At 40.3% G+C, this 288,358-nt stretch overlaps 2 protein-coding genes and 1 pseudogene across 14 annotated transcripts; 1 reads left to right on the plus strand and 2 right to left on the minus strand.

Moving 5' to 3' along the window:
• The first annotated feature begins 6,062 nt into the window (after nt 1–6,062).
• On the plus strand, nt 6,063–173,261 carry ZC3H12B (zinc finger CCCH-type containing 12B). Of its 2 annotated transcripts, XM_060292887.1 has the most exons (7): nt 6,063–6,220; nt 90,370–90,572; nt 141,012–141,771; nt 167,320–167,459; nt 168,895–169,129; nt 169,789–169,895; nt 171,075–173,261. In XM_060292887.1, exons 3-7 carry the CDS (start codon nt 141,167–141,169, stop codon nt 172,493–172,495), a joined length of 2,508 nt encoding a protein of 835 aa, XP_060148870.1. In that variant the 5' UTR covers nt 6,063–6,220; nt 90,370–90,572; nt 141,012–141,166; the 3' UTR covers nt 172,496–173,261. The 2 variants fall into 2 exon arrangements, with proteins under 2 accessions (XP_060148870.1, XP_060148869.1); XM_060292886.1 differs by lacking the exon at nt 90,370–90,572.
• Nucleotides 83,497–83,819, minus strand: LOC115850190 (peptidyl-prolyl cis-trans isomerase FKBP1A pseudogene; annotated as a pseudogene).
• Nucleotides 173,262–181,510: 8,249 nt separating the features above from the next.
• LAS1L (LAS1 like ribosome biogenesis factor) lies at nt 181,511–201,154 on the minus strand. 12 transcript variants are annotated; one of them, XM_060291924.2, is made up of 15 exons: nt 200,734–201,153; nt 199,831–199,956; nt 198,755–198,824; nt 197,842–197,923; nt 197,108–197,392; nt 196,782–196,828; nt 195,813–195,922; nt 193,985–194,070; nt 193,572–193,622; nt 193,052–193,258; nt 192,547–192,694; nt 186,927–187,468; nt 183,822–183,969; nt 182,404–182,564; nt 181,511–181,905 (listed from the first exon to the last, which is right to left on the minus strand). In XM_060291924.2, the coding sequence occupies exons 1-15, from the start codon at nt 200,922–200,924 to the stop codon at nt 181,892–181,894; spliced, it is 2,268 nt and encodes a 755-aa protein (XP_060147907.1). In that variant the 5' UTR covers nt 200,925–201,153; the 3' UTR covers nt 181,511–181,891. The 12 variants fall into 12 exon arrangements, with proteins under 12 accessions (XP_060147907.1, XP_030707587.1, XP_060147908.1 ...); XM_030851727.2 differs by having other exon boundaries at nt 182,404–182,507; nt 183,822–183,972; nt 200,734–201,149; XM_060291925.2 differs by having other exon boundaries at nt 182,404–182,555; nt 183,822–183,972; nt 200,734–201,149.
• Nucleotides 201,155–288,358: the final 87,204 nt, after the last annotated feature.

Below are 288,358 nucleotides of genomic sequence, written 5' to 3' on the forward strand. Positions count from 1 at the left end.
AGGGTTTCCCTGGTGGCACAGTGGTTGAGAGTCTGCCTGCCGATGCAGGGGAGGCAGGTTCGTGCCCCAGTCCGGAAAGATCCCACATGCTGCGGAGCGGCTAAGCCCGTGAGCCATGGCTGCTGGGCCTGTGCGTCCAGAGCTTGTGCTCCGCAGTGGGAGAGGCCACAGCAGTGAGAGGCTCGCATACTGCAAAAAAAACTAAATAAAAGAACTTTGACACTTGACTCTTACTTCACACCATAAACAAAAATGTAAGATATAAAACTATAAGACTTTAACAAGAAAAATGAGGAGAAAATCTTTGATAAAATATTTGGGCTAAGGAAAGATTTCTTAATAATACCAGCAAAAGTTCGATTTATAAAAGAAAAAAATATTGATAAATTGAACTTTGTTAAAATTAAGAACTGCTCTTCAAAAGACACTGTGATGAGAAGACAAGGTACAGATTGACTGAAAATACTCACAAATAACTTATCTGGTAGGGAACTTGGGTATGACATATATAAAGAACTATCAAAACTCAATTATAAGGGGAATGACAGTTAATGAGTACTGGGTTTCATTTTGAAATGAATTTTTTTTGAAATTAGATAATGGTAACGGTTGTAACACTATGGATATATATACTAAAATCCACTGAATTTTATACTTTAAGTAGGTGAATTGTATGCTATGTGAATTATTTCTCAGCAAAACTGTTCTTTAAAAGCTCTGTATTTCAGGGCTTCCCTGGTGGCGCAGTGGTTGAGATTCCACCTGCCGATGCAGGGGATACGGGTTCGTGCCCCGGTCCGGGAGGATCCCGCATGACGCGGAGCGGCTGGGCCCGTGGGCCATGGCCACTGAGCCTACGCATCCGGAGCCTGTTCTCCACAACGGTAGAGGCCACAACAGTGAGAGGCCCGCGTACCGGAAAAAAAAAAAAAGCTCTGTATTTCAATATTTCACATTCATTTATTATATATAAGAGCATTTTCTTATTGTTAATAAATCAGCATTTTTAAAAACTCTATGAAACTAAATATTGGATATAGTTCAAATATAAGAGTGTTTCATCATATTGAATGTAAATAAATATAAATTTATATGATATAAATGTTAAATACATTTATCAGCCTGATATAAATCATTAGCATATACTTTTAATGAAAACATGGCACTATTCAAAATGGGGAATATAGCCAATGTTTTATAATAACTGTAAATGGTAAATAACCCTTAAAATTATATAAAAAATTAAAATGAAACCAAAACAAGACAAACCAAAAAGAGTTTTTAAATGTAATTAAATTAAAAATGACTGAATAGCTCACAGGAGTGTTGGGAATTTTGAATGAAATAATGTATAGGGGTGTCTAATAGAGTACTTTCTACTCAGTAAATGCTGGATTTTCTAAAAAAAAATTTAAAAATATTACTATTCAAATATAAACTAAATACTGTGTAAAATAGAGACAAGTTAATCATAAATGAAAGCAAAGTAATATTTAATTTTTTTAGTATGTGCTATCTTAAGAAAAATCATGTTAGTCTTTTCATTGTTGAGTCAAGAATGTATTTCTGTGTTTATTTTCTCCAGTAGCAAAAATAAGCTCTTTTAGATTCTATACTGATTGTGTAATAGCAAGGATATATTTATAAGCAAACTCCAATTATTTCAAACTTGGCCCTTTATCCTGACTAATACCTGTGAATACCTTTTTGAACATATCTATTTTTGTAAACAAACAAAATGTTGTTTTGCTCACATATTTTTAGACGAATTTTCGTTTGCTTTTACTGTTACTATTATCATTTGATTTTATCATGTATAAATTAAGATATTAATGCATAGTTCCCATTATCTATGGTAATAGTTTTACATTCATAGTTTTTTTCACTGGTTTGTAAAATCTTTGAACTAAAATATGATTTACTCTTGCCCTTAAAAAATAAATAGAAATAAAAGCTCACTAATAAAAAAATTGCTTACTTTATAAAAAGGGCAAAATATATGAAAAGACACTTCACCATAAAAGAAACAGTAGTTGCAAATAAGCACAGGAGTAGATGTTCAATATCATTAATCATGAGAGAAATACAAATTAAAACCACAATGAAATACTACTACATACCTATTAGAATGACTAAAAATTAAAAAAAAAAAAAAAAGAAAACCTAACCTTGCCAAATGTTAGCAAGGATGCAGTGAAACTAGAAGTCATTCAGACACTGCTGGTGAGAATATAAATTGATACAACTACTTTGGGAAACAGTTTGGCGGCTTCTTAAACATAGAAGTACCATATAAACCAGTCATTCCACTCTTAGTTATTTAACCAAGAGAAATGGAAAACATGTCCACACAAAGATTTATAAACAAATATTCATACCAGCTTTATTTGCGAAACTGGAAAAAGCCCAAAGGTTCATCAACAGGTAAATGAATAAATAAATTCTAGTATATCCATACAGTAGAATAGTACTCAGCAGTGGTCTAGAAGGCAGAAGAAAAAATGTAGTAGGTGTCAGAAGACCTGTATTCCAGGTCTAGCTCTACCAGTGTGGAGTTTTATGAGATGGAATAAGTCATATAACATTTCAGGGCCTCAGTTTCCTCATTAGGTAATGGGATAAATAATATTTACATTTTTTACTTAATATATTGGTTCTAAAACTCAAATGAGATAAATATATGCAATATTTGTATGACATTTTTATTCACCTTTAACTTCTTTTTGTGATTGAATCTATGAAAATATATTTTCTGAAATTTTCATTTTTTTCTTCTAATGTTTTACATATTAAAGAATGCTATAGCCTGAGTGCTCCTTTAAGTGCTAAGTAATAATTGTAATTTGACATTCTAGGAAAGTTGATTTGTGTTTGATAAGAGGTGGCAATTATATCGTCACAATGGTTTAATTTTTAGCAAATCAAAAATATTTATGCTCAGTCTTTTAATTCTATTGCTTGGATTCTGGACTCAAATAAGAGTTTTGGGGCACTAAAATATCCAGTCCATCTGTTACTCTTGCACAGCCAAACTCAAATAAGTTCTTCCGATTGGAGCATATCTTTTTAATGAGAAAATGTGATTACCACTTATACATGCAGTTTGGGCTCCAAAATTTTGCAGATTTCTTGTCTCTGTTTTGTTTATCAATATTTGTGTAAAAACAAAACAAACTGTACAAATCTAATTCCATTAAAGAAAATATGCAAAAGTAAGTCAATCATTGGACTACTTTATAGTCTTAATTTGGATCTGACTGGCTGTTATTGGCTTAACCTAAATTAATGATTTACTATATATGGACTGTGTATTGCAGTGATATATTCCTTGGTATATACTGAAATATATATATATACATTAGATATGTATGTATATACATATGTAAGAATATATTTTCAAACAAGGGAAAGGGCATTTTTTTCTCATCAGGGGAAAAAATGGTTTCTGATTTATCAGCTGTACAAATGTGAATGATTCTTCTTTCCAAATGGCAGAAATAGGAAACAAGTTTACTGATTTGACTGCTTTTTCTAAGAGAGACTTGTTTCTTTCTTACGGTGGTCATCTGTCCTAATATGTGGTCCTTTTACTTGCTCATGAAATTTAGAAAATTCTTGTGATTCTGTTGTGTATGTATTTGTTCTTTGTTATTTTTAGATCATATTTATTTTGGTTTGCTTTTTCTTTCTGTCTCCCTGTCTCCCTCCCAATGCCTCCCCCCACCTTCAGTCAGACCATTGTGAAGATTAGATTTCTGGGAAGCTAGCAAAGACTGACACACTTTCTTAACTCTCTTCACCACCTTCTGTACTCTAGCAAGATTTCACTCTGAGGGGGATATATAGTTAATACTCACCAACTGTGCTTCTTCTTACCCCACTACAAGGAAGCAGCTTAAACAGCCAAGTTGCAATATACTACTGCTCCTTTTAAGGACCGTGAGTTTCACAGGTGGCACTTAGAAATGTGCCACGTATCTCCTTCATCCTGGGCACACAGGAAGGTAGATGAGTAACAGCTCCTCTAAGACACATATCCACATTTGCATTATTGTGTGAATAATAATTAATAGCTGCCTCAAAATATTGCTTCCTATCCTGCTTGCCTATAAGATGACAGTCAACTCAAGGAAATAGCTGCTATTCAGTGATGAAGAGAAACAGAAAAGCTTGGAAGGTGGGGAAAATGCTTCCTTCCTTGAGAATTTTATAAGCTATTTAGCATATATTTGTGGAGCATCTATTATATGTGAGGCTCAGAACAGGAGATTTAGGAATAAATAAGAATCACCCTGTCCTCAAGAAGGTTAGCATAGCAGAATGAAAGTTACTGAGAACATCCTTCTTAGTGTCCTTCTGGACTCCAGAGGCAGATTGTGAGCCTTTTCTTGGCTGCCCACAAATGTAGTATTATTGAATCTCTAAATCACTAAAACTGTAAAATTAGAAGGGGTTTTCTCAGGAGCAGATGTGGGTAAACAAGTTTGACCCTTTCATCATGGTAGCTGTGACAACAAGGAGCTACACCTAACAACATATTTGCTGGTATGGCCAGCTCAGATGCCAGTGCCTCATGAGAATATATTTTCCCACAAATTGGTGGTGTCAGGTTGAGCAGTAACCCTGCAATCCTGATATATATATATATACGTGGGGTATCAACTCTAGAACAGCACCTCACTCTTGAACATATTTCACATCTCATAGAAGGTCCTGGACTTATTTGCATAAATCTACATGCCATTTTCTTGAAATTCATATATGTCTAAATGAACTGTGGGATATATTCTCTAATGGTTTCAGGTTAAATATTACCAGTTTCTCCTGTCTTGAATTTAAACTGATTTTTTTCACCTATCCAGTGTCATTGACTCAGTCACCTGAGTCAATGACTAATGACTGCATGATTATTCATGCAGTAAACAAAATTTCCAAGACATTCTAAATTCAAACATTATTTCCTAGTATCCTTCCAAACCATGACAGTGTCCCAGAAGTCCCAATATTTCAACATTAAAGTTATATCACCTGGATTGCCTCTGTAACCAAGAAGGAATACAAAATCCTCATTTATCAGATCTTATAGCCTGATTTGGAGTTTGAAAAATATAGTCATCACACTATTAATACTCAGGAAATGGGAAAATACCCAAAGCTAGGAAGTGAGGATGATAATAAGAATCTCCACAAACCTTTGTTAGACCATACTTTGTTCCTGGACCATGGTTGAATGCTCTAACTTCTAGATGGGAAGCCTGTTTTGAACTACTTAAAATTAGAAGTTGGTAATTGGTTATTAGTGGAATGATTTAGCATTTTAAATTTTTCAAAAAGATAATTCATTCATTTCTTTTGGAGTGAGGTAGAAGGAAATGGGTAGAAGGTTCAAAGCTAGTCTTATCCAAGTGTTTTTCTTGTTTCTGTCAACTTGATTAGCTGCATGTGTGACTTTTTAGTTAATTGGACCATGAGCCAAATGAAAGATAGAAAATCTCCTCAAGGTAGAAATTTTATACACTTCAAGTCATTAGGAAATTAATGTTTATTCTAAATTGTGGTCCTTTAAGATTTATGATCGTATTTTGTTTTGCAGGGAATATTAACAAGAGGAAATAGTCATACCGTATCTGCATATTGTACATAGGCTCTATCTGGAAACATTCTGCTACTCAATGAAAAGTCTAGATAAAGTAGTTTTTTTAAAAAATCACTGTTCATCTGTGTTTTTCTTTTTTTAAATATATGTGTGTGTGTACACATAATTCAGCTACTGTTTTTTTAAGACTGAGTCTTATCCACAGTCATGGCATAAGTTCTCTTACGCCTGTGGAAGATTCTGAGTGTCAATATATATAAGAGAGTAAAATAGTGCTATACCTCAGATTAGCACCATTATTGAAAAGAACTATCAACATTTAAGATCCAAATCTCTTGCTGCCCTGACTATAGTCCTGAACTTTAAATGGGTGAAATGTGTTTCAGAGGATAACTTATTGAGTTCTCACCATAGGTTTGCCTTCTGCTCATGTAATTCTATCGGAATCTCCCTTTCCTAAGGCTTTGGACTCGACATTCCTGCTTCAGCAACAGAGGACAAAAGCCATGTTGTAATGGATAAGCAACACAAGTAGGAAACACAGATGTGGACTACATGTTTCCAAAGAAGAGTTGAGCTTGCTGAAGATCTCTGTCAGATATTGGAAATGTATGATGTTAAGAGGTGAGTACTTTGGTGGTTATTGTTTTTGAGGCGAGTGTGTTTGTGTGTGTTTGTGTGTGTTTGAAAAACTATAGTGAGAATATTATTGTGATCTGTATAGTATAAAAATCTGAGGCTACTTTTTTTTTTTTTTTTGCGGTATGCGGGCCTCTCACCGTTGTGGCCTCTCCCATTGCGGTGCACAGGCTCCGGACGCACAGGCTCAGCAGCCATGGCTCACGGGCCCAGCCGCTCTGCGGTATGTGGTATCTTCCCAGACCGGGGCACGAACCCGTGTCCCCTGCATCAGCAGGCAGACTCTCAACCACTGCGCCACCAGGGAAGCCCTGAGGCTACTTTTTTAAGAAAGTTAAGCTTTCTTTCAGAAATGTTGAGCTATCAAAGCAGTAGTGAAAATCTGAAGAACACAGCTAATAAGATTATCTTCTCAGGTTGAAAAAACGTAAGCTTTTGTAATGGGAAATCACCATATGAGGGAGTGAGAGTAAAGAAACTATCATTTATTGAGCTTCACTAATCAAGTACCAAGAGGTTTCCATGTGTTATCCCATTTAATCCTCATAACAATCTTATGACGTACATACTGTTACTATCTCTATTTTACACATAAAAAAGTCTTGAACAGATTATTTGACTTTCCTAAGGTCGTATACCTATTAAGCTCAGGGTTGTGGTTAGACCAGGTCTCTCTGACTTCTAACACTGTATTTAGAGAGGAATAAATGTCTAAGAGGAAACTATCCCTATATCATTTCATGGTTTTCTCATGAAGAATTGTACCTCTACTTAAATTTAGTTTTCCAAGGGAAGTTTTTCACATAGTATATTCAGAAAATGCTTCAGCAACCCCAGTATATACAACTGAAGAAAAACCAGCACTACCAAAAGAAGCAACCATTCTCATTAATGGAACAGATTTGGTTGTGATTTTTTTCCTATTTTCTTCTGCATTATTTCCATATATTATGTAAATAAAAAACAAATTTTCCAGAACAGGTATATCCTTTGTATCTGGAGAAATCAAACCTTCCATTTTGAGATCTGTCTAATTTATTTAGCTAAAGCAACAATGCAGTTTGTTCTGAACTTTTTATTGTATTTATTTACTTTTTATACAACAGGTTCTTATTAGTTATCTATTTTACACACATTAGTGTATATATATCAAACCCAATCTCCCAATTCATCCCACCACCACCACCACCACCTCCGCTTTCCCCCCTTGGTGTCCATATGCTTGTTCTCTACATCTGTGTCTCTATTTCTGCCTTGCAAACCAGTCCATCTGTAACATTTTTCTAGATTCAACATATATGCATTAATACATGATATTTTTCTCTTTCTGACTTACTTCACTCTGTATGACAGTCTCTAGGTCCATCCACATCTAAACAAATGACCTAATTTAATTCTTTTTTATGGCTGAGTAATATTCCATTGTATATATGTACCACATCTTCTCTATCCATTCATCTGTCGATGGGTTTTTAGGTTGCTTCCATCATCTGGTTATCGTAAATAGTGCTGCAAAGAATATGGGGTGCATGTGTCTTTTTGAATTATGGTTTTCTCTGGGTATATGCCCAGTAGGGGGATTGCTGGGTCATACGGCAATTCTATTCTTAGTTTTTTAAGGAACCTCCATACTGTTCTCCATAGTGGCTGTATCAATTTACATTCTCACCATTGCAAGAGGGTTCCCCTTTCTCCAGACCTTCTCCAGCGTTTGCAGTTTGTAGATTTCTGATGATGCCAATTCTAACTAGTGTGAGGTGAAACCTCACTGTAGTTTTGATTTGCATTTCTATAATAACTAGTGATGTTGAGCAGCCTTTCATGTGCCTCTTAGCCATCTGTATGTCTTCTTTGGAGAAATGTCTACTTAGGTCTACTGCCCATTTTTGTTTGGGTTGTTTCTTTTTTTAATATTGAGCTGCGTGAGTTGTTTGTGTATTTTGGAGATTAAAACTTTGTCCGTTGATTCTTTTGCAAATATTTTCTCCCATTCTGAAGGTTGTCTTTTCATCTTGTTTATAGTTTCCTTTGCTGTGCAAAAGATTTTAAGTTTCATTAGGTCCCATTTGTTTACTTTTGTTTTTATATCAATTACTTTAGGAGGTGGGTTAAAAAGATCATCCTGCCCAGAGATAAACCCATGCACATATGGTCACCTCATTTTTGATAAATGAGGCAAGATTATACAGTGGAGAAAAGAAAGCTTCTTCAATAAGTGGTGCTGGGAAAACAGGACAGCTACATGTAAAAGAATGAAATTGGAACACTCCCTAACACCATACACAAAAATAAACTTAAAATGGATTAAAGACCTAAATGTAAGGCCAGACACAATACAACTCTTAGAGGAAAACATAGGCAGAACACTCTATGACATACATCAAAGCAAGATCCTTTTTGACTACCGCCTAGAGAAATGGAGATAAAAGCAAAAGTAAACAAATAGCACTTAATGAAACTTAAAAGATTTGCACAGCAAAGGTAACCATAAACAGGATGAAAAGACAACCCTCAGAATGGGAGAAAATATTTGCAAATGAAGCAACTGACAAGGGATTAATCTCCAAAATTTACAAGCAGTTAATGCAGCTCAATATCAAAAGAACAAACAACCCAATCCAAAAATGGGCAGAAGACAGAAATAGACATTTCTCCAAAGAAGATATACAGAATGCCAACAGACGAAAGGAAGCTCAACACTACTAGTAATTAGAGAAATTCAAATCAAAACTACAATGAGGTATCACCTCACACCACTCAGAATGGCCAACATCAAAAAATCTACAAACAATAAGTGCTTGAGAGGGTGTGGAGAAAAAGGAACCCTCTTGCACTGTTCACGGGAATGTAAATTGATACAGTCACTATGGAGAAGAGGAGGGAGATTCCTCAGAAAACTAAAAATAGAACTCCAATATGACCCAGCAATCCCACTGCTAGGCATATACCCTGAGAAAACCATAAATCAAAAAGAGTCATGTAAGACAATGTTCATTGCAGCACTATTTACAATAGCCAGGAAATGAGTGTCCATTGACAGATGAATGGATAAAGAAGATGTGCCACATGTATACAATGGAATATTACTCAGCCATATAAAGAAACGAGCTTGAGTTATTTGTAGTGAGGTGGATGGACCTAGAGATTATCATACAGAGTGAAGTAAGTCAGAAAGAGAAAAACAAATACCGTATGCTAACATATATATGTGCAATCTAAAAAATAAAGTTCTGAAGAACCTAAGGTCAGGACAGGAATAAAGATGCACACATAGGGAATGGACTTGAGGACATGGGGAGGGGGAATGGTAAGTTGGGATGAAGTGAGAGAGTGGCATGGGCTTAAATATACTACCAAATATAAAATAGGTAGATAGTGGGAAGCAGCCACATAGCACAGGGAGATCAGCTCAGTGCTTTGTGACCACCTAGAGGAGTGGGATGGGGGTGTGGGAGTGAGACGCAAGAGGGAGGAGATATGGGGGTATATGTATATGTATAGCTGATTCACTTTGTTATAAAGCAGAAAGTAACACACCATTGTAAAGCAGTTATACTCCAATAAAGATGTTTAAAAAAATAAGATCTTGCTGTGATTTATGTCAAAGAGTGTTCTTCCTATGTTTTCCTCTAAGAGTTGTATAGTGTCTGGCCTTACATTTAGGTCTTTAATCCATTTTGAGTTTATTTTTGTGTATGGTGTTTGGAAGTGTTCTAATTTCATTCTTTTACATGTAGCTGGCCAGTTTTCCCAGCACCACTTACTGAAGAGACTGTCTTTTTTCCATTGTATATACTGGCCTCCTTTGTCAAAGATTAGTTGACCATAGGTGTATGGGTTTATCTCTAGGCTTTCTATCCTGTTCTGTTGATCTATATTTCTGTTTTTGTGCCAGTATGATACTGTCCTGTTTACTGTAGCTTTGTAGTATAGTGTGAAGTCAGGGAGTCTGATTCCTCCAGCTCCAATTTTACTCTCAGGATTGCTTTGGATATTTGGGTCTTCTGTGTCTCCATACAAATCTTAAGATTTTTTTGTTCTAGTTTTGTAAGAAATGCCATTGGTAATTTTACAGCGATTCCATTGAATATGTAGATTGCTTTGTGCAGTATAGTCATTTTCACAATATTGATTCTTCCAGTCCAGGAACATGGTATATCTCTCTATCTGTTTGTGTCATATTTGATTTCTTTCATCAGTGCTTTTAATTTTCTGAGTACAGGTAATTTACGTCCTTAGGTAGGTTTATTTGCAGATATTTTATTCTTTTTGTTGCAATGGTGAAAGGGATTGTTTCCTTAATTTCTCTTTCTGATATAACACTGTTAGTGTATACAAATGCAAGTGATTTCTGTGCTTTAATTTTGTATCCTGAAACTTTACCAAATTCTTTGATTAGCTCTAGTTGTTTTCTGGGGGTATCTTTAGGATTATCTATGTATGGTATCATGCCATCTGCAAACAGTGACAGATTTACTTCTTCTTTTCTTTTATTTTTTTTTTCTGAATGCACATTTTTAATGTACATGTATATTCATTGTGGCGTTACTTTTTAAATTATTATTCAAAGAGAAAGTCACAAAACTTATAATCATCCTCATCAGTTCACTCAGTCCCATTTAATTAATTTTTTTTTCATCTTGATCTTTTGTTAGCACTTTTATGAATTCATCAGTTTTCCATTAGAGTTTTGAAAATGTTTATTCATTCAGTTCAGCAGTATAGTCAGTTAACGGAAACCTGTGCTTGTCAGAGTCTTTTCCATGAATTCCTTGAAGATGAAAACTTTTTATGGGAACATTTTTTCAGAAGCATCAGAGTATACCCACATCTGTCTGTAAATGACAAAAGACTTAAAAATGACCATGGTTAAAGATTTGATGAAAGTTCATAATAACGCAATTGACAAGGAAATTTAGTTATTTCTGAGATATACATTTTAAAATAATAAGTAGAATTATGACTTATAACATTATACAACAACATATAAGATTTTTAGGAATTTCATGTAATGTCTAAAACACTTATATTAACATATTTCCATACAAATAACCCAAAGAAAGTTTAATATTAGGGTTTTTTTAAATTTTACTTTGTTTTTTTATACAGCAGGTTCTTTTTAGTCATTAATTTTACACACATCAGTGTACACATGTCAATCCCAATCACCCAATTCATCACATCACCATCCCCACGCCTCGATGGCTTTCCCCCCTTGGTGTCCATATGTTTGTTCTCTACATCTGTGTCTCAACTTCTGCCCTGCAAACTGGTTCATCTGTACCATTTTTCTAGGTTCCACATACATGCGATAATTTACGATATTTGTTTTTCTCTTTCTGACTTACTTCACTCTGTATGACAGTCTCTAGGTCCATCCACGTCTCAACAAATGACCCAGTTTCGTTCCTTTTTATGGCTGATTAATATTCCATTGTATATATGTACCACAACTTCTTTATCCTTTCGTCTTTCTATGTGCATTTATGTTGCTTCCATGACCGGGCTATTGTAAATAGTGTATATGAATATGAATATTGAGTAATGAATATTGAGGTGCATGTGTCTTTTGAATTATGGTTTTTCCTGGGTATTTGTCCAGTAGTGGGATTGCTGGATCATATGGTAACTCTATTTTTAGTTTTTTAAGGAACCTCCATATTGTTATCCATAGTGGCTGTATCAATTTACATTCCCACCAACAGTGCAAGAGGGCTCTCTTTTCTCCACGCCCTCTTCAGCATTTGTTTTTTGTAGATTTTCTGATGATACCCATTCTAACTGCTGTGAGGTGATACAATATTGTATTTTTGATTTACATTTCTCTGATAATCAGTGATGATGAGCAGCTTTTCATGTGCTTTTTGGCCATCTGTATGTCTTCTTTGGAGAAATGTCTATTTAGGTCTTCTGCTTATTTTAGGATTGGGTTGTTTGTTTCTTTAATATTGAGCTGCATGAGCTCTTTATATATTTTGCAGATTAATCCTTTGTCCATTGATTCATTTGCAAATATTTTTTCTCCCATCCTGAGGGTTGTCTTTTTGTCTTGTTTATAGTTTCCTTTGCTGTGCAAAAGCTTTGAAGTTTCATTATGTCCCATTTGTTTATTTTTGTTTTTATTTCCATTACTCTAGGAGGTGGATCAAAAAAGATCTTGCTGTGATTTATGTCAAAGAGTGTTCTTCCTATGTTTTCTTCTAAGAGTTTTATAGTGTCCGGTCTTACATTTAGGTCTCAAATCCATTTTGAGTTTATTTTTGTGTGTGGTGTCAGGGAGTGTTCTAATTTCATTCTTTTACATGTAGCTGTCCAGTTTTCCCAGCACCACTTATTGAAAAGTCTGTCTTTTCTGCATTGTATATCCTTGCCTCGTTTGTCATAGATTAGTTGACCATAGGTGTGTGGGTTTATCTCTGGGCTTTCTATCTTGTTCCATTGATCTATGTTTCTGTTTCTGTGCCAGTACCATATTGTCTTGATTACTGTAGCTTTGTAGTATAGTCTGAAGTCAGGAAGTCTGATTCCTCCACCTCCGTTTTTATCCCTCAAGACTGTTTTGGCTATTCAGGGTATTTTTTGTCTCAATACAAATGTTAAGATTTTTTGTTCTACTTCTGTAAAAAATGCATTGGTAATTTGATACGGATTCCATTGAATCTGTAGATTGCTTTGGATAGTATAGTCATTTTCACAATGTTGATTCTTCCCATCCAGGAACATGGTATATCTCTCCATCTGTTGATATCATCTTTAATTTCTTTCATCAGTGTCTTATAGTTTTCTGCATACAAGTCTTTTGTCTCCCTAGGTAGGTTTATTCCTAGGTATTTTATTGTTTTTCTTGCAATGGTAAATGAGAGTGTTTCCTTAATTTCTCTTTCAGATTTTTCATAATTAGTGTATAGGAATGCAAGAGATTTCTGTGCATTAATTTTGTACCCTGCAACTTTACCAAATTCATTGATTAGCTCTAGTAGTTTTCTGGTGGCATTTTTGGGATTCTCTATGTATAGTATCATGTCATCTGGAAACAGTGACCGTTTTACTTCTTCTTACCCAATTTGTATTCCTTTTTTTTCTTTTTCTTCTCTGATTGCCATAGCTAGGACTTCTAAAACTATGTTGAATAATAGTGGTGAGAGTGGACATTCTTGTCTTCTTCCTGATCTTAGAGGAAATGCTTTCAGTTTTTCACCATTCAGAATGATTTTTGCTGTGGGTTTTGTCATATATGACCTTTATTATGTTGAGGTATGTTCCTTCTATGCCCACTTTCTGGAAAGTTTTTATCATAAATGGGTGTTGAATTTGGTCAAAAGCTTTTTCTGCATCTATTGAAAGGATCACATGGTTTTTATTCTGCAATTTGTTAATATGTTGTATCACATTGTTTGATTTGCATATATTGAAGAATCCTTGCATCCCTGGGGTAAATCCCACTTGATCATGGTGTATGATCCTTTTAATGTGTGGTTGGATTCTGTTTCCTAGTATTTTGTTGAGGATTTTTCCATCTATATTCATCAGTGATATTGGTCTGTAATTTTCCTTTTTTGTAGTACCTTTGTCTGGTTTTGATGTCAGGGTGATGGTGGCCACATAGAATGAGTTTAGGAGTGATCATTCCTCTGCAAAGTTTTGGAAGAGTTTGAGAATGATGGGTGTTAGCTCCTCTCTAAATGTTTGATAGAATTCACCTGTGATGCCTTCTGGTCCTGGACTTTTGTTTGCTGGAATAATTTTAATCACAGTTTCAATTTCATTACTTGTGTTTGGTCTGTTCATATTTTCTATTTCTTCCTGGTTCACTCTTGGAAGGTTATACCTTTCTATGAATTTGTCCATTTCTTCCAGGTTGTCCATTTTTTTGGCATAGTGTTACTTATAGTAATCTCTTAGGATGCTTTGTATTCCTGTGGTGTCTCTTGTCACTTCTCTGTTTTCATTTCTACTTTTATTCATTTGAGCCCTCTGCCTCTTTTTCTTGATGTCTGGCTAATGGTTTATCAATTTTGTTTATCTTCTCAAAGAACCAGCTTTTAGTTTTATTGATCTTTGCTATTGTTTTCTCTGTTTCTATTTCAGTTATTCCTGCTCTGGTCTGTATGATTTCTTTCCTTCTGCTAACTTTGGGTTTTGTTTGTTCTGCATTCTCTAGTTCCTTTAGGTGTAAGGTTAGATTCTTTATTTGAGATTTTTCTTGTTTCTTTTGGTAGGCTTCTATAGCTATAAACTTCCCTCTTACAGCTTCTTTTGCTGCATCCCATAGGTTTTGGATCACCGAGTTTTCATTGTCACTTGTCTCTAGGTATTTTTTTGATTTTCTCTTTGATTTCTTTTGTGATCTCTTGGTTATTTAGTAACGTATTGTTTAGCCTCCATGTGTTTGTGTTTTTTACGTTTTTTTCCCTGTAATTCATTTCTAATCTCATTGCATTATGGTCAGAAAAGGTGCTTGATATGATTTCAATTTTCTTAAATTTACTGAGGCTTGTTTTGTGACCCAAGATGTGATCTATCCTGGAGAATGTTCCATGCGCACTTGAGAAGAAAGTGTAATCTGCCCTTTTCGGATGGAATGTCCTATAAATATCAATTAAATCTATCTGATCTATTGTGTCATTTAAAGCTTCTGTGTCCTTATTTATTTTCATTTTGGATGATCTGTCCGTTGGTGTAATGAGGTGGTAAAGTCCCCCACTATTATCGTGTTACTGTCGACTTCCTCTTTTATAGCTGTTAGCAGTTGCTTTATGTACTGAGGTGCTCCTATGTTGGCTGCATATATATTTATAATTGTTATATCTTCTTTTGGATTGATCCCCTGATCATTATGTAGAGTCCTTCCTTGTCTCTTGTAATAGTCATTATTTTAAAGTCTATTTTATGTGATATGAGTATTGCTACTCCAGCTTTCTTTTGATCTCCACTTGCATGGAAAATTTTTTTCCATCCCCTCGCTTTCAGTCTGTATGTGTCCCTAGGTCTGAAGTTGGTCTCTTGTAGACAGCATATATATGTGTCTTGTTTTTTGTAGCCATTTAGCAAGCCTATGTCTTTTGGTTGGAGCATTTAACCCATTCACATTTAATGTAATTATTGATATGTATGTTCCTATGACCATTTTCTTATTTGGTTTTTTTTTTAAGATCCTTTTTTCCCTTGTGTTTCTCACTTAGAGGAGCTCCTTTAGCATTTGTTGTAGAGCTGTTTTTGTGGTGCTGGATTCTCTTAGCTTTTGCTTGTCTGTAAAGGTTTTGATTTCTCCATTGAATCTGAATGATATCCTTGCTGGGTAGAGTAATCTTGTTTGTAGGTTCTTTCTTTTCATCACTTTAAATATATCATGCCGCTCCTTTCTGGCTGTAGAGTTTCTGCTGAGAATTCAGCTGTTAACCTTATGGGAGTTCCCTTGTATGTTATTTGTCATTTTTCCCTTGCTGCTTTCAATAAATTTTCTTTGTCTTTAATTTTTGCCATTTTGATTACTATGTTTCTCAGCCTGTTTCTCCTTGGGTTTATCCTGTATGGGACTCTCTGTGCTTCCTGGACTTGGGTGGTTATTTCCTTTCCCATGTTAGGGAAGTTTTTGACTATAATCTCTGCAAATATTTTCTCTGGTCCTTTCTCTCTCTCTTCTCCTTCTGGGACCCGTATAATGTGAATGTTGTTTGGGTTTAATGGTGTCCCAGATGTCTCTTAGGCTGTCTTCATTTCTTCTCATTCTTTCTTCTTTATTCTGTTCTACAGCAGTGAATTCTTCTGTCTTCCAGGTCAGTTATCCTTTCTTCTGCCTCATTTATTCTGCTATTGATTCCTTCTAGTGTAGTTTTCATTTCAGTTATTGTTTTGTTCCTCTCTGTTTGTTTGTTCTTTAACTTTTCTATGTGTTTTTTCTTTAATTCTTCTAGGTCTTTGTTAAACATTTCTTACATCTTCTTGATCTTTGCCTCCATTCTTTTTCTGATGTCCTGGACCATCTTCACTATCATTATTCTGAATTCTTTTTCTGGAAGGTTACCTATCTCCACTTTGTTTAGTTGTTTTTCTGGAGTTTTTTCTTGTTCATCTCATACATAGTGCTCTGCCTTTTCATTTTGTCTATCTTTCTGTGAATGTGGTTTTCATTCCACAGTCTGCAGGATTGTAGTTCTTCTTGTTTCTGCTGTCTGCTCTCTGGTGGATGAGGTTATCTAAGAGGCCTGTGCAAGCTTCCTGATGGGAGGGACTGGTGGTGGGTATAGCTGGGTATTGCTCTGGTGGGCTGACCTCAGTAAAACTTTAATCCCCTTGCCTGATGATGGGAGGGGCTGAGTTCCCTCCCTGTTTATTGTTTCACCTGAGCCATCCCAGCACTGGGGCCTCTAGGCTCTTTGGTGGGCTAATGGCAGACTCTGGGAGGGCTCACACCAAGGAGTACTTCCAGAACTTCTGTCGTCATTGTCCTTGTCCCCGTGGTAAACCACAGCCACCCCACATCTCTGCAGAAGACCCTCCAACACTAGAAGATAGGTCTGGTTCAGTCTTCTATTGAGTCACTTCTCCTTTACCCTGGGTCCTGATAGGCACACTACTTTGTGTGTGCCCTTCAAGAATGGAGTCTCTGTTTTCCCCAGTCCTGTCAGTTTCCTGCAGTCAAATCCCATTGGCCTTCACATTCTGATTATCTGGAAATTCCTCCTCCCACTGCCAGACCCCCAGCTTGGGAAGCCTGATGTGGGGATCAGAATCTTCACTCCAGTGGGTGGACTTCTGTGGTATAATTGTTCTCCAATTTGTGAGTCACCAACCCAGTGGTTATGAGATTTGATTTTATGGTGATTGCACCCCTCCTACCACCTCATTGTGGCTCCTCCTTTGTCTTTGGATGTGGGGTATATTTTTTGGTGAGTTCCAGTGTCTTCCTCTTGATGATTGTTCAACAGTTAGTTGTGATTTCAGTGGTCTCGCAAGAGGGAGAGATAGCATGTCCTTCTACTCTGCCATCTTGACCCAGTCTCCTGCAGTTTGTTCTGACTGGTTCTAGACTCATGTCACATACTTTTGGACACTTGATTAGTCTAATGAATTTAAGCTTTTTTTATTTTTATAATTTAGAAATGTTCATGTAGTTTCAAAAGAAGTTGGAAATATTTGTCTATTTTAAGTTACAGTCTTTAGAACTTCTTATGCATGGTATTCATTAACTTTTAATTACATCCTTAATAATATTTTTCAGAGTTCATTAAGTATGCCAAAATTACAGCAACTGTGGTGTATGGGCAAGATCCTTTGATTTGAAGACAGACAATCTGAATTGAAATCTCAGTTTTGCCTCTTATTTACCATGTAAATTTGGATAATTCATTTAATCTATGTGAGCTTCAATTTTCTCATCTGTAATATGGGGATAATAATCCCTACCTCATGCAGTTGTTATGAGAATAATTTGAGGTAATAAATGTGAACATACTTTGTAGATAATAAAATTCTATCACAATGTCAGGGGAAAGGGAATCAAATGAACACTAATGGAACACTTACCATTGTGTTAGTTGGTAACTTTTTTCTCTTTGTTGCTCCCAGAAAGGCCAAGACCTGCATATCCCTGAGAAAGAGTAGCATGCCTCACAGTTGGATCACATTTCTTGACTTTCCTACCTATTGATCCAGGATCTATGCAGTAGTTGCCAAGATACTGGCAGGAAGATTAAAAAATGTATGGAAGAATTGACTGCTAAGTTATTTTCTTCATGTAAAGTGATCTTGCCTCAAGGAGAATCCTGCTTAACAATGCATATCAATATCTTGATTCAGGGCAATAAAGGGAAATTTGGGGATGGACAGTAGTTTCATAACAAAACCTAAAAAGACCAATCCAGTGAGGCATTTTAGTAGAGTAGGAAAGGCACTGGGCTGGAAGAAAGGAGATCAGATTTCCAATCTTGGTTTCACTACTGACTAATTGCATAACCTAAGGCAAGTCCCTTTTCCCTCTTGGCCTCAAGGCTCCCCTCTATACAGTGAAGTGAGATGGACCAGATTAGCTCCAAGGTGTATTTCAACACTGACATTCTCTGGTCCTGTTTTTAATTATAATAAAAATATTCAAACTGTATACATTTTAGGATGCCATTTTACACCTCAAAAGGAAAAGAACAATTACACAAATTATTTCTGCATTGTGTTATAATAAACATTCAATTACATTAGCAGCTTTATTGGGTTATAATTAATGTAAACCTTTTCATTTTTAAAGTATTTTAAGATCTAGCATCTTATTTGAGCCTCAGGATAATGTCATTTCATCAACTATCTTCACATAATAAATTTAGAAACTGAGACTCAAAGGTTTGCATAAAGTCACATAGCCATTATATGATAGAGCCAGAAATCTAACTCTGGTCTGTCTCTAAGCCTAATGTTTTTTTCTACTACACAAAGCTGCATGGGTGATTTTATCTAGGCTTTGAATAAGTGGAACTCAGCTAGAAAATGAATTTAAAGAAATAGTTACAATTTTATATACAGTAAAAATAAAGAATAAAAATTTTAAATATTCTAAAAATATTCACATTTGAGACTGAAGCTGCTAACCACATTCAAGCACTTTATGATCATTGGGAGAAAATGTCTATTTAAATATAATATTTGGAGCTTTCACCCTTACATGTGCAACAGAGAGAGAAAGAATAAAGAATGGTATATAAGAAGATATCCATTTATTTAAGGATCATCTATCACATTCACTGTGTTAGTATAAACCTTTGTGGCAACTACTGTACTCCCTACTTTTATTTTCCCATGCTTCTTCCATTAGCCCCTCCCCAATAAATATAATTGCAGGCTTTAAGGAGTTTAAAGTGAGTTATCTTTGTCAATGAATAGAGTGGCTGCTTATTATTGGTGTCATAGCAACAACAAAAGCCACCAATAGACAGTTTATGTTATAGGGAGGAAAAATATTTCCTGTAAACTTCTAGGTTTTCTTTATTGTCTAGTAATTAAACTGATATGACAGATTAACAGGAGAAAAATAAATTTAATTAAATATGTATGGGAGTCCCATAAAAATATAGGACTGAAGGGCAAGTCTGGCAGTAGAAGCTTATACACCATCTAGAGCTAAGGAATGGGACAGGGGCCTGGTGTTTCAAAGGGTAGGAGGGTAAGTCACAGGACAGTAAGAAGAGCAGATGTTTGGTTATTAGATACTTGCCCTGATGTACAGATAGGTCATTCAGATAAAAGTTACCTCTGGTAACAGCTGTTTCTCTGAGCCCGGCCCCCTATCTAAATTATTTTAGGTAGTTAAGGAAGAGGTAAAAGTTTTTCTTAAGTCAGATGGGTCTTGATTGCCTTCAGCTCAAAATAATCCACATGCCAAACTGGCATAATTTGGGGTCATGTATTCTGCTCCTGTTCAGTGTCTAAAATCATTATTAATAATGATTTCAGAAAATGTGTAGTTTCTCTAGATCCTATGCATTAAAATTAAAGAGACTCAGTTTATCTGATGAGTAAATGTGGAAGCCATTAACCTGCTAATTAGCATATTAAAGTTTTAATCAGATCCAGCAAAAGAGATTTAGGTATATTAGAGTCAAAGACACTGGAAAATGAGCCTATATGTGTTATGAAGTAGCCTACTGTTCTGCAAACGTGCATTCCAAAACTTTCTAGTCCATGGGAAGGTAGGTTTTAAATATTTACTATTAACCTAATTCTGTTGGGGAAGTAACAGATGTATAAGATATAAGCACTGCTGTTCTGGGGCTTATAGCCTGATAGGGGACATGGAAAGATACTTTACATGCATTATTTTATTTGCTAAGCAAAGCTAGCTTGTGAGGTAAGGATTGTTTTCCTTATTTTACAGATAGAGGGACTCAGATTCAGAGTACTTAGGCAACTTGCTCAAAGTCACACAACTAGTATGTGGCAAGGTAAGTATTCAAACCCATTGGTTGCAAAATTTATACATTTCTTTGTACAACACACAGGACAAGACAAAGAACAAATAACACTATAGTAGCAAAATGCATAGAACATACTTTAAGTACAATAGGAATTTAGAGAATTATGATATGAATTCAAGTTGGATCTTAATCAGTCCATGTTTTCTGCGCAGAAGATATATGCCAAAGATGGGTCTTGTAGATTGTCTAATTAGAGAAAACAGAATGAATAACCCTCTCTCTGAGTCTATTTCTTCATTTGTAAAACAGGGATGATGCCATCCACCCCATAGTACCATTGCTAAGGTTGAATAAGGTAGCACATGAAGAGCATTTAGCAAATTACAAAGCATTAAGCAATGCAAACTGTTACTATTACTTGCTAAAGTGTGAAAGTGTAAATGTATGTGATGTGTGTATATAGAGCTGACAGTGAGGACACTGTTTTAAGGATGGACAACTCTCCCAATACCAATTCAGAGAATTATAAAATCTTGGGGTAGGGAGGGACTTCAAAAGTCATCAGATCTAACTCCTGTGTTTGTTAAAAAGAATCGTGGAAAAGAAAAATGTCTGGTATCTCTTAAGGGAACTTATCTGTATAATGGTATAGTCATTTTCCTCCCAAATTCTGTTAATTTTAAACAATAGTGTTGCAGACTTTTTCATCAATATTATGTTTACTTGAATTCACCTTTTTATTTTATTTTAAATATTTTAATAATTTCATTTATTTTTTGTTTGTTTATTTATTTATTTTGGCTGCACCGGGGCTTAGTTGCAGCACACAGAATTTTTGTTGTGGCGTGGGGGATTTTTAGTTGTGGCCTGTGGGCTCTTTTAGTTGTGTCATGCAGGCTCTTAGTTGCAGCATGCGGGTTCTAGTTCCCTGACTAGGGATTGAACCTGGGTCCCCTGCATTGCGAGCATGGAGTATTAACCACAGGATCACCAGGAAAGTCCCAAAGATTTTAATAATGTTGATTGCAGTAAAAGTGTTGTATTTATTTCAATGTAGACTCTTCCTTGTTTTTCTAATTGCCATCTTCCAAAAATATGGAAACTGGAATATAGGAAGACAGTCTATTTAGTTTTATTCACTGTTTCTGAATTGTGCTCCTAAAAGCAGAGTCCAGGGTCTTTGCTTTCATAAATTAAAAAACCGTGATTTCTTGAGGGAGATGTTCTAGCCCAAAGCACAGAAAAGGGAGAGAAGAACCCACAGCTTCATCTTTCATCTCACTTATCTGGATGTGAATCTCTACCTGAATGCTAATTCATCTCAGCAAAGACCCTACCACTAATTTAAATCAGGTTGGGTTTTATAGTAGGTAATTCTTTCAAGGCAGTCTTCAGTATACATGTGTTAATTACTAAGGTAATGTTAGTCATGTTTTTGGTAACTCTAAACCTAGTTTCCAAGGAAACATTATAATGGTAGTTAAACAAAACATTAAAAGTAATTATCTTTAGATGAGGAAAGCACAAGTGACATTTATTTTCTTCTTTATATGCTTTTCTGTTTCCCAATTTTTCTGTAGCAAGCATACATTATATGTATACTTTTTAATGATTTATTGAGGTGAAATTCACATAATATAATAGAAACCATTTTTTCTCATTTCACATTTTTTATCACAGGAGGTGACATACCATATAATTTCTTTTCATTTTCCATTTTAAAGTTAATAGTATATGAGGATTAACTTTTATTGAGTGAATATGGACAGTAAATATAATTAATTTTTATAATTTCTCTTGTCTGAGTGCTTCCCTAAATTATTAAGATTACTTTTTTTAAAACTGAAGTATAGTTGATTTACAAGGTTGTGTTAATTTCTACTGTACAGCAAAGTAATGCAGTTATACATATATATACATTCTTTTTTATATTCTTTTCCATTATGTTTTATCCCAGGACATTGAATGTAGTTACCTGTGTTATACAGTAGGACACTGGTGTCCATCCATTCTGTAATAGTTTGCATCTACTAACCCCAAACTCCTAGTCCATCTCCTCCTATCTTCCTCCCCCATGGCAACCACCACTCTGTTCTCTATGTCTATGAGTCTGTTTCTGCTTCATAGATAGGTTCATCTGTGTCGTATTTTAGATTCCACATATAAGTGATATCATATAGTATTTGTCTTTCTCTTTCTGACTTACTTCACTTAGTATGATAATCTCTAGTTGCATCCATGTTGGTACAAATGGCATTATTTCATTCTTTTTTATGGCTGAGTACTATTCCATTGTATATATGTACCACAGCTTCTTTTTCCATTCATCTGTTGATGGTTATTTCATTTGTTTCCATGACTTGGCTATTGTGAATAGTGCTGCTATGAACATAGGGGTGCAGCTATCGTTTTGAATTGTAGTTTTGTCCGTATATATGCCTAGGATTGGGATTGCTGGATCATATGGTAATTCTATTTTTAGTTTTCTGAGGAAACTCCATACTGTTCCCCATAGTGGTTACACCAACTTACAGTCCCACCAACATTGTAGGAGGATTCCGTTTTCTGCACACCCTATCCAGTATTTGTTATTTGTAGACTTTTTAATGATGGGCATTCTGAATGGTGTGAGGTGGTACCTCATTGTAGTTTTGATTTGCGTTTCTAGCTTGTATGTTTGATTAGGTCCCATTAGTTTATTTTTGCTTTTATTTCTATTGCCTTGGGAGACTGACCTAAGAAAATATTGGTAAGATTTATGTCAGAGAATGTTTAGTCTATGTTCTCTTCTGGGATTTTTATGGGGTCTTGTCTTATATTTATGTCTCTAAGCCATTTTGAGCTTATTTTTGTGCATAGTGTGAGGGTGTGTTCTAACTTCACTGATTTACATGCAGCTGTCTGACTTTCTCAGCACCACTTGCTGAAGAGACTGTCTTTGTCTCATTTTATATTCTTGCCTCCATTGTTGAAGATTAATTGACCATAGGGGTGTGAGTTTATTTCTGGGCCCTCTATTCTTTTTCATTGATCCATATGTCTGTTTTTGTGCAAATACCACATTGTTTTGATTACTGTAGCTTTGTAGTATTGTCTGAAGTCTGTGATGGTTATGCCTCCTGCTTTGTTCTTTTTTCCTCAGGATTGCTTTGGCAATTCTGGGTCTTCTATGGTTCCACATAAATTTTAGGATTGGTTGTTATAGTTCTGTGAAAAAAAATTATGGGTAATTCGATAGGGAGTGTGTTAAATCTGTGTATTGCTTTAGGTAGTATGGACATTTTGACAACATTAATTCTTCCAGTCCAAGAGTGTAGGATATTTTTCCATTTCTTTGAATCATTTTAATTGCTTTTATTAATGTTTTATAGTTGTCAGCATATAAGTCTTTCACCTCTTTGGTCAGGTTTATTCCTAAGTATATTATTTATTTATTTTTCTTTGGTGTATATATATATTTTTTGGTATGTGGGCCTCTCACTGTTGTGGCCTCTCCCATTGCAGAGCACAGGCTCTGGATGCGCAGGCTCAGTGGCCATGGCTCACAGGCCCAGCCACTCCGTGGCATATGGGATCTTCCCAGACCGGGGCACGAACCTGTGTCCCCTGCATCGGCAGGCGGACTCTCAACCACTGCGCCACCAGGGAAGCCCCTTCTTTGGTGTAATTTTAAAAGGTATTGATTTTTTACATTCTCTTTCTACTATTTCATTGTTAATGTAAGGAAATGCAACCAATTTCCATACATTAATCTTATATCCTGCTACCTTGCTGAATTCATTTACCAGTTCTAGTAGTTTATGTGTGGTGTCTTTAGGGTTTTCTATATATAGTATCATGTCATCTCCATATGATGACAATTTTACATCTGCCCTTCCAATTTGGATACTTTTATTCCTTTTTATTGTCTGATTGCTGTGGCTAGGACTTCCAATACTATGTTGAATAGAAGTGGTGAGAGTGGGCATCCTTGTCTTTTTCCAGATTTTAGCGGGAAGGCTTTCAACTTTTCCCCATTGAATACTATATTGGCTGTGGGTTTGTCATATACAGCTTTTATTATGTTGAGATATGTTCCCTCTATACCCACTTGGTGAGAGTTTTTATCATGAATGGAGGTTGAATTTTGTCAAATGTTTTTTCTGCATCTATTGAGATGATCATGTGGTTTTTGTCTCTTTTTTTTTTTTACTGATGTGCTATATCACATCAATTTGCATATGTTGAACTACCCTTGTGAACTTGGGATGAATCCCACCTGGTCATGGTGTATGATCTTTTATGTGATTTTTGTTTGCTAATATTTTGTTGAGTATTTATGCATCTATATGTATCAAAGATATTGACCTGTAATTTTCTTTTTTGGTGGTATCTTTGGTTTTGGTATCAGAGTGATTGTGGCTTCATAAAATGTCTTTGGGAGTGTTCCCTTCTCTTCAGTCTTTTGGAAGATTTTGAGAAGGATCAGTAAATGTTCTTCTTTGTATGTTTGCTAGAATTTGCCTGTGAAGCCATCTGGTCCTGGACTTCTGTTTGTAGGAATTTTTTTTTTAACTTCATATTCTATTTCATTTCTAGTGATCAGTCTGTTTAAATTATCTATTTCTTTTTGATTCAGTTTTGATGAACCATGTGTTTCTAGAAACTTGTCCATTTATTCTAGGTTGTTGAATTTGTTACCATATTATTGTTCATAGCATTCTCTTATGGTTTTTTGTATTTCTGCAGTATCAGTTGTGATTTCTACTCTTTCATTCTTTCTTTTGTTTACTTGGGTTCTCTCTCTTTTCTTCTTGGGGAGCCTAGACAAAGGTTTATCTATATTGTTTACACTTTCAAAGAACCAGCTCTTGGTTTTATTATTTTTTTTTTCTTTTTACTTTTTAGTCTCTATTTTATTTCCTCTCTGATCTTTATTATTTCCTTCAATCTGCTGACTTTAGGTTTGGTTTGTTCTTTTTTCTCTAGTTCTTTTAGGTGGTAGGATAGGTTGTTTATTTGAGATTTTTCTTTTCTTTTCTTTTCTTTTTGTGGAAAGTCTATATCACTATGACCTTCCCTCTAATAACTGCTTTTGCTACATCCCATAGATTTTGTATGGTTATGTTTTCATTGTCATTTGTCTCAAGGTATTTTTTAATTTCCTCATTGAATCATTGGGTTTTTTTAGTAGCATGTTTTTTAGTCTTCATGTAATCATTTGGCTTTTTTCATTTCTTTTTCTGTGGTAGATTTCTAGTTTCATGCTGTTGTGGTCAGAGAATATGCTTGAAATAATTCCTATACTCTTAAATTTGTTGAGATTTGTTCTGTGCCTTAATATGTGGTCGATCCTAGAGAATGTTCCATGTGCAGTTGAAAAGAATGTATATTCGTTTTTTTTTTTTTTTTGAATGGAAAGTCCTGAAATTTCAATTAAGTCTAACTGTCCTATAGTATCATTTAGGATCTCTGTTGCTTTATTACTGATTTTCTATTTAGAAGATCTGTCCATTGAGGTGAGTGGGCTGTTACAGTCTCCTACTATTATTTTGTTCCTGTCAGTTTCTCCCTTTATGTTTGCTAGTATTTGTTTTATGTATTTGGGTGCTCCTATATTTGGTACATATATGTTGATGAGTTGAAAATCCTCTTCTTGTAGTGATCCTTTTATCACTGTATATGTCCTTCTTTATCATTCTTTATTGCCTTTGTTTTAAAGTCTATTTTGTCTGATATGAATATTGTGACCCTCGCTTTCTTATGATTTCCATTAGCATGAAATATCTTTTTTCATTCCCTCACTTTCAATCTATGTCTGTCCTTTGCCCTAAAGTGGATCTGTTGTGGGCAGCTTACTGTAGGCTCTTGTTTGTTTATCCAATCTGGCACTCTGTGTCTTTTGATTGGAGCATTTAGTCCATTGACATTTAAGGTAATTACTGATACATATGTATTTATTGTCATTTTAAACCTTGTTTTCCCATTGATTTTATATCTCTTCTTTGTCCCTTTCTTTTTCTTTTTGTTTTTCTTTTTGTGGTTTGATTATTTTCTTTTGAATTATGCTTATGTTCTCTTCTTTTTGGTATTTGTGCATCTATTGTATGTTTTTGATTTGTGGTTACCCTGTTTTTCAAGTATGTTAACCCCTTCCTACATCTACTTGACTTAGACTGGTAGTCATATAGGCTCAAACACATTCTAGGGAAAGAAATCTACATTTTCTTTCTCTCCTCCCCCACATTTTATGACTCTGATGTCCTCTTTTACATCTTCGTGTTCATGCTTTTGCTGTTCATTGTGGTTACCATCACTTTCATAGTATTTAAAGAATATTTTTAATCTGGGTACTGGCTTATTTAAGCGATTTACTATCCAATTGTGATTTTCTCTTTCCTATAAATTCTTGCTTCTTTTCTATTTAGAGAAGAACTTTCAATATTTCCTTAAGGATAGGCTAGTATTGCTGTATTCTTTTAGTTTTTGATTGTCTGAAAAATTCTGGAACACAGATTTAGAGAAAAAACATGTGGACACCAAAGGGGGAGAGAAAGGGTGGGATGAATTGGGAGATTGGGATTGACATATATACACTAATATGTATAAAATAGATAACTAATGAGAACCCGCTGTATAGCATAGGGAACTCCACTTTGCTGTACAGTAGAAACTAACACAACAGTGTAAAACATCTATACCTTAATAAAAAATAATTTAAAAATTCTTTACCTCTCCTTGTATTCTAAATTATAATCATGCTGGGTAGAGTATTCTAAGTGGCAGATTATTCCCTTTCAGGACTTTGAATGTATTTTTCCACTCCCTTCTGGTCTGCAACTTTTCTGTAGAGAAATCAGCTGATAGCCTTATGGGGATTCCCTTGTAATTAACTCTTTGTTTTTTTTCTCTTGCTTCCTTTACAATCCTATTTTTATCTTTAACTTTTGCCATTTTTATTATAATATGTCTTGGTGTAGGTCTGTTTGGGTTCATCTTGTTTGGGAGCTTCTGTGGTTCCTGTATCTGCATATCTGTTTTCTTCTTCAGGTTTGGGAAGTTTTCAGCTATAATTTCTTCAAGTACATTTTTTATCTCCTTTTCTTTCTTCTCCTTCTGGAATCCCTATTATGTGTAGATTGGCAAGCTTAATATTACCCCACAGTTCTCTTATACTGCTTTCATTTTTTTTTTAATTTGGCTTTCTTTCTGCTCTTCTGATTGGGTGATTTCCCTTATTCTATCTTCAAGATTACTTATTCAATCTTCTTCATTATTCATTCTGCTAATCATTGCCTTTAGCTCAGCTTTCATCTTAGCAAGTGAATTTTCTAATTCTTCCTGGCTCCTCCATATAGTTTCTAGTTACTTTTTATAGTAATCTGGACTTCTGTCAATAATATTTCTTAGTTACTTTGGTATTTTCATTACCTTCTTTTTCAACTTGGTGTCTATCAGATTAAAGAGGTCTGTTTCATTGTTTTTCCTTCAGGGGAATTCTCTTGGTCTTTTAACTGGGAGTGATTCCTCTGCTTCTTCATTTTACTTGTATTTCTCTTACTATGTGAGTTTAGGAGAAAGATTTATCTGCTGGAAACTTGGAAGACTATTTACATGCAGGAGAATCCCTGCATAACTTGTGTGGATGTAATATTTTTGGCACAAGGGCTGCTTTTAGTATGGATGCCTCCTGCCTCATTCCTCAGCGTGTACTGACTGCTACCCCTTTGATAGGGGGTGTGTAGATGCAGAGGCTTGCACACACTCCCAGGGCCTGTGCCAATGGGGGCAGTGATTGTCATCTGCTTGTGGGTCTCTCAACACACCTCTGAAGTGGTCCGCGCACACTTTTGGAGCCTGTGATGACAGCACTTCATGCCCATCCCCAGAGCTCATGTAAGTGGTGTCCTGTTACCTCAGAGTATGTGCATGTTCAGAAGGAAGCTACTATGTAGGTCCCACCCCTTCCCTTGCACTCTCTCTGACAATTGTAGCTTGTCCCTCTGTTGGGCCTAGGCTTCTTCCACATACACACTCGGTTGCAGCTGCACCACACTCCAACCGCTTCAGGCTGTCTCTGTGCAGCCAAGCCCAGTCCTTTCCCTGGGTCTGACCTCTGAAGCCTGAGCTTCAGCACCCAGACACCGCCCACACCAGCAGAGGTGGCATCTCAGGCTAAGGAGCACAGGTTGGTGGTACTGACCATCTATGTAGGTCTCTCTTCCTTTTGCCTTTTACAAACCAATTGTTGCACTCTCCTCTGAGGCTCTGAGGCTCCCCTGCTGTTCTGACTTAGCTCCCAACCAGTGAGGGGATTTCCCAATGTTTAGAAACCTTTCTTCTTTCACAGCTCCCTCCCAGGGGTGCATGTCCCATCCTGTTTCCTTTCTCTTATTTTTTCTTTTTTCTTTTGTCCTACCAGATTACATGCAGATTTTCTTGCCCTTTCAGAAATCTGAGGTCTTCTGCCAGCCTTCAGAAAATGTTCTGTGAGAATCATTCCACATTTAGATGTGTTATTGACGTATTTGTGGGAGGTGAGCCCCACATCCTACTCCTCAGACATCATTATCACTCTCTGAAACCATTTTAAAGTTGAACAATTCAGTGACATTTAGGGCCCTAACAACATTGCACAACCACTTCTACCTAGTTGAAAAACGTTTCCATCCCTCCAAGGTAAAACCCCTTACCCATTAAGTGGTTTCTCCAGTTCCCCTCTGCCCTTAACCCCTGGTAAATACCAATCTGTGTTCTGTTTCTATGGATTTATCTATACTGAATATCTCCTGTATATTTTGAATGTTTCATTTAAATAGGGTAACACAATGTATCTGGCTTCTATCCCTTAGCATAATGTTTTGAGTTTCATCCATATTGTATCATGTATTAATACTTCATTCTTTTTTAGGGCTGAATAATATTCATTGGTTTATTCATTCATCTTTTGATGAACATTTTGGTTGTTTTCACCTTTTGGTTATTGTGAATAATGTTGCAACAATATGTGTTAAATGCACTTGTTTGAGTACCTGTGTTCAGTTCTTTTTATTATATACCTATGATGGGAACTACAAGGTTATAGTTTTAATTAATTAATAGGTCTATATTTAATTGTTTTAGAAACTGCCAAATTATTTTACATAGTGTCTGGGCTGTTTTACATCTCAACAACAAAGTATTGAGGGTCCTAATTTCTCCACATCCTCGCCAACACTTATTTTTAAATTATTATTATTATTGTCATCCTGGTGAATATGAAGTAATACTTCATTGTGGCAAGGAGGAGATGAAAATGGAAGAGTAAGAGTACATGGAACTCACCCCCTACACACAAACACATCAAAAATACATCTACATGTGAGAACAATTCTCACAGAAAACTAATTGGAGTCTGATACAAAGACTCCTGTACAATCAAAGCTGTAAGAAAGATCCACATGGAATCAGGTAAGAAGGGATGAGGTGCCATCAGATTCTGACATATGCCCCTAGGAATGTTCCTAGAGGAAAAGGGATTACATAAGTGGAGATCCGCCCTGGGGAGTGAGTGGTTTGAGTCAACTATTGGGCACCCCAGCCATGGGGTACCACACAGAGAAGATAAGCCAGTGGGAGTAACAGGAGAGCTTTGGGAAGCCTGGACTCCAATCTTGAGGAGTGCACACATGCTTGCTTGATCATGAAGGAGGGCAGAGGGGGTGGATTGAGACTGCATGAGTGTCTGGCTTCGAGCACCCTGACCCACACCCCAGTTTGAGCCAAGAGAACACTCCAGCCCCACTTCATTTCTAACACAGCTTTACACTGAGGCAAGGGTTGACATGGCTGAGGAGAGAGCTTCACTGTGAGTCAGACAGCTGGCTCAGACTCAAAGTGGCATTTGAGTAGGATGGGTGCAGGCATTACTGGTGCTTACCAAGGCAGTGCATCAGATGCAGCCCTTATCTCTGTCTATGTCTGGACCACCACAGTCCCTGCCCCACCCCATATGGAAAGCACACAGAAGGCCCACCTGCTCTATGTCCCAACTCCATACCAAAGTGAGGGTAGAAGAGGTCCAGGGGAGAGATCAGTTGCAAGGGACAAACGAGGTTCAGAGCTAAAGTGGGATCTAGCAGGACAGTGGCAGCCATTGCTGGTGCTTACACAAGCAGTAAATCAGAAGCAGCCTCAATCTCTGTTTGTGAAAGAACCACCACAGCTAACACCCTGACCCACACAGGGTGTTCACACCAGCCCCCTTTGTTCCAGTACTGCTCCCCTCTGGTGTGAGGGTACCAGTCCTGGGGGGTGGACACAAACTTAAAGAGAAGAGACCCAGGTTGGACCTGACCCATAGGGCTTCTGCTCCAGCAACTTGGGACCTGACCCCACCCACAATAGAGCAGAGACAGCCAGTGAGCAGAGGGAAAGTCCCAGCTCACACCTGGCTCTGGCCTTAGCAACTTCATCTCCGGCACCACCTCCTACCAAGGTGACAGCTAACAACACACCCTGAGGAAAGACATGAACTGTGTCCATTTCAAGCTCAGCTCTCCCATCAAAACCATTGGGCAAACACAGACTATGTAAGGATGTTCCCACATAAGGACACTCCTTCAAGACAACAGTAGGTAACTGTTTCATGCAATTTCATGAAGACTAAGGCAGATAAGCAAAATGAGAAGACAGAGGAATTTGTCTCAATTGAAAGAGCAAGAGAAAACCCCTGAACATACAACTATTGAAACAGAAATAAACAATTCACCATACAAAGAATTCAAAGTATTAGTAATAAGAATGCCAACTGAATTTGGAAAAAGAGTAGATAAACACAGTGAGAAAATTAACAAGGAATGAGAAAATATAAAAAGAACCAGTCAGAATGGAAGAATACAATAACTGAAATGAAAAATGCACTAGAAAGAATAACAGCAGACTAGGTGATACAGAACACATAGGACTCGAGATCAAGATGACAGAGTAGAAGGATGTGGGCTCACCCCTTCTTATGGAAACACCAAAATCACAACTAACTGCTGAACAACCATTGACAGAAAAATGCTGGAACCTACCAAAAAAAGATACCCTACAGCCAAAGACAAAGAAGAAGCCATGAGTTGGTAGGAGGGGCGTAATAGAGATAAGATCAAATCTGATAACTTCTGGGTGGACGACCCATGGACTGGAGAGCAACTGACCCACAGGAGTGAAAGTCCTGAGGCCCACGTCAGTTTTCCCAACCTGGGGAACTGGCAACAGGAGGAGGAGCCCCTAGAGAATATGGTTTTGAAAGCCAGTGGGGTTTGATGACATGAAATCCACAGGACCAGGGGAAACAGAAACTCCACTCTTGGAGGGCACACACAAGGTCTTGTGCACCCAACAACCCAGGGGAAAAAACAGTGATCTCATGAGACAGAGCCGGACCTATGTGCTAGTTTGGGAGGGTCTCCTGTGGAGGTGAGGAGTGACTGTGCCTCACAGTGAGGACAAAGACACTGACAGCAGCAGTTCTGGAAGTGCTCATTGGCATGAGGCAACCAAAAGCCACCACACAACAGGCTCAGTGCTGGGATGCCTCAGGCCAATCAACAGGGTGGGAACACAGCCCTACCTATCAGCAGACAGGCTGCTTAAAATTTTCTTGAGCACAGCCCTGCTCACCAGAGGGACAAGACAAAGATCCTTACACCAGTGGAGTCCCACCCATCAGGAAGCCTGCAAAAGCCTCATAGACAGCCTCATCCACCAGAGGGCAGACAGCTGAAGCAAGAAGAACTACAATCCTGCAACCTGCAGAATGGAAACCGTAATCACAGAAAGGTAGACAGAATGGGATGGCAGAGGAATATGTCTCAAATGAAGGAACAAGATAAAACCCCAGAAGAACAACTAAATGAAGTGGAAATAGACAACCTTCTGGAAAAAGAATTCAGAATACTGATAGTTAAGATGATCCAGGATCTCAGAAAAAGAATGGAGGCAAGGATCGACAAGATGCAAGAAATGCTTAACAAAGACTCAGAAGAAAAAACAGAGTTGAACAATACAATAACTGAAATAAAAAAATGCACTAGAAGGAATCAATAGCAGAGTAACTGAGTCAGAAGAATGGATAAGTAACCAGGAAGACAGAATGGTGGAAATTGCTGCCATGGAACAGAAGAAAGAAAAGAATGAAAAGAAATGAAGACACTCTAAGATACTTCTGGGACAACATTAAACACACCAACATTCTCATTAGAAGGGTCCCAGAAGGAGAAGAGAGAGACAAAGGACCTGCGAAAATATTTGAAGAGATAATAGCTGAAAACGTCCCTAACATGGGAAAAGACACAGTCATCGAGGTCCAAGAAGTGCAGAGAGTCCCAGGCAGGATAAACCCAAGGAGGAACACACCAAAACACATAGTAATCAAACTGACAAAAATTAAAGACAAAGAAAAATTTCTAAAACCAACAAGGAAAAAGCAACAAATAGCATACAAGGGAACTCCCATAAGGTTATAAGCTGATTTCTCAGTGGAAAATCTGCAGCCAGAAGGTAATGGCATGATATATTTAAAGTTATGAAAAGGAAAAGTCTACACCAAGAACACTGTATCCTGCAAGGCTCTCATTCAGATTCAATGGAGAAATCAAAAGCTTTACAGAGAAGCAAAAGCTAAGAGAATTCAACAGCACCGGACCAGCTTTGCAACAAATACTAAAGGAACTTCTCAAAGCAAAAAAGAAAAATCCACAATTAGAAAGAGGAAAATTATAAATGGAAAGCTCACCAGCAAAGGCAAATATACAGTAAATGTAGGAAATCGTCTGCACACAAATATGATATCAAAACCACCAATCGTAAGAACACAAATGCAGGATATTGGAAATTCATTTGAAATTAAGAAACCAGCAACTTAAAACAATCTTCTTTATCTATACACTGCTATATCAAAACCTCATGATAACCACAAAACAAAAATCTACAATAAATACACACAAAAAAAGAAAAAAGAATCCAAACATAACATTAAAATTAGTCATCAAATCAAAAGAGAAGAGAACAAAAGCAGAAGGGAAGAAAAACACCTACAATAACAAATCGAAAACAGTTAACAAAATGGCAATATGACCATACATATCAATAATTACCTTAAACATAAACGGATTAAATACTTCAACCACAAGACATAGACTGAATGAATGAATACAAAAACAAGACCCGTATATATACTGTGTACCAGAGACCCACTTCAGATCTAGTGACACATACAGACTGAAAATGAGGGGCTGGAATAAGTTATTCCATGCAAAAGGAAATCAAAAGAAAGCTGGAGTAGAAATATTCATATCAGAAAAAATAGACTTTAAAATAAAGAATGCTACAACAGACAAAGAAGGACACTGCACAATGATCAAGGGAACAATCCAAGAAGGAAATATAACAGTTGTAAATATATATGCACCCAACTTAGGAGCACCTCAATATATAAGTCAAATACTAACAGTCATAAAGGGAGAAATCGACAGTAACACAATAATAGTGGAGGATTTTAACACCCTAGTTTCATCAAGGGACAAATCATCCAGACAGAAAATCAATGAGGAAACACAGACCTGAAATTACACATTAGACAAGATGGACTAAACTGACATTTATTATATCCAAAAGCAGCAGAATACACATTCTTCTCAAGTACACATGAAACATTCTCCAGGATTGATCACATGTTGGCCCACAAAGAAAGACTTGGTAAATATAAAGAAATTGAAATCATATCAAGCATCTTTTCTGACCACAATGCTATGAGATTAGAAATCAACTACACACACACACACACACACACTCACAAAAAAAAAAAAAAAAACTGTAAAAGTGCAAACATATGGAGGCTAAACAATATGGTACTAAACAACCAATGGATCATAGAAGAAATCAAAATGGAAATCAAAAAACATTTTAGAGACAAATGAAAGCACATTGATTCAAAACCTAAGGGATTAAGCAAAACCAGTTGTAAGAAGGAAGTTCATATCAATACAATCCTACTTCAGGGAACAAGAAAAACCTCAAATAAACAACCTATCCTTACATCTAAAGCAACTAGAGAAAGAAAACAAACAAAACACAAAGTTAGCAGAAGGAAAGAAATAAAGATTAGAGCAGATAAATGGCATAGAGACCAAGAAAACAGTAGAAAAGATCAATGAAACTAAAAGCTGCTACTTTGAAAAGATAAACAAAATTGATAAACCTTTAGAAAGACTCATCAAGAAAAAGGGAGAGGGCTCAAATCAATAAAATTAGAAATGAAAAGGCAATAGTTACAATGGACAGCACAGGAATACAAAGGCTCATAAGAGACTACTACAAGCAACTATATGTCAATAAAATGGAGAACCTGGAAGAAATGGGCAAATTCTTGGAAAATTGCAATCTCCCAAGACTGAACAAGGAAGAAATAGAAAATATAAATAGACCGATCGCAAGTACTGAAATTGAAACTGTGATTTAAAAACTCCCAACAAACAAAAGGCCAGAACGAGATGGCTTCACAGGTGAAATCTACCAAACATTTAGAGAAGAAGTAAGACTTATTCTTCGGAAACTGTTCCAAAAAAAATTGCAGAGGAAGGAATACTCCCCAGCTCATTCTATGAGGAAACAATCACCCTGATACCAAAACCAGACAAAGACACCTCAAAAAAAAAAAAAAAAAAAAAAGCGGAAAATGACAGGCCAATATCACTGATGAACGTAGATGCAAAAATCGTCAACAAAATTCTAGCAATCCGAATCCAGCAATACATTAAAAGGATCATACCCCATGATCAAGTGGGTATTATCCCAGGGATACAAGGATTTTTCAATATCTGCAAATCAGTCAGCATAATACACCACATCAACAAACTGAAGAATAAAATCATGTGATCATCTCAATAGATGCAGAAAAAGCTTATGACAAAATCCAACACCAGTTTATAATAAAATCTCTCCAGAAAGTGGGCACAGAGGAGACATACCTCAACATAATAAAGGCCATCTATGACAAACCTACAGCTAACATCATACTCAATGATGATATGGTGAAAGCATTACCTCTAAGATCAGGAACAAGACAAGGATGTCCACTTTTGTCACTCTTACACAACATATTCCTAACCACAGCAGGCAGACAAGAAAAAGAAATAAAAGTTATCCAAATGGGAAAAGAAGAAGTAAAACTGTCACTGTTTGCAGATGACATCATACAATACATAGAAAATCCTAAAGATGCTCCCAGAAAAGTATTAGAGCTCATCAATGAATTTGGTGAAGTCATAGGATACAAAATTAATAAACAGAAATCTGTTGCATTCCTATACACTAATGACAAAAGATCAGAAAGAGAAATTCAAGAAACAATCACATTTACCAACACATCAAAAAGTGGAAAATACCTAGGAATAAAAATACCTAAGGAGACAAAAGACCTGTGCTCTGAAAACTATAAGATGCTGATGAAAGAAATCAAAGACAACACAAACAGATAGAAAGGTATACCACGTTCTTGGATTGGAAGAATCAATACTGTTAAAATGACTATATTACCCAAGGCAATCTACAGATTCAATGCAATTCCTATCAAACTACCAATGGCATTTTTCCCAGAACTGGAGAAAAAATCTGAAAATTTGTATCAAAACAAAAATGGTCTCAAATAGAAAAAGCAATCTTGGAAAAGAAAAAAGAGCTGGAGGGATCAGGCTCCCTGATTTCAGACAAAGCTACAGCCATTAAAACAGTATGGTACTGGCATAAAAACAGAAATATAGATCAAAGGAACAGGATACAAAGCCAAGAAATAGACCCAAGACCTATGGTCAATTAATCTACAACAATGGAGGCAAGACTATACAATGGAAAAAAAGACAGTCTCTTCAATAAATGGTGCTGAGAAAACTAGACAGGTACATGTAAAAAAATGAAATTAGAACATTCTTTAACACCATACACAAAAATAAACTCAAAATGGATTAAAGACCTAAATTTAAGACTGGATACTATAAAATTCTTACAGGAAAATACAGGCAGAACACTCTTTGATATAAATCACAGAAATATATTTTTGATCTATCTCTCAGAATAATGGAAATAAAAACAAAGTAAACAAATGTGACCTAATTAAACTCAAAAGCTTTTGTATGGCAAAGGAAACCACGAATAAAATGAAAAGACAACCCACAGAATGGGAGAAAAGATTTGGAAATGATGCAACTGACAATGGATTAGTCTCCAAAATTTACAGACAGCTCATGTGGCTTAATATCCAAAAAACAAAAAAAAAAAAACAATCAAAAATGGGCAGAAGGGTTTCCCTGGTGGCATAGTGGTTGAGAGTCTGCCTGCCAATGCAGGGGACGTGGGTTTGTGTCCCAGTCCAGGAAGATCCCACATGCCATGGAGAGGCTGGGCCTGTGAGCCATGGCCTCTGAGCCTGCGCGTCCAGAGCCTGTGCTCCGCAACGGGAGAGGCCACAACAGTGAGAGGACCGCATACCGCAAAAAAAAAAAAAAAAAAAAAAAAATTGTTAATAATTTGGAGCGTGTCCTTCCAGAACTTTCTATAATGTATTTACATATATAAGTGTACATAGACAAATATAGAGATTTATAAGCCATGGAGCTTTTTTTTAAAAAAGCACACAAACATACAACAAACACGATCTTACTGTACCTATCTTCTTTTGCAGCATGATTTTCTTAATTAACAATAAGATTTCTTCTGGCAATAAATCTTTCTATGTGCATAAAAAAAAATGGGCATAAGACCTAAATAGACATTTCTCTAAAGAAGACATACAGATGGCCACAGGATACATGAAAAGATGCTCAACATTGCTGTTTATTAGAGAAATGCAAATCAAAACTTCAATGAGATATCACCTCACTCTAGTCAGAATGGCCATCAGCAAAGTCTACAAACAATAAATGCTGGAAAGGGTGTGGAGAAAATCGAACCCTCCTACTCTGTTGTTGGGAGTGTAAATTGGTACAAAAACTATGCAGAAGAGTATGGAGGTTCCTTTAAAAAAAAAAAAACTAAAAATAAGCCGAGCTCAAGATGGTGGAATAGAAGGACGTGCACGTACCCCTTCTTACCAGAACACATGAATCACAACTAACTGCTGAACAACCATCAACAAAAAACACTGGAACTTACCAGAAAAGATATCCAACATCCAAAGACAAAGAAGAAGACACAAGATGGTAGGAGGGGCACAATTGCAATAAAATCAAATCACACTCCCAAAGGGTGGGTGACCCACAAACTGGAAAGCAATTATACCACAGAAGCTGTCCCACTGGAGTGAAAGTTCTGAGCCCCTTGTCAGGCTTCCCAGCCTGGGGGTCTGGCAATGGGTGGAGGAGTCCCTAGAGAATCAGGCTTTGAAGGCCAGTAAGATTTGATTGCATGACTTCCACAGGACTGGGGGAAAGAGTAACTCCACTATTAGAGGGCACACACAAAGTCTTGTGAACACCAGGACCTAAAGGAAAAAAGCAGTGACTCCAGAAGAGACTGACTGAGACCTACCTGCTAGTATTGGAGGAGGTTTTCCTGCAGAAGAAGGGGGCAGCTGTGGCTCACTGCAGGGACAAATACACTGGCAGCAGCAGTTCTGGGAAGTACTCATTGGTGTGAATCCTCCTGGAAGGCACCATCAACCCCACCAAACCGCTTGTAGGCTACAGTGCTGGGTTGTTTCAGGCCAAACAAGAAACAGGGAGGGAACAAGCCCACCTATCAGCAGAGAAGCCAATTAAAGTTTTACAGAGCACAGCCCTGCCCACCAGAGAGAAAAAAACCAGCTCTACCCACCACCAGTCCCTCTAATCAGGAAGCTTGCACAAGCCTCTTAGAGAGCCTCATCCACCAGAAGGCAGACAGTAGAAGCAGAAAAACTACAATCCTTCAGCCTGTGGAACAGAAACCACAATCACAGAAAGTCATACAAAATGAAACAGCAGAGAAAAATGTCCCAGATGAAGGAACAAGATAAAACCTCAGAAAAACAACTGAGTGAAGTGGTGACAGGCAACCTTCTGGAGAAAGAATTCAGAATAATGACAGTGAAGATGATCCAGGATCTCAGAAAAAGAATGGAGGCAAAGATAAAGAAGATGCAAGAAATATTTAAGAAAGACCTAGAAGAAGTAAAGAACTAACAGAGTTGAATAATACACTAACTGAAATAAAAAATACACTAGAAGGAATCAATAGCAGAATAACTGAGGCAGAAGAATGGATAAGTGACCTGGAAGACAGAATGGTGGAAATCACTACCACAGAACAGAATTTTAAAAAATGAATAAAAAGAAATGCAGAGAGTCGAAGAGACCTCTGGGACAACATTAAACGTGCCAATATTCACATTTTAGTGGTACCAGAAGGAGAAGAGAAATAGAAAGGGCCTGAGAAAATATTTGAAGAGATAATAGCTGAAAACTTCCCTAACATGGAAAAGCAACAGTCACTGAAGTCAAGGAAACGCAGAGAGTCCAGGCAGGATAAACCCAAGGAGGAACATCCCAAGACACATAGTAATCAAATTGACAAAAACTAAAGGCAAAGAAAAAATATTGAAAGCAACAAGGGAAAAATGACAAATAACATATGAGGGAACTGCCATTAAAAAGAGTGAAGTAATGCCATTTGCAGCAACATGGATGGACCTAGAGATTGTCATACTGAGTGAAGTAAGTCAGAAAGAGAACGAGAAGTATCATAGGATATTGCTTTTTGAGGAATCTAAAAAGAAATGATACAAATGAACTTTATTTACAAAACAGAAACAGACTCACAGGCTTAGAGAACAAACTTATGGTTACAATGGGGGAAGGGTGGTGGGAAGGGATAGTTAGGGAGTTTGGACTTACATGTACACACTACTATATTTACAATGGATAATCAACAAGGACCTACTGTATAGCACAGGGAACTCTGCTCAATATTAGGTAACAACATAAATGGAAAAACAATTTCAAAAATAATAGATACATATATATATAACAGAATCTTTTTGCTGTACACCTGAAACTAGCACAACATTGTTAATCAACTATACTCCAATATAAAATAAAAAGCTAAAAGAAAAACTAAAAATAGAGCTATCATATGATCCAGCACTTCCAGTCCTGGACATATATCTGGAGAAAAACATGGTTTGAAAAGATATATGGACCCCAATATTCATTGCAGCACTGTTTACAATAATCAAGACGTGAAAGCAACCTGAATGTACATTGACAGATGAATGGATGAAGAACATGTGGTACATATATACAGTGGAATATTATTCAGCCATTAAAAAGAATGAAATAATGTCATTTGCGGCAACATGGATGGATCTAGAGATTGTCACACTGAGTGAAGGAATTCAGACAGACAAAGAGAAATATTGTATGATATTGCACTTTTTTCAGAAGAAAAAAATAAGATACGTATGAACTTATTTACAAAACAGGAACAGACTCACAGACATACAGAACAAAATTATGGTTACCAGGGTGTATGGATGGAGGGAAAGAGTACATTAGGAGTTTGGGATTGACATGTACACACTGCTATATTCAAAATTGATAACCAACAAGGACCTACTATAAAAATAAATAAATAAATAAAAATATTTTTTAAAAAGAACACATAAGTGACCAGGAAGATAGAGTAATGGAAATCACCCAATCAGAACAGCAAAAAGAAAGCCAAATGTTAAAAAATGAGAACAGTTTAAGGGACCTCTGTAACAACATCAAGCATATCAGTATTCACATTATATGGGGTACAAAAAGGAGAAGAGAGAAAAGGGGTCTAAAATGTATTTGATGGAATTATAGCTGAAAACTTCCCAAACCTGAAGGAAATGGATATCCAAATACAGGATCACAGAGGGTCCCAACCAAGATGAATGAAAAGAAACCCTCACCAAGACATACTGTAATTAAAATGGCAAAAGTTAAAGATAAATGAGAATTCTAAAGTCAGCAAGAGAAAAACAGACTAATATAAAAGGGAACCCCCAAAAGAATATCAGCTGATTTTTCTTCAGAAAATTTGCAGGCCAGAAGGGAGTGGCATGATATCCTCAAAGTGCTGAAGGAGAATCCTGCAACCTCGGATATGTACCAAGCAAAATTATAATTGAGAATTAAAGGAGAAATAAAGAACCTCCCAGACAGGCCAGAGTACATCAATAATAAACCTACCCTAAAAGAAATGTTAAAGGAAAACTCCCAGTATCAAAGACAAACATATAGTAAAAGCTGAGGATCATCCACTTGAATAAGCTAGTACAAAGGTTAAATGACCAAAAAAATTTAAATCCACTATAACAACAGTAATCAGTTAAGGAATAAACATGAAGATGTAAAATATGACATTAAAAACACAGAATGTGGTGGAAGGGAGTAAAAAAAAAAGGTAGATATTTTAGAATGTGTTTGAACTTAAAGGACTACATTTTTAAAACAAGCAGATATAGTTATAGGTCAACATATATGAACCCCATGGTAACCACAAATCAAAAACGTACAATAAATACAAAAAAAGTAGAGAGAGAAAGGAACACAAGCATACCACTAAAGAAAATCATCAAACCACAAGGAAGAAACTGAAAGATGAAGAAAAGAACAGAGAAGAACTACAAAAAAAACAAACAAAAAAAAGGTAACTAAATTGCAATAAGTACACATCTATCAATAATTACTTTTAAATGTCAAAGAAGAGGCTTCCCTGGTGGCGCACTGGTTGAGAATCTGCCTGCTAATACAGGGGACACGGGTTCGAGCCCTGGTCTGGGAAGATCGCACATGGTGCAGAGCAACTAGGCCCGTGAGCCACAACTACTGAGCCTGCGCATCTGGAGTCTGTGCTCCACAACAAGAGAGGCTGTGATACAAGAGGGAAGAGATATGGGAACATATGTATATGTATAACTGACTCGCTTTGTTATAAAGCAGAAACTAACACACCATTGTAAAACAATTATACCCCAATAAAGATGTTAAAAAATATTTTTCAAAAATTAAAAAATTAAAAAATAAAATAACAAAAAGAGAGAGGCTGCGATAGTGAGTGGCCCGTGCACTGATGAAGAGTGGCCCCCGCTTGCCACAACTAGAGAAAGCCCTTGCACAGAAACTAAGACCCAACACAGCCTTAAATAAATAAATAAATAAATGTCAAAGAACTGGGACTTCCCTGCTGGTGCAGTGGTTAAGAATCCACCTGACAATGCAGGGGACATGGGTTCAATCCCTGGTCCAGAAAGACCCCACATGCCACACAGCAACTAAGTTCTTGAGCCCCAACTACTGAGCCTTCCCTCTAGAGCCAATGAGCTGCATCTACTGAAACCTGCCTGCCCTAGAGACCAAACAATGCAACTACTCAGCCCACACATGGCAACTTCTAAAACACACATGGCTAGAGCCTGTGCTCTGCAACAAAAGAAGCCATTGCAATGAGAAGCCCATGCACCAGAACAAAGAGTAGCTCACTCTTGCCACAATTAGAGAAAACCCGTGTGCAGCGATGAAGACACAACAAAGCAAAAATAAAAATAAAAAAGAAGTGTCAATGAACTAAATGCTCCAATTAAAAGACATATGGTGGAGACCTTCAAGGTGGCAGAGGAATAAGACGTGGAGACCACCTTCCTCCCAACAAATACATCAGAAATACATCTACGTGTGGAACAACTCCTACAGAACACCTATTGGACGTTGGCAGAAGACCTCAGACTTCCCAAAAGGCAAGAAACGCCCCCACGTACTTGGCTGTGTGGCTGACAGGAACTTGGTGTTCCAGCTGGGTGTCAGGACTGTGCTTCTGAAGTGGGAGAGCCGAGTTCAGGACATTGGTGCACCAGACACCTCTCAACTCCATGTACTACCAAATGGCGAAAGCTCTACCAGAGATCCCCATCTCAATGCTAAGACTTAGCTGCACTGAACAACCAGGAAGGTACAGTGCTAGACACCCTATGCCAAACAATTAGAAAGAGAGGAACACAACCCCACCCATTAGCAGAGAGGCTGCCTAAAATCATAATAAGGTCACAGACACCCCAAAACACAAGAGCGGATGTGGACCTGCCCACCAGAAAGACAAGATCCAGCCTCATCCACCAGAACACAGGCACTAGTCCCGCCACCAGGAAGCATACATAACCCAATGAATTAACCTTAGCCATTGGGGGCAGACACCAAAAAAAACCAAAAATCGGGAATACAAACCTGCAGCCTGCAAAAAGGAGACCCCAAACACAGTAAGTTAAGCAAAATGAGAAGACAGAGAATCACACAGCAGATGAAGGAACAAGGTAAAAACCCACCAGACAAAACAAATGAAGAGGAAATAGGCAGTCTACCTGAAAAATAATTTAGAGTAATGATAGTAAAGATGATCCAGAATCTTGGAAATAGAATGGAGAAAATACAAAAAACATTTAACAAGGACCTAGAATAACTAAAGAGCAAAGAAACAATTATGAACAACAAAATAAATGAAACTAAAAATTCTCTAGAAGGAATCAATAGCAGAATAACTGAGGCAGAAGAACGGATAAGTGACCTGGAAGAAAAAATAGTGAAAATAACTACTGCAGAGCAGAATAAAGAAAAAAGAATGAAAAGAATTGAGGACAGTCTTAGAGAACACTGGGACAACATTAAACATACCAACGTTCGAATTACAGGGGTCCCAGAAGAAGAAGAGAACATGAAAGAGACTAAGAAAATATTTGAAGAGGTAATAGTTGAAACCTTCCCTAATATGAGAAAGGAAATAGCCAACAAATTCCAGGAAATGCAGAGAGTCCCATACAGGATAAATCCAAGGAGAAAAACGCCACAACACATATTAATCAAACAATTAAATATGAAGAAAAAAATATTAAAAGCAGAAAGGGAAAAGCAACAAATAACATACAAGGGAATCCCCATAAGGTTAACAGCTGATCTTTCAGCATGAACTCTGTAAACCAGAAGGGAGTGGCAAGACATATTCAAAATGATGAAAGGGAAAAAAACTACAACCAAGATTACTCCCCCCAGCAAGGATCTCATTCAGATTCAACGGAGAAATTTAAACCTTTACAGACAAGCAAAAGCCAAGAGAATTCAGCACCAGCAAACCAGCTTTACAACAAATGCTAAAGGAACTTCCCTAGGCAGGAAACACAAGAGAAGGAAAAGACTTATAATAACAAACCCAAAACAATTAAGAAAATGGTAATACGAACATACATATTGATAATTACCTTAAATGTAAATGGATTAAATGCTCCACCAAAAGACATAGACTGGCTGAATGGATACAAAAACAATACTGATATATATGCTGTCTATAAGAGACCCCCTTCAGACCTAGGGACACATACAGACTGAAAGTGAGGAGATGGAAAAAGCTATTCCATACAAATGGAAATCAAAAGGAGCTGAGTAGCAATTCTCATATAAAACAAAATAGACTTTAAAATGAAGGCTATGACACAAGACAAAAAAGGACACTATAAAATGATCAAAGGATCAATCCAAGAAGAAGATATAACAATTGTAAATATTTAAGCACCCAACATAGGAGCACCTCAATACATAAGGCAAATGCTAACAAACATAAAAGGGGAAATCAACAGTAACACAATCATAGTAGGGGACATTAATACCCCACTTTCACCAATGGACAGATCATCCAAAATGAAAATAAATAAGGAAACACAAGCTTTCAATGATATATTAAACTAGATGGGTGTAATTGATATTTATAGGACATTCCATCCAAAAACAACAGAATACACTTTCTCCTCAAGTGCTCATGGAACATTGTCCAGGATAGATAATATCTTGGGTCACAAATCAAGCCTGTTAAATTTCAGAAAATAGAAATCGTATAAAGTGTCTTTTCGGACAACAGTGCTATGAGACTAGATATCAATTACAGGAAAAAATCTGTAAAAAATAGAAACCCATGAAGACTAAACAAGGCACTACTTAATAGCCAAGAGATCACTGAAGAAATCAAAGAGGAAATCAAAAAATACCTAGAAACAAATGACAATGAAAACACAGGGACCCTAAACCTCTGGGATGCAGCAAAAGCAGTTCTAAGAGGGAAGTCTATAGCAATACAATCCTACCTCAAGAAACAAGAAACATGTCAAATAAACAACCTAACCTTGAACCTAAAGCAATTAGAGAAAGAAGAACAAAAAATACCCAAAGTTAGCAGAAGGAAAGAAATTGAAAAGATCAGATCAGAAATAAAAGAAAAAGAAATGAAGGAAATGATAGCAAAGATCAATAAAACTAAAAGCTAGTTCTTTGAGAAGATAAACAAAATTGAAAAACTATTAGCCAGACTCATAAGAAAAAAAGGGAGAAGACTCAAATCAATAGGATTAGATTGTAGTAAGGTGGATGGACATAGAGTCTGTCATACAGAGTGAAGTAAGTCAGAAAGAGAAAGACAAATACCGTATGCTAACACATATATGTGGAATCTAAGAAAAAAAATGTTATGAAGAACTAGGGGTAAGAGAGGAATAAAGACACAGACCTACAGGAGAATGGACTTGAGGATATGGGGAGGGGGAAGGGTAAGCTGTGACAAAGTGAGAGAGTGGCATGGACATATATACATTACCAAATATAAAATAGATAGCTAGTGAGAAGCAGCCGCATAGCACAGGGAGATCAGCTCGTGCTTTGTGACTGCCTGGAGGGGTGGCATAGGGAGGGTGGGAGGGAGGGAGATGCAAGAGGGAAGATATATGGGAACATATGTATATGTATAACTGATTCACTTTGTTATAAAGCAGAAACTAACACACCATTGTAAAGCAATTATAATCCAATAAAGATGTAAAGAAAACAATAGAATTAGAAATGAAAAGGAAGAAGTAACAACTGACACTGCAGAAATACAAAGGGTCATGAGAGATTACTACAAGCAACAATATGCCAATAAAATGGACAACCTGGAAAAAATGCACAAATTCTTAGAAAAGCACAATGTTCCAAGACTGAGCCAGGAAGAAATACAAAATATAAAGAGCCCAATCACAGCACTGAAATTGAGATTGTGATAAAAAAAAATTGTCCAACAAAAAGAAAGCCAAGGACCTGATGGCTTCACCAGGGAATTCTACCAAACACTTAGAGAAGAGCTAACATGTACCCTTCTCAAACTCTTCCAAAATAAAACAGAGGGAGGAACAGTCCCAATCTCATTCTACGAGACAACCATCACCCTGATACCAAAACCAAAGATGTCACAAAGAAAGAAAACTACAGGCCAGTGTCACTGATGAAGACATATGCAAAAATCCTCAACAAAATACTAGCAAAAAGAATCCAACAGCACATTAAAAGAATCATACACCATGATCAAGTGGGGTTTATCCCAGGAATGCAAGGATTCTACAATACATGCAAATCAATCAATGTGATAAACCATATTAACAAATTGAAGGAGAAAAAGCATACGATCATCTCAATAGATGCAGAAAAATCTTTGGGGAAAATTCAACACCCATTTATGGTAAAAAAAAACAAACAAACAAACAAACAAACCTCCAGAAAGTAGGCATACAGGGAACTTAACACAGTAAAGGTCATATATAAAAAACCCATAGCCAACATCGTTCTCAATGGTGAAACACTAAAAGCATTTCCTCTTAGATCAGAAACAAGACAAGGTTATTCACTCTAACCAATATTATTCAAAATAGATTTGTAAGTTTTATCCACAGCAATCAGAGAAGAAGAAGAAATAAAAGAAATCCAAATCGGAAAAGAAGAAGTAAAGCTGTCACTGTTTGCAGATGACATGATATTATACTTAGAGAATCCTAAAGATGCTACCAGAAAACTACTAGAGCTAATCAATGAATTTGGTAAGGTAGCAGAATACAAATTTCATACAGAGAAATCTCTTGCACACCTATACAATAGTGATGAAAATTCTGAAACAGAAATTAAGGAAACACTCCTGTTAACCATTGCAAAAAAAAGAATAAAATACCTAGGAATAAACCTACCTAAGGAGACAAAAGATCTGTATGCAGAAAACTATAAGACATTGATGAAAGTAATTAATTTTTATACAAACAGATGGAGAGATATACCATGTTCTGGGTTGGAAAAATCAAAATTTTGAAAATGACTATACTACCTAAAGCAATGTACAGATTCAATGTAATCCCTATCAAACTACTAATGGCATTTTTCACAGAAGTAGAACAAAAAATTTCGCAATTTGTATGGAAACACAAAAGATCCCGAATACCCAAAGCAATCTTGAGAATGAAAAAAAGAGCTGCAGGAATCAGGCTCCCAGACTTCAGACTGTACTACAAAGTACAGCAATCAAGACATTATGGTATTTGCACAAAAAGAGAATATAGATCAATGAGACAGGATAGAAAACCCATATATACATCCATGCACATATGATCACCTTATTTTTGATAAAGTAGGCAAGAATATAAAACAGAAAAAAGACATCCTCTGCAATAAGTGGTGTTTGGAAAACTGGACCATTACATGTAAAAGAATGAAATTAGAACACTCCCTAACACCATACACAAAAACAAACTCAAAATGAATTCAAATGTAAGTCCAGACGCTATAAAACTCTTAAAGGAAAACATAGGCAGAACACGGTATGACATAACTCACAGCAAGGTCCTTTTTGACCCACCTCCTAGAGAAATGGAAATTTAAAAAAATACACAAATAGGACTTAATGAAACTTCAAAGCTTTTGCACAGCAACGGAAACCATAAACAAGACAAAAAAAAACCCTCAGAATAGAAGAAAATATTTACAAATGAAGCAACTGGAAAAGGATTAATCTCCAAAATTTACAAGCAGCTCAATATCAAAAAAGCAAACAACCCAAACCAAAAATTGGCTGAAAACCTATAACAGATTTCTCCAAGGAAGACATACAGATTGCCAACAAACACATGAAAGGCTACTCAACAACACTAACCATTATAGAAATGCAAATCAACACTGCAATGAGGTATTGCCTCGCATCAGTCAAAATGGCCATCATCAAAAAATCTACAAAAAATAAATGCTGGAGAGCGTGTGGAGAACAGGGAACCCTCTTGCACTCTTGTTGGAAATGTAAATTGGTAAGGCACTATGGAGAACAGTATGGAGGTTCCTTAAAAAACTATAAATAGAACTCCCATAGGACCCAGCAATCCCACTACTGGGCATATACCCTGAGAAAACCATAATTCAAAAAGAGTCATGTACCACAATGTTCATTGCAGCTCTATTTACAATAGCCAGGACATGGATGCAACCTAAGTGTCCATCATCGGATGAATGGATAAAGAAGATGTGGCACATATATACAATGGAATACTACTCAGCCATAAAAAGAAACGAAATTGAGTTATTTGTGGTGAGGTGGATGGACCTAGAGACTGTAAGACAGAGTGAAGTAAGTCAGAAAGAGAAAAGTAAATACTGTATGCTAACACATATATATGGAATCTAAAAAAAGAAAGAAAGAAAATCGTTCTGAAGAACCTAGAGGCTGGACAGGAATAAAGACGCAGACCTAGAGAATGGACTTGAGGACGGGGGAAGGAGGAAGGGTAAGTTGGGACGAAGTGAGAGGGTCATGGACTTTTATATACTACCAAATGTAAAATAGTTAGCTAGTGAGAAGCAGCTTCATAGCACATGAAGATCAGCTCAGTGTTTTGTGACCACCTAGAGTGGTGGGATAGGGCTTGTGGAATGGAGACGTCAGAATGAGGAGATATGTGGATATTGTATATGTATAGCTGATTCACTTTGTTATAAAGCAGAAACTAACACACCATTGTAAAACAATTATAGTCCAATAAGTTGTTTAAAAAGTTTTTTTTAAAAGGCAGAATTTTTTTAAAAAAATAAAATATATAGTGTGATATTGAGCTGCATGGGCTGCTTGTTTATCTTGGAGATTAATCCTTTGTCAGTTACTTCATTTGCAAATATTTTCTCCCATTCTGAAGGGTATTTTTTCCATCTTGTTTATGGTTTCCTTTTCTGTGCAAAGGATTTAAGTTTCAATAGGTCCCATTTGTTTATTTTTGTTTTAATTTCCATTCCTCTAGGAGGTGGGGCAAAAAGGATCTTGCTGAGATTATGCAGGGTGTTCTTCCTATGTTTTCCTCTAAGAGTTTTATAGTGTTTGACCTGACATTTTAGTCTTTAAACAATTTTGAGTTTATTTTTCTGTATAGTGTTAGGAAGTGTTCTAATTTCATTCTTTTACATGTAGCTGCCCAGTTCTCCCAGTACCACTTATTGAAGAGAGTGTCCTTTCTCCATTGTATATTCCTGCCTCCTTTATCAAAGACAAGGTGACAATATGTACATCATTTTTTCTCTGTTCCATTGATCTATATGTCTGTTTCTGTGCCAGTACCATGCTGTCTTGATTACTGTAGCTTTGTAGTATAGTCTGAAGACAGGTGGCCTGATTGCTCCGGCTCCGTTTTTCTTTCTCAAGATTGCTTTGCCTCTTCGGAGTCTTCTGTGTTTCCAAACAAATTGTGAAATTCTTTGTTCTGGTGCTGTGAAAAATTACATTGGTAGTTTGATAGAGATTGCATTGAATCTGTAGATTGCTTTGGGTAGTATGTTCATTTTCACAATGTTGATTCTTCCAATCCAGAACATGGTATATTTCTCCAGCTATTTGTAACATCTTTAATTTCTTTCATCAGAGTCTTATATTTTTTGCATACAGGTATTTTGTCTCCTTAGCTAGGTTTATTCTGACATATTTTATTCTTTTTGTTGCAATGGCAAACAACCCAATACAAAATTAGGCAGAAGACCTAAATAGACATTTCTCCAAACAAGGAATACAGATGGCCAAAAAACATATGAAAGGATGCTTAACATGACTAATCATTAGAGAAATGCAAAGCAAAATTATGATGAGGTGTCAACTCACACCAGTCAGAATGGCCATCATCTAAAAATCTACAAACAATAAATGCTGGAGAGGGGGTGGAGAAAAGGGTACTCTCTTGTACTGTTGGTGGGAATTTAAACTGATACAGCCACTATTTAGAATGGTATGGAGATTCCTTAAATATCTAAAAATAGAACTAATATATGACCCAGCAATCCCACTACTGGGCATCTACCCTGGAAAACCGTAATTCAAAAATAGTCATTTACCATAATGTTCATTGCAGAACTATTTACAATAGCCAGGACACGGAAGAAACCTAAATGTCTATCGACAGAATAGAATAGAATGGGTAAAGAAGATGTGGCACATATATTCAATGGAACATGGCTCAGCCATAAAAAGAAACGAAATTGAGTTATTTGCAGTGAGGTGGATGGACTCAGAGTCTGTCATACAGAGTGAAGTAAGTCAGAAAGAGAAAAACAAATACCCTATGCTAACACATATATATGGAATCTAAGAAAATGAAATGGTTTTGAAGAAACTAGGGACAAGACAAGGAAAAGATCTTTAATAACAAACCCAGAACAATTAAGAAAATGGGAATAGGAACATGCATATCAATAATTCCCTTAAATATAAATGGATTAAATGCTCCCACCAAAAGACAGAGACTGGTTGAATGGATACAAAAACAAGACCCATATATATGCTCTCTACAAGAGACCCACTTCAGACCTAGAGACACATACAGACTGAAAGTGAGGGGATGGAAAAACATATTCCATGCAAATAGAAACCAAAAGAAATCTGGAGTAGCAATTCTCATATCAGACAAAATAGACTTTAAAATAAAGACTATTAGAAGAGACAAAGAAGGACCCTACATAATGATCAAGGGATTGATCCAAGAAGAAGATATAACAATTGTAAATATTTATGCACCTAACATAGGAGCACATCAATATATAAGGCAAATACTAACAGCCATAAAAGGGGAAATCGACAGTAACACATTCATAGTAGGGGACTTTAACACCCCACTTTCACCAATGGACAGATCATCTGAAATGATAATGAATAAGGAAACACAAGCTTTAAATGATACATTAAACAAGATGGACTTAATTGATATTTATAGGACATTCCATAGAAAAACAACAGAATACACATTTTTCTCAAGTGCTCATGGAACATTCTCCAGGATAGATCATATCTTGGGTCACAAATCAAGCCTTGGTAAATTTAAGAAAATTGAAATCATATCAAGTATCTTTTCAGACCACAACGTTATGAGACTACATATCAATTACAGGAAAAAATCTGTAAAAAATACAAACACATGGAGGCTAAACAATGCACTACTTAATAACGAAGTGATCACTGAAGAAATCAAAGAGGAAATCAAAAAATTCCTAGAAACAAAGACAATGGAGACACTACGACCCAAAACCTATGGGATGCAGCATACTCAGTTCTAAGAGGGAAGTTTATAGCCATACAATCCTACCTTAAGAAACAGAAAACATCTCGAATAAACAACCTACCTAAACTTGTACCTAAAGCAGTTAGAGAAAGAAGAACAAAAAACCCCCAAAGTTAGCAGAAGGAAAGAAATCATAAAATCAGATCAGAAACAAATGAAAAAGAAATGAATGAAACAATAGAAAAGAACAATAAAACTAAAAGCTGGTTCTTTGAGAAGATAAACAAAATTGATAATCCATTAGCCAGACTCATCAAGAAAAAAAGGGAGAAGAGTCAAATCAATAGAATTAGAAATGAAAAAGGAGAAGTAACAATTGACACTGCATAAATAAAAAAGATCATGAGAGATTACTACAAGAAACTCTATGCCAACAAAATGGACAACATTGAAGAAATGGACAAATTCTCAGAAATGCACAACCTGCCAAGACCAAATCAGGAAGAAATAGAAAATATGAACAGAGCAATTACAAGCACTGAAATTGAAACTCTGATTAAAAATCTTGCAACAAACAAAAGCCCAGGACCAGATGGTTTCACAGGTGAATTCTATCAAACATTTAGAGAAGAGCTAACACCTATACTTCTCAAAATCTTCCAACATATAGCAGAGGGAGGAACACTCCCAAACTCATTCTACAAGGCCACCATCACCCTGATACCAAAACCAGACAAGGATGTCACAAAAAAAGAAAACTACAGGCCAATAACACTGATGAACATACATGCAAAAATCCTCAACAAAATACTAGCAAACAGAATCCAACAGCACACTAAAAGGATCATACTCCATGATCAAGTGGGGTTTATTCCAGGAATGCAACATTCTTCAATATACGCAATTCAATCAATGTGATACACCATATTAACTAATTGAAGGAGAAAAACCATATGGTCATCGCAATAGATGCAGAGAAAATTTTCGACAAAATTCAACTCCCATTTATGATAAAAACTCTCCAGAAAGTAAGCATAGAGGGAATTTTCCTCAACATAATAAAGGCCATATATGACAAACCCACAGCCAACATCGTCCTCAATGGTGAAAAACTGAAAGTATTTCCACTAAGATCAGGAAGAAGACAAGGTTGCCCACTCTCACCACTCTTATTCAACATAGTTTGGGGAGTTCTAGCCACAGCAATCAGAGAAGAAAAGGAAGTAAATGGAATCCAAATCGGAAAAGGAGAAGTAAATCTGTCACTGTTTGCAGATGATATGACACTATACATAGAGAATCCTAAAGGTGCTACCAGAAAACTAGTAGAGCTAATCAATGAATTTGGTAAAATAGCAGGATACAAAATTAACGCACAGAAATCTCTGGCATCCCTATACAGTAATGATGAAAAATCTGAAAGTGAAATCAAGAAAACACTCCCATTTACCATTGCAACAAAAAGAATAAAATATCTAGTAATAAACCTACCTAAGGAGACAAAAGACCTGTATGCAGAAGGTTATAAGACACTGATGAAAGAAGTTAAAGATGATACACATAGATGGAGAGATATACCATGTTCTTGGATTGGAAGAAACAACATTGTGAAAATGACTCTACTACCCAAAGCAATCTACAGATTCAACACAATCCCTATCAAACTACCACTGGCATTTTTCATAGAACTAGAACAAAAAATTTCACAATTTGTATGGAAACACAAAAGACCCCGAATAGCTAAAGCAATTTTGAGAAAGAAAAACGGAGCTGGAGGAATCAGTCTCCCTGACTTCAGACTATACTACAAAGCTACAGTAATCAAGACAGTATGGTACTGGCACAAAAACAGAAATATAGACCAATGGCTCAGGATAGAAAGCCCAGAGATAAACCCACGCACAGATGGTCACCTTATCTTTGATAAAGGAGGCAGGAATGTACAGTGCAGAAAGGACTGCCTCTTCAATAAGTGGTGCTATGAAAACTAGACAGGCACATGTAAAAGTATGAGATTAGATCACTCCCTAACACCATACACAAAAATAAGCTCAAAATGGATTCAAAACCTAAATGTAAGGCCAGAAACTATCAAACTCTTAGAGGAAATCATAGGCAGAACACTCTATGACATAAATCACAGCAAGATCCTTTTTGACCCACCTCCTAGAGAAATGGAAATAAAAACAAAAATAAACAAATGGGACCGAATGAAACTTAAAAGCTTTTGCACAGCAAAAGAAACCATAAACAAGACCAATAGACAACACTCAGAATGGAGAAAATATTTGCAAATGAAGCAACTGAAAAAGGATTAATATCCAAAATTTACAAGCAGCTCATGCAGCTCAATAATAAAAAAAAAAAAACCAAAAACCCAATCCAAAAATGGGCAGAAGACCTAAATAGACATTTCTCCAAAGGAGATATACGGACTGCCAACACACACATGAAAGAATGCTCAACATTGTTAATCATTAGGGAATTGCAACTGAAAACTACAATGAGATATCATCTCACACCAGTCAGAATAGTCATCATCAAAACATCTAGAAACAATAAGTGCTGGTGAGGGTGTGGAGGAAAGGGAACACTCTTGCACTGCTGGTGGGTATGTGAATTGGTACAGCCACTATGGAGAACAGTATGGAGGTTCCTTAAAAAACTACAAATAGGGCTTCCCTCACGGCGCAGTGGTTGAGAGTCTGCCTGCTGATACAGGGGACATGGGTTTGTGCCCTGGTCCAGGAAGATCCCACATTCCGTGGAGCAGCTCTGCCCCTGAGCCATGGTCACTGAGCCTGTGCATCCGGAGCCTGTGCGTCCGGAGCCTGTGCTCTGCAATGGGAGAGGCCACAACAGTGAGAGGCCCGTGTACCGCAAAAAAAAAAAAAAAGAAGAAACTACAAATAGAACTACCATATGACTCAGCAATTCCACTACTGGGCATATACCCTGATAAAACCATAATTCAAAAAGGATCAAGTACCAAAATGTTCATTGCAGCTCTATTTACAATAGCCAGGAGATGGAAACAACCTAAGTGTCTATCATCGGATGAGTGTATAAAGAAGATGTGGCACATGTATACAATGCAATATTACTCAGCCATAAAAAGAAACGAAATTGAGCTATTTGTAATGCGGTGGATGGACTTAGAGTCTGTCATACAGAATGAAGTAAGTCAGAAAGAGAAAGACAAATACCGTATGCTAACACATATATATGGAATTTAAGGGAAAAAATGTCATGCAGAACCTAGGGGTAAGACAGGAATAAAGACACAGACTTACTAGAGAATGGACTTGAGGATAAGGGGAGGGGGAAGTGTAAGCTGACAAAGTGAGAGAGTGGCATGGACATATATATATACTACCAAACGTAAAATAGAAAGCTAGTGGGAAGCAGGCACATAGCACAGGGAGATCAGCTCGGTGCTTTGTGACCACCTAGACGGGTGAGACAGGGAGGGTGTGAGGGAGGGAGACTAAAGAAGGAAGAGATATGGGAACATATGTATATGTATAACTGATTCACTTTGTTATAAAGCAGAACCTAACACAGCATTGTAAAGCAATTATACTCCAATAAAGATGTTTAAAAAAATAACCTAGGGACAGGACAGGAATAAAGACGCAGACATAGTGAAAGGAGTTGAGGACATGGGGTGGGGAAGTATAATCTGGGACGAAGTGAGAGAGTAGCATTGACATATATACACTACCAAATGTAAAATAGATAGCTAGTGGGAAGCAGCTGCATAGCACAGGGAGATCAGCTCAGTTCTTTGTGACCACTTAGAGGTGTGGGATAGGGAGTGTGGGAGGGAGATGCAAGATAGAGAGCATATGTAACATATGTGTACATATATCTGATTCACTTTGTTATACAGCAGAAACTAAGACAACTTGGTAGAGCAATCTTACTGCATTAAGATGTTAAAAAAAAAGAATACAAAAACACTAACTTGAAAAAATAGCTACACCCCTAGCAGCCTTATTTACAATTGCTAAGGAATGAAAGCAACCTAAGCTTTCACAGATAGATGAATGGATAATAAAAATGTGGTACATATCTACAATGAATATTACTTAGCCATAAAAAAGAAGGAAACCCTGTTATTTGTGACAACACAGATGGATCTTGAGGGCTTTGTGCTAAGTGAAATAAGTCAGACAGAGAAATAATCTCACTTATATGTGGAAGCTAAAAATTAATGAAACCAAATTCATGGAGAAAGAGATCTGATTTCTGGTTACTTGAGACAGAGGATTGGATTGGGGGAATTGGATGAAGATGCTAAAACGGAATACATGTACAGTTATAAAATAAGTAAGTATTCGGGATGTAATATAAAACATGATGACTATAGGTAATATTGCTGTGTGGCATATTTGATAGTTTCTAAGAGAGCAAATAGTAAAAGTTCTCACAAGGAAAAAACATTTTTTATAACTATATGAGGTGATGAGTGTTAGCCAAACTTCTTGTGGTAATCATTTTCAGTATATGTGTGTCAAGTCATTATACTGTACCCCTTGAACATATACAGTGCTGTTTGTTAATTATATTTCAGTAAAAGTGAAAAAATAAAATAAAATAATTTTCAACCAAAAAAATATAAAAAGACATAAGGTGGTTGATTGGATTTTTAAAAATGACCTATCTGTATGCTGCTTACAGGAGATTAATATCCAAAGTGATCTTAAGAAAAAAAAAACTGGGGTATCATGCTCCCTGAGTTCAGACTATAGTACAAACTACAGTAATCAAAAAAGTGTGATAATAGCACAAAAACAGACATATAGATCAATGGAACAAAATAGATAACCCCAAGATAAACCCACACACTTATGGTCAATTAACCTAAGAAAAAGGAGGCAAGAATATACAATGGAGAAAAGACAATCTCTTCATTAAGGGGTGCTGGATAAACAGGACAGCTACATGTAAAAGAATGAGATTAGAACACTTCTTCATATCACATATAAAAATAAACTCAAAATGGATAAAAGAACTAAATGTAAGACCTGAAACCATCAGACTCCTAGAAGAGGACTTAGGCAGAACATTATTTGTCATAAAGCATAGCAATATAGGTTTTGCTCTGTTTACTAAGGCAAAAAATAAATAAATAAAAGTAAAAATAATCAAATGGGACCTAATTAATCTTAAAAACTTTTGTGCAGTAAAGGAAACTATCAACAAAATGAAAAGACAAACTACTGAATTGGAGAATATATTTGCAAATGATATGACTGATAAGGGGTTAATATAAAAATATGTGAAAAGCTCTTACAACTCAATATGAAAAAAACAACCCAATAAAAAACGGGCAGAAGAACTGAGTAGACACTTATCCAAAGATACACATGGCCAACAGGCACATGAAAAAATGTTCAACATCACTAATCATTAGAGAAATGCAAATCAAAACCACAAAGAGATAACACCTCACACTTTTCAGAATGGCTATCATCAAAGTCCACAAGTTACAAATGTTGGTGAGAATGTGGAGAAAAGGGAACACTAGTACACTGTTGGTGGGATTGTCAATTGGTGCAACCACTGTGAGAAAAAGTATGGAGGTTCTCCAAAAAACTAAAACTAGAACTACCATATGATCCAGCAATTCTACTGCTGGCTCTATATCCAAAGGAATTGAAAATAGTAATTTGAAAAGATACATGCACTGCCATTTTCATAGCAGCATTATTTACAATAGCCAGTACATGGAAGCAACCTAAATGTCCATTAACATATGAATGGATAAAGAAGATGTGATACACACACACACACACACACACACACACACACACACACACTGGAATATCACACAGCCATAGAAAGAATGAAATTCTGCCATTTGCAACAACGTGGATGGACCTAGAGAGTATTATGCTTAGTAAAGTAAGTCAGACAGAGAAAGCCAAATACCCTGTTATCACTTCTATGTGGAATATAAAAATAAAACGAATGTATATAACAAAACAGAAACAGACTCACAGATATAGAAAGCAAACTAGTGGTTACTAGTGGGGAGAGGGAAGGGAGGAGGAGCAAGATAGGGGTATGGGATTAAGGACAAACTACTATGTATAAAATAAATACACTACAAGTATATACTGTACAGCACAAAATAATAACCATTATTTTGCAGTAACATTAAACATAGTATAATCTATAAAGATATTGATTCACTATGTTGTAAACCTGAAAATAATGTAATATAGTAAATTAACTATACTTCAACTTTTAAAAAAAGAAAAACAAAGTCTTAACTTTCAAGGAATTCACCTGCTAGTGGAAGAGATGCACAGATAAACATGGAATTTTAGGTAGGTATAAATGTCATAGCTGAAATAAGCACAGGATGCATGGACACAGAGGGAAGTCACTGTACCATCCTGAGTGAAGTCTGAGGTTTCTAAAGCCATTTAAGAACCTGGAGAAATGTGAACAACTATTTAACCAAGGAAATCATAATCTGCATTATGAAGCTTCTGTTGTTTCTACTTCATTTTCTGCTGATATCATCTCTCTTTTCTCCAGCATAGAAAAGATGCTAAGTGGTTATTCCTGGAATTGGGAGCCATGTCTACTAGGATTGGTACAAAATTTAGTGTTCAAGTTAGAATTAGTACATTTTTATGCAAATGCATTACTCTTTAAAATAAAATTAAATGAGATTTTTCAGTTAAAAAAGACCTTATTGTGGTTTTGATTTGCATTTCCCTGATGACTATTGATGTTGAGCACGTTTTCAAGTGCTTGTTTGACCTCTGTATACCTTTTTTGGAGAAATATCTATTCAAATATTTTGCCCATTTTAAAAAATTGGGTTGTCTTTCTGTTGTTAAGTTGTAAACCTGCTTTATATATTCTGGATGCTACATTATTATCAGATATATGATTTGCAAATATTTTGTCTCATTCTGTAGGTTGTATTTTCACTTTCTTTATCATGTCCATTGATGCACAAAATGTTTTAATTTTCATGAAGTCCAATGAATCAATTTTTGTTGTTGTTGCCTGTGCTTTTGGTGTCATATCTAAGACTTTGTTGCCAAATCAAAGTTATGAAGATTTACACTATGTTTTCATCCAAAGGTTTTATGGCTTTTATATTTAGGTCAAGGAATCATTTTTTGGTTAATTTTTGTATATGGTATGAAGTATGGGTCAACCTTCATTCTTTTGCATGTTGCTATACAGTTGTCACAGCAAAATTTGTTAAAGAGACTATTTTCCTGCATTGAATAGTCTTGTCACCCTTGTCAAAAATCAATTGGCTATTGAGGTATGGGTCTGTTTCTGGATTCTCATTTCTATTCCATTGAGCTATATGTTTATCCATATATTCCTGCCACACTATTTTGATAACCGTGTCTTTGTATTAAGGTTTGAAATCAGGAAGTGTGTTATTTGTGTCTTTATTTTTCCTTATTTAGGCATAATTGATACACAAAAATTTTAACACATTTAGTGTATGTATCCTGATGAGTTTAGACATAAGCATATCATCACTATACCTTAAGGTACCAAACATTATCAGTCACCTCCAAAAAATTTCCTTATGTTTTTTGTGGGTTGATGGGGATTTGTTTGTTTGTTGGTGAGAACACCTTTCATGAGATCTATCCTCTTAATGTATTTTAAAGTGCACAATACTTTATTGTTAACTATAAGTACTGAGTTGTACAGTACATCTCTAGAACTTACTCATCTTGCATAACAGACACTTTATACCCCTTGAAAACCAATTTCCCCTCTCCCACCAGCTACTATTGTATTCTCTGTTTCTATGAGATTGACTATTTTAGATACCTCATATAAGTGGAATCATTCAGTATTTGTCCTTCTGTGACTGGCTTATTTCACCTAGCATAATGACTTCCAGGTTCATTTATTTGGAAATGGCAGAATTTCCATTTTTTTGAAGGATGACTAATATTCCAAGGTTTGTATATACCACATTGTCTTTATCCATTCATCTGTTTGTGGACTTATGTTCAGTTTTCAGAATATTGTGATTATTGAGGGATGCTTTCATTTCCATATGAATTTGAGGATCAGCTTTTTCATATCTGCAAAAATGATGTTTGGAATTTTGATAGACATTCCATTGAATCTGTTGATCATTTTGAGCAGTATTGCCATCTTAACAATATTGTTTTCCATCCTATGAATGCAGGAAGTTGTTCCACTTATTTAGGGCTTCTTCAATTGCTTTCAGCAATGTTTTGTAGTTTTCAGCATACAAGTATTTCACCTCTTTGTTAAATTTACTCCTAAGTATTTTATTCATTTGGATTGCAAATGTAATTGCTTTATTAATTTTTTTAGACTGTTCATTGCTGGCATATAATTATTTTATTATGCTGTTGGATTGATTTGCTAGTATTTTGTTAAGGATTTTTGCATCTATATGGATAAGTAATATCGGTGTGTAATCTTTTCCTGTAATGTTTCATCAGGCTTTGTTGTCAGGATAATATTGGCCTCATAGAGTATATTAATAAATGTTCCCTCTTCTATTTTTCTAAAGAGCTTGAGAAATACTGGTATTAATTATTGTTTGAATGTTTGGGTACATGTCACCAGTTGAAGTCATCTGGTCCTGAACTTTTCTTTGTTGAGCATATTCTATTATATATGTCTGTTAGATCTAGTTAGTTTAAAGTGTTGTTCAAGTCCTCCATTTCCTTACTGATCTTCTCTCTGCTTGTTATATCCATTATTGAAAGTGGAGTACTGAAGTCTCCAACTATTACTGTAGAGGTGTCTATTTCTCCCTTCAATTCTGTAAAGGTTTACTTCATATATTTTGTTTGTGTCTTTTTTTGTTGTTTTTTCCTATTTTTAATTTTTATTTTATATTGAAATATCATTGATTAACAATGCTGTGTTAGTTTCAGGTGTACAGCAAAGTGATTCAGTTACACATATACATATACCTATTCTTTTTCAAATTCTTTTCCCATTTAGGTTATTACAGAATATTGAGCAGAGTTCCCTGTGCTATACAGTAGGTCCTAGTTGGTTATCTATTTTAAATATAGCAGTGTGTAGTTGTCAATAAAAAACTCCTAATCTATTCCTTCCCCCATACTTCCCCCCTGGCAACCATAAGTTCCTTCTCTAAGTCTGTGAGTCTGTTTCTGTTTTGTAAATAAGTTCATTTGTATCATTTTTTAGATTCCTCATATAAGTGATATCATATATTTGTTTTTCTCTGTCTCACTTCACTTAGTATGGTCATCTCAAGGTCCATCCATTTTGCTTCAAATGGCATTATTTCATTCTTCTTTAATGGCTGAATAATATTCCATTGTATATATGTACCACATCTACTTTATCCATTCATCTGTTGATGGACATTTAGGTTGCTTCCATGTCTTGGCTATTGTAAACAGCACTGTGATGAACACTGTGGAGCATGTATACATCTGAACTGTGTTTTTCTCTGGATATATGCCCAGTAGTGGGATTGCTGGATCGTACGGTAGCTCTATTTTTAGTTTTTTAAGGAACTTCTGTACTGTTCTCCATAGTGGCTGTACCAATTTACATTCCCACCAACAGTGTTAGGAGGGTGCCCTTTTCTCCACACCCTCTCCAGAATTTATTGTTTGTAGACTTTTTTTTTTTGCAGTATGCGGGCCTCTCACTCTTGTGGCCTCTCCCGTTGCGGAGCACAGGCTCTGGACGCGCAGGGCCAGTGGCCATGGCTCATGGGCCTAGCCGCTCTGCAGCATGTGGGATCTTCCTGGACCGGGGCACGAACCCATGTCCCCTGCATCGGCAGGCAGACTCTCAACCACTGCACCACCAGGGAAGTCCTGTTTGTAGACTTTTTCATGATGGCAATTCTGATTGGTGTGAGGTGATATCTATAATATTTAAATATGTTTTTTATTGAAGTATAGTTGATTTACAATATCATGTTAGTTTCAGGTGTACAACACAGTATTTCAGTGAGATATATATATATATATTCATATACACATTCCTTTTCAAATTATTTCCTATTATAAGTTACTACAAAATATTGAGTATAGTTCCCTGTGCTATATAGTAGGCACCTGTTTGTTATCTATTTTATATATAGTAGTGTGTATATGTTAATACCAACATCCTAATTTATCCCTCCCTCCACCATCATTTCCCCTTTGGTAGCCTTAAGTTTGTTTTCTAGGTCTGTGAGTCTCTTTCTGTTTGTAAATTAGTTCCTTTGTATCATTTTTTTTAGATTCCACATATACGCAATTTCATATGATGTTTGCCTTTCTCTGTCTGGATTACTTCACTTAGTATGTCTATCCATGTTGCTTCAAATGACATTATTTCATTCTTTTACATGGCCGAGTAATATTCCATTGTATATATATATACCACATCTTCTTTATGTATTTATCTGTAGATGGACATTTAGGTTACTTCCATGTCTTGGCTATTGTAAATAGCACTGTGATGAACATTGCGGAGCATGTATACTTCTGAACCATGTTTTTCTCTGGATATATGCACAGGAGTGGGATTACTGGATCATATGGTAGCTCTATTTTTAGTATTTTAAGGAAACTTACACTGTTCTCCATAGTGATTGTACCAATTTACATTTCCACCAACAGTGTAGAAGGGTTCCCTTTTCCACACCTTCCCCAGAATTTAGTGTGTGTAGACTTTTTGATGATGGCCATTCTGACTGGTGTGAGATGATACCTCATAGTAGTTTTGATTTGCATTTCTCTAATAATTAGCACTGTTGAGCATCTTTTCATGTGCTTTTTGACCATTTGTATATTTTCTTTGGAGAAGTGTCTATTTAGATCTTTTGCCCATTTTTTGATTGGGTTGTTTATTTTTTTTGATATTGAGCTGTATGAGCTTTTTGTGTATTTTGGAAATTAATCCCTTATCAGTTGCATCATTTGTAAATTTTTTCTCCCGTTCTGTAAGTTGTCTTTCCATTTTGTTTATGGTTGCTTCATATATTATGGAGCTCTTTATTGGTACATATATGTTTATAATTGTTATATTTTCTTGGAGAATTGAGTCCTTTATCTGTATATAATGTCCTTTGTCTTTTGCAATGTATTTTCACTTAAAGTCTATTTTATTTAATACTACTATAGCCTTTCCAGCTATATTTTAGTTATTATTTACATAAAACTTCTTCCATTAATTCACTTTCAGCCTATTCTTTTCTTGGGATCTAAAGTGAATCTCTGGTAGTAAACATACAGCTAGATCATGACTTTCTATCCATTATGTTAGTCTGTGCCCTTTGATTAGATAGTTTAGTCCATTTGCATTTAAAAGTAATTACTAAGGAAGTACTTACTTTTGTCATTTAGCTTTTTTTTCTTTCTGTGTATCTTATACCTTCTTGTCCTGCATTTCCTCGATTACTGCCTTCTTTTTGTTTAAGTTTTTATATTGTATCACTATGATTCACTTCTTACTTCCTCTTTTTTTTTTATGTATGTTGTTAGTGGTTGCCACAGACATTACAATTAATATTTTAAATCTATAACAGTTGATGTCTGGTTAGCTCTAATAGCATACAAAAATTCTACTTCTATACAGCTATGCCCCTCTTCATATTGTTGTTGACACAAGTTATGTCTTTATACATTGTGTGCCCAATGACTTAGGTTTATAATTATTTTTATGCATTTGTCTTTTAAATATGCAGGAAATAAAAAGTGCAGTTACAAGCCAAAATTGAAATAATACTGGATTTTACATTTACCTATTGTAGTACCTTTACTGAATATCATTATTTCTTCATATGGTTTCAACTTACTATTATCTGCCCTTTTATTTCAAGCTTGAAAACTCTATCATTTCTTGTAGGACAGTCTCCTGGAAACAAACTCCTTTAGATTTTCTTTATCTGGAATGTTGTAATTTCTCCTTCATTTTTGAAGGATAGTTTTGCCTGATGTAGAATTCTTTGTTGACAGTTTCTGGTTTTTTTTTCTTTCATCACTTTAAATGTATCACCTTACTATCTTCTACCTCTTTGGGGTTTTTTGGGGGGGTTTTTTTGGCTGTGTTGGGTCTTCATTGCTGTGTTTGGGCTTTCTCTAGTTGCAGTGAGTGGAGTCTACTCTTTGCTGTGGTGCACATGCTTCTCCTTGAAGTGGCTTCTCTTGTTGTGGAGCATGAGCTCTAGGCATGTGAGCTTCAGTAGTTGTGGCACACAGGCTCTAGAGTGCAGGCTCAGTAGTTGCAGTGCACGTGCTTTGTTGCTCCGCAGCATGTGGGATCTTCCAACACCAGGGATTGAACCCATGTCCCCTGCATTGGCAGGTGGATTCTTATCCACTGCACCACCAGGGAAGTCCCTACCTCTTTGGTTTCTGATGAGATATTAGTTGCTAATCTAACTAAGAACACTGTATCTGATATGTTGCATACCTCTTGTTGCTTCCAAGATTCTTTTTATCTTTGTCTTTCAACAGTTTGATTATAATTTGTCTCAGTGTGGATCTCTTTGAGTTCATCATTCTTAAAGTTTGTCAAAATTCTTGGATATGTAGATTCATGTCTTTCATCAAGTGCCAGTAAATTTCAGCCATCACTTGTACACATATTCTTTCTGCCACTCTCTTTCTCTTCTTCATCTCGTATTCCCATAATGTGTACATTGATATGCTTGATAGAGTCACACAGGTCCCTTAAATTCTGTTTAGTTTTCTTCATTATTTTTCTTTCTGGTTCTCAGTATCAATAAATTTATCTTCAAGTTCTCTGATTCTTTCTTCTGCCTCCTGAAATGTGCTGATGAACATCTCCAGTGAATTTTTTCCTTTTAGTTGTATTCTTCATCTCTGGAAATTTGTTCTTTTTTAAACAGCTTCTACGTCATTTTTTAAATTTTTCTTTTTTTCATACATAACTCTCTGGTCCTTTTAGTTCTTTGTTCATAGTTGCTGTTTAGCTCATTAAGCATATTTAAGACAGTTGATTTAAAACTTTTGTCTAGTAAATTCTATCTCTGTACTTCATTAAGGATGGTTTCTGGCCATTTTTCCCAGTGAATATACGATAGTCTCCTTTTTAATTTCATATTATAATCTGCTAGCTGGAAATAAGAATTTTCCCCTTTACCCAGTGTTTGCTGTTTTCGATTGTTGAATGCTGCTATTGTCTGTTTAGTAAATTTTCCAAGCTATTTTTTTTGCAAAGACTATATTCCATGTTATGCAAGGTCATTCTGGTCTCTGTTACTTTACCTTATGTTTCGCTTGAGTTTTCAGAGGTTTCCTTGAACTCCAAGAACTAAAAATAAAAAGTAAAACACTTCTCTCAGTCTTTGCAAATTGACTCTGTACTGGGCACTCCTTTAGCAGTTCCCTGGCTGTATGCAACTCTGCCTGACCTTTCCTTTCTCCTTGCACTGAGCCCAGAGATCAACCAGAGGTGAAGGCTTTGGGTCTTCTCAGGTCAGTTCTGAGCATGTATTCTGCCCTGGGCATTCATGAGGATTTGAAAATTCCCCCTAGTACAGAAACATTTTCAGTGGCCTAAATTTCCCAAAGAAATGCTTTCCCCAGGTCCCCCTCAAGGCTTTAGGCAGTCTATAATATGTTTCAGCAATAGTATTTTTTTTAATTTGAGGTATAATTGACAAACAATAGTATATTAGTTTCAGGTATACAACATAATGATTTCATACCTGTATATGTTGCAAAATGATCACAATGTATCTTATAATATCCACCACCATACAGTTACAGATTTTTTACTGTGTTTAGAACTTTTTTTTTTTTAACATCTTTATTGGGGTATAATTGCTTTACAAGGGTGTGTTAGTTTCTGCTTTATAACAAAGTGAATCAGTTATACATATACATATGTTCCCATATCTCTTCCCTCTTGCGTCTCCCTCCTTCCCACCCTCCCTATCCCACCCCTCCAGGCTGTCACAAAGCACCAAGCCAATCTCCCTGTGCCATGTGGCTGCTTCCAACTAGCTATCTACCTTACTACGTTTGTTAGTGTGTATATGCCCATAACTCTCTCTCGCCCTGTCACAGCTCACCCTTCCCCCTCCCCATAACCTCAAGTCCGTTCTCTAGGAGGTCTGCGTCTTTATTCCTGCCTTACCCCTAGGTTCTTCATGACATTTTTTTTCTTAAATTCCATATATATGTGTTAGCATACGGTATTTGTCTTTTTCTTTCTGACTTACTTCACTCTGTATGACAGACTCTAAGTCTATCCACCTCATTACAAATAGCTCAATTTCGTTTCTTTTTATGGCTGAGTAATATTCCATTGTATATATGTGCCACATCTTCTTTATCCATTCAGCCGATGATGGGCATTTAGGTTGTTTCCATCTCCGGGCTATTGTAAATAGAGCTGCAATGAACATTTTGGTACATGACTCTTTTTGAATTTCGGTTTTCTCAGGGTATATGCCCAGTAGTGGGATTGCTGGGTCATATGGTACTTCTATTTGTAGCTTTTTAAGGAACCTCCATACTGTTCTCCATAGTGGCTGAACCAATTCACATTCCCACCAGCAGTGCAAGAGTGTTCCCTTTTCTCCACACCCTCTCCAGCATTTATTGTTTCTAGATTTTTTGATGATGGCCATTCTGACTGGTGTGAGATGATATCTCATTGTAGTTTTGATTTGCATTTCTCTAATGATTAATGATGTTGAGCATTCTTTCATGTGTTTGTTGGCAGTCTGTATATCTTCTTTGGAGAAATGTCTATTTAGGTCTTCTGCCCATTTTTGGATTGGGTTGTTTGTTTTTTTGTTATTGAGCTGCATGAGCTGCTTGTAAATTTTGGAGATTAATCCTTTGTCGGTTACTTCATTTGCAAATATTTTCTCCCATTCTGAGGGTTGTCTTTTGGTCTTGCTTATGGTTTCCTTTGCTGTGCAAAAGCTTTGAACTTTCATTAGGTCCCATTTGTTTATTTTTGTTTTTATTTCCATTACTCTAGGAGGTGGGTCAGAAAGGATCTTGCTGTGATTTATGTCATAGAGTGTTCTGCCTATGTTTTCCTCTAAGAGTTTGATAGTTTCTGGCCTTATATTTAGGTTTTGAATCCATTTTGAGCTTATTTTTGTGTATGGTGTTAGGGAGTGATCTAACCTCATACTTTTACATGTAACTGTCCAGTTTTCCCAGCACCACTTATTGAAGAGGCTGTCCTTTCTCCACTGTACATTGCTGCCACCTTTATCAAAGATAAGGTGTCCATATGTGCATGGGTTTATCTCTGGGCTTTCTATCCTGTTCCATTGATCTATCTTTCTGTTTTTGTGCCAGTACCATACCGTCTTGATAACTGTAGCTTTGTAGTATAGTCCGAAGTCAGGGAGCCTGATTCCTCCAGTTCCTTTTTTCGTTCTCAAGATTGCTTTGGCTATTCGGGGTCTTTTGTGTTTCCATACAAATTGCAAAATTTTTTGTTCTAGTTCTGTGAAAAATGCCAGTGGTAGTTTGATAGGGATTGCATTGAATCTATAGATTGCTTTGGGTAGTAGAGTCATTTTCACAATGTTGATTCTTCCAATCCAAGAACATGGCATATCTCTCCATCTATTTATATCATCTTTAATTTCTTTCATCAGTGTCTTATAATTTTCAGCATACAAGTCTTTTGTCTCCTTAGGTAGGTTTATTGCTAGATATTTTATTCTTTTTGTTGCAATGGTAAATGGGAGTGTTTTCTTGATTTCACTTTCAGATTTTTCATCGTTAGTGTATAGGAATGCCAGAGATTTCTGTGCATTAATTTTGTATCCTGCCACTTTACCAAATTCATTGATTAGTTCTAGTAGTTTTCTGGTAGCATCTTTAGTATTCTCTATGTATAGGATCATGTCATCTGCAAACAGTGACAGCTTTACTTCTTCTTTTCCGATTTGGATTCCTTTTATTTCCTTTTCTTCTCTGATTGCTGTGGCTAAAACTTCCAAAACTATGTTGAATAAGAGTGGTGAGAGTGGACAACCTTGTCTTGTTCCTGATCTTAGTGGAAATGCTTTCAGTTTTTCACCATTGAGGATGATGTTTGCTATGGGCTTGTCATATATGGCCTTTATTATGTTGAGGAAAGTTCCCTCTATGCCTACTTTCTGCAGGGTTTTTATCATAAATGGGTGTTGAATTTTGTCAAAAGCTTTCTCTGCATCTATTGAGATGATCATGTGGTTTTTCTTCTTCAATTTGTTAATATGGTTTATCACATTGATAGATTTGCGTATATTGAAGAATCCTTGCATTCCTGGAATAAACCCCACTTGATCATGGTGTATGATCCTTTTAATGTGCTGCTGGATTCTGTTTGCTAGTATTTTGTTGAGGATTTTTGCATCTATGTTCATCAGTGATATTGGCCTGTAGTTTTCTTTCTTTGTGACATCCTTGTCTGGTTTTGGTATCAAGGTGATGGTGGCCTCATAGAAGGAGTTTGGGAGTGTTCCTCCCTCTGCTATATTTTGGAAGACTTTGACAAGGATAGGTCTTAGCTCTTCTCTAAATGTTTGATAGAATTCGCCTGTGAAGCCATCTGGTCCTGGGCTTTTCTTTGTTGGAAGATTTTTAATCACAGTTTCAATTTCAGTGCTTGTGATTGGTCTGTTCATATTTTCTATTTCTTCCTGATTCAGTCTTGGCAGGTTGTGCATTTCTAAGAATTTGTCCATTTCTTCCAGATTGTCCATTTTATTGGCATAGAGTTGCTTGTAGTAATCTCTCATGATCTCTTTTATTTCTGCAGTGTCAGTTGTTACCTCTCCTTTTTCATTTCTAATTCTATTGATTTGAGTCTTCTCCCTTTTTTTCTAGATGAGTCTGGCTAGTGGTTTATCTATTTTGTTTATCTTCTCAAAGAACCAGCTTTTAGTTTTATTGATCTTTGCTATTGTTTCCTTCATTTCTTTTTCATTTATTTCTGATCTGATTTTTATGATTTCTTTCCTTCTGCTAGCTTTGGGGTTTTTTTGTTCTTCTTTCTCTTATTGCTTGAGGTGCAAGGTTAGGTTGTTTATTCGAGATGTTTCCTGCTTCTTAAGTTGGGCTTGTATTGCTATAAACTTCCCCCTTAGAACTGCTTTTGCTGCATCCCACAAGTTTTGGGTCATTGTGTCTCCATTGTCATTTGTTTCTAGGTATTTTTTGATTTCCTCTTTGATTTCTTCAGTGATCACTTCATTATTAAGTAGTGTATTGTTTAGCCTCCATGTGTTTGTATTTTTTACAGATCTTTTCCTGTAATTGATATCTAGTCTCATGGCATTGTGATCAGAAAAGATACTTGATACAATTTCAATTTTCTTAAACTTACCAAGGCTTGATTTGTGACCCAAGATATGATCTATCCTGGAGAATGTTCCATGAGCACTTGAGAAAAATGTGTATTCTGTTGTTTTTGGATGGAGTGCCCTATAAATATCAATTAAGTCCATCTTGTTTAATGTATCATTTAAAGCTTGTGTTTCCTTATTTATTTTCATTTTGGATGATCTGTCCATAGGTGAAAGTGGAGTGTTTAAGTCCCCTACTATGAATGTGTTACTGTCGATTTCCCCTTTTATGGTTGTTAGTATTTGCCTTATGTATTGAGGTGCTCCTATGTTGGGTGCATAAATATTTACAATTGTTATATCTTCTTCTTGGATCGATCCCTTGATCATTATGTAGTGTCCTTCTTTGTCTCTTTTAATAGTTCTTATTTTAAAGTCTATTTTGTCTGATATGAGAATTGCTACTCCAGCTTTCTTTTGGTTTCCATTTGCATGGAATATCTTTTTCCATCCCCTTACTTTCAGTCTGTATGTGTCTCTAGGTCTGAAGTGGGTCTCTTGTAGACAGCATATATATGCATCTTGTTTTTGTATCCATTCAGCTAATCTGTGTCTTTTGGTGGGAGCATTTATTCCATTTACATTTAAGGTAATTATCGATATGTATGTTCCTATTCCCATTTTCTAAATTGTTTTGGGTTCGTTATTATAGGTCTTTTCCTTCTCTTGTGTTTCTTGCCTAGAGAAGATCCTTTAGCATTTGTTGTAAAGCTGGTTTGGTGGTGCTGAACTCTCTCAGCTTTTGCTTGTCTGTAAAGGTTTTAATTTCCCCATCAAATCTGAATGAGATCCTTGCTGGGTAGAGTAGTCTTGGCTGCACGTTTTTCTCCTTCATCACTTTCAGTATGTCCTGCCACTCCCTTCTGGCTTGTAGGGTTTCTGCTGAGAGATCAGCTGTTAACCTTATGGGGATTCCCTTATGTGTTATTTGTTGTTTTTCCCTTGCTGCTTTTAATATGCTTTCTTTGTATTTAATTTTTGACAGTTTGATTAGTATGTGTCTTGGCATATTTCTCCTTGGATTTATCCTGTATGGGACTCTCTGCGCTTCCTGGACTTGATTAACTATTTCCTTTCCCATATTAGGGAAGTTTTCAACTATAATCTCTTCAAATATCTTCTCAGTCCCTTTCTTTTTCTCTTCTTCTTCTGGAACCCCTATAATTCGAATGTTGGTGCGTTTAATGTTGTCCCAGAGGTCTCTGAGACTGTTCTCAGTTCTTTTCATTCTTTTTTCTTTATTCTGCTCTGCAATAGTTATTTCCACTATTTTATCTTCCAGGTCACTTATCCGTTCTTCTGCCTCAGTTATTCTGCTATTGATCCCATCTAGAGTACTTTTAATTTCATTTATTGTGTTGTTCATCGTTGCTTGTTTCATCTTTAGTTCTTCTAGGTCCTTGTTAACTGATTCTTGCATTTTGTCCATTCTATTGTCCATTCTATCTCCAAGATTTCGGATCATCCTTGCTATCATTATTCTGAATTCTTTTTCAGGTAAGCTGCCTATTTCCTCTTCATTTGTTAGGTCTGGTGCATTTTTATCTTGCTTGTTTATCTGCTGTGTGTTTTCCTGTCTTCTCATTTTGCTTATCTTACTGTGTTTGGGGTCTCCTTTTTGCAGGCTGCAGGTTCGTAGTTCCTGCTGTTTTTGATGTCTGTCCCCAGTGGCTAAGGTTGGTTCAGTGGGTTGTGTAGGTTTCCTGGTGGAGGGGACTAGTGCCTGTGTTGTGGTGGATGAGGCTGGATCTTGTCTCTCTAGTGGGCAGGTTCACGTCTGGTGGTGTGTTTGGGGTGTCTGTGGCCTTATTATTATTTTAGGCAGCCTCTCTGCTAATGGGTGGGGTTGTGTTCCTGTCTTGCTAGTTGTTTGACAGAGGTTGTCCAGCACTGTGGCTTGCTGGTTGTTGAGTGAAGCTGGGTGCTGGTGTTAAGATGGAGGTCTCTGGGAGATTTTCGCCATTTGATATTATGTGGAGCTGGGAGGTCTCTTGTTGACCAGTGTCCTGAAGTTGGCTCTCCTACCTCAGAGGCAGAGCCCTGACTCCTGGCTGGAGCACCAAGAGCTTTTCATCCACACCGCTCAGAATAAAAGGGAGAAAAAGTAGAGGGAATTAGTAGAAGTATGAGGAAAGAAAGAAGGAAAGGAGGGAAGGAAGGAAGGAAGAAAGAAAGAAAGAAGCAAAGAAGGAAAGAAAGGAGGGAGGGAGGAAGGAAGGAAGGAGGGAAAGAAGGAAAAAAGACAGAAAGAAAGAAGATACAGTAAAAATAAAATAAAGTATAATAAAATTATTGAATTAAAAAATTCTTATTTAAAAAAAAAAGGGACGGATAGAACCTTAGGACAAATGTTGGAAGCAAAGCTATACAGACAAAATCTTACACAGAAGCATACACATACACCCTCACTAAAAGAGGTAAAGGGGGAAAAATCATCAATCTTGCTGTCAGAGGCCACCTCCTCAATTTGGGATGATTCGTTGTCTAAAGGAGGGAAGGAAGGAAGGAAAGAAAGAAAGAAAGAAAGAATGAAGGTAAAGTATATTAACGTTATTAAAATTAAAATTGATTATTAAGAAAAAAAATTTTTTAAAAAAAACCATGGACGGATAGAACCCTAGGACAAATGGTGGAAGCAAGACTATACAGACAAGATCTCACACAGAAGTATACACATATACATTCACAAAAAGAGGAAAAGGGAAAAAAATCATAGATCTTGCTCCTAAAGTCCACTTCCTTAATTTGGGATGATTGGTTGTCTATTCAGGTATTCCACAGATGCAGGGTATATCAAGTTAATTGTGGAGCTTTAATCCGCTGCTTCTGAGGCTGCTGGGAGAGATTTCCCTTTCTCTTCTTTGTTCTCACAGCTTCCAGGGGCTCACCTTTGGATTTGGCCCTGCCACTGCGTGTAGGTCGCTGGAGGGCGTCTGTTTTTTGCTCAGACAGGGCAGGGTTAAAAGAGCCGCTGATTCGGGGTCTCTGGCGCACTCAGGCCGGCGCGGCGGGAGGGGCACGGCGTGCGGGGTGGGCCTGCGGCGGCAAAGGCCGGCGTGACTTTGCACCAGCCTGAGGCGCGCTGTGCGTTCTCCCGGGGAAGTTGTCCCTGGATCCTGGGAACCTGGCAGTGGCGGGCTGCACAGGCTCCGCAGAAGAGGGGTGTGGAGAGTGACCTGTGCTCGCACACAGGCCCCTCGGTGGCGGCAGCAGCAGCCTTATCGTCTCCCGCCCGTCTCTGGGGTTCGCGCGTTTAGCCGCGGCTCGCGCCCGTCTCTGGAGCTCCTTTAAGCAGCGTTCTTAAACCCCTCTCCTCACGCACCAGGAAACAAAGAGGGAAGAAAAAGTCTCTTGCCTCTTCGGCAGGTGCAGACTTTTCCCCGGACTCCCTCCCAGCTAGCCGTGGTGCACTAACCCCTTCAGGCTATGTTCAAGCCGCCAACCCCAGTCCTCTCCCTGCGCTCCGGCCTCAGCTCGCAGCCCCGCCCGCCCCGGCGGGTGAGCAGACAAGCCTCTCGGGCTGGTGAGTGCCGGTCGGCCCCGATCCTCTATGCGGGAATCTCCCCGCTTTGCCCTCCGCACCCGTTGCTGTGCACTCCTCCGCGGCTTTGAAGCTCCCCCTCCGCCCCCCGCAGTCTCCGCCCCCGAAGGGGCTTCCTAGTGTGTGGAAACTTTTCCTCCTTCACAGCTCCCTCCCACTGGTGCAGGTGCCGTCCCTATTCTTTTGTCTCTGTTTTTTCTTTTTTTTCTTTTGCCCTACCCAGGTACGTGGGGAATTTCTTGCCTTTTGGGAGGTCTGAGGTCTTCTGCCAGCGTTCAGTAGGTGTTCTGTAGGAGTTGTTCCACGTGTAGATGTATTTCTGGTGTATCTGTGGGGAGGAAGGTGATCTCCGCGTCTTACTCTTCCGCCATCTTCAAGGTCCCCCTCCCTGTGTTTAGAACTTTTAATATTTACTCTCCTAGCAACTTTTGAACAGCAGAACAGTGTTATTAACTATAATTACCATGCTGCACATTGCATCTCATGATTTACTTACATTATAACTGGAAGTTCGTACCTCTAGACCCCCTTCATCCACCCATTTCAGCCAGCGCACACCTCTGGCAACAGCCAATCTTTTCTCTTTATCCATAAGCTTTTTTTTTTTTTAATTTTAGGTTCCACATATAAGTGAGATTATATGGTATTTTTTCCTTCTCTATGTGGCTTATTTTACTTAGTGTGATGCCCAACAGGTCCATCCATGTTGTTGCAAATGGCAAGATTTCATTCTTTTTATGGCTGAAAATTTCATAATCCATATCTATAGCTATACCTGTGTCTATCACATCTTCTTTATCCATTCATCTGTCAATGGACACTTAGGTTATTTCCATATCTTGACTATTATAAATGGTGCTACAATGAACATGAGGGTGCATATATGTTTTCAAGTTAGGGTTTTGTTTCCTTTTAATAAATACCCAGACGTAGAATGGCTTGTTTACATGGTAGTTCTATTTTTAATTCTGAGAACCCTCCATGATGCCTTTCACAGTGGCTGCACCAATTTACATTTCCACCAACAATGAACAAGAGTTCCTTTTTATTCCTTCTTCACTAACAATTTTTTTAACATCTTTATTGCAGTATGATTGCTTTACAATGGTGTGTTAGTTTCTGCTTTATAACAAAGTGAATCAGCTATACATATATATATATAGCTATATATATAGCTATATATATATATATATATATCTCCTCCCTCTTGAGTCTCCCTTCTGCCCTCCCCATCCCACCTTTCTAGGTGATCTCAAAGCACCAAGCTGATCTCCGTGTGCTATGCAGCTGCTTCCCACTAGCTATCTATTTTACATTTTGTAGTATATATAAGTCCATGCCACTCTCTCACTTCATCTCAGTTTACCCTTCCCCTGCCCCATGTCCTCAAGTCCATTCTCTACATCTGTATCTTTATTCCTGACCTGACCCTAGGTTCTCCAGAACCATTTTTTTTAATTCTATATATATGTGTTAGCATATGGTATTTGTTTTTCTCTTTCTGACATACTTCACTCTGTATGACAGATGCTAGATCCATCCACCTCACTACAAATAACTCAATTTCATTTCTTTTTATGGCTAATATTCCATTGTATATATGTGCCACATCTTTTTTTATCCATTCATCTGTCAATGGACACTTAGGTTGCTTCCATGTCCTGGCAATTTTAAATAGAGCTGCAATAAACATTGTGGCATATGACTCTTTTTGAATTATGGTTTTCACAGTGTATCTGCCCAGTAGTGGGATTGCTGTGCTGTATGGTAATTTTTTTTTAGCTTTTTAAGGAACCTCCCTACTGTTCTCCATAGTGGTTGTATCAATTTACTTTTCACCAACAGTGCAGGAGGGTTCTCTTTACTCCACACTCTCTCCAGCATTTATTGTTTGTAGATTTTTTAATGATGGCCATTCTGACTGGTGTGAGGTGATACCTCATTGTAGTTTTTTGTGTTTTTTTGGTTATTTTGGTTTTTTGCGGTACACAGGCCTCTCACTGTTGTGGCCTCTCCCATTGCAGAGCAGAGGCTCTGGACACACGGGCTCAGAGGCCATGGCTCATGGGCCCAGCCGCAACGCGGCATGAGAGATCTTCCCAGACTGGGGCACAAACCCATGTCTCCTGCATCGGCAGGTGGACTCTCAACCACTGCACCACCAGGGAAACCCCCTCATTGTAGTTTTGATTTGCATTTCTATTTTATTTTTCTTTTCTTTTAAAAAAATATTTATTTATTTTTATTTTTGAATTGTATTTATTTTTTTATACAGCAGGTTCTTATTTGTTATCCATTTTATACATATTAGAGTATATATGTCAATCCCAATCTCCCAATTCATCACACAATCACACCTCCCCCTGACACTGTCCCCCCTTGGTGTCCATACTTTTGTTCTCTACATCTGTCTCTCAATTTCTGCCCTGCCAACCAGTTCATCTGGACCATTTATCTAGGTTCCACATATATGCATTAATATATGATATTTGGTTTTCTCTTTTTGATTACTTCACTCTGTACGACAGTCTCTAGATTCAGCCACATCTCTACAAATGACCCAATTTCGTTTCTTTTTATGGCTGAATAATATTCCATTGTATATATGTACCACATCTTCTTTCTCCATTCATCTGTCGATGGACACTTACTTAGGTTGCTTCCATGTCCTGGGTATTGGAAATAGTGCTGCAGTGAACATTGGGGCACATGACCCTTTTTGAATTATGGTGTTCTCAGGGTATATACCCAATAGTGGGATTGCTGGGTCATATGGTAGCTCTATTTTTAGTTTTTTATGGAACTTTCATACTGTTCTCCATAGTGGCTGTATCAATTTACATTCCCACCAACAGTGCAAGAGGGTTCCCCTTTCTCCACACCCTCTCCATCATTTATTGTTTCTAGATTTTTTGATGATGGCCATTCTGACTGGTGTGAGGTGATACCATATTGTAGTTTTGATTTGCATTTCTCTAATGATTAGTGATGTTGAGCATTCTTCCATGTGATTATTGGCAATCTGTATATCTTCTCTGGAGAAATGTCTGTTTAGGTCTTCTGCCCATTTTTGGATTGGGTTGGGTTTTTTTTTTTGATATCAAGCTGCTTGAGCTGCTTGTAAATTTTGGAGATTAATCCTTTGTCAGTTGCTTCATTTACAAATATTTTCTCCCATTCTGAGGGTTGTCTTTTCATCCTGTTTATGGTTTCTTTTGCTGTTCCAAAGATTTTAAGTTTCATTGGGTCCCATTTGTTTATTTTTGTTTTTATTTCCATTTCTCTAGGAGGTGGGTCAAGAAGGATATTGCTGTGATTTATGTCATAAAGTGGTCTGCCCATGTTTTCCTCTAAGGATTTTATAGTGCCTGGCCTTACTTTTAGGTCTTTAATCCATTTTGAGTTTATTTTTGTGTATGATGTTAGGGAGTGTTCTAATTTCGTTCTTTTACATGTAGCTGTCCAGTTTCCCCAGCACCACTTATTGAAGAGGTTATCTTTTCTCCATTGTATATTCTTGCCTACTTTATCAAAAATAAGGTGTCTGTATGTGTGTGGGTTTATCTCTGGGCTTTGTATCCTGTTCCTTTGATCTATATTTCTGTTTTTTTCCACCAACACTTTTTATGTGTTGTCATTTTAATGACAGCCATTCCAACAGGTGTGAGGTGATGTCTCATTGTGGTTTTGATTTGCATTCCTCTGATGATAAGTAATGTTGAGCATCTTCTCATGTACCTGTCGGCCTTTTGTATGTCTTCTTTGGAAAGAAATGTCTATTCAGGTCCTCTGCCCATTTTTTAATCAGATAATTTGGGTTTTTATTGTTGTTTTGTGTTTTGCTATTTATTTGTATTAGCCCCTTATAAGATATATGATTTACAAATATTTTCTCCTATTTAGTAGTTTGCTTTTTAATTTTGTTGATGATTTCCTTTGCTGTGCCGAAAAGTTTTAGTTTGGTTTAGTCCCACTTGTTTATTCTTGTTTTTATTGTTTTTGTTTTTGATGTCAAACCCCAAACCTGATTCCCAGGACTGATTTCAAGGAGTTTGTAGCCTATGTTTTCTTCTAGAATTTTTATGGCTTCAAGTCTTACATTCACGTCTTTAACCCATTTTCAGTTAATTTTCATGAATGGTGTAAGATAGTGGTCCAATTTCATTCTTTTGCATATGGCTGTCCACTTTCCCCAGCAACATTTATTGAAGAAACTGTTATTCCCCATTGTATATTCTTGGCTCCTTTGTCATAGATTAATTGACCATATGTGTGTGGGTTTGTTTCTGGGCTCTCTATTATGTTCCACTTGTCTATGTGTTTGTTTTAATGCTAATACCATAATATTTTGATTACTATAACTTTGTAAAATAATTTGAAATCAAGAAATGTGATGCCTCCAGCTTTGTTCTTCTTTCTCTAAATTACTTTGGCTATTTAGGGTCTTCTGTGGTTCCATAGAAATTTTAAGATTGCTTGTTCTACTTTTATGAAGTAGAATTTGGAATTTTGGTATGAATTGTGTTGAATCTGTGGATTGTTTTGGGTAATATGGACAATTTAGCAACATTAATTCTTCCAATCCACAGCATATTTATTGTTCCATTTATTAACATCTTGTTCAATTTCTTTTATCAATATCTTGAAGTTTTCAGTGTGCAGGTTTCTCAACTCCTTCGTTAAATTTATTCCTAGGTACTTTATTCTTTTTGGTGTAATTATAAATGGAGTTATCTAACTTTTCCTGATAGTTTTTTATAAATGTATAGAAACATAACAGATTTTTGAATATTAATTTTGTATCCTGAAACTTTACTGAATTCCTGTATCAATTCTAGTGGGATTTTTGTGGCATCTTTAGTGTTTTCTATATACAAATATTATCATGTTATCTCCAAGTACTGATAATTTTACTCCTTGATTTCCAATTTGTATACCTTTTATATCTTTTCTTGCCTAATTGCCCTCACTAGGACTTCAAATGTTATGTTGAATAAAAGTGGCAAAATTAGCATCTTTGTCGTGTTTCTAATCTTAGAGGAAAAGCTTTCAGCTTTTCACCATTGTGTATGATGTGAGCTGTGGGCTTTTCATATATGGCCTTTATTATGTTGAAGTACATCTCTCTATACCCATTTTGTTGAAAGTTTTTTTTAGCATAAATGGATATTAAATTTTGTCAGAAGTTTTCTCTGCGTCTGTTGAGATGGTCATATGCTTTTTCTTCTTCAGTTTGTTAATGTGGTGTATCACACTGATTGATTTGCAGATGTTGAACCATCCTAGCATTCCTGAGATAAATCCCACTTGATTGTCGTGTATCATACCTTTAATGTATTGGTTGAAATCAGTTTGCTAATATATTGTTGAGGATTTTTTAAAATCTATGGTCATCAGGGATATTGGCCTGTAATTTTATTTTCTGTGGTATCATTGTCTGGTTTTGTTTCAGGGTGATGCTGGCATCATAAAATGAGTTTGGCAGTGTTCCCTCCTCTATACTTTTTGGGAGATTTTGAGAAGGTTTTGTTTAATCCTTCTTTGATTGTTTGGTAGAGCTCATCAGTGAGGCAACCTGGTTGTAGACTTTCATTTTGGGGGAGGTTTTTCGTTACTGATTCCATCCCCTTACTAGTAATCAGTCTATTCAGATCTTCTGTTTCTTCATAATTCAGTCTTGGTGATTTGTAAGTCTCTAGGAGTTTATCCATTTTCCTCAGGTTGTCCAATTTTTTTTCTTATAATTTTTCATGGTAGTCCATTATGATCCTTTTTATTTCTGTGGAATCAATTGTAATGTCTCCTCTTTCATTTCTGATTTTATTTTTTGAGTACTTTTTCCCCCTTTTCTTGGTGATGTAGTTAAAGGTTTGAATATCTTTTATCTTTTCAAAGAACAAACCATGGTTTCATTGATTTTTTTCCTATTGTCTTTTTAGTTTTATTTCATTTATTTCTGCTCTGATCTTTGTTATTTCCTCCTTTCTACTAACTTTGGGTTCAATTTGTTCTCTTTTCAAGTTCTTTAAGGTACTAACTTAGGTTGTTTATTTGAGATTTTTAAAACTTCTTAAGACAGGCATTTATTATTATGGACCTGACTGTTGGAACTTTTTGATGCATCCCATAAGTTGTATTTACATTCTTATTTGTCTCACAGTATCTTGTGATTTCTCATTTGATTTCTTGTTGACCCATTGGTTGTTCAGTAACATGTTGATTAATATATTTGTGAATTTTCCAGTTTTATTATTGTAATTGATTTCTAGTTTCAAACCACTGTTGTTTGAAAAGACACTTTATATATTTCAGTATTCTTAAATACTTTAAGATCTGTTTTGTGGCCTAACACATGATCTATGCTGGAGAATGCTTCATGTGGAATTGAGAAGAATGTATATTCTGCTGCTGTTGAATGGAATGCTTTGTGTATGTCTGTTAAGTTCATCCCATCTAATGTGTCGTTTAAGGTTAATGTTTTCTTAATGGCTTTCTGTGTGAGTGATCTATTCATTGATGTAAGTTGGGCATTAAAGTCCCCTAATGTTATTGTATTGCTGTCTAGTACTCTCTTTCACTCTGTTAATATTTGCTTTATGTATTTACGTGCTCTTATGTTTGGTGCATAAATATTCCCAGATGTTATATCCTCTTGTTGGATTGACCTCTTTATCTTTATGCAGTGCCCTTCTTTGTCTTTTTATATGCTTTGTTTTAAAGTATATTTTGTCTGATATAAATATAGCTGTCCCAGCATACTTCTAATTTCCATTTGCGCTGAATATCTTTTCCATCCCTTCAATTTCAGTCTGTAAGTATCTGTACCACTGAGGTGACTCTCTTGCAGGCAGCATATGGATGGGTCTCCATTTAGCTACTCTATGTCTTTGAATTGGAGAATGTAGTCCATTTACATTTAATGCAACTATTGATAGGTATATGCTTATTACCATTTTTTTTCTGGCTGTTTTGTAATTCCTGCATTCCTTTCTTTTCCCTTGCCCTCTTCCTTTTTGGTTTGATGACTTTCTTTAGTGATATGCTCAGATCCTTTATATCTTTCATGTATCTACTATAGGTTTTGTTTTGTGGTTACTATGAGATTTACATATAACAACTATTTGTAACAGACTATTTTAAATTGATCACAACTAAGTTTAAACACATTCTAAATTTCTACATTTTACCCCCCACATGCACAGTGGACACACAGCTCTGAGGGCAGCGTCACCTCTGCTTCCATGGCTGGCCAGTGGGTGGGTCTCAGCTGCCTTTAGTTCACAACAACCCCTCTTCTTTGCTCACAGCAGCCCCCTCCCTGCTGGCTCTGCTTCTGACAGATGGTACAGCTGTAATATTGCACTGCTGCAGCCTCAGCTGCTCACAGCTACTCACACTGATGCTCTAGCCCCTCCAGACCCAGTGGGGAGTGAGTCAAGTTTTATATTTTGATGTCACATTTTACAGCTTTTTATCTTGTGTATTCCTTAACTAATTATTTTAACTACAGTTATTTTACTATTTTTGTCTCTTAACTTTCATACGAGCTTTATAAGTGATTAATTTACTACCTTTTCTATATATTAACTTTTACCAGTGAGATTTATACTTTCATATATTTTCTTGTTACTAATTTGCACCTTTTCTTTTTAGCTTAAAGAAATCCCTTTTAAAATGTCTTGGAAGGCCATTTTAGTGATAATGAATTTCTTTAGCTTTTGCTTATATGAAAAACTATATTTTTTTCATTTCTGAATGATAACTTTGTTGGGGAGAGTATTCTTGATTTGAAGTTTTTATCTTTCAGCACTTTGAATATATCATGCCACTTCCTTCTGACCTGAAGTTTCTGCTGAAAAATCTGATGATATTCTTGTGGGGGTTCTGTTATGTAATAAGATTTGTCCCTCTCTTGGTGCTTTTAAAATTCTCTCCTTGTCTTTAACTTTTGACATTTTAATTATAGTATGTCTTGGTGTGTGTTTTGGGGGTTCATCTTATTTGGAACTTTCTGGGATTCCTGGATCTGTATGTCTGTTTCATTCCCCAGGTTAGGGAAGTTTACAGCCATTATTTCTTCAAATATGTTTTCTGCCCCTTTCTCTCTCTCTCCTCCTTCTGGGACTCCTATCAAGTGAATGTTGGTCCACTTGATGTTGTCCCATTAGTCCCTTAAGCTATCTTTACTCTTTTTCATTCTTTTTTTTTCTGATGATTGGATGACTTCCACTGCCCAGTCTTCTGAACCTTTTTTCTGTTTCATCTGTCTGCTATTGAACCACTGTAGTATATTTTTCAGTTCAGTTATTGTATTCTTCAGCTGTGTGACTTCTGTTTGGTACTTTCTTATATATTTTATCTCTTTGTTGAAGTTCTCACTGTGTTCATCCATTCTTCTCCTGAGTTTGGTGAGCACTTTATGACAATTAGTTTGAACTCTTTATCAGGTAAATTACTCATCTCCTTTCTTTAAGGTTTTCTGAGATTTTATCTTGTTCTTTCATTTGGAGTATATGCCTCTGCTTCTTCATTTTGCTTGACTCTCTGTGTTGATTTATGCATTTGATGAAACAACCACCTATCCCAGACTTGAAGGATTGGCCTTGTATTGGAGATGAAATATCACTCATCCTTGCCCTAGCTCTTGTTAGTCTCTCAAGCCTTTGTGATTTTCCAAGCAACATATTTTATTTTTAGTGACTTTCAGTAGTTGAGGCTATGCCAAGACCTGTCAATGTCCCAAAGGGGAGGATCTCAGTCCGTACCTAGATTCAGGCTGGCTGGAAACCAGATCCTCAAGCTGCAGCTTTTAAACAATTCATATACATAGAGTTCTTTGGGACTGCAAGCCTAAGTTTCACTAGCCACCAGAGCCAGGCAATCAAGAGATGTACCCTGAGTATAAGTCACAAAAATTGGGGTTCCAGGCATGTGTATATGCTCCTTTCTGAAAGATACCAATGAGCTACAGTGAGGCTAAAGGTGAGTGCAAAGATGGTGTCCCCTGGCCTACATTCCCTAAGAACACCCTCATAGTCGAGGTATGTACCAAACCTGATGCCTGCTCCTAAGGCTGTAGCTCCAGGACAAGCCTCTTTCACAGAAAGGCTTTGGGGGTTTCAATCTGCTGTCTGTGCAGTTGCTGGGGTGTGGTAGCCTGACAATAACTGTCTCTTTCATTGTTACAGTCCTGTGGGACCCAGGAAACCAAGTCCCCATGGCCACCAGAGCCAGGTGATCAACTGTTATCCCTCGGGCAGAAGTCACAAAAACCAGGGCACCAGGCATAAAAACTGGGGCACCAGACATATATAAGTGCTCCCCTCTGAGACATGCTGGTCCTCTGGAGTAAGGCAGAGGGAGAGCATGAAGATAGTTCCTCCCTTCAAAGTCTCAGGAAAGGTTTACATTCAACCCTTACATGTGTGCTTAATTAGAAAAATGACTCTTGGGCTGCAGCTATGACAGTAAACTAATAGGCTTCTTTCACAATAAGACTGAGCTCCTGGAGCTTTTACCTCTTGCTGTACCCTGGGGTCGTAGCTGTTTAAGAATACTTTTGCAATTGGCTACAGTCCTGTGAGACCCACAGTTATACGCCACATAAACACCAGATCCAGGCGATGTAGAGGTGTCACCTGGCAGCAGCCACAAAAATCAGGACACCAAACTAGGGTATAAGCTCCTTTCTGGAAGATACCAGCAAGTGAGGCAGAGGGAAGCACAAAGATTATATCCACCAGCCTCCATTCTCTAAGAGCACCTCCACAGGCCCTTATAAGTGTACCAAACCAGAAGCCTGCCCCTGAGGCCATAGCTCCTGAACATGTAAATAGACCTCTTTCACAGAAAGGCTTAGAGTATAAGTTTTAGTCTGCTCTCTGTATAGTACTCTGGGGGTGGTAGCCTGCCTAGAACTGTCCTTCCAATTTTTACAGTCCCATGGAACCCAGGAACACATGTTCCCCTGGGCTTCATAGCCAGGCAATCAAGGGGTGTTCCCTGGGTGGCAGCTGCAAAAACCAGGTCACCAGATGTAAAAACAAGGGCACAAGATGCCTGTAGAAACTCTCCTCTGAGAGATACTGGTGCTCTGGAGCAGAGTAGAGGGAGAGTGTGGAGATGGTGCACACTGGCTGGAATAAGGCAGAATGGGAGTGCCAAGGTGGCACCTACCAATAAAAGAAAAAAGAAAAGAAAGGGGAAAAAGAAAGAAAAAGGAAAGAAAAAGAATTATATGGCACCTGCCAGCTTTAGCAAGGCAGAGGGAGAACATGGAAGATGGCGTCCACCAGCTGGAGCATACAGATGGCACTCATTGGAAAGGAAAATAAAAAGATGATGCCTGCTGGATTTAGTAAGGCAAAGAGAGAACAGAAAGATAACGTTCATCAGTCTCCATCCCTGGAGAGTACCCCAGCATGTTCCTGCTTCTCAGACCAATACTTTAAAATTAGCAAATGAGTCTCCTTAACATACATCTGGGCACTTTTCAAAATGCTGCTTCTGCGCTGGACCCTAAGGCAGGTGAATCTGTGCACAAGCCCTTTAAGAGCCTTTTCTCAGTTTGCCACAGCAACATGTCTCATGGGCATGAGTTTTCAAAGTTAGATGTTTTGGGGGCTCATCTCTCAGGAGCTGGGTCTTAAAAGTTGTGGTTCCCAATGTGGGATATGAACCCTATGCTCCTCGGGTTGAAGCTCTGGGTTTTGAGTTCCCTCCTGATTGAATGTTGCCCCACCAGGGGTGGGGTTTACAGCAAGATTGTTTCTCAGCCTTTCCTATCTGTTTCACTGTGTGTGTGTGTGTGTGTGTGTGTGTGTGTGTGTTTGTTTGTTTTCTCATTTTCCCAGCGTGAAGGGGTCACGTTGCTAGCCTTTAATTTTTTTCCTGGGGAAATTGTTCTATATATAACTGTAATTCAGTGTGTCTCTGTGAGATGGTGAGTTCAGGATTTTCCTACATCTCCATCTTGAATTGCAACCTTCAACTGTAATCTTTTGACCTTTTTTTTTTGAGAAAAGCCAGCATAAAGCACTTTTATTGCAATAATAAAACTTGAAATTCATATGTAGTGTGTGTGTGGGGGGGGGGTAGGCAGCAATTTCTTTCACCAAATCACTACAAAGGACAGCAAAGGGGTGAGAAGGGGGAAGGAGAAGCCAGGAAACTGTGAGATCAGCAGGGGGAGCTAAGCAACAAAAAACAGGAGATGCTGAAACTGTGATGACCAACATCATTTTCTTAAGAAAACACTCAAGGATTTGTCATGATGACTGGGCTTTCATGGGTGTTAAGTGTCTAAGAACAACACCGCCAATTTAACTTTCAATTAAAGTTCTTAAAATTTAGAAAGTGGAGCTTGGATAGCTATGAGATTACAAAAATCCTGAATATCCATTAGAAAAACCACAGGATGGAAAAAGCCAGGCCGTGAAGAAAGCTTCAGAGGTCCCTGCTGGCCTGGGGATAGACACCTGTAGAGTCCAACATCTCAGTGAAAATGATCTGCTTTCAAAAGGCAGAGGGTTTAAGGGGAGGGTGGAGGTGGGGCAGTGGAGACAAAGGTTCTCCCCCTTCCCACTTTAATTTTGGGTAGGGCTTTTAATTCAACCCAAGGACATCTCTCAACTTGGAGAATAATTCAGTCCTCAAAAGCGCCTCATATCTGCTATGGCTTTGCAGCGCAGTGGCAAGAATTTTTAATATATAATAGATAAAACTTTCATCCAAAAATAAAATAAAATACAGATTCTTGCACCACCCCCATACCAATTCCTATTCTAAAGTTAACCCATGACTTGTGTTGTTAATATTTGACTAATACTTAACTGGAAATCCATATCCAAAGGACTGAAACTCAATCTTCACCTCAAAACAAAAACAAACTAAAATGAGTAACTTGAGGTTTATGGCGTATTGTTCAGGTCAACACACATACGAAGATAAAGGGGAAGAGCAAAGCTGGTGACAGAACACATTGTCAGGGAAGATGTTTATACAATGTACTGGAACATCAGGAAAAGCTCCATATGGACTCGCTGCACACATCTGGAGGCGCCAGATCCTTCCATGGCACATCCAAGGATGGGGAGCTCAGGGAGGAGGCTATTCTTGTCATTCCGGTTTTAGAAGCTCCTTGCCAAAGAGGAGAGTGGCATTTGGTGGGAGGATGCTTGGGTGCCCAGTGGCACCATAGGCATAGTCTGGGGAGATAGCTTGGCTCTCTGACCCACGCTCATCTGGTCAACCCCTTCTTCCCAGCCTCGGATCACCTCCTGCTTGCCCAGCACACACTTAATGGGCTTGTTTCTGTCCTGGGACGAATAGAATTTCTTTCCATCTTCAAGCATCCCCTTGTAGCGCACCACGCAGGCCTGGCCGCACTTCGGGAAGGTAAGCCCATCTCTGGGGGAGATGGTCTCCACCTGCACTCCCATAGCAGCGGCGGCGGCGGACGCTGGGCGAGCTGGACTGTAATTTTTTGACCTTGACGACTGCATATTTTTCATCCACACTTACAATGTTTTCAAATTATGCCTGCCGCTCTTCCACTCTGAGTTGCAAGTTAAGCGAAACAGATACGAACACTTTGCATCACTCTTTCAGGTAGTCTTCAGGCAGGTTAGAAGAGACTAACACAGTAATTTGCAAATGAGATTTTGTCTGCTCCCTCTGCAACCAGGGACCAGGGTCTCACACTGGGAGTAGGGGCTTCCATCTTCAAGACTACAGCTGATCTGGGGGTGGGTGAGGCAAGGTGAATAAAAACACTATAAAGCTTTTCTACAATTTTTAAGTTGGCTTTTTCTTGATTCCACATTTGCTTGGTTACTATAAACATTTGACTATTTTCCAGAGTTCTGACAAAGTTAGTTCTGACTGTTTCTACTTATTTTTCAATATTTCTATAGGGGGATAGGAGTTTGGAGCTGCCTACTTCACCAATTTTACTGATACGACTCCATACATAAATAGCATAATAATTTCCAAATTACTGGCAAAAAGTGGTGGTTGAATTCCCAGTCCAGTCACCACTCTTCCACCACCAAAACTTAATAAACCTATAGATATACCTCAACAGATTCACACCCCCAGGAAAACAATTGTGTCTGGTATATTTCTGTACTTCCAACTCCTAGTATAATGCCTGTAAAAAAGCAAGTGCTCAAGAAAAGCATTTTGAATAAATGAATGGTACTATAAAATCTATTAGTAATAACAGCAATTATATAGTAACATGTTAAATGCCAGGGATGCAGAATATTGTATTATCAAGAAAAATTTATACCCATACACTGCTTTATAGTTTCCAGAGAAATTTCATATTTATTACCCCATCAGACTGTCATAACCATTCTGTGAGGTAAGAATGATAGGAATTATTACTCCATTTTATAAGTCAGATAGAAGAAATGATGTTCTATGCCATCATCTGTAAGTGGCAGTGGTAGAAATATTGTCTAGGTCTGCTGCATATAAAATCTCTGCTCCTTTTATTTTTTCCAGTTTCTTTCTTTTGATAAACACTGTGGAAGAAAATAAATCTTTTTCTAAGTTGCCCATCCTGAATGAAGCAAGCACACTTCTCTTTTGGAGGTTTTGAAAAATACCAACCACCACCAACTACAAGAAACAGCAAATAAAAGAGTTCCTACTCTAAATCATTCAATTTACTTAGCCCTCTCAGAACAACTGAATGTGTGCATATGCGTGAATGGTGGGGCCTGAGTTCTTGGAGAAATAAATGAGCATTTGTATTCCAGTGGACCACCAGCCTCAGTGTTTGAGGTCCTTATCATAAGAGTGTGTTGAGGCTGTGAGGAATTTGAAGATCAGCCAAAGCACTGGGAATGGGAGAGAAGAAACAGCTACACAGGCCTTAAAGGCTTTTTCTCTCCTTGTCTCTGATTGCCTCTCCTATCCCCACTAGCCCCTCTGTGATTTCATTGAAAAATTGGAACCTGGGGCAAGAAAGATTAGGTGTAGGAAGAGGTAGGAGTGACTCCAGGTAACAGTGAAATCCAAAGTGGTAAATGAGAAAGAAAGGGAATATTGTAAGTTATGGCACACAGAAGCATTAAGGGAGTTCTTGTGGTTTCTGTAAGTGAAAGAAACTGGGAAGGCTAGTAAAGTTTGGATGTCTGTCTTACAGGAAGCTCTACAAGAAGTATGGCCTGCAGAAACCCAAGAGAACTGTCTACATATCCAGCTTCTCAGCCTGAGCCTTTTTTCCCCTATAAAGAAAGCAGAATAATATAGAGAAATAGAGTCATATAGGCCTAAGTTGAAATTTAGTCTCACTACCATTTAACTACCTATGTGATCTCAACAATTTGATTCACTTTACTGAATCTTAGTTTAGATAGCCATCCTCTAAGAAATGGTGATAATGTGTCTCAAAGTATTATTGTATTACATGAAAAAATGAATTTGCTTTTTAAATGTTAGATATTGTCATTATCACATTTGGATTGCCTGAACTCCAGTGTTAGATAATCCTCATTTATCCTGCATCATTTTAGAGTGGTTTTCAAAAGGGAATTTATCAGACAACTTAAGCATTAGTGTTTAAAAGTTGACCCTTGATGGAAATATTTCTAAAATATATTATACAATTCTGTACCTGCTTAAACAGTAAACTAAACAGAATTAAGCATCTTCTCGATGGCTGGGGGGTCATTATTAATGAACATCTCACATTGCTATCATATAAGATACAATGATAACCCTCAAGAACTAGGAGACTGGTAGTCATGGGAGCGGGATGAGAGTGAGACACAAGGTTTTTGGCACTTACACTAAGAAAAATATGTTTATTTCTATGTCTCTTTTTTTTTTTTTTTTTTTTGCGGCACGCGGGCCTCTCACTGCTGTGGCTTCTCCCGTTGCGGAGCACAGGCTCCGGACGCGCAGGCTCAGCATCCATGGCTCACGGGCCCAGCCGCTCCGCGGCATGTGGGATCTTCCCGGACCGGGGCACGAACCTGTGTCCCCTGAATCGGCAGGCGGACTCTCAACCACTGCGCCATCAGGGAAGCCCTCTATGTCTCTTTTTATAGTTGATGTTTTTCCCCTCATTCTCAGCCTATCAGATGCTGCTTCTTGCTGCTATCAGTATAATGCCTCTGACTACTCCCCTTCTAATTGTTCCTGTTAGTCTAGACTGGACAACCAGATAACTAAACTTGTTAAAATTATGTCCAAGCAGTGGTTCTTTCATTGTGGTCTTTGGACCACTAGCATCAACATCACCAAGAAACATGTTAGAAATGCAAACTCTCCAGCCCCACTCCAGACTTATTGAATCGCAGAACTCTGGGGTAGATCCCAGCGATCTGTGTTTTAACAGGCCCTCCAAGTAATTCTGATGCATGCTCAAGTTTGAGATTTACTGCCCTACTACACTTGTAATTAATGCACACTCCCAGGTCCCACTCTGAGAGGTATGATTTAGTAGGTCTGTGGTAGGGCCCAAGAGCCTTAATTTTTTAACCAATATCCTGGATTATTCTGATGAAGATAAAGACACACTTAGACAAACATTTCCCAAGCCTAAGCCAGTGCTTCTTAACCTTACTTAGGGATTTTGTTAAAATGCATATTCTGATTTAATAGGTCTGGGGTTCAGCATTTTAATGGTCTCCCAGGTGAAACCTATACTGTTGGCCAGTGGACCATGTTTGAGTAGTAAGGTCCTAGAACCTCATCTAGTAGGTGCTTTATAAGAGTTTTTATTTTACTTTGTTTTTGAATGCTTTTTACCTCGAATTTTTCTATAAATAAAAATAGTATGTCTTCCTTGTTTTTGCAAAAAATATCATTTTCTTTAAAATAAAATATTTTTCAAGGGTGCATATTCATAAATTTTAAAAAATGATTTGTTTTAATCATACATTATGAGTTAGTTGGCTTTAAATACAGAATGGAGGAACTCTCCATTGAATAAAGTTCTATGAGCTTTAGTTTCTAGACTCAGTGTCATCTTTTCAGGCTTCTCAGAGGGCTTTTACTCTGTCCTTCTATGTTTTAAGTATACTTCCAGTAGAAAAGGGGTGGCAAAGCTTCCCTATCATGAAAGTCAAAATTCTGTGACAGATCACATCTTTCTCTTTGGAGCTAAAATAGATGCTGCCCTTTCTCTAGTCTAAACTCTAGTGTCAGCATTTGTCTCCTCCCTGAAAGGTATTGATTGACAAACCACGACTTTTCCCACAGGTGAAACCACTTGTTCCCTCTGAATGAGCATGCTGAATGTTTTATCCTTTCAAGAGGGAATGAGCCTCTGAGGAAGGCCTTCATGCTGATCCCTGGTTTTGGCAATCTCTGGACTTCTCCTTATGTAAAGAAAATGCCTTGATAGGGAGCCAGTCATGGAAACTCCTTATGTGTCACCTTGTGGATTACTTTATTTTTTTTACATCTTTATTGGAGTATAATTGCTTTACAATGCTGTGTTAGTTTCTGCTGTGTAACAAAGTGAATCAGCTATATGTATACGTATATCCCCATATCCTGTCCCTCTTGAGCCTCCCTCCCACGCTCCACATCCCACCCCTCTAAGTGGTCATAAAACACCTAGGTGATCTCCCTGTGCTATGTAGCTTCTTCCCACTAGGTATCTATTTTACATTTGGTAGTGTATATATGTTAATGCTACTCTTTCACTTCATCCTAGCTTCCCCTTCCCCACCACCCACCATGTCCTAGGGAACTTGTGTAGGTTGCTGGCATCCCCGCAAGGAAGAAAAGCAAGGTAAAGGATGTTAATCTAGAAAGCTTTTTATTTCTCCCATTTGGAGTTGGATAAATGACGCCAAATCATGAGCTCTAAAGTGAAACTAGTGCCCCAAACATATTTCAGTATGGCAATTGGGCCTTCCAAAATAGAGTCTGTTGATTTTCAGGATTGATGGAGCTGAAGCTATTTTTATGAAATGGACTTCAAAAATTATTTTAGTTTATTTTCTGGACAATCCAACCTTAAGGTTGTTGTACGTAAGCTATAATGTCATGCACTTGTTACTACACTCTCCCTCTTTACCCCTTCCCTCTCTTATTTACATGCTGCTATGATAGTGTAGTGGATCTGGAATCAGACAGACCTGAGATTCAAATTTAGGAATCTGCTCTTTTCTAAGTATATGGACTTGGGCAGATTACTTAAACTTTCTGAGCCTTAGTTTACTCAACTGTGAAAATAGGATAATAACACATATATCTCAGGGTTGTTGTGAGCATTAGAGATAATATAAGTGAAGCATCTAGCAATGATGTCTGGTACACAGTAAGTGCTTAGTCATTAGAATCTGTCATTATTGATGGTAACTTTATTACCTGCCCTCTTTATTTCACAAAATTTTTATGAGGATGAGCTCAGATGTGTGTAAACCCTTTGCAAATTATAAATTACTATACTCAAGATAGTACTATATCTTATTATTACTTAGCCATTATTTTCTATTTAATCCATAACATATACTGTCCACTCCAGGTGGATTTGCTCACTATATGATCGAATACTTTTTCTTATGCTATCTTTATGCTATTCCCCATCTGCTTCATCTTTTTCACCCATCCCAGTGAGTCTCAAATGTGTTCGGACAGCAGAGCATCCAAAGTCATAATTCATTCTGTAGAATATCACAAAATAACTTTATTAAACATAAAATAGCTAACCATGTGATTGTGCTAAATTCATTATCATCCTATTCTGTGTTTTAATTTAGAAAAGCTGTAGCAAGTGTCAAAGAATTAAAGAAATCTGTGGAAGGGAAATTTCAAATTAAGAGAATTTTATCATAATTGTTTTGAATATTGAGAAGTGATTACTAGTTCTTTAGCTAAATAGTGGAGCACCCTGGCCCATTGTTCAGAATCCCAGTGCTCTAATAGAGGATTTTGAGATACACTGAAATACCCATTAACGTGAAACTCAAATCCCACTTTCTTCAGGAAAACTTCCCTGATCATTGCAATCCTCTCACTGATCTTTCCTTTTTTAAAAATCAATTTATTTATTTTATTTATTTATTTTTGGCTGCATTGGGTCTTCATTGCTGCATACAGGCTTTCTCTAGTTGCGACGAGTGGGGTCTACTCTTCATTGCGGTGCACGGGCTTCTCATTGCAGTGGCTTCTCTTGTTGTGGTTGTGGAGCATGGGCTCTAGGCATGTGGGCTCAGTAGTTGTGGTTCTCGGGCTCTAGAGCACAGGCTCAGTAGTTGTGGCACACAGGCTTAATTGCTTTGCGGCACACAGGCTTAATTGCTTTGCGGCATGTGGTACCTTCCCGGACAAGGGCTTGAACCTGTGTCCCCTGCACTGGCAGGCAGATTCTTAACCACTGTGCCACCAGGGAAGCCCTGATTTGTCTTTTATGAATGTTTCCCTATGTATAATTTAATACAATGAAATAGACTGAATTGTTCTCTGAGAGTTTCATGGTTACTAATTTCTTCACTGTGATTATAAAAGAAAAGGAAGAAAAAGAACATCTACTGAATATCTACAGTGTTCTAGTCAATGTGCTAGTTCCTTCATATATATTATCTTATTTTCTTCTCATAAGAATACTTTGATGTAAGTTTTATTATTCCCATTTGCAGATGAGGAGCCTAAAGCTACAGGTCACACAAGTAGCAAGATGCAGATTCAAACTTTGAAGCAGGGTCTATATGATTCAAAATAATTCAAATATTCAGTTAGGGAAAGAAAAGAATTCATGTGTATGTGACAAGCTAAATTATTTTTTATCCAGCCATTTGTAGCTGTTTTTTTAAAAGCATTTCATAAACTGTATATTAGCATTTGCTTGTATGGCAAGGTGTGATAAGAGTAAGAAATATACTTAACAGATTAGGTTCAAGTTGCTTTCTTCCTTCATAGTATATTTACACAGCTGTTTTTGTCTGACTTTTCAAAGAAAATATGCTGAGTCCTAAGACTTTTTTGCTGACTACAGTATATTTTAATATTTTGGTTGTCCAGGGAGACAAAGGACTTGGACACCAGTGAGGTAGCTCCGGTAGGGATCATCAAGAAGCTCAGAGCATGCTTTCTGACTTGATACTGATTTCCTACTGCCACAACTGCCTCAACGACTCTACTTTTGTATAACAAAGGAGACATAGAAAAATATGGAATATCAATTGGAGGACGAATGGGAGGAAAGAAGAGGCAAGCATCAGGTGGTAAGTGGCAGGGTCTTGGTGAGAACATGGTTAAAATATCTTGCCCAAGTGTGAAGTTTCCTAGTTCAGTTTATGCCTCTGAATTAATATTATTAGTAGAAATGTGAGACTTAGTCTCAAGGTTGAGGGCTTGTGCTCCAACTTGAGCACCTCATTTGAAGCCTGGTATAATGGAAAGAACAGGATATTTGAGTCAGATAACAATGTAACTCATTTCACCTCTGTATTGGAGATTTGAATTACAGTTTTCTCATCTGTGAAATGAAACTAATAGTATACTTCCCAGACCCCCTTCCTGGGTTTTTGTGAAGATCACATAACATAGATAGATACAAATGTTTAATAAATTCTGAAGTGTGCACAATTTGTTCATTGTTTGACATGCATTATGTTCACCTACAAAGGGCACAAGGCTGAGCATCTAGACACTTGGATTCTAATCTTCTACTTCTGCTCCTAACTAGATAATCCTTGAGGGTTAAGCCTGCTTTAAAGTTTTCTACAATTCTTTTGACACTTTTTGTTATTAAAAGGAGTACAGCTCCTAACACTCACCAAAAAAAAAAAAATGAAATCAATCATAAGTCCAACTTATTAGCTTCAAGAGTTATCTTCTACTGCTTGAAATATATATATATATATATTTTTAATTTTTATTTTGGCTGCACCACGTGGCTTGTGGGATCTCAGATTGAACCCAGGCCATGGCAGTGAAAGTGCCGAATCCTAACCACTAGACCACCAGGGAAAAATATAATTTTTCATTATAAGACAAGTTCACTGGATATAATTTGTTGTTAAGGTATAAAAGAATAGATAGTGCAGGAGTTCGCCTAGACACTTTATTATAGTCTCAAGAAATGTAAGAAAATAACTACTTTAATAAATGTGAACCAAGATTGAATATTAAGGAAATAAACTTCCAGCATAATAGCATGAGGAGCTCTGCTGACCTTCTCAGTAAAACTGGTGAAAACTTTTTGAAAACAACCTTTTAAAGCCTCTGGAAATTGTCCTAAGAGTAAGCATCAAATCAAGAAACATCTATTCAAGAAAATCTATAAAAATATATTAAGAAAGGTGAGCGATTCTGTGGTATTTGATCCAAGACTGCTCTCTTCCTTTCCCCATCCAGCTCAATGAAGCAGAGATTACTCCAGACTGCTGCAACCAAGAACACAGGACTACCTCTCCCCAGTTTCCAGCCAGAGGGCTTTCATTCTGGGAGAAGCAGGACCTCAGTGTTTCCCATCCTGCCCTCAGCTACCCATTGCTGTGGCTAAGTCCTAAGCAAGTACAATAAAAAGAGGTAGACTCCTTTCTTCTGTCCCACCCCACTTGTGGAACAGAAGCTTTACCTCGGACATAGTGCAGTAATTATATTGGGGCTCTGATAGCCATTCCACAGCTCATGAGGCAGTGTTTCCACAGGAGGAGAAGCAAGCCAAAAGGACCTCAGTCTCCTGCCCCACCACTACTAGGCTACTACAGTGAGAATGTCATTCAGAAAGAAGTTTGCCATTTTTCCCCACCTCCAGCTCAGAGATTTTGCCATAAAACAGATAGCTTGCAATATTTTCCTAAAGGAGCTAACGTCATTTGCAACAAAGTGAGGAGAAGTTTAATCCTGAGGGTAATCTCAACAACAGTGGAGGTTGGTGAAGGACAATTGGAAAGAAATGTAGATCTAATGAAAATACAGGCTAGACTGTAGGCCAACAAGCTCACAAGAGGAAAACAGGGAGTAAGACAGCTAAAAAGAGGCCTGCCAGTGTGAGAACAAGTGTCAAATATTGACCTCAGACCCTATTCATCAAAGGAGCTATAATTTGATTAAATTTATTTGTAAAGTAACTTATGCCCCAGGGCACTATTAAAAACATTAAGGCAATCAGCCAGCAATTAGTGGAGTCTAACCACTGGGTATGTGGTCAGGGAAAGAGAAGAGAACCCTGCCAGTACCACTGGCATCCCAGGGTGACTATGGATGTACCAAAAGTTGTGCCTACCTGAGGAATAATATCAGAGGCTTGACATTGGGAGTGGGGGTATAGACTTCACTAAAATAATCCAGTCACTCAATAAACAAATACACAAGGAAATAACAATAAAAGCCCCTGGAGAGGGGACCATTATCCAGATTTGCTACAACATATTATCTAAAATGTCCAGTTGACAACAAAAATTATGAAGCATACAAAGAAACAGAAAAGTATGACCCATATACCAAAAAAAAAAAAAAATCAAGAAACAGAAGCTGCCAGTGAGAGCAATCAAATGTTGGAGTCAAAAGAAAAATATTTCAAAGTAGCTTTTGTTATGAGTTGAATTGTATTCCCCAAAATTCATATGTTGAAGTCCTAATCCTCAGTACCTCATAATGTGACTATTTGGAAATAGGGCCATTAAAGATGAAATTAGTTAAGATGAGATCATACTAAAGTAGGGTGGGTCCCAAATCCAATATGACTCATGTCCTTATAAAAATGGGAAAATTGGACAGAGACAAGGCATTATAGGAGAATTCCATGTGAAGACTGGAGTTATGCTGCCATAAACCAAGGAACTACCAGAAGCTAGGAGAGAGGTCTGGAACAGAAACATCCATAGCACCTTCAGAGAAAGCATGGTCCTGCTGACACATTAATCTCAGACTTCTAGACTCTATAATTGTAGACTATAAATTTCCTTTTTTCAAGTGACTCTGTTTATTGTACTTTGTTACAGCAGCCACAGGAAACTATGACATCTTTATAAGTATGTTCACAGAAATAAAGGAAATCATGATTAAAGAAATAAAGGAAGATATAATGCCTCAAATAGAGAATATCAATAAAGATAGAAATTATTTTTTAAAAAGGATAAATAGAAACTATGGAGTTAAAAAAAATAAATGTTATGAAAACAATCACTAAAGGAGCACAACAGATTTGAACTAGCAGAAGAAAAAATTAGCAGACTTGAAAATTGATCAGTAGAGATTATGCAAGCCAAAAACAAAGAACAAAAATAATGAAGAAAAATGGACAGACCTTGAAAGAAATGTGGAATACCACTAAGCACACCATATAAACACAATGGGAGTACTGAAAGAGTGGTGGAAGAATGGAAAGGAGAAGAAAAAATATTCAAAGAAATACTGGCTGAAAATTTTCCAAATTTATTGAAAGATGATAACCTATAAATCCAAGAAGCTTAATAAGTTCCTAGAAGGATAAACACAAAAAGACCTATAAATTAACACATCATATGAAAATTTCTGAATGTCAAAGCAGAAAATGTTGAAAGCATTAACAGAAAAATGACACATCAGAACATAAGAAACCCAATATGATTTATGGCTAACTTCTCAGCAGGAGAGGCTGGGAGGCAGTATTATCACATATTTAAATTGATCAAATAAAAAGCAATCAACCAAGAATATTATATCTAACAAAGCTATCATTCCGAAATGAAGGAGAAATAACAAACTTTCTTAGATAAACAAAAACTGGGAGAATTAGTTGTTAGCAAGCCAACTTTACAAGAAATACTAAAGGCAGTTCTTCAGGATGAAAGCAAGTGATCCCAGGAGGTAACTGGAATCTACATGAACAAACAGCACCAGTAAAGGTAACTGTGTTATTATAAAAGACACGATAGGGGAACGAGTCAAGGTGGTGGAATAGGAGGACAAAGAATTTGTCTCTCCTCACAAGTACATCAAAGATACATCTACAAATGGGACAATTCTCACAGAGAACCTGACGAACATTAGAGGAAGATTTTGCACACTTAAAACGACAAGAAAAATCCCATCACAACAGGGTAAGATGAAAGCAACAAAAAAAAAGAAAAGAGTAATCAAAAAAAGGACCAGCAACCCTCGTGGGAAGATGAAGAGAAGTTACTGCACTCAGAAAAACCCCCTCATGGTAGGGAAATCAGCTAGGACATAAAGGGAACTTTGGGGGATTGAAGGGGAACACAGTGGGCAGTCTGTGGAAGGCAGGACAAAGTAAGAACTGAACACATGGTCTGTGCCACAGCCCTGCACACCCCAGTCTGAGTCTTGTGTCTCCTGTTGTAGAAGGGTGCTGGGTGCTGGAAAGTGGGCTCAGAGTGAAGACCCAGGGAGGCGACAGCTGTTGGCTGTGAAAAGACAGCCTGAAGGGACAGGAGTAAGGAGCTCCACAACTAGGAAGGTTTGCAGAAGAAGCCCAGGAAAACAGAGAAGTAAAGTGTCATTGCTCAGTGGCACACAAGGGGCAGGGCCACCATTGCAACCCCCTTCAGCCTCCATGGGCACTGGGAGGGGCACCCATCTGAGTAGGTTTGCCCCTCACTCAAGCCAAGGCCTCCTCTGCCCCTGTAGGCTGTGAGGTCTTCAGCACCATCCATGCCAAAGCCTTCTTGGGAATCATCCCTGGGCATCCCTGACTGAGACAGGAATCTGCCAAAGCTGGTGTGGGCTGAGTGCTAAAGCATGAGGTTAAGATATTGGATCCAAGAAGAGGAGAGCTGTTGGCTGTGCAGAGACAACCTGAGGGAACAGGAGTGAGGGGCTCCATAGCAAGGAATGCCCCTAGAGGAAGCGTGGTGTGCTTAGGAAATGAGGTGAGATTGTTGAGTGGTGTGCAAGGGGCAGGACCACCACCACCACCACATGCCAGCTCCTGCTTCTGTGGGCACTGGGAGGGACTCCCACCATAGTGAGCACACCCCAGTCTGTTGCAACTGCCTACTGGTCTCCACTGCCACAGGAACTGTGTGCACACCCCTGTAGTAGCTGCCATACCCTACCCCAGCCTGAGTGCATAAGTGTTCCCCAATCAGTCGCTTCTTTTTGCTCCCTCTAGCCTGATGGGGAAAAGACACCTGAGGGTGGTGCACATGCAGAGGTGGGGCTAAAACCAAAGCTGAGCCCCAAAGGTGGTGTGAATAAGGAAGATGAATGGAAATCTCTCTGTGCAGTGGTACAAGCAGTGGATTAACTCCCCACAATTGGCTTGGTAAACCCTGCAACTGTGCAATATCTGAATAGAGAATGAGTGTTCCCACAACTGAGACTGGTCTAGCTATAGCAGCAATGGACTTTGGGGGCAAGTACACGCAGGAGTTGGGCCAGGTCAGAGTCTGAGCTGCCCCCACAGTGCCCACAGCATGTCCAGAGACATACTTAGAGGTATAGGAGGGCCTCCTGGAGATGTGAGGGTTGGCTGTGGCTCACTGTGACAGGAAGAACACTGAAAGCACAGGAACCAGGAAAATATTCTTATTAATATTATTTTTGTTTGTTTTGTTTTGTTCAGTGGTTGTTGTTGTCACTTTTATTTTTTTATTTAAAAAATTTACTACATATTTTTACTTTGTTGTTGTTTTGGGTTTTTCTTGTTTTTGTTCTTTGGGGTTTTTTAAAAATCATTTTTGTGGGTTTGTTTTATGTTTGCTTTTTTTAGTTTGCTTCTTTTTGTGTGGTACACAGGCCTCTCACTGCTGTGGCCTCTCACGTTGCGGAGCACAGGCTCTGCATGCGCAGGCTCAGTGGCCATGGCTCATGGGTCCAGCTGCTCCGCGGCATGTGCGATCCTCCCAGACTGGGGCATGAACCCGTGTCCCCTGCATCAGCAGGCGGACCCTCAACCACTGCACCACCAGGGAAGCCCCTGCTTTCTATTTTTGTTTACATTTTTATTTTTTGTTTTTCTTAGTTCAGTTTTTACTGACTGTTTTCATTTTTGAGTTCTCTTGTTTTTTTGTTTGTTCTCTTGTTTTTTGTTTTCTTTCCTTTTTGTCAGTTTCTGTTTGTTCATTTTGTTTTTATTATTTGTCCTGCTTTTGGTTTGTCTGTTATCTTTTTTCTTTTTTTGTGTTGTTGTTTGTTTTTCATATTTGCCTTGTGTTTTCTTTGTATGTTTTCTTTCTTTTCCTTTTCTTTTTCCTCTGGCTGCACTGCACAGCTAGCAGGCTGTCAGTTCCCTGGCCAAGGGTTGGGCCTGGATATCCAGGGTGAGAGCACCAAGTCTAGGAGGGTGGACCACCAGAGAATTCCCAGACCCAGGGAATATTAACCACCATGTGCTCCCCCAACAGGTATAAATCTCAACACCAATATCTGGCTCCACCCAACTGCTTGCATGCTCCAGTGCTGAAAACGTCATGCCAAACAACCAGCAAGACAGGAAAATAGCCCCACCCACCAGCAGACAGGCTGCCAAAAGTCATACTAATCTCACAGATACCCCAAAAGACACTCCCTGATGCATCCCTGCCCATCAGAGGGAAAAGATCCAACTCCACCCATCAGAGTGCAGGCACCAGTCCCTGCCACAAGGAAGCTTACACAAGCCCCTGGACCAACCTCACCTACCAGGGGGCAGAAAACAGAAGCAAAAGGAACTACAACACTGCGGCCTGCAGAAAGGAGACCATAAATGCAGTAAGTTAGACAAAATGAGATGACAGAGAAATATGTTTCAGATGAAAGAGCAAGGTAAAAATCCATAAGACCAAATAAATGAAGATGAAATAGGCAATATACCTGAAAAAGGATTCAAAGTAATGATAGCAAAGATGATCCAAGATCTCAGAAATAGAATGGTGGCACAGATCGAGAAGGTACAAGAAATGGTTAACAAGGACTTAGAAGAATTAAAGAACAATCAGTGATGAACAACACAATAAGTGAAATGAAAAATACACTACAAGGAATCAATAGCAGAGTAACTGAGGCAGAAGAATGAATAAGTGAGCTGGAAGATAGAATGGTGGAAATAACTGCTGTGGAGCAGAATAAAGAAAAAAGAATCAAAAGAAAAGAAGATATTCTCAGAGATCTCTGGGACAACATTAAGTGAAACAACATTTGAATTGTAGGGGTTGTAGAGAAGAAGAGAAAGAGAAATGGTCTGAGAAAATATTTGAAGAGATTATAGTCAAAAACTTCCCTAACATGGGCAAGGAAATAGTCATACAAGTCGAGGAAGCACTGATAGTCCCATACAAAATAAACTAAAGAAGAAACATGCTGAGACACATATAAATAAAACTAGCAAAAATTAAATATAAAGAAAAAATATTAAAAGCAACAAGGGAAAAGCAACCAATAATATACAAGGGAATCCCCGTGAGGTTATCAGCTGATTCTTCAGCAGAAACTCTTCAGGCCAGAAGGGAATAGCAGGATATTTTTAAAGTGATGAAAGGAAGAAACCTACAACCAAGATTACTCTACCCAGCAAAGATCTCAAACAGATTCAACAGAAAAATCAAAAGCTTTACAAACAAGCAAAAGCTAAGAGAAATCATCACCACCAAACCAGCTTTAAAACAAATGCTAAAGGAACTTCTCTAGGTGGGAAACACAAGAGAAGAAACAGACCTACAAAACCAAACCCAAAATAATTAAGAATATAGTAATAATAACATACGTATCATAATAACCTTAAATGTAAAAGGATTATATGCTCCAACTAAAAGACACAGACTGGCTGAATGGATATAAAAACAAGACCTGTATATACGCTGTCTACAAGAGACCCACTTCAGACCTAGGGACACATACAGATTGAAAGCAAGGGGATGGAAAAAGATATTCCATGCAAATGGAAATCAAAAGAGAGCTGGAGTAGCAATACTCATATCAGATAAAATAGACTTTAAAATGAAGACTATTACAAGAGACAAGAAAGGACACTGCATAATGAGTAAGGGATCAATCCAAGAAGATGATATGACAATTGTAAATATTTATGCACCCAACATAGGAGCACCTCAATACATAAGGCAAATGCTAACAGCCATAAAAGGGGAAGTCAACAGTAACACAGTAAGAGTGGGGGACTTTAACACCACACTTATACCAATGGACAGATCATCCAGACAGAAAATTAATAAAGAAACAAGAGCCTTAAATGACAAAGTTGACCAGATAGACATAATTGATATTTATAGGACATTCCATCCAAAAGCAACAGAATACACATTCTTCTCAAGTGCTCATGGAACATTCTCCAGGATAGATCACATCTTGGGCCACAAATCAAGTCTAAGTAAATTTAGGAAAACTGAAATAGTATCAAGCACCTTCTCCAACCACAATGCTGTGAGATTAGAAATCAATTACAGGGAAAAAACTGTAAAAAACACAAACAGATAGAGGCTAAACAATATGTTACTAAATAACCAAGAGATCACTACAAAAATCAAACCAAAAAAAAAAAACTTAGAATCAAATGACAACAAAAACAAAATGACCCCAAACCTATGGGATGCAGCAAAGCAGTTCTAAGAGGGAAGTTTATAGCAATACAATACTACCTAGAGAAACAAGAAAAATCTCAAATAAACAACCTAAACTACATCTAAAGAAAATAGAGAAAGAATGAAAACAAAAAAACAAGATAGCAGAAGGAAAGAAATCATAAAGATCAGAGTAGAAATAAATGAAATAGAAATGAAGAAAACAATAGCAAACATCAATGAAACTAAAAGCTGGTTCACTGAGGAGATAAAAAAATTGATAAACCTTTAACCAGACTCACTAAGAAAAAAAAGGGAGAGGATGCAAATCAATAAAATTAAAAATGAAAAAGCAGAAGTTACAGCTGACACCACAGAAATACAAAGGATCATAAGAAACTACTACAAGAAATTATATGCCAATAAAAAGGACAGGCTGGAAGAAATGGACAAATTCATAGAAAAGTACAACCTTCCAAGTCTGATCCAGGAAGAAATAGAAAATTTGAACAGGGGCTTCCCCAGTGGCGCAGTGGTTGAGGGTCCGCCTGCCGATGCAGGGGACACAGGTTCATGCCCCGGTCCAGGAGGATCCCACGTGCCGCAGAGCGGCTGGGCCTGTGAGCCATGGCCACTGAGCCTGCGTGTCCGGAGCCTGTGCTCTGCAACAGGAGAGGCCACAACAGTGAGAGGCCCATGTACCACAAAAAAAAAAAAAGAAAAAAGGAAAATATGAACAGACCAGTCACAAGTAATGAAGCTGAAACTGTGATTTTAAAAATTACAAAAAACAAAAGCCCAGGACCTGATGGCTTCACAGCCGTATTCTATCAAACATTTAGAGAAGACCTACCAGGTTTCCTTCTCAATCTCTTCCAAAAAATTGAAAAGCAAGGAACACTCCCAAATTCATTCTATGAGGCCACAAGCTCCCTGATACAAAAACCAGACAAAGATAAGAGAAAAAAAGAAAATTACCAACCGATATCACTGATGAACATAGACACAAAAATCTCAACAAAACACTAGCAAAAAATCCAACAACACATTAGGAGAATCATACACCATGATCAGGTGGGATTTATCCCAGCAATGCAAGGATTCTTCAATATACACAAATCAATCAATGTGATACATCATATTAACAACCTGAAAAATAAAAATCATATGGTCATCTCAATAGATGCCTAAAAAGTGTTTGAAAAAATTCAACACCCATTTATGATAAAAACTCTCCAGAATGTGGGCATAGAGGGAACCTACCTCAAAAATTAAAGACCATGTATGACAAACCCACAGGAAACATCACTCTCAATGGTGAAAAATTGAAAGCATTTCCGCTAAGATCAGGAACTAGAAAAGGGTGCTCACTCACTACTATTATTCAACATAGTTTTGGAATTCCTGGCCAACACAATCAGAGAAGGAAAAGAAATAAAAGGAATCGAAATTGGGAAAGAAGGAAAACTGTCACTGCTTGCGGATGACATGACATTCTACACAGAAAATCCTAAAGATGCCACCAGAAAACTACTGGAACTAATCAATGAATTTAGTAAGTTGCAGGATACAAAATTAATACACAGAAATCTCACATTCCTACACACTAACAATGAAAGATCAGAAAGAGAAACTATGGAAACACTCCCATTTACCATTGCAACAAAAAGAATAAAATGCCTAGGAATAAACCTATCTAAGGACACAAAAACCTGTATGCAGAAAACAATAAGACACTGATGAAAGAAATCAAAGACAATCAAAGAACACAAAGAGATGGAGAGATATACCATGCTCCTGGATTGGAAGAATCAATATTGTGAAAATGACCAAAATACCCAAATTAATCTACAGATTCAATACAATCTTATTCAAATTACCAATGGCATTTTCCACAGAATTAGAACAAAAGATTTTACAATTTGTATGCAAAACGAAAGACCCCAAATAGACAAGCTTAAGACAGAAAAATGTAGGTGGAAGAATCAGGCTCCCTGACTTCAGACTATACTACAAAGCTACAGTAATCAAAACAGTATGGCACTGGCACAGAAACACAGTTCAACAGCACAGGATAGAAAGCCCAGAGATAAACCCCTGCACATATGATCACCTAATGCATGACAAAGGTGGCAAGAATATACAATGGGGAAAAGACAGTCTCTTCAATAAGTGGTGCTGAGAAAAGTGGACAACTACATGTAAAAGAATGAAATTAGAACACTCCCTAACACAATACACAAAAATAAATTCAAAAGAGAGTAAATACCGAAATATAAGGACAGACACTATAAAACACTTAGAGGAAAACATAGGAAGAGCACACTATGACATAAATCACAGCAAGATACTTTTTGATTTCATTTTTAAAAAAATCTTTATTGGAGTATAATTGCTTTACAATGGTGTGTTAGTTTCTGCTTTATAACAAAATGAATCAGTTATACATATACATATGTTCCCATACCTCTTCCCTCTTGCGTCTCCCTCCCTCCCACCCTACCTATCCCACCCCTCCAGGCGGTCACAAAGCACTGAGCTGATCTCCCTGTGCTATGTGGCTGCTACCCACTAGCTATCTACCTTACGTTTGGTAGTGTATATATGTCCATGCCTCTCTCTCGCTTTGTCATGGCTTACACTTCCCCCTCCCCATATCCTCAAGTCCATTCTCCAGTAGGTCTCTGCCTTTATTCCTGTCTTGCCCAGAGGTTCTTCATGACATTTTTTTGTTAAATTCCGTATATATGTGTTAACCTACGGTATTTGTCTCTCTCTTCCTGACTTACTTCACTCTGTATGACAGACTCTAGGTCTATGCACCTCATTACAAATAGCTCAATTTCGTTTCTTTTTATGGCAGAGTAATATTCCATTGTATATATGTGCCACATCTTCTTTATCCATTCATCTGTTGATGGACACTTAGGTTAATTCCATGTCTTGGCTGTTGTAAATAGAGCTGCCATGAACATTTAGGTACATGACTCTCTTTGAATTATGGATTTCTCAGGGTGTATGCCCAGTAGTGGGATTGCTAGGTCGTATGGTAGTCCTATTTTTACATTTTCAAGGAATCTCCATACTGTTCTCTATAGTGGCTATATCAATTTACATTCCCACCAACAGTGTAAGAATGTTCCCTTTTCTCCACACCCTCTCCAGCATTTATTGTTTCTAGATTTTTGGATGATGGCCATTCTGACTGGTGTGACATGATATCTCATTGTAGTTTTGATTCACATTTCTGTAATGATTAATGATGTTGAGCATTCTTTCATGTGTTTGTTGGCAGTCTGTATATCTTCTTTGGAGAAATGTCTATTTAGGTCTTCTGCCCATTTTTGGATTGGGTTGTTTGATTTTTTGCTATTGAGCTGCATGAGCTGCTTATAAATTTTGGAAATTAATCCTTTGTCAGTTGCTTCATTTGAAAATGTTTTCTCCCATTCTGCGGGTTGTCTTTTAGTCTTGTTTATGGTTTCCTTTACTGTGCAAAAGCTTTTACATTTCATTAGGTCCCATTTGTTTATTTTTGTTTTTATTTCCATTTGTCTAGGAGGTGGGTCAAAAAGGATCTTGCTGTGATTTATGTCATAGAGTGTTCTGCCTATGTTTTCCTTTAAGAGTTTGATAGTTTCTGGCCTTACAATTAGGTCTTTAATCCATTTTGAGTTTATTTTTGTGTATGGTGTTAGGGAGTGATCTAATCTCATACTTATACATGTACCCATCCAGGTTTCCCAGCACCACTTACTGAAGAGGCTGTCCTTTCTCTGCTGTACATTCCTGCCTCCTTTATCAAAGATAAAGTGACCATATGTTCGTGGGTTTATCTCTGGGCTTTCTATCCTGTTCCATTGATCTATATTTCTGTTTTTGTGCCAGTACCATGCTGTCTTGATTACTGTAGCTTTGTAGTATAATCTGAAGTCAGGGAGCCTGACTCCTCCAGCTCCATTTTTCTTTCTCAAGATTGCTTTGGTTATTCGGGGTCTTTTGTGTTTCCATACAAATTTTAAAATGTTTTGTTCTAGTTCTGTGAAAAACGCCAGTGGTATTTTGATAGGGATTGCTTTGGGTAGTAGAGTCATTTTCACAATGTTGATTCTTCCAATCCAAGAACATGGTATATGTCTCCATCTATTTGTATCATGTTTAGTTTCTTTCATCAGTGTCTTATAATTTTCTGCATACAGGTCTTTTGTTTCCTTAGGTAGGTTTATTCCTAGATATTTTATTCTTTTTGTTGCAATGGTAAATGGGAGTGTTTTCTTGATTTCACTTTCAGATTTTTCATCGTTAGTGTATAGGTATGCCACAGATTTCTGTGCATTAATTTTGTATCCTGTTACTTTACCAAATTCATTGATTAGCCTAGTAGTTTTCTGGTAGCATCTTTAGGATTCTCTATGTATAGTATTATGTCATCTGCAAATAGTGACAGCTTTACTTCTTTTCCGATTTGGATTCCTTTTATTTCCTTTTCTTCACTGATTGCTGTGGCTAAAACTTCCAAAACTATGTTGAATAAGAGTGGTGAGAGTGGCAACCTTGTCTTGTTCCTGATCTTAGTATAAATGCTTTCAGTTTTTCACCATTGAGTACGATGTTGGCTGTGGGTTTGTCATATATGGCCTTTATGATATTGAGGAAATTTCCCTCTATGCCTACTTTCTGCAGGGTTTTTTATCATCAATGGGTGTTGAATTTTGTCAAAAGATTTCTCTGCATCTATTGAGATGTTCATATGGTTTTTCTCCTTCAATTTGTTAATAAGGTTTATCACATTGATCAATTTGCATATATTGAAGAATCCTTGCACCTGGAATAAACCCCACTTGATCATGGTGTATGATCCTTTTAATGTGCTGTTGGATTCTGTTTGCTAGTATTTTGTTGAGGATTTTTGCATCTATGTTCCTCAGTGATATTGACCTGTAGTTTTCTTTCTTTGTGATATCCTTCTTTGGTTTTGGTAACAAGGTGATGTTGGCCTCAGAGAATGAGTTTGGGAGTGCTCCTCCCTCTGCTATATTTTGGAAAAGTTTGAGAAAGATAGGTGTTAGCTCTTCTCTAAATGTTTGATAGAATTCGCCTGTGAAGCCATTTGGTCCTTGGCTTTTGTTTTTTGGAAGATTTTAATCACAGTTTCAATTTCAGTGCTTGTGATTGGTCTGTTCATATTTTCTATTTCTTCCTGATTCAGTCTTGGCAGGTTATGCATTTCTCAGAATTTGTCCATTTCTTCCAGGTTGTCTATTTTTTTGGCATAGAGTTGCTTGTAGTAATCTCTCATCATCTTTTGTACTTCTGTAGTGTCAATTGTTACTTTTCCTTTTTCACTTCTAATTCTATTGATTTGAGACTTCTCCCTTTTTTTCTTGATGAGTCTGGCTAATGGTTTATCAATTTTGTTTATCTTCTCAAAGAACCACCTTTTAGTTTTATTAATCTTTGCTATCATTTCCTTCATTTCTTTTTCATTTATTTCTGATCTGATTTTTATGATTTCTTTCCTTCTGCTTACTTTGGGGACTTTTTTCTTCTTTTCTAATTGCTTTAGGTGCAAGGTTAGGTTGTTTATTCGATATGTTTCCTGTTTATTAAGTGGGATTGTATTGCTGTAAACTTCCCTCTTAGAACTACATTTGCTGCATCCCATAGATTTTGGGTCATTGTGTCTCAATTGTCATTTGTTTCTAGGTATTTTTTTATTTCCTCTTTGATTTATACAGTGATCACTTCGTTATTAAGTAGTGTGTTGTTTAGCCTCCATGTGTTTGTATTTTTTACAAATATTTTCCTGTAATTGATATCTAGTCTCATAGCATTGTGGTCCCAAAAGGTACTTGATACAATTTCAATTTTCTTAAATTTACCAAGGCTTGATTTGTGACCCAAGATATGATCTATCCTGGAGAATGTTTCATGAGCACTTGAGAAAATTGTGTATTCTGTTGTTTTTGGATGAAATGTCCTATAAATATCAATTAAGTCCATCTTGTTTTATGTATCATTTAAAGCTGTGTTTCCTTATTTATTTTCATTTTGGATGATCTTTCCATTGGTGAAAGTGGGGTGTTAAAGTACACTACTTTGAATGTGTTACTGTCTATTTCCCCTTTTATGGCTGTTAGTATTTGCCTTATGTATTGAGGTGCTCGTATGTTGGATGCATAAATTTTTACAATTGTTATATCTTCTTCTTGCATCGATCCCTTGATCATTATGTAGTGTCCTCCTTTGTCTCTTCTAATAGTCTTTATTTTAAAGTCAATTTTTCTCTGATATGAGAATTGCTACTCCAGCTTTTTTTTTGGTTTCCATTTGCATGAAATATCTCTTTCCATCCCCTTACTTTCAGTCTGTATGTGTCTCTAGGTCTGAAGTGGGTCTCTTGTAGACAGCCAATATATGGGTCTTGTTTTTGTATCCATTCAGCCAATCCGTGTCTTTTTGTGGGAGCATTTAGTCCATTTAGATTTAAGGTAATTATCAATATGTATGTTACTATTCCCATTTTCTTAATTGTTTTGGGTTCATTATTGTAGGTCTTTTCCTTCTGTTGCGTTTTTTTGCCTAGAGAAGTTCCTTTAGCAGTTGTAAAGCTGGTTTGGTGGTGCTGAACTGTCTCAGCTTTTGCTTGTCTGTAAAGCTTTTAATTTCTCCATCAAATCTGAATGAGATCCTTTCTGGGTAGAGTAATCTTGGTTGCAGGTTTTTCTCCTTCATCACTTTCAGTATGTCCTGCCACTCCCTTCTGGCTTGTAGGGCTTCTGCTCAGAGATCAGCTGTTAACCTTATGGGGATTCTCTTGTGTGTTATTTGTTGTTTTTCCCTTGCTGCTTTTAACAGGTTTTCTTTGTATTTAATTTTTGACAGTTTGATTAATTTGTGTCTTGGCGTATTTCTCTTTGGATTTATCCTTTATGGGACTCTCTGTGCTTCCTGGACTTGATTAACTATTTCCTTTCCCATATTAGGGAAGTTTTCAACTATAATCTCTTCAAATATTTTCTCAGTCCCTTTCTTTTTCTCTTCTTCTTCTGGAACCCCTATAATTTGAATGTTGGTACATTTGATGTTTTCCCAGAGGTCTCTGAGACTGTCCTCAGTTCTTTTCATTCTTTTTTCTTTATTCTGCTCTGCAATAGTTATTTCCACTATTTTATCTTCCAGGTCACTTATCCGTTCTTCTCCCTCAGTTATTCTGCTATTGATCCCATCTAGAGTATTTGTAACTTCATTTACTGTGTTGTTCATTGTTGCTTGTTTCATCTTTAGTTCTTCTAGGTCCTTGTTAAATGTTTCTTGCATTTTGTCTATTCTATTTCCAAGATTTTGTATCATCTTTACTATCATTATTCTGAATTCTTTTTCAGGTAGACTGCCTATTTCCTCTTCATTTGTTAGTTCTGGTGGGTTTTTATCTTGCTCTTTCATCTGCTGTGTGTTTTTCTGTCTTCTCATTTTGCTTATCTTACTGTGTTTGGGGTTTCCTTTGTGCAGGCTGCAGGTTCATAGTTCCCGTTGTTTTTGGTGTCTTTCCCAAGTGGTTAAGGTTGGTTCACTGGGTTGTGTATGCCTCCTGGTGGAGGGGAGTAGTGCCTGTGTTCTGGTGGATGAGGCTGGATCTTGTGTTTCTGGTGGGCAGGTCCACGTCTGGTGGTGTGTTTTGGGGTGTCTGTGGACTTATTATGATTTTAGGCAGCCTCTCTGCTAATGGGTGGGGTTGTGTTCCTGTCTTGCTAGTTGTTTGGCATAATATGTCCAGCACTGTAGCTTGCTGATCATTGAGTGAAGATGGTTGCTGGTGTTGAGATGGAGATCTCTGGAAGATTTTTGCCATTTGATATTATGTAGAGCTGTGAGGTCTCTTGTGGACCAGTGTCCTTAAGTTGGCTCTCCCACCTCAGAGGCACAGCACTGACTCCTGGCTGCAGCACCAAGAGCTGTTCATCCACACAGCTCAGAATAAAAGGGAGAAAATATAGAAAGAAAGTATTAGTAGAAGTAGAAAGAAAGAAAGAAAGAAAGAAGGGAGGGAGGGAGTGAGGAAGGAAGGAAGGAAGGAGGGAAGGAAGGAATAAAAGAAATAAAGAAGATAAAGTAAAATAAAATAAAGTAAGATAAAATATAATAAATTTATTAAAATAAAAAAATAATTATTAAGAAAAAAAAAAGGACAGATAGAACTCTAGGACAAATGGTGGAAGCAAAGCTATAGAGACAAAATCTCACCCAGAAGTATACACATACACATTCACAAAAAGAGGAAAAGGGGAAAAAACCATAAATCTTGCTCTCAAAGTCCACCTCCTCAATTTGGGATGATTTGTTGTCTAAAGGAGGGAAGGAAGGAAAGAAAGAAAGGAAGAAAGAAAGAAGGAAAGAAAGAAAGGAAGGAAGGAAGGAAGGAAGGAAGAAAGTAAAGTAAAATAAAATAAAGTTATTGAAATAAAACATAATTATTATGAAAAAAAAACGGTTGGGTAGAACCCTAGGACAAATGGAGGAAGCAAAGCTATACAGGCAAAATCTCAGACAGAAGCATACACACACACAAAAGGAGGAAAAGGTGAAAAAATCATAAATCTTGCTCTCAAAGTCCACCTCCTCAATTTGGGATGATTCGCTGTCTATTCATGTATTCCACAGCTGCAGGGTACATCAAGTTGATTGTGGAGCTTTAATCCACTGCTTCTGATGCTGCTGGGAGAGATTTCCCTTTCTCTTCTTTGTTCTCACAGCTTCCAGGGGCTCAGCTTTGGATTTGGCCCTGCCTCTGCATGTAGGTCCCCGGAGGGCGTCTGTTCTTCACTCAGACAGGACGGGGTTAAAGGAGCCGCTGATTTGCGCGCTCTGACTCACTCAGGCCGGTGGGCGGGAGGGGCACGGAGTGCTGGGCGAGCCTGCGGCGGCAGAGGCCAGCGTGAGATTGCACCAGCCTGAGGCGCACGGTACGTGCGTTCTCCCGGGGGAGTTGTCCCTGGATCCCGGGACCCTGGCAGTGGCGGGCTGCACAGCCTCCCTGTAAGGGGGGTGTGGATGGTGACCTGTGCTCGCACACAGGCTTATTGGTGGGGGCAGCAGCAGACTTAGCATCTCATGCCCATCTCTGGGGTCCGCGCTTTTAGCTGCGGCTCGCGCCCGACTCTGGAACTCCTTTAAGCAGCGCTCTTATTCCCCTCTCCTCGTGCACCAGGAAACAAAGAGGGAAGAAAAAGTCTCTTGCCTCTTCGGCAGGTCCAGACTTTTCCCCAGACTCGCTCTCGGCTAGCCGTGGCGCACTTACCCCCCGCAGGCTGTGTTCACACTGCCAACCCAGTCCTCTCCTAGTGCTCCGACCGAAGCCCGAGGCTCAACTCCCAGCCCTGCCTGCCCTGGCGGGTGAGCAGACACGCCTCTCGGGCTGGTGAGTGCTGGTCAGCACTGATCCTCTGTGCGGGAATCTCTGCCCACTTTGTCCTCCGCACCCTTGCTGCTGTGCTCTCCTCCACGGCTCCAAAGCTTTCCCCATCCGCCACCCACAGTCTCCGCCTGCGAAGGGGCTTCCTAGTGTGTGAAAAACTTTCCTCCTTCACAGCTCCCTCCCACTGGTGCAGATCCCGTCCCTATCCTTTTGTCTCTGTTTATTCTTTTGCCCTACCCAGGTACGTGGGGGGTTTCTTGCCTTTTGGGAGGTCTGAGGTCTTCGGCCAGCATTCAGTAGGTGTTCTGTAGGAGTTGTTCCACGTGTAGATATATTTCTGGTGTATCTGTGGGGAGGAAGGTTATCTCCGTATCTTACTCTTCCGCCATCTTCCCGGAAGCTAGTCATCAATTTTATACACATCAGTGTATACGTGTCAATCCCGATCGCCCAATTCATCAAACCAAGCCCCCCACCCCCCTGACGCTTTACCTCCTTGGTGTCCATACGTTTGTTCTCTACATGTGTGTCTCTATTTCTGCCCTGCAAACTGGTTCACCTATACCATTTTTCTAGGTTCGAAATATGCGTTAATTTACGATATTTGTTTTTCTCTCTCTGACTACTTCACTCTGTATGACAGTCCCTAGATCCATCAACACCTCAACAAAAGGCCCAGTTTCATTCCTTTTTATGGCTGAGTAATATTCCATTGTATATATGTACCACATCTTCTTTATCTTTTCATCTTTCGCTGGGCATTTAGGTTGCTTACATGACCTAGCTATTGTAAATAGTGCTACAGTGAACATTGGAGTGCATGTGTCTTTGAATTATGGTTTTCTCTGGGTATATGCCCAGCAGTGGGATTGCTGGATCATATGGTAATTCTATTTTTAATTTTTTAAGGAGCCTCCATACTGTACTCCATAGTAGCTGTATCAATTTACATTCCCACCCACAGTGCAAGCGGGTTACACTTTCTCCACACCCTCTCCAGCATTTGTTGTCTGTAGGTATTCTGATGATGCCCATTCTAACTGGTGTGAGGTGATATCTCATTGTAGTTTTGATTTGCTTTTCTCTAATGTTGAGGAGCTTTTCATGTGCTTCTTGGCCATCTGTATGTCTTCTTTGGAGACATGTCTATTTACGTCTTCTGCCCAGTTTTGGATTGGGTTGTTTGTTTCTTTAATATTGAGCTGCATGAGCTATTTATATATTTTGGAGATTAATGTTTTGTCCATTAATTCATATGCAAATATTTTCTCCCATTCTGAGGGTTGTCTTTTTGTCTAGTTTATGGTTTCCTTTGCTGTGCAAAAGCTTTTAAGTTTCATTAGGTCCCATTTGTTTATTTTTGTTTTTATTTCTGTTACTTTAGGAGCTGGATCAAAAACTTTCTTGCTGGCATTTATGTCCAAGAGTGTTCTTCCTGTGTTTTCCTCTAAGAGTTTTATAGTGTCCGGTCTTACAGTTAGGTCTCAAATCCATTTTGAGTTTGTTTTTGTGTATGGTGTTAGGGAGAGTTCTAATTTCATTCTTTTACATGTAGCTGTCCAGTTTTCCCAGCACCACTTATTGAAGTTACTGTCTTTTCTCCATTGTATGTCCTTGACTCCTTTGTCATAGTTTAGCTGACCGTAGGTGTGTGGGTTTGTCTCTGGGCTTTCTATCTTTTTCTATTGATCTATGTTTTTGTTTTTGTGCCAGTACCATATTGTCTTGATTATTGTAGCTTTGTAGTATAGTCTGAAGTCAGGGAGTCTGATTCCTCCAGCTCCACATTTTTCCCTCAAGACTGCTTTGGCTATTCAGGGCCTTTTGTGTCTCCATACAAATTTTAAGATTTTTTGTTCTAGTTCTGTAAAAAATGCCATTGGAAATTTAATAGGGATTGCATTGAATCTGTAGATTGCTTTGGGAACTAGAGTCATTTTTGCAATACTGATTATTCCAATCCATCTTTTTGTATCATCTTTAATTTCTTTCATCAGTGTCTTATAGTTTTCTGCCTGCAGGTCTTTTGTCTCCCTAGGTAGGTTTATTCCTAGGTATTTTATTCTTTTTCTTGCAATGGTAAATGGGAGGGTTTCCATAATTTCTCTTTCAGATTTTCATCATTAGTATATAGGAATGCAAGAGATTTCTGTGCATTAATTTTGTATCCCAGAACTTTACCAAATTCATTGATTAGTTCTAGTAGTTTTCTGGTGGCACCTTTAGGATTCTCTATGTATAGTATCATGTCATCTGTAAACAGTGACAGTTTTACTTCTTCTTTTCCAATTTGTATTCCTTTTATTTCTTTTCTTCACTGATTACCATGGATAGGACTTCCAAACTATGTTGAATAATAGTGGTGAGAATGGACATCCTTGTTTTCTTCCTGATCTTAGAGGAAACACTTTCAGTTTTTCACCATTGAGAATGATGTTTGCTGTGGGTTTGTCGTACATGGCCTTTATTACATTGAGGTAGGTTCCCTCTATGCCCACTTTCTGGAGAGTTTTTATCATAAATGGGTGTTGAATTTTCTCAAAAGCTTTTTCTGCATCTATTGAGATGATCATATGGTTTTGTTGTTTATTTTAACACCTTTATTGGAGTATAATTGCTTTACATTGGTGTGTTGCTTTCTGCTTTATAACAACGTTAATCAGTTATACATATACATATTTCCCCATATCTCTTCCTCTTGCATCTCTCTCCCTGCCACCCTCCCTATCCTACCCCTCTACGTGGTCACAAAGCACCAAGCTGATCTCCCTGTGCTATGCAGCTGCTTCCCACTAGCTATCTATTTTACATAATCATATGGTTTTTATTCTTCAATTTGTTAATATAATGTATCACATTGATTGATTTGCATGTACTGAAGAATCCTTGCATCCATGGGATAAATCCCAGTTGATCATGGTGTATGATCCTTTTAATGTGTTGTTGGATTCTGTTTGTTAGTATTTTGTTGAGGATTTTTGCATCTATATTCATCAGTGATATTGGCCTGTAATTTTCTTTTTTTGTAGTATCTTTGTCTGGTTTTGGAATCAGGGTGCAGGTGACCTCATAGAATGAGTTTAGGAGTATTCCTTTCTCTGCAATACTTTGGAAGACTTTAAGAAGGATGGGTGTTAGCTCTTCTCTAAATGTTTGATAGAATTCACCTATGAAACCATCTGGTCCTAGACTTTTGTGTTGGAAGATTTTTAATCTCAGTTTCAATTTCATTACTTGTGATTGGCCTGTCCATATTTTCTATTTCTTCCTGGTTCAGTCTTAGATGGTTATAACTTTCTAAGAATTTGTCCATTTCTTCCAGGTTGTCCATTTTATTGGCATAGAGTTGCTTATAGTAGTCTCTTAGGATGCTTTGTGTTTCTGCAGTGTCTTTGGTAACTTCTCCTTTTTCATTTTTAATTTAATTGATTTGAGTCCACTCCCTCTCTTTCTTGATGAGTCTGGCTAGTGGTTCATAAATTTTATTTATCTTTTTTTTTTTTTTTTTTTTGCAGTACACGGGCCTCTCACTGTTGTGGCCTCTCCCACTGCAGAGCACAGGCTCCAGATGCGCAGGCTCAGAGGTCATGGCTCCCTGGCCCAGCCGCTCCGTGGCATGTGGGATCTTCCCAGACTGGGGCACGAACTCGTGTCCCCTTCATTGGCAGGCAGACTCTCAACCACTGCGCCACCAGGGAAGCCCTGTTTATCTTCTTAAGGAACCAACTTTTAGTTTTATTGATCTTTGCTGTTGTTTTCTTTGTTTCTATTTCATTTATTTCTGCTCTGATCTTTATGATTTGTTTCCTTCTGCTACCTTTGCGTTTTGTTTGTTCTGCATTCTCTAGTTCCTTTAGGTGTAAGGTTATATTGTTTATTTGAGCTTTTTCTTGTTTCTCGAGGTAAGCTTTTATAGCTATAATCTTCCCTCTTAGAACTGCTTCTGCTGCATCCCATAGGTTTTGGATCATTGCGTTTTCATTGTCATTTGTCTCTAGGTATTTTTTGATATAGTCTTTGATTTCTTCAATGATCTCTTTGTTATTTAGTAATGTATTGTTTAAGCTCCATGTGTTTGTGTTTTTTACGTCTTTTTCCCCTGTAATTTATTTCTAATCTCATAGCGTTGTGGTCAGAGAAGATGCTTGATATGATTTCAATTTTCTTAAATTTCCTGAGGCTTGATTTGTGACCCAAGATGTGATCTATCCTGGAGAATGATCCATGCACACTTGAGAAGAAAGTGTAATCTGCTGTTTTTAGATGGAATGTCCTGTAAATATCAATTAAATCTATCTGGTCTACTGTGTCATTTAAAGCATCTGTTTCCTTATTAATTTTCTGTTTGGATGATCTCTCCACTGGTGTAAGTATGGTGTCCCCACTATTATTGTGTTACTGTCTATTTCCTCTTTTATAGCTGTTAGCAGTTACCTTATGTATTGAGGTGCTCCTATGTTGGGTGCATATATATTTATAATTAATATCTCTTCTTCTTGGATTGATCCATTAATCATAATGTAGTTTCCTTCCTTGTCTCTTGTAACATTCTTTATTTTAAAGTCTATTTTATCTGATATGAGTGTTTCTACTCCAGCTTTCTTTTGATTTCCATTTGCATGAAATACCTTTTTCCATCCCCTCACTTTCAGTCTGTATGTGTCCCTAGGTCTGAAGTGGGTCTCTTGTAGAGTGCATATTTATGGGTCTTGTTTTTGTATCCATTCAGCAAGCCAGTGTCTTTTGGTTGGAGCCTTTAATCCATTCACGTTTAAGGTAATTATGGATATATACGTTCCTATGACCATTTTCTTAATTGTTTTGGGTTTGTTTTTGTAGATCCTTTTTTTTTCTCTTGTGTTTCCTACTTAGAGAAGTTCCTTTAGCATTTGTTGTAGAGCTCGTTTGGTGGTGCTGAATTCTCTTAGCTTTTGCTTGTCTGTAAAGCTTTTGATTTCCCCATCGAATCTGAATGAGATCCTTGCTGGGTAGATTAACCTTGTTTGTCAGTTCTTCTTTTTCATCACTTTAAGTATATCATGCCACTCCCTTCTGGCTTGTAGAGTTTCTGCTGAGAAATCAGCTGTTAACCTTATGGGAGTTCCCTTGTATATTATTTGCCATTTTTCCCTTGCTGCTCTCAATAATTTTTCTCTGTCTTTAATTTTTACCAATTTGTTTATTATGTGTCTTGGCATGTTTCTCCTTGTGTTTATCCTGTATGGGACTCTCTGCACTTCCTGGACTTAGGTGGCTATTTCCTTTCCCATGTTAGGGAAGTTTTCGACTATAATCTCTTCAAATATTTTCTCAGGTGTTTTCTCTCTCTCTTCTCCTTCTGGGACCCCTATAATGCGAATATTGTTGTGTTTAATGTTGTTCCAGAGGTCTCTTAGGCTGTCTCCATTTCTTTTCATTCTTTATTCTTGTTCAGCAGCAGTGAATTCCACCATTCTGTCTTCCAGGTCACTTATCCGTTCTTTTGCCTCAGTTATTCTGTTATTGATTCCTTCTTGTGTAATTTTCATTCCAGTTATTGTATTGTTCATCTCTGTTTACTCTTTAATTCTTCTAGGTCTTTGTTAAACATTTCTTGCATCTTCTTGATCTTTGCCTCTGTTCTTTTTCCGGGATCCTGGATCATCTTCACTATCATTAATCTGAATTCTTTTTCTGGAAGGTTGCCTATCTCCACTTCATTTAGTTGTTTTCTGGGGTTTTATCTTGTTCCTTCATCTGGTACATAACCCTCTGCCTTTTCATCTTGTCTACCTTTCTGTGATTGTGGGTTTTTTTCCACAGGCTGCAGGATTGTAGTTCTTCTTGCTTCTGCTATCTGCCCCCTCACATTGAGTTTCTTTAGGAAGATTATTTTGACGTCTTTGTCAGGCAATTAATAGATTCCATTTATTTGGGGTCAATTCCTAGAGATTTATTTTGGTGGTGTTATATTTGCCTGATTATTTGTATCCATGTAGACTGGCATTTATGTGTGCATTTAAAGAAGCAATCATCTCTCCTGGTTTTACAAACTTCTTTTGGCAGGTAAGGGCCTTTTCCTGTTGATTCTTTGGATTGATGGAATTACTTCCAAGATTGCAGTGAAGCTGCTCTTCATTCACTCAGGAGCTGAGTCATGTGGCTCAGGATTGATTCATGTGGCTCTTGATGAGTCTGCAGTGGGGTCCTCAGTTGGTGGGTCTATTACCAGGGGCTCAGCTGAGTGTGAATCCTGTCTGGCACTTGCGTGGATGGAACTGCCTCTAGGAACTTGTTTAGTAAGGTTGACACTGGGACAAAGGCCCACTTTAGAACTCATGTTGGGTCCACTGACAGTGTGTCTGTTACCAGGTGCACGGACAGGTTTGTCTCCTGCCAGATGCCTGAAAAGATTCCTGCCAGGTTACTGGATGGATCATTTGGCAGGCAGGACAGTCCCTATACTGTGGCTGATAGGACCTGAAATTGAGTCCCAGGGTTACTTCAGAATCCCCACCTAAGACTGAGGTCTGCAGACCTGGCACAGATGTGTGTGGCTCCCATAAAGTACCTTGGCAGTCAGAAGTGCTCCCTGACTGCTATTGGAAGGGACTGGAGCTACGTTACAGGACTTTTTCAGAATCTACAACTGGACTGTAGTCTACAGTCTTCCCTCTGGTTGCAAGTACAGGTTTTGTGTCTCTGGAAAGGCAGGGCTGCTCATGAACTGCAGCTGGGATAGGGCTTGAGCTAAAGTAGAGGACTGTTTCAGGATCTGCTGTTGGGCCAAGTTTGGTTCGCTCACCTCCAAGGGAACTAACAGGTATGTCTCCCAGTGTTTCCCTGGGCCAGCTGGACTGCTCAGACTGTGGCTGGGTGTGGCTAGAGATGAGTCATAAGGTCATTTTAGCACCTGCTGTCAGACCAAGGTTGGTTGGCCTGCCTCCAAGGACACCAATGGATATATATCCCAGCCGGACTCTGGGCAGACAAGAATGCTCCCTGACCATGGCTTGGAGGGGCTGGAGCTGAGTTACAAGGCTGTTTCAGGATCTCTGGAGGTACAGACAGGTGAGTCTCCTGCGAGGCCTCTGGGTTGGCAGGACTGCTCCCAGACTACAGCTGGTAGGAGCTGGAGCCAAGTTTTAGGGCCCTTTCTGAATCTCATGGGGCACAAATTGTTATGTTTCCCCATGGGTTCTTGGGAGGACTACTACCAGAGTCACAGATGGGTGTGGCTCCCACAACATCCCTTGGCAGGCAGGAGTGCTCCCTGACTGTTATTGGTAGGGACAGGAGCCGAGTTATAGGACGTTTTCAGAATCTCAGACTGATGCCAGGAGGATCTGGAGCCCAGTTACAGGGCTGATTCAGAATCTACACTTTGACCCACCTCAGTGGGCTTGCCTCCTAGGACTCCCAGACCACGGCTGAGGGGACTGGAACTGGTTCATGGTCCAGTTTTGGATCCACATCCAGGACCAAGTCCTGCAAGCCTATTGCTGGAGGCATAGGCAAATATGACTCTTCCTGGGTCCCTTGGTAAATGGTACTGGTGGCAGGACCAAGGCCAAACATAGGGGGAACAGAGCTGTTTCCAGGTCTGTAACTATAGCCATGGTTGGTGAGTCAGCAACTTGGGAACAGACCTGCCTTCTCAAAATGGCCCTTATCAGCCTTGGGCTCCACTGAGTTTGTTTGTTTGTTTGTTTTTTGTGAGATCATTTTGAGAGTTTTATTTGCAATATTTTAAGGAAGCTCCATCTTGTTTTCCATAGCAGTTACACCAATTTTCACTCCCATCTACAGTCAACAAGGCTCTACTTTTCTTCACATCATGGCCAACACTTGTCATAGCTTGTCTTTCTGACAATAGCCATTCTAACAGGTGTGAGATGATATCTGATTGTGGCTTTGAATTGCATTTCACTGATGATTAATGATGTTGAGCATCTTTTCCTGTGTCTCTTGGCCATCTGTATGCCTTCTTTAAAAAATGTTTATACAGTCCAATATCTATTAAAATAAATCTATAATTTAAAATATAAAAAAATATTTCAGTGTCAAATGGCTTCCATGAGAAAAAAAATATATACAGATTTTCTACCTATCTTTATTTTTTAATTTTTTAAAAAAATATTTTAATTAATTAATTAATTTTATATTTGGCTGCATTCAGTCTGTTCCTGTGTGCGGGCTTTCTCTAGTTGCGGCAAACAGGGGCTACTCTTCATTGCAGTGCACGGGCTTCTAATTGCAGTGGCATATCTTGTTGTGGAGCATGGGCGTTGGTTGTGGTGGATTAAGTAGTTGTGGCACGTGGGCTCAGTAGTTTTGGCTCATGGGCTCAGAGGGCAAGCTCAGTAGTTGTGGCACATGGACTTAGTTGCTCTGCAGCAGGTGGGCTTTTCCCAGAGCAGGGCTCGAACCCATGTCCCCTGCATTGGCAAGCAGATTCTTAAACACTGTGCCACCAGGGAAGTCTCTCTCTACCATCTTTAATCAAATGATTTGGGATTTTCGGTATTGACTTGTATGCGTTCTTTGTATATTGCAGTCATTAACCACTTGCTAGATATATAATTTCCAAATATTTTCACTTAAATGATAGGTTGTCTTTTCATTTTGTTGATGGTTTACATTACTCTGCAGAAGCTGTTTAATTTAAAGTAGTCCCAATTGCTTTTGCTTTTGTTAGCTTTGCTTTTGGAGTCAAATCCAAATATTCATTGCCAAGACTGATGTCAAGCAGCTGATGCCCTATGTTTTCTTCTGTGAATTTTATGGTACAGGGTAACATCATTTTTTACTTCTTTTCATGTTATATTTTTAAATTTTTAAAACATTTTTATTGCGATATAATTGCTTTATATTGTTGTGTTATTTGTGCTTTATAACAAAATTAATCATCTATACGTACACATACATCCCCATATCACTTCCTTCTTATGTCTCCCTCCCAGCCTCCCTATTCCACCCCTCTAGGTCACAAATCACCGAGGTGATCTCCTTGTGCTATGCAGCTACTTCCCAGTAGCTATCTATTTTACATTTGGTACTGTATATATGTCTATGCCACTCTCTCACTTTGCCCCAGCTTACCCTTCCCCCTCCCCGTGTCCTCAACTCCATTTTCTATGTCTGCATCTTTATTCCTGTCCTGCCCCTAAGTTCTTCAGAACATTTTCTTTTTTTTTAGATTCCATATACATATGTTAGCATATGGTATTTGTTTTTCTTTTTTGACTTACTTCTCTGTATAACAGACTCTAGGTCCATCCAACTAACTACAAATAACTCAATTTCGTTTCTTTTTCTGGCTCAGTAATATTGCATTATATATATGTGCCACATGGTCTTTTTTTTAACATCTTTATTAGAGTATAATTGATTTACAATGGTGTGTTAGGTTCTGTTCTATAACAAAGGGAATCAGTTATAAATATACATATGTTCCCATATCTCTTCCCTCTTGTGTCTCCCTCCCTCCCACCCTCCCTATCCCACCCCTTCAGGTAGTCAAAAAGCATGAAGCTGATCTCCCTCTGCTATGCGGCTGCTTCACACTAGCTATCTACCTTACATTTGGTAGTGTATATATGTCCATGCCTCTCTCTCGCTTTGTCACAGCTTACCGTTCCCCCTCCCCATATTCTCAAGTCCATTCTCTAGTAGGTCTGTGTCTTTATTCCTGTCTTACCCCTAGATTCTTCATGACATATTTTTTTCTTAAATTCCATATATATGTTAGCATACAGTATTTGTCTTTCTCTTTCTGACTTACTTCACTCTATGACAGACTCTAGGTCTATCCACCTCATTACAAATAGCTCAATTTTGTTTCTTTTTATGGCAGAGTAATATTCCATTGTATATATGTGCCACATCTTCTTTATCCATTCATCTGTTGATGGACACCTAGGTTGCTTCCATATCCTAGCTATTGTAAATAGTGCTGCAATGAACATTGTGGTGCATGATTATTTTTAAATAATGGTTTTCTCAAGTTATATGCCTAGTAGTGGGTTAGATGGGTCATATGGTAGTTCTATTTTTAATTTTTTTAAGGAACCGCCATACTGTTCTCCATAGTGGCTGTATCAGTTTACATATCAGTCTCCATAGTGGCTGTATCAGTTTACATTCCCTCTTACATTCCATGCTGGAGAGGGTGTTCCCTTTTCTCCACACCCTCTCAAGCATTTGTTGTTTGTAGATTTGTTGATGATGGCCATTCTGAGTGGTGTGAGGTGATACCTCATTGTAGTTTTGAGTTGCATTTCTCTAAAGATTACTGATGTTGAGCATCCTTTCATGTGTTTGTTGGCAATCTGTATATCTTCCTTAGAGAAATGTCTATTTAGGTCTTCTGCTCATTTTTGGATTGGGTTTTTTGTTACTTTGAGACTGAGCTGCATGAGCTGCATGTATATTTTTGAGATTAATCATTTGTCAGTTGCTTTGATTGCAAGTATGTTCTCCCATTCTTAGGGTTGTCCTTTCATCTTGTTTATGGTTTCCTTTGCTGTGCAAAAGCTTTTAAGTTTCATTAGGTCCCATTTGTTTATTTCTGTTTTATTTTCATTACTATAGAAGGTGGGTCAAAAAGGATCTTGCTGTGATGTATGTCATAGAGTGTTCTGCTTATGTTTTCCTCTAAGAGTTTTTTAGAGTCTGGCCTTACCTTTAGATCTTTAATCAATTTTGAGTGTATTTTTATATATGGTGTTAGGGAGTGTTCTAATTTCATTCTTTTAGATGTAGCTGTCCAGTTTTCCCAGCACCGCTTATTGAAGAGGCTGTCTTTTCTCCACTGTATGTTCTTGCCTCCTTTATCAAAAATAAGGTAACCATATGTGCATGGGTTTATCTCTGGGCTTTCTATCCTGTTCCATTGATCTATATTTCTGTTTTTGTGCCAGTGCCATACTGTCTTCGTTACTGTAGCTTTGTATAAGTGTCTGAATCCAGGAAGCCTGATTCTTCCAGCTCCATTTTTCTTTCTCAAGATTGCTTTGGTTATTTGGGGTCTTCTGGGTTTCCATACAAATTGTGCAACTTTTTGTTCTATTCTGTGAAAAATGCCATTGGTACTTTGACAGGGATTACATTGAATTTGTAGGTTGCTTTGGGTAGTATAGTCATTTTCACAATGTTGATTCTTCCAATCCTAGAACGTGGTATACATCTCCATCTGTTTGTATTGTCTTTGGTTTCTTTCATCAGTGTCTTATAGTTTTCTGCATACGGGTCTTTTGCCACTGTAGGTAGGTTTATTCATAGGTATTTATTCTTTTTGTTGCAATGGTAAATTGGAGTGTTTCAGTAATTTCTCTTTCAGACTTTTCATAATTAGTGTATAGGAATGCAAGAGATTTCTGTGCATTAATTTTGTATCCTGTCACTTTACCAAATTCATTCATTACCTCTAGTAGTTTTCTGATAACATCGTTAGGATTCTCTATGTATAGTGCCATATCATCTGCACATGGTGACAGTTTTATTCTTCTTTTCCAATAAGGATTCCTTTTATTTATTTTTCTTTTCTGATTGCTGTGGCTAAAGCTTCCAAAACTATGTTGAATAATAGTGGTGAGAGTGGACAACCTTCTCTTATTCCTGATGTTAGTGGAAATGGTTTAAATTTTTCACCATTGTGAATGATGTTGGCTGTGGGTTTTTCATATATGGTGTTTATTATGCTCAGGTAAGTTCCATCTATGCCAACTTTCTGGAGAGTTTTTATTATAAATGGATGTTGAATTCTGTTGGAAGCTTTTTCTGCATCTACTGAGATTTTTGTATTGTTTGTTTGTTAATATGGTTTATCACATTGATTGATTTGCGTATATTGAAAAATGCTTGCATTCCTGAGATAAAGGCCATTTGATCGTGGTGTATGATCCTTTTATTGTGCTGCTGGATCTAGTTTGCTAGTACTTTGCTGAGGATTTTTGCATGTATGTTCATCTGTGATATTGGTTTGTAGTTTTCTTTTTTTGTAACATCTTTGTCTGGTTTTGGTATAAGGGTGATTGTGGCCTCATAAAATGTGTTTGGGTGTGTTCCTCCCTCTGCTATATTTTGGAAGTCTTTGAGAAGTATACATGTTAGCTCTTCTCTAAATGTTTGACAGAATTCACCTTTGAAGCCATCTCATCCTGGACTTTTTTGGAAGATTTTTAATCTCAGTTTCAATTCCACTGCTTGTGATTGGTCTGTTTATATTTTCTATTTCTTCCTGGTTCAGTCTTGGAAGGCTGTGCTTTTCTAAAAATTTGTCCATTTCTTCAAGGTTGTCCATTATTTTGTCATATACTTGCTTGTAGTAATCTCTCATGGTCCTTTGTATTACTGGAGTGTCCGTTGTAACTTCTCTTTTTTCATTTCTAATTTTGTTGATTTCAGTCTTCTCCCTTTTTTTCTGTTTTGAATTTTATTTTATTAATTTTTTATACAGCAGGTTCTTATTATTTATCCACTTTATACATATTAGTGTATATATGTCAATCCCAAACTCCCAATTCATCACACCACACCCTTCTCCCCTTTCTCCCCTTGGTGTCCATATGTTTCTTCTCTATATCTGTGTCTCTATTTCTGCCCTGCAAACTGGTTCAACTGTACCATTTTTCTAGGTTCCACATATATGTGTTAATATGTGATATTTCTTTTTCTCTTTCTGGCTTACTTCACTCTGTATGACAGTCTCTACATCCATCCACATCTCTACAAATGACCCCATTTCTTTCCTTTTCATGGCTGAGTAATATTCCATTGAATATATGTACCACATCTTCTTTATCCATTCATCTGTCGATGGGCATTTAGGTTGCTTCCATGACCTGGCTATTGTAAAAAATGCTGCAATGAACATTGGGGTGCATGTGTCTTTTTGAATTATGGTCTCCTCTGGGTATATGCCCAGTAGTGGGATTGCTGGGTCATATGTTAATTCTATTTTTAGTTTTTTAGGGAACCTCCATACTGTTCTCCATAGTGGCTGTATCAATTTACATTCCCACCAACAGTGCAAGAGGATTCCTTTTTCTCCACACTCTCTCCAGCATTTGTTGTTTGTAGATTTTCTGATAATGCCCATTCTAACTGGTGTGAAGTGATACCTCACTGTAATTTTGATTTGCATTCCTCTAATTATTAGTGATGTTGAACAGCTTTTCATGTGTTTCATGGTCATCTCTATGTCTTCTTTGGAGAAATGCCTATTTAGGTCTTCTGCTCATTTTTTGATTGGGTTGTTTGTTTTTTTAATATTGAGCTTCATGTGCTGTTTATATATTTTGGGGATTAATCCTTTGTCCATTGATTCACATGCAAATAGTTTCTCCCATTTTGAGAGTTGTTGTTTTATCTTGTTTGTAGTTTGCTTTACAAAAGCTTTTAAGTTTCATTAGGTCCCATTTGTTTATTTTTGTTTTTATTTCCATTACTCTAGGAGGTGGATCAAAAAAGATCTTCCTGTTATTTATTTCAAAGATTGTTCTTCGTATGTTTTCCTCTAAGAGTTCTATAGTGTCCAGTCTTACATTTAGGTCTCTAATCCATTTTGAGTTTATTTTAGTGTATGGTGTTAGGGAGTGTTCTAATTTCATTCTTTTACATGTAGCTGTCTAGTTTTCCCATCACCACTTATTGAAGCAGCTGTCTTTTCTCCATTGTGTATCTTTGCCTCCATTGTCATAGATTGGTTTACCATAGGTCCATAGGTTTATCTCTGGGCTTTCTATCCTGTTCCATTGATCTATATTTCTGTTTTTGTGCTGATACCATATTGTTTTGATTACTGTAGCTTTGTAGTATAGTCTGAAGTCAGGGAGTCTGATTCCTCTAGCTCCATTTTTTCCCTCAAGACTGCTTTGGCTATTTGGCATCTTTTGTGTCTCCATACAAATTTTAAGATTGTTTGTTCTAGTTCTGTAAAAAATGCCATTTGTAATTTCATAGGGATTTCATTGAATCTGTAGATTGCTTTGGGTAGTATAGTCATTTTCACAATATTGATTCTTCCAGTCCAAGAATATGGTATATCTCTCCATCTGTAATTTCTTCCATAAGTGTGTTATAGTTTTCTGCATACAGGTCTTTTTTCTCCCTGGGTTGGATTATTCCTAGGTATTTTATTCTTTTTCTGGGAAGGGTAAATGGGAGTGGTTCCTTAATTTTTCTCAGATTTTTCATATTACTGTATGAGAATGCAAGAGATTTCTGTGTGTTAATTTTGTATCCTTCAACTTTACCAAATTCATTGATTAGTTCTAATAGTTTTCTGGTTGCATCCTTAGGATTCTCTAAGTATAGTGTCATGTCATCTGCAAACAGTGACAGTTTTTCTTCCTCTTTTCCAATTTGTATTCCTTTTATTTCCTTTTCTTCTCTCATTGTGGTGGCTAGGACTTTCAAAACTATGTTGAATAATAGTGGCGAGAGTGCACATTCTTGTCTTGTTCCTGATCTTAGAGAAAATGCTTTCAGTTTTTCACCATTGAGAATGATGTTTGCTGTGGGTTTGTCATATACGGCCTTTATTTTGTTGAGGTAAGTTCCCTCTATGCCCACTCTTTGGAGAGTTTCTATCATAAATGGGTGTTGTATTCTGTCAAAAGCTCTTTCTGCATCTATTGAGATGATCATATGGTTTTTATTTTTCAATTTGTTAATATGGTGTATCACGTTGATTGATTTGCATGTATTGAAGAATGCTTGCATCCCTGGGATAAATCTCACTTGATCATGGTGTATTATCCTTTTAATGCATTGTTGGATTCTATTTGCTAGTTTTTTGTTGAGGATATTTGCATCTATATTCATCAGTGACACTGGTCTCTAATTTTCTTTTTTTGTAGTGTGTTTGTCTGGTTTTGGTATCAGGATGATAGTGGCCTCATAGAATGAGTTTGTGAGTGTTCCTTCCTCTGCAGTTTTTTGGAAGAGTTTGAGAAGGATGGATGTTAGCTCTTCTCTAAATATTTATTAGAATTCTCCTGTGAAGCCATCTGGTCCTGGACTTTTGTTTGTTGGAAGATTTTTAATCAAAGTTTCGATTTCAGTACTTTTGATTGGTCTCTTCCTATTTTCTATTTCTTCCTGGTTCAGTCTTGGAAGGTTACACCTTTCTAAGAATTTGTCCATTTCTTCCAAGTTGTCCATTTTATTGGCATAGAGTTGCTTGTGGTAATCTCTTAGGATGCTTTGTGTTTCTGCAGTGTCCATTGTAACTTCTCCTTTTTTATTTCTAATTTTATTGATTTGAGTCATCTCCCTTTTCTTCTTGATGAGTCTGGCTAATGATTTATCATTTTTTTTTATCTTCTCAAAGAACGAGCTGTTAGTTTTATTGATCTCTGTTATCATTTCCTTCATTTCTTTTTCATTTATTTTTGATTTCAACTTTATGATTTCTTTATTTTTGCTAACTTAGCAGGGGGTTTGTTCTTTCTCTAATTTCTTTAGGTGTAAGGTTAGGTTGTTTACTGTAGATTTTTCTTGTTTCTTGATGTAGAATTGTATTGTCCCTCTTAGAACTGCTTTTGCTGCATCCCATAGGTTTTTGGTTGTCTTGCTTTCATTGTCATTTGCTTCTAGGTATTTTTTTTAATTTCCTCTTTGATTTCTTCAGTGATCTCTATGTTATTTAGTAGTGTATTTTTCAGCCTCCATGTGTTTTTATTTTTATGGCTTTTTTCCTGTAATTGATTTCTAGTCTCTTAGCGTTGTGGACCTAAAAGATTCTTGATGTGATTTCAGTTTTCTTAAATATACCAAGGCTTGATTTGTGACCCAAGATATGATCTATCCTGGAGAGCATTCCATGAGCACTTAAGAAGAAAGTATATTTTGTTGTTTTTGGACTGAATGTCCTATAAATATCAATTAAATCCATCTTGTTTAATGTGTCATTTCACGCTTGTGTTTCCTTATTTATTTTCATTTTGGATGATCTGTCCATTGGTGAAAGAGGGGTGTTAAAGTCCCCTACTATAACTGTGTTACTGTCAGTATCCCCTTTTATGGCTGTTAGCAGTTGCCTTACGTATTGAGGTGCCCCTATGTTAGGTGCATAAATATTTACAATTGTTATATCTTCTTCTTGGATTGATCCCCTGAACATTATGTAGTGTCCTTCTTTGTCTCTTGTAATAGTCTTTCTTTTGTAGTCATTTGGTATGATATGAGAATTGCTACTCCAGATTTCTTTTGATTTCCATTTGCATGGAATATCTTTTTCCATCCCCTCACTTTCAGTTTGTATGTGTCCCTGGGTCTGTAGTGGGTCTCGTAGACAGCATATATATGGATCTTGTTTTTGTATCCATTCAGCCAGTCAGTGTCTTTTGGTTGGAGCATTTAATCCATTTACATTTTAGGTAATTATTGATATGTATGTTCCTATTACCATTTTCTTAATTGTTTTGGGTTTGTTTTTGTAAGTCTTTTCCTTCTCTTGTGTTTCCTGCTTAGAGAAGTTCCTTTAGCATTTGTTGAAAAGCTGGTTTGGTAGTGCTGAAACTCTTTACTTTTGCTTGTCTGTAAAGGTTTTATTTTCTCTGTCGAATCTCAGTGAGATCCTTGCTGGGTAGAGTAATCTTGGTTGTAGGTTTTTCACTTTCATCACTTAAATATCTCCTGCCACTCTCTTCTGACTTGCAGAGTTTCTGCTGAAAGATCAGCTGTTAACCTTATGGGGATTCCCTTGTATGTTATTTGTTGCTTTTCCATTGCTGCCTTTAATATTTTTTCTTTGTATTTAATTTTTGATAGTTTGATTAATATGTGTCTTGGCATGTTTCTCCTGGAATTTATCCTGCATGGGACTCTCTGCGCTTCTTGGACTTGATTGGCTCTTTCCTTTGCCATATTAGGGAAGTTTTCAACTATAATCTCTTCAAATATTTTCTCAGTCCCTTTTTTTTTTCCTCTTCTTCTTTGGGACCCCTACAATTCGAATTTTAGTGTGTTTAATGTTGTACCAGATGTCTCTGAGACTGTCTTCAATCCTTTTCATTCTTTTTTCTTTATTGTTCTCTGTGGTAGTTATTTCCATTATTTTGTCTTCCAGATCACTTATCTGTTCTTCTCCCTCAGTCATTCTGCTCTTGATTCCTTCTAGAGAATTTTTAATTTCATTTATTGTGTTGTTCATCACTGTTTGTTCGCTCTTTAGTTCTTCTAGGTCTTTGTTAAAAGTTTCTTGTATTTTCTCCATTCTATTTCCAAGATTTGGATCATCTTTACTATTATTACTCTGAATTCTTTTTCTGGTAAACTGCCTATTTCCTCTTCATTTGTTTTGTCTGGTGGTTTTTTACCTTGCTCCTTCATCTGCTGTGTATTTCTCTGTCTTCTCATTTTTCTTAACTACTGTGTTTGGTGACTCCTTTTCACAGGCTGCAGGTTCATAGTTCCCATTGTTTTTAGTGTCTGCCCCCAGTGGGTAAGGTTTGTTAATTCAGTTGTGTAGGCTTCCTTGTGGAATGGACTGGTCCCCTGTTCTGGTGGATGAAGCTGAATCTTGTCTTTCTGGTGGGCAGTGCTCCATCCAGTGGTGTGTTTTGGTGTGTCTGTGAACTTAGCATGATTTTAGGCAGCCTCTCTGCTAATGGATGGGGTTGTGTTCCTGTCTTGCTGGTTGTTTGGCATGGGGTGTCCAGCACTGAAGCTTGCTGGTCATTGGGTGGAGCTGGGTCTTAGCATTGAGATGAAGATCTCTGGGAGAGCTCTCACTGATTGATATTATGGGGGCCCAGGAAGTCTCTGTTGGTCCAATGTCCTGAACTCAGCTCTCCCACCAAAGATGCTCAGGCCTGACACCCGGCCAGAGCACCAATACCCTGTCAGCCACACCTCTCCAGGTACTTGGAGAGTTTCTTGCCTTTGGGGAAGTCTGAGGTCTTCTGCCAACATTCAGTAGGTGTTCTATAGGAGTTTTTCCACATTTAGATGCATTTTTTATGTATTTGTTGGGAGGAAGATGATTTCCACTTCTTACTCCTCCGCTATCTTGAAGGTCCTCCATCCACTGAGTTTTCACTGTTTTGTGTCTGGATCCGAAAGCTCCCACAAAGGCACTTTTGTTCAGGGATGGCTGTCAAATTATTGTCTCTGAGGGGGGATACAAGCAGGGGACTTCCTATTCCATCATCATACTGATATCACTTGGACCACACTTTCTTATTTCTTTGCATGTCTCATATTGCTTTGTTGTTGAAAACCGGACATTTTAAGTAATATAATGTGGTAACTTTGGAAATCAAATTTCCGCCTCTTCCCAGCGTTTGTCATTGTAGTTGTTATTTAGTGACTTCTGAAGTAATTCTATAAATTCTTCAACAGAATTCTTTGTTGTGTGTGATCATTGTGGTCTCTGCCTGAAATTGCTTAGTTGTCAGCTAATGGTTCAACAGAGTTCTTCTTAAATACCTTGAACCAATAAATGTCCCTCCCTTTGCAGAGGAACTTTGTGTGCATGTTGGCACACACTTTCAGCACTCTAGGAGGCACTTGATAACTTTGCCTTAGCCTACACTTCCTAATGCACAGAGCCTTAATGTCAGCCAGAGGTGAGAGATAAAGGATTTTTCAAGTCTTTCCTGTGCACATGCACAGCCCTGCACACACATGTGTCCTTCCAGATCCCCCAGGAATATGTGGGAGCTTTTCATTGTCCCCTATGGACATCTAGTTTCCAGTTTTTGTGTTTAAGAGTTTTAGTCAGCTTAATTTTTGCCCCAAATGTTATTACAACTGAAGACAGCTGCAATGCTAAACAATAGCCTCTAATTATTTTTGATAAAACTCCCTGGGGAAAAATCTTTTCACCATGCCCAAGCACTAAGTCAGGACAAATAAAGACAAGCTCTATGAGTCAAGTATTCTAAGGAACTGCTAGACATATCAGATAATGATGATTCTAAGGGGATGGTACTTTGGAGCAGCTCTAAATGCATTCTGATCCCTATATTGGCTTCTAAGTTGCTGTATTTCATTACTAGTGTGATTGTGAGGCTGTTGGCTTTCAAGGCCACTATGGATCTTGGGAGAGGAGATGGGAATAGGTAAATTAAAATGCCACAATTTCTGTTCTTACCATGGTTCAGCCAGTTGTTTGTTGTTGTTGTGTTTTGGTTTAGAACAAACACTCCCTAGATTACTGCAAGTCTTTGTTTAATTTCCAGAATTCTGGAAATGTTGACTTTAACAAGTTTTGTTTGTGTTCTCATTGCTTTTATAGACAAGCGGTTTTTGGAGTTCCTGTCTCTACCATTCCTGTTGACATCACCCATAACTAAGCTAACACAATATTTTAAAGCAACTATACTCTAATTAAAAAAATCTCATGACATAAAGGTAATTACATGGACTTTTAGACATTTGGAGAGTTATGCTGTACATTGTTTTCACTATTTTTAATCTCTACTGTGAAAAAATGTGCTTTCCAAACAATTAGTATTAATGTTTACTGAAATACAAAGTCAATTACAGGCAACTTTTTAAGCAAATTGCCACTAGATAATAAGTGACTCACAAGAAATCATTTTAACCCAACTCACCATTATTAAGGTGAAAGTCAGGACTGTATATAACTGATACAAAGTCAAATATTTTTTATAATTTTGATCAAGTGAACTTGGCTGCAGGATGCTATAGTATGTCAGAGGCTGCAACAGTACAAAAATGAAGCATTTAATAAAGTATTTATTGAAAAATTACCATGTACATAGCAATATGTAGTGTTGGGACTGGGAAAAGAGGAACTACAAACATGAATGTGAATCGTTCTTGCCTTTAGTGGAACTCATAGTCTAGTGAGGGAGAGAGACAGACTTGTAACAAACGATGGAGGGAGTGAAGTGGAAGAAGTAGAGGGGAGAGAATCCTGACTGTGAAGAGCATTAAATCACTAGTCTTAACTCCACTGTGGTCTTTCATACCTCCATGCCCTTTCAATGTTACTCCATCTGCCCAGCATGTCTTCCACAATTCCCTTACCTTTTCCCTGATGAACCCTCAAAGCCAGCTCCAATTTCACTTCCCTTGCCTCAGGTAGCAGAATTACTTATTCCCTCCTTCGTTTTCTCTTAGCACTTATAAACGACCTTATGAGAGTATATTATTCTGTGACAGTTTAAATGTTTGTCTTACCTACTAGGATGTGAACATCTTATAGGGACTGTGTCATATTTGTTTTAGAACCCTCAGTATCTAGAGTAGTGCTGGGCACATAGTATGCAAAAGAGAGAGAGAAAGGGAGAGAAAGAGATAAACTAGAACTTCCTATCTTCAAAGATCCAAATTGGAACAGTGATTTTATGATGTGGAAGGGCAGATTTTGGACATCCTCCTACTGGAAATGTATGGATAAGAGAGGAATGTAAGCCCAAGAGAAATACAACTTTGACATTATGTTTCAACAGTATAGTTGATGGTGAAGCAACCTACCAAGTCTGGAGATATGAAAATATGTCATATGGACAACTGGTATAGAAATTTACAGTTTATAAACAGCTTTCATATCTGTTTTTCATTTGATATTTACAAAATCCTATGAAATAGGTGCTATCACCATTCTCACTTCACAGGTGAGAAAACTACAGCTCAGAGAGGTAATATAATTTGTCCAAGATCACACAATTAGCCATGGTAGAGTTAGGACTAGCATGTAAGTCTCCTGACTCTCATTCTACTACAGTTGTTGCTGCTTATTATTAAGTGGTTCACACCTCTCTCTTATAACCAACAATAACAATATCTTACATTTATATTATTTTATAATATACCTTCCCCATTTTCTTCTTTGATCCTCACACTGGTCCTCTCAGTAGAAAGATAAAAATATCCCCATTTTCCAGGGGACAAAACAGACTAATAAGTGAGATGACTGCCTAAAGTCACACAGCTCTAGTAAATGATAGAAGGCTGCTCCTGCTTCAGACGTTCAAGTACCAACAGCACCCTATGCTCATGGAGCAACCAGGAAAGTGCCTAAGTCATAAAATGGTTGACATATTATTCACTATAACATATATTGCATTAAATATTTCCTATTCTGAAAGCCTCTAAAATATATTTAAAACTCTTTCTTATGAACCTGAATGGTCACAGTAGTGCAGCTTTGGCTGAGATAGAACAGAGCAGCTGTTGAAAAGAAAACAGTACATAACTGTCTGAGAAAGAAAGTGAAAACAAATAGTGTGTTGGTTAAAATAAGGATAATTAAGACTTATGAGAGTCTAATAACCTCTACAAGCATTCCACTCCCCCTTTCCCTCTTACTCCCATTTTCCTCCAAATACATTTTGAATTTCCTCTTGGAGATCACTGGGGCTAACCAGACTTAAGCTGATGACCTCATGGCTGCAACACTGCAAGCTACCCCTCAGAACTGTCCTGATCATTGAGTGATTTCTTATTTTAGTCTAATGATTTGATTATGAAGAAAGAAAATAGGATATACTCTATTCTACTTATTTTTCAAAGCAGTTGAATTGGAGAGAAGCAAGAAAGATCAAGCCTGGTATTATTAACTGAATGGGATGCTCAAGATATGTTTATTGCTATTAAAGTCATAAAACAGGCACTATTTTTTTTCAATTTACTGTGAGTATCGAATGGCACAGGCACATTTCCCTACAGCTTTGACCAAAAGAATTTTTGGGGTGGGAGTGTATGGCACAGAGAAAGAAAAGAGAATGGTGAAGGACAGAAAAGGGGAGAGGGCAGAAGAAAGCAAAAAAATAAAATAAATAAGAAACTTCATCAATGAGTCTTGACATGTTCTCTGGAACATGTGGAACCCACTAGTGACAGCTGTCATTAGTGGCCAGAGAACATACATGCACTGCACAGTTACTCTAATAAAGACCATCTCTTGTAGTGTGTGATGCAGCGTCCCCACATGAATTTCAACCAATCTTTATCTAGACCTTCTTTATACAGAAAGAAGAAAATAGTAGGTATGTAACCTACAGCTTCCTTGTTTTTCTGAAAGGTTGAGCACTAGAAATGATTTTGTATGGGAGATTGAATCCAGTATAAATTAAGGTGACATTTACCAATGTGGTTTTTATTAGTTTAGACAGCAGAGTGTGTGTAGTACTTTGTTTTAGTTGTTCTGTTGACATAAAACTTTCCTAATGGGATGAGTGCATTGAAAAGGAGCAAGAAAATGAGCCCCAGTTTAAAACCTAGGGATAATGGGTCTTGAAATTAAATCATTTTATGTTTATTATGTTTGAAATCCTAGAAGAATGAATGGATATTAAAAGTTAACGGAGTGTTACTTTCCTATAAACACTTTGTCTAAAACTTCAACATTGATACAGGGGACAAGAATTGAGGCCATTTAATCATGCGAAGATTTGAAATGAAATCCTAAATTTTGAATAACTTAGTTGTGTTTAGCTCCAGCCATGACATGCATCTTATTGAGAATGCATTGAAGATTAAAAGTAAAAAAGGAAAGAAAGAAAAAGCCTATTTTTTTTAGAGGGTAGTGAAAGGACAGGCTGACAAACACACTCTCTTTGCCTGAGGGAAATCCCATTTTTACAAACCACAGAAAATAGGCTATTTCTTATACTTATTTCTTTGCTAAGTGTTACCACCATTCAAGAGCACATGGACAAGTGGATACAGTTGGAGGCTGAGGAAGCAATAAAGCAAGTCTTTATCTCCTTTATGATATAATTGCTGTATGTAATTGATTTAATATAAATGAAAATGATAAGATTCAGATTTTGGATTTTTTCAGTTCACTCTCATGTGAACTTTTTCATTTTGAGAATCAGTAAGTATTTCAAACCCCTTTGCCTCCCAAGCATTGAGAAAGCTTACATTTCATATTTTTCCCTGGGATTTTTGTAACTTCTTTAGCTGATGTGCTTGACACAGGGAATTAAAGGTAGACTATATAAGTTATAACAACCCAAATCTGGGCTGTATAGGTAATGGCATGGCCTTGTTGATTGAGAGCGTGTATGTGAAAGCACTTAGGCAAGCTCTAATTTGAAATGCAAACGTAAATGATTGTTCATATTTTATTACTATTACTAAAGTTTCATAATAGCTTTTATTTTCTTTGCCACTTTTAGAGTAAAATATGATGGGTTGATACAATACTGATTTGGATTTGTTCTCTTTAAAGTTAATTCTGAAAGCGGTGGTACAGTTCAAGCAGTAGAAACCAAGAAAAGAGTTTAGTATTCTTATTATGACTGAACTGTAATCATTTCTCAGTTATCTGGGCCTCACCAAAACTCTCACATAGTAGATAATTTTTTATTGAAATATAGTTGATGTACAGTATTACATAAGTTGCAGGTGTACAATATAGTGAGTTACAATTTTTAAAGGTTATATTTCATTTATAGTTATTATAAAATATTTGCTATATTCCCCATATTGTACAATATATCCTTGTAGTTCATTTTATATATAGTAGTTTTTACCTCTTTATCCCCTACACTTATATTGCCCCCATCCCCTTTCCTCTCCTAGTGGTAACCACTAGTTTGTTTTCTAAATATATCTGTGTGTCTGCTTCTTTTTTGTTATGTTCACTAGTTTATTGTATTTTTTAGATTCCACATATAAGTGACATCATACAGTGTTTGTCTTTCTCTATCTGACTTATTTCACTTAGCATAATAATCTCCAAGTCCATCGATGTTGCTGCAAATGGCAAAATTACATTCTTTTTTATGGCTGAGCAGTATTCCATCATATATATATTTAACCCAGATTTTTGTTTTTTTTTAATCTTGAGTTACATGAGCTGTTTATATATGTTGGATATCAACCTTTATCAGTCATATCATTTGCAAACATTTTCTCCCATTCAATAGGTTGTCTTTTTGTTTGGTCAAGGTTTCCTTTGCTGTGCAAAAGCTTTTAACTTTAATTAGGCCTCATTTATTTATTTTTGCTTTTTATTTCCTTTGCTTTAGGAGACAAATCCAAAAACATATTGCTATGATTTATGTCAAAGAGTGTTCTGCCTATGTTTTCCTCTAGGAGTTTTATGTTTTCTGGTCCTACATTTCGGTCTTTAATTCATTTTGAGTTTAATTTTGTATGTGGTGCTAGAAAATGTTGTATTTTCATTCATTTACTTGTAGCTGTCCAGTTTTCTCAGCACCACTTATTGAAGGGACTGTCTTTTCTCCATTGTATACTCTTGTTTGTTGTAGATTAATTGATCATAAGTGTGTGGGCTTTTTTTTTTTTCTGGGCCATTTTGTTCCGTTGAGCTATGTGTCTGTTTCTGAGCCAGTACTATACTGTTTTGATTATTGTAGCTTTGTAGTATAGTCTGAAGTCAGGGAGCATGATTCTTCCAGCTCTGTTATCAAGTTGTTTGGGCCATTCAGGATCTTTTGTGTTTCCATACAAATTTTTAAATTATTTGTTCTAGTTCTGTGAAAAATGCCCTTAGTATTTTGATAGGGATTGCATTGGGGATTGTATTGAATCTATAGATTGCCCTGGGTAGTATAGTCATTTTAACAATATTAATTCTTCCAATTCAAAAACAAGGTATATCTTTCCATCTGTGTCCTCTTCAGTGTCTTTCATCAGTGTCTTAGAGTTTTCTGAGTACAAGACTTTTACCTCTTTAGGTAGATTTATTCCTAGGTATTTTATTCTTTTTGATGTGATGGTAAATGGGATTGTTTCCTTAATTTCTCTTTCTAATAGTTTGTTGTTAGTGTAGAAATGCAACAGATTTCTTTATATTAGTTTTGTATCCTGCAACCTTACCAAATTCGTTTATGAGCTCTAGTAGTTTTCTGGTGGCAGTTTTAGGATTTTCTTTGTGCAGTGTCAGGGCATCTCAAAATAGTAACAGTTTTACTCCTTCCTTTCCAATTTGGATTCCTTTTATTTATTTTTCTTGTCTGATTGTTGTGGCTAGGACTTCCAATTATATGTTAAATAAAAGCGGTGAGAGCAGGCAGGCACCCTTTTCTTGTTCCTCATCTTAAAGGAAATGCTTTCAGCTTTTCACTGTTGAGTATGATATTAGCTGTGGGTTTTTCATATATGGCTTTTATTATGTTGAGGTAGGTTCCATCTATTCCCACTTTCTGGAGAGTTTTTATCATAGATGGATATCAAATTTTAACAAAAGTATTTTCTGCATTTATTGAGATGATCATATGATTTTTATTCTTCAGTTTGTTAATGATGTGTATCACATTGATTGATTTTTGGATATTGAAAAATCTTTGCATCCCTGGTATGAATCCCACTTGATCATGGTGTATGATACTTTTAATGTATTGCTGGATTTTGTTTGCTAATATTTTGTTGAGGATTTTTGCATCTATGTTCATCAGTGATATTGATCTCTAATTTTCTTTTTTTGTGATATCTTTTTCTGGTTTTGGTATCAGGGTGATGCTGACCTCTTAGAATGAGGTCAGGTGTGTTCTTTCCTCTGTAAATTTTGGAATACTTTGAGAAAGATAGGAGTTAACTCTTCTCTAAATGTTTGGTAGAATTCATCTGTGAAGCCATCTGATCATGGACTTTTATTGGTTGGGAGGTTTTTTGATTATTGATTCAATTTCATTACTGGCAATTGGTCTGTTCATATTTTCTATTTCTTCCTGGTTCAGTCTTGGGAGACTGTACCTTTCTAAGAATTTATCCATTTCTTCTAGGTTGTCCATTTTATTGGCATATAGTTATTCATAGTAATCTCTTATGATCATTTGTATTCCTGTGGGTATTTCTGTATTTGATATGGGTATTTTCTTTGAGGATACCTATTATGAAAAACCTGCTAGAAGGGAAAGGAATGGGCAGCTGTCTAATTAGGTATCCCTAAGTGTCTCTCGAAACATGCCTTCCCAGATCACAGTTTGAGATTTAACTGCTCTACAAATAAGAAAGTGGCTTAGTCACATGTAGATAATTGAGAATTAACTATTCTGTTCTTGATTTGGCTACTGCTTGATGGCTCTGTTCTACATGGTTATTGGACTTTTTTGAACATTTCCAATGATTTTGGCTCAGTAGACATGGTCAGATGTTTCTGTCTCCATACAGGGTGTTGTTTAGCAGATTTTGGAGAAGATGAAGTGGGGTTTGTAGTAGAACCTGATGGATATTGGAAAATTACTCTGTGCAAATGCAAAATGAACGAATCATATTTTGTAATAAAAGGATGGGGGAGGGGTGGAGGAAGAAAGTGGACTGAGCAGACTGAATGGTAAGGTGAAGATTCTTTTTCCCTTGGTGGAAATTCCTTGTCACTCTTGACAGCTTTTGCCTGCATTTGTTTTTCTGTTTTTTTAGCTTCAAAGGCAAGTTTTCAATCATTTGTTTATTATATTCTTAAGAAAATTATAGGCAAGCTCTGTACCTATAACACACAGCCAACTGATGACAAATCTCTCAACTTCTTAAAACAAATTATATCCAGTCCTTTAATTTCTTCTGATGAATGTGATTTTCCAAAATATGTCAGTATTTGTGATTTTTTAAATCAATAACAATGAAAGATAAAAACTCTTTACAATACCTGTCGTAAGTAACAGCTAGAACATCGTCTTTGAAAGTTTTCCCCCCAGTCACCTTCCTTTTTCAGTAAAAGTAACTATTTTCCTTTAGCCATCTTCACCAGTAATATTAAGCATGAGGCATTAATTAAGGCACAATATCATATTAATCTTCATATATCTATAACATTAAAAATTCTTTCCTACCCAGTAAATTGTTACTCTTTCCTTTAAGACTCAACTCATATTGTCCCTATACTTTTTAACAGTTAATCATTTGTCACAGGTTATAATTATGAATTATATAAGTATTTGATTATTGTCTATCTCCACTCCCACCACCACCACTATAAGCACTATGAGATCAGAATCCTTGTCTGTTTTTACACCCTACCAGATAACATGTCTCTTGGTACATAGCACTAAGTAGATGTTAATTAATTAATTAGTCAGAAAATTACTCCAAATATTATATCTTTCTTGAATTCTTCATAATCCCTTCAACCACCACCCTCATCTCCCACCCTGCAGTTAGAATCGAACATTCCCTCTTCTGTATGTAAATGGAAATTTTCAAGTAACTTGAAGGACCAACCATGCATCCATATTTGCCTGGGAATTCCCCAGTTCATGCCTATTGTTCTGACGTAATTATTAGTAATGATCCTTCATTCTCAAAATTGTCCCCACTTGAACTAAAATTGATATGATCACCCTCTATAGAATTGTGTTTCAGCATTCCCTAGGGCCATTTCTAGTCATTTTTAAAATTAGTTTGAGAGTTCTTTGAGGACAGGATCAGTTCTGATCTCTCCTTCTAGACCCAGGGCTTATCACAGTTTCTGGCACTCAGCGATTGTTCTTTTGAATGAAAAGACTTTCCTGCTATCTTTGCCTCAAGAAGTTTGCATTGTAAAACAACACAAAACAAACACAAAAAAACACATGATACTTACACACCTACGTAGGTTTTAGGACAGACAACCAGCATTTCTCTTAAAAACTTGCTTAAGGCTTTAAAAAGTAAATCAAAGTTTATGTCTGCCAAGTCATTTATTTATCTTCTATCTTAGGTTATTGAGTAAGAAACTTTCACAGTAATAACTAGACATTTGGTCTGCTAGCTAAGAGCAGTCAAACTTATCTTTTACAGGTACCTGTCATTTGCCAGGAAAATATACATTTAGTCTTATAAACAGTTCTTGTTAAGTGACTTTGGAGCTTTGAATAAATGCAAGAGGAAAGTTTTCAATTTCCTGTGTGCACTAGAAATTATTTTCAAGAGAATAAAATGTAAGTCAGTAGTAAATATGGAACTTATAAAGGAAATAGGATTTAAAATTTATATAACAAAGATTAATGGAGAAGTGACAGTGAAATGGGTGTCTATGTGTCTATTCATTAAGGGAAAAATTTGAAGTAACAAGTGGTGATATAATCATTAGAGAAGTCATATGCTGCCTGAATGTCAGGTCTGAGATGTCAATTCTGTGTGCATATGTTGTTTCCAAACGTGACTTTCCTAAGATAAGTATGCAGTTATCTATATTATTCTTAGATAAAACTACTGATGAATTTTCTTCTTGTTTAAATGAATAGAATTAAAGTGTAACTGGAAAACCCTAGTACACTAATTACATAGATAGTCTGGTTTTAGATTAGTGAGCACAGCTGCTATCTGAAGAGCTTATCAATGCTCACAGGTCTATAGTCTTGCCTCACTGTCAATCTTCTCTTTTTTTAAACCAAACTTCTGGTGGTGTCTGTTGTACCCTTTACATATATTGAGAGCCTACTATGTTCTGTTCACTTTTCTAAGCACTCTCCTTACTCATTTTATGTAATCCTTGTTCTGTGAGGTAACTATCCGTATCCTCATTTCATATATGAGGAAACCGAGGCTCAAAGTAAAGGAAACACCTTGGACAGGTTAGAACTCAAACCTGAGGGGACAGATGATGTAGGTGAAAGGAGTTTAGAAATAAAATGCCCCTATTTCTCTTCTGTAATTAATGTTCTTTTCAAATATTCTAGTTTCTCATGCAAATTGAGTTGATTTTCTCCTTTTTACAATATAATAAATACAATTACAGTAGATAAAAGAGGCTGCAGATACAATTCATGAGTGTGCACACACCTTTTTTTCTTGTCTGGAGCACACGTCTCTATTCGTGACTCTTATAGCCAGCTTCAATTGCTTTAAAGCAATTTTAATGGTTTACCAGTCTCCCCAGTAGATGGGGACCCTGATATTTTGCAAAAAGTAATGCTGGAGAAGTTGTCCTCTTCAGGAGTGGAGTTCAGCTTTAGCTAGAAGAATATGGTGTGGTATTCGGAGAATTTACCTGGCAGAAAGTAAAAAAGAGTTCTTAAAAGATGTGTATGTTTCTGCACCCTGTTGAAATGCCATGTTTCTCTTCCTTCGTTTTTGTGATAAGCAGTTAACTTTAGATATGACTTTTGTGTGTGGGGGGGAATTAAACCACTATGACCATCACTGAAAATTTTGTGTCTAGATTTAGTAGAGAATTAGAGACACTTAGATGGCTCTGTAGTGCAATGGATAGTGCATCGGACTTCTCGAGACTCTATTTTTTTAATGTGAGTCCAATCATTTTTTATTGAATTATAGTTGATGTGCAATATTATGTTAGCTTCAGGTTTACAACGTAATGATTTGACATTTAAATACATTACAAAATTATCACCCCAAAATTCTAATAACCATCTGTCACCATACAAAATTATTACGACATTATTGACTATATATTCCTTATGCTGTGTATTGGATCCCTGTGACATTTATTTTATTATTGGAAGTCTGTACTTCTTAATCCTCTTCACCTATTTCACCCAACCCCTCACCCTCACCACCCAGCCCCAGCCAGCAACCACGAGCTTGTTCTCTGTATCTATTGGTCTGTTTCTGTTTTGTTATGTTTATTCATTTGATTTGTTTTTTAGATCCCACATATAAGTGAAATTTACAGTATTTGTCTTTCTTTGTCTGACTTATTTCACTTAACATAATACCTTCTAAGGAATTCCCTGGAGGTCCAGTGGTTAGGACTCCATGCTTTCACTGCCAAGGACCCAGGTTTGATACCTGGTCAGGAAACTAAAAACAAACAAAAAACAACAACAAAAATAATACCTTCTAGGTTCATTCATGTTGTCTCAAAAGGCAAGATTTCATTAATTTTTATAGCTGAATAATATTCTGTGTGTGTGTGTGTGTGCGTGTATACACAAATATATCTCACACCTCTTTTATCCATTCATCTATTGATAGACACTTAAGTTGTTTTCATAGCTTGGTTGCTGTAAATAATGTTGCAATGAACATAAGGGTGCATATATCTTTTTGAATTGGTGTTTTTGCTTACTTTGTGTAAATATCCAGAAGTGGAAATGCTGGTAGTTCTATTTTTAATTTTTTGGGGAACCTCCATGCTATTTTCCATATTGGCTGTGCCAAGTTACATTCTCACCAACAGTGCAGGAGTATTCCCTTTTCTTCACATCCTCACCAGCACTAGTTAGTTGTTGTCTTTTTGATGATAGCCATCCTGATAGGTGTGAGGTGATAGGTGTGAGGTGATATTGTGGTTTTGATGCATTTTGTTGATGATTAATGAAGTTAGGGATCTTTTCATATCTCTGACCAGTTTTTAATCAGAAAGTTTGGGGCTTTTTGTTATTGAGTTGTATGAGTTCTTTATATATTTTGAATATTAAGCCCTTATCTAACATGTCATTTGCAAATATCTTCTCTGATTCAGTAGGTTGCTTTTCTTTTGTTGATAGTGCACAAGCACTTTTTAGTTTGATGTAGTCTCATTTGTTTATTTTTTTCTTTTGTTGCCCTTGCCTGAGGACACAGATCCAAAAAATGTTGCTAAGACTGTTGTCAAAAAGCATACTGCTTATGTTTTCTTCTAGGTGTTCTATGGTTTCAAGTCTTACACTTAAATCTTTAATCCATTTTGAATTTATTTTTGTATATGGTGTAAGAAATTAGTCCAGTTTGATTCTTTTACATGCAGGTGTCCAGTTTTCCCAACACCATTTATTGAAGAGGCTGTCTTTTCCCTATTGTATATTCTTGTCTCCTTTGTCATAAATTAATTGACCCAATAGACTTTGGTTTATTCTTTGGCTCTCTATTCTCTCCCATTGATCTATGTGTCTGTTTTTGTACCAATACCACACTATTTTAATTACTATAAATTTTTAGTAAAGTTTTAAGTCAAGGAGCATAATACATCCAGCTTTGTTCTTTTTTCTCAAAATTGCTTTGGCTATTCAGTGCCTTTTTTGGTTCCATATAAATTTTAGAATTATTTATTCTAGTTCTGTGAAAACTACCATTAATGTTTTGATAGGGATTGCATTGAATCTGTAGATTGCTTTGTGTAGTATGGAAATTTTAACAATATTAATTTTTCCAATCCATGAGCAAGGTATATCTTTCATTTGTTTGTGTTGTTTTCAATTTCTTTCATCAGTATCTTATCCTGTTCAGAATACAGGTCTTTCACTGCCCTGGTTAAATTTATTTCTAGGTATTTGATTCTTTTTGATGCAATTGTAAATGGGATTGTTTTGTTAATTTCTCTTTCTGATAGATGGTTTTTAGTGTATAGAAACATTAGAGATTTCTGTATATTAATTTTGTATCCTGCAACTTTATCTCATTTGTCAGTTCTAATAGCTTTTTTGGTGGAGTCTTCAGGGTTTCTATATATAGTATAATGTCATCTGCAAGAGGTTTTACTTCTTTCTTTCCAATTTGGATTACTTTTATTTCTTTTTCTTATATGATTGCTGTGGCTAGAGCTTCCAATACTGTGTTGAATAAAAGTGGTGAGAGTAGGCCAACTTGTCTTGTTCCTGATCTTAGAGGAAATGCTTTCTGGTTTTCACAATTGAGTATAATGTTGGTTGTTGGGGTATATATGGCCTTTATTATGTTGAGGTATCTTAACTCTATACCCACTTTCTGGAGAGTTTTTATCATAAACAGATGTTAAATTTTGTCAAAAGCTTTTTATGCATCAATTGAAGTGATCATATGATTTTTATTCTTCAATTTGTTAATGTGGTATATCACATTGATTAATTTGCAGATATTGAAAAATCCTTGCATCCCTGGGATAAATCCCACTGGATCATGGTGTGTGAACCTTTTAGCTTACTGTTGAATTTAGTTTGCTAATATTTTGTTGAGTGTTTTTGCATTTATGTTTATCAGTGATTTTGGCCTGTAATTTTCTTTTTTATGTTGTCTTTGTCTAGTTTTGTTATCAGGGTAATGCTGGCTTGGAAGCAGCATTGAAAGCATTCCCTCCTCTTCAACTTTCTGGAATAGTCTGAGAAGGAGAGGCAGTAACTCTTTTAAAAATGTTTACCTGTGAAGCCATCTTATGCTGGACTTTTGTTTGATGGGAGGTTTTTAATTACAGATTTAATTTCATTACTGGCAATTGGTCTGTTCATATTTTTATTTATTCCTGATTCAGTCTTGAGAAACTGTGTTTCTAGGAATTTATCCATTTCTTTCAGGTTGTCCACTTTTTGGCATATAATTTTTTGTAGAAATTTCTTATAATTCTTTGTATTTCTGTGCTGTCAGTTGTAACATCTTTTTCACTTCTGATTTTATTTATTTAGGCCCTCTCTGTCTCTTTTGTTTGATGAGTCTGGCTAAAGTTTTATCAATTTTGTATATCTTTTCAAAGAACCAGGCCTTACTTTCATTGATTTTTCCATTGTTTTTTAGTCTGTATTTCATTTATTTCTGCTCTAATCTTTATTATTCATTTCTTTCTACTAACTCTGGGTTTTGTTTCTTCTTAATTTTCTAGTTCCTTTAGTTTAGATTCTTTACTTGAGACTTTTCTTGTTTCCTGAGGCAGGCTTGCATCACTATAAACTTCCCTCTTACAACTGCTTTGCTTCAGTCCCATAGATATTTGTATCATTGTGTTTACATTTTTATCTCAAAATATTTTTTATTTTCTATTTGATTTCTTCAATGACCTATTGGTCATTTAGTAACATGCTGTCTAGACTCCATGTGTTCAATTATTTTCTTTTAGTTGTTTATGTTGTAGTAAATTTTATAGTCTCATATCATTGTGGTCTGAAAAGATGCTTGGTAATATTTCAAGAGTCCAATCATTATAAGCAGAAAAATATAATGTCAGACAACTGTAGTTTCTTAGGAAGAAAACACTGTGTTCTAAAATACTTTTTCATAAGTTTACTAAACATGATTATGGTATGTGTGTTTATTTGTAGGAACTGGTAACATCTAAACATAACAAACCAAACAGGCAAACCCTTGTGCCATCACTACCACCCCATTTTACACAAAGGGAGGCCAATGTACATGGATTCCAAGAAGGCTAAAAAGAAAAAGAGCTGATTAGACCTCAGATTGCCCACTAAACGGGATGACGGCCACAGCTGCAGTGGAAACACCAAAAATGAAGAAGAATGCCTCCAAGGAAGAGAAGCAGCAGCCTAAGCAAGAGAACACAGAGCAGCATAATGCTGATTCTGAAGAGTTGAACTCTGAGAGTGACCCTGAACAGATGAGCCTTAAAAGCAGCAGTAATGACAACAGCTGCCAACCTGGAGATGTTCAGTTGAAGAAAAAGGATATTCCCTCTAAGCCACACCGCCAGCTTTGTAGATCACCCTGCCTAGATCATCCAAGCTTCTCCCAGAGTAGCATTCTACAGGATGGGAAGCTTGACTTGGAAAAAGAATACCAAACCAAGATGGATTTTGCTTTAAAGCTGGGCTATGCAGAGGAACAGATTCAATTAGTACTGAATAAGCTGGGTCCAGAATCGCTTATTAATGATGTACTGGCAGAACTTGTCAGACTTGGAAACAAAGGTGATTTGGAAGGGCAAGTCAACTTGAGTTTGTTAGTGCCTCGGGGTCCCAGCTCCAGAGAAGTTGCAAGCCCTGAACTGTCTCTTGAAGATGAAATAGACAACAGTGACAATTTGAGACCAGTTGTCATAGATGGAAGTAATGTGGCAATGAGGTAAGACTGGTATATTTTCTTTCTCTTTCTTTAAAACTGCCCTGTATGCAGACATTGCTTAGCAGACTATCTAGAGGTACATTTCAATATACAGTTCTATATAATCTTCATAGCAACTTTATTTTACAGATGAGAAAACTAGAGCTCGGCAAGGTTAAATGACTTCCTTGCGAACACTTGATATAGGTAATATGTAGCAAAGTGAGGATTTAAGTTTTCTGGCTTCAGATGAATGAAATGAAATTAACATTTGTAATCTATTTTGTGCCAAGTACTTTGCATATATGATTTAACTTGCAGGTGAGCCAACTCAAGTTCAGAGGTTAAGTAACCGCCAAGGTTACACAAGTAATAAATGGCAGTTTGTATTAAAATCTGAATCTGACTCCAATGCTCCTTCTGCAATATCATGCAACAGTATGTGGCTATTAATGTTATTAAGAATATTTGACATTGGGCTTCTCTGGTGGTGCAGTGGTTGAGAGTCCGCCTGCTGAAGCAGTGGACGCGGGTTCATGCCCCGGTCAGGGAGGATCCCACATGCCGCAGAGCAGCTGGGCCCGTGGGCCATGGCCGCTGAGCCTGTGAGTCCAGAGCCTGTGCTCTGCGGCGGGAGAGGCCACAGCAGTGAGAGGCCTGTGTACCGCAAGAAAAAAAAAAGAATATTTGACACGGTTTCTATTTTTTTTAACATCTATATTGGAGCATAACTGTTTTACAATGGTGTGTTAATTTCTGCTTTATAAAAAAGTGAATCAATTATACATATACATATGTTCCCATATCTCTTCCTTTTTTTTTAATAGTTATCTTTTATTTATTTATTTTTGGCTGTGTTGGGTCTTCGTTTCTGTGCGAGGGCTTTCTCTAGTTGTGGCAAGCGGGGGCCACTCTTCATCGTGGTGCATGGGCCTCTTCACTATCGTGGCCTCTAATGTTGCAAAGCACAGGCTCCAGACGTGCAGGCTCAGTAGTTGAGCTCACGGGTCTAGTTGCTCTGTGGCATGTGGGATCTTCCAAAACCAGGGCTCGAACCCGTGTCACCTGCATTAGCAGGCAGATTCTCAACCACTGCTCCACCAGGGAAGCCAATCTCTTCCCTCTTGTGTCTCCCTCCCTTCCACACTCCTTATCCCACCCCTCTAGGTGGTCACAAAGCACCGAGCTGATCTCCCTGTGCTATGCAGCTGCTTCCCACTAGCTATCTATTTTATGTTTGGTAGTGTATATATGTCCATGCCACTCACTCACTTTGTCACATCTTACCCTTCCCCCTCCTCTTATCCTCAAGTCCATTCTCTAGTAGGTCTGTGTCCTTATTCCCATCTTACCCTTAGGTTCTTTGTGACATTTTTTTTCTTAGACACCATATATATGTGTTAGCATAAGGTATTTGTTTTCTCTTTCTCACTTACTTCACTCTATGACAGACTCTAGGTTCATCCACCTCACTACAAATAACTCAATTTCATTTCTTTTTATGGATGAGTAATATTCCATTGTATATATGAGCCACATCTTTATTCATTCATCTGTTGATGGACACTTAGGTTAATTCCATGTCCTGGCTGTTGTAAATAGAGCTGCAATGAACATTTAGGTACATGACTCGCTTTGAATTATGGATTTCTCAGGGTGTATGCCCAGTAGTGGGATTGCTAGGTCATATGGTAGTTCTATTTTTACATTTTCAAGGAACTTCCATACTGTTCTCCATAGTGGCTGTATCTATTTACATTCCAACCAACAGTGTAAGAATGTTCCCTTTTCTCCACACCCTCTCCAGCATTTATTGTTTCTAGATTTTTTGGTGATGCCCATTCTGACTGGTGTGAGATGATATCTCATTGTAGTTTTGACTCACATTTCTCTAATGATTAATGATGCTGAGCATTCTTTCATGTGTTGCTGGCAATCTGTATATCTTCTTTGGAGAAATGTCTATTTAGGTCTTCTGCCCATTTTGGATTGGATTGTTTGGTTTTTGTTATTCAGCTGTATGAGCTGCTTGTAAATTGTGGATATTAATCCTTTGTCAGTTGCTTCATTAGCAAATACTTTCTCCCATTCAGAGGGTTTTCTTTTGGTCTTGTTTATGGTTTCCTTTGCTGGCCAAAAGCTTTGAAGTTTCATTAGGTCCCATTTGTTTATTTTTGTTTTTATTTCCATTTCTCTAGGAGGTGGGTCAAAAAGGATCTTGCTGTGATTTATGTCATAGAGTGTTTTGCCTATGTTTTCTTCTAAGAGTTTGATGGTGTCTGGCCTTACATTTAGGTCTTCAATCCATTTTGAGTTTATTTTTATGTATGGTGTTAGGGAGTGTTCTAATTTCATTCTTTTACATGTCCAGTTTGCCCAGCACCACTTATTGAAGAGGTTGTCTTTTCTACACTGTATATTCTTGCCTCCTTTATCAAAGATAAGGTGACCATATGTGCATGGGTTTATCTCTGGGCTTTCTATCCTGTTCCATTGATCTATATTTCTGTTTTTGTGCCAGTCCCATACTGCCTTGATTACTGTAGCTTTGTAGTATAGTCTGAAGTCAGGGAGCCTGATTCCTCCAGCTCCATTTTTCGTTCTCAAGATTGCTTTGGCTATTAGGGGTCTTTTGTGTTTCCATGAAAATAGTGAAATATTTGCTTCTAGTTCTGTGAAAAATGCCAGTGGTAGTTTGATAGGGATTGCATTGAATCTGTAGATTGCTTTGGGTAGTAGAGTCATTTTCACAATGTTGATTCTTCCAGTCCAAGAACATGGTATATCTCTGCATCTAGTTGTATCAACTTTAATTTTTTTCAGCAGTGTCTTATAATTTTCTGCATACAGGTCTTTTGTCTCCTTAGGTAAGTTTATTCCTAGATATCTTATTCTTTTTTGAAATGGTAAATGGGAGTGTTTTCTTAATTTCACTTTCAGATTTTTCATCATTAGTGTATAGGAATGCCAGAGATTTCTGTGCATTAATTTTGTATCCTGCTACTTTACCAAATTCATTGATTAGATCTAGTAGTTTTCTGGTAGCTCCTTTACGATTCTCTATGTATAGTATCATGTCATCTGCAAACAGTGACATCTTTAATTCTTCTCTTTTGATTTGGATTCCTTTTATTTCTTTTACTTCTCGGATTGTTGTAGCTAAAACTTCCAAAGCTATGTTGAATAAGAATGTGAGAGTGGGCAACCTTGTCTTGTTCATTATCTTATTGGAAATGGTTTCAGCTTTTCACCATTGAGGATGATGTTGACTGTGGGTTTGTCATATGTGACCTTTATTATGTTGAGGTAAGTTCCCTCTATGCCCACTTTCTGCAGGGTTTTTATCAAAAATGGGTGTTGAATTTTGTCGAAAGCTTTCTCTGCATCTGTTGAGAGGATCATATGGTTTTTCTTCTTCAATTTGTTAATGTGGTATATCACGTTGATTGATTTGCGTATATTGAAGAATCCTTGCATTCCTGGACGAAACCCCACTTTCTCATGGTGTATGATCCTTTTAATGTGCTGTTGGATTCTGTTTGCTAGTATTTTGTTGAGGATTTTTGCATCTATATTCATCAGTGATATTGGCCTGTAGTTTTCTTTCTTTGTGACATCTTTGTCTGGTTTTGGTATCAGGGTGATGGTGGCCTCGTAGAATGATTTTGGGAGTGTTCTTCCCTCTGCTATATTTTGGAAGAGTTTGAGCAGGATAGGTCTTATCTGTTCTCTAAATGTTTGATAGAATTTGCCTGTGAAGCCATCTGATCCTGGGCTTTTGTTTGTTGGAAGATTTTTAATCATGGTTGCAATTTCAGTGCTTGTGATTGGTCTGTTCGTATTTTCTGTTTCTTCCTGGTTAAGTCTCGGCAGGTGGTGCATTTCTAGGAATTTTTCCATGTCTTCCAGGTTGTCCATTTTATTGGCATAGAGTTGCTTGTAGTAATCTTTCATGATTCTTTGTATTTCTGCAGTGTCAGTTGTTACTTCTTTTTCATTTCTAATTCTATTGATTTGAGTCTTCTCCCTTTTTTTTTTTTGATAAGTCTGGCTAATGGTTTATCAGTTTTGTTTATTTTCTCAAAGAACCAGGTTTTAGTTTCATTGATCTTTGCTATCGGTTCCTTCATGTATTTCTGATCTGATCTTTATGATTTCTTTCCTTCTGCTAACTTTGGGGTTTTTTTTTTGTTTGTTTTTCTTTCTCTAATTGCTTTAGGTGCAAAGTTAGGTTGTTTATTTGAGCTGTTTCCTGTTTCTTGCGGTAGGATTTTATTTCTATAAACTTCCCTCTTTGAACTGTTTTTGCTGCATCCCATATGTTTTGGATCATCATGTCTCCATTGTCATTTGTTTCTAGGTATTTTTTGATTTCTTCAGTGATCACTTGGTTATTAAGTAGTGTATTGTTTAGCCTCCATGTGTTTGTATTTTTTACAGATCTTTTCCTGTAATTGATATCTAATCTCATAGCATTGTGGTCAGAAAAGATAATTGATATGATTTCAATTTTCTTAAATTTACCAAGACCTGATTTGTGACCCAAGATATGATCTAACCTGGAGAATGTTCCCTGAGCACTTGAGAAAAATGTGTATTCTGTTGTTTTTGGATGGAATGTCTGACAAATATCAATTAAGTCCATCTTGTTTAATCATTTACAGCTTGTTTTTCCTTATTTGATTTCATTTTGGATGATCTGTCCATTGGTGAATGTGGGGTGTTAAGGTCCCCTACTATGATTGTGTTACTGTCGATTTCCCCTTTCATGACTGTTAGTATTTGCCTTATGTACTGAGGTGCTCCTATGTTGGGTGCATAAATATTTACAATTGTGATATCTTCTTGGTTTTATCCCTTGATCATTATGTAGTGTCCTTCTTTGTCTCTTGTAATAGTCTTTATTTTAAAGTCTATTTTGTCTGATATGAGAATTGTTACTGCAGCTTTCTTTTGATTTCCATTTGCATGGAATATCTTTTTCCATCCCCTCAATTTCACCCTCTGTGTGTCCTTAGGTCTGAAGTGGGTCTCCTATAGAACATAGGAGAGGCATATATATGGGTCTTGTTTTTGTATCCATTCAGCCAGTCTGTGTCTTTTGGTGGGAGCGTTTAATCCATTTACATTTAAGGTAATTATTGATATGTATGTTCCTATTCCTATATTCTTAATTGTTTTGGGTTTGTTATTGTAGGTATTTTCTTTCTCCTGTGTTTCTTGCCTAGAGAAGGTCCTTTAGCATTTGTTGTAAAGCTGGTTTGATGTTGCTGAATTCTCTCAGGTTTTGCTTGTCTGTAAAGCTTTTAATTTCTCCATCAAATCTGAATGAGATCTTTGGTGGGTAGAGTAATCTAAGTTGTATGTTTTTCTCCTTCATCACTTTAAATATGTCCTGCCACTCCCTTCTGGCTTGCAGAGTTTCTGCTGAAAGTTCAGCTGTTAACCTTATGGGGATTCCCTTGTGTGTTATTTGTTGTTTTTCCCTTGCTGCTTTTAATATGCTTTCTTTGTATTTAATTTTTGACAGTTTGATTAATATGTGTCTTGGCGTATTTCTCCTTGGATTTATCCTGTATGGGACTCTCTGTGCTTCCTGGACTTGATTAACTATTTCCTTTCCCATATTAGGGAAGTTTTCAACTATAATTTCTTCAAATATTTTCTCAGCCCCTTTCTTTTTCTCTTCTTCTTCTGGGACCCCTATAATTCGAATGTTGGTGTGTTTAATATGTCCCAGGTGTCTCTGAGACTGTCCTCAGTTCTTTTCATTCTTTTTTCTTTACTCAGCTCTGCAATAGTTATTTCCACTATTTTATCTTCCAGGTCACTTATCCGTTCTTCTGCCTCAGTTATTCTGCTATTGATCCCTTCTAGAGTATTTTTAATTTCATTTATTGTGTTGTTCATCATTGCTTGTTTCCTCTTTAGTTCTTCTACGTCCTTGTTAAATGTTTCTTGCATTTTCTCTATTCTATTTCCAAGATTTTGGATCATCTTTACTATCATTATTCTGAATTCTTTTTCAGGTAGACTGCCTATTTCCTCTTCATTTGTTAGGTCTGGTGGGTTTTTCCTTGCTCCTTCATCTGCTGTGTGTTTTTCTGTTTTCTCATTTTGCTTATCTTACTGTGTTTGTGGTCTCCTTTTCGCAGGCTTCATCTTTGTAGTTCCCGTTATTTCTGTTGTCTCTCCTCAGTGGGTAAAGCTGTTTCAGTGGGTTTTGTAGGCTTCCTGGTGTAGGGGACTAGTGCCTGTGTTCTGGTGGATGAGGCTGGATCTTGTCTTTCTGGTGGGCAGGTCCACTTCTGCTTGTGTGTTTTGGGGTGTCTGTGGACCTATTATGATTTTAGGCAGCCTCTCTGCTAATGGATAGGGCTGTGTTCCTGTCTTGCTAATTGTTTGGCATTGGGTATCCTGCACTGTAGCTTGCTGGTCATTGAGTGAAGCTGGGTGTTTGTGTTGAGATGGAGACCTCTGGGAGATTTTTGCTGTTTGATATTACGTGGAGCTAGGAGGTATCTTATGGACCAGTGTCCTGAATTTGGCTCTCCCACCTCAGAAGCACAGCACCGACTCCTGGCTGGAGCACCAAGAGCCTTTCATCCACATGGCTCAGAATAAAAGGGAGAAAAAAATAGAAAGAAAGAAAGAAAGAAAGATGATAAAATAAAATAGTTATTAAAATAAAAAATAACTGAAGAAAAAAATTTTTAAGTAAAAAAAAAAAAAACGGATGGACAGAAACCTAGGACAAATGGTGAAAGCAAAGCTATAAAGACAAAATCTCACACAGAAGCATACACATACACACTCCCAGAAAGAGGAAAAGGGGAAAAAATAATATATCTTGCTCCCAATGTCCACCTCCTCAATTTAGGATGATTCGCTGTCTATTCAGGTAATCCAGAGATGCAGGGTACATCAAGTTGATTGTGGAGCTTTAATCTGCTTCTTCTGAGGCTGCTGGGAGAAATTTCCCTTTCTCTTCTTTGTTCGCACAGCTCCTGGTGTTCAGCTTTGGATTTGGCCCCACTTCTGTGTGTAGGTCGCCTGAGGGCGTCTGTTCTTCACTCAGACAGGACGGGGTTAAAGGAAAAGCTGATTTGGTGTCTGTGTCTCACTCAGGCTGGGGTGAGGGAGGGGTACGGATGCGGGGCAAGCAGAGGCCGGCGTAATGTTTCAGCAGCCTGATGCATGCCATGCGTTCTCCTGGGGAAGTTGTCCCTGGATCACGGGACCCTGGCAGTGCCAGGCTACACAGGCTCCAGGGAGGGGAGGTGTGGGTAGTGACCTGTGCTCGCACACAGGCTTTTTGGTGGCTGCAGCAGCAGCCTAAACATCCCATGCCCATCTCTGTGGTCTGTGCTGATAGCCACATCTAGCAACGGTCTCTGGAGCTCTTTAAGCAGCACTCTTGGTCCCCTCTCCTCTCACACCAGGAATCAAAGAGGGAAGAAAAAGTCTCTTGCCTCTTCGGCAGGTCCAGACTTTTCCCTGGACTCCCTCCTGGCTAGCCGTGGTGCACTAGCCCCCTTCAGCCTGTGTTCACGCCGCCAAACCCAGTCCTCTCCCTGCAATCCGACCAACGCCAGAGCCTCATCTCCCAGCCCCCGCCCACCCCGGTGGGTGAGCAGACAAGCCTCTTGGGCTGGTGAGTGCCAGTCGGCACCGATCCTCCGTGCAGGAGTCTCTCCGCTTTGCCCTCTGCACCCCTGTGGCTGCGCTCTCCCCCGTGGCTCTGCAGCTTCCCCCCTCCACTACCCACAGTCTCAGCCCACGAAGGGGCTTCTAGTGTGTGGAAACCTTTCCTCCTTCACAGCTCCCTCCCACTGGTTCAGGTCCCATCCCTATTCTTTTGTCTCTGTTTTTTCTTTTTTTCTTTTGCCCTACCCAGGTACATGGGGAGTTTCTTGCCTTTTGGGAGGTCTGAGGTCTTCTGCCAGCATTCAGTGCATGTTCTATAGGAGCAGTTCCTTGTGTAGATGTATTTCTGATGTATCTATGGGGAGGAAGGTCATCTCCACGTCTTACTCTTCCACCATCTTCTCAAATCCATCTGACATAATTTCTAGTAGCAGGGAATAGATTTACAGAATTCTTTTTTTTGAGTATTATATTTTTATTTTTTATTAAAGTACAGTTATTTACAATACTATATTAATTTTAGGTGTACAACATAGTGATTCAGTATTTTATAGTATTGAATCAGTATAGTAAAATTCTATATTTTACTACATTTAAAGTTATTATAAAATATTGACTATTTCCCTATGACTGTTCTCTGCACTATACAATAAAACCTTGTATCTTATTTATTTTATGCATAGAAGTTGGTACCTCTTAATCTCCTACCCCATATTGCCCCTCCTCCATCCTTCTTCCCAGTGATAACCACTAGTGTGTTCTCTGTATCTGTGAGTCTGTTTCTGTTTTGCTATTTTCATTCGTTTTATTTTTTAGATTCCACATATAAGTGGTAGCATACAGTAATTACCTTTCTCTGATTTTTTCACCCAGCATAATACCCTCTAGGTCCATTCAAATTTTTTCAAATGACAAAATTTCATTCTTTTCTAAGGCTGAGTAATATTTCATTGTATATACACCACAGCTTCTGTATCCAATCATCTGTTTATGGACACTAAGGTTGCTTCCATATCTTGACTATTGTAAATAATGCTGCTATGAACATTGGGGTGCATATATTTTTTCCAAATCAGTGATTTTGTTCTCTTCAGATATATACACAGGGGTGGAATAACTGGATCATATGGTAATGCTATTTTTAGTTTTTTGAAGAATCGCCTTAGTATTTTTATAATGGCTACACCAGTGTACATTCCCACCAACAGTACAGTAGGGCTCCCTTTTCTCCACATCCTCACCAACACTTGTTATTTTTTGTGGTCCTTTTGACAATAGCCATTCTGACAGGTGTGAGGTGATGTCTCACTTTAGTTTTTATTTGGATTTCGGAGATGATTAGCAACATTGAGCATCTTTTCATGTGCCTGTTGGCCATCTGTATGTCTTCTTTGGAAAAATGTCTACTCAGGTCTTCTGCCCATTTTTTAATTGAGTTGTTTGGCTTTTTTACGTTGAGTTGTATGTGCTGTTTATATATTTTGGACATTAACCCCATATCAGTCATATCACTAACAAATATTTTCTCCCATTCAGTAGGTTGTCTTTTCATTTTGTCAAAGGTTTCCTTTGCTGTGCAGTAGCTTTTAAGTCTAATTAGGTGTCATTTGTTTATTTTTACTTTTATTTCCTTTGCTTTGGGAAACAGATCCAAAAACATATCGCTCTGATTTATGTCAGAGTGTTCTGCCTATGTTTTCCTTTAGGAGTTTTATGGTTTACAGTCTTACATTTAGATCTTTAATTCATTTTGAATTTATTTTTTATGTCGTGTTACAGAATTTTCTAATTTCATTCTCTTATATGTAGCTGTCCAGTTTTCCCAGCACCACTTATTGAAGAGACTGTCTTTTCTCCATTGTGTATTCTTGCCTCCTTTGTTGTACATTAATTGACCATAAGTGTGTGTTTTTTCCTAGGCTCTCTATTATTTTCTATTGAGTTATGTGTCTGTTTTTGAGCCAGTACCATACTGTTCTGATTACTGTAGCTTTGTAGTATAGTCTGGATTCAGGGAGTATTATTTCTCCAGCTCTGTTTTTCTTTCTCAAGTTGTTTTGGCTATTAGGGGTCTTTTGTGTTTCCATACAAATTTTTAAATTATTTGTTGTAGTTCTGTGAAAAATGCCCTTGATACTTTGTTAGGGATTGCATTGAATCTGTAGGTTGCATTGGGTAATATAGTCATTTTAACAGTATTAATTCTTCCAATTTAAAAACAGGGTATATCTTTCAATCTGTTTGTGTCCTCCTCAATTTCTCTCATCAGTGTCTTACAGTTTTCTGAGTACATGCCTTTTACCTCCATAAGTAGCTTTATTCCTAACTATTTTATTCTTTTTGATGTGATGGTGGAAAGGATTGTTTCCTGAATTTCTCTTTCCAACAGTTCATTTTTAGTGTATAGAACTGCAACAGATTTCTTTACATTAATTTTATATCTTGCAACCTTACTGAATTCATTTATTAATTCTAGTAGTTTTTTGTGGAGATTTTAGGGTTTTGTATATATAGTATCTTTTGATTTGGAGCATTAATCCATTGACTTTTAAAGTGATTATTGATAAGTATGTACTTATTGCCATTTTGTTACTTGTTTTCTGGTGGTTTCTGTAGTTATTCTCTATTCTTTTCTTCCTCTTGTGGTTTGATGATTTTTTAATGGTATGCTTGTGTTCCTTTCTCTCTAGTTTTTGTGTATCTATCATAGGTTTTGTTGTTGATGTTTATAAAATTATTTATTTATTTTTGGCTGTGTTTGGTCTTCATTGCTGCATGCGGGCTTTCTCTAGTTGTGGCGAGCGGGGGCTACTCTTTGTTGCGGTGTGTGGGCTTCTCATTGTGGTGGTTTCTCTTGTTGTGGAGCATGGGCTCTAGGCACACAGGCTTCAGTAGTTGTGGCACATGGTCTCAGTAGTTGTAGCTCATGGGCTTTAGAGCACAGGCTCAGTAGTTGTGGCACCCGGGCTTAGCTGCTCCACAGCATGTGGGATCTTCCCAGGCCAGGGCTCAAACCCATGTCCCCTGCATTGGCAGGTCGATTCTTAACCACTGTACCACCAGGGAAATCCCTAGCATAGGTTTTTGATTTGAGGTTACCATGGGGTTTGTATATGTTGACCTACAACTAAATGTATAGATCATGTTCTAAACTGATAGTCATTTAAGTCAAACACGTTCTAAAAAATCTACATTTTATACTCCCCTCCCCCCACAGTTTGTGTTTTTTATGTCATATTTTATATCATCACGTCTACCCCTTAACTCTCTATTGTAATTATAGTTTATTTTAAAACTGTTATCTTTTAGTCTCATACTTGCTTATGTAAATTGTTGATCCACCACATCTACTATATATTTGCTTTTACTAGCAGGACTATTTCTTTCCTATAAACTTTTACTTCTTGTTGTAACCTTTTATTTTCTACTTAGAAAATACCTTTTAACACTTCTTGTTGGGTCAGTTTAATACTGATGAACTCTTTTAGTTTTTGTTTGTCTCAGAAGTGCTTTTTCTCTTCTTCAATTCTGAATATCTTTTCTGGGTATAATATCCTAGGTTGTAGGTTTTTCACTTTCAGCACTTTAAATATATCATGCCACTCCATTCTGACCTGCAAAGTTTCTGCAGAAACATCAGCTGATAGCTTTGGGGGAGTTCCCTTGTATGTGACTCTTGTTTTTCTCTTGCTGCCTTTAAAATTCTTTCTTTGTCTTTAACTTTTGCCATTTTAATTATGATATGCCTTGGTATGTGTCTCTTTGGGTTCGTGTTGTTTGGGACTCTGTGCTCCCTGTGAATGGAAATCTCTTCTTCTTCTGGAATTTTTCAACCATAACTTCATCAACTACATTCTTTGCCTCTTACTCTCTCTCCTCTCCTTCTGTGACCCTTATGTGAATGTTAGTATGCTTGATGTTGTCCCATAGATCCCTTAAACTATCCTCTTTTTTTTTTTTTTTTTTGGCAGTACGCGGGCCTCTCACCTTTGTGGCCTCTCCCGTTGCGGAGCACAGGCTCCGGATGCGCAGGCTCAGCCATCATGGCTCATGGGCCCAGCCGCTCCGCGGCATGTGGGATTTTCCCAGACTGGGGCACGAAACTGTGTCCCCTGCATTGTCAGGCGGACTCTCAACCACTGCGCCACCAGGGAAGCCCTATCCTCATTTTTTTTAAATTTTGTTTTTCTATTTACTGTTCTGATTGGGTGGTTTCCATTAGACTATCTTCCAGGTACTTATGCCATCTTCTGTATCACTTAGTCTGCTTCCAGTGTGTTTTTCATTTCAGTTATTGTATCCTTCAGCTCTGACCAGTTGTTTTATATTTTCTAGCTCCTTGTTAAAATTCTCATTTTGCTTGTCTATTCTTTTCCCAAGTTCAGTTAGCCTTCTTATTACTAATGGTTTGTACTCTTTATCTAGTAAATTATTTACCTCTCTTTCATTAGGGGTTTTTTTCAAAGGCAGGTTCTTTTTCTTTCATTTGAAACACATTCCTTTGTCTTCTCATTTTGTTTAACTTTCTCTGTCTCTATAGAATTAAGTGAAACTGTTACTTTTCCTGATCTTGAAGCGGTGTTCTTTTGTGGGAGTGTCCTTATGCAGTCTGTGTGTGCCCAGTGACTTTGGTGGGAGAGCTGAATCTGAAATGAGCACAGGTCACATCTTCCCCAGGTGTGTGCTGACAGCTACCACCCTAGTTGGTGGTAGGGCTGGATATGGAGGAGCTAGAGCCAGAAACAGATGTGAGCTGGGGCTTCTCCTCTGATCAATGGTTGTCACCACCTTATGGGGGCTGGGGTCCAAGATGCTGGAGTAGAAGCCCTAAGGGTTGGGTCCAAGCTGGTCCCATACTCTCTAAGTGTGCACTCTCCCCCAGCATCAGCACCTCCACCCTAGTGGAGGGCAGAGCCAGAGCAAGTGGAGTTGGAACAGTAGCCCAGTGAGGGCTGGAGTGGATTCTGGGGCAGTTGTGAGAAACCAGCCAGAGTCCCAGGCTGTTTTCAATATGCTTTCTTTGCCTTGTTCCTGGGAGTAAGGAAGTGTGCATGCATACTGTTCATGATGGAGTCTCAGTTTCTCACAGCCCCTCTAGTAAGTCCCACCAGTTTTCAAACAAGGTAAGGGGACTCATCTTCCCAGTGTGAGACCCCAGTGCTGGAATGCCAAATATGTGGCTAGAACCATATATTGGGCATCCACTCACTTCCTAGGGAGTATCTCCAAGCCTATGATATACCCCTCTACTTCTGTGTCCCCCGCTAGTAGCACAGGTCCCAAACTGATCACTTCTCCTCTCTGCCTGACTCCTTGCAGATCTTTCTTTATAGGCTTGGTTGTAGAAGAGCCTTTCTGCCAGCCTCCAGTTAGTTTTCAGTGAGAGTTGCTACACATGTAGATATATTTTTGATGTGTTTGTGGGGGGAGGTGAGCTCCCACAAATGTCCTCCTACTCTGCCATCTTGATTCCCCCTTTTTAAAATATGTTTAAAAATCACAGCATCATAATAGGCTATGTAAAGGAGGCTAGACATCTCCCCTGTTTTAATGAGGGGAAACTAGAAGCATAGTAACAAGAAAGTTAAGTGACCTGTACACAATATTCCAGGAATCAGAATGATGCAATGGGCGGTGAAAAGCAGAGAGTGATTTCTGTGCCCAAAGGACCAAAGGTAACTTTGCCCCCCTCCCTAATAGGCATAAACTAGAGTGATTCTTGAGGGGAAGAGGTATGGATCTGCTAAAATCAATTTTTTTTCCAGATCAGGCCACCCAAAACACTTTAGATTGGACCCATTTCCCAAGACCCACTCTTCTTTAAGTGTTTTGTGTTTTGGGGGTGGGGATGAGAAGAACCCAGGACTTCTTTGAGAACTTTGAATTCATGGTGATATAAGATCTTCCTTGTATTTGGAATTCTGTTCAAGGATTGCTGATTATGAAGGACGCTTTATGGTTCTTTTGCTTTGTAAGGAATAATGAAGAGATTAATTACCAAGGTAATTAGTTTCAACATATCTAGTCTTTGCCAATAGTAAACTCTCATGCTGATAGGAAGATAAACTTTTGTCTTTTATAGTAGTTGATTTACTATGTTAAAGATACCTCACACAACTTAAAGAGAGCAAAAAAAAATCAGCACTCAACCTTATTTTTAGGAGCATGTTAAAATAGTGCATAATGGACAACATATTTTTTTTTAATTGCCAACTGTGTCCTTGTTAGCATCTCTTCCTTGTATGACTAGGAAAGTTACTGATGAGTCCCATTTATTCTGCAATCACATTTCACACGGTCAAAAGTTCAGTGCCATAGTCTGCTCATGATTTTTAGTGCCATTAATCTGAATTCATTTTGTTTTCCCCATTCTCCTGTAACTTTATCATGAGATTGGTACTTAAACAAACTATATACTGATGTCTGTTTTTCCTCAATGTATTGGATGAGACTGCATTGAAATCATGATGCTTTGTCATTAATAGCATTTGTTTAACATTTGCAATAGTGGTGTACCTGTAATTCACATATTGATGTATGGTAAAATCCTAAAGGGTTTGTTCATTCAGAGAGCTGTTTCCTTGGGGGTTGGGGGGGATCCATTTCAGTGGAGTTAAGGCTTTCAAAGGTAAACGCCACCATATATTTTTTTTCTTAGCTGTGTGGGGTCTTCATTGCTGTACATGGGCTTTCTCTAGTTGTGGTGAGTGGGGGCTACTCTTCATTGTGGTGCACAGGCTTCTCATTGTAGTGGCTTCTCTTGCTGTAGAGCATGGGCTCTAAGCATGCAGCCTTCAGTAGTTGTAGCACCAAGGCTCAGTAGTTGTGATGCATGGGCTTAGTTGCTCTGCAGCATGCGGGATCTTCCCAGACCAGGGCTTGAACCTGTGCCTCCTGCATTGGCAGGTGGATTCTTAACCACTGGGCTACCAGGGAAGCCACCCCACCATGTTCTTTTTTAAGTCTAGGAGAAGCCCAAATATTTGAACCCTACAAAAAAAAAGTCAGAAAGAGAGGCCAGTGACCCATCTGCTAGACAGAATTTGGCTTGGAACCTAGATCGTGAGACATATCTAAGCCACTTGACAGAACAAAGTGAGTTGTAGTGTCCCTAAAACATTCTGTAACTTTCAGGTCCTAGGTTTTATATTGCTTTTTAGATAGGATTTTAGGTCCTAGCTTTTTAAAATTGCAAAAGGACATTTTGCAGGTTCAGGCTAAAACAGGTCATCTTGCAGGATTTATTTTCCATTTTTTCATTCATTTATTCCTTAAATATTTATTGATCTCTAAACTTTGCATACTGGGCCCTTATGTAGTGTTACTGGGTTGGCGTGCCTTGTGTCAAATAGCTTCAACTAAGGAGGTCAAAGGAAGACCCAGACCAGTAATCTCTGTCCTTGTGATAGCAAGCAAAGAATTGCAGGCTACCACTTTGGGCTTAAGTGCAAAGCAAAGTTTACTAAAGCATAGTTACACTCTCAGAGAGAGAGTGGGCTATTTCTGTGAAGTGAAACCAGCACTCCTGTACAGGCTTAAGAGTGTTTGTAAGGAGCGTTCTGTGAGGAGGTGGGTCATGATCATGGGTGACAGGGGATCATTATTTGATTGACAGTCCCGAACTATGTAACAAGTTCATTATTGTGCATGCCCTTACCCTTAATTCACTAAGAAAAGCCTACCCAGATGGGCAAAAACACTTACAGATTTTATTATAATGATGGTATAATGAGTTTGGGTTTACTATAGGTTATACGCCTGTCTGGTCTGGGCATGTGCAGCCCAGAGAAGTTCCCTCGTGTTATTGGGTTCCCTCTTTATCTTTATCAGGATAAATTGCCCACCACCTGACCATAGTTTCACCCATTCTGGGTGGGGTCAGGGGAGGGTCCTCAGATGGTTGGGGTATAACTTGACTATTCCCCCCTTGTCTTTTTACCACTGTCACCTCCTTGCTGCTAATGTCAGGGGAGGGTCCTCAGATGGTTGGGGTATGACTCAACTACTCCCCTCTTGTCTTTTTGCTACTGTTGCCTCCTTGCTCTTAATGTCAGGGGAGGGTGCCCAGAGGGTTGGGGTGTGACTTGATAGTTTCCTTCTTGTCTTTTCACCACTGTCACCTCCTTGCTGCTAATGTCTGACTAACTACCTAACATTCCCCCCTCAAGAGTATGGGACCCAATTCTTTGTGACATGGGCGATGACTGCTCTGGCTGCTTCCTGCTGTTAAGGGGCGGAGTCTTGATTGGGTCCCTCCTCTTGCTCTCCTTCAGCTAGGAGGTAGGCTGGAGTGATGATCATCAAGGGGTCCCATGTAGATCTTGGTCTCAGGGCCAGGCTGAATGGGCTGGTAGCTACCTCGCAGAACCATTTGGAATCGAACAGCCTGTATGCGTTCTGAAATGAGTCGAACAAGTAGGTTTATGATACAAGGGCCTAATAACAAAACAAAGGCTGTCAGGACTAATGGTCCCAACAAGGGCAACAGTTATGTCCATATCTGGGTCTCCATGGAGGAGAGGAAGGTAGAAAGCCAACTAGGGCCCTGTCCTGCTCTCTCTTTCAGATCTTCTATTATTTTGATGTTTTTCTTTAAAGCCAGAAGGTTTTCTTCAACCTGGCTGGAGATATTAACATAGAAGCAGCATGTTTCATTTAACAGGGCACAGACACCCCCGGCCTCAGCTGTTATAACAGGGGTCCCAAACTCCCTGGCTGTGGATCGGTACCGGTCTGTGGCCTGTTAGGAACCAGGCCATACAGCAGGATGTGAGTGGCGGACAAGTGAGTGGAGCTTCATCTGCTGCTTCCCATCGCTCACATTACTGCCTGAACCATCCCTGCCCCCCACCCAGTCTGTGGAAAAATTGTCTTCCATGAAATTAGTCCCTGATGCCAAAAATGTTGGGGACTGCTGTGTTATAACATTGAGGGCCCTCTTATTTTGTAAAATCACCTCAGCCAGAGAATCTAGGGCTGACTGTTGCTCCTCAATGGCTGCTACCATAGCCTTCCAGGATTCCTGGACCATGATGGTAAGATTGAGAATGCTTCTAAGAGGTGTATACCCGCAAACCAAAAAATTTCCTCTAAAGACACTGTGGATCACTTCAGGCTGATCCAAATGGTGATCCCAAGTACTTTAACAGCTGTAGGAGAAGACAGCAAGACTGGATAGGGTCCCTTCCAGGTCAGCTGAAGTTGAGAACCAGGGGAGCCATCCTTCCAAGTTTTGATGAATACTTGTGTTACTGGAGAGTAGAGGCAAGGAGAAGACTCTGGGGAAGGAAGCCTTTTTACCACATGTTTCTGGAGGGCTTTTTGGAATTGTCCAAAGGAGGTGACAGAGTATGTCAGTAGGTCCCCTCATAAGAAAGGGCTACCATACAGCATTTCATAAGAGTTAAGGTTAAGTAAGGCCTTTGGGGATGTTCTGACCCTTAAAAGAGCAATAGGGAAGGCTTCCTTCCAACTAAGGGAGGTCTCTTGGGTTATTTTTCTTAAGGTATTCTTTAAATGTTGGTTGGCTCTTTCTACATTTCCTGAGGATTGGGGTCTCCAGGAAGAATGAAGGTGGTACTCAATATCTAGAGCCTTGGATATCTGCTGAATAATTTGGTAAACAAAGGCAGGACCATTATCACTCTGAAGAGACAACAGGAGGCCAAATCTAGGGATTATTTCAATTAAAAGCTTCTGGGCTACCTCCGAAGCTTTTTCTGTCCTGGTGGGGAAAGCTTCCACCCAACCAGTAAAGGTGTCCAGAAACACCAAAATGTACTTATATCCTCAGTAGGGAGGAACCATTGTAAAGTCCATTTGCTAGTCTTCCCCTGGATATGTTCTGTGTCTCTGAGCTAGAAGGGCCAATGGGGGTGGCTTATTTCCCTGAGGATTGTTAGTCAGACAAATAGGGCATGATGAGGTTACCTTATTAACTACATCATAAAGTCCCTTCCCAGAGAAGATAGAAGAAACAATCTGGTATGAGGCATCTCTCCCTAGGTGACAGGCCTCATGCAAAAATTTAATAATTTTCCACTGGAGTGACTGGGGCAGGTGAGTTAAGTCCTCTCTCCAGTACCATCCATCTGGGTCAAGGTAGTACCCATGATTTATGGCCCATTTGATTTCCTTAGGCAGGTAAGACAGGGAAGGGAGAGAACTAAGGGAAGGAACTAAGGCACCCTCTATCACAAAGGGCTGAAGGGCTGCTTGTCGGGCAGCCTGATCAGCTAGCCGATTTCCCTTTGTTATTTCATCGTCACCCTTCTGGTGACTTCTGCAATGAATCACTGGTACATGGAAAGGCTTGAGGACTACATCCAAGAGGGAGAGAATTTGAGGTCCATACTTAACTGGGTTGTTTTGGACCATCAAGTAGCCACATTACTTCCAGATAACAGCATGAGCATGCAGAACCAAAAAAGCATATTTAGAGTCAGTATATATATTAAGGGCCTTATTTTCAGCCATGGTTAAGGCTTGGGTTAAAACAATTATTTCTGCCAATTGGGCTGAGGTCCCTGGGGGAAGAGTCCGGGCCTCAATAACCTGTGTCAAGGAGACCACCACATACCCTGCCCTTCTACATCCTTCAGAAACAAAATTACTTCCATCAGTAAACCAAACCTCCTCAGGTTTTGTAAGTGGAATATCAGTTAGATCTGGTCGGGGCAACAAGGAATGATATATTATCTTCACATTGGTGAACTGGTAGACCTTCTTCAGGTAGGGGGAGCAGGGTAGCTGGATTTAAAGAGGAACAGACCATGACACATAAGTCTGGATTCTCCAACAGTAATGCTTGATATTTGAGGATCCTGCTATCTGTGAGCAAGAAATGGCCTTTCTCTTCTGAGAGAGGTAACCTGATGGGAGGTATATACTGTCAGGGGAGGCTTCTTCCACTAATAAGGCCAAGGCAGCAACTACCCTAAGATAGTTGGGCCATCCAGTAGCCACCAGGTCCAGTCTCATTGACAAATATCCTACAGGTCTCCAGACAGGGTCAAGTTCCTGAGTTAAGATTCCTAAAGCCATCCCTTGATTTTCTGCCACAAATAGTTGGAAAGGTCTATCAGTTCTTGGGATTCCCAAGAATGGGGCCTGAGATAGTAATGTCTTTAGCTGTTAGAAATCTTGGGTTTGGTTAGGGCCCGAGAGCAGAGGTTTAGAGTCAGATTTTCCTTTCAAGGTCTCATAAAAAGGTTGTGATTTTAATCCGTAATTAGGAATCCATAGTCTGTAATACCCCATGAGGCCTAAAAAGGCTCAGAGCTGCTTTCAGATAGTTGGTTCCAGCAGATCTAAATCCCTTGTATTCTATATGGGGAGATACTTCGTTCCCCTGGGGAGAGGATTACTCCCAGATATTTGACTTCCTGCTGTGCCAATTAGACCTTAGACTTAGAAACTTTATAGCTTTTTTTGGCCAAAAAATTGAAGGTCTGGGTAGCATGAGTTAAGGCTCTCTCATGGTTTTGGGAGCAAATAAGGTCATCCACATACTGGATGATAGTCCCTTCCTCCAGGTATAGATCTTGGAGGTCCTTGGCCAGGGCCTGGGCAATAAGGTGAGGGCTGTCTCAGAACCCTTGAAGTAGGACTGTCCAGGTGAGTTGTCCTCTATTCCCTTCCTCATGCCACTCAAAAGCAAAGAGGTAGTAGGACTGGGGGTCCAGAGGTATGGAAAAGAAAGCATCCTTTAAGTCTAACACAGTAAACCAGGAGGCTGTGCCTGGGATGGTCCCCAACAAGTTGTATGGGTTGGGGACTACTGGATGGAGTGGGACAACTGCCTCATTGACAGCTCTTAAGTCTTGGACCAGTCTGTATTCTCCATTTGGCTCCTTAACAGGTAAGATAGGGATGTTGCAAGGAGAACTGTAAGGAATAAGTAGCCCGTGTTGTAAAAATCTGGATATGAGAGGCTGCAGTACCCTTTGGGCTTCTGGGCAAATTGGATATTGTTTCTTTTTTTTTTTTTTTTTTTTGCGGTATGCGGGCCTCTCACCGTTGTGGCCTCTCTGGTTGCGGAGCACAGGTTCCAGACGCGCAGGCTCAGCGCCCATGGCTCACGGGCCCAGCCGCTCCGCGGCATGTGGGATCCTCCCGGACCGGGGAACGAACCCGTGTCCCCTACATTGGCAGACGGACTCTCAACCACTGCGCCACCAGGGAAGCCCTGGATATTGTTTCTGATTGGGGAAAGAGGTTGGCTCCTTTAAGGTGATAAGCACTGGGGAGGCGGTTATAGCTCTCCCTGGGATTCTATCAGCCCAGACCTGGGGGTCTACTGACAACTTATCTAAGGCTGGTGTGCCAGTTCTCAGAGGGGGCTGTGTCTCTAAGACTAAGAACTGGAGGGGTGTTACTGGGGTGGTTCCCCCAAGTAGCAATCTGGTTCCCAGCTTGCTGGGAACAGTGGAAGGGGGCATTCAGGTATGACCAGGAAGGAATGAGAGAGAGTATATCCTTCCCAGTAACAACACAAAGGGACAGTAAAGGGCCTAGTAGTAAGTTTACCTGAGACTCCTGTACCCTGACAGGAGTCGGAGAAGGGTCCAGAGTAAGCGGCCCCTGTATCCAATAAGAAAGATATGGTCCTACCTGCCACATCCAGGTTCGCCCTTGGTTCCAATCCAGTAATACTGACGTTAAACAGGGGGGCCATTTGGAGCGGAGGGTCCCGTCAATCCAGGATCATCTGAGGGGCTGCCCCTGGCCCCGGGGCCCTTTAGCCCAAGGGGCAGTTGGCTCCCCAACGGCCACTTTTTTGGCATTTTGGACAAGGCATCTGAGGAGGCTTGCCCTTGTGGAACCATTCCCCTCGCCCAGTAGCCAGGCTTTCTACAAACCCAACATCCGTCTTGGCTTCTGCTGGGACGGGTCAGGGTTTCTCTGGATGGGGGTTGCCCCTGTAGGGCTGCCAATAATTGGGCCTGCCTATTTTCTTTCCTCTTTTCCCTCTCTGGGTAAGGAAACTATCTTTTAAGAGGTTGGATTAAAATTGGGTTTCTGGCAGATGGAACAAATCAAGCTCGCTTGTCTAGATGGCTAAACCCTTTTTACTAATATTTATGGAAAACAAGTCAAGTTCTAAATTACTTTACCCTCTTTTTCAAAATTTGCATTTTAAAACGATGGCAGAGATAAGGGTTCCTGAGAAGACCAGATAGCACATTGGCATCTCAAAGATACAGGCAAGTTTCTCTTAGGATGACTTTGTTTCCCCTTTGTTTAATACTTACAAGCCTCTTAAGATAAATAGGGAAGGTTTGGGAGTGGTAAAAGGATTGGTGGGCTTTGGATTATTTTTGGAGCCACACTCCTGGTTTTGTAAAGACTACATTTGTAAAACAAGGACAGTTTTGTTTTTCTTTTTTCAAAGAATCGGGTGGCTACCTCAATGATATTGAAGGACTAACATACCCATTTACCTATGTTGGAAAGTTTTACTTTTCCTCATTTAGCTTAGGGGAGAAGGCCTCTTCCAAAATTCCAATCAGGCTCTGAATATCAGCTGTGATTAATTTAGTCAGACCAGTGGCCTCCTATTTTGGTAATCTATGTACAAATATTTTTGAGGATCTTCCCTAGGTTTAAGAAATTTGTGAGGGTGGTTCCCTTGCCCCTCAAGAAATATAGTGGCCCCTAACTTAGTTAATAAACCTCTTCCCATTAAAGGGATGGGACAGTCAGGCACAAACAGAAAGGAATGTAAAAACAGCTGGCCATTGATGTTGCACAAAAGGGGTTCCAGGAAAGTGTGCCCCTGCCTTTTCCCTGACACCCCCATTACATACTCTTTATGGTTACTAAGTTTTCCAATACTTTGGGTTAAGACCGAAAAGGTTGCACCAGTATCTATAAGCAAAATTCTATCAGGAGGCCTGCCACATCAATGACCACCCAAGTCTCAACATTTATTATGGAGATGGTATCTCTAGGCAGAGCCACTTTTGGCCTCAGGCCCCCTCAGTCTTCTGATTGTGAAACCGTCAATGGCTGAGGGGCCCCCATCACTCTCTGATGTCTGGGGCATTCCTTCTTCCAATGCCCTGGCTGTTTGCAAAGGGCACATTGATCGCAACTCTCCTTCCAGTGCCCCTTTTGTCCACACAGGGTATATTGGTCCTGTCTGGGTATCCATGGGCCTAGTGGTCCAGGAAAAGCCAGCCTCACAGTTGGTGGTCTCTGAGCAGACAAAACCACTGCAATCATTTGGGCCTTTTGCATATTTCTCTCCATGCATTCAGCATTTTTGGCCATATACCTATTATTGAAAAACAAATAAGCCAATTGGAGCAAATCGTTCTTTGGAGTCTGAAGACCAGCAGTTGCTTTCTGAATTTTGCACCTGATGGCTGGGGCAGACTGGGCCATGAAATGCATAGCCAAAAGGGCCTGTACCTAGGGGGAGGAGGGATCCATATTCATTTGGGATCCATGGCCCTGTAGGGTGAGGTCCCCTAGCTGGCATTCTAGAAGTTGTAAGAACAAATGGTTTTGTACTTCTACAGAAACTCCCATGACCAGGATAGACTGAGATGTTTTCTGTGCCACTATGGTGTTTACCACAGAATATGTGACACCATATCTATTAGAAAGTCAATCAACTTATTCCTCACTGTCAATGTTACCTGGGGGCTCTTGTGGGAAAGTTAGAATCGGGCACCTCAAGTCCAAGGGAGTCCCCGGGCCTCTTAGAGGATATCGGAGCAAGGGAAATTGCCCTGCTGCGGAAATGGCTCCCGGTCCAAATTGGGTGTTCTGTCGGGTCTTAGATGGTGATACTAAACCAGGTTCCTGTGCTCCAGGGGTTAACATAGAAACTATTATTTGATCCCCATGGGTAAGGTAAATAGGAGGTGGTGAATATGTTGGCAGCATGGGTCAGAGGGCAGTTGGAACAACTGCCGGGGCAGCTTGCTCGGCCGCTGGGAGAGCTGGATAGGCTAGAGGGAGGCTTAAGTTTTGAAATAACATATCCCCACTCTCATTTTCTCCCTCTTCCCCTTGTAGAATAGGTTCCCCCTTAGGTTTTCTTTCAGACCGCTGCACCATAAGGTGACAGCCCTCTGACTCCTTTTCCTCCTGATGCAATAGCATAAATGCTTCTACATATGGAATCTCATCTCTTTTCCCTGCTCTTTTGCAAAACACTTCTAACTGCGATATCATATAATAATTGAGGGCTTCCTTGGTGGCACAGTGGTTGAGAGTCCGCCTGGCGATGCAGGGGATACGGGTTTGTGCCCCGGTCCGGGAAGATCCCACATGCCGCGGAGCGGCTAGGCCCGTGAGCCATGGCCACTGAGCCTGCGCGTCCGGAGCCTGTGCTCCGCAACCAGAGAGGCCACAACAGTGAGAGGCCCGCGTACTGCAAAAAAATAAAAATAAAATAATTGAGTGAGCCATTCAGGGGCCATTGTTCTTCTGTTCCTAACAGATATTGGATCTGTACCCTATTATAGTAGTATATCATATCTTTCTTAGTCATAGGCTCACAGCTATGTTTTGCCCATTTATCTAATATACGCCCCAAAGGGCTCTCCTTTGGGATAGATGGAGTATTTCCCATTTTTATAAGTTTTATAACACCAGAACACAAAAGACACATATTCCAACACAAAAAGCACAAATTCCAACATCAACAAAACCAAAACCAAACCCACCAAACCGGTTCCCCAACAATTCCCCTCTCCAACAGGGTACCCCAACCAAACAAACTGGTTTGTCCTGTAAAGGAAAAGCCCAAATTGAGGGGGAAATATGTTCTAATGTGCACGGCAGAGCGACTTACTCTCCAAAATCGAGTCTGTCGATTTATAGAAGTTTGTCGGTTCCTTGCTTCAACTGCCAAGAGCTGGGGTAGCCAGCGCCACTTCAGGGAATTTTGAAGGGAACACCCTCAGGACAAATGGTCCCCGCAGCTGCTAGGGCCTAGCCCCAGTATTCCCTGACTGGCGCCGCCTAGCCACAAGCAGCAAGGCTCCTGGCTGGCTAAGCTAAATTTGTTACCGAGTCCAAGATCGCTCTGCTCGCCGCACAACAGGCCAATAAATTGGGAGACGAGGTGTTGAGACAAGGAATAGCTACTGTATTCGGAAAGCCAGCAGACTGAGAAGATGGCAGACTAGGGTCCCCCCAAAACCCATCTTATTAGGGTCTGGTTGCCAGTTTCTTTTATAGAATCAGAGAGGGAAGTAAAGTAAAAAGTCAGAATAGAGAGGGAGAGGTGGGGAGGAAGTAAAGTAAAAAGGGCCATCAGTCTTGAAAAACATCTCCTGGAATGGGAAGGGATGTGTTAATTTCTTTTTTCTTGCAGCCATTCACAGGTGGGTAGGGTTCCCTGAGGCAGGCCGTTATGTATGGCTATAATAACAAAAGCAACGAAAAGCAAATGCTAAGGTCAAAGAAACAGATCCAGCATGGAGTCAAAATTGGCTCTTCCCTGCTAAAATAGTTTTTCTAACTTTTTACAGTAGTCCCCTGTTATCCACGGGGTGGGGGTGGGGGTTACGTACCAAGAACCCCAGGGGATGTCTGACACTAGGGATAATACCAAACCCTGTTTGGTATATACTCTGCTTTTTCCTATACATACATACCTATGATAAAGTTTAATTTATGAATTAGGCACAGTAAGAGATTAACAACAATAACTAATAATAAAATAGAACAATTATAACAGTACATTGTAATAAAGTTGTATGAGTGTGTCTCTCTCTTAAATATCTTACTGTACAAATTCGGTGTCTTTTCCATCTTAACTTTTGCAGTTTGAGGTGTGACAGCAAAACTAGCATGAATTTCTTTTTCTTTCTTCACAATTTCATGGATAGAGGATTCGTTCTTACAGTAGACCTTAGCAACCTCAGCATATGATTTTTTTTCTTTCCTTAAGTCAAGAACTTTCACTTTTTCACTTAAGGGAAGCATTTTATGGCCCCTCTTCAGTATATCCAAATTGCGAGCACCACTACTCTTGCACTTTGGAGCCATTATTAAGTAAAATAAGAGTTACTTGAACACAAGCACTATGATACTGCAACAGCCAACCTGATAACAGAGATGCTGCTAAGTGACTCAGAGATGGGATATGCTGGACAAAGGGATGATTCACCTCCTGGGGTGGGATGGAATGGGATTTCACCAGATTTCATCACTCAGAATGGTGCACAATTTAAAACTTATGAATTATTTATTTATGGAGTTTTCCATTTAATATTTTTGGACTGCAGTTGACCGTGGGTAAGTGGAACTGCACACAGTGAAGCCACAATAAGGAAAGAATACTGTACATATACTTTCTTCTATAAAATTTAGATTACATTACATGTAGTCCAAATCCTTTCTTTTCTCTTTTAGCATTACACTGTGAGCATTTCCCACATCTTAAAATTTTCAAGACTGTGACTTTTGTTGGCACATCATATTTAATTAAATGTGATAACTTTTCAGTCAGCATTTATGTGTGCCTTTTTTGCTATCAGTTGTTTTATAAGCTTACTATATGTGATTAAAATTCATCTCCAATTAATCCTCAATATAAACTTTATCTAAACCTCTGGTGACACCTCTTCTTTTTTCATCTGATAAATATCTGAATCTTTGAAAAGAAAGTGGTAATAGAAACAGAAAGAGATGAGAGAAAATGGAAATAATGATAGGAAATAGTCACTAAGGCTGCTATAAGTTGGGAGGTGTGGCCTTGAATGAATGTGTAATAATAACTGCAATATTTGTAATGATGGAATAAAAAAGAATTTGTTTTTTTAAAAAATACATTTTTGCCATCCTCAAGAAATAATATGTCTGTCATTAATGCCTTGGTGCTAAGAAAAAGCCTGTTCGGAGTATTTCTTTGCTACCTGTTGTCAATCTTCTCTACTCTCATTCTCTATCTTCCTGAAGCCATGGGAATAAAGAAGAGTTCTCCTGCAGAGGAATACAACTTGCTGTGGAATGGTTTCTAGATAAAGGCCATAAAGACATTACTGTATTTGTGCCTGCGTGGAGAAAGGAGCAATCCCGCCCTGATGCACCAATTACAGGTACCATTTCATATAAGACATTTCTTCTCATCCAGAGGCAAAGCTGGCAAGATAGTTTGGGGACAGCTTGATGCTCCCAAATTAGATAATTACTTTTCTAAATTTATTAAGTATACTTAAAATGTTTTTATTAAGTATATTTTAAAGCATATTTTTCCTGATCCAAATAAACCATTTTGCTGTGGCATACAGCAGTTAAATAAAGACTTCAATTTCAAGCAAAGAATAAAGCACACAGTTGAAAAAAAGGAGTGTTTTTTCTATTTGACCACAGACTTCAGACTAAAGGGGGATGAATCTGAGTTTTCCAAAATACTAAAGAAACCATAGTAGACAATGGATCTTATTCTGTACCAGATAAGTGACTGTGGGATTTGCAGATTAGGGGGTAGAATAGAAAAAGAGAAAAGTCCCATGGCATTCAGAGCGAACTTATCCATGAGGCATAGGAGGCCCAGTGCCTAGGGCCTATGATAGATACTTTTAGGGTCCCATGTAAAAGTTTTAATTTTATTATTTTTTTAACATCAGAGGGGAAAATTGAATATAACAATGAATGTATAATAATGTACCTAACTGGATTGTTTGTTTTTATACTAACCCAGTTGTAAAGTATAATTTTTAATATTTCTTTAATGGAAGAAGGGACCCATGAAGGCAAAAGTGCCTAAAGTCCACAAAAGTCATGATGTGGCCCTATTGGCAGGAGGATCACTACATTCACTTGTAGTAGTATATGAAGCTAGCTCTTTACAGCATTTGAGAGCATAAATACCCCAGTCCTCTGAGTATCAGCTCTTGCCTGTTGTGCAAAATGAGAAGGTTCAGTGAATGGCTGTCAGAACTGTGTCATGGAGCTATCTGCCAGCTGCTGAACAGGCTCCCAGCCTCAGTCTGAGAGTGGATCCTGGCTTCTTTCCTCAGTAATTAAGAAGCTAAAAGGAAAGGGGGTCAGTACTCACGTGCTACCGCTTAATGTTTTTCCTTAGTCATGGCTTTCCCTCAGGCAGAAGGCAAAAATGTTGTCCCTAGGAGGCATGCTTTATTCTCCTTCTGGCAGACACATCCTCAGCATACTGCCCTGGTTTCTTCAGCAACCAAAAGCTGATGCTTCAGCCAAAGGGCAAAACAAGCCTCAAGAATGCTAGGATATCAGTGTTATTTCTACTGTTCATGGTAGGTTTTAAAAACTTAGATGTCATTGAATCTATTTCCTTCATTTTATCAGAAAGAAAACTGGAATGCAAAGGGGAAGGTAACTTGCCTAAGGTCACAATCCAAATTGGTGCCATAGCCAGGAATAGAGGCCACTTTCTCTCTACGGGCAAATAATATATTAATCTAGTACCAACTTTTGTATTTGTAATATGGGGATAATGCTGTTGATTTCCAAAGGTTATTTCTACCCTCTGGCATATAATCCGTATTTCAACAGATCAAGATATCCTACGTAAACTGGAGAAGGAAAAGATTCTTGTCTTCACACCATCCAGAAGGGTCCAGGGCAGGAGAGTTGTTTGCTATGATGACCGGTTCATAGTCAAACTGGCTTTTGATTCTGATGGCATCATTGTATCCAATGATAACTACCGAGACCTTCAAATTGAAAAGCCAGAATGGAAGAAGTTTATAGAGGAGCGGTTGCTGATGTATTCTTTTGTGAATGACAAGTATGTTTCTTTCCTGTAGGCTCTGAATAGCCTAAATCCAAGTTACTACTAGGGATAGATTTCATTTCATTTCAATAAACATTTGCTGGACACTTACTGTGTACAGTGCATTATGCTGGTCACCATGGGGATAAAAGGCTGAATGAGTAACAGGACTCACCCTTAAGAGGCTCAAAGTGTACTGGAGAAGAGAAAGATTCCCACAATGTGTCATGACATGTGCTATGGTTAGAATTTTTTTAAATTGCTTTGTCTATGTGAAATGATAGGAAAAAGCCCCACAGAGGAGATAACATTTGAGATGAAGTTTCTGCAGAGGAAAGAGGGCTGCTGGGCATTTCAGGTAAAGAAGACATCATGAATAAAGCTATAAAGATGTGAAAGTGGATTGCATGTTGGGGGAACCAGCAGGCATGCCAGTATGGCTAGAACTTATAATCCACAGAAGAATGATGCACGGGAAAAATCATTCCTTTTTTGTGTTAAAGTGGAAACAGAGGGAAGAACTGCTGGCTTAGCAGAAGATAGACTTGAGGCAGGAAGGGCCATTAGAAGGCTGTGACAACAGTATAGGCAAGAGGTAGTGATGGTCTGAACTCCTGATAAGGGATAGTGGAGACAGAATGGAAGACATTTGCCTCTTGCTTGCTTGCTTTCAGATTTATGCCTCCAGATGATCCTTTAGGACGCCATGGCCCAAGCCTTGAAAACTTCTTAAGAAAGAGACCCGTTGTCCCTGAACACAAGAAGCAACCATGCCCTTATGGTGAGTACCTATGTGCAGAACCAAGTTCTGTACTGAGAGAAACATGAGAACTCTGTGAATACTTTTCTCTTCAAGGTTTCCCTTCCAAAGGGAAAATCCTGGCTTGTCCACTTTCTGAGTTAAAGTCTGTGTCTTCATGTATTATCAGTTAGGCATTTAAAGAAACATCTTAGAAATTACATGAGGAAAAGGTAACTAGGATTGAAGGAAAGAATAATTGTCACTAGTTAAAATGATGCATGTGTTCTAGCTGCCTCTCTCCTGAGCAGGGTTGCTGGGTGTAGGGAAGTGCAGAAACCCACTTGGCCTATGGAATCAGAAAGGGCAATGCCAAATTGGGTTTGGCCTGAAGAAGGACATGTCTTTCAGGCAGGTGACTGCACACTGTCAACTAATAATACCCTTTTCTTCCAATCTGTACTTTCCAGTTTGCTTTCAAACTTTATTTTCATTTCCTTTTTAAAATATAGTTTTCTAGAGTACTTTCATGATCTTACCCAAGTCCCTAGGATACAAATTTGTGAGCCTAATAATATGACATGGGATGCCTGGTCTGAGGCTACTTTGAATGCTCACTATTTTTGGATAGTCATTTATTTATAGGATGACTAGGTGTTTGTTCTCAACTATCATTTATTCATATCATAGAGTATTTTATGTTCATTATTTTCATTTAATCCTCACAATGACCCTATAATAAAGGTATTATTATGAGCCTTGTTTACAGAATAGGAAAATGAGGCACAGAAAGTAAAATCGCTTACCAAGGTCACGGGGCTAGTAAGTGACATAGCTGGAATTCAAACTCAGGTCTGACCGGCCTCCAAGCCGGTGCTCTTTGCACTGAACCACCCTGCCTGCTGCTGCCCTACACTGCCTCAGCATGTGGGTTATACCTAGGCAAAGTTGTGAATTACAGGAAAATGAAGGCTGTTCAATGGCTCAACTCTTAGCTTTCGCATTGCAGTTTCCTCCCCAGGTTTCCACTTCTCTCTCCCTTCACAGTGTGTGATGCCACCGTGGTGTTGTCTGTCTCCTATCTTTATGAACAGTTAATTTTCTGCCTTAACCCCAAACAGTAAAACTCTAACCTGAGTGACCAGATTGTTACGACAGCTTCTGGCACAGAGAGTTGCACTACTCTGAGAGAGAGTCTTACCACAAGGCATTATTTTTCAGGCAAAAAATGCACCTACGGCCACAAGTGCAAATACTACCATCCGGAGCGGGCCAACCAACCGCAGCGTTCGGTGGCTGATGAGCTCCGCATCAGTGCCAAACTGTCCACAGTGAAAACCATGAGTGAAGGCACCCTGGCCAAGTGTGGCACAGGGCTGTCTAGTACCAAAGGTGACATAACCTCAGAAGTCAAACGTGTGGCCCCCAAGCGCCAATCGGATCCCAGCATCCGTTCCGTGGCTGTGGAGCCTGAGGAATGGCTGTCCATTGCCCGTAAGCCTGAGGCCAGCTCTGTCCCCTCACTTGTGACTGCTCTAAGTGTCCCCACAATCCCACCCGCCAAAAGCCATGCAGTGGGTGCACTCAACACCCGTTCAGCCAGCAGCCCAGTGCCAGGATCCTCTCATTTCTCCCACCAGAAGTCCTCACTGGAGCACATGACCAGCATGCAGTACCCCCCGATCCTGGTTACCAATAGCCATGGGACCCCTATTAGCTACTCTGAGCAATACCCAAAGTTTGAGTCCTTGGGGGACCACGGCTACTATTCAATGTTAGGTGACTTCTCCAAATTGAACATCAACAGCATGCATAATAGAGAGTACTACATGGCTGAAACAGACCGGGGGTTGTACGCCCGGAATCCCAACCTCTGTCCTGACAATCGTATGAGCCATAGCAGGAACGACAGCTATTCCTCTTACAACAACCTGTATTTGGCTGTAGCTGATACTCATCCTGAAGGTAGTTTGAAGCTGCATCGCTCAGCATCTCAGAACCATCTTCAGCCTTTTCCTCATGGTTACCATGAAGCCTTAACGCGAGTGCAGAGCTATGGCCCAGAGGACTCTAAGCAAGCCCCCAACAAACAATCAGTCCCCCACTTAGTTCTACATGCCCAGCACCCGACAACTGGAGCACACTCCAGCTGTCCTGGGGACTATCCCATGCCTCCCAATATCCATCCTGGGGCAACTCCCCAGCCAGGACGTGCCCTGGTGATGACTCGGATGGACAGCATTTCTGATTCCCGTCTGTATGAGAGCAACCCCATGAGGCAAAGACGCCCTCCTCTGTGCCGGGAACAACATGCCAGCTGGGACCCACTGCCCTGTGCAACTGACTCCTATGGCTACCACTCCTATCCCTTGAGTAACAGCCTCATGCAACCATGCTATGAGCCAGTCATGGTACGGAGCGTGCCTGAAAAGATGGAGCAGCTTTGGATGAATCCTTGGGTTGGAATGTGCAATGATTCCAGGGAGCATATGATCCCAGAGCACCAGTATCAGACCTACAAGAACCTCTGCAATATTTTCCCTTCAAACATCGTCCTTGCAGTGATGGAGAAGAATCCCCACACAGCAGATGCCCAGCAACTAGCAGCCTTGATTGTTTCTAAGCTTAGGGCTGCACGTTGACATGACATAGGACTTATTTCATTTTACAAATATAAATATGAATACCAATAATGCACTAATACTATGATAATAGTAACTAATAATTTTGTGTTACACTTTACAAGTTACAGAGTGTTTATGTCATTGATGTGCATAACAACCCTGTGAGGTAAGTCTTACTAATGTCTTGCTTTCTAGACAAGGAAACTGAAGCTCAGTGAGATTAGGTGACTTGCCGAGGTCACACTGCTAGCAAGTGACCAAGTAAAGACTCACACCCAAGTCCTCTGACTCCAAGTCCTATGCCCTTTTACACTGCACCATGCAGGTAATGGAGGACAAAACCCAGGGGAAAGGTCCAAATGCAAGAAACTCCAAGGGATTCCATTACCAACTGTTTTCTTAGTCACATATTCTATATTACAAAGTATCGATGATATATCTAATTTTAGAGAGCAAGAGCATCAGGATCAATCCATATGTTGAATTAACCTTTTAGGATTTTTAATAGGAATATTTAAAGGTATTTAAAAGTAAATGCATACTTTATTGCATGGATATCTGACCATTCAATATCTTTATTAACCGAGCTATAGGGTCACATCGAAGCTTCTAGAGCTATATTTCAAACTTATTGTTAGCAATTATATTGCATGTATGACTGTATGTATTTGTTTGAGAGGTGTGTGTGTATATCTCTATATAACCTTTTACATAGTGATGATAAAAAGACAGGCTCTGCACAGCCCTTAGTCTACAGCTGTGTAGATCACAAATCAGACTTGATTTTATGTCACATTTCATAGTTTCAACTAGTTTTGAAAGTGAAACTACATCCTAATATTTGAACATTGCTTTCTTAGGCACCAGAGCAAACTGGCTCTATTTCCTTTGCACTTTTTACTTGTCAACATTTATTGACAGTTCTTAGCTTTTAAGTCTCTTCACCTCAGTAAATTAGGGATCAGATTGAAGCCTTCTTCTGCAGAGGAGCTGATGGATAAGCTCAAGTTCCAAGCATAGTAGATGCGTGTGCTAGACAAGCACAGAGGAGTTTAACCAGGACCAAGGGATTTCCTACCAGAATCCGCTTCCCTTAATCCCAGGAGAGATGGCCAAACTCATTTGGCGTTAAATGATGGACACAAAAGCTGCATTCAAGGAGGGTCTAATGGATGCTCTTTGGACTTCTGACCTATGCAGTATTCAACACTACAGGATGAAATGTAATGCACAGCCATGTAATCCACTTTGTCCTTCCATCCACCCTTTGGGCAATAAGGTTGATCATTGGTGGAGCAGAATTTCTTTAGGAAACAAAATTGGGGGATTTTCTAGGTGGAAAAAAGGCAGCTTCCAAAAGGGGATGCTACATCTTTGCTAATAGCTGGCTCAGTTACACACTTCAAATGCACACAAAGAGTGTGCACTTGACCTTAGGTAATTCTTAAATGCATTACTAAAGAAGGCAGGACTTTGTGTTGAGGGCACCATTTGCGCAACTTGTATCTTGCTCAGGGTGGGAACCTTTGTAGCTAAATGCCTCTAGAAGAGGTGTTTATTGTTTTTGGTTTTTTAACAGCTGCACTAAATGAACCCCTTTTTGAATCCATTGTATATTGCAACATTTTGAACCATGACCAGCTCAGTATTTCTTGAGCTGGAACTTGCTAATTTCTATGGTCGTTTTTTCATGAAAGTTGAGAAGGCCTGGTCTTGGCCTTTTGTTTCTTCATGAGAAGGTGTGACACTGCCTATAAATGTTTCTTACTGTGAAACACTCCGAATGTGAGACTGTAGTCAGGGTTGTTTCTGGTGGTTTGATAATGGCTTGCATGCTGCTTTCTGGCTTTGTGTCTCTGTCCTAGTTGATCAAAACTTCATCTCAGTGTTTCTCTTCAGTTAACCACAGTTCACATTCATCTCCTACCCTCTGATCTTTCTATCCCCCAGCATACTGAGATGTAAAATTATTTTCTGTCAGGTAGGTCCATAGAGAGTGACGTGCTTGCTATTTCACACAAACACCATTTTATGCCTTCAGCTTCTTGGACCTTCTAAATCTGTCCCATGTCTAAATCAGGGTATTTGACAATCTTAGATGACTCTACTGCCTTTGTGCCAGTTAGTTCATCTTCCTACCAAAACCATCAATGACACCACTGTATCCACTAGCTGCACAACGTACAGGGAAGCACAAGATTAATCTTGTCAGCTGCAATTCATCTGGAACATGTTCATGTTTAGTACTCAAAAAAATTGTAAGCTCCTCCCAATACAGGAAATATTTTTAGGGCAGCGTATGTATTTCTTATTTCCAAAAACAATTGTCATTCTTCTCATAAAATGTGTATGAATCAAAGCGGCTAGGAGCAATGCCTCAAATAACCAGAAATGACCTTCTGTTGATACAAATTGTATCTCTTTTTTTCCTGATTGTATAGAAGCAAATGTACAAAACTCATCTTAAACTAGGTTTGGTATTGACTTTTCACTATGATGTTTGTGGCACTGTGTGTCACAAGGGAGTAGCCCAGGGGTCATGAGAGAGCTTTTATTTCCAAAGGGCAGCAGTTTATAGACAAAGACAATTTTTCAAGGCCTCTTTATTACTATGTCCAACAGCTACTGTGCATAGTTTCAAGCATTATATTGCATAAGTTTCTCTTTAGCCTGTTAAGTTTAATATATCCTTGCAAAAGAGACTTTGTGTAAAAAAGTGTCAGTGTTAGTGGTTCATCTGCAAGAATCTACAAATCAAGCTGGGAACTCCCCTGGTGGTCCAGGGGGTAAGACTCCACGCTCCCAATGCAGGGAGCCTGGGTTCAATCCCTGGTCAGGGAACTAGATCCCACATGCATGCCACAACTAAGAGTTCACATGCCACAACTAAGAAGTCCGCATGCCACAAATGAGTCTGCATGCCACAACTAAGAAGTCCATGTACCGCAACTAAAGATCCCGCATGCCACAATGAAGATCCTGTGTGCTGCAACTAAGACCCGGTGTAGCCAAAATAAATAAATAAATATTTTAAAAAATATATATAAATGGAGCTGTACAATTATCAATGCATTGAGGTCTGCACACTTCTTGACTTCCATTTTGTCTGCAATTATAAAACAGTAAATACAGAGAAAGCCTGGAACCCCTTTGGCTCCCTTGATAATAAAATCAAGCTTCCTTCCTAGGGCTAAGTGTGTGTCCTTCAGGATACTTACCTCCAAGCACTAAGCAGGGGTTACTGCACAGTGTTTTGTGTGGTTTTCAAGAAGTATATTTTGCAAGAGGTGCTTTGTAATTTTAATTCTTTCACTGAGTTTCTGAACTCATAGCAAGTCTGTGCTTGTTCAGGCCTTATATCTTGTAGATTTTGTGAATTTTTTTTCTTTTTGTGATTTTGTTGTTGTTATTTTTATTTTTATCTGAAGAAGTGTGACTCTGGAGTGGCATGGTCAATCCAGGGCACCATTTCTGTAAAACAACTCAAAGGAAAGTGAGCTTTTTCAAAGGTAACATATAGCCATTGCACTCTCTCTTAAGGTGCAAGAAATGGGAGGATGACAGATGCTTTATGGAAATGGTATATAAAACTTTTCTTCTATGTAATGAAATATACATCTATATATCTATATCTATATCTATATCATCTATATATCCTCTCTCTCTCTCTTTCTGCTAGTTTCCAGGAGAATACTTCTAAATCCATTTTTTCTATTTTAGAATAAATTATCTTTATACAGTAATTCAAACACTGATATCCATTAACCTTTGGCACTGGGTTTTTTTCTAATATAGAAGAGTTCATTTTGAGAGGCGCTCAGTTACTGTTCTATCTATGCTTTAAGTATGGGACTTTGTATAAACACCCTTTTTGAGGGCCAACAATTTCAATACACTTTAACTCTGTGAACTAGGTCTGGAACTGCACAGGGAAAGTAATGTCAAGCTGTCCAAAGAGCCCTGCTCAGGTGTCCTCCCAACCCTTCTCTGCCTTCCCCTAGTTTGCTTCTCCTCAGGTCTGACACTGAGGTGTGCATAATCTTCAACTGAAAAGGCACTACACTTAGTTCTCATTGGAAACCAAACTAGTATATTTTGGGAACCTGCTTATCTAAATAGCTGATGCCAAAAGACTCAGCATATTCCATATCTATCATAGTGTAGCTAGCTATATACATAGGCAGATTGACTAATTTTAGTCCTGGTTTGTGTATCACTGAGCTATAGTAGTTTGCTTTATCCATTTGTGGGGTTAAATGATACTGTATAATGGCTATAAACTTTTATAAAATCTCTTTGGGTTTTTTGTTTGACCCAAACATTATGTAAGTCTCAACGACAAAATACACAAAGCTAACCTGAGGTGAGTGAAAATATATCGTGTCCCCAGTTTTGTCTGCCCCTCTAATGCATGTGCAATGCTTTGCAATATGTTCTCACTAGCATGAATGTGCTACGACTACTTCATGAGGTTTTAATTTGTTTCACCTATCATCATGATGGAAAATGCTGTCATTGACAACAATGAACTGTAACCACACTTAATTACTGCATAAATGTTTTGTTTACTAACCACTAAGGGCTCTGTTTCTTTAAGAATATCACCAACAAAGCCATACCACACATATAAATACACACACTCAGCTCCTAAAAAATTAGACTTCTGTCCTTGGGATTTGCATCTTGAGATAAGCTATAATGGGAGGGATCTCCCCAAATGAGTTCATCTGAATTTCATCACAGTAAACATATGCCCTCTAATTTTTGTATACTAACACATCTATAAGTGCTAATCAATCGGTGTTTCCCGCAGGGGTGGGCTGGACCAGGCCTTCACTGGTGGGTCAGAAACTGGTGGAGGGCTCAGGGCTCAGGCTTATTTCTGTAAAAGCCTACTGTTTCCCCCCTGAATAGCCTCAGGTCCACAGAGACATCATCTGCCGAGCCATAGCCAGAATATCAGAGCTAGAAGCAGCCTGGCACCCTACAGTTCACAGAGAAGTCACATGGGGAGTGCTCAGTTGCATGGACTCAATCAAGTTATAGGTATGAGAACTGAGGCTCCAAGAACTGAAGAGATTCAACCAAGGCTTAACAGGGAGTTGATGGCAAAGCCAGGACTGGAACCCCAGGCCTCATTGCTCTCAGGCCAGTGAGCCCTTTATCACAGTGGTGTCTGCTCTTCCCTTAGGTCTCTCTGAAGCCTCATCCTTACCCCTGCACTCCTCCTCCCCTCCCCGACACAACAGGCCAGTCTCATTCTAAAGGCAGAGGTGGACACAGTGGCTGCAGGGGACCCCAGGCTAGGAGACTTCAGAAGGGGCTAGTATTCGTGAATCTTTTTTTCTTTTATCATCCTTCTTGGGACTAAGTGTGCTCATCTCTCCCCGTCCTTTTCCTCTTCTGTCTGTTTACTCCTGCTGTCTCCTCTCACATTTCTCAGACATACATACAACAAATTCTTACTGAGTACCAAATAGGAGCTTGGCCTATACTGGACTAGGGAGAGACTGAAGAGGAGGAAACAGTTCCTGTCTTCTGGAACTTGCACTGCAGTGAGGGAATGAAACATGCTTAGAAAATAAATGAATTCCCTTTCTTAGAGGGCAGTGACAGTGTGAGGTTAGGGGAAGTGATAAGAATAATTAGAATTCTAAGAAGGGACAATTCAATGTCCAATGCTTCTCCCTAATCACAGGCAGAAAATCAATTAGTCTGACAATATCCCTCTCTAGCTTAACCTCTCTGGCCTCAGGACCTCCCATGTTCTTCGCTTAACCCATATTCCAATTATTCTGGACCCCTCACTGGTGCCCCAACATGCCATGGTCTTTCTTATAACCCTCCAGACTTTTACCTTCCTTCTACTGTTTTGACTAGTAAAGTCACCTCCTTATTAAGCTGTCCCACCTCCTTGTCCAGACATTGTTAGTCCTTTCCCCCGGGGGCCTTGCAGGCATCTTGAACAATACGTCTATTTTAGCACTTGCCACTCTGTTACAATCATGTTGGCATGCAGATCCCATACAAAACATGAAACTCCTTAGGGGCAGGAACCATATTCTTCATTACTAATGAAATTAACTCCTATCAGAAGGGGTGTGTTGACTTAAAAAAAATACACAACCTGAGAGTTGCAAGTTAAGTTTTATCTGGGGCAAAATGAGGACTGAAGCCTGGGGAGACAGCCTTTCAGATAGCTCTGAGAAACTGCTCCGAGGAGGCAAGGGGAGGAGCCGGGATATAGGGGAGTTTGCAACAAAGGGCAGGTAGTCAGGAACATCAAAAGATTACTGTTAATTAAAGAAAACCAGATAGCTCAAATTAAGGAATTTAGCGCTTTTCTGTGTATGGGAAGATGCAAGAGTCTGGGCTTACTGAAATCATTCCTTTGATATGCACCTCAACCATCTGGGGCCAGTATCCTGTATTTTCACATCCTGAGTTTCCTCAGGGCTCACCGCAGGGAGTGGCTGCAGTCTGATGGCTGCTAGATGTCACGTATTCTTTTCAGCCCTGAGTTTCCTCAGGGCTCACCAGCTCACCTTGGAGGGCTGCAATCGTTGATGACTGTGACATCCTTTGTTTATTGATAAGGCAGGAAATATTCCATTTATAAATATTCCATTCCACTTATATTCCATTTATCAGGTGACTCTCATTATTGTTGTTGACTAGCAATATAATCAGTGCTCCCTTCCCTTGACCCTGAACCCTGCTCCTCGGTTAAATGTGTGCAGTTCAAAGTCTTTCTAATCAGTCTCTGGCCTCTAGTCAGAAGGAAAAGGTGCAAGGGCACTGGGCTAAGGTTGCTTCCTGGCCTGTCCTCCCCTATGCCCCCTCCCTCACTTCCTACCCCCAGCCCCCGCCATCTAAAGCAGCCCTTCCCAGGGACCTGGCTTCACAAATCCCAGGTTTCAGGAGGACTCCAGCCAACAATAACGCTTGGTTCTTACTCTCCCTGGACCTGGACTAAAAATGGCTCTGATAGCCTACTTCTCATCTTTAGGTCAGTTTTTGAGGGCCAGGGGAGAGGTCTTTGTCCTAGGTTATATGGAGACCCAAGTCCTGAGTTCAAGGCCTGTGAACCCTGGCATGAATCCACACCACTCACACATACAAAGCATGAAAAGCTTTAGAAAGCAATTGCACATCTATTATCTTATTTGATCCTTACAAGCCCATGAGGCAAATATCCTCCTTCTACAGATCAAGAAACTGTGACATGATTTACCCAAGGCTGTTCTCATTAAGTGGTGGAGCTTGCCTGGAATCTAGGTCTTTGGGTAGCTTTTTCCTCTATACCAGAGCATCTCAAACTTTAGTGTGCATCAGAATCATGTGAAGGGCTTGTTAAACCAGATTGCTGGCCGCCCTCAACATTTCTGATCCAGGCCAGGAGTGGGGTTCAATAATTTGCATGTCTAACAAGTACCCAGGTGATGCTGATATTACAAGAAACTCGTTCTACACCAAGCTGTTAACTTGTTCTGTGTCCTTAGGCAAATCCCTTCCCTTTTACTCTGCCTTAGTGTCTCAATGTATAAAATGAGGGGGCTAGACTAGAACTATGATTTCTAAACTATTTTTTTGGCAGCAAAGTCCACTTTGAAAAAAAAATCTTATATACAGTACCAATACATACACAATAGATAAAAATCCAGGCTGCTTTAGAGAAGTGCTGGACAGAACCAAGAGCTTGCAGCACCTGTCTCCCCACAGGGCAGATGCTGAGGCTATGTCCCAGAATACACATTTGCAAATCCCTTTAGATGTGGCCTAGATCCTCCTTGAGGGCTCCGTTAGATCTGACATTCCTGGATGCTAAGACTTAGCATTTGGCAGGAGAGGGAAGAGTTGGAGGGAAACTGACTTTGCATTAACCTGTGCAGGAGACTGCTTGGCCCATGCCTGGTGCTTGGGTCCACACAGGATAGGAAATTGTAACCTTTTCAGCTGTTGGGCTCATGGACCACTTTGATAATCTGATTAAACCTGTGAACTAGCTCTAGAAAAATGATTACATACACATACCCACAGAGATATTCAGGATATCTTTTAAGAGGTGTTGGGGACTCCTTAGAGTCTTAACTAGTTTAAACCCTTGACTGGGCTCTGGCAGGACACTTACACTCAATTCCTCCTTGGCATTTTATAGCATATGCCCTCTCCTTCCTTTCACCATTCCTTGGCTCAGCCGCTTCTAGAGCCAGCTTCTTGGCTGGAATGTGGCCTGGTTCTGTCCCTTGTTTCACCTGATCTGGGCCCAAACGGGCCCCACAGATGCCCACTCTCTCACCCAGTTATCACTTCCCCAAGTTGGGGTGGGAGATACTGTAGCCAATCTTAACCTCAGTCAACCACCACCCTGGAAATATCATCCTGAGAAAAACAAACAACTTGTGTACACTGGGGCTTTCTTAAGACACTTAACAAAGGCATCAGGTTACCATAATTGGTGGACTTTGTCCTTTTTCACCCAGCAGAGGGCTCTGACCGGTGAGACATATTTTATTCATCCCTGTCTCTTGGCAGCTCAGGGCTGACAGGGTAAGTAAGGCACTCTGAGTGTCTGAAGGAGTTGGGTGACCATAGAAGAACTCTGGTTCAGTCCCTTAGACATTTCTGTTCCAGTGCATACCACAGGGAAGTCCACTTCATCTTTTCTAGGCAAAAAGGTGACAAAGAAAGGTTTCTCTTTGACTTTCAACTGCTGTTTGGTGCCCAGTGAGGGCAGGCAGGTAAATGAGTCAGAAGCCTGCTGAATAGCAACAGGAAGACCTGGGTCTTCCAGCTGTCAGGGAGGTTCTGAGCAGATTCCCCTGATGCTGGCTGGGCTTTATGGCCAACAATGCCTCTTCTGGGGCCTGATGCTTCCTAGTGAGCTGGCCTCACACTACATTCCAATGAGGGGAGTGAAAATGGTTTGAGTCAGAAAAAAAGGCAAAAAAGGGGCAGTGGACCCAGATCCTGCTCTGTTATGATCCCACCTTTTCCGGAGCCCCCAGAATAAAGGAAGAAGCACACAATCCCTCACCTCACAAACACCAAAACAGTTGCCTGTTTATTGTTTTTCAAAACAAAAAACAAAATGAAACAAAGCAAAACAAAATAAAACATATTCAAAATCCTACTGTGATTTTGAATCCTACTGTGATTTTGAAAGCTGAGCTGATATGGCTGATGCAGGCTGTCTCCCAGCTTGTTTTATGGAGCATTAGGTGCACTGGCAGAGTGGGGGAGAGTGGGCTGTTGCCCCAGTAGCACTGGATGAACACCTGCACCAGGGCTGGCATCAGAAGAGCTGTAGGCCACTTTTGAGCCCATGCAGCTGGCCCTGGCTCCAGAGAAGGCCATCCAAGTTGCCACTGTCATTGCTGCCGTTGCTGCAGTTGCCACTGCCAATGCTGCAGCTCAGGCCCAGGGTGCTGCAAAGAGAGGGGAGAGGGGAGGTCAGTCAGGGAAGGAGGCAGCTTTAGGCTCTAGAGGGGCTAAGGGTGCTTGATGTGTGTGTCTATGGGAAGGGCCCACCCTCTTGCCTGGCTTTACAAAGAGACTGGAACACATCTGAGAAACCACTTCAAGATGGGCCCCAGGGGTGGCTCTGCCCTGCCCTCAGTTGAGGGAGGAGGGAGAAAAGGAGTGGAATTTTTCAAATGAAACTTTATATAGAACCCCAGTACATAAACCAGATTAAAGCAGAGCTAATTGGGTTGAGGTAGGAAAGGAAGACCCGTACCACCCTACCCCCAGGAAGGCATTAAAAGTGGCTGCCTTAATAGGCTTTCTTCTAAGGCCCTAGATCTTGGGGGCCCAGAGGACCCTGGGCTGGATCCCTCCCACCCCAACAGCAGGTTAAGGGGCCCAAGGCCAGGCTTAGGCTGCAGGGCTAGGCCCAGCTCCCATCTCAGGATTGCAGAACTGACCTAGGGAGAAGACTGCCCTCCTCTTCCCTGGCCCTGCTCGGAACACTCTTGCTTCCCCTGCTTCCTGCAGGTCAAAAGTTCTTCCAGGTAGATGAGGGTGACAGCTGAGAGCAAAGCCATCATCTTTCCTCTCAGGGAGATCCACGGTTACACTAATGCAGCTGAAAAAACCCTTAGAGATGATCTAGCCCCATCCCCTCCCATCACTCACCATCTCACAGACAAGGGAACTGAGGCTCAGAGATGAAAAAGGACTTGCTCAAGGCCACACAGCCAAGTCGGGGTGGAGCTGAGACAAGGAGCAGGGGCAGGCACGCTGGCTCCAGCTGAGGAAGTCTCCCTACTACAGGGGGTGTGGGACTGGGCCTCCTTCTGGATAAAACAGCTCTACCTGCCCACAATTCACCCTTGATACCTTGATGTTCATCAAGACAGCCCTACCCAAGGGAGAGGAGGTCTCTCTCTCAGACATGTGGGCCCCACTCGCAACTACAGACAACCTGGCTTCCCCCACTGCCTCCTCTTCTCTCCAAGAGGCCTGCTGCCCCGGCTTACAGCAGAGAGTCCATGACACTGCCTTGGGCCTGGCCTGTTGCTGAGGTCCCTGGGTTCCATAGCCCTCTCTCTGAATGTCTAGAGGAAGAAGGGCTCATCTCCCATGAAGTGGGCAGGCAGCACAGGGACAGACTGTTTCAGGGGCCCACAGAGGTCTCTCTCTGGTACTCACAGGATTGTCCCAGTCACAATGGCCCCACATTCTGGAATGTACAGGCCCTCTGGACAGGCTCCTCTGTGTTACCAGCAGAGCCCCTCAGCAAGGGCTGCTTGGTTCCTGCCTTCCTGATGACCCAAGGGCTCCTACGCCTGTGATCCAGAGGTGAGTTTCGAGGGACAGCATGGAGCCCTGCATAGGCCTTGCTACCAAGATGCCTGGACAGTGCAGGGAGGCCTACTGATTACTCTGTGCACCTTTGGACAAATCTCTTCCCCTTTCTGGGCCTCAGTTTTCTCCTCAGGAACATGAAGAAGTTAATTAGAGCACCCGTTCTTGACTTTTTAGGAGTGGTGGATCCTTTAGAGAATCTGTTGAAAGCTATGGACCTCTCCCTTCCCAATACACACACACACATACATACACATAAACACACACACACACATGCATGCATGCACAAACCAGATGCAATCTGAGAGGGATGCCAAGCCAGTTCTGTGTGGCTGCCTCACTGGTCCCCCACACTAGGGGCTGGGACTCCTGGCAAGGGCCCAGCCAGGGACTGGAGCTTATATTTCACTCATTTTGGCCCTGACTGGGGACAGTTACCTCCCCCAACCACCCCACTCTATGTTCTTCCCTTCCTCCCTCCCTCCTGTGGGAGGCAGAGAAAGGGGTGAGAAATCCTGCTGCCATGGGCACTCACCCAGTCTTGCATGTTGGGGGTTCCAGCCGCTGGTCTAGCACAGGCTGGTCCAAAAGATACATGGTGTCATAATTCTCCAGCATAAGCTCTGATGGGTCTTCGGTCTGACCTGGCATTCGGCCTAAGGGGAAAGTGTCCCATCGTACATCTTCTGTGGAGCAAAGTGAGGAGGCAAGAGAGGGCTGATGAGCTAGTTCTCATATGGGTGCACAAGCCCACCTACTCTGTCCATCCACCCACCTTACTTAGCCTGCTCAGCACAGGCTGTGTATCTTCATCCTCACTCCTCTCTGCATCATTTCTCATCATTTCTCCTCTCCACCTTAGCATTCCCTGTCCCTTCCATACTCCCCCATACACTCTTCATGGTCCTCCTATGTGTTCACATGCAGCACCCCCACCACAGCCACCCCCAACCCCCGCATACCATGCACACAACTATCACAACTGTAGACATTTTTGTTCCTCTCCACTCTTCTTCTCCTACTTCCCCAAACATGTCCCTACACAGATACAGATGACACCTTCTTCAGACCTGGCTGTATCACTGCCTCAATCGCTCACCCTCACCCCTATTTTCACACACGCATATATATATATCCTGGAGAGTCTGGATGCCCCTGAATTCCCACCACACCTCCTCCCCAAACTGAAAGATACCTCTGCATATCTGAATGACCTAGATATCCTACACATCTATGCACAACCACCCCTCCCCCCCCAACATGTTTGAGTGCCACATCATTTCTTAGTAGCCTTGCCTTGAGAGATATACATACAGGCCCACATACCACCTCAGGGTGAACACTCTCTCAGCAGTTATCATGCTCTCCCTGCCCCCTGCAAGGTCTTGTTGCCCCAGATGTGCACACAAAGAACATCCCTTCTCTAGGAAAGGACTGTCTCATTGCATATCCCACCCCCTATAGATGCCTCAATATACATACATAAGCACACTGACCAAACCCTCCACTCAACAAATGTTTCCAGTTTTACTCCCTGCCTCTCATACTTCTCCTGCACAGGCACACAAACCAGAAATCTTAACGTCCCTGCATCTCCACATATGTGTATACACATACAGAGGAAGTAACAACAAGGGGGAGAGGGAAAGATTTCAATGCCCTAGGCCTTTCCACATTCACAACCCCTCCCCGCCCCTGCCATACTCCACTTCGGAATGGACCATGTCAGGCACTCCCCACCCACTCTGTCCTATCACTTAAGTACCCTCCACACAGTATTATATTAAATCCCTTCCCCATCCTTACACTAGTGCATCCAGTGTTTTCAAGCGAAGCCTTCACTGGTGAGCTCCTCCAAGTAGATCCAGTTTCTGGCCTCCTGCATCTCCCTGGTACCCAAAGAATTCTCCCTGTCATTATGCCCCTGGCATTCTGGAAAGTATCAACCCTGGACTAGAGTTTTATGTTACCCAAAGAACCCCCGCAGGAAGGGCTGTACCTCTGCTTGCCCATCTCCCCATCCCTGGCTTGCTTACACGAAGGAAGTTGTGACTCTTAACACCCTGCATTGCCCTATGTATACAAAGACACCTTTGTACACAGGGACCATTCCCCCATGTCTGTCACTGACCTGACCATCCTCCCTACTCCCAACCCTGTCTACATCACTGCCCTTGGCTCTCTAGCCTGATACCTTTGTACATGTCCCCTCAGTGATAGCACAGACCACATAGGCCATCTCAACATGGCTGTTTCACTGCCTGTTTTCAGGCCTTTCCATATCCCCCCACCTCTTATTGTTTCCACTTCTCTCCCTCATACAGATGCCTCCTGGTCCTCATAGGTCTTAGCAACCCTGCCTCCTCTTCCAAAAACATATATGACCATGTGTGCATGTATGCACAGATGCACATACAGCCCACTTCACACTTTCTCTTTTCACAACCCCTACTCTCTCTCTTTCTCTCTCTCTCTCTCTCTCACACACACACACACACACACACACACACACACACACACACACACACACAAAATTCTGCCTGAGTCACTGCCCCTCCCTTTGAATATTTACAAACACAGCCCTCCTTGCTCTAAGAGATTTCTCTGTTGCTGTGCCTTGGTTTGTCCAGCACATGCAAGCAATACCCATTCACACACACACACACACACACACACACACACACACACACAAATATGTTCCCCCATCTGTAGCACTCAGGGCCTTTATGTCCCAGCCCTTCCACACACACGTCCATAAGGGCAAAGACTTCACTTTCCCCCTAAGCTCTTTCACTGCTTCCCCTTTCTCTCCCTATTGTTCCCCACCAAGCCTACCCCACAGCATACCCAGTCCCAGCCCCAGGCTCCATCACATGGGCTGTGCCCCATGTCTACCCCTGCCTCCAGCGTGTACACATACACACATGCCCATGTGCACACATCAGACTGTTCATTCCTGCGGAGTCCCCCTGCCTTAAGGTTCCTGCTCCCCAACCCAAATGAGGGCATTCAAAAAACCACCCTCAGGAGCTGACTCATGTTCCTCCACCTACCATTCAACCCCCTGCTCCCTCCTGGCTTTGTCTCACTAACTTGCATACTCACCAAAAAACTGCACTGCTCCTTATTCTCCCCCTTCTGATCTCATTTCCACTTCCACTGACTGAATACCCTTGGGTTCCTTCTTTCTCATACACACAGCAAAATCCTGTCCTATCACCAACCAGCCTCCACGTGTCCATACACATTCACATATACACAGAAAGCACTATTCTTTGGCTCCTTGCCCTGATCACTGCACATGAAAAACACACGCAGAATCATACATATATCAACCACCTAACTCTAGCTTTCTGTGTTTTGCTGCCCAGTGCCCACACCCACACCAACCTCTCTGAATATGCTCTCTGCATGAGGCAGCTGGCAGCATGACAGTGCTAAGGTCCCTGGCGCTCACATGCTCCATCTTAAGGGGGAGGGAAACCAGCTGTCATCCACACACCAGGCTGTCTCCCAGGCTTGCCTCATGCTGGCTACCTCCTGCTACTTTCCATCCTTTCTCTAGGGTGAAGGGAAGCCTCAAGAGCCAGCCAGAGAGGGAAGATAGATGTGGGGAGAAAGTGGATATCAGGCTTCTTACCTGAGCTAACTTGCCATGTAGAGCCCTCTAAAGCTCCTCTTTTCTGGGCCAGGAGCCTGGCATTCTCAGCAGTGGGGGACTCTTCCTCCATAGAGAAAGGCCCCACTTCCATCCTGTCTTCCTCCTCCTCATCTTCGCCGTCGTCATCATCATCGTCGTCGTCGTCGTCGTCGTCATCATCATCACCTTCCTCCTCCTCCTCCCACTTCTGGTCATCATTTTCCTCTTCCTCCTCCTCTCCCTCCTCCTCTTCCATCTGGTCTTCCAAGGCCTCTTGCTTCTTCTTCTCATCTTCCTTGGCATCATTAAGGCTGCCCTGTTCCTCCTGTTGCTGGGCTTCTCCTTCAGGTCCAGAGCTCGAGCCAGCTGGTTTGAGGCTCCAGTACAGGCTGTCCAGTGTGTATGGAGACTTCCCAATGGGGGAAGCCTCTGAGCCCTCCTGCACCAGGTTGTTTTCTCCACTCTGGGTATAAATGGAACAGATGCGCAGCAGCTTCTCCTGCTCCTCGTCTGGCAGGACCTGCCCCATGGCTTTGAAGATGCTGAGCAGAGGGATGGAGTAAGAAAGATTCAAAATCTCAAGTCATTTTATATCCCAAAACTCCAGTTTCAATTTGGTCTCTGAGCTTCCAGACCTGCCTCTGAAAGGCAGTGCAGTAGAGCAGACAAAACACAGATACAATAGGGCCATGGACCCTGAACGAGCTCCGTAATTCATCTCTGTGGCTCACTTCCACTCTCAGTAAAATGAGGACAATAATGGCACCTAACTTAGAGGGTTGTTGAAAGGAGTAAATAAGATAGCTCACACAGAATGCCTGGCACAGTGCCTGGCACATAGTAAGCAATCAATAAATGAGAGCTATTAATCTGTACTGAAATGCTATGTAAATACACAAACTAGCCAACAGGCCTGCAGGGCTGGACATGAGAATAGATCCCTCTCTTTAGCCGAGCAATGTATCCTGAGCTCCAAAGATATGCCTGGAAGTGTGCTGTGCTCCTTCTGCATGGAACACAAAGTGTGATCCCTTTTGGGAGACAACTACAGCCCAGCCTGGAATGGAGGAAAAGAAAAAAAAAAAGCAGCAGCTGACAAGACAAAGCAGAATGTGGGCGGGAGGCCAGATGAGCAATGCAGACCTGGGCACTACAGGAGCTGGGGGGAGGCAGAGAGCACAAGGAGGGCAGGAGAGATCAAGGGAAGGCTTTGTGCAGAGACAAGAGCGAGCACACCGGGCTGTGTGCATGCGGTGAGAGTAGCCTGGCTCGAGCGGAAGGGCTGTGCTGAGCAGCTGTGGGAGCAAGAGAAGCCTGCAAAGGTTAAGTGTGTGTGTGTTGGGTGGAGGGGGTCATCTGACGTGTGCTCAAGCACAGGTGAAGGCTGCATTTCTGAAGATCACCATGGTGACCATGTGGAGGATGGCCTGGGTGGGGCAGCCTGGAGTCAGGGAGAGTCGGTGAGGGCTGACCTAGGGCACTGGCAGCAGCGATGGGAGGGAGAGAAGCTATGAAGGACAGACAGAGAGCAGGGCTTGGTGATCAGATGGTAGGGGGGAAGGCAGAGGGGAGTAAAGATGACGACATCGTGCATACAAAGGACGGCGCTAACAGCAAAACCACCAACAAACACAGAGCGGTTGGGAAGGAGAGCTCCTGGGGAGGAAGAGGGTGAGTACCCCTTGCAGAGCCTCACATAGAACTGGGCACCCAGCAGGTACCTGGTCACCGCTGGAGGCATGGTAGGATGGACAGATGGATAGTTTCCTTCTAAGTGTATTGAGTTTGAATTGTGGGTTGTTCACAGAAGGAAGGGCCATGTGCTCAGCGGGCTGTTTTCTCTCTGGGCCCCATAGGCAGACCAGACACATAGGTGTGGTTGCTGGTCACTGGCTGCTGGGGGTAGGGCTGGGAGCTAGTGACTCCACTGGGAGACCCTCTCTGCAGGGCTAATTTCACATTCCAAGATGGCACTGGCTCAAACTGACTTGATATTGGCTGGCTGGGGGAAGCTTTCAAAAAGCTTCCAGCCTTACTACTAAGAGGAAAAGCCAGAGAGAAACTCTCTTCCCTCTCACTGTGGTCCATTTGTAGGATTAATAATAAATATTCCCAGGTACTTTATGTTGGCAAGATGCCATATTACCACTGTTTATTATTATTACACACCCACTCTCTCAAGCTGTCTAGTCTGACCACTGAGGTGCAGGGGTGATATGAATCTTAAAATCCATCTCCTTCCTCGGGTTTGCCTGGTCACAGCTAGGGACTGAGAAGGTCACAGGTCAGGCTGGTGGAAAGAAGGTGGACTTTGGACTCATAAGCCCTGGGCCCAAATCCCTGTCCCACCACCAACAAATTGCATGACTTTTGGATAAGTCACTTCACACTATTCAGAACCTTGGTGTCTTTCTTATCTGTCAAATAAAAGTATATAATATCTCCACCTCCAAAGACTGCTGTGTCAAGTTAAATGAAAATGCTTCTACAAACACAGCACCATGTCCGACACTTAATTGCCAGTGGTATCTTTTATTTTTCCTGTGGGGAAAAGAAAAGTCATGTTCTGTATGTGCAATCTAATGGAACACTGTAGAAAGAGCACAGGAGTAAGGACAGTATATCTGGAATCTGGTTTCTGGCCCCAGCTCTGACTTGCAGACTTGTTACTGACTTGCAGCCTAATACCTGGGGAAATCCCATTTCCCAATCTGTGTAACAGGATGATTAGGACTAGATTCACCGATTATCTGCGAAAGGCAGGATCTGTGCACAAGAAATCGTACCCAAGTGAGCCGCTGTTACTGCTGGCATGTGTCGCATCCCGCTGGTATGCTTGGGTTGGGAGAAGATCTCTGTGGTCCAGACTTCTCCAAGACCAGCAGCTTCCACTCTGTAGGCACTTAGGATTGGAAAGTACCTTGAAGGCCACTTATCCAACCTTTCCATGCTGCTCTTTTCATTCCCTCCCCCCATTACATACATATGCCATATTCCTTCAGAATTTTGAAATTTCCTTTATTCTTTCTCTTGCTGGAATTGCTCAAATGCCTCTAGGATTTTTTGGTTCTCCTCCCAGTTTCCCACCCATCCATATCACTTCCAGTCTAGAGCATACACATCTGGAGATTTGGCTGTTTGGTTCAGTCTCATCTCCTGGAGGTCTTGAACTGGCTGTCTTTTGTCAACAAGGCTACTTTTTTCTCTTATTAAGTTACTTATAAGATACAACTGTGCCCCAAATGTCATTAGGGTTCAAGAAAGACTTTCTGACTCCATGGGAAAGATCAGGGGACTAAGACGGTCTTAGCATCCAGACTCCCACTTCATTTATTCCTCAAGCCTGGACTCAGCTCCCACCAAAGACAGCACTGCTGGCAATGAGACAGCAGAGTACAGTTCAGTTCAGCATTTACTGAGGTTTATTTGGGGCCTGGACTTGCATGGCGTGCTGGGGCACAGATGGCTAATGCAGAACCCTTGTCCTTGAAAAGCTTAGTCTGATAGAGGGAAGGAGACACTAGGGGAAATAGACACGAATCTCAGATTTGAGAAGTACTTGAGAGAATCAACATGACACAGTAGATAGTGCTGCCACCAAGTGAGATAGGGAGCAGAGGAAGAAGTTCACTTTGGGGCTGGGGTGGGGAGTAAGATGACCCATGCTCTTTTGGCCACAGTAAGGTGACTGGAGGCCATCTAAGGGGAGATATCTGGCATGCGGTCAAATACAGGAGGTTTAATCTTAGGGGAAAGGCCTGAGCTAGATAAAGAGATTTGAGCTTTGGCACTTTACTGGAACTAGTAAAAAAGCACAGGCATTTGAAGGAGGGAGTGGTAAACAGCATCAATGCAGCAGACAGGCAATGGACAAGGGCCCACTGGATTTGGTAATTAGGTCAAAGCAGCTCTGGGGATGAATGCCAAATTGCAGCAGCTTGAGGAGTAAGAAGGTAGTGAGGAAATTGAGACTGCTGAGTATAGACTACTCTTTTGAGATGTTTTGATAGGAAAGGAAGGAGTGATAAGCTAGTGATAACCCAACAGAGGGATGCAGGGTCAAAGGAGATTTTGCTTGTGTTGTTGTTGTTGTTGTTGTTTGGTTTAAAGATAAGAAAAACTCAGGCACTGTTCACAGGTTGAAGAGTACGAGCCAGTAGAGCAAAGGAGAGGCTGGGGTGAGGCCCCAGTGATGCTAGCAGAGAGCACAAGTGGAGGGAAGGCTTTGAGGTTGGGCAAGGCCACCTCATACTGAGACTGGCGACAACGTTGAGTGTAGCCGAAGATCAGTTCATGAGGGCTGGACCTCAGGTCAAGGGGGCCCTGCTGGAGGCCTCCATGTGCTTGAGGAAGCTAGGGTGAAATGGGAGGGGGGGATGGGGCTTGAGATAAGTGGTAAGGTTTTCAGAACAGTCAGGAAACAGGAGAGAAAGTGGGCAGAAAACAAGTAAAAGTTCAGACAAGCAGAACTGAGGCCTGGCTTGAGATTAAAAATCATACCTCTGCAGTGGCAGCAATCTGCAGGGCTATGTGGTTTTCTCCAGCAGAGCTCAGCTACCCGGGCTGAGGAGTGGGAGAAGCAGAGTGCGGAGGATCACTCCTAGCTTGGGGGTTTGCAAGTCAGACACACCAAGGGATGGGCAGAGCTGAGGATGCTGATGATGGGTGGTTGAAGTGATCAACCACAGATAGGATTGAGGGGAAGCAAAATTGAGGCGGGTAAGAAATGGAGGGATGGAGGTCTGGAGGCAGGCAAAGAGCAGATGTTGTGGGATGCGAGGGTGAGAACTGGTAGGACAACAGGTGGTGGTCACCGAGTGGGATGCTGGGATGTAAGCTTTCAGAGGTGGAAAAGCTCTGAGTGATGGAAGTGGGTTGCTGAGTGTAGTGGAGAATGAAGGTCACTGGAGGTGAGGAGCTGCAGTGTCAGATGGGTCACTCAAATGAAACAGATATCATTCCAGAAAGCAGGAAGAGAATTGGGTGCTAAAGCCTTCCATGAGTATGAGGGAAGTGGCTCAGGGTCAGGAAATGACAGAAAAAAAGGGAGACAACCACAGGTATTTACAGGAACCAGCGCAATATTCAGTTTGACCACAGCGCCCAGAGGAGACTGGGTAAAGGGGAATCACAGGAGGTATGGTTGTCATGATAGGTTGGGGCAGAATCAGAAAGATCTTTGAATGTCAGGCTAAGAAGCCTAGACCTCATTAGGAAGGCAGTAAGGAGCCACTGAAGGTAGTTAAGCACCTATGAGAGGTATATTTTGGGAAGATAATAGAGACAGCACTGGGCGTAAAGTCAGAAGAATGGGTTCAATAATAAACAGCAGCTACCATTTATTGTGCACTTACTCTGTACAGGCCACTGTGCTAACCACTCTAGGGGGGTTGCCTTGTCCATTTTCATACTGGACTCAGTTCAGCCACGTCTTAAGCTCTGTAATCTTAGGCAAGAATACCCTACCCTCTCTGGGACTCAATTCTCTCATCTGTTAGTAGGACGGCGACAGGACTAGATGTCCTTGCAAGGGCTCGTCCAACTGTGCCATTCTAGGGCTGTGTGGCCCTGAGGCCTGCAGGGTCTCACCCTCTTACCGAATGGAATTCAAGAGACTTACAGCTGAAGGAGTTGGGGGCTGGCCCAGCAAGGTGAACCCAAGCAGGACTCAACCACCTGGGGCCAGTCAAGGGAGGCAGAGCAGTTGAATAGCCTCCAGTTCTTCCTCGCTTCCCACTGGCTTGCAGAAAACCGGCGGGCGTTCCGTCCTGAGAGAGAAGAGAGGGCCTGAGGAGAAGGAACTAGAAATCCCCCCCACCCAATCTTGCACCTTGAAAAGCTTGGCTCTGCCCATCCCTGTCTCCCCAGACTCCGACTCCCCATTCTATACCTCCCAATTGCTCAAAGTATTCAGGACCCTTTGTCCCAGTCCAGTTTACTTGGTTCTGAGAAGAAAAATGTGAAGGGAGATTTGTCCACTGCTGCTGTGGGGCCCTCTTGGGCAGACCTAAACCTTTCACAAGGGATGTGTCCTCCTGGTGCTATTCAGTCGAGAGCTGAGCACAGTGGCAGATGCTCTTGCCTGGGCTGCATTAGGCCCTGGGGCTAGGGCTAGTCTCCCTCACCAGTTTTGGTGTTAGCCACGATCAGTTCAATGGTCCATCTGAGGATGTAGGTGGGCCGGATCCCAGTGTCCCCCAGGGCTGGCAGCTCAGAGAGCATCCTTTCCAGCAGGGCCTGTGTGAAGGTCTGGGAGTGGAGGCCCCTGAGCAGGGGCTGCCAGAATTGAGAGAACGGCCTTGGCACCAGGACGTCATTCAAGTCCACGTTTTCTGGTTTGTGAGAAACACCCATTGACAGGAAAAGGGGAGGCAGGGAGGGAGAGAGAAGGAAGGAGGGAGGGAAGAAGGCGAGAAAGGGAAAGAGGGAGAGAGAGAAGGAAGAGAGGAAGAGGAGGAGAGAGAGGGAGAAGAAGAGGGGGCCCCACCAACAATAACAGAGTTGCCACCGCAGAACAGGAGGAAAGAGGAAAGTAGAAGAGCGGGGAGAGAAACCAGTTAGTATCTGGTAAACAACAACTGACTCAAAATAGAATATAAAAGAAAAAGAGTTCTGGTTCTAGCTTCGGCTTTGTCAATAACTCACTGTGTGACTTTGGGTCAGTACTTTCCCCTCTCTGGACCTCAGTCTGCCCATCTGTAACATGAGGATGTTGGACTAGATGACCTCACAAGGCCCTTCCAGTTCTGCTGTTCTAGCTCTCTACCAAGTGGCTAGATCACAATTAACATAGCACAATAATGGCATTAAGACCCCCACCCCCACCCCAGCCCACCCCAGCCCACCTTACCCCACCCAATTCCAGGCCACCTAAGGATAGCCCAATAACTACTTATCAGTGGGGCTACATGTTCTGCTCAGCCAAGAGGGCTTCCAGTAGCTATGGAACAGCAGTAAACAGCCCTTACCTCCCAGTCCAGGGCCACCCAGCCCACCCCTGGTGTTCTTGCCCAGGATACACAGTACCCTAAGGCTGCATCGAGCCTCCAGGACCCTACCTTCATAGTCTAACTGCAAAGCCGCCAACTGTTCAAATGTGGGGATGAGAAAGCCGTCATCCAGAAAAGCATCTAGCAGAGCCTCCCTGGAGCAAGAGGACACTAAATTAAGTAAAATGAAACAGGCAGAAGACCCTCTTCTACTCCCCTACCCACTCCCAAGGCAGCTAATGCCTTTGACTCAAATGGCCAAACCAGCATGGGGGAAAAGGAAGGCAGATGACAGTTGGTTCTCAGGCCTCAGCCTCCCTGAGTCAGGGGCTGAGCCAAAGACTGGGATCTGTGGGTTTTGAACAAGCATTTACCTAGCACAGGCAAATCTAAGGCCCATAACAAGGGCAGTAGTGGCTTAACAAGTCCGAAAGCACAGATGAAGAAAAGTCCCAGGCCCACAAAGGAGTTAAATGCCTGAGGTTATAGGGTCAAGGGCTTTTAGACTTTAGTTCCTGCTTAGTCTTTGTTTCCCTTGACAGTCCTCCAGTCTCCTACCGCTTCCCTTCTCCCTGGTTACCCTCTTTCAGATCTTACAAGCAGAAACTTTGGGGACTCAATTGCTGGGCCAAATATTATATTATCCTCATTCCTAAGGACCCCAAGAACCCAGAACTAAGATACAGAGGTTAAAAGTATAAGCTATAGGGGTAATCTCTCATCCCCATCTAGCTTAAACCAAAACCAGCAACATCCAGCTGTCTCCTCCAGAGCTAGCAGTTCCCTAGGAGAGGCTCTCCTAGCTGATTGGGCTGAGGGGGAACAAGAGCTCCCAAGGTGTCTCAATGTCTGGAGGGTTGTCATGCTCAGATCCCTCCCTCTACCAGGCTCAAGGAGGAAAGAGTTGTCCTTCCATCCATCTCCCATCTCCTCAGGTCAGTATGCAGGAAGAGCACTTAAAACAGTCAGCCAGTTGCCTGTTCAGCATGACCAGGCAGACGCTACTGTATAGCACAAGGATAGTTTTCCAAGCTACGGAGCGGGCCACCACTCACCCCTTTACTGAAGGGTACAGCTAAGAAGCCTAGGCTGGGCAGACACTGATAAAACACCTTTGGAACTACTGGTATCCTGGGAATAAAGAAGACGCCAGGGACAATCCTAACCTGCACTGCAGGCTCCCCACCCAGGCCCACTCTGCCACATACACCACCTTCCTATACTCTCCGCTCCATCCCAGATTCTTTCCAACCTCTTCCCAAAGCCCTTTCCAGCTGAATGTAGGTAGCAAGCCCCAAAGAGCCAGGGAGGAAAGGAATGGATAGACACTGTCTGCTCTGACTGAACTGAGTACTACTTTGAGGGGAAAATAAGGCTCATGGCCATACTGGGTGGGTCAGTGGGGACTTAGTCTTTGGAGGATCCAGGCCCTGGGAAGGCCCCTCCTCTCTCTCCTCAACCACAATTATCCAGGGGATGTTGATCCTCTCTAATAGCAGTTCAAAAGAGACCAGCAGTGCCTACCATATATCTTTTACCTCAAACTCGGACAAGAGATCGGCAGTGAAAAAGCAAAAGGTTAACGGCTTTTCCTAGTTGCCAAGAGCTCCACATACCACTGGACAAACAGGAACAAAGCTGGCCAGGGGATGGATGACGGTAGACATTCCTGCCTCTGGCCATTTCAGTTACTCAGAGTAGGCAAACCCCACCTGGTAGCTGGCGGGGTTTGGGGAAGAGGATCATGTGAAATGCAAGGTCACCCGTGGTGGGTCAAGATTATCCCTGGGATTTCCTACAGCAGAGGTTGGCAAGCTGGGATATGAAAACCAATTTCAGTGAGGCTGCTACGCTCTACCCTAGAGAGTAGGCAGCCCCTGATTACCTAGTTACACACCTGTTCTCCCATGTAATGCCCTTGAGCTCTGCCAGGATGCATTCTACAGGTGGGGACAGGTTATTCCACGCCTTAATGGCCTGAGGTAAATACCTAAATTTCTCCAGCACCTGCCAGCAAAGAGGGTCCCATCAGAAGGCTGGTTCAGCCAGGTAACACCCCCCCATCCCTCCAGGATTCCTTCTCATAGGACCTCTCAGCATGTTCCTTCAGGGGATACGGCAGGGTATGCAGAGGTGAGCCCACAATGTCCCTATTGGTCCTGCAACTAAAAATATCCTGACTCTCAAACTCCAGACTTTCTCTTCTTCCTCCCTCCCCACCCTCCAAATTCCCTTGTTATTGTGGCTGTCAATAACCAGATAATCCAATACATAGATATCCAATGGGGGCATTTGGCTGGAGTTGGGCAGAGACCCTTGGACCAAGGGGTGAAAGGAAGCAATGGGTTATGGAAGAAAGTGAATCAGGAGACTCAGGTTCTTGTCCTGGTTCTATCACTAACTGCATATGTAACATTGGGCCAGTCATTTCACTCATCCATGGCTTCAATTTCTTCATCTGTGAAAAGGAAGGGTTGAGGTGAATGGTTTCTAAGCTTACCTCCCTTCCTGCTAAAACAGCACCCCTCAAGCTCACCTGATCTAGGAAGGTTCCTGGACGCCATCTGCTGATCAGCTGCAGTACCGCAGGTCTAAGCAACCACCTAAACCCTGTTGTTCCCTACCACCCAGTGGGACCGATTATCCACAAACTTCCAGTGATGTGCAGGATCGGCCAACTGGACTCTGCTCCTCGTCTCCTTCCTACTTCCCCTCTCTCTCTTTCCAAGAAGAGTTTTGGAAGAGCTTTCCAAGCTTTGCCACTTTTCTTTAAATTTCATTCTCAAGACTTCTCTCAGGTAGCTGGCAAGGGGGAAGAAATGGCTGGGGCAGATGAAAACAGGCCAAGTCAAGGGCACTTTCTTACCTTAAACTGCTCCTCTTCATAGGATACCAGCAGTTCTCGGGCTCTTTCTGAAAACAGAATAGGGAAACAGAGCAGCCAGCCCTGTGCCTTGCTCCTGATGGAATTTTGAGCCCTCTCACCTCATTTCTTGAGTTGTAAATTGGGAACTAGAATTCTTGGCTCTCCTGCCTCATGGAGCTCAAGAAAGATGATTTGTGACAGTAATTTTTTTAAGCTAAGCCTCACCACAACCCCAGAGGAAATACTGCGCCAGGGAAATAACCAGAGTCAACCTAAGTCCGAGTCTTCCAAGCTCATGGGCCCCTTTCTGTATCAAGGACACCTACCATACAACTCTTTATGTCTCACAGCCTTTTGCCAATGTGGATCAACCTCTTTGTTGCCTTCGCTGTCTCCATCAGCCTTAACATCCAGCTCTGCACCTTTCTCCTCATCCTTAGGCTCTGGTTTCTGTTCTGTGATGTCATCAACGACAATGTTCTTATCTTCCTCTTGGTCTTCTTCATCTGTCTCTTCCCTGTCCTCCTCCAACTCCCAGGTCTCTCTTAGGCTGTTCTCCAGTTGGCGGCACCAGTAGGTCTTCTGGAGCCAATCCAGGACAAAGTAACAGCCTAAAGGAGGGGAGGAAGGAAGGCAGCGCCATAGTAACAGCCCAGGCAAGCAGCTCCTAGCAGGCCTCCAGCCTCATCTTGCTAACATTATGGGGAGGCCCCAGGTAAGAGGCTTGGCTCCAAGGAGGCACAAATCTCAAATATCTAGAAGCAGCCCCTCTTGCTCTGGGTTATCCCCGAGTTCTTTGCTTCCTCCCACTCACCAGCACATTTCCTAGAAAAAACCTATACCAGACTTGAAGATGGGATGCCAAAAACGGCACGGGGCTAGCAAGTGGGAGAACAGAGACTCCTTAAAGTTTGTGTCCAAGGCAAATGCCTCACTCACCTCACCCTAGTCTCAGCTCTGACCCCAAGTGAAGACCCTCCTCCCTCTCTCTCCCCCCACAGTGCCACGTAGCCCAGGCCTCTGGGCTAAACTGTGATAGGTATACTCCCTGGGGACTCACCCCTGCGGCAGTCATTTATATGGGGCATTTTCTTGTGGGTCAACTCATGGCGAAGTTCAACAATCCAATCCGGAATGTTCACCTGATTATGGGGGAGGGTGTGAGTGCAGAAATTAGAAAATATTAAAGCAGAAAGGGCCACAGAGATGAACTAACCTGGCTTCTCCCCATTTTACAGATAGAGAAACTGAGCTCCTGAGAGGAGGTTCCGTTCTTAGTGGCAGAGCCAAGATTAGGAACCAAGTCTCCTGATTCTCTTTACACTCTGTGGAAGTGATCTTGAAAATCAGAAGACACTCGCCTCCCCCAACCACCAACTACCCTCCTCCAATGAAGAGATTCCTGTGAATGAGCATTAACAATCACCTTCTTCAGCCTCCCTCTGCCCTTGTCTGTACCAGTTGCTCTCCCAGGGTACCCTTTACTCTCCCCTCTCTTCCTCCCTTCCTCCTTCTCTCCCAGACCTCCTCCAGGAAGCTTCTCTTGATGGCTGAGAACCTGTCTGCCATCTGGGTCTCTACACACCTCCCATACTCACTCAAGGCGGGAATGTCTTGCATTTTCACCCTGCTTGGCTGAGTTTGTCTCCTCCTTCAGACTGTCAACAACCAGAGGGCAGGCACTTTAACTGCCACCTCTTTCCTGTCCCCACTCAGGGGTGCATTGGGGTGCTTCAGCTTCACCTGGGCCACTCCCAGCAAGCTGGGCAGGCCAAGCCCACTGAAGATAGCAGCCATGAGCAAGGGAGCAGGTCTGCTTCTTTCAAGCTAGAAGTTGAGGCTCTGGGGTTCTTGCTGGGCTTGGCTGACAGTGATGGGATGAGCTAGTCTGACTGTATCCATATCACCCCATGCCCCATTAGTGAGTCCTCCTGAGAAGAGAGAATTTAGCAAGTCCACTTTATCATACACACCTCCTGAGCCAGGAACTTGAGAGGGAGCTTGGCAAACTTTGTCTTCCTCTCCGAGATAAGGTTCACAAACCTGAGTTTGGGGGAGAAATAAGTGGCATAGCCCAAGTAACTGTTTTATTCAAACCAGTGGGGCTTTAAAACACCTTGCTGAGTTACTGTCAACTTGCATTTCCACAACCTTTCCAATGACTGTTCTGTCCTGTTCTTATGGTTGGTGTCAACCACAGCAGGAATGGTTCCATCCAGTCTAACATTTACTGAGACTCTGCCCTGTACTGAAGCCATACAAATGAATAAGACACTGCTCTGGCCTTGAAGAGTTCAGTCTAGGATAAATAATCATGACATAATATAATATATTATGCTAGAACATAATATGTTATAAATGCTACAACAAAGGACTACATCAAATGATATGGGGAGCACAGCTAAACAATGGAGAAGGTAAGAAGAGCTAGGGAGGACCTCAAGGCAGACAAGGCAAACAGTATGAGCTAAGCAAAGACTCTGACAGATGAGAAAACTCAGAGGCAACCTTTTTCCTGATGTACATGATACAGCTAGAACCACTCTGAGTCGCTTTGTAAATCAGGAACTCCTGGCCCATGTCTCCATTTCCACAACTCAGTAACCTTTCAGTGTTCGTGGAGAGAATGGAAAAAAGGTGTAGGTAGGGGTAGGATTAGAAAATCCACATTAAATCATGGGCAAGGGCATTGAACCATGTAGAAAAGTTCCTCTGGGTGAAAGAGTAAAAGGGGGAAAGTAAATCAAACTGTCAAGGCTGGAAGAGACCCATAGAGACCACTTGGTCTGAACCACCCCCACCCAACATTCCAAAGAGAGGGAAAGAAAAACGGAAGAGAGAAGGCTCTCAGGAAAAAAGAGGAATGTGTGTTAACAGGGGGTACCAAAAGCTGTCACATTAAGCAATCATAAGGTGACCCATACACAGGGACACACAAGGCTTTTTGCTTCAGGTAGAACCCAAAGCCAAACTTTGCTTATCATGTGCTAAGCCCACGCCCCCCCCTCAAAAAACCACCCCCCCACACCCCTACCCATGTAGGTCTTACCTGACCAATGCCATGCCATAGAGCAGTCTAAGTTCATCAGTGCCCAAGCCACCAGTTACATCCATGAGCTTACAGCGTACCAGGTCTGCAGTAGAAGCCACTGCCAGGGGGAGTTCGTTGCCTAACCTAAAGGGCCACAGTCCAGCACCATCATAAAGGTCCTTTACACAGGCCCACCCTCCATCTCAGAACCTAGGTTGTAGGTTATTGCAATTATATACTGGCTCAAGAGTGTGTGGATAGACACAAATCAAGAAGCTGGGAAGAGGGAGGGTAATGTCCCTGGGATCCAATAGTACACAGGACATGAGAGGCTGGTTTAGGACATACAAAGGATATCTAACTGCTACACAGCCAATCAACAATTAAGTGTGGACACACTCCTTTCTTTCACCGTGAAACCCTCAACTCTTTCACCCAGAGAAGACCTTATTCTTGGAGGCATTTGCCCCTTGTCTGCTCCCAACTAAATCTTACCAACTGGACTGAAGCGCTCCATTCAAACATGCTTTTGCAGGCAAGCTCCCCCCACCCCCTTTCTATTTGGAATCAGAAATCCACCCTAGAGTGCTACTCCTTAAGACAAGGCTGGCTCAGCCACAGCGGTGCCCTCTCATCGGCACCCACCCCAAGATGAGAGAAGGTAAGGATCAAAGCTCACAGACTTGACAAAAGGGCTGTTGAGGCACACCCCGTTTCTTTCCGCAAAAGGGATTAGTGCACGAGCTTGGCTGCGACCTTCCCCCGGGCACTTGGGAGACAAGCAATGCCCAAACTACGCGTAGCGGGGGGCCATTAGGCATTTAGGAGAAAACTGGGTAATAAGGCCTTATGGAAATTCTACAAAGGAAGAGGTGAAGTGCCACCAGCACGCAGGCAGGAGGACTAAGCCTGCCGCCTTACCTGCTCCTCCACACGGTGATGCGGTTCAGCGCGTACCGCTGCAATTTATGGTCGTCAGAGAACAGATACACTGTCACCTGATCCCACTCGGCCCTACTGAGCCAGGCGACCACGATGCGCTGGGCCCAGAGTGGCGGCGACCCTTTCTCTTTGACGCACTTCCCGCACCACGCACTCCACACGCGATCCATCCCCCGGGGACTCAGGCCTGGCTCAATCCCGGATTACCACCAGACACCGGGCTCGTTGCCAGGCTTTGGGCCGCCGCACTCCGCACAGCCTCCAGCTCAACGTGCTACCCTCACTCCAAACCGCCGCCGCAACAGCAACCAATGGGAGAGTGTGACCCCGACGCAAGCCCGCCTCCCACCGTTAGCGCGGCAAATCGAAACGCGAGAGCTAGAGGCTGACCAAACCACAAGTTGCGGGAACGGCCTCTCCGACCGGAAGTGTTCTTTCCTCAAAGCAACCGTACCAGCTGCAAGCATTCAGCCTCAAGGTTCCGCTAATTTCCTGGTTGCTAACGGAATTCTGTCCCAGACCCGGAGGGACACTTCTGGGCTGCAGGAGGAATTTTAGTTTGCGCTCCCTGGCGGGCCGGGGAGGGATTGTGGGCGTCCAGTGTACTGGAAAAACGCTTAATGTTTTCATTGCCATGAATCAATACCTGATCCAGTAAAACACTATGGACTCTAAAGCAAGACTGCAGAACAAATATCTAGTACCTAAATATCTAAAGTTGGGTTAAAAAAACTCTGCTGGGTTTCACATCTGTACAGTGAGGAGCTTAGACTGGGTGATCTCTAGGTTCTTTTCCATAGCTGAAAATTGTAGGATTTTACTCTGCCAGCATTCCACTGCTATGTTGGTTTCAACATCCACAAAGGTATACTTAGTTTTTCTGCACAATTTCTTGGGATTCTGGAGTTCTGGAGGGGAAAGCAATATTATGAAACCCTTCTGATTTTATGGGTTGGCTAAAATATGTTCAAGACTCTGTCCCAATCTTTCTCACAGAAGTTATTTTCCAATCTAACACATGAGAGAGAACTGTTGCTAACACTCTAACAGCATTGCTGGGAGTAACTCTTTTGCACTTTACATCAATAAATTCCAATCCATTCTCTATATGTGCTTCTTTCTCCAGCCATCTTCTCCTAAGATCTAGTCTGCCCATGGTTCTTGAATGATAGTTACTCTGTCCTGAGTAGCCATGCCAAACAGTAGGCGAGGTGTCTTCCAGAAACCAGATACCCTCTCCATGCTCAGACTCTTAGCTGTGTGCAGGCAAAGACAGGGAGATGGCTTATATGACCCCTTAAGATTCAATCCAGTCAGAGAAGTTGCCAGGTCTGCAGGAATCATTCATGAACATTTTGGTTTAGAGGTTATTTTTGGATAGTACTTTTCAGGTAAAGGGCCCTATCCTTCCCCATTCCTTCCCTATGAATTTGAGGGTCTCCCTATTCCATGTGTTCCAAGAAAACTTGACAAAGCACATAACAAGAGTACCATGTCTAATATGTGGCAAATGAGGCCTGACACCTATTGAGAATTAGGAATTACTGGATCAAGTCTGTTAAGTAGTGATAGCTTTGAGGAGGCCCTGCATTAATTTCCTGTGGATGCTATAACAAATTTCCACAAACTTGGTGGCTTAAAACAACAGAAATTATCTCACAGTTCTGGAAGTCAGAAGTCTAAAATCAGTACAGTTTGGCTGAAATCAAGGTGCTGGCAGGGCCAGAGTCCTGCTGGCTATTCTAGGGGGAAATCCATTCCTTGTCTTTTCCAGCTTCTGGAGGCTACTGGCATTCCTTGGCTTATAGCCACATCACTTCAATCTTCAAAACCAGCATCTTCAAATGTCTCTCTGCTTTGTCTTCACTTCACCTTTTCTTGGTGTGTGTAAGATCTCCCTCTGCGTCCCTCTACTACATGTGATTGTATTTAGGGCCCATCTGGATAATGCAGGGTAATATCCCCATTTTAAGAACTTTAATTTAATTATATCTGCAATTAAATTTATTTTTAAAATTAATTTTACTGTATAAAATAGCATTCTTTTATTTATTTATTTTACCATATAAAGTAATGTTCACAGGTACCAGGGGTTAGGATGTGGATGTTCTGCCAGTGGGGGGGGGGGGCGTTGCAATTCAGCCTACCACAGGCACTATGGAATCTATCCTAGCACATGCTCAAGAATCCTAGGAATCCCTAGACATTTGATGCTGCAGGACACCTCTAGATGTGCCAGTGGGCTTGAATTAAATGAGCACTCTCCAAGTCTAAGGCATTGCTTGTAAAATCTTAAAGTGGATCAAATTTGTCTTCAAGCTACTGCTTCCCCTTATATGTTTCACCATTTCCCTCCCTCTACCCACCCCCAATTTGTGCATCCCATTCACCTAAGGCAGTCCTAAGGCCCCTTCTGAGCACCTGCCTATAAGTAGATGCCCTTCAAATCTCCAGCTCTGATCCTAATCTTTCTCTGGAGCTCCAGACCCATTTAATAATTGCACTCAATATCAACCTGTCCAAAACTAAAATATTTTCCCCATAAGTCTGCCCCCATCCAATAGCCTTCAATCCTAGTAAATGGCAACACTATTCACATAGTCATCCAAAGTTCAGTCTCTGCACTCAGACAACTTGGGCTTGAATTCTAGCTTCACCACCTACTATCTGTAAAAACTTGAGCAAGTTATTTAACTTCTGTATGCCTCATTTTCTTCATTTAAAAATGGAGAAAAAAGAGCACTTACTTCATAGGACTCTTATGTGGGTTAAAAGAGATAAGTGTAGAGCCCTTAGAACTGTGCTCAGCACATTGTAAGTACTTGAAATATTAGCCTATACTGCTTTTAACAGTATCATTGTCCACTATTCCACTTCCTCCCTCACCTCCATGCTGACCTTCCCCACAACTACATAATCTGTCTAGTAAATTCTACTTACTATTTTTTAAATTCAGTCCTCTCCTTGACATCCTCATGGCCATTGCTCTAGTTCAGGCCTTGATCCTCTCTGGATCATGTACTACTTTGCTAACCGATCTCCCTGCCTCCATCCCTTACACAGCAGGGAAGGGGTTCTCATAAACTGGAATCTAATCTTGTCAGAATCATAAATTCCTGGACTATTTTCCTGAAACAGCAGGCATTAAATGGCTTTTGAAGCATTTTTACAATTTGGCTCTAACCTACCTTATGTCTAGTTACTCCTTGTAGCACATTGAAGTTACAGCTGGTCTCTGAACATGCAAATCTCCTGTAAGCCGCTATGCCTTTATCTCTTACATTAGCACTATCAATAATGTTCTTTCCTCCCTCTTTTTGGCAAAAAATTATTCATCCTTTAAGATTCAACATCCTTTGTCAAATCTAGTTCTCTCATGCAGAGTAAATCTGTCAGGCCTTTCTCACCACAGGTTTCTCACCACACCACTATCCACATCTTTCTATTGGAGGAAGAGAAGGAAAGAAACATTTGCTGAATGCCTACCATGGGCCAGGCCCCATGCTAAGTGCTTGATAACATTAAACTTTACCTGAGCCCTGGGCTCCAAGAAAGCAGCCACAGTTGAAAAACTCCCTCACCCTTTCTTGTTCTAAAAAAGATGCTAATTGTATAGTAACACATTGCCCTGGCATATTGCGAGATCAGACCCTCTCCATACTTCCTCATGACTCCCATAGACTTGTGATGACTCTTTTGTTTACCTATGTCTATAAAACTCTAAATTTACTTTCTTTTCTTTGAGCCTTCTCCCTATGGCTATAACCTGAATAAAATCATCTCCTTAATTGCCCTGTGCATTTTATCTTTCACGTGGTGCTCACAATTCTATGAAGTTGGTTTTATTCTCATCAGTCTACAGATGAGAAAACCAAAGCTCAGCTGCATGGCTTTAAATGGTGCCATTAAGAAAGGAGGGAAATGCAATTCCCTCTCAGGTATATAAGGCTCTGAAGTCCAGGCTTTCCATAACCTCAGACATAGGCTATGATTTACCTGTTTACAGATCTGCTTCAGACCATGAAAGCTTCAAAAGTGGGGAAATCCAGGGCTTCAATCAGCCTTATCCTTGCTTGCTGAATGAATTCCTGAATAAACCACATCAACTCCTACTAAGGTAGTATTGCAGTTTTTCTCAAACTTTGTTTTTAATCCAGGCCTCTTTTTGATAACTAGGAAAAACAAATTGAAAGGCTAAACTTCTGAGACAAAGGAGAATTTACATTTTAAATGGAGAAGATAGTGCCTTATCCATAGGAATGGAACCTTCTGAGGAATTTCAGGGCAGGTTGTGGGGGGCGGCTAATGTCCCTTCCAAAATCACCAGCCTTCTAAAGCCATAAAGTGGCAGAATTTCCTCAGAGAAGTAGATAACCCATTTGAGAATGGAAGCCACTGTGTCACATTTATTGTTCTATCCAACAATACTCAGAATCAGCTCTGGGAGGTAATAGCCAGAGAACACATCTCAGGTTAACTGCCTGCTTCTATTGTAAGATTCTCTCTAGAATCATAAAAACTTCCCAATGAAGGGGACTCCATAGATCATCTTATCCAGTGCCCTGAATAAATAGGTTGTATCTCAGTCAAAAGGGAACTTTTATCTGCTTAAGGATTGGTTGTAGACACTAATAATGCTCACATTAGGGAGTTGTTATTTGTGTCTAGCCTCCATCTTTTGTTCTGAAGTAAATGACTTGGCTTCTTTCAGCTCTCTGCCAAAATTGCGGACAGCCTTATAGATCCAAAGTTCCCACTTAACCCTTAATCTACCTGGACAGGGCTTCTGTTCCAATTCTTAGATTATGTGTTTCTCCTTAATAAAGCTAGATGCTCCTCTACTATTAGCATGAAAGTTTAGATTGGAGCAATGTAAACTGGCTGAGAGAGGGGATCATCCCTTTTAGGGGTCTGTCAGCATTTTTTTAGGCATTAGTTTTCTAATATTTCTGGATCCAGACCTATTGTAAGAGACACATTTCACTTCATGACTCATTTCACACATACACATGTATAACTGAAACAAAATTTCCACAAAACGATTCTCATCCTTACTAGATACAATTCAACTGTAATTTATTTAGTTCATTTTTTGAAAAATGCTGGTCATCACTGCCATGTAAGGGGGTCATGGACATACACCACAACACCTGAGAACCAAAACCTTCTATTCCCAAACTTAGTCTGTACATTGAGAACTGAAATCACACCTTACTGTCTACACTAACACTATTTTTATTCTACTGTTTTCATTAGCATGACTTTACTTTTCCAGGACTCCCCTCTGCCTCAGCAAATGGTTCATTACAGGAACATCCCGAAAATCCCAACAACTAACTCCCCAATGGAAAACAACAACAGGTTTTGAACTGCCATAAGATTTTTAAATCCCTCATCTCAAAAATCCTTGTCTTGGGCTTCCCTGGTGGCGCAGTGGTTGAGAGTCCGACTGCCGATGCAGGGGACATGGGTTTGGGACACGGTTCGTGCCCCGGTCCAGGAAGATCCCACATGCCGCGGAGCAGCTGGGTCCGTGAGCCATGGCCGCTGAGCCTGTGCTCCGCAACGGGAGAGGCCACAACAGTGAGAGGTCTGCGTAACACACACACACAAAAAAAATCCTTGTCTTGCTGTTTCCACGAATCCTAGATTATTATATTATAATCCTTACCTAATTCTAATCAAATTCCTGCATTGAAAGACCTATGTCAAACTAAACTTCCAATTCTTTAGTTCTAACCTTGCCTTCCCTCCCTCTGAGGCACCTCCACTGAAGCTTTGCAGAATTGGAGTCATCCTTCACCCCTGTAAGCAATAAACTCAGTTTGGTCTTATCAATAGGCTGTGTAGGTAATATTTGGGGAACCAGCTTTTGATATGCTGCAGGGTACAGATCAGCATGGGGTTTATTGGGGGAAAACTTACAAGCAAGCCAAGAAGTAGTAGGACACACAATCTCCCGAACTCTCCTTGTTCCATGGCGTAGGCCAGTCATGGATCTTCTGAGTGCACCAAGGCCAAAGTCCCAGCAAAGAGGGGTCTGCTTGGACTGTATACTGAATGTGCCACTGTGAGCAGTCCAAATGAACACAAGCTCTACCTCCACACTGGGAAAAAGGGCTAAGGTGACACCTAGTTTCTCAAAGTAACAAGAAATGTATCAACAATCTCCTAGATTGGGAACAATGCTAGGGAGTGTGCATGCCCAGGGCCAAGGTCAGCATACTGAGGGCCTCCTTGGAAGAGCCTAGTCTGCCAGGAATGCTGACATCAGCCAAAGGCCTTGTCTTTCTGCAACTGGCTCAGTACAGCACAGCCAGCTCTCAGCTAAGCTACTGATAAGGGGAAGGAAATGAGGCTGCAGGACTATCCAGAATTGTCTCTCATTAATCATCCCAGAAGTGATTCCACAAATGTCTATTGGGTTGCAACCTGCAGTTAAAAAAACACTGTTTTAACTTTTGGGGTGATTAACATGTTCATTATACTGATGGTTTCATAAGTGTATACATTTACCAAAACTCATCAAATTTTACAATTTAAATATATGCAGTTTATTGTATGAAAATTATACCCCATTAAAGCTGTGAAAGAATTATAAAACAGGTGGGTACGAATAGAGGGTATAAATGCAACAAGATTGGTTTTTCGTTGATAATTGTTAAAGCTACTTTTGTCTGCCTTTGAAATTTTCTTAAGTAATTTTTAAATGAATTTTACCACACAGATATGAAAAAAAAACAACATAAAGAACCTATTCTAAGGGTCTGAACCATGGCTTCACAGTTATTATAAGGAGAATAACGAGTGAAAGTTGCTCCAAAGCTCCAGACACAAGTTTCTTTAGAGCCTTTTGTTACCCTGGTAGAAGAATTTCTAATATCCTAAGGGCATAGAAGAAATATGAGGAGAGTGGTATTCATGCATTCAATAATTCATTGAAGAAATATTAGTTGAGTACTCATACATACCAGGTACTGTTCTGGACACTGGGGATGAAGCAGTGAACAGAATAAAGTCCTGGCCCTCATGAAGCCTACATTCTACTGAAAGGAGAGAGACAACCTAGGAGAAAACAAATATTGTGTGATATAATTTCGGGTAATGATAAGAGCTATGAAAAAAAGAAATAGGTGCAGGAATAAGCGAATAATAAGGAGTTCAGAGAAGGCCTCTGAAGAATGGATTTGATCTAGAATTTAGAATGAAACATTGGTAATGGAGACAAGAGAAGGAACAGGAGGAGGGGATTAAATACTAGAAATGAATATTATTTACCAGATATTGGAGGAAAAGTGCTAAAGGTAAGGGAGATATTGCTCAAGTGAAGTGTGTCAAAACCCCTGCATTTACCCTTACTAATAGAAGGGAATAAATACAGGGTTTGTGGGGGGCTAAATTCTAAAGGACTGGAGCTCAGGAGTCTAGTCCTGGCACAAGCTCAGGTACCATTAAGAAGCACCCAGCTTTCCCTGTCTGGGCTGGTGCTGTTAGAATCAAAATAGAATTGCTGATTTCTAGTTCATCACCTTTCTGTGTTTTATATTCCATCTATTAAATGACCCACTGGTGCCCTATTTTGCTCAGTAGTTGAACTATATATTAGGTTGGAAAGCCAGAGGTTGGGGATTGGGCATCAAGCAGCTAAGAATTGTTAAATCCTGATCCTCTACTGACCAGGGTTAAGTGACTGCTCCACTTGGGGGAATGTGACACGAGATGGATCCTTTATACTATGCCATGCCTACTATCACCTCACCACCTTCCAATTTTATATTGTTTTAATTATATTCTTCCAAACAGGTTTACATTTATGGAATATGTAAATAGTCATTAGCTATGTAAATCTGACCATATAAATATTGGGGATATTTGGAACAGTTTTTTTTGTGGAAATCCTCCTTCTTATCATTCCCATAATCCATGTTGATATGCTATTATATGTATTTCCCTTCACATAACCAAATATTCCTATGCATAGATACACATATCATTTGTTTTCCAAAATAGGACTATATCATAAAGACTTTTCTACATATTGCCTTCAACAATACCTCATTAAAGCCCCTTCAAGTCATCTGGTACACCTACAATTATGTCTTTTAATGGTTGCATAATATTCCCTGTCAGGAATGTATTGTAATTTCTTCAACCATTACCTATTGCTGGGCATTCACTTTGTTACCAATATTTTTCAGCTAAGAATACAATAACATTTTTGTATAGATTTGCAGCTAAGAAATATGATACAGTAATATTCTTGTATAGATTTGCTAAAGAGGCAGTGTTGTAGTACATAACTCACACAGCTATACCCAGAAGTCCTGCTAGGAAAAGTAAATAGGATCTTAAAAAAAATTTTAAACCCTGAATTGTACTGTTTGCTGATTTCTGTGGTTTAAATACTGTCATCATAGTCGATTTCAAGCTACCAGTGTGAAATCACTGAGCGCAGACTTGGAAAGAGATGCACACAATTGGCTCTAACCTGTATGAACCAGCTTTAGGACATCACCGTGACGACTAATAGATGTAATGTTCTGTTCTTGTTTTTTATTTGTTAACTTCTTTTAGTGGCAGGAAGAGGAATAACATCCTTACTAACAGGTCTGCACTGCACATCTCTGTATGGCACCATTCACATTTACATGAAGGGTAGCCTCTGGAGTTGTGCAAAGCATAATTGAGTTCAGTGGCCCTACTTCCTAGTACCCCTAAAACGATACCACTCTACTTCTTTGTAAGGCTAACCTAAGGGCACAGGGCAGAACTTCTCGAAGTTCAGCATGTAGCAGAATCACCTGGGCTGCTGGTTAAAACCAAGATTATTGGGCTTCACCCTCAGAGTCTCTGACTCCGTAGATCTGGTGGGGGCAATACTTTTCATTTCTAACTAGATAGTGGTGCCATTGTTGATTTAAAGACCAACTTTCGAGCACTACTGGTTAGAGTAAACTAGGTGTTTTCTCTGTGAGCAAGAAATACATGGCTGGAATACTCAATTCGACTGCCTGCCTTAGGTAATAAAGGCTCAGGATAGAGTGGAGTCCCAAATTCAGATGTCTGTTGGGGCTTTGCTGGTAATAGAAGTATGTGTAGTGGCTAGCTGGGGTGTAGAAAATGTTATATTTAAGGTTAATTCTTTGCTTTGAGATTTAGGAGCTTTAGAAAGGACAAATTGACCAAGGTTTAGGGCATTGGGGGAATGGGAGCTAGGCAGTGAGGACAGGAGATGGGATTGAAATGAGAGAGAGTCAGCAGTCCAGGACCACAGTGTAAAAGAAATGTCAAAAGCGGGAGGGGAAGGGTTTATAGCCCCCTTCCTTTCTAATATTTCTCCATCTCCACACCCTAACATCTGCCTCAGGATCCTCAAATTCCAGTTTATTAAGAGAGCCTGCTGGGTGAGAATTGAGGATACAGAGGTGTGTGGAGGTGTATTGACCTGCATTCAGCAGTAATGTAGAAGGGCCTCCTTGGCCTGCAAGCCTGATTCCAGAGGATGCAGTGACATGAGCTCTGCACTAGGTGGCAGGACACCTTAGTATTCCTGTCCGTCTTCACCTTCAAAACAGTGAGCCAGACCTTTCTCTGGACTTCATTTTTTTCTATCTGTAAAATGAGAGTTTGGGGCTAGATTATATCAACAGGCCACCTCTATAAGTTCTATAGTGCAAGATGTGGCCCTTCTTGGGAACTAGTTTTGGAATCAGGGGCTGGAGACATTCTTGAGGATGCTAAGAGGCTGAAGGGATGGGCTTGCTGCTTCCCAATAACTGACTACTATCTTGGCAGGGGTGGACTTTTCACTCTTCCCTCTGCACCACCACCCTGGTCCCCAGCTGTCACTCACCTCCAGGCCTCTCAGGGGTTCCAGCCAATGACCAAATCCTCACTGCCATCATATCCTATGCCTTGTGGGGTGTGTGTGTGTGTGTGTGTGTGTGTGTGTGTGTGTGTGTGTGTGTGGCAAGGGTAGGCTGTAGGGTACAAGCTAAAATTGACTGAGAAGCTAAAAACCTGAGTTTTGGAGGCTCCATCTTCCCATCTCTAACAAACGCTATGTCTTATCATGCCAGGGACACAATAAACCCAAATGGGGTGAGAAACAAAACATTTCTCAGGGGCATTGCAATATTGTAAGATAAGAGCTGGATCCAGAGTCGACCAGTCTGGGTTTGAATCCTATATTTGTCAATTTCCAGCATTTTGACCTTGAGCTACTTCTCTCACTCAGCCTCAGAGTCTTCATTTGTAGCACTATTGAGCTATAGATAATATATCCACTAGACTAGACTTTCTCAACCTTAGCACTATTGACATTTTGACACAAATAATTTATTGTTGAAGTTGCCTTGTACATTGTGGGATGTTTAGCAGCATCCCTGTCCCTCACCTACTAGATGCCAGTAGCATTCTTCTCCCCTCAGGTTGTGACAACAAAAAATGCCTGCAGACATGCCAAATATCCCCTGTGGGTAAAATCACTTCAGTTGAGAAGCACTGTCCTAGAACACAGAGTTATTAGGAGGAATGGACATTAGAAGCACATTGCAATTTGTTGAATCTATGTATTTTTTTTACAAATTTTTAGAATTTTGATTAGAGAAATACAGAAGTAGATTGGTTTGTGAGTCAAACAAATAAGAATGTTGGATGGTTAGACTGTGCCTTCATTTGGAGAGTTGAGAAGAGAGGATTGAAAATAGGGTGAACTGCTAACATATATATATGGAATCTTAAAAAAAAATGGTTCTGAAGAACCTAGGGGCAGAACAGGAATAAAGATGCAGACGTAGAGAATGGACTTGAGGACATGGGGAGGGGGAAGGGTAAACTGGGATGAAGTGAGGGAGTGTCATGGACATATATACACTACCAAATGTAAAACAGATAGCTAGTGGGAAGCAGGCGCATAGCACAGGGAGATCAGCTCGGTGCTTTTTGACCACCTAGAGGGGTAGGATAGCGAAGGTAGGAGGGAGACGCCAGAGGAAGGAGATATGGGGATATATGTATATGTATAGCTGATTCACTTAGTTATAAAGCAGAAATTAACACACCATTGTAAAGCAATTATACTCCAATAAAGATGTTTAAAAAAAAAAGAAAAGAAAATAGGGTGACCAACGATCCTGTTCTGCCAGAACTCAGGGAGTTCCCCACAACGTGAGACTTTCAGTGCTAAAACCAGGAAAGTCTTGGGCAAACCAGGATGTCACTCTAGTTAAAAAAGGCACCGCCAGTATGTATTGTACTACATTGTCAGGCATCGTGTTGGGCACTTTACACATATTGCTCAATCCTGGCAGGCAGGCCTGTGACAAAAGTATTGATCCAAAACAAGTATACTGCTAGTTATTTCTCCAGCAAAAAAAAAAAAGGAACTTATTCCAGATCAGCAAAGAATTGCTATTTGGGGTCTGCAGCCATGGTGAGCCACATGCAATTCTCCAGCAAAAATGGCGAGGAAAACTCTTTTAGGGAGGGAGAAAGGAAATTGGGAGGGCTGTAGTAAATGAACAGTTCATGACTTTTCATTGGTTGAGTTGTGACTGGCTCTCATTGGCTGAGCTCTTCCCAGGCAAGAAAAGGGAGTCTTTCTTCTTCCTGTTGGACTCTGCTATGTCATAGGGTGTGAAAACTCCCCGTTCTGGTCTCCTGACTCCATTTAATTGAGGTTTCTGTTTATTACATTGGGTTGGCCAAAACATTCATTCAGAATTTTCCGTAAGAGGTTATAGAAAAACCCGAATGAACTTTGTGGCCAGCCCAATATTTTTTACAAAAGTGATATATTTATTTCCTTGGATAGGTAACCAAGACTCAGTGCAGGAGGATAGTCTAGACACAGACATTTGGGCAAATTCACTCAAAGGAGGTGAAATGGTTTCAGGCCTTCCAAAAACCCAGTGGGATGATCCAGATTCCATTCCACCCCACTCTGGGGTCTTCTTCCCTCTAAGTCCTGGCCCAAGATGCAGCCAGTAACTTGATAATGAGAGTATGGACATATGATTCTGAACATACCATGCCCAAAGCCTTCGGCATGAAGTGGACTGGAATGAGCCTCCTCAAAATATACTCTACATCAGCAAAATCATCTCCAAGGGTAAAGAGATGGTAATAAGGAATGGGGGAACCCCAGGAAGAGGCATCTATAAGATCATCTGGGCTCCTTTGGGGGTATTACCCTTGAATAGGAGGAGGTGGGGTAGGAGAGGTGAGTGGAGTAACTTGGGGCAGAAAAGAGACAGTAAATCCAACGTGCCATTCTGGAGCTTACATTTCCTCGGTGCACCATCATTTCCCAGGAATCCTCAACACTCTGCCCAAACCCCTACCGGAAAAAAAACAAACAAAAAACAAACAAAAAAACTTTTGCCCTGGAAAGGTCTGCTTAGTTGTCTGGCATCACAAGCTCTTGCCAGGCTTTTTGGAAGGAAGCTTTCTTTTCTGGGATGAGGAATTTTCTTTAGGGAAGTCTGGGGCTTTCTCTGCTAATTGCTGGAAAATATGCTGTCTATCTGTCTCTTCTGCCTGCATTTTGATGTCCTAAACAGCTATCCTCACTCTAGCCTTAGCAACTTGAAAACAGACTTGCATTTTCTCCTAGTACCCACAGTAGAATCTGAGCTGCTCACTTCTTTCCATGAGTATCTTTTGATCAAAGGCCAGGATTTATTAGTGCTGCTGTTTGCCTAATAGGAACTGCCCACTCTATCGCAGTTTTACTTTTCTTCTCTGAAGTCCACGGCTGCCATAGAATTATGTTCCCCTTCCTACTTCTACTTTCTGGTCTCTGGCTAGCCAGAGAGACTTCAAAAAGGATGAGGAAGCATGCTCACATAGATTCACTCTCATACTTAAAAACTTCTGAGGTAAACTCTCCTAGAAGCGTGAACTGTTGGAGTTGGAAGGACCTTCAGAAGATCAGCCAGTTTAACTCCCTAAGCTTAGAGAAGGGGAGGCAGTGATGATCAGAAAAGCCAATGGCCTAGCACAAGATCACTCAGCAAGTTGTGGACTGAATCTGGCACTAGAATCCACAGCTGCTGGAATCTAAATTATCATTCAGAAGACTTTTTACTTTCTGAACACTACCCTAGCCCTGGTGCAGACAAAGGGACTGAAAGTTCTAGCTAGGAGTCTGGCTATGTGATACCTTGAGCTGAAGACCAGTCTGCTGATTCCTTGCTCCTTGGAAAGGTCAGTGTCTTCACTGAAGTGCTCAGCACCAGCAGGACAGCCTTGGAGTGGGGACAGAGGAGGCCAGATCATCAGAGGGATTGGTGAGGTGACCAATGTCTCAGTGGCTTTCACTGCCAGGTGTGATCCTGAATGTAATTCATTTGCCTAGGTTGGCATAATTAAGTTAAATAATTGACTTTTCTTTATGTTTTTTTAATTACATAAATCTCTATTAAACTACTGCCACAGGTCAGCAACATGTGTTTAAGATGAAAGACCTGAGCAGCTTTTCTCGTTTTGTTTTGTTTTCTTTTTCCTGGACATGTGTGCTGTGGGTTGTGATTTTAGACACATATGTATTATATGTTGTCTGCTGGGAAATTGTTTTGTGGTTTTCATGAAAGAATGAAGTAAAGAGCAGGAACTTTAGAGACCAACATACAAGAATTCTAGCCCCAGTTTTTTTTTAACATCTTTATTAGAGTATAATTGCTTTACAATGGTGTGTCAGTTTCTGCTTTATAACAAAGTGAATCAGCTATACATATACATATATCCCCATATCTCCTCCCTCTTGCGTCTCCATCCCATCCTCCCTATCCCACGCCTCTAGGTGGCCACAAAGCACCGAGCTGATCTCCCTGTGCTATGCGGCTGCTTCCCACTAGCTATCTATTTTGTCCTGCCCCTAGGTTCTTCAGAACCATGGTTTTTTTTAGATTTGATATATATGTGTTAGCACACAGTATTTATTTTTCTCTTTCTGACTTACTTAACTCTGTATGACAGACTCTAGGTCCATCCACCTCACTACAAATAACTCAATTTCATTTCTTTTTCATGGCTGAGTAGTATTCCATTGTATATATGTGCCACATCTTCTTTATCCATTCATCTGTCGATGGACACTTAGGTTGCTTCCATGTCCTGGCTATTGTAAATAGTGCTGTAATGAACATTGTGGTACATGACTCTTTTTGAATTATGGTTTTCTTAGTGTATATGCCCAGGAGTGGGGCTGCTGGATCATATGGTAGTTCTATTTTTAGTTTTTTAAGGAACCTCCATACTGTTCTCCATAGTGGCTGTATCAATTTACATTCTGACCAACAGTGCAAGAGGGTTCCCTTTTCTCCACACCCTCTCCAGCATTTATTGTTTGTAGTTTTTTTTCTGTTTTTTTTTTTTTTTTTTTTTTTTTGCGGTACGCGGGCCTCTCACTGTTGTGGCCTCTCCCGTTGCGGAGCACAGACTCCGGGCGCGCAGGCTCAGAGACCATGGCTCACGGGCCTAGCCGCTCCGCGGCATGTGGGATCTTCCTGGACCGGGGCACGAACCTGTGTCCCCTGCATCGGCAGGCGGACTCTCAACCACTGTGCCACCAGGGAAGCCCTGCTTGCAGATTTTTTGATGATGGCCATTCTGACTGGTGTGAGATGATATCTCATTGTAGTTTTGATTTGCATTTCTCTAATGATTAATGATGTTGAGCATTCTTTCATGTGTTTGTTGGCAATCTGTATATCTTCTTTGGAGAAATGTCTGCTTAGGTCTTCTGCTCATTTTTTGATTGGGTTGTTTGTTTTTCTGATATTGAGCTGCATGAGCTGCTTGTAAATTTTTGAGATTAATCATTTGTCAGAAATAGAAATAGATACCCTCAAAAAAGTAAGGGTAACTTGAATGGGGTGCTCCTGATCTTTGGGATGGACCTGAAAGAGGTTAGCAGTGCCCTTCACTGCACATCCCTTAGAGTCTTGTTAAAAACAGAATTTGAGGAAGATGGCGGAAGAGTAAGACGCGGAGATCACGTTCCTCCCCACAGATACACCAGAAATACATCTACGCATGGAACAACTCCTACAGAGCATCTACTGAACGCTGGCAGAAGACCTCAGACCTCCCAAAAGGCAAGAAACCCCCCACGTACCTGGGTAGGGCAAAAGAAAAAACTAAACAGAGACAAAAGGATAGGGACGGGTCCTGCACCAGCGGGAGAGAGCTGTGAAGGAGGAAAAGTGTCCACACACTAGGAAGCCCCTTCGCGGGTGGAGGCTTCGGGAGGCGGAGTGGGGGAGCTTGGGAGCCGCGGAGGAGAGCACAGCAACAGGGGTGCGGAGGACAAAGCGGACAGATTCCAGCGCAGAGGATCGGGCCGACCGGAACTCGCCAGCCGAGAGGCTTGTCTGCTCGCCCGCCGGGGCGGGCGGGACTGGGAGCTGAGGCTCCGGCTTTTGTCGGAGCGCGGGAGAGGACTGAGGTTGGCGGCGTGAACACAGCCTGCAGGTCGTTAGTGCGCCGCGGCTGGCCGGGAGAGAGTCCGGGGAGAAGTCTGGAACTGCCGAAGAGGCAAGAGACTTTTACGTCCCTCTTTGTTTCCTGGTGCACGAGGAGAGGGGATTAAGAACGCTGCTTGAGAGAGCTCCAGGGACGGGCGCGAGCCGCGGCTAAAAGTGCGGAGCCCAGAGACAGACATGAGACGCTAGGGCCGCTGCTGCCGCCACCGGGAGGCCTGTGTGCGAACACAGGTCACTAGCCACAAGCCCTTCCGGGGAGCCTGTGCAGCCCGCCACTGCCAGGGTCCCGGGATCCAGGGACAACTCCCCCGGGAGAACGCACAGGCGCGCCTCAGGCTGCAACTTCTCGCTGGCCTCTGCCTCCGCAGGCCCGCCCCACACTCCGTGCCCCTCCCTACCCCCGGGCCTGAGTGACCCAGAGCCTCCGAATCAGCGGCTCCTTTAACCCCGTCCTGTCTGAGCAAAGAACAGACGCCCTCCGGCGACCTACACGCACAGGCGGGGCTAAATCCAAAGCTGAGCCCCTGGGAGCTGTGAGAACAAAGAAGAGAAAGGGAAATCTCTCCCATAAGCATCAGAAGCAGCAGATTAAAGCTCCACAATCAACTTGATGTACCCTGCATCTGTGGAATACCTGAATAGACAACCAATCATCCCAAATTAAGGAGCCCTGTGGATGAAAGGCTCTTGGTGCTGCAGCCAGGAGTCAGTGCTGTGCCTCTGAGGTGGGAGAGCCAACTTCAGGACACTGATCCACAAGAGACCTCCCAGCTGCACATAATATCAAACAGCAAAAATTTCCGAGAGATCTCCATCTCAACGCCAGCACCCAGCTTCACTCAACGACCAGCAAGCTACAGTGCTGGACATCCTATGCCAAACAACTAGCAAGACAGGAACACAACCCCACCCATTAGCAGAGAGGCGGCCCAAAATCATAATAAGTCTACAGACACCCCAAAACACACCACCAGACGTGGACCTGCCCACCAGAAAGACAAGATCTAGCCTCATCCACCAGAACACAGGCACTAGTACCCTCCACCAGGAAGCCTACACAACCCACTGAACCAACCTTAGCCACTGGGGACAGACACAAAAAACAACAGGAACTACGAACCTTCAGCCTGCAAAAAAGGAGACCCCAAACACAGTAGGATAAGCAAAATGAAAAGACAGAAAAACACACCGCAGATGAAGGAGCAAGATAAAAACCCATCAGACCTAACAAATGAAGAGGAAATAGGCAGTCTACCTGAAAAAGAATTCAAAATAATGATAGTAAGGTTGATCCGAAATCTTGGAGATAGAATGGACAATAGAATGGACAAAATGCAAGAATCAGTTAACAAGGACCTAGAAGAACTAAAGATGAAACAAGCAACGATGAACAACACAATAAATGAAATTCAAAGTACTCTAGATGGGATCAATAGCAGAATAACTGAGGCAGAAGAACGGATAAGTGACCTGGAAGATAAAATAGTGGAAATAACTACTGCAGAGCAGAATAAAGAAAAAAGAATGAAAAGAACTGAGGACAGTCTCAGAGACCTCTGGGACAACATCAAACGTACCAACATTCGAATTATAGGGGTTCCAGAAGAAGAAGAGAAAAAGAAAGGGACTGAGAAAATATTTGAAGAGATTATAGTTGAAAACTTCCCTAATATGGGAAAGGAAGTAGTTAATCAAGTCCAGGAAGCACAGAGAGTCCCATACAGGATAAATCCAAGGAGAAATACGCCAAGACACATATTAATCAAACTGTCAAAAATTAAATACAAAGAAAACATATTAAAAGCAGCAAGGGAAAAACAACAAATAACACACAAGGGAATCCCCATAAGGTTAACAGCTGATCTTTCAGCAGAAACTCTGCAAGCCAGAAGGGAGTGGCAGGACATATTGAAAGTGTTGAAGGAGAAAAACCTGCAACCAAGATTACTCTACCCAGCAAGGATCTCATTCAGATTTGATGGAGAAATTAAAACCTTTAGAGACAAGCAAAAGCTGAGAGAGTTCAGCACCACCAAACCAGCTCTACAACAACTGCTAAAGGAACTTCTCTAGGCAAGAAACACAAAAGAAGGAAAAGACCTACAATAACAAACCCAAAACAATTAAGAAAATGGGAATGGGAACACACATATCGATAATTACCTTAAATGTAAATGGACTAAATGCTCCCACCAAAAGACACAGATTGGCTGAATGGATACAAAAACAAGACCCATATATTTGCTGTCTGCAAGAGACCCGTATGCTAACACATATATATGGAATTTAAGAAAAAAAAAAATGTCATGAAAAACCTAGGGGTGAAACAGGAATAAAGACACAGACTTACTAGAGAATGGACTTGAGGCTATGGGGAGGGGGAAGGGTAAACGGTGACAAAGCAATAAAGAGGCATGGACATGTATACACTACCAAACGTAAGGTAGATAGCTAGTGGGAAGCAGCCGCATAGCACAGGGAGATCAGCTCGGTGCTGTGTGACCGCCTGGAGGGGTGGGATAGGGAGGGTGGGAGGGAGGGTGACGCAAGCGGGAAGAGATATGGAAACATATGTATATATATAACTGATTCATTTTGTTGTGAAGCTGAAACTAACATACCATTGTAAAGCAATTATGCTCCAATAAAGATGTTTAAAAAAAAAAATCATTTGTCAGTTGCTTCTTTTGCAAATATTTTCTCCCATTCCAAGGGTTGTCTTTTCATCTTGTTTATGTTTTCCTTTGCTGTTCTAGCCCCAGTTTGAATTAACTCTCTAAACTGGGGTGAGTTGCTTAATCTTTCTGAGCTTTAATTACTCTAGCTGCAAATTGAGGCTATCATACTCACTTCAGTGGATTCTTGGTATGATGATATGAGATAATGTGAGTAAAGTGCTTAGCTTAGTGCCTGGCACATACACTGAATTTGTGCTCAGCCAACAGGATCTATTAACATTGTTGTTATGTCCCATGATGTTCTAAGAGTTTTGGGACCTCTAGGCATTTTGTAGCCACTCATCTGGGAAGCAGTAAACCATCCCCATAAGCCACGACCCAGCTACCCAACTCCTATCCTCTTCTGTGCTCCAAAACCAATTTTGGAGTGTGGCTAGGCTAAAGGGAATTTCCCCCTCCTCTCTACTAGCCTGGGTACTTTGCTAATATCATGGGTATATATCTTTACCTCTGCCTTTTTGCATTGTTTTATAATTATCTGTTTATATCGTTGTGTCTGTCCAGCTACATTTTTTTCTTTCAGTTTTATTGAGATATAATTGACATATAGCACTGTGTAAATTTAATATGTACAGTATAATGATTTGACTTACATACTTCATGAAAAAATGATCACAATAAGTTTAATGAACATCCATCACTTCATATAGAGACAAAATTAAAGAAATAGAAAAAAATGTTTTCTCGTGATGAGAACTCTTAGGATTTACTCTCTTAATAACTTCCATACATAAGTAGTGTTAATTATATTTATAATGTTGTATATTACATTCCTAGTACTTTTTAATCTTATAACTGGTAGTTTATACCTTTTGACCTCTTTTATCCAATTCCCCCTCCCCCCATTACCCACCTCTGGTCACTACAAATCTGATCTCTTTTTCTATGAGTTTGTTTGTTTTTGAAGTATAATTGACCTACACCACTTTGTTAGTTCCTGTTACACAACAAAGTGATTTGGTATTTTTATATACTTCAAAATGACAACCAAGATAAGTCTAGCTGTCATCTGCCACCATACAAGAATATTGCATAGCTATTGACTATATTCCCCACACTGTTCATAACAATATATATGTGAATATTTTAAGTTGCTGATCTTTCAAGTTCAAACACATTTAACAAGACTGCAATTTTACTCCCCCCACCTCATGGTTACTGTTTTTGACATCATATTTTACATCTTTTTGTTTTGTGTAGCCCTTAACTACTTATTGTCGATATAGACGGTTTTACTACTTTTGTCTTTTAAACTTCCTACTAGCTTTATACATGGCTGATTTACTACCTTTACTGTATATTTCTCTTTACCAATGAGATTTTTCCTTGTGTGATTTTTCTGTTTCTTTTCTTTCTTTCTTTTTTTTTTTTGGCCATACCTCATGGCTTGTGGGATCTTAGCTCCCTTATCTGGGATTGAACCTGTGCCTTTGGCAGCGAAGGCATGGAGTCCTAACTACTGGACCACTAGGGAATTCCCTAATTTTCCTGTTTTTAGTTGTGGCCTTTTCTTTTCTGCTTAGAGAAATCTCTTTAACATTTCTTGTAAAGCTGGTTTGGTTAACTCTTCTAGCTTTTGCTTTGACCTTTGACCTCTCCGTCAAATCTGAATGAAAGCTTTGCCATGTAGGGTATTCTTGGCTGTAGAATTTTCCCCTTTGATCACTTTATATATATATATATATATATATATATATATATATATATATATATATATCTTGCCACTCCCTTCTGGTCTGCAGAGTTTCTGCTGAAAAGTCAGCTGATAGCCTTATGGGATTTCCTTTGTATATAACTTGTTGCTTTTCCCTTGCTGCTTTTACTATTCTGTCTTTAATTTTTGCCATTTTAATTACAATGTGTCTTGGTGTGGTCCTCTTTGGGTTGATCCTGTTTGGGACTCTCTGTTCTTCCTGGACCTGGATGTGTTTCCTTTCCCAGATTGGGTAAGTTTTCAGCTATTATATCTTCAAATATGTTCTCTGCCCATTTCTCTTTCTCTTCTCCTTCTGGCACCCCTATAATGGGAATATTAGTATGATTGATATTGTCCCAGAGGTCTCTTAAACTGTCCTCATTTCATTCTTTTTCCTTTTTTCTGTTCAGCTTCAGTGATTTCCACTACTCTGTCTTCCAGCTTGCTAACCCATTCCTCTGTATTATTTAATTTACTGTTGATTCCTTCTAGTGTATTTTTCATTTCCATTATTGTATTCTTCATCTTTCTTTGGTTCTTCTTTATATTTTCTAACTCTTTGTTAAAAAATTTCTGACTTCTCTCTCTGTTCATCCAATCTTCTCCTGAGTTCTTTGAACATCTTTATTATCATTACCTTGAACTATTTTTGGGTAGATTGCCTATCTCCACTTCACTTAATTCTTCTTCTGGGGTTTTATCTTGTTCCTTCATCTTGAGCATATTCCTCAGTCAATTCTTTTTGCTTAATTTGCTCTTTTTATTTCTATGTATCTGGTAAGTTGGTTATGTTTCTTGACCTTGGAGAAGTGGCCTTCTGTAGGAGACATCCTATGCAACCCAGCAGCACACTGCCCCCTGGTCACCAGAGATATATGCTCTAGGTGTGCTCTCAACTTGGGCTGAGTGGGTACTTCTGTTGTGGTGGGCTGACTACTGTGGGTGGTCTGACAGGCATGGCTGGCCCCCAGTCTGGTTAGTTGCCAGGCTCTGCCTTGTGTGGAGGTGGCCAGCCACTGGTGGGCAGGGTCTGGTCATGAGGCTGCTGGCTGTGGGGCTCTGGGGGTATCACTGGGGTAGTGCTGGCTCTTTAGTGGGCAGAGTCAGGTTCTGAAGTGGGTGCTTTCAGGGCAGGGGTTCCCAGATCTAGTGTTGGCTTACTGGTGGGCAGGATCAGTTCCAGACATGGCTGGCTGCAGGGTCTATGGTGTCTCAAAGTTGCTGTTGGCTCACTGTTGGGTGGGACTGGATCCTGGTGCTGCTTTCTGAGGGCCCAATATGTCCCAGAGCTGGAGTTGGTCTGCTGGTGGGCAGTGCTGGGACCCAAGTGTCCTGGGGCTGGTGCTGGCCTGCTAGTGGGTGGGCTACATCTTAGTATAGCAGGCTGCAGGGCTGTGGTGGTCCTGGGGACCCTGGGGCTGGTTCCCTACCACCAGTGGGTAAGGCTGGCTCCTGAGGCTATTGTCAGCCCACTGTTGGCCATAGCTGGATCCTGGGGTCTCTGTCTGCAGGTTCCTGGTGGTCCTGGTTCTAGTACCAGTGCGCTGGTGTGTAGGGCCAAGTCCTGGGTCCTCTGGTGAACAGGGCCGGCTCCTAGGGTGGCTTTGGGCTCAGGGGGTCTTAACATAGCAAGCCTGGTGGTGGGTGAGGCTATGTCTCTGCCTGGCTAGTTGTTTGGCCTGAGGTGTCCCAGTACTGGTGCAGAAAGGTTGGTGAGTGGGGTTGGGTCCCTGTGCTAATAAGCTAGAAGGAAGTTTCCAAAATGGCACTTGCCAGCTCCAGTGCCCACATGGTGGAATGTGCTCCCCCAAATGGCTGCCACCACTGTCCATGTCCCCAGGGTGAGCTGCAGTGGCTTCCTGCCTCACTCAGAGGCTCTCCAAGATCAGCAAGTAGGTCTGACCCAGGCTCCTTCCAAATTACTGCTTCTGCCCTGAGACCTGAAGCATGTAAAATTTTTTTGTGTGCCCTTTAAGAAGTGGAATCTCTATTTGCCATGGCCATCTGGCTCTCCCCAGAGTAAGTCTCTCTGGGGTTCAAAGCCAAATGTTCTGTGGGCTTGTCTTCCTGTTGCAGGACCCCCAGGCTGGGGAGCCTGATGTGGGGCTCTGACCCTTTGCTCCTTGGGGAGAAACTCTGCAGTTGTAATTATCCTCCCATTTGTGAGTTGCCCACCCTTGGGTATGGCTCTTGACTATATTATGTCTTTGAGAGTTGTCTTTATATCTTTAGTTGTAGGAGGTCTTTTCTGCTAGTCTTCCAGTTTTTCTCATCAATAGTTGCTCTCCAAATGGTTGCAATTTTGCTGTGCCCATGGGAGGAGGTGAGCTCAGGATCTCCCTACTCTGCCATCTTTACCTCTCCTCCTCCAGCTAGACTTTAAATAAGATCAGAAACTGTCTTAATCCTTTTTGATCTCCCCCACAGCATTAAACCCATAGCAGAGCACGTGCTTAGGGTGTATTTAAATGTTAACAATTGAATGAGCCCCCAGATGCTAAGGACTAAGCCCTCAAACTCTTTCTGATTGTTAAGGACCTATCTCTCTCCTTAGATTACCATCAGTATGCTCAAAGAGTCCTAGTTGTTTCCAGTAAAAGGGTTGGTTCCAAGCTGTTTTGAGATTTTTTTTCCTTTCCTTTTCTTTTTCCTTTTTTTTTGGCCACAGTCATCCCATTTGAGTTTACTTCTTGTTCCTCTTTATGTGCACAGAAATTTGCACTTTTTTTCCTGGAACTTAACATAGTCAGTCTTAGAGTACAGTGTGTTGTATATTTCACTTACCCCGTAAGAGTGGTTACTCCTGGAGGGTGGGTTTGGCTTTGGAGCACCAGCTTTGGAGTCTGACAGGTCTGGCTGGATTGCAACTCTGGCTCTACCATTCATTTATTGGCTGTATGACCTTCAACAAGTGGCTTAACCTCTTGAGTCCAGTATCTGTATTTGTAAAATGATGTAAAAAGTTTGTAAAAATCTTATTTAATCTTTGTGACAATCCTATCAGGGATTTGAGTTGTCACAAGGGTCAAATAAGATAATGTGTGGGATGTGCCCAACATAGTCTTGGCACATAGTGGATATTTAACCAATATTAGCTTATCATTTGTTTATTAAAATAACCGTATTATAGAAAAAAATGTAGAAAATAGAGAAAAAAAGGAAAAAAATATCCATAGTTCCAGTACCTTATCATAATGTTTGGCCTTTGGGAATCTTCAGGGCTCCTGCCTTATTCATCTTTGTAGTTCCTACAGTGCCTGGCACTTAGTGCACACTCAATCAATGTGTTCTATTCAACTGACTTAGAAGGGAGAAGTAAATAAATGCCAAACATATGTAGAGACCTTGACAGTTTACAAAATCCATGTCTATTACACCTTTGTTTCTCACACCAACACTTCTTTTTTTGAAATTAATTAATTAATTTATTTATTTATTTTTGCGTGTGTTGGGTCTTCGTTTCTGCGCGAGGGCTTTCTCTAGTTGCAGCGAGCGGGGGCCACCCTTCATCGCGGTGTGCAGGCCTCTCACTGTCGTGGCCTCTCTTGTTGTGGAGCATAGGCTCCAGACGCGCAGGCTCAGTAGTTGTGGCTCACGGGCCTAGTTGCTCCACGGCATGTGGGATCTTCCCAGACCAGGGCTTGAACCCATGTCCCCTGCATTGGCAGGCAGATTCTCAACCACTGTGCCACCAAGGAAGCCCTCACACCAACACTTTTAAGCTAGTAGATTGTCATTCCTCCCATTTTACTGAGGAAGAAATTGAGACTCAGAGAGGTACAAAGTGATTTGCCCAAGTCTACATAGCTAATAAGTAAATGGCAGGACCTGGCCTCTGGTCCAGGGTTTCTAACTCCACTGTCTACCCCTCACTCCCTGAGCCCAGTCCTCCCCTAGAAAGCCTAAATTGCGGGAGGTTCCCTGGCAGTCCAGTGGTTAGGCTCTTTCACTGCCATGACCCTAGGTTAAATCCCTGCTCAGGGAACTAAGATCCTGCAAGCTGTGCAGCATGGCCAAAAAAAAAAAAAAAAAAAAAAAGAAAGAAAGAAATAGAAAAGAAAAATAAAAAGACAGTTAAAAAAAAAGCCTAAATTGCCATCCTTCCTCTTCCTAAAAGTGTAATGTTCCCAGGCAAACTGCCCAGCTATGCCCCCTCTTTACTCTTGGCCCTTGGGACTTAGGTTGGGGAGTGGGGATGGTGGTGGACAGGGAGCTGAGACACGGAGGGCATTGGATCTGCCAGCCCAGAGAGAGTGGAGGGAGAAAAAGCATGCCCAGAGGTGCCTGGGGCCACTTCCATTGAGGGTCTGGGGAGAGGAATTCACTTTAGAGAAGGTTCAGCTTGCCCTGGACCAGTAAACTTTGGGAGAAAGAGAGCTCCCTCTGAAGTCTCTGTCCAGGAAATTGGGAAGGGATTCTGGGCCACTTCAGTTTATCTCCGTCTCCTGTGCCTGGGGCAGGCTTATGTTCCTGAGACAACCAAAACTCTACTCTGCCTCTGCCCTTAGCTACCCACTCCTGGTATTTCAATCCCCACTCTAAAATGAGGGCTTTTGAAACTGCTCCCAGGTGAGCTAAGCTAGGACTCCAAGTAAGCCTCCTCCCCATCATACATCAGCCCCAGGTTCCATCCCTACACTCTACAGCAGGAAGCTGACTTACACACCTGTGAGGCCCTCTCTAGACTGCCTTGATTCCTGAGATCTAAGCATGTTTTCTCAGATTGATGAAATGTCCTTGCAGATACTCGTGGAGAAAATCCAGATGACAGAACTCCAGCAGGGGTTCAACAAATTGAATACAGTGGAGAAGGGTAATATAGGGGAGCAGGGAGAATGGGATGGATTTGGGGTAGGGGTTGGGGAGGCATGGCCATACTCATCTGCCTCCAGTCTGCTGGGTAGGCTTTACCTCCCTGGGCCTCAAATGCCACCCGAGTTTGAGGAAATGATTTCCAGAATGTTAAAACTGAGATGGACTTCAGGGGTCTTATCCCACCTGAGACCCTGAGACTTGTGCAAGGTAAGTGGCTGGAACTCGAATACAAGGAAAAATGCCTAGACAGTACCCAGCACACAGTAGGGACTCGAATGTTCATCTCCTTTCTTCTTCCTGACCTTCTGGCCAGGGTTCTTTTTAGGGTGACCAACTTGTCCTGGTTTCCCTAGGATTTTCCCAGTTTTAGCATTGAAAATCCTGGTCCTGGGCAGACCAGAACAGTTGGTCACCCTAGTTCTCTTATTGCTGTCCTCTCACCACCCTGCTTCCCATTGGGAAATTCAAGCTTGCAGGCAGAGTTGATATTACTTCTTGAGGAAGCAGACGCTGCATTTTTTTTTAAACCTGAGACTGGCATGTTTCAGCAGCATTGTGTCTTTGGATTTATAGATCATTTTACAATTTTTAAAGGCTTTTGTAGTCATTATCTGGTTTAATCCTCCCTCTAGCCCTAGGAGGAAGATAATCATCAGCCTATTTTACAGATAAGGTATCCAGGACTCAGGTAGGTTAGGTAGCTTGCCTTAAGTCCATGTGTGTCCATGGTGCAGGGGTCAGGGATGGACAAGCAAAGCCAGGGCTTATGAAACTAGGTTCAATGTGTTTCCCATGGTACTCCCCATTGCCCCTCAAAATTGGACCTGTGACTGGACTCATAAATCTTTGGGGCTTCTCTTCTAAGGACTGAGGCCAGGGTTGTGCATCCAGTAAATCCTCAGTCAGAGTACTGCCTGTTCACATGGTGTTTTTGTGTGTGGTAGTCAGATGAGCAATTGAAGAGGGCTGGCATCTTGCTGGTTCTGGGAACTTGTTTGTAGAGTGACTCATTCTACAAGTTTCTGGGAGCCTTGAGATCCCTTTCTGTCTGCTGGTAGCCTGCCCCTCCTTCCTCCTTCTCCCCCACCCCGCAGGCTCACGTTACATTTCTGGTATCTTTTTAAGATAGACTTTGCATATACTATGGGATTGTCTTGACTGTGTCAGAAAACATCCACCTAGTATAGGAGCACGTCAGCAGCCTACTGAAGATGTGTCCCCAGTAGGCATGCCAGTGGGAAGTGAGTACTAGGGGAGTGGGGGACCCCAGCCTGCTGCACCTTCTGGAACACCTCTGTACCTTCACTTTATACTCTATCAATGGTTTCTGCGCTTGAGGTTTGGGGAAAGAGGCCTGAGAGGGTACAAAGAACATGGGTTTGGGAGTCAACAGAACAGGGTTGGACCCTAGCTCTGCCCTTAATTGCTGCATGTCTTTGGGCAAGCCACTCTGCCTTCCTGGGGCTCAATTTCCTCCTCTGTACAATGGAAGGACCGCCCCACAAGATCCCTGAGGGGCATGAAAATTTTGTCACTGTTCTAGTCTCTGATTTTAGCTCCTCTGGGATTCTGGGCTTTCAGAAATGATTATGATAGTTAAGAGAAATAATAATATCATTTATTGAACACTGGACATTCACCAAACAAGCAGAGCAGATGAGAGCTTGGGCTCTGGAACCAGGTGGTCTGGATTGGAGTCCAGCTCTGCCACTTGCTAGTTGTGTGACCTTGGGCAAGTGACTCAATCTCTCTGTGCTTCAATTTCTTTCATTTGTAACTCGAGAAAAATAAGAAGCGCTGAGCACAGTGCCTGGCACTTAAGAAGTTAGATATTATTATATAAACCACCATTTATTTCTCATAACAACCCTATGAGATAGGGACTATACTTACAACCATTTTACAAATGGAAGAAATGAGGCTCAAAGCAGATAGACCACTTTCCCAAGATGACAGAGTTAGCAAGTGTCAGTGATGAGCTTCAAACCAAGCAGTCTGACTCCAGAGCCTACTCTCTTAACTCCTGTGCTATGCAGTTCAAAGTCATCTAGAAAGGCAGTGGGTCAGTGGCAGGCCCAAGCAAGAGACATTGGGAAGGTGGCTAAGTCCAGGAGGCCAGGAAATGAAGAAGAGCTGCTTCCTGAGCAAAGGTCTCCTGCAGAGTCAGTCCTGGCCCCCTCTTGGGACCTGGGAGGGGAAGGGGCAAGGCTAAGGAGCCCCACAGGATACAGGAGCCTAGGAGTGTCAGGGGGCCTAGTCCCTGTCTATTGCAGCATGGAGGGTCCCCAAGCCAGCTCTCTTCAATCCCAGAAACACAGTTTGACCAAAGTTTCCTTCCTCTCCTCCCTACTTGACCCAGCCTGGCCCTAGAGCAAGGAGAGCCTCCCTTATATGGATCCCTTACTCCCATGGAAAAGCCCCGTGCTAGGCTTGATACAGCCAGGTCTTCAGACAGCTCCACTTGCCCTCTTTGTACAATAACAATAAACCTATGGGTTTATAAGCAAATCATAATTTTCATATGTGTACACTACTTTAGCTGTTTACAAAGTATTTTCTCACATACCTCTTTATCTTCACAACTACCTTAGGCAGAGGAACTTCTCTCCTATTTTATTGCTGAGGAAACAGAGACTCCTAGTCAAAATGATTTGCCAAAGTCAAACCATTGAGTGTACGTGGGTTCCAAACACAAGCTGGTTGTCTCTTGCCTCTTGTTCTACCATGAGAGGCATGGAGGGAGAGGGAACCAGAAGTTAACTCTTGCCCATGCCCCCATTTGGTTCCTTTCCCTCTCTGCCATCCAGGGCATTGTCCTTACTGTAGGATTGGCAGGTTCTTGATGTCTGGATCTGACCTATGTTCTGCTAGAAGAATTTGGCAATGACATTCTAAACTAGGTGACCTAAGTGGATTCACAGTGTGCATTATTCCCAGGGAGAGGAGAGTTTGTGGATGACTGACCTCTGGGGACAAGACCCTGTCCTTCTTCCAGTCCCCACCTCCCATCTTCACTCAGGCCTGTCCTGGAGCTATTCCCAAAGAGGTCTGCCATTAGGTTAGTTGGAGGTGGGGAGGGCTTGAGTTCTCCCTACCCACCATCTAGTTCTATCCTAATAAAAGGGTCTTTGCCATGGCCTCCTTGCTGCTCATGAGGGAAAGAGAGTTTGCTGTGCAGCCATAGCTCTCACTTAGAAGGGAAAGGCAGCTGAGCAGGTAGTGGGTTCTGGGACATGCTTAGGAGCTGCACAGTTTCTGTGCCTCTGTGAATTGCCTGCTCTTAGGGACAGGCATGTAGGTCTGAGGCCCTTGACCTTCTTCATGACTGAGGAAATGTCTTCTAAAAACTCATAGAAACTGAACTCTCACTTACTAACTCATACTTGTGACCCAAATTTCCTTTCGGTGTGAGCTCTGCAGTACTCCTGGACAGGTTTATGGCAAAAATTTGAGAGGAGGGGCAGTAGGAGAGGGAGTATTGGCCCTCTTGCCATCCAGCATACCAGCTCCTATGGCCATGAGCCTAAGAGTGGGCATTGTTCCCTTCACTAGGGCCTGTCGCCACAGAGCCCCAGAAGGGCTGCACCCTGCTGCTCTGCTATGGCCTCATGGCTTCACACTCCCAGGACATCCTCTCAGCACTGGCTGACCACCTCGTCTCCTGCACTGTGTTTTACTTTCAGAACAGCCACTGAGTACCTTGTTCTTTTTCCCCTTTCTCTTCCCCACGGTACCTCTTCCCATTCCTCTGGCTTGAAGGAGATTGAAGAGCCAGAAATCCTGGGTTTTGACCTGTTTCCTTGCTCTAGGACTCAATTTTCTGTCTAAAGTGCATTCACCCCAACCTAGCCTCACTCTGAACCAGCGGCTCTATTCCTTCTACTGGCGTTGTTTACATAGTAGAGGTCCCCTGTACCTCTTAGTAGGTTTTATAGTCCCAGACCAGGACTGCAAAACTGAAGCAATAATATTCATTTATTTAAAAAATTGTTCAACAAACATTTATTGAGTCTTATCAACTGCTAAGTGCAACGCCAGACCCTGGGGACACAGGAATGAATCACACACAATCCTTGACTTCAGAGAGTTCACATGGTCATAGTTACGTAGGCAAACAGGAAACTTCACTGCAATGTGATTAAATGGTGTGATCATGGGAAATACAGGGGCCTGTGGAAGCACCAATAACTCACTGGGCGTGGAACAAAGGCTGATTACAATGGTTTCTCAGATAAGAGTGTGAGGAGGGGCAATCAAGTCTGAGAGAAAAGCTGGTGCCAAGGTTCCGAGGCCTGGGTGGCATGCGTTCCTGGGGAATATAGAGTGGCTTGTTTCACCTGAAGCCTCATGCCTGGTAGCTGGAGGACAGGAGTGGTAGGAGTTGAGGTTAGTCAGGTAATTCTAGGCTAGGCTGGTGTGAATTTGACATCCTCTGAGTGAGGAGCCATTGATAGTTTTTAAGTAAAAGTTGTTACATGATCAAATAAAAGGTTCCCCAAAAGGAAGTCTGGTAGCAGTAAAGGAAGGTGCACTAGAAAGAGAGAGGAGGAAGAAAAATGGATTAGGAGGTGAAAATTGCCTGGCCCAGTGCATTGTGAGTAGGGACAGAGAAGAGAGGAGAGGATGGAAAGATAAGAAAGGTATTCAGAAAGCAAAATATATGAAACTACCAAAGTATTAGTTTCTTATTGCTGCTTGCAAATACTACAAACTTAGTTGTTCTGTATGGGAGGAAATATAATTTTCCTTCTATCCTCCTAGGTTCCCACTGAGAATCCCCCTGTGATAAAAAGACAGATTAACAGAAGAAAAATAAATTTAATTTCCTACTTATGTATGGAAGCCCCACAAAAATATGAGATTCAAAGGTAGTCAGGCAATTAAGGCTTATTTACCATCCTGAGCTAAAGAAAGGGATAGGGTGACCATATGTGCATGGGTTTATCTCTGGGATTTTTATCCTATTCCATTGATCTACCTTTCTCTTTTTGCACCAGTACCATACTGTCTTGATTACTGTAGCTTTGTAGTATAGTCTGAAGTCAGGGAGCCTCATTCCTCCAGCTCCGTTTTTCTTTCTCAAGATTGCTTTGGCTATTCGGGGTCTTTTGTGTTTCCATACAAATTGTGAATTTTTTTGTTTTAGTTCTGTGAAAAATACCAGTGGTAGTTTGATAGGGATTGCATTGAATCTGTAGACTGCTTTGGGTAGTAGAGTCATTTTCACAATGTTGATTCTTCCAATCCAAGTACATGGTATATGGTATATCTCTCCATCTATTTGTATCATGTTTAATTTCTTTCATCAGTGTCTTATAATTTTCTGCATACAGGCCTTTTGTCTCCTTAGGTAGGTTTATTCCTAGATATTTTATTCTTTTTGTTGCAGTGGTAAATGGGAGTGTTTTCCTTCTTTTTTTTTTTAACATCTTTATTGTGGTATAATTGCTTTACAATGGTGTGTTAGTTTCTGCTTTATAACAAAGTGAATCAGTTATACATATACATATGTTCCCATATATCTTCCCTCTTGCGTCTCCCTCCCTCCGACCCTCCCTATCCCACCCCTCCAGGCTGTCACAATGCACAGAGCCAAAATCCCTGTGCCATGCGGCTGCTTCCCACTAGCTATCTACCTTACTAGGTTTATTAGTGTGTATATGTCCATGACTCTCTCTCGCCCTGACACAGCTCACCCTTCCCCCTCCCCATAACCTCTAGTCTGTTCTCTAGTAGGTCTGCGTCTTTATTCCTGCCTTACCCCTAGGTTCTTCATGACATTTTTTTTTAACATCTTTATTGGGGTATAATTGCTTTACAATGCTGTGTTAGTTTCTGCTTTATAACAAAGTGAATCAGTCATACATAAACATATGTTCCCATATGACTTCCCTCTTGCGTCTCCCTCCCTCCCACCCTCCCTATCCCACCCTTCCAGGTGGTCACAAAGCACCGAGCCAATATCCCTGTGCCATGCGGCTGCTTCCAACTAGCTATCTACCTTACTACGTTTGTTAGTGTGTATATGTCCATGACTCTCTCTCGCCCTGTCACAGCTCACCCTTGCCCCTCCCCATAACCTCAAGTCCGTTCTCTAGGAGGTCTGCATCTTTATTCCTGCCTTACCCCTAGGTTCTTCATGACATTTTTTCCCTTAAATTCCATATATATGTGTTAGCATACGGTATTTGTCTTTTTCTTTCTGACTTACTTCACTCTGTATGACAGACTCTAGGTCTATCCACCTCATGACAAATAGCTCAATTTCGTTTCTTTTTATGGCTGAGTAATACTCCATTGTATATATGTGCCACATCTTCTTTATTCATTCATCCGATGATGGGCACTTAGGTTGTTTCCATCTTCGGGCTATTGTAAATAGAGCTGCAATGAACATTTTGGTACATGACTCTTTTTGAATTTTGGTTTTCTCAGGGTATATGCCCAGTAGTGGGATTGCTGGGTCATATGGTAGTTCTATTTCTAGTTTTTTAAGGAGCCTCCATACTGTTCTCCATAGTGGCTGAACCAATTCACATTCCCACCAGCAGTGCAAGAGTGTTCCCTTTTCTCCACACCCTCTCCAGCATTTATTGTTTCTAGATTTTTTGATGATGGCCATTCTGACTGGTGTGAGATGATATCTCATTGTAGTTTTGATTTGCATTTCTCTAATGATTAATGATGTTGAGCATTCTTTCATGTGTTTGTTGGCAGTCTGTATATCTTCTTTGGAGAAATGTCTATTTAGGTCTTCTGCCCATTTTTGGATTGGGTTGTTTGTTTTTTTGTTATTGAGCTGCATGAGCTGCTTGTAAATTTTGGAGATTAATCCTTTGTCTGTTTCTTCATTTGCAAATATTTTCTCCCATTCTGAGGGTTGTCTTTTGGTCTTGTTTATGGTTTCCTTTGCTGTGCAAAAGCTTTGAAGTTTCATTAGGTCCCATTTGTTTATTTTTGTTTTTATTTCCATTCCTCTAGGAGGTGGGTCAGAAAGGATCTTGCTGTGATTTATGTCATAGAGTGTTCTGCCTATGTTTTCCTCTAAGAGTTTGATAGTTTCTGGCCTTACACTTAGGTCTTTAATCCATTTTCAGCTTATTTTTGTATATGGTGTTAGGGAGTGATCTAATCTCATACTTTTACATGTACTTGTCCAGTTTTCCCAGCACCACTTATTGAAGAGGCTGTCCTTTCTCCACTGTATATTCCTGCCACCTTTATCAAAGATAAGGTGTCCATATGTGTGTGGGTTTATCTCTGGGCTTTCTATCCTGTTCCATTGATCTATCTTTCTGTTTTTGTGCCAGTACCATACTGTCTTGATTACTGTAGCTTTGTAGTATGGTCTGAAGTCAGGGAGCCTGAATCCTCCAGCTCCTTTTTTTGTCTCAAGATTGCTTTGGCTATCCGGGGTCTTTTGTGTTTCCATACAAATTGCGAAATTTTTTGTTCTAGTTCTGTGAAAAATGCCAGTGGTAGTTTGATAGGGATTGCATTGAATCTATAGATTGCTTTGGGTAGTAGAGTCATTTTCACAATGTTGATTCTTCCAATCCAAGAGCATGGTATATCTCTCCATCTATTTGTATCATCTTTAATTTGTTTCATCAGTGTCTTATAATTTTCTGCATACAGGTCTTTTGTCTCCTTAGGTAGGTTTATTCCTAGATATTTTATTCTTTTTGTTGCAATGGTAAATGGGAGTGTTTTCTTGATTTCACGTTCCGATTTTTCATCATTAGTGTATAGGAATGCCAGAGATTTCTGTGCATTAATTTTGTATCCTGCTACTTTACCAAATTCCTTGATTAGCTCTAGTAGTTTTCTGGTAGCATCTTTAGGGTTCTCTATGTATAGTATCATGTGATCTGCAAACAGTGACAGCTTTACTTCTTCTTTTCAGATTTGGATTCCTTTTATTTCTTTTTCTTCTCTGATTGCTGTGGCTAAAACTTCCAAAACTATGTTGAATAATAGTGGTGAGAGTGGGCAACTTTGTCTTGTTCCTGATCTTAGTGTAAATGATTACAGTTTTTCACCATTGAGGATGATGTTGGCTGTGGGTTTGTTATATATGGCCTTTACTATGCTGAGGGAAGTTCCGTCTATGCCTACTTTCTGCAGGGTTTTTATTATAAATGGGTGTTGAATTTTGTCTAAAGTTTTGATAAAGGAGGCAAGAATATGCAGTGGAGAAAAGACAGCCTCTTCAATAAGTGGTGCTGGGAAAACTGGACAGGTACATGTAAAAGATTGAAATTAGAACACTCCCTAACACCATGCACAAAAATAAACTCAAAATGGATTAAAGACCTAAATGTAAGCCAGACACTATCAAACTCTTAGAGGAAAACATAGGCAGAACACTCTATGACATAAATCAAAGCAAGATCCTTTATGACCCACCTCCTAGAGAAATGGAAATAAAAACAAAAATAAACAAGTGGGACCTAATGAAACTTAAAAGCTTTTGCACAGCAAAGGAAACCATAAACAAGACCAAAAGACAACCCTCAGAATGGGAGAAAATATTTGCAAATGCAGCCACTGACAAAGGATTAATCTCCAAAATTTACAAGCAGCTCATGCAGCTCAATATCAAACAACCCAATCCAAAAATGGGCAGAAGACCTAAACAGACATTTCTCCATAGAAGATATACAGATTGCCAACAAACACATGAAAGAATGTTCAACATCATTAATTATTAGAGAAATGCAACTCAAAACTACAGTGAGATATCACCTCACACCAGTCAGAATGGCCGTCATCAAAAAATCTGTAAACAATAAATGCTGGAGAGGGTGTGGAGAAAAGGGAACCCTCTTGCACTGTTGGTGGGAATGTAAACTGATACAGCCACTATGGAGAACAGTATGGAGGTTCCTTAAAAAACTAAAAATAGAATTACCATACGACCCAGCAGCCCCACAACTGGGCATATACCCTCAGAAAACCATAATTCAAAAAGAGTCATGTACCGAAATGTTCATTGCAGTTCTATTTACAATAGCCAGGACATGGAAGCAACCTAAGTGTCCATCAACAGATGAATGAATAAAGAAGATGTGGCACATTTATACAACGGAATATTGCTCAGCCATAAGAAGAAACGAAATGCAGTTATTTGTAGTGATGTGTATGGATCTTGAGTCTGTCATACAGAGTGAAGTAGTCAGAAAGAGAAAAACAAATACCGTATGCTAACAAATATATATGGAGTCTAAGGAAAAAAAAGGTCATGAAGAACCTAGGGGCAAGATGGGAATAAAGACACAGACCTACTAGAGAATGGACTTGAGGATATGGAGAGGGGGAAGGGTAGGCTGTGACAAAGTGAGAGAGTGGCATGGACATTATACACTACCAAATGTAAAATAGATAGCTAGTGGGAAGCAGCTGCATAGCACAGGGAGATCAGCTTGGTGCTTTGTGACCACCTAGAGGGGTGGGATAGGGAAGGTCCGAGAGAGGGAGATGCAAGAGGGAAGAGGTATGGGAACATATGTATAAGTATAACTGATTCACTTTGTTATAAAGAAGAAACTAACACACCATTGTATAGCAATTATACTCCAATAAAGATGTTAAAAAAAAATAAAAAAAGAAAGAAAGGGATAGGGACCTGGGGCTTCAAAGGGGAGGAAGGCAGTTCACAGGAAAATGAGAGGAGGAAATGTATGGTAAACGAAGGTTGCCCTGCTACGTAAGTCTCTCAGATGAAAAAGTTATCACTGGTAACAGCTTTCTTCCTGGTGCAGGCCCCCTTTCTAACGTTCCCTTACAAAAGGGTAACCTCTACTCTGTTTTTAGAGCTTCCCCTGTATCTGCATTTTCTCAAAATAATTCTTATGCCAAAGAGGCATATTTTGGGGTGATGTATTGAAAGTGCTACCCTTCAATGAATTGGAATATACTGTTCAAATAACTGACTGGTGCTGACCTGTTAAAGCCTGACTCATTAGGCCTGATTCACCCATAAACCAAGAAATCAACATTGGCTATTTCACTAATCACTTAACAACCTCTCCAAACAAAACAACTTTCTAATTAGCTGACTGACCTGACCTCAGGTAGGAATGACTGATTAAAACTTGCTGTATAATTAAAGAAGTGAGACAGAATTCAGAAAGATTGATTGGGTGAATGGCTGCCCAGCTCTTTCTAAGACTCAGACCCCTCTGGAGTTTGGGCCTTGCCCTGGCTGCCTATGTAATACATTCACAGAGATAGAGACAGATTCTTCCATTCTCCATGACTGAGGCTCTACAAGGCCCAGTTTCATGGAAATGTAACTTTGGAAGTTCCTAAGGTCTTTTCTGATGGTGAGTGAGGTAGAAGAGGAAATGAAGAGGATTCTAAGGGATGTTTCTGTCAACCTAAATAAGGAGGTAAACAGAGGCAAGCTCGAATTACCTGAAATTGAGTTTATTCAGGAATAGCAGAGGAACTGCAATTTGAGAAATGCATGCTGTACCAAGCTACAGGTGAGTCCATTGAGGGTTTGGACTGGGCTGCATTTACGGGCAAGGATTGCAAAGAGAGAGAAGTCCAGCCAGAATCAAAGCAGTTAAGTTCATTGATTTGAGGATAGGGAGAGATTCTTGACAGATGTTCATTAGTCAGTAGATTAGATTCAGTTTTCTGTAAATCATGCATTTATGGGAAATCAATCTCTCCATTCTTAAATTCTGTTCTTCTCAGTGCACATGCATGAGATTCTCCATTTCATATCCTCTGGTTCCATTTTAGATTGAAATCCTTTCACACTTCAGTCCTGTGCTCAAGTATAGGTTTGATGAGCCCTGTGTGGTACTTTTCTCCTTTGTGCCTGGGGCAGGGAGGGGCAAGAGGATAAGGGGGAGTACCTGGTGCTAGGATTCTAGCAAGAGATTCAGGGAAACAGGTAGCCTTAGTTTAACACTTGGTGGAGACACTTCATTCAGGACTGAGGTAGAATGATCCAATTATCAGATTCTCTGCTTGGCAGGAGGTGACTTGTCAGGTAGGAGTGCAGGATAATAATAATAAATGTGCAGAATAAATGCAAATATCTATTGACACTGTGAGGGGTGGAGCATGTAAGTAGGAGTGGTGAGTATATAAGTAGGTATGTATATTTATATAAGTATTAACACGTGTGTAAATACTGTGTGTACAGTGTCTGAATGTGTATATTTCTGTATATGTATTATATATGTAGCCTGAATGAAGCCACATAACATGTTGTGTGAATGCTGTCCCAAGTCATTTCTGGATTGAGGGAGGTTAAGAAGAAAGGAAGAGCAAGAAAGAAATATTTTCATATATATATATAAATAACCAGGCCTTACAACTTGATAGAACTTCACAGATTACAAAGGACTTTGACATCTGTTATTCTACAGCCCCCTTGTGAAGCAAGCAGACTAAGTTTTATTGTCTCCATTTTCTAGATAAGGATTTCTAGATAAGCTCAAGAAAGTTATGTGATTTTTCCCAAGGTCATACTGTAAGTAACAAAGCAGGGACAGAGACCCAAATCTCCAGATTTCCATCTCACATTTCTCTTTTCACTATGCTATGCTGGAAGCAGCAGGGTATATATATTTGTATCTCATGTGATTCTTTGAACATATGGAAATGTATCTGTGGACGCTACACTGGGAACTCCTGGAGAGCAGGGGTTATGAGCTGCTTGATCTCCAGAATTCTTATAGCAGGCTCAGCCATAGCAAGAAATGAATGTATATAAACTAACACAATATTGTAAAACAACTATACTCCAATAAAAAAATAAATAAAATTTAAAAAGAAATGAATGTAAATGTAAAGTAAGAGAGGAAAGAAGACAGATGGAAGAATGGAAGGTGGACAAGAGAAAACAAGTAGATGGAAAAATTGAAAGTTTGGAAAAAATAAAGAGAAAAAAAGAAAAAGAATGAGTATACATTGGCTTGTGAACTGATTAAAGAGAGATTCTCTGTGATATGAAAGTCCTTTCAGAGACAGCAAATATACTGGCAAGAACATGAACTTGGAACTCAGAGAAACTTGGGTTTAGAATTCACTTCCCATTTAAGTGCTCTATTACCTTGGCTGAAATTACTTTCCCTTCTAAGTTCTCAGTTTCTTTTTCTTTAAAATGGGGTTAATACATGCTCTTAGGGTGGTTTGTGGGGAAAACTTGAAAATGGAAAATGTGTGTATGGAATCTGACAAGAACTCAATAACTTAATATTCCCTTCCCTTTTCTTTCTGTGCTATCATCCCATCCCACACCTAGGGTCATTCCACTGGGATCCTGGGGTCCCAGCCATTCCCTGGCTCATTCATTTTATTCCCTGTCACATTCTCAATGAGTAGATGATGCAGGCCTTGGTCAGGCGCTCCAAGGCTTCTTCTCTGAGAACCCTGGTGCAGGTTCAGACCTGGAAAAGACTCCCTGACCCAGGAGGAGTCACAGTTAGACTCCCAGGGGATGTTGGCTGCCCAGCAGAGATGATAGGAGGAGGAAAGAGGTGGTGTGTAGAAGGGTTAAAACTAGGTTTGAATTAAAAACAAACAGCAAAAAGCCTTCTGGAGTAATCCACTGGTTATTATCACAAGGATAATTGAGAATTGACCATGTCCTCTGAGCCTCTCAAGCCTTTTATTATTTGGGTTAAACGTCCTCTGGGCCCTTGCTAGCTACCCCTTGGCTCCAGCTACTGCAGGGTACCAGACAGGCCTGAGTTGCTTGCATTGGACTGACCAGGGCCTAAGATGCTGGGAAGTTCAGGCCTTTGTTCTCTCCCTGATTCTCTTTCCCCTTACTTTCAGCAATTGATATGTTGGGTGAGTTCTGCACTCCCCTGAGTGCCAGCAGGTGCCTGAGCTGGTGCCCTCCTTTTCAAGCCTGTCATGGAGCACTTCAGCTATAATGTGAATCTGGCTGAGCCTTTGCCCTTCCCTGCTTTTGATCTCCCTTTCCCTATCCTGGCCTGTTTCTGGGCTCCCTGGACAGGTCTGTCTTTGCATTTCAGGCTTCTTTCTGCTTTTTCATCATTCTCAGACCCTTCTGGGCCCTCTACTTCTTTCAAAATCTCCATTTTGCTTTACTACCTCCTTCTCCTTAACTTGCTAAATTTTATTATGATGGGGATGCCTTGATATGGTCTGGTTCATGATCCTTTACAAAGTGTCCTTCTGTCTGTCAGTTTTCTCCCTGGAGCTTCACATAATGTTAGAGAAGCAGACAGGTCAGACAACTAGCACCTAATGTCAAGCTAAGCCCAGAAACAAGTAAGCTTTTCCTCTTTTTCTCCTCTTCTCTCCCTCTTTCCTTTTCATTCAGTCAACAAGCATATGCTGAGCCCCTTCTATGCACCAAATTTTGTGCTGGGCATTAAGGAAACAAATGGGTCAGATGGAGTCCCTGCCCTCAATGAGATAAGTACCTCTCCCACCTAGGTCTTTGCCTCTTACTAGCAATGTGTTCTTGGGAAGTCATTTAACATTTCTGGGCCTTGCTTCATACATAACTAGAATTCAAGACAGAATGTAAGTGCTATAAGAGAGGCCAAAGGAACACAAAAAATGGAAAGATTAGTTCCGTCTCTGAAAGTCAGAGAAGGTTTCATGAAAGAAGTGGTATTTAAGGTGGACCTTAAAGAATGGGTAGAATTGAGATTTAAATTCCACTCATTGAAGAATAGGTAGTGGGAAAACATGGTGAAGCATGAGAAGTAGATAGAGAATTGGGGTCATAGGATCAGGGAGTTTGAGATTGATCTTGGGGACAATGATTCCTGCCCTGCCTGTCTCCAGGGGGTGTTGTTAGGATCAAGTGAGATAAGAAATACGAGGGATATAGACTTGGGTTTTTTTGTATACAGATTTTTAAATCTAGGGGGGCGCCAGATCTTAGAGGTCCTGAAATGCTACACTAGGAGTTTAGATTATTTTGAGTTACTTTGAACATTTCATGTATATTTTTTAGAATGGATAAATACTATATTTGAAATTAAAAATTCACTGGATGAGCATAAAAATGAAATGATGGCAATGACTGAGGAAAGAGACAGAGAATTCTTGTCTAGTAGAGTCAGGAATCTATTATCCAACGTAAAGAACAGAGAAAATAGAAAGAAAATAAACAGATAATATAATGCAGTCCCAGAAGGAGAAGAACAATAAGGGGGCAAAAAATATTTAAAGACTAAATAGTAGCTGAAACTTTCATATGTTGCTGGTGGTATGCAAAATGGTGCATCTACTTTGGAAAGCAGTTTAGTGCTTTCTTATGACAATAAACATATACATGCCAGGATCTCTATTAGGACCCAGCAATTCTACTTATAAGTATTTACCACAAGAAATGAACATATAGGTCTACACAAAGATTTGTATGCAAATTTTCATAGTAACAGTTTTTTATAATGGCCCCAATCTGGAAACATGTCATTAAATGTTCATTAACTGGTAAATGGATAAACAAATTGTATTACACCCCTACTTTGGGGTACTACTCAGCAACAACAAAAATAACATAACAAATCTCAAAAACATGCTAAGTGAAAGAAATCCAACACAAAACACTGTTTGCTTCATGATTCCACTGACATGATGAACATTTCATATATTTTTAATTGTAAAAGAAATACATGCTCATTGGAAAAAATCAAATAATAGGGAAAAGATTAAAGTAAATATAGAACATCCACCCACTCCCTACACCCACTTCCCATGGGTGTCCATGGCAAATGGTTTGACATTCAGCCTTCCAGACCATTTTCTATGTATGTACAAATATCCATATGTAGGTATGTGAGAGAGTGTGTGTGTGTATGTGAACAAAGGGAAGGCATGTGACAATATGAGAGTTGGTAGTGGATATGTTTGTATGTGGAATATACGTGAATGGATGGAGAGTGTGGTGTCTTGGAGAAAGCATTTGCATTGGATTGTGGGGAGCAAGACTATGGTGGAATATGTGTTGAAGAGTGAGCCGGATGTGCCTATACTCACGCATGCTTTGAGTATATCTGTATATGAGTGAGAGTGCATGTGAGAGTTTAAGGTGAGCATGTGCAGAGATAGGGTGAAGGGAGGACATGTGTTGGTAAGTGTGAGTGTGTGAGTATGGAGAGTGAATTAGTGGGAGGTTACTTGGGCAGCCCTAGTTATACCCCTTAGTTTATACTGCTCAATGAAAGCCTTCCACTGAATTCCTTTCAGCACCAGTCTTTGGGATGTGGACACTCTAGGTTTAAGAAAACTGTTATTTCTCCCCTCAGGCCCTGTGCCAAAGGGTACCCTCATTTAGCTTCATGCACATTCCATGAATACTTACTGTGGCACAAGGCACTGCTCTTATATTGCTCCTGGCAGATAAGAATAACTTCTGAGGAGTCATATCTCTTGACACTGTCCCAAATCCCTTTCTCTCATTGGATTCTCTTAAGAGCTTATTCTCTTCATTGTATGAGCAGAGGAAGCAAGAGCTGCTCAGAACTTGGGCCTGGGGGAAGGGGGGAGTGGTAAATTCCTGGCTCTGCTATTTCCTAGCTGTATTAGTTTGCTAGGGTTGCCGTAACAAAACACCACAGGCTGGGTGGCTTAAAGAACAGACATTTGTTTTCTCACAGTTCTGCAGGCTACAAGTCCAAGATCAAAGTGTTGTCAGGTTTAATTTCTTCTGAGACCTCTCTCTTTGGCTTGCAGATGGCCACATTCTCTTTCTGTCCTCACATGGTCTTTTCTCTGTGCATGTGCATCCCAGGTGTCTCTGTGTCCAAATTTCTTCTTATAAGGACACCATCCAGATTAGACTAGGGCCCACCCTAAAGGCCTCATTTTAACTTAATCACCTCTCCAAATACTCTCACATTCTGAGGTACTGGAGGTTAAAGTTTCACATATGAATTTTGGGGGAATGCAATTCAGCCCATAACACTAGCTGTGTGACCTTGGCCATGTCATTTCACCCTCTGAACCTCAGTTTTTCCCCAGAACAAATGGAGATAATCAGAGATGATATTTAAAATATTTAACACCTGGCAGGGACTCTGACCAGGCTCAAACTTCAGTGACTTTAGTACTACAGCAGAGTCCTAGAGGCCCTTTGCTAGGCCAGGCATTAACCCTTTGGTTGCTGGATTGTATCAGGAGGTCTGAGGGAGGAGGTGTCCCAAGGGAGGGTTCAGGGTGGCAGTGGTGGGAGAGAAGGGTGATACCAATCAATACAGAGGTTTTTCAATATCTTAACAACCTGTACAGCTCTATCTGTGCATACCACCCAAATATCAGTCCCAAATATATAATGCCTACATGCATAGTCTAATTCCACACGCACTGGAATGCTGACCTCCTCCCTAAACACTCAACTTGGTTTCTCTAAGGAAATTCCCCAGGGCTCAATTGTAGGGTCTCAAAAACCCTGCCACCTTAAGACTGAAGAGATCCTCTCCCCTCTTTAGTATATTATGGTGTTCACCAAAGTAAACCTGGTGGCTGCTTGGGGCATGCTCTCTGGCGATTCTGAGGAAGAAACCCATCTACATGCCTTGGAATGAGTATTTTATGTTTACACCATTATGGTGCAGCAGAAGGGTCAGATTCCAGTCTGGGCTTAGCTACCTTCTCACCCTTGGTGGGCTTCACTCTTCCCTCTGTCATACAAGGAGTTGGATAGTTCAATGTTCTGTGAAAATCTTTGCTGGGAAGCAGAAAGGAACTTGAACAGTAGTTGTTGAGTTAGAGGACACATACATCTCCCTCGTAGCAGACTATCTTGACCCTGGGATCTGTTCTTTCTCACCTCCTTTTCTTTCTCCGGGTCCGGACGTGACTCATCTTTGAGCAAGGAAGCCAGAGCAGGCTGCCTCTTGTTACTTGACTGAGGGCCACAGCTCCTTATCTCCAGACCCGTGTCTCACCTAATCTCTGACTGGGTGGTATGGTCAAGGGGAGATGGAGGCAGAACCTTTCCTTGGGGTGGGGGCTCCTTAATGGGAACTCAGGCCAAGAGAGGGTAATGGGAGATTTCAGGGCAAGCTGTTGATCCCAAGCCTCAGGGTTTAGCAGGACCTGAGTGAAGGGTGAAGTCAGCTTCAGAATCTCAGCCCTCCTGGGGCTATTTAGCAGGGCTCTTCTGGAAAGCTGAGGCCAAACGGAGAGAGAGAGAGAGACAGAGACAAAGACAGAGACAGAGGAAAAAGCCTCATCATAGTGGTAGCCAGTCAGAGGTGGTTTTAGCTCTGTGCATTTTTGTCACCAATGGTGAGAGTCCAGAAAAACAGGACTTTCTTGCCTTTTAGAATGTATTAATAAAGGATACTAGGTGCAGTGCTCTACCTCCAGCCCCTGCTAAATTACATTGGTTGACCCTGGCAAGAAAATCTCCTGTTTGGGTTTGACCAAGGTATGTTCACACTTAGACTTTAGCCCGACCCATCTCCCAGTGGAAGTGTCAAAAACTATCTCTGAAACACTTTGGCATGACTGTACTCACCTTAAAAAAATTTTTGCAGTAGGTAAAAGTTATTTTTAAATTAACTAGTTTTTTTAAATTTAAAAGCAGTATGTTCACAAAGTAAAGCATTTAATCAGTGCAAACAGCCAGACTGCCAAAGTTCACTACCCAGGGGTACGCACTGGTAACAGTTTATCGTGTGTTTCTTCCAGAAAATGTTAATGGTTTATACAGAGGAACATTTTTTTACATAAATGAACTCATACCATACCTTTCTTTGTTTACTTAACTGTATTTGGACAGCTTTCCATATCTCTACAAACATATTTACTTCATTCTTTTTAATGAAGGTATAGTTGGAGGTAGAGTTTATACCTTAATTTAATTGACCAGTTCCCAAATGATGAATATTCAGGGATTTTCCCCATTTATAGGGGAAAACTAGAAACAACACTGTACTGATTATCTCTGTACACTTGTCCATGCACAGGTGTGATACATCTGCAGGCTAATCCCTAGGCATATAATTGTTGGGTCAAAGGGTATACACACCAGAATTTTTGATAGATATTGATGAACTGCCCCTGAGAGAGATTGTCCAATTTACACTTCTACTAGCTATGTACAAGAGTGATTGTTTCTTCATATTGTCACCCACACTGAATACTATCAAACTTCTTAATCTTTGTCAGCCTAATAGGTGAAAAATATCTCACTTTAAATTGAATATTTTTCATTATGATTGAAGATGAGCATTTTTCATTGATATTTCTCTTTCTGTACACTCCCTCTTCATGCTCTTTTCCCATTTTGTACTATTATTCACCTTATTCTTATTGATTTATAAGATCTCTGTTATTAAGGAAAGTAGTTCCTTCCTTCCCTGTTTTATGTAAATATACATTCCTAGTTTGCTGCTTGTGTTTTCATTTTATATCCTATGTATTTGTGTGGTGCAGAAGTTGTAAATGTTATGTAGTAAAATGTATCAATCTTTTCTTTTATGGCTTTTGAATTTTGTATGGTGTTTGTTTAGAAAAGGTTTCTTCACTTAGAGGTTATAGAAATTTTGCCTGGTTTTCTTCTTGTACTTTAAATTCTTTTTCTTTTTCTTTCTTAACATTTAAATCTTAGAATCTGGAAATGTCCTAATTTTGTACTTAACTTTCCAAACTTAGCACCTCTAAATCTGTTTATTTCCCTCAAGCTAGTACTTTTCAAACATTCCCACAAAACATCTCAGAGGAGAGGGAAATGTCCTTGAGCCCCTGGGGATCTGGGGAGGAAATTTGGTGCCAACTGAGGGTCAACATTTTTTTGAAGCCTCATGTTTTATTGTAAATAGCCATGCCAGTTTTGCATTATATGTCATGCTATATCCATGTTTCCTTTAGTATAAAAATAGAGATTTAAATTATTTATCCACTGAGTGAAACCAGTGCCTTAAGAAGATGGGTTGTGCCATATTTAGTCTGTGATTTCATTGCCCTGCTCTAGCCTGCTATGCACACACAGTGCTGCTGTGTTCTCCGGGACGTTTGTTGGCTACACTTTGGAGAAGCAAAGCCTCAGGCTGTTGGTCTGCAGTCAGGGTATACCACCATCAGAGGAGCATATGCAACCAGTAATGTCTGTGTTATTTTGCTAGGGCTGCCATAATCAAGTACCACAAACTGAGTGGCTTAAGACAACAGAAATTTATTCTCTCACAGTTCTGGAGGTTAGAAATCTGAAATCAAGGTGAGGGTTCCTTCTTGGGGGCTTAGAGGGAGAATCTGTTCCATGCCTCTCTCCTAGCTTCTGGTGGTTGCTGGTAGTCCTTGGCATTCCTTGGTTTGTGGTGGCATAAATCCATTTGATGCCTCTGTCTTCATATACATATGGCATTCTCCCTATGTGTCTCTGTGAGTCTTTTCTTTTCTGCTTAATGACACCAGTCATATTGGATTAAGGGCCTCCCTTACTCCAGTATGACCTTATCTTAAATAATTACATCTGCAATGACGCTATTTCCAAACAAGGTCACATTCAGAGATTCTGGGATGTATATGAATTTGGGGGGACACTATCAAATCCAGCACAAGGACTGAGTTAGAAGAGACTGGTTCAAAGAAGAGGGTGACCCTTGGTTATGCCTTCCATATCTTTCTACCAATTTATTATATTTTTTAACAAAAACCTCTTTAAAATTTTTAAAATATTTATTTATTTGTTTATTTTGGCTGTGCTGGGTCTTAGTTGTGGCATGCGGGCTCTTTGTTGCAGCATGTGGGCTTCTTAGTTGAGGTATGCATGCAGGATCTACTTCCCTGACCAGGAATCGAAACCAGGCCCCCTGCAATGGGAACATGAAGTCTTACCCACTGGATCACAGGGCATGTCCCCTCTTTTAAAATTTTTATTTAAAACATTTTATTGTAGAAAATTTTAATGTATACAAAAATAAAGAGAATACTGTAATGAACTTCATATATCCATTACCCAGTTTCAAAATTATCTACTAACAACTTTTGTTTTTGTAATATCTTTATTGGAGTATAACTGCTTTACAATGGTGTGTCAGTTTCTGCTTTATAACAAAATGAATCAGCCATACATATATATATATATATATATATATCTCCCCATAACTCCTCCCTCTTGCGTCTCCCTCCCACCATCCCTATCCCATCCCTCTAGGTGGTCAAAAAGCACCGAGCTGATCTCCCTGTGCTATGCAGCTCCTTCCTACTAGCTATCTATTTTACATTTGGTAGTATATATAGTCCATGCCACACTCTCGCTTCATCCCAGCTTACCCTTCCCTCTCCCCATGTCCTCAAGTCCATTCTCTACATCTACGTCTTTATTCTTGTCCTGCCCCTAGGTTCTTCAGAAACTCTTTATTTTTTTTAGATTCCATATATATGTGTTAGCATACAGTATTTATTTTTCTCTTTATGACTTACTTCACTCTGTATGACAGTCTCTAGGTCTATCCACCTCACTACAAATAACTCAATTTCCTTTCTCTTTATGACTGACTAATATTCCATTGTATGTATGTGTCACACATTTTTTATCCATTCATCTGTTGATGGAAACTTAGGTTGCTTCCATGTCCTGACTATTGTAAACAGAGCTGCAATGAACATTGTGATACATGAATCTTTTTGAACTATGGTTTTCTCAGGGTATATGCCCAGTAGTGGGATTGCTGGGTCATATGGTAGTTCTATCTTTAGTTTTTTAAGGAACCTCCATACTGTTCTCCATAGTGGCTGTATCAATTTACATTCCCACCAACAGTGCAAGAGGGTTCCCTTTTCTCCACACCCTCTCCAGCATTTATTGATTGTAGATTTTTTGATGATGGCCATTCTGAGTGGTGTGAGGTGATAGCTTATTGTAGTTTTGGTTTGCATTTCTCTAGATGTTGAACATGTTTTCATGTGTTTGTTGGCAATCTGTAAATCTTCTTTGGAGAATTGTCTATTTGGGTCTTCTGCCCATTTGTGGATTGGGTTGTTTGGTTTTTTGATATTAAGCTGCATGAGCTGCTTCTAAATTTTGGAGATTAATTCTTTGTCAGGTGTCTCATTTGCAAATATTTTCTCCCATTCTGAGGGTTGTCTTTTTTTCTTTTTAACATCTTAATTGGGGTATAATTGCTTTACAATGGTGTGTTAGCTTCTGCTTTATAACAAAGTGAATCAGTTATACATATACATATGTTCCCATATTTCTTCCCTCTTGCGTCTCCCTCCCTCCCACCCTCCCTATCCCACCCTTCCAGGTGGTCACAAAGCACCGAGCCAATATCCCTGTGCCATGCGGCTGCTTCCCACTAGCTATCTACCTTATGTTTGTTAGTGTATATACGTCCATGACTCTCTCTCGCCCTGTCACAGCTCACCCTTCCCCCTCCTCATATCCTCAAGTCCGCTCTCCAGTAGGTCTGTGTCTTTATTCCTGTCTTACCCCTAGGTTCTTCATGACATTTTGTTTTCTTTTTTTTTTTAACATCTTTATTGGGGTATAATTGCTTTACAATGGTGTGCTAGTTTCTGCCCCATAACAAAGTGAATCAGTCATACATAAACATATGTTCCCATATGACTTCCCTCCTGCATCTCCCTCCCTCCCACCCTCCCTATCCCACCCCTCCAGGCTGTCACAAAGCACCGAGCCAATATCCCTGTGCCATGCGGCTGCTTCCCACTAGCTATCTACCTTACTACGTTTGTTAGTGTGTATATGTCCATGACTCTCTCTCACCCTGTCACAGCTCACCCTTCCCCCTCCCCATAACCTCAAGTCCGTTCTCTAGGAGGTCTGCGTCTTTATTCCTGCTTTACCCCTAGGTTCTTCATGACATTTTTTTTCTTAAATTCCATATATATGTGTTAGCATACGGTATTTGTCTTTTTCTTTCTGACTTACTTCACTCTGTATGACAGACTCTAGGTCTATCCACCTCATGACAAATAGCTCAATTTCGTTTCTTTTTATGGCTGAGTAATACTCCATTGTATATATGTGCCACATCTTCTTTATCCATTCATCCGATGACGGGCACTTAGGTTGTTTCCATCTTCGGGCTATTGTAAATAGAGCTGCAATGAACATTTTGGTACATGACTCTTTTTGAATTTTGGTTTTCTCAGGGTATATGCCCAGTAGTGGGATTGCTGGGTCATATGGTAGTTCTATTTGTAGTTTTTTAAGGAACCTCCATACTGTTCTCCATAGTGGCTGAACCAATTCACATTCCCACCAGCAGTGCAAGAGTGTTCCCTTTTCTCCACACCCTCTCCAGCATTTATTGTTTCTAGATTTTTGGATGATGGCCATTCTGACTGGTGTGAGATGATATCTCATTGTAGTTTTCATTTGCATTTCTCTAATGATTAATGATGTTGAGCATTCTTTCATGTGTTTGTTGGCAGTCTGTATATCTTCCTTGGAGAAATGCCTGTTTAGGTCTTCTGCCCATTTTTGGATTAGGTTGTTTGTTTTTTTCTTATTGAGCTGCATGAGCTGCTTGTAAATTTTGGAGATTAATTCTTTGTCACTTGCTTCATTTGCAAATATTTTCTCCCATTCTGAGGGTTGTCTTTTGGTCTTGTTTATGGTTTCCTTTGCTGTGCAAAAGCTTTGAAGTTTCATTAGGTCCCACTTGTTTATTTTTGTTTTTATATCAATTTCTCTAGGAGGTGGGTCAGAAAGGATCTTGCTGTGATTTATGTCATAGAGTGTTCTGCCTATGTTTTCCTCTAAGAGTTTGATAGTTTCTGGCCTAACATTTAGGTCTTTGATCCATTTTGAGCTTATTTTTGTGTATCATTTTAGGGAGTGATCTAATCCCATACTTTTACATGTATCTGTCCAGTTTTCCCAGCACCACCTATTGAAGAGGCTGTCCTTTCTCCACTGTACATTCCTGCCTCCTTTATCAAAGATAAGGTGACCATACGTGTGTGGGTTTATCTCTGGGCTTTCTATCCTGTTCCATTGAACTATCTTTCTGTTTTTGTGCCAGTACCATACTGTCTTGATTACTGTAGCTTTGTAGTATAGTCTGAAGTCAGGTAGCCTGATTCCTCCAGCTCCATTTTTCGTTCTCAAGATTGCTTTGGCTATTCGGGGTCTTTTGTGTTTCCATACAAATTGTGAAATTTTTTGTTCTAGTTCTGTGAAAAATGCCAGTGGTAGTTTGATAGGGATTGCATTGAATCTATAGATTGCTTTGAGTAGTAGAGTCATTTTCACAATGTTGATTCTTCCAATCCAAGAACATGGTATATCTCTACATCTATGTGTATCATCCTTAATTTCTTTCATCAGTGTCTTATAATTTTCTGCATACAGGTCTTTTGTCTCGTTAGGTAGGTTTATTCCTATATATTTTATTCTTTTTGTTGCAACAGTAAATGGGAGTGTTTTCTTGATTTCACTTTCAGATTTTTCATCATTAGTGTATTGGAATGCCAGAGATTTCTGTGCATTAATTTTGTATCCTGTTACTTTACCAAATTCCTTGATTAGCTCTAGTTTTCTGGTAGCATCTTTAGGATTCTCTATGTATAGTATCATGTCATCTGAAAACAGTGACAGCTTTACTTCTTCTTTTCCGATTTGGATTCCTTTTATTTCCTTTTCTTCACTGATTGCTGTGGCTAAAACTTCCAAAACTATGTTGAATAAGAGTGGTGAGAGTGGGCAACCTTGTCTTGTTCCTGATTTTAGTGGAAATGCTTTCAGTTTTTCACCATTGAGGATGACGTTGGCTGTGGTCTTGTCATATATGGCCTTTATTATGTTGAGGAAAGTTCCGTCTATGCCTACTTTCTGCAGGGTTTTTATCATAAATCAGTGTTGAATTTTGTCAAAAGCTTTCTCTGCATCTATTGAGATGATCATATGGTTTTTCTCTTTCAATTTGATAATATGGTTTATCACATTGATAGATTTGCATATATTGAAGAATCCTTGCATTCCTGGAATAAACCCCACTTGATCATGGTGTATGATCCTTTTAATGTGCTGTTGGATTCTGTTTGCTAGTATTTTGTTGAGGAATTTTGCACCTATGTTCGTCAGTGATATTGGCCTGTAGTTTTCTTTCTTTGTGACATCCTTGTCTGGTTTTGGTATCAAGGTGATGGTGGCCTTGTAGAATGAGTTTGGGAGTGTTCCTCCCTCTGCTATATTTTGGAAGAGTTTGAGAAGGATAGGTGTTAGCTCTTCTCTAAATGTTTGATAGGATTCGCCTGTGAAGCCATCTGGTCCTGGGCTTTTGTTTGTTGGAAGATTTTTAATCACTGTTTCAATTTCAGTGTTTGTGATTGGTCTGTTCATATTTTCTATTTCTTCCTGATTCAGTCTTGGCAGGTTGTGCATATCTAAGAATTTGTCCATTTCTTCCAGATTGTCCATTTTATTGGCATGGAATTGCTTGTAGTAATCTCTCATGATCTTTTTTATTTCTGCAGTGTCTGTTGTTACTTCTCCTTTTCCATTTCTAATTCTATTGATTTGAGTCTTCTCCCTTTTTTTCTTGATGAGTCTGGCTAGTGGTTTGTCTATTTTGTTTATCTTCTCAAAGAACCAGCTTTTAGTTTTATTGATCTTTGTTATTGTTTCCTTAATTTCTTTTTCATTTATTTCTGATCTGATTTTTATGATTTCTCTCCTTCTGCTAGCTTTGGGGTTTTTTGTTCTTCTTTCTCTAATTGCTTGAGGTGCAAGGTTAGGTTGTTTATTTGAGATGTTTCCTGCTTCTTAAGGTGGGCTTGTATTGCTATAAACTTCCCCCTTAGAACTGCTTTTGCTGCATCCCACAGGTTTTGGGTCGTTGTGTCTCCATTGTCATTTGTTTCTAGGTATTTTTTGATTTCCTCTTTGATTTCTTCAGTGATCACTTCATTATTAAGTAGTGTATTGTTTAGCCTCCATGTGTTTGTATTTTTTACAGATCTTTTCCTGTAATTGATATCTAGTCTCATGGCATTGTGATCAGAAAAGATACTTGATACAATTTCAATTTTCTTAAATTTACCAAGGCTTGATTTGTGACCCAAGATATGATCTATCCTGGGGAATGTTCCATGAGCACTTGAGAAAAATGTGTATTCTGTTGTTTTTGGATGGAGTGTCCTATAAATATCAATTAAGTCCATCTTGTTTAATGTATCATTTAAAGCTTGTGTTTCCTTATTTACTTTCATTTTGGATGATCTGTTCATGGGTGAAAGTGGGGTGTTAAAGTCCCCTACTATGAATGTGTTACTGTCTATTTCCCCTTTTATGGCTGTTAGTATTTGCCTTATGTATTGAGGTGCTCCTATGTTGGGTGCATAAATATTTACAATTGTTATATCTTCTTCTTGCATCGATCCCTTGATCATTATGTAGTGTCCTTCTTTGTTTCTTCTAATAGTCTTTATTTTAAAGTCTATATTGTCTTATATGAGAATTGCTACTCCAGCTTTCTTTTGGTTTCCATTTGCATGAAGTATCTTTTTCCATCCCCTTAGTTTCAGTCTGTATGTGTCTCTTGGTGTGAAGTGGGTCTCTTGTAGACAGCGTATATAAGGGTCTTGTTTTTGTATCCATTCAGCCAATCTGTGTCTTTTGGTGGAAGCATTTAGTCCATTTACATTTAAGGTAATTATCGATATGTATGTTCCTATTCCCATTTTCTAAATTGTTTTGGGTTCGTTATTATAGGTCTTTTCCTTCTCTTGTGTTCTTGTCTAGAGAAGTTCCTTTAGCATTTATTGTAAAGCTGGTTTGGTGGTGCTGAACTCTCTCAGCTTTTGCTTGTCTGTAATGGTTTTAATTTCTCCATCAAATCTGAATGAGATCCTTGCTGGGTAGAGTAGTCTTGGTTGCAGGTTTTTCTCCTTCATCACTTTCAGTATGTCCTGCCACTCCCTTCTGGCTTGTAGGGTTTCTGCTGCGAGATCAGCTGTTAACCTTATGGGGATTCATTTGTGTGTTATTTGTTGTTTTTCCCTTGCTGCTTTTAGTATGCTTTCTTTGTATTTAATTTTTGACAGTTTGATTAATATGTGTCTTGGCGTATTTCTCCTTGTATATATCCTTTATGGGACTTTCTCTGCTCTCTGGACTTAATTAACTATTTCCTTTCCCATATTTGGGAAGTTTTCAACTATAATCTCTTCAAATATTTTCTCAGTCCCTTTCTTTTTCTCTTCTTCTTCTGGAACCCCTATAATTCGAATGTTGGTGCGTTTAATGTTGTCCCAGAGGTCTCTGAGACTGTCCTCAGTTCTTTTCGTTCTTTTTTCTTTATTCTGCTCTGCAGTAGTTATTTCCACTATTTTATCTTCCAGGTCACTTATCCGTTCTTCTGCCTCAGTTATTCTGCTATTGATCCCATCTAGAGTACTTTGAATTTCATTTATTGTGTTGTTCATCATTGCTTGTTTCATATTTATTTCTTCTAGGTCCTTGTTAACTGTTTCTTGTATTTTGTCCATTCTATTTCCAAGATTTTGGATCATCCTTACTATCATTATTCTGAATTATTTTTCAGGTAGACTGCCTATTTCCTCTTCATTTGTTAGGTCTGGTGGATTTTTATCTTGCTTGTTTATCTGCTGTGTGTTTTTCTGTCTTCTCATTTTGCTTATCTTACTGTGTTTGGGGTCTCCTTTTCGCAGGCTGCAGGTTCGTAGTTCCCACTGTTTTTGATGTCTGTCTCCAGTGGCTAAGGTTGGTTCAGTGGGCTGTGTAAGCTTCCTGGTGGAGGGGACTAGTGCCTGTGTTGTGGTGTATGAGGATGGATCTTGTCTCTCTAGTGGGCAGGTTCACATCTGGTGGTGTGTTTTGGGGTGTGTGTGGCCTTATTATGATTTTAGGCAGCCTCTCTGCTAATGGGTGAGGTTGTGTTCCTGTATTTCTAGTTGTTTGGCATAGGTTGTCCAGCACTGTAGCTTGCTGGTCGTTGAGTGAAGCTGGGTGCTGGTGTTAAGATGGAGGTCTCTGGGAGATTTTCGCCGTTTAATATTATGTGGAGCTGGGAGGTCTCTTGTTGACCAGTGTCCTGAAGTTGGCTCTCCCACCTCAGAGGCAGAGCCCTGACTCCTGGCTGGAGCACCAAAAGCCTTTCATCCACAGGGCTCAGAATAAAAGGAAGAAAAAGTAGAGAGAATTAGTAGAAGTATGAAGAAAGAAAGAAAGAAAGGAGGGAAGGAAGGAAGGAAGGAAGAAAGAAAGAAAGAATCAAAGAAAGAAAGCGGGCAAGAAGGAAAGAAAGGAGGGAGGGAGGGAGGGAGGAAGTAAGGAAGGAGGGAAGGAAGGAAAAAAGACAGAAAGAAAGAAGATACAGTAAAATAAAATAAAGTATAATAAAGTTATTGAATTAAAAATAATTATTTAGAAAAGAAAAAAAAGGGACGGATAGAACCTTAGGACAAATGCTGGAAGCAAAGCTATACAGACAAAATCTTACACAGAACCATACACATACACCCTCACTAAAAGAGGTAAATGGGGAAAAATCATAAATCTTGCTGTCAGAGACCACCTCCTCAATTTGGGATGATTCGTTGTCTAAAGGAGGGAAGGAAGGAAGGAAGGAAGGAAGGAAAGAAGGAAAGAAAGAAAGAAAGAAAGAAAGAAAGAAAGAAAGAAGGTAAAGTATAATGAAGTTATTAAGAAAATATTAATATTTTAATTAATTAATTAATAATTAATTAATATATTAATTAATTAATATATTAAGAAAATATTAAGAAAAAATTTTTAAAAAACCATATTAATAGAGCCCTAGGACAAATGGTGGAAGCAAAGCTATACAGACAAGATCTCACACAGAAGCATACACATACACATTCACAAAAAGAGGAAAAGGGGACAAATTCATAGATCTTGCTCCTAAAGTCCACCTCCTCAATTTGGGATCATTCCTTGTCTATTCAGGTATTCCACAGATGCAGGGTACATCAAGTTGATTGTGGAGCTTTAATCCGCTGCTCCTGAGGCTGCTGGGAGAGATTTCCCTTTCTCTTCTTTGTTCTCACAGCTCACAGGGGCTCAGCTTTGGATTTGGCCCTGCCTCTGCGTGTAGGTCACTGGAGGGCGTCTGTTTTTTGCTCAGACAGGACGGGGTTAAAGGAGCCGCTGATTCGGGGGCTCTGGCGCACTCAGGCCAGGGGGAGGGAGGGGTACTGCGTGCAGGTCGGGCCTGCGGCGGCAGAGGCCAGCGTGACATTGCACCAGCCTGAGGCCCGCCGCACGTTCTCCCGGGGAAGTTGTCCCTGGATCCCGGGAACCTGGCAGTGGCGGGCTGCACAGGCTCCCCAGAAGAGGGTTGTGGATAGTGACCTGTGCTCGTACACAGGCCCTTTGGTGGCAGCAGCAGCAGCCTTAGCGTCTCCCGCGCGTCCCTGGGGTCCGTGCTTTTAGCCGCGGCTCGCGCCCGTCTCTGGGGTCCACGCTTTTAGCCGCGGCTCACGCCCATCTCTGGAGTTCCTTTAAGCAGCGCTCTTAAACCCCTCTCCTTGCGAACCAGGAAACAAAGAGGGAAGAAAAAGTCTCTTGCCTCTTCGGCAGGTGCAGACTTTTCTCCGGACTCCCTCCCGGCTAGCCGTGGTGCACTAACTCCTTCAGGCTATGTTCAAGCCGCCAACCCCAGTCCTCTCTCTGCGCTCCGACCGAAACCGAAACCCGAGCCTCAGCTCGCAGCCCCGCCCACCGCGGCGGGTGAGCAGACAAGCTTCTTGGGCTGGTGAGTGCCAGTCGGCACCGATCCTCTGTGCGGGAATCTCCTCGCTTTGCCCTCCGCACCCCGTTGCTGTGCACTCCTCCGCGGCTCCGAAGCTCCCCCCTCCGCCTCCCGCAGTCTCCGCCCACGAAGGGGCTTCCTAGTGTGTGGAAACTTTTCCTCCTTCACAGCTCCCTCCCGCTGGTGCAGGTGCCGTCCCTATTCTTTTGTCTCTGTTTTTTCTTTTTTTCTTTTGCCCTACCCGGGTACGTGGGGAGTTTCTTTCCTTTTGGGAGGTCTGAGGTCTTCTGCCAGCCTTCAGTAGGTGTTCTGTAGGAGTTGTTCCACGCGTAGATGTATTTCTGGTGTATCTGTGTGGAGGAAGGTGATCTCCGCGTCTTACTCTTCCGCCATCTTCAAGGTCCCCCCTGAGGGTGGTCTTATTGTCTTGTTTATGGTTTCCTTTGCTGTGCAAAAGCTTTTAAGTTTCATGAGGTCACATTTGTTTATTTTTGTTTTTATTTCCATTACTCTAGGAGGTGGGTCAGAAAGGATCTTGCTGTGATTTATATCATAGAGTGTTCTGCCTGTTTTCTTCTAAGTGTTTAATAGTGTCTGGCCTTACATTTAGGTCTTTAATCCATTTTGAGTTTTCTGTGTGTACGATGTTAGGGAGTGTTCTAATTTCATTCTTTTATGTGTAGCTGTGCAGTTTTCCAAGCACCACTCATTAAAGAGGCTGTCTTTTCTCCATTGCATATTCTTGCATCCTTTATCAAAAATAATCTGAACATATGTGTGTGGGTTTATCTCTGGGCTTTCTGTCCTGTTCCATTGATCTATATTTCTGTTTTTGTGCCAGTACCATAGTGTCTTGATTGCTGTAGCTTTGCAATATAGTCTGAAGTCCAGGAGCCTGATCCCTCCAGCTCCGTTTTTCTTTCTCAAGATTGCTTTGGCTATTCAGGGTCTTTTGTGTTTCTATACAGATTGTGAAATTTTTTGTTCTAATTCTGTGAAAAATGCCATTTTTAGTTTCATACGGATTGCATTGAATCTGTAGACTGCTTTGGGTAGCAGAGTCATTTACACAGTGTTGATTCTTCCAATCCAAGATCATGGTATATCTCTACATCTGTTTGTATAATCTTTAATTTCTTTCATCAGTGTCTTATAGTTTTCTGCATACAGGTCTTTTGTCTCCTTATGTAGGTTTATTCCTAGATATTTTATTCTTTTTGGTGCAGTGGTAAATGGGAGTGTTTCCTTAATTTCTCTTTCAGATTTTTCATTATTAGTGTACAGGAATGCAAGAGATTTCTGTGCATTAATTTTGTATCCTGCTACTTTACCAAATTCATTGATGAGCTCTAATAGTTTTCTGGTAGCATCTTTAGGATACTCTGTGTATAGTATCATGTCATCTGCAAACAGTGACAGCTTTACTTCTTCTTTTCAGATTTGGATTCCTTTATTTCTTTTTCTTCTGTGATTACTGTGGCTAAAACTTCCAAAACTATGTTAAATAATAGTGGTGAGAGTGGACAACCTTGTCTTGTTCCTGATGTTAGTGGAAATGTTTTCCCTTTTTCACCATTGAGGACGATGTTGACTGTGGGTTTGTCATATATGGCCTTTACTATGATGAGGGAAGTTCCCTCTATACCTACTTTCTGGAGGGTTTTTATCATAAACGGTGTTGAATTTTGTCCAAAGCTTTCTCTGCATCTATTGAGATGATCATATGGTTTTTCTCCTTCAGTTTGTTAATATGGTGTATCACATTGATTGATTTGTGTATATTGAAGAATCCTTGCATTCCTGGGATAATCCCCAGTTGATTATGGTGTATGATCCTTTTAATGTGCTGTTGGATTCTGTTTGCTAGTATTTTGTTGAGGATTTTTGCATCTATATTCATCAGTGAATTGGCTTCTAGTTTTCTTTCTTTGTGACATTTTTGTCTGGTTTTGATATCGGGGTGATGGTGGCCTCATAGAATGAGTTGGGGAGTGTTTCTCCCTCTGCTGTACTTTCAAGAGTTTGAGAAGGATAGGTGTTAGCTCTTCTCTAAATGTTTGATAGAATTCGCCTATGAAGCCATCTGGTCCTGGGGTTTTGTTTGTTGGATGAATTTTTTTTTTCAGTATGCGGGCCTCTCACTGTTGTGGCCTCTCCCGTTGCGGAGCACAGGCTCCAGACGCGCAGGCTCAGCGGCCATTACTCATGGGCCTAACCGCTCTGTGGCATGTGGGATCTTCCTGGACTGGGGCACGAACCCGTGTCCCCTGCATCAGCAGTCAGACTCTCAGCCACTGTGCCACCAGGGAAGCCCTGTTGGATGATTTTTAATCACAGTCTCAATTTCAGTGCCTGTGCTTCGTCTGTTTAATTTTTTATTTCTACCTGGTTCAGTCTCAGAACGTTGTGCTTTTCTAAGATTTGTCCATTTCTTCCAGGTTGTCCATGTTATTGGCCTATAGTTGCCTGTAGTAATCTCCCATGATCCTTTGTATTTCTGTAGTGTCAGATGTTACTTCTCCTTTTTCATTTCTAATTTTTTTTTAAACATCTTTATTGGGGTATAATTGCTTTACAATGCTGTGTTAGTTTCTGCTTTATAACAAAGTGAATCAGTCATACATAAACATATGTTCCTATATGTCTTCCTTGTTGCGTCTCCCTCCCTCCCACCCTCCCTATCCCACCCCTCCAGGCTGTCACAAAGCACCGAGCCAATATCCCTGTGCCTTGTGGCTGCTTCCCACTAGCTATCTACCTTACTACGTTTGTTAGTGTGTATATGTCCATGACTCTCTCTCGCCCTGTCACAGTACACACTTCCCCCTCCCCATAACCTCAAGTCCGTTCTCTAGGAGGTCTGCGTCTTTATTCCTTCTTTACCCCTAGGTTCTTCATGACATTTTTTTTCTTAAATTCCATATATATGTGTTAGCATACGGTATTTGTCTTTTTCTTTCTGACTTACTTCACTCTGTATGACAGACTCTAGGTCTATCCACCTCATTACAAATAGCTCAATTTCGTTTCTTTTTATGGCTGAGTAATACTCCATTGTATATATGTGCCACATCTTCTTTATCCATTCATCCGATGACGGGCACTTAGGTTGTTTCCATCTTCGGGCTATTGTAAATAGAGCTGCAATGAACATTTTGGTACATGACTCTTTTTGAATTTTGGTTTTCTCAGGGTATATGCCCAGTAGTGGGATTGCTGGGTCATATGGTAGTTCTATTTGTAGTTTTTTAAGGAACCTCCATACTGTTCTCCATAGTGGCTGAACCAATTCACATTCCCACCAGCAGTGCAAGAGTGTTCCCTTTTCTCCACACCCTCTCCAGCATTTATTGTTTCTAGATTTTTTGATGATGGCCATTCTGACTGGTGTGAGATGATATCTCATTGTAGTTTTGATTTGCATTTCTCTAATGATTAATGATGTTGAGCATTCTTTCATGTGTTTGTTGGCAGTCTGTATATCTTCCTTGGAGAAATGCCTGTTTAGGTCTTCTGCCCATTTTTGGATTGGGTTGTTTGTTTTCTTGTTATTGAGCTGCATGAGCTGCTTGTAAATTTTGGAGATTAATCCTTTGTCGGTTGCTTCATTTGCAAATATTTTCTCCCATTCTGAGGGTTGTCTTTTGGTCTTGTTTATGGTTTCCTTTGCTGTGCAAAAGCTTTGAAGTTTCATTAGGTCCCACTTGTTTATTTTTGTTTTTATTTCCATTCCTCTAGGAGGTGGGTCAGAAAGGATCTTGCTGTGATTTATGTCATAGAGTGTTCTGCCTATGTTTTCCTCTAAGAGTTTGATAGTTTCTGGCCTTATATTTAGGTCTTTAATCCATTTTGAGCTTATTTTTGTGTATGGTGTTAGGGAGTGATCTAATCTCATACTTTTACATGTACCTGTCCAGTTTTCCCAGCACCACTTATTGAAGAGGCTGTCCTTTCTCCACTGTACATTCCTGCCACCTTTATCAAAGATAAGGTGTCCATATGTGCATGGGTTTATCACTGGGCTTTCTATCCTGTTCCATTGATCTATCTTTCTGTTTTTGTGCCAGTACCATACCGTCTTGATAACTGTAGCTTTGTAGTATAGTCTGAAGTCAGGTAGCCTGATTCCTCCAGTTCCTTCTTTCGTTCTCAAGATTGCTTTGGCTATTCGGGGTCTTTTGTGTTTCCATACAAATTGTGAAATTTTTTGTTCTAGTTCTGTGAAAAATGCCAGTGGTAGTTTGATAGGGATTGCATTGAATCTATAGATTGCTTTGGGTAGTAGAGTCATTTTCACAATGTTGATTCTTCCAATCCAAGAACATGGTATATCTCTCCATCTATTTGTATCATCTTTAATTTCTTTCATCAGTGTCTTATAATTTTCTGCATACAGGTCTTTTGTCTCGTTAGGTAGGTTTATTCCTATATATTTTATTCTTTTTGTTGCAATGGTAAATGGGAGTGTTTTCTTGATTTCACTTTCAGATTTTTCATCATTAGTATATAAGAATGCCAGAGATTTCTGTGCATTAATTTTGTATCCTGCCACTTTACCAAATTCATTGATTAGCTCTAGTAGTTTTCTGGTAGCATCTTTAGGGTTCTCTATGTATAGGATCATGTCATCTGCAAACAGTGACAGCTTTACTTCTTCTTTTCCGATTTGGATTCCTTTTATTTCCTTTTCTTCTCTGATTGCTGTGGCTAAAACTTCCAAACCTATGTTGAATAAGAGTGGTGAGAGTGGGCAACCTTGTCTTGTTCCTGATCTTAGTGGAAATGCTTTCAGTTTTTCACCATTGAGGATGATGTTTGCTGTGGGTTTGTCATATATGGCCTTTATTATGTTGAGGAAAGTTCCCTCTATGCCTACTTTCTGCAGGGTTTTTATCATAAATGGGTGTTGAATTTTGTCAAAAGCTTTCTCTGCATCTATTGAGATGATCATATGGTTTTTCTTCTTCAATTTGTTAATATGGTTTATCACATTGATAGATTTGCATATATTGAAGAATCCTTGCATTCCTGGAATAAACCCCACTTAATCATGGTGTATGATCCTTTTAATGTGCTGCTGGATTCTGTTTGCTAGTATTTTGTTGAGGATTTTTGCATCTATGTTCATCAGTGATATTGGCCTGTAGTTTTCTTTCTTTGTGACATCCTTGTCTGGTTTTGGTATCAAGGTGATGGTGGCCTCGTAGAAGGAGTTTGGGAGTGGTCCTCCCTCTGCTATATTTTGGAAGAGTTTGAGAAGGATAGGTGTTAGCTCTTCTCTAAATGTTTGATAGAATTCTCCTGTGAAGCCATCTGGTCCTGGGCTTTTCTTTGTTGGAAGATTTTTAATCACAGTCTCAATTTCAGTGCTTGTGATTGGTCTGTTCATATTTTCTATTTCTTCCTGATTCAGTCTTGGCAGGTTGTGCATTTCTAAGAATTTGTCCATTTCTTCCAGATTGTCCATTTTATTGGCATAGAGTTGCTTGTAGTAATCTCTCATGATCTCTTTTATTTCTGCAGTGTCAGTTGTTACCTCTCCTTTTTCATTTCTAATTCTATTGATTTGAGTCTTCTCCCTTTTTTTCTTGATGAGTCTGGCTAGTGGTTTATCTATTTTGTTTATCTTCTCAAAGAACCAGCTTTTAGTTTCATTGATCTTTGCTATTGTTTCTTTCATTTCTTTTTCATTTATTTCTGATCTGATTTTTATGATTTCTTTCCTTCTGCTACTTTGGGGTTTTTTTGTTCTTCTTTCTCTAATTGCTTGAGGTGCAAGGTTAGGTTGTTTATTTGAGATGTTTCCTGCTTCTTAAGGTGGGCTTGTATTGCTATAAACTTCCCCCTTAGAACTGCTTTTGCTGCATCCCACAGGTTTTGGGTCGTTGTGTCTCCATTGTCATTTGTTTCTAGGTATTTTTTGATTTCTTCAGTGATCACTTCATTATTAAGTAGTGTATTGTTTAGCCTCCATGTGTTTGTATTTTTTACAGATCTTTTCCTGTAATTGATATCTAGTCTCATGGCGTTGTGGTCAGAAAAGATACTTGATACAATTTCAATTTTCTTAAATTTACCAAGGCTTGATTTGTGACCTAAGATATGATCTATCCTGGAGAATGTTCCATGAGCACTTGAGAAAAATGTGTATTCTGTTGTTTTTGGATGGAGTGTCCTATAAATATCAATTAAGTCCATCTTGTTTAATGTACCATTTAAAGCTTGTGTTTCCTTATTTATTTTCATTTTGGATGATCTGTCCATAGGTGAAAGTGGAGTGTTTAAGTCCCCTACTATGAATGTGTTACTGTCGATTTCCCCTTTTATGGCTGTTAGTATTTGCCTTATGTATTGAGGTGCTCCTATGTTGGGTGCATAAATATTTACAATTGTTATATCTTCTTCTTGGATCGATCCCTTGATCATTATGTAGTGTCCTTCTTTGTCTCTTTTAATAGTCCTTATTTTAAAGTCTATTTTGTCTGATATGAGAATTGCTACTCCAGCTTTCTTTTGGTTTCCATTTGCATGGAATATCTTTTTCCATCCCCTTACTTTCAGTCTGTATGTGTCTCTAGGTCTGAAGTGGGTCTCTTGTAGACAGCATATATAAGGGTCTTGTTTTTGTATCCATTCAGCTAATCTGTGTCTTTTGGTGGGAGCATTTAGTCCATTTACATTTAAGGTAATTATCGATATGTATGTTCCTATTCCCATTTTCTAAATTGTTTTGGGTTCGTTATTATAGGTCTTTTCCTTCTCTTGTGTTCTTGCCTAGAGAAGATCCTTTAGCATTTGTTGTAAAGCTGGTTTGGTGGTGCTGAATTCTCTCAGCTTTTGCTTGTCTGTAAAGGTTTTGATTTCTCCATCAAATCTGAATGAGATCCTTGCTGGGTAGAGTAGTCTTGGTTGCAGGTTTTTCTCCTTCATCACTTTCAGTATGTCCTGCCACTCCCTTCTGGCTTGTAGGGTTTCTGCTGCGAGATCAGCTGTTAACCTTATGGAGATTCCCTTATGTGTTATTTGTTGTTTTTCCCTTGCTGCTTTTAGTATGCTTTATTTGTATTTAATTTTTGACAGTTTGATTAATATGTGTCTTGGAGTATTTCTCCTTGTATTTATCCTGTATGGGACTCTCTGTGCTTCCTGGACTTGATTAACTATTTCCTTTCCCATATTAGGGAAGTTTTCAACTATAATCTCTTCAAATATTTTCTCAGTCCCTTTCTTTTTCTCTTCTTCTTCTGGAACCCCTATAATTCGAATGTTGGTGCATTTAATGTTGTCCCAGAGGTCTCTGAGACTGTCCTCAGTTCTTTTCATTCTTTTTTCTTTATTCTGCTCTGCAGTAGTTATTTCCACTATTTTATCTTCCAGGTCACTTATCCGTTCTTCTGCCTCAGTTATTCTGCTATTGATCCCATCTAGAGTACTTTTAATTTCATTTATTGTGTTGTTCATCGTTGCTTGTTTCATCTTTAGTTCTTCTAGGTCCTTGTTAACTGATTCTTGCATTTTGTCCAATCTATTGTCCATTCTATCTCCAAGATTTCGGATCAACTTTACTATCATTATTCTGAATTCTCTTTCAGGTAGACTGCCTATTTCCTCTTCATTTGTTAGGTTTGGTGCATTTTTATCTTGCTCCTTTATCTGATGTGTGTTTTTCTGTCTTCTCATTTTGCTTATCTTACTGTGTTTGGGGTCTCCTTTTTACAGGCTGCAGGTTCGTAGTTCCTCCTGTTTTTGATGTCTATCTCCAGTGGCTAAGGTTGGTTCAGTGGGCTGTGTAGGCTTCCTGGTGGAGGGGACTAGTGCCTGTGTTGTGGTGGATGAGGCTGGATCTTGTCTCTCTAGTGGGCGGGTTCACGTCTGGTGGTGTGTTTTGGGGTGTCTGTGGCCTTATTATGATTTTAGGCAGCCTCTCTGCTAATGGGTGGGGTTGTGTTCCTGTTTTGCTAGTTGTTTGGCATAGGTTTTCCAGCACTGTGGCTTGCTGGTCGTTGAGTGAAGCTGGGTGCTGGTGTTAAGATGGAGGTCTCTGGGAGATTTTCGCCATTTGATATTATGTGGAGCTGGGAGGTCTCTTGTTGACCAGTGTCCTGAAGTTGGCTCTCCTACCTCAGAGGCAGAGCCCTGACTCCTGGCTGGAGCACCAAAAGCTTTTCATCCACACGGCTCAGGATAAAAGGGAGAAAAAGTAGAGGGAATTAGTAGAAGTATGAGGAAAGAAAGAAGGAAAGGAGGGTAGGAAGGAAGGAAGAAAGAAAGAAAGAAGCAAAGAAGGAAAGAAGGCAAGAAGGAAAGAAAGGAGGGAGGGAGGGAGGGAGGAAGGAAGGAAGGAGGGAAAGAAGGAAAAAAGACAGAAAGAAAGAAGATACAGTAAAAATAAAATAAAGTATAATAAAGTTATTGAATTAAAAAATTCTTATTTAGAAAAAAAAAAAAGGGACGGATAGAACCTTAGGACAAATGTTGGAAGCAAAGCTATACAGACAAAATCTTACACAGAAGCATACACATACACCCTCACTAAAAGAGGTAAATGGGGAAAAATCATAAAATCTTGCTGTCAGAGACCACCTCCTCAATTTGGGATGATTTGTTGTCTAAAGGAGGGAAGGAAGGACGGAAAGAAAGAAAGAAAGAAAGAAAGAACGAAGGTAAAGTATAATAACATTATTAAAATTAATTATTAAGAAAAAAATTTAAAAGAAAAACCATGGACGGATAGAACCCTAGGACAAATGGTGGAAGCAAGACTATACAGACAAGATCTCACACAGAAGCATACACATACACATTCACAAAAAGAGGAAAAGGGAAAAAATCATAGATCTTGCTCCTAAAGTCCACTTCCTTAATTTGGGATGATTGGTTGTCTATTCAGGTATTCCACAGATGCAGGGTATATCAAGTTGATTGTGGAGCTTTAATCCGCTGCTTCTGAGGCTGCTGGGAGAGATTTCCCTTTCTCTTCTTTGTTCTCACAGCTCCCAGGGCTCAGCTTTGGATTTGGCCCTGCCACTGCGTGTAGGTCGCTGGAGGGCGTCTGTTTTTTGCTCAGACAGGATGGGGTTAAAAGAGCCGCTGATTGGGGGCTCTGGCGCACTCAGGCCGGCGGGGACGGAGGAGCACAGAGTGCGGGGTGGGCCTGCGGTGGCAAAGGCCGGCGTGACTTTGCACCAGCCTGAGGCGCGCTGTGCGCTCTCCCGGGGAAGTTGTCCCTGGATCCCGGGAACCTGGCAGTGGCGGGCTGCACAGGCTCCGCGGAAGAGGGGTGTGGAGAGTGACCTGTGCTCGCACACAGGCCCCTTGGTGGCGGCAGCAGCAGCCTTAACGTCTCCCGCCCGCCTCCGGGGTCCGCGCTTTTAGCCGCGGCTCGCGCCCGTCTCTGGATTCCGCGCTTTCAGCCGCGGCTCGCGCCCGTCTCTGGATTCCGCGCTTTCAGCCGCGGCTCGCGCCCGTCTCTGGATTCCGCGCTTTCACCCGCGGCTCGCGCCCGTCTCTGGGGTCCGCGCTTTCAGCCGCGGCTTGCGCCCGTCTCTGGAGTTCCTTTAAGCAGCATTCTTAAACCCCTCTCCTCACGCCCCAGGAAACAAAGAGGGAAGGAAAAGTCTCCTGCCTCTTCTGCAGGTGCAGGCTTTTCCCCGGACTCCCTCCCGGCTAGCCGTGGTGCACTAATCCCTTCAGGCTATGTTCAAGCCGCCAACCCCAGTCCTCTCCCTGCGCTCCGGCCTCAGCTCGCAGCCCCGCCCGCCCCGGCGGGTGAGCAGACAAGCCTCTCGGGCTGGTGAGTGCCGGTCGGCACCGATCCTCTGTGCGGGAATCTCCCCGCTTTCCCCTCCGCACCCGTTGCTGTGCACTCTTCCGCGGCTTCGAAGCTCCCCCCTCCGCCTCCCGCAGTCTCCGCCCACGAAGGGGCTTCCTAGTGTGTGGAAACTTTTCCTCCTTCACAGCTCCCTCCCACTGGTGCAGGTGCCGTCCCTATTCTTTTGTCTCTGTTTTTTCTTTTTTTCTTTTGCCCTACCCAGGTACGTGGGGAGTTTCTTTCCTTTTGGGAGGTCTGAGGTCTTCTGCCAGCCTTCAGTAGGTGTTCTGTAGGAGTTGTTCCACGTGTAGATGTATTTCTGGTGTATCTGTGGGGAGGAAGGTGATCTCCGCGTCTTACTCTTCCGCCATCTTCCCCGGGTCTCTCTCTCTAATTTTATTGATTTGAGTCTTCTCCCTTTTTTTCTTGATGAGTCTGGCTACTGGGTTGTCAATTTTGTTTATCTTCTCAAAGAACCAGTTTTTAGTTTTATTGATCTTTCCTATCGTTTTCTTCATTTCTTCTTATTTTATTTCTGATCTGATCTTTATAATTTCTTTCCTTCTGCTAAGTTTAGGGTTTTTTTGTTCTTCTTTCTCTAATTGCTTTAGGTGTAAATTTAGGTTGTTTATTTGAGATGTTTCTTGTTTCTTGAGGTAGGATTTTATTGCTATAAACTTCCCTCTTTGAACTGCTTTTGCTGCATCCCATAGGCTTTGGATCGTCATGTTTTCATTGTCATTGTTTCTAGGTATTTTTTTGATTTCCTCTTTGATTTCTTCAGTGCTCTCTTGGTTATTAAGTAGTGTATTGTTTAGTCTCCATGTGTTTGTATTTTTTACAGATTTTTTCCTGTAATTGATATCTAGTCTCATAGCACTGAAGTCGGAAAAGATACTTGATATGGTTTCAATTTTCTTAAATTTACCAAGACTTCATATTTGACCCAAGATATGATCTATCCTGGAGAATGTTCCATGAGCACTTGAGAAGTAAGTGTATTCTGTTGTTTTGGGGTGAAATGTCCTATAAATATCATTAAATCTATTTTGTTTAATATTCATTTAAAGCTTGTGTTTCCTTATTTAATTCCATTTTGGATGATCTGTCCATTGGTGATAGTGGGGTGTTAAAGTCCCCTACTGTGTTTGTGTTACTGTCGATTTCCCCTTTTATGGCTGTTAGCATTTGCCTTATGTATTGAGGTGTTCCGATGAGGTGCTCGAATATTTACGATTGTGATATCTTCTTCTTGGTTTTATCTCTTGATCATTATGTAATGTCCTTCTGTGTCTCTTAATAGTCTTTGTTTCAAAGTCTATTTTGTCTGATATGAGAATTGCTACTCCAGCTTTCTTTTGGTTTCCATTTGCATGGAATATCTTTTTCCATCCCCTCACTTTCAGTCTGTATGTGTCCCTAGGTCTGAAGTGGGTTTCTTGTAGACAGCATATATATGGGTCTTGTTTTTGTATCAATTCAGGTAGTCAGTGTCTTTTGGTGGGAGCGTTTAATCCATTTACATTTAAGGTAATTATTGATATGTATGTTCCTATTACCATTTCCTTAATTGTTTTGGGTTTGTTATTGTAGGTATTTTCATTCTCTTGTGTTTCCTGCCTAGAGAAGTTCCTTTAGCATTTGTTGTAAAGCTGGCTTGGTGGTACTGAATTCTCTTAGCTTCTGCTTTTCTGTAAGGCTTTTAATTTCTCCATCAAATCTGAATGAGATCCTTGCTGGGTAGAGTAATCTTGGTTGTAGGTTTTTCCTTTCATCACTTTAAATATGTCTTGCCACTCCCTTCTGGCTTGCAGATTTTCTGCTGAAAGATCAGTTGTTAACCTTATTGGGATTCCCTTGTATGTTTTTTATTATTTTTCTTTTGCTGCTTTTAATATTTTTCCTTTGTATTTAATTTTTGATAGTTTGATTAATATGTGTCTTGTCATGTTTCTCCTTGGATTTATCCTGTATGGGACTCTCTATGCTTCCTGAACTTGATTAACTATTTCCTTTCCCATATTTGGGAAGTTTTCAACTATAATCCTTCAAATAATTTCTCAGTCCCTTTCTTTTTCTCTTCTTCTTCTGGAACCCCTATAATTCGAATGTTGGTGCGTTTAATGTTGTCCCAGAGGTCTCTGAGACTGTCCTCAGTTCTTTTCATTCTTTTTTCTTTATTCGGCTCTGCACTGGTTATTTCCACTATTTTATCTTCCAGGTCACTTATCCGTTCTTCTGCTGCAGTTATTCTGCTATTGTTTCCTTCTAGAGTATTTTTAATTTCTTTTATTGTGTTGCTCATCATTGTTTGTTTCATCTTTAGTTCTTCTAGGTCCTTGTTAAATGTTTCTTGCATTTTGTCTGTTCTATTTCCAAGATTTTGGATCATCTTTACTATTATTACTCTGAATTCTTTTTCAGTCGACTGCCTATTTCCTCTTCATTTGTTTGGTTTGCTGCGTTTTTACCTTGCTTCTTCATCAGCTGCTGTGTTTCTCTATCTTCTCATTTTGCTTAACTTACTGTGTTTGGGGTCTCCTTTTCGCAGGCTGCTGGTTCATAGTTCCTGTTGTTTTTGTTGTCTGCCCCCAGTGGCTAAGGTAGTTTCAGTGGATTGTGTAGGCTTCCTGGTGGAGGGGACTGTTGTCTGTGTTTTGGTGGTTGCGGCTGGATCTTGTCTTTCTGGTGGGCATTACCACGTCCGGTGGTGTGTTTTGAGGTGTCTGTTACCTTATTATGATTTAAGGCAGCCTCTCTGCTAATGGGTTGTGTTGTGTTCCTGTCTTGCTAGTTGTTTGGCATAGGGTGTCCAGCACTGTAGCTTGCTGGTCATTGAGTGGAGCTGGATCTTAGCATTGAGATAGAGATCTCTGGATGAGCTTTCGTCATTTGTTATTATGTGGAACTGGAAGGTCTCTGGTGGACCAATGTCCTGAACTCGGCTCTCGCACCTCAAAGGCACAGGCCTGACACCCCGCTGGATCACCAAGACCCTGTCAGGCACACGACCAGGTACGTGGGGAGTTTCTTGCCTTTTGGAAAGTCTTAGGTCTTCTGCCAGAATTCAGTAGGTGATCTGTAGTAATTGTTCCACATGTAGATGTATTTCTGATGTATTTTGCAGGAAGAAGGTGGTCTCCATGTCTTACTGCTCTGCCATGTTGAAGGTCTCCTCAGCCTGTATTTCTGCTTCTTCAGAAGGATATCATGGAGATGTTGTCAAGGTCTTTTTGAAATCCAATTAAACTCCAAACTCCAGAACTCCACACTCCAGAGGCCTTCCTTTCCACGTGCTGCCACCTCCCTTCTGCACAGGTCCTAACTCAACTAACTATTTAATCTGTAACACGCCCACAACTCGCTTGTCCTAGACATCATAATTCTGCATCCACAAACACTTCAGCATGTATTTCTAAAAGAAAAGGACTCATTTTATACATATATATATCACATATATATATATACACAATGACACTGTCACATGTTAAATAATAATCAAATAGCATATCAGTATTCACATTCCCCCAATATAAAACATCAACTTAAGACAGTGTAATGGGGGACTTCCCTGGTGGTCTGGTGGTTCAGAATGCTTCTTGAAATTCAGGAGACCCTGGTTCTACACCTGGTCGGGGAACTAAGATCCCACATGCCGCAGGGCAGCTAAGTCCATGTGCCACAACGGGAGAGCCCACGTGCCACAACTACAGAGCCCATGCACTCTGGAGCCCATGTGCTCTGGAGCCCGCACACCACAACTAGAGAGCCTGTACACAGCAACTACTGAGCCTGTGCATTTTGGAGCCCATGCACCACAACTAGAGAGAAGCCCTCGCACTGCAACAAAAGATCCCACGTGCCGCAACTAAGACCTGATGCAACCAAAAAATAGATAAATAAATAAATAATTTTAAAAAGACAGTATAATGAACTGATGTTTTTACTAACATCAATAATTTGTGAGGAATATATGAGGAATGTGCATGGAAATTACCAAGCCCTAGTACCTTCCTCACAAATCCTTAACTATTAGCACCTAAGCTTAAGGATTCTTCCAACCTCTCCCTGAAACCTTATCTTTGAGTCAGACTGTTCCCTTAATTAACTTTTTTACTTCCTTGTTAGGTTTTGTAAGAAATGAAGTCTTCCTTATTAATTCTCTTCAGAACTAGCCTCTCTCAAAAAGTTGCTTCTGACAATAAGCATAGAATTCTGCCACTCTCAATTTATGCTAGAAGCTTTTATAAAAAAAAAATTCTCTTTAGGAGAAAAAAAATACCTCACTTTTTCACAGGAAGAACTGTCTTAAAAGGACTTCATTTATTGTTTTACAGCAATTTTTGGTTCACAGCAAAATTGCGAGGAAGGTACAGAGATTTTCCCAGTCCTCACACATGAATAGCCTCCCCCATATCAACATCACTCACCAGAATGATACATTTTTTTTTTACCAGGAATGATATAACATTGACACATCACAATCACCCAAAGTCCATAGTTTACCTTAGGGTTCACTCTTGGTGTTGCACATTCCATAGGTTTGGACAAATGTATAATGACATGTACCAATCATTATATTATAGTGTCATACACAGTATTTTCACTGCCCTAAAAACCCTCTGTGCTCCGCTTATTTATCCCCCTCCCCCTCACAAAGTACATTTGAAAATCCAATTCATGTGGTTTTTCTCAGAGAACTGCAAGACTGAAGGTGGATGGTGATGAGCGTCTCCCTCAAACCCAGCTCATTCCAGTTGATGTTCCCCCTTCCAAGTGACTGGCACTGACAAGCGGATTTACCAACAATTCTCCTTCATGCACATCACCAAAGTGAAGGAGATTGTGCTCCAGGCCATCTCCCATCTAGCTTGGTACCACTGCAGGAATTTTCCCCTACCTTTCTGGAGTTTCCTGCCACCATGACCAGGTACTAGGCTTGGGGTCTGACTGGCCACAGCCTGTGGGAGCAGGCTTACTGGAGAGAGTTAGATCAGAGATGTCTGGGAATGGGGCTGGAATTCCACATATCTCAGAGCCTAGGCTTCTAGGGCTATGGTTTTCAAGCTTTTTGACAGAGACCCACATTAAGAAATACATTGTACATACCACCCCCCTTCATGGATACGGGGACACGCACACATGTGCACGTGTGCACACATACATACCTTAAATGAAAGTTTCATGAAACAGTAGCTACTTTCACCATGTGTGATATACTCTGAAGTTATCTATTCTTTCCTATTTCATTTTTTTAAAAAGGCTGACCTTTAAAAAATCTATTTCAGAACTCACCATAATTTGAGAAACATTGCTCTCAGGAGGGCATAAGAATACAGTCTTTTTATTTATTTATTTATTTATTTAGGCTGCACTGGGTCTTAGTTGTGGCATGCGGGATCTTTTAGTTGCAGCATGTGGGCTCTTAGTTGAGGCATGAAGACTCTTAGATGCGGCATGTGAACTCTTAGTTGTGGCATGCATGTGGGATCTAGTTCCCTGACCAGCGATTGAATCCAGGCCCCCTGCATTGGGAGCATGTAGTCTTACCCACTGGGCCACCAGGGAAATCCTAAGAATTCAGTCTTGATTAAAGACACTGGAATCCCTTTGCTTAAGAATGCTTTGCTCTTGGGCTTCCCTGGTGGTGCAGTGGTTGAGAGTCCGCCTGCCGATGCAGGGGACACGGGTTCGTGTCCCGGTCCAGGAAGATCCCACATACCGTAGAGTGGCTAGGCCCGTGAGCCATGGCCACTGAGCCTTGTGCGTCCGGAGCCTGTGCTCCGCAACGGGAGAGGCCACAACAGTGAGAGGCCCGCGTTCTGCTCTAAAAACCAAAATAAATAAAAAATTTTTTCTATTGGTTCCTTGCTATTATCAGAAAAAAAATCCAAATTTAGCACTGCATTCAAGGCTTTTCATAATCAAGCCTCTACCAGTCTTTTCAATCTTGGCCCCTACTTCCTACCTCTCCACTCTTTCATATTTTTTCTTTACATCTTTATTGGAGTATAATTGCTTTACAATGGTGTGTTAGTTTCTGCTTTATAACAAAGTGAATCAGTTATACATATACATATGTTCCCTTATCTCTTCCCTCTTGCGTCTCCCTCCCTCCCACCCTCACTATTCCACCCCTCCAGGCAGTCACAAAGCACCAAGTTGATCTCCCTGTGCTATTCAGCTGCTTCCCACTAGCTATCTACCTTACGTTTGGTGGTGGACATATGTTCATGCCTCTCTCTCGCTTTGTCACAGCTTACCCTTGCCCCTCCCCATATCCTCAAGTCCATTCTCTAGTAGGTCTGTGTCTTTATTCCTGTCTTACCGCTAGGTTCTTCATGACATTTTTTTTCTTAAATTCCATATATATGTGTTAGCATACCTCCAAAATTTATAAGCAGCTCATGCAGCTCAATAACAAAAAGCAAACAACCCAATCCAAAATGGGCAGAAGACCTAAATAGACATTTCTCCAAAGAAGATATACAGACTGCCAACAAACACATGAAAGAATGCTCAACTTCATTAATCATTAGAGAAATGCAAATGAAAACTACAATGAGATATCATCTCACACCAGTCAGAATGGCCATCATGCAAAAATCTAGAAACAATAAATGCTGGAGAGGGTGTGGAGAAAAGGGAACCCTCTTGCACTGTTGGTGGGAATGTAAATTGATACAGCCACTGTAGAGAACAGTATGGAGGTTCCTTAAAAAACTACAAATAGAACTATCATATGACCCAGCAATCCCACTACTGGGCATATATCCTGAGAAAACCATAATTCAAAAAGAATCATGTACCAAAATGTTCATTTCAGCTGTATTTACAATAGCCCGGAGATGGAAACAACCTAAGTGTCCATCATTGGATGAATGGATAAAGAAGATGTGGTACATATATACAATGGAATATTACTCAGCCATAAAAAGAAACAAAATTGAGCTATTTGTAATGAGGTGGATAGACCTAGAGTCTGTCATACAGAGTGAAGTAAGTCACTCTTTCATATTGTAGCTCCATGGAAACCACCATCCCCTTTCATCCTCTGTGCCTGCTTTTGCACATGGCATTTCCTCCAGTTGGACTTTCCGTCATCCCCCTTTCCTGGAAAACTACTCGTCTTTAAGACCCAGTTCAAATGTCCTCTTGTCTCTGAGTCCTGGTCTGTTTCCCCTCTTTTGAACTTCACTAGCACTCTGTGCATCCCTCTAACAGAACATATATTTACATATGCATATTCCATATATTATGTATTAATTCAAACACTTCCACATTCCCAAAAGGACATGCGACAATGATATGGAGGGTATTATGATTATTTTTTCATGTGTTACAGCACTCCTCATGGTAGAGACTAGGTCCTAGTCTCCGTTGTGTTCCTGATGCTGGGCACAGTGTCTGGCTCAGAGTAGGAGCTCTGGGAATGTTTGTGGAATGGATTAGTGAGAAAATAAACTAGTGTCCAACAGCCTGTGTGTGTTCCTGGGTGCTCACTGGACCTGGCCTAAACTCACTGGACGGTGCTGTAGACAGAGCTGAGAAAGGCAATGGATACCAACTCCTGAGTCTTCCCCAAGATCCTCCAGCTTCTGCTGGAGAAACTGGAGAAGAGGCTATCCCTGGAGGATATCTAGGCCAAGAGTACCTACTCAAAGTCTCTGGCTTTGGGTTGCTGCCAATACTCTCTTTTGCTTGGGCAAAAGGGGCTAACTCCTGGGGGAATAAAATTTGGTAGTGATGGGGCTTGGGGCAGGCTTGCCCCAAAATATGACACGGTGGCATATTGATTATTTTGAATTAAAATTATTTGAGAAACAGCCAGTAAAAGAAAAATACTATAACCCTCCTTTGTTCCTCTGAAAGCAAGAAACAAATTTCGCATGGGAAGGTATCTTCACTATGCTGGGAGGATAGGCATCCTTATCACCAGAGATAGGGAATTCGAGGCCAAGAAAGCTGTATAAACAAATTCTGTTACTTTTCCATTAATTTGCCACCCCAAGCAAAAACCCTTCTCTTTTTGTCACAACTTCACAAATAATCGATTCTTTGTCTAAAAAGGTGTATAAACAGTCTGTTTCAGTCACTTCTTAGGTCCTATACATATGGGTCCTCAGTATTTACGAAATTGAATTTGTTGGGTTTTTTTCCCCTGTTAATCTGTCTTATGTAACTTTGATTATTAGACCAGCCAAAAGAAGCTAGAAGGGTAGAGGAAAATTTTTCCTCCCATACAATGGAGAAGCAAGATACTTGAGCTCTGAAGCCAAGCAAGTCTCTGGAGGAAGGAAGATCCTGCATCTGGGCCAACTCCTCTTATTCTAGCCAGACTTTCCCTTATCTGAACTCCAAGCTCTTCATAGATGTCATTTCCCCACTCTGCATAAGAATTTGGAAAGCTAGGTCAGGGTAGGCAGCAGCTATTCTTCCTGGATACGGAGAAGACAAGAGGAATTAGGTGTTTTTCTCAAAGACATGCAGCCGACAAAGATACCACCCACCCTTTTGCTTCCCAGCCCAAGAAGCCTTCACTCCACTGGGTCAGGGAGACTGCCTTACCCTTCTTATTATCTGTCTCTTGCATGTCATGAACACCATGCTTGAGATGCTCTCTGTCCCAGGGTATCAAGAAGCCATGAAGGCTATGTAGTCTCACAACATCCTTACTCTGACCACCCAGATTCATTGCATCTTTGAGCTCAATGTTCTGGATAGCTTCCTCCCTCTGAGGGACTTAAAAAAGTCCCAGAATTATGTGCCTTGCCTGACAGGTAGGATGAGATACTTAGTGGCCAACTGGCTGGTCAATGGGCACAATAAGGATGAGGGATAAAAGGAGGGAGATTTCTTCTGCAGGTCAGGGTTAAGCCGCAGAGAGAGAAAGTGGCTTGCTAAGACCGCTGAGGGACTCAGTGGCAGAGTCTGGACTAGAACTCAAGTCTCTTGACTCTTGAACCAGTTCTCTTTCCTTTTCCTAAGGTTCTCTATTCAGAGGAGACCTGCACTGCACACTTGCACACTCCCACACTGCACTACCTGATTTTTACAGTCTAAGTTGGGGTCCATGTCTCCTGGGCAAAAATTTAAAAATCAAGGCAAGAACAGAGGTCTGAGTGAAGGAACCTGGCAAAGGTGGCAGTGGGGCCAGAGACTGACTTTTCCACCTTTTTTTTAAAGCTCCCTGATGTCCAAGCTCTTGCCTTGAGACTTGGAGTTGAGCTACCTGCGTAAAGGCATGTCTGACAGGAGCCTGTTGGTAAGGGTGGTGAGCCTGCATGCCTTCAGCAACATCTTTCCCACCCTGGAGAAGGTGAGTGAAGAGGGCCCAAATGTAGAGTGGGGAGCATAGCAGAAGGAGGAAGGGAAGACTGCTTTAGCAACACAACCCCAGTCCCCTCTTGGCATAGGCCATCCTCTGGGACTGGGGAGGCTGGGATAGGCAGGCTCCTTATCACTCCCCTCTCCTTGTTGGAGGGGGGGAACTAGAGTGCTCCATGATAGGTAGTATGGCTTAATGGAAAGACCCCTGGCTTTTTCATTAAGGCCTGGGGGATCTTAGATAGGCCTCTCTCTGAGCACTTGGGTTAGATGCCTAACCTTGTTTTGAACGAACACTGATCTGGGATTTAGTCACCCTGAATTTTTGTCCCAGATATGTCCCTAACATGCAGTGTGAGCCTGAGCAAGTCTCTTCACCTCCCTGGAACTTACTTTCCCCATCTGTAAAGGGATTGCACTAGATGCCTAGCACTTTGTTTCAAGAGTCAGGACGCTTAGGATCTGGTCCCAGTTCAGCCACCATTTTGTGCGAACTTGAGAAAATTTCTACCTCTCTTTTGCCCTCAGGTTTCCCATATGTAAATGGAAATGGATGCATTTAGACCCACGGATCTCTGAGGGGCCTTCCTGATGTAATGTGTCTGTGTGTGGCAACCCAGTGTAATCTTCAGGCCTAGCTGCCAGTGCTCCTGAATGCACTCTTTGAGACCAATGAGAAGGTGATTTGGGTCAGCATGAGTGCCCTGTCAGACATGCTCTGCCAGTGGAGCGAGTATGGCATGGGCACCTGGTCCTTGACATCCCTCTCTGAGTAAGGTCCTTCTTTTTCTTTTTATAAATTTATTTATTTATGGCTGCATTGGATTTTCGATGCTATGCGTGGGCTTTCTCTAGTTGTGGCGAGCGGGAACTACTCTTCATTGAGGTGCTCAGGCTTCTCATTGCAGTGGTTTCTCTTGTTGCAGAGTACGGGCTCTAGGTGCGCGGGCTTCAGTAGTTGTGGCTCACGGGCTCTAGAGCGCAGGCTCTGTAGTTGTGGTGCCCAGGCTTAGTTGCTACACAGCACGTGGGATTTTCCCTGACCAGGGCTCGAACCCGTGTCCCTTGCATAGGCAGGGGATTTAGCCATTCTTAACCACTGTACCACCAGGGAAGCCCCAAGGTCCTTCTTTGATGTGGAAAAAACGTGGAAAAATTATGACTGTGTGTGTACATGGGGGTACAGGGAGCTCTGTGAGTTTTCCATGGAGGTTGTAGGTGAGTGAGCCAGCACTTGCCCAAAGGCCCAAATGTGCAGAGCATGGTCACAGTGGAGAGATTGAGACTCACACTCTGCCTCTGAGGTACAAGTCCCTGTGCCACTCTATATGGCTTTATCTGTGCCCCTCCACTACCACCCTCCGCCCCGTCCTGGGAAGAATTAAATTAGCTCCCAGAGTCTTTTTCCCAGTCCTCTAGTGCAGGGGTAGTCAAACATTTTCTGAAAAAGGCCAGATAGTAAATAGTTTAGTCTTTCTTTATGGGCTATATGATCTCTACCACAGCTGCTCAACTCTGCTGTTATAAAGCAAAAGCAGCCACAGACAATATGTAAATGAATGGGCATGGCTGTGTGCCAATAAAAATTTAATTCCAAAAACTGGTGACCAGCTGAACTTGGCCCCTGGTTTGTAGTTTGCCAACTCCTGTTCTAGTGTAACATTGAGCCATACAAATTACAGGCATTTTGTGCTCATATTTGTTGTTTCTACCAGACCATGAGCAGGGACAGTGACTTCATGATTTTTTAATCCCAAAGGTCAGCCCAGTGCCTGAAAATTGTCAATTCAACAAATGTTTATTAAACACATACTATGTCTTTAGCCCCCTGCTACGTGCCAGTAGCATACACATGCAGAGTACTGACACGTGGTAAATGTTTGTTGAATTGTTGAACGTAAGCACATATAAGTAATTGTTGAAGCTGGGTGATGAATTCACAAGGTTCATTTTACTGTTCTCATTACTTTTGTACTTTTGAAATTTTCTACATAGAAAAGTTTAAAAAAAGAACAAGAAAAATGTACAAGACAAGCAGCAGGAAGCAGGAAACAAGGATATCATGCAAAAGACCTAGGAGTGCTTATGAAGCAATGTAAAAAGGACTAGTATCCGCAAACCAGTATGCTGGGTATGTGTAAAGGTACTGCTGGATGTATGTAGGTAAGCACAGAGGGTGAGAGCATGTGTGAATGGGAGGGGTTGTGTGTCTTTGCATATGTAGATCATCCCGTGGGTGTACAGAGTGATACGGTTGTGTGCATATGCAAAGGAGGTATAGGTGTGACAGACTGTGGTCATATTTATGCCTAAAGGGGATGAGTGTAAACGCTGTGAGTGTGGTTGATGTACATGTACAGGTTTAGGTAAGTACATGCATATGTAGTTGTGTGAGAGTTTGTATGTCCAGGGGTGTACAATTGTGGATATTTTATGATTCTGTGTATGTATTCTCATATTACCCACACATCTGAGGGGTGCATGTGTGTGATCAAGGAGCAGGTTACATGTGAGTATGTAGTGGTAAATTTGGATGACTCAATGTGTGTGCATGCCAGGAGAATGGTGTCACTCAGGGCCGTGAACCTAAGGATACAGTGTCCTGTTTCTCTGGACTGGTGGGCAGAGGTCAAGTGCTATGGAAATGGCTAGAATGTCTGTGCTGGGGCTGAGGTGCTCAAAGCTCCTGGACACACAGCCCTTACTTCCCATGGGAGCGAGACTATGTCTGTGCAAGAGCCATCACTATGTTTGGAAACTTGGTTGGTAGTCAGGGAAGACAAGAAGAACATTACCTTCCTCCACAATCAGGTTTGCTACAGCCTCATTCCCTTGCTCTTCCACCTCATGGACAAGAATAGGAGATGGTAAAGGTGAGTTCACAGCCCTCAACTAGTTTCCCCTATGCTCCCTTCTCTCTGACCCTTTCTCCTCCTACAATATCCCCAGTGTCTACTAGCAGCAAGCTCCAAGTTGGCCTCTAGAGTCACTGGATGCTTTATTTCCTGTGGTGGCCTGCAGTCTGTTTCTTCAAGCAGGGAAGGCTGGTGGAGGGTGGAGAGGAGGCTCAGGAAGAGCTCACCCCTCCTCATGGAGCTCAGTCGATTAGATAAATTCCTCAGTGAAAACCTGAGTTGTTTGACGCCCACCTGATTGAGACCCACTCTTCTCCTCCAAGACCCAAAGGGCTCCTGTCCCATCCTACTCCTTTCCCTCTCTCCCCATCTCACTTCCTCTGGTTAAGCCTGGGCTAGAGGCACACCTTACCCCTTTCTCCCACAAAATGAGGGAGGAGGTCCATGTGTGTCTAGGGAGAGATTGTTTGAGGAATCTCGTAGCCTGAGGACACAACAGTTGTCCAGCTCCTTCACTTTGGCCCCATTTACTTGCTGTACAAAAGCTAAACTCACCTTCTTCCACTGTGCCAATTTCCTCTAGTGGTCAGAACTCCAGAAGCTCCTTCACCAGATGGCCTGGGATATGGGTCTGTGGTCTCTGTAAAATGTCTGCAAGTACTTTGTAAGGGTGAATTTAATGGTTGAGACAAGGCTTTGGGTAAGAACCTGAGCTTTGGATTCTCTTACACCTCTCTGGCTCCCTGGGGTGCATGCCAGGGACCCATGGCATGGCAGCTGACACCCTAGATTGACCCAAAGGTAGCTGAGTTTTAACCCTGAGTCCAAGCTTATCTTGTTTCCTTCCTGTAGTTAGAGAACATGTTCTGCAAAGTGGATATTTTCCTCTCCCAGGCCATCAACTATATCTATTGCAAGCAGCTGAATTTATACAGAGCTGCAACCTTATACATACATAGGTAAATAGGCCAAAGGACTTCCTCCTTGACACTACTTCCACCTTTCAGGCCCTGAGACCCACAGCCCTCCTTCTCCTATTCTTTGGGCTGGATCCAAGTTCTGGATGGTCTCTTATTCCTCAGCTTCTATGATAGGAGTGAAAATATAGGGGATAGAGCACTGGCTTGGGAGTTTGAAAATTTTAGATTCTTCCCAATTCTGCCACCTTACCCAAATCTCTTTGCCACTCTAGCCCCAGTTTCCTCCAGCTGTAAAACTGATTTTTTGTAACTTGTCCTGCCCTCTTCCCAAGGCAGTTGGAAGGAGAGGATCTTTCAGGGTTAAATACCAGCATGTCTGCATGCAAAATAAGCTAGATGACCTATAGGCCTGATTTTCTGGAGAAATTAGAATGTGAAAATCAGAGCCCCGAACAATGTATTTGGGTGGTGGATGTACTTGCAGAGCAGTATGCAAATGACTGCTTTGGTCTTGAGCTGGCAACAGAGCTGCATTTTGAAATATTCCACACAACTCTGCTCACAGCACATTGCCTTTTTAAGGAAATCCCTAGTTAGAACCCTAAGCCCCTTCTCAAATTTTTACTGCATTCTTTTGGGCTTTTGAGGCTGGATCTGGTTGCTCAAGCAACATCTGGAAACCACTGGCTTGGAGGAAAATGACTAAACACTTTCCTTCCTTGTTTTTATTTTATTTTTTTTCAGAACACACTGTCAACTTGCTGTCCTGTGCTGTTTCCAGGGTTCTAGATAAAAAGGGTATGGCCCTCCTGTTTGGAGTTAAATCCTGAGCAGTGGGTAACCTGGATTACTGGGATGGGGACAAGGGGGCTCGCTTTTTCAGGGCCCCCTTTAAAAATTGGGCTTCTGTTCCCTAAAGCAGTCTACTCCAGCATCATCTGAAGGGGCTAGAGGAATATTGAATGAGCCCTTCATCCCCAGTTTATCCCCCACTACCTTACCAGAGGAGGGCCTGAAAATCTACTGTCAGGAAGTGTTCCTTTGTGTTAAGGATTCATGGTCACAGAAAGCCACTGGTAACCTTTTTCTCCCCTTTTCCCCCAAGTTAGGGGAATAAAGCTGTGGCTAAATTATTGGTTTATCTTCTCTTTAGGTTTCTTTAGTTCCAAGGTGGTGGTGGTGGAGAGGAGATGGCTAGATGGGTACTGAGATCCCTTTTCCAGCTATAAGAGTCTATTGTATTAATTTATATTTTAGCAGGGTCGTATTTATTAGGTGTCCTCTTGGTATAGCATTTTCATGGAAATTTGAAAGGAGTCTTCACATTTTGGCCCCCTACTCACTGAGGAGGCAGGACCTATCAATCTATTTGTAGAGGTGCCATCCTCTAGTTAGACTAGATCCAGCCGCACAGGTGGTAGGGGGGTGACCTGCTGTGGGTTCAAACCCATGCTTTTAGCTTCTTCTGCACAAGCTCCTCTCCTTCCCCCACTTAACTTATTTTGTCCCTTTACTGTTACCCCTTTCCTTCCCCAAAGGATCTTCCCACCATTCTTTCATTATTAACTTCCTGCCTATCATTCCCTGGCCCTAAGCATACAAAATGAGTACTCATAAATCTATTCAATTACATCAGCTGTACAAAATATAGCTCTCTAACTCCTGGGGGGAAACCAAGAAAGGAGAGGATACAGATGTAGAATAATTCACTGTTCCCAGGGCCTCCAGAACTCAACCAAGGTCCCAGTGAGAATCTAAGGATCAAGCTGACTGACCTCACCCCCTTTCTTTTCCTTTCCCTTTCATTTCTCTGTTCTTGCTCCTTAGAAAATCCCTTGCTTTCCTTTAAATTCAACAAAAACTCCCTCACCAGAGGGTGCTTTCCAAGAGGCAAACAGTGTTAAGGAACTAGAAAGCTGCTTTCCACAGCATGGAAATGGCTCTCCCTTCCCTCAGCGTTTCCCTAAGTCAAAAGAAGGAAAGGAAAATCATTTCCATTCCCACTGCTTCCTTGGGTCTCCTCAGGGACAGATGATTACTGCCAAAACCAGTGAGTGGATGATGAGTGGATAAGATGGCTGGAAAAGATAGAGCCCCTGCTAGCAGAGGGGAAGCAGTATATAGAGGGCTGGTCCCAGGGTTAGGAGTCCAGAGCCTTTCTTAGGCCCACAGTAGAGAGGGAAGGAGGGAAGGAGGAAGAGAGAGAGGGAGAGAAGGAAGGAGGAAGGGGGGTTGAGAGAGAAGCTCCAGGCTATTTTCCATAGGCTCCTGTTCTTGCTTGGAGGTGAGTCCAGTCCTGGCAAAGATAGGATGGGCAGAGAGAACAGCTATGGGCATGGGATGGGCATAAGAGTTCCTCTTTCCTCTGTGCTCTGAGCAAGCTGGTGAAGTGAAAGCACCTGAAAACCAAGTCAAGCCCAGACATAGTGTCTTCATAAATCAAAAATAAGGGGTGGGAAAGCAAAATGTTCAGTCAGAGAAACTGTTTATTTGGTTAGCTTCATGCCAAGAAGCTCTACTAGCTGATATTTTTCCACTGAATTAATCAGGTAAATCAAGCTGACCAAAACTGACCAAATAGTCTGCTTAGTTTTAATGTTAATGTAGACAATAACTTCCCTCTGGACCCCAGTTTTCCTATTAATAGTAGCTCTATGAATGGTGACTATTACTTATGTAATAACAGCACTAACAAAATCATTTCTAGGGTTAGCTTCTCTGGTTCTGGATGACCCCATCCCTGCGCCCAACTCCAAAACTAGTTCAGAGGTAGAAGGGAGCTGGGTCTTCTTTTTTATTTCAATCTTTGACATTCTGGCAAAGGGTAAGGAGATGTTTATCTGCAGCACGGCAGCTGCTAACCCAGGTGGTCTTTACAAAGTGGCCCAACTAGTTTAGCACCCAAAATTGGAATCAAACCCCCATGCTGCCACTTCTGACCAGTACCCAAACTCTTAATCTCAGGCTATCTGGATATCCTTCGAGTCTTCTAGGTTCCATGGTGTTGGCTAGGCTTCCCTTTTCCCTCACCCCATCCCTCCCATCCTCGTCCTGCCTCAGAATAAAGGATTATTTTCAGCACTCCATGGTTTGTTATTTCTTCTGTTTGCTCAGGTGGGTTTGCCCCTCTCCCCTCTTGAGTCTTGATTTTGCTACAACATAAGAAGATGACTGATGGAAACCAGCTAAATCTGCATAAAAGCCCCCCAACTTGGGAAATAGCCAGTATGTCAACTTCAGGTGCAAGCTCTTCTTTAAACTCAGCCTAAACCTTGACCCCATACTAATAGTCTGTGGGCTTTTGACAAAGGCTGCCTCAACTCAGATCAGAGTTATTTGCAAGTTGCTAGAGGTGTTCAAGTACTGCTACCCAGTTATTGGACATGGGCATTGGCTGGGTGTGGGGGGTGGAGGGTGGAGTTGAGTTTTAAGCATCAAAAGGTGATTTTGACTAGAGTGATGTTAGATCCCTCCAGCACTGAGATCCTGAGGCAATTAGCTTCATCTCTTTGAATCTCAATTCCTCATCTGTAAAATGGAGGTAACTCTCCTTGCCCTGCCAACATCACAGAGCTATGGGGTGCTACTTAGATGGCCATCTAGGTAGTAACGTGTCATGGTCAAATTACCCCTGTGTTCTAATTGAGTGTTAGATGTTGAAAGGTAGTTAAAGTGTATGGAATACTCCATGGATATAAAAGGCTTAGATAATATGTTAGAATCATCCCGGCTCCAGAATCAGCACCCCTCTGGGGTGGAGGGACAACTCCAGGGGACAATGGCTTCTTGTGCTCCAGGCCTGAGGAAGGGGGGTAGATGGAAGAGGAAATTGTGGTCTTATTCCTTGGCTTGGGGAAGGGTGTCTTGCTCTGTTCCTAGGAGTTTCAAGCCAACCAAGATATCAATTTTCAAGATCATTTCATTTAAATATCATTTGGCTGCATAACTTCCACCCCCACCCATAAAATATGCTTTAGCCCATGCCTAAGCCCCTGTCACCACAAAGTGTTCTCTATTTTCAATCAATTATTATCGTTTCTGCCCCTGACCCAGCTTTCTAGGGATCCCTTCCCTTCCCCAGACTGCCAGCAATCAGCTCACTCAGGATCCCATACTTTGGACAGATTCCTGGAACCTGAAACTCAGATGAGAGAGGAATGAAGAAAGATGCATTTATCCCAGAACTCCTGCCTGATTTATAGTCATCTGCCCCTAATTTCATTCTGGAACTAGGCTAGGGCCAGGCCTCATTATCCTGGCAGCCCAACTCCACCCCATCTTTCCTTCTACCCTGGCATCCAGCCATAGAGCAGCTGAGAGTCAAAGATGATGGCTCATTGGAGGGGCCAAGCAGGTGGCCCTGGCCTAGGTTCATCCCTAGGGAGCTTCTTGTTTCCTAAACTTCCAAGAATCTCCATTCCCAGATGAGGCATGCTGTCAGTTCTTGGCAGATGACACAAAACCTGTCCCCCTTTCCCTCTTTTGCCTGAAACTAAACTTCCCTTTCCTCTGACCTATAATGTAGAAGATTCCTGCTAGGAACTGGACCAAGAAGGCTTTGGGAGGGAAACTAGGGTATAATTCTGTGTCCAAAGGGGGAAAGGACTAGTTTCTTAACCTCCAAACTAGCTTGTTTAAACCCCTATTGAAAGAATCTGGGACTACTTTCTCACACCATATACAAAAATAAACTCAAAATGAATTAAAGACTTAAATGTAAGACCTGAAACCATAAAACTCCTAGAAGAAAATATAGGCAGTATGCTCTTTGACATTGGTCTTAGCAATATTTTTTGCATATGTGTCCTCAGGCAAGGGAAACAAAAGCAAAAATAAACTAGTGGGACTACATCAAGCTAGAAAACTTTTGCACAGTGAAGGAAACTATCAACAAAACAAAAAGGCAGCCCAATGAATAGGAGAAGATATTTGCAAACAATATATCTGAAAACAAGTTAATATCCAAAATATACAAATAACTCATATAACTCAACATCAAAAAAAAACCTAATTTAAAAATAGGCAGAAGACTTGAATAGACATTTTTCCAAAAAAGACATACAGATGGCCAACAGACACATGAAAAAATGCTCAGCATCACTAATCATCAGGTAAATGCAAGTGAATATCTCACCTGTCAGAATGGCTATGATCAAAAAGACAACAAATAACAAGTATTGGCAAGCATGTGGAGAAAAGGGAGACCTTGTGCACTGTTGGAGGGATGATAAATTGGTACAGCCACTGTGGAAAATGATATGGAGGTTCCCCTATGAAATAAAAATAGAATTAATCCACCAATTTAACTTCTGGGTATTCACTAATTCCAAAAGATATATGCACTCCTATGTTCATAGCATTATTTATAATAACCAAGATATGAAAGCAACCTAAGTGTCCAATGATAGATAGATGGATAAAGAAGATGTTGTGTGTGTGTGTGTGTGTGTGTGTGTGTGTGTGTGTGATGGAATATTACTTGGCTATTAAAAAAGAATGAAATCTTGCCATTTGTGATAACATAAATGTTCCTTGAGGGTATGATGTTAAGTGAAATAAGTCAGGCAGAGAAAGACAACACATGATTTCACTTATAGGTGGAATCTCAAATACAAAACAAATGAACAAACATAACAAACCAGAAGCAGACTCATAGATACAAAGAACAATCTGGTGGTTGCCAGAGGGGAGGGGAGTGGGGAGATGAGTGAAATAAGTGGGGGAGATTAAGAGGTACAAATTTCCAGTTATAAAATACATAAATCAAGATTGGGAATATAGTCAATAATATTGTAAAAGCTTTGTATGCTGACAGATGGTAACTAGAATTATTGTGGTGATCAATAATTAAAAGTATTGATCAAGTTAATAAAAGTATCGAGTCACTATGTTGTATACCTGAAAATAATATATTGTAAGTCAATTATACTTCAATGAAAGAGAGAAAGAAAGAAAGAAAGAAAGAAAGAAAGAAAGAAAGAAAGAAAGAAAGAAAGAAAGAAAGAAAGAAAGAAAGAAAGAAAGAAAAAAGAAAGAAAAAAGAAAGAAAGAAAGAATCTGGGAATGTCCACCTCTCCAGCCTGAGCCCTGGGTCTTCAAATCTGCAAATTCTGGAATTCTGGATAGGGAGGCCTGTGCCAGGATGTTAAGCCAATCCTTAGCAGGCCAGATGTGGCAAAGAAACATTTGGTTAATAACCAGCCCAGCAGCAAAAGCCCTGGGATCAGGGAAGGAAAGCCTGAATTCCCTCTTCCAAGTCCCTCCAGGAAGGCCAACTCTCTAGCTCCCAAGATGCCTGTGGCTCCACTTCCCCACCTTTCTTGGTAAAGATGTGGAATAATGTTTGTGTCCTGTTCCTTGCCTGCAGAGGGTGGGGCTATGTGGATATCCTGTGGATTATCCCTGGAAGGTGACCTCCCTGTTCCCTCATCCTTCAGGGGAGAAAGGAAGAGCGGGATGTGGCTGGGAATTCCACTTTTGAGGAACAAGGCTGGTAGATGAAGCTAAGCCTCTCAGCCACTGTGTGGCACCATTTACCCACTTTTCCATGCATGGCTAAGTGATAGTAGCAGTGTGCAAAGCAAACTGAACTAAGAAATCTGAAAACCTTTCAGGGATTTAGTTCTAACTTGGTTAATACGATGAAGGTGCTTGGGAAAATCCTTCCTCTGTGAGTCTCAGTTCCTCAGTTCCTTTTGTGAACTGGGTAGCAGATGGGGGGTTCTCTAAAATCTCTTCCAGCTTCATTATTTGACAAGTGTATGAGTATAGTCCAATAGTCATGTGAGTGATGTAATTTTGGGCCTTTGGGCTACAGAGAGGATGAGTATAGAAAAGAGCACAAGGGCCAAAGTATGTGTGTGGAATTGGGAGTGAGGAGGACAGGGGTCGTGGAAGCAGGAGGACTTTGCAACACATGGACCAAGATTTGTCCTGAGCCTTCCATGGTACCAGGGAAAAGATGAGAGAGCCATTCATTTGCTGAGTAAAAAATGACTGACCACAAATTTGGTGCTAGGCATTATGTGATGGAGGTAAGGCTGGGCGGGGGGTGGAAGTGGGGTGGGTGATGGGTGAGACACCAAGGTGAATAAACCTCAAAGATATTTACCAGCCAGTGGGGAAGTAGATGAGTAAGCAAACAACCAGCACACAAGGGAGAATGGAGTCCATGCTAAATAGAAGTACAAACTGCTGGGAGGATGGAGAGGAAGGAGGGATAAATTTCAACAAGATGGTAAGGAAGATTTCACAGAGAAGGAACAATTTTAAGTGGGCTTTGAAAGTTGAATAGATGTGGTGGTAGTGGTGGTGTGTGTGTAGTTTAAGAAAGAGAGGACAGTATGGAAAGGGAAAGTCAGGCATTCTTGGCAGAAGGAATGGCATAAGGAAAGACAAGGTGATGGGTTCATTTATGCCATTTTGGGGAAATACAGAGTAGTCTCAGGTAACAGGAGGAATAGAGTTTGCAAAAATGGTTTGGGGCCAGATTCTGGGTTTACAGAGCCCTTTTCACATGCACAGCTCTGAACAGAATGTAGGGGACAAACTACCAAGATACGGATATTGTACTAGTTCTCTAGCTTTGGGAAGCCAAGACCCACTCCCTCACACATACAGAAGGCTACTGAAGAACAGTTAGGTGAATGGGGCAGGCAGGCCTGACTAGATCAAAGGAGGGGTGCCTGGGAGGGCACCCTGAAGGAGGATGGTCTTCCTGCGGGGAGTATTCACTCTCCTACTTTCCCCTGCAGCACAGATGGCAGAGGCTTTAAAGATCTAACCTACAAGGAACAGGAAGAAGCCCTGTCTCAAGAATGGGACAACCATTCTAGGAGACCTGGCTACCTGTCCCTGCTATGGCTGCATTGGCATGGCTAGTTATCAGTTTGTTTCAAGTTAGATCTCACTAGCCAGGGAAAAATAGCAAAAGGGTTGAGGCACCACAGGACCTGGCATCAGTCCAATTAGGGTAGCAAAGCACGTAAAATTTAGGATAGACTTATGGAAGGTTCTGTTCTCTGAGAAGTGCGAGATCTGGTAAACATGACAGGTTATAACGTGTTTGCTTAATTACTGATGAGCACCCACTCTGGGCCAGACACAGGGCTGGAGGGAGGAGTGCAGGGTGGGGGGTTGCAAAGATAAATCAGACCTGGCTTAGCCCTTGGGGAATTCATAGCTGAAATGGATATGGTAGGTAGAATAATGGACCCCCTCAAATTTTCATGTCCTAAAGCCTGGAACCTGAGAATATTACAGGGTAAAGGGAAATTAAAGTTGCAGATGGAATTAAGGCTGCTAATCAGATGATCCTACAATAGGAAGATATTTCCTGGAATATCCACATGGGCCCAATGTCATTACAGGGCCTTTATAAGTGGAGGAGGGAGGAGGAAAAGGAGGTCAGAATGATGACATTTGAGAAGAAATCCACTTGCTGTTGCTGGCTTTGAAGATAGAGGGAGGGGGCTAGAGCCAAAGAATGTAAGCGGTCTCTACAAACTGGAAAAGTCAAGGAAACAGATTCTCCATTAGAGCTTCCAGAAAACAAAGGAGTCCTGCCAACACATTGACTTTACTCCAGTGAGAATAGTGTCAGACTGCTGATCTACAGAACTGAAAGATAATACATTTATGTCATTTTCTTTTATTTTAACATCTTTATTGGACTATAAATGCTTTACAATGGTGTGTTAGTTTCTGCTTTACAACAAAGTGAATCAGCTATACATATACATATGTCCCCATATCTCCTCCCTCTTGCATCTTCCTCCCATCCTCCCTATCCCACCCCTGTAGATGGTCACAGAGCACCAAGCTGATCTCCCTGTGCGATGTGGCTGCTTCCCACTAGCTATCTATTTTACATTTGGTGGTGTATATATGTACATGCCACTCTCTCGCTTCGGCATAGCTTACCCTTCCCCCTCCCAGTGTCCTCAAGTCCATACTTTACGTCTGCGTCTTTATTCCTGTCTTGGCCCTAGGTTGTTCAGAACCATTTTATTTTTTAGATTCCATATACATGTGTTAACATACGGTATTTGTTTTACACTTTCTGACTTACTTCACACTGCATGATAGTCTCTAGGTCCATCCACCTCGCTAGAAATAATTCAATTTCATTTCTTTGTATGCCTGAGTAATATTCCATTGTATATATGTGCCGCCTCTTCTTTATCCATTCATCTATCGATGGTCACTTAGGTTGATTCCATGTCCTGGCTACTGTAAATAGAGATGCAATGAACAATGTGGTACATGACTGTTTTAGAATTACGGTTTTCTCAGAGTATATGCCCAGAAGTGGGATTGCTGGGTCATATGGTAGTTCTACTTTTAGATTTTTAAGGAACCTCTGTACTGTTCTCCATAGTGACTATATCAATTTACATTCCCAACAACAGTTCAAGAGGGTTCCCTTTCCTCCACACCCTCTCCAGCATTTATTGTTTGTAGATTTTTGATGATGGCCATTCTGAGTGGTGTGATGTGGTACCACATTGTACTTTTGATTTGCATTTTTCTAATGAGTAGTGATGTTGAGCATCCTTTCATGTGTTTGTTGGAAATCTGTATATCTTCTTTGGAGAAATGCCTATTTAGGTCTTCTGCCTATTTTTTGAATTGGGCTGTTTGTTTTATTCAAATTGATCTGCATGAGCTGCTTGTAAATTTTGGAGCTTAATCCTTTGTCAGTTGCTTCATTTGCAAATATTTTCTCCCATTCTGAGGGTTGTCTTTTCATCTTGTTTATGGTTTCCTTTGCTGTGCAAAAGCTTTTAAGTTTCATTAGGTCTCATTTGTTTATTTTTGTTTATACTGCCATTTCTCTAGGAGGCGGGTCAAAAAGAATCTTGCTGTGATTTATGTCATAGAGTGTTCTGCCTGTTTTCTTCTAAGGGTTTTATAGTGTCTGGCCTTACATTTAGGTCTTTAATCCATTTTGAGCTTATTTTTGTGTATGGTGTTAGGGAGTGTTCTAATTTCATTCTTTTACATGTAGCTGTGCAGTTTTCCTAGCAACACATACTAAAGAGGCTGCCTTTTCTCTATTGTATATTCTTGCCTCCTTTATCAAAGATAAGGTGAGCATATGTGCGTGGGTTTACCTCTGGGCTTTCTATTCAGTTCCATTCATCTATATTTATGTTTTTGTGCCAGTACCATACTGTCTTGATTACTGTAGCTTTGTAGTATAGTCTGAAGTCAGGGAGCCTGATTCCTCCAGCTCCGTTTTTCTTTCTCAAGATTGGTTTAGCTATTCGGGGTCTCTTGTGTTTCCATACAGATTGTGAAATTTTTTGTTCTAGCTCTGTGAAAAATGTCATTGATAGTTTAATAGGGATTGCATTGAATCTGTACATTGCTTTGGGTGGTGTAGTCATTTTCACAATGTTGATTCTTCCAATCCAAGAACATGGTATATCTCTCCATCTATTTGTATCATCTTTAATTTCTTTCATCAGTGTCTTATAGTTTTCTGCATACAGTTCTCTTGTCTCCTTAGGTAGGTTTATTCCTAGGTATTTTATTTCTTTTGTTGCAGTGGTAAATGGGAGTGTTTCCTTAATTTCTCTTTCAGATTTTTCATCATTAGTGTATAGGAATGCCAGAGATTTCTGTGCATTAATTTTGTATCCTGCTACTTTACCAAATTCATTGATGAGCTCTAGTAGTTCTCTGGTAGCATCTTTAGAATTCTCTATGTATAGTATCATGTCATCTGCAAACAGTGACAGCTTTACTTCTTCTTTTCCTATTTGGATACCTTTCATTTCTTTTTCTTCTCTGATTGCTGTGGCTAAAACTTCCAAAGCTAGGTTGAATAATAGACGAGAGTGGGCAACCTTATCTTGTTCCTGATCTTAGTGGAAATGGTTTCCCTTTTTCACCATTGAGGATGATGTTGGCTGTGGGTTTGTCATATATGGCCTTTATTATGTTGAGGTAAGTTTCCTCTATGCCTACTTCTGGAGGTAAGTTCCCTCTATTCCTACTTTCTGGAGGGTTTTTATCATAAATAGGTGTTGAATTTTGTCAAAAGCTTTTTCTGCATCTACGGATATGATCATAGGGTTTTATCCTTCAATTTCTTAAAATGGTTTATCACATAGATTGATTTGTGTATATTGAAGAATCCTTGCATTCCTGGCATAAACCCCACCTGTTCTTGGTGTATGATGTTTTTAATGTGCTGTTGGATTCTGTTTGCTATTATTCTGTTGAGGATTTTTGCATCTATGTTCATCAGTGATATTGGCTTGTAGGTTTCATT

Source organism: Globicephala melas, chromosome X (genome assembly GCF_963455315.2).
Source record: "Globicephala melas chromosome X, mGloMel1.2, whole genome shotgun sequence".
NCBI lineage: Eukaryota > Metazoa > Chordata > Mammalia > Artiodactyla > Delphinidae > Globicephala > Globicephala melas.

Excerpts from the sequence above, each read along its gene's own strand:
- LAS1L (XM_030851724.2), bottom strand. The coding sequence starts at position 200,924 with ATGGATCGCGTGTGGAGTGCGTGGTGCGGGAAGTGCGTCAAAGAGAAA. Across the intron at positions 192,695-193,051 it reads CGTGGCTAACACCAAAACTG|GACGGAACGCCCGCCGGTTT; the intron begins GTGAGGGAGACT and ends CTTCTCTCTCAG. Across the intron at positions 182,565-183,821 it reads CCCCCAACATGCAAGACTGG|CTGCATTAGTGTAACCGTGG; the intron begins GTGAGTGCCCAT and ends GGGTTTTTTCAG.
- ZC3H12B (XM_060292887.1), top strand. The coding sequence starts at position 141,167 with ATGACGGCCACAGCTGCAGTGGAAACACCAAAAATGAAGAAGAATGCC. Across the intron at positions 167,460-168,894 it reads CCCTGATGCACCAATTACAG|ATCAAGATATCCTACGTAAA; the intron begins GTACCATTTCAT and ends GTATTTCAACAG. Across the intron at positions 169,130-169,788 it reads TATTCTTTTGTGAATGACAA|ATTTATGCCTCCAGATGATC; the intron begins GTATGTTTCTTT and ends GCTTGCTTTCAG.